At 37.4% G+C, this 251,038-nt stretch overlaps 22 protein-coding genes across 39 annotated transcripts in view; 7 read left to right on the top strand and 15 right to left on the bottom strand.

Annotated features, from left to right (window-relative positions):
• Positions 1–6,423, bottom strand: part of stab1 (stabilin 1) — a 36,178-nt gene extending 29,755 nt beyond the window's left edge. Inside the window, exons 1-9 of the mRNA XM_079890169.1 lie at positions 6,093–6,423; positions 4,171–4,301; positions 3,980–4,095; positions 3,598–3,683; positions 2,463–2,532; positions 2,274–2,369; positions 2,056–2,166; positions 952–1,139; positions 726–856 (exon numbers count right to left, since the gene is read on the bottom strand). Of these exons, the coding sequence (XP_079746295.1) occupies positions 726–856; positions 952–1,139; positions 2,056–2,166; positions 2,274–2,369; positions 2,463–2,532; positions 3,598–3,683; positions 3,980–4,095; positions 4,171–4,301; positions 6,093–6,146 (983 nt within the window). The 5' untranslated portion in view covers positions 6,147–6,423. The remainder of the gene's footprint in view (positions 1–725; positions 857–951; positions 1,140–2,055; positions 2,167–2,273; positions 2,370–2,462; positions 2,533–3,597; positions 3,684–3,979; positions 4,096–4,170; positions 4,302–6,092) is intronic.
• Positions 6,424–15,975: 9,552 nt separating this feature from the next.
• nisch (nischarin) lies at positions 15,976–34,103 on the bottom strand. The gene is made up of 21 exons (XM_079890280.1): positions 33,929–34,103; positions 33,319–33,402; positions 33,023–33,205; positions 31,602–31,650; positions 31,026–31,189; positions 29,574–29,669; positions 29,389–29,484; positions 28,737–28,889; positions 28,576–28,644; positions 28,302–28,487; positions 28,090–28,218; positions 27,845–27,958; positions 25,855–25,966; positions 24,583–24,695; positions 24,459–24,511; positions 21,456–22,772; positions 19,693–19,879; positions 18,929–19,079; positions 18,044–18,172; positions 17,427–17,588; positions 15,976–17,324 (listed from the first exon to the last, which is right to left on the bottom strand). The coding sequence occupies exons 1-21, from the start codon at positions 34,007–34,009 to the stop codon at positions 16,696–16,698; spliced, it is 4,257 nt and encodes a 1,418-aa protein (XP_079746406.1). The 5' UTR covers positions 34,010–34,103; the 3' UTR covers positions 15,976–16,695.
• Positions 34,104–47,478: 13,375 nt separating this feature from the next.
• nol8 (nucleolar protein 8) lies at positions 47,479–55,842 on the bottom strand. Of its 2 annotated transcripts, none has more exons than XM_079889621.1 (17): positions 55,748–55,842; positions 54,892–55,039; positions 54,709–54,771; positions 54,541–54,619; positions 53,639–53,789; positions 53,470–53,538; positions 51,337–53,115; positions 50,175–50,339; positions 49,972–50,085; positions 49,798–49,888; positions 49,573–49,702; positions 49,393–49,476; positions 49,020–49,312; positions 48,663–48,798; positions 48,358–48,419; positions 48,059–48,141; positions 47,479–47,732 (listed from the first exon to the last, which is right to left on the bottom strand). In XM_079889621.1, exons 2-17 carry the CDS (start codon positions 55,010–55,012, stop codon positions 47,673–47,675), a joined length of 3,480 nt encoding a protein of 1,159 aa, XP_079745747.1. In that variant the 5' UTR covers positions 55,013–55,039; positions 55,748–55,842; the 3' UTR covers positions 47,479–47,672. The 2 variants fall into 2 exon arrangements, with proteins under 2 accessions (XP_079745747.1, XP_079745746.1); XM_079889620.1 differs by having other exon boundaries at positions 51,337–53,106; positions 53,461–53,538; positions 55,748–55,810.
• A 216-nt stretch (positions 55,843–56,058) lies between these two features.
• cenpp (centromere protein P) lies at positions 56,059–104,957 on the top strand. 2 transcript variants are annotated; one of them, XM_079890430.1, is made up of 9 exons: positions 56,059–56,134; positions 56,676–56,816; positions 57,007–57,164; positions 58,501–58,589; positions 60,731–60,819; positions 65,220–65,316; positions 103,920–103,999; positions 104,180–104,271; positions 104,636–104,957. In XM_079890430.1, exons 2-9 carry the CDS (start codon positions 56,692–56,694, stop codon positions 104,752–104,754), a joined length of 849 nt encoding a protein of 282 aa, XP_079746556.1. In that variant the 5' UTR covers positions 56,059–56,134; positions 56,676–56,691; the 3' UTR covers positions 104,755–104,957. The 2 variants fall into 2 exon arrangements, with proteins under 2 accessions (XP_079746556.1, XP_079746557.1); XM_079890431.1 differs by having other exon boundaries at positions 56,069–56,134; positions 56,679–56,816; positions 104,636–104,956.
• Positions 66,991–72,016, bottom strand: ogna (osteoglycin, paralog a). The gene is made up of 6 exons (XM_079890432.1): positions 71,729–72,016; positions 69,283–69,343; positions 68,897–69,061; positions 67,977–68,179; positions 67,612–67,704; positions 66,991–67,452 (listed from the first exon to the last, which is right to left on the bottom strand). Exons 1-6 carry the CDS (start codon positions 71,879–71,881, stop codon positions 67,282–67,284), a joined length of 846 nt encoding a protein of 281 aa, XP_079746558.1. The 5' UTR covers positions 71,882–72,016; the 3' UTR covers positions 66,991–67,281.
• omd (osteomodulin) lies at positions 75,258–79,072 on the bottom strand. The gene is made up of 3 exons (XM_079890428.1): positions 78,691–79,072; positions 76,495–77,456; positions 75,258–76,304 (listed from the first exon to the last, which is right to left on the bottom strand). The coding sequence occupies exons 2-3, from the start codon at positions 77,429–77,431 to the stop codon at positions 76,069–76,071; spliced, it is 1,173 nt and encodes a 390-aa protein (XP_079746554.1). The 5' UTR covers positions 77,432–77,456; positions 78,691–79,072; the 3' UTR covers positions 75,258–76,068.
• Positions 82,505–87,957, bottom strand: aspn (asporin (LRR class 1)). The gene is made up of 8 exons (XM_079890429.1): positions 87,576–87,957; positions 86,341–86,614; positions 85,528–85,640; positions 84,859–85,072; positions 84,230–84,340; positions 83,981–84,074; positions 83,779–83,917; positions 82,505–83,695 (listed from the first exon to the last, which is right to left on the bottom strand). The coding sequence occupies exons 2-8, from the start codon at positions 86,600–86,602 to the stop codon at positions 83,498–83,500; spliced, it is 1,131 nt and encodes a 376-aa protein (XP_079746555.1). The 5' UTR covers positions 86,603–86,614; positions 87,576–87,957; the 3' UTR covers positions 82,505–83,497.
• Positions 89,383–98,592, bottom strand: ecm2 (extracellular matrix protein 2, female organ and adipocyte specific). Its single transcript, XM_079890426.1, has 10 exons — positions 98,352–98,592; positions 96,388–96,646; positions 94,993–95,181; positions 94,184–94,885; positions 93,867–93,982; positions 92,474–92,609; positions 92,152–92,309; positions 91,693–91,832; positions 90,511–90,837; positions 89,383–90,295 (listed from the first exon to the last, which is right to left on the bottom strand). Exons 2-10 carry the CDS (start codon positions 96,635–96,637, stop codon positions 90,127–90,129), a joined length of 2,187 nt encoding a protein of 728 aa, XP_079746552.1. The 5' UTR covers positions 96,638–96,646; positions 98,352–98,592; the 3' UTR covers positions 89,383–90,126.
• A 1,429-nt stretch (positions 104,958–106,386) lies between the features above and the next one.
• Positions 106,387–117,500, bottom strand: ippk (inositol 1,3,4,5,6-pentakisphosphate 2-kinase). The gene is made up of 13 exons (XM_079890427.1): positions 117,307–117,500; positions 115,045–115,104; positions 112,429–112,524; positions 112,257–112,323; positions 111,648–111,769; positions 110,988–111,077; positions 110,586–110,644; positions 110,072–110,144; positions 108,722–109,001; positions 108,310–108,445; positions 107,744–107,846; positions 107,433–107,512; positions 106,387–107,349 (listed from the first exon to the last, which is right to left on the bottom strand). The coding sequence occupies exons 1-13, from the start codon at positions 117,385–117,387 to the stop codon at positions 107,145–107,147; spliced, it is 1,452 nt and encodes a 483-aa protein (XP_079746553.1). The 5' UTR covers positions 117,388–117,500; the 3' UTR covers positions 106,387–107,144.
• Positions 117,501–118,295: 795 nt separating this feature from the next.
• Positions 118,296–119,842, bottom strand: LOC307170163 (protein BTG1). Its single transcript, XM_079891204.1, has 3 exons — positions 119,684–119,842; positions 119,376–119,512; positions 118,296–119,094 (listed from the first exon to the last, which is right to left on the bottom strand). Exons 2-3 carry the CDS (start codon positions 119,494–119,496, stop codon positions 118,757–118,759), a joined length of 459 nt encoding a protein of 152 aa, XP_079747330.1. The 5' UTR covers positions 119,497–119,512; positions 119,684–119,842; the 3' UTR covers positions 118,296–118,756.
• Positions 119,843–120,662: 820 nt separating this feature from the next.
• atrip (ATR interacting protein) lies at positions 120,663–135,387 on the top strand. Of its 4 annotated transcripts, none has more exons than XM_079891595.1 (15): positions 120,663–120,880; positions 121,286–121,445; positions 122,467–122,543; positions 122,724–122,894; positions 122,971–123,086; positions 125,069–125,169; positions 125,262–125,345; positions 125,431–125,557; positions 126,318–126,968; positions 128,751–128,893; positions 128,971–129,062; positions 129,143–129,229; positions 129,439–129,697; positions 129,867–129,933; positions 135,116–135,387. In XM_079891595.1, the coding sequence occupies exons 2-15, from the start codon at positions 121,298–121,300 to the stop codon at positions 135,333–135,335; spliced, it is 2,343 nt and encodes a 780-aa protein (XP_079747721.1). In that variant the 5' UTR covers positions 120,663–120,880; positions 121,286–121,297; the 3' UTR covers positions 135,336–135,387. The 4 variants fall into 4 exon arrangements, with proteins under 4 accessions (XP_079747721.1, XP_079747720.1, XP_079747719.1 ...); XM_079891594.1 differs by having other exon boundaries at positions 121,286–121,598; positions 135,116–135,386; XM_079891593.1 differs by having other exon boundaries at positions 121,286–121,598; positions 122,464–122,543; positions 135,116–135,384.
• Positions 130,958–139,204, bottom strand: LOC307170479 (protein shisa-5-like). Its single transcript, XM_079891599.1, has 5 exons — positions 138,861–139,204; positions 136,843–137,005; positions 136,430–136,557; positions 133,421–133,636; positions 130,958–132,155 (listed from the first exon to the last, which is right to left on the bottom strand). Exons 1-5 carry the CDS (start codon positions 138,919–138,921, stop codon positions 131,977–131,979), a joined length of 747 nt encoding a protein of 248 aa, XP_079747725.1. The 5' UTR covers positions 138,922–139,204; the 3' UTR covers positions 130,958–131,976.
• A 2,191-nt stretch (positions 139,205–141,395) lies between these two features.
• Positions 141,396–154,309, bottom strand: LOC307170478 (protein shisa-4-like). The gene is made up of 6 exons (XM_079891598.1): positions 154,288–154,309; positions 147,179–152,312; positions 146,874–147,030; positions 145,857–145,981; positions 145,550–145,753; positions 141,396–142,695 (listed from the first exon to the last, which is right to left on the bottom strand). The coding sequence occupies exons 2-6, from the start codon at positions 147,228–147,230 to the stop codon at positions 142,472–142,474; spliced, it is 762 nt and encodes a 253-aa protein (XP_079747724.1). The 5' UTR covers positions 147,231–152,312; positions 154,288–154,309; the 3' UTR covers positions 141,396–142,471.
• LOC307170477 (protein shisa-5-like) lies at positions 153,496–164,593 on the bottom strand. Its single transcript, XM_079891597.1, has 6 exons — positions 163,735–164,593; positions 161,736–161,898; positions 161,357–161,534; positions 157,736–157,860; positions 157,430–157,636; positions 153,496–154,523 (listed from the first exon to the last, which is right to left on the bottom strand). The coding sequence occupies exons 2-6, from the start codon at positions 161,884–161,886 to the stop codon at positions 154,330–154,332; spliced, it is 855 nt and encodes a 284-aa protein (XP_079747723.1). The 5' UTR covers positions 161,887–161,898; positions 163,735–164,593; the 3' UTR covers positions 153,496–154,329.
• A 2,941-nt stretch (positions 164,594–167,534) lies between these two features.
• Positions 167,535–172,790, bottom strand: LOC307169437 (protein shisa-5-like). 2 transcript variants are annotated; one of them, XM_079890057.1, is made up of 5 exons: positions 172,662–172,789; positions 169,079–169,214; positions 168,539–168,708; positions 168,291–168,452; positions 167,535–168,210 (listed from the first exon to the last, which is right to left on the bottom strand). In XM_079890057.1, the coding sequence occupies exons 1-5, from the start codon at positions 172,720–172,722 to the stop codon at positions 168,026–168,028; spliced, it is 714 nt and encodes a 237-aa protein (XP_079746183.1). In that variant the 5' UTR covers positions 172,723–172,789; the 3' UTR covers positions 167,535–168,025. The 2 variants fall into 2 exon arrangements, with proteins under 2 accessions (XP_079746183.1, XP_079746184.1); XM_079890058.1 differs by having other exon boundaries at positions 167,620–168,207; positions 172,662–172,790.
• Positions 172,791–172,882: 92 nt separating this feature from the next.
• On the bottom strand, positions 172,883–181,698 carry bap1 (BRCA1 associated deubiquitinase 1). Its single transcript, XM_079890425.1, has 17 exons — positions 181,480–181,698; positions 181,238–181,267; positions 180,972–181,026; positions 179,654–179,786; positions 179,414–179,533; positions 178,216–178,277; positions 177,939–178,081; positions 177,778–177,856; positions 176,996–177,134; positions 176,724–176,868; positions 176,374–176,561; positions 176,164–176,294; positions 174,790–175,259; positions 174,432–174,655; positions 174,230–174,322; positions 174,067–174,139; positions 172,883–173,932 (listed from the first exon to the last, which is right to left on the bottom strand). The coding sequence occupies exons 1-17, from the start codon at positions 181,514–181,516 to the stop codon at positions 173,799–173,801; spliced, it is 2,256 nt and encodes a 751-aa protein (XP_079746551.1). The 5' UTR covers positions 181,517–181,698; the 3' UTR covers positions 172,883–173,798.
• Positions 181,699–183,172: 1,474 nt separating this feature from the next.
• On the top strand, positions 183,173–199,083 carry rad54l2 (RAD54 like 2). The gene is made up of 22 exons (XM_079890279.1): positions 183,173–183,298; positions 186,041–186,213; positions 186,419–186,671; positions 187,567–187,679; positions 187,767–187,880; positions 188,776–189,011; positions 189,110–189,292; positions 189,370–189,503; positions 189,856–190,052; positions 190,143–190,485; positions 191,329–191,506; positions 191,585–191,809; positions 192,606–192,724; positions 192,876–192,985; positions 193,440–193,539; positions 193,625–193,830; positions 193,908–194,083; positions 194,954–195,150; positions 195,227–195,405; positions 195,497–195,586; positions 195,668–195,757; positions 196,901–199,083. The coding sequence occupies exons 2-22, from the start codon at positions 186,093–186,095 to the stop codon at positions 197,839–197,841; spliced, it is 4,305 nt and encodes a 1,434-aa protein (XP_079746405.1). The 5' UTR covers positions 183,173–183,298; positions 186,041–186,092; the 3' UTR covers positions 197,842–199,083.
• Positions 199,084–199,933: 850 nt separating this feature from the next.
• Positions 199,934–202,066, bottom strand: cyb561d2 (cytochrome b561 family, member D2). Its single transcript, XM_079890204.1, has 3 exons — positions 201,799–202,066; positions 201,076–201,113; positions 199,934–200,871 (listed from the first exon to the last, which is right to left on the bottom strand). Exons 1-3 carry the CDS (start codon positions 201,923–201,925, stop codon positions 200,368–200,370), a joined length of 669 nt encoding a protein of 222 aa, XP_079746330.1. The 5' UTR covers positions 201,926–202,066; the 3' UTR covers positions 199,934–200,367.
• Positions 202,067–202,814: 748 nt separating this feature from the next.
• On the top strand, positions 202,815–214,678 carry rassf1 (Ras association domain family member 1). Of its 3 annotated transcripts, XM_079890203.1 has the most exons (8): positions 203,371–203,816; positions 205,095–205,252; positions 205,341–205,590; positions 206,537–206,661; positions 210,933–211,037; positions 213,543–213,828; positions 213,946–214,061; positions 214,191–214,678. In XM_079890203.1, the coding sequence occupies exons 3-8, from the start codon at positions 205,431–205,433 to the stop codon at positions 214,338–214,340; spliced, it is 942 nt and encodes a 313-aa protein (XP_079746329.1). In that variant the 5' UTR covers positions 203,371–203,816; positions 205,095–205,252; positions 205,341–205,430; the 3' UTR covers positions 214,341–214,678. The 3 variants fall into 3 exon arrangements, with proteins under 3 accessions (XP_079746328.1, XP_079746327.1, XP_079746329.1); XM_079890202.1 differs by lacking the exon at positions 203,371–203,816 and adding an exon at positions 202,815–202,983 and having other exon boundaries at positions 205,095–205,590; XM_079890201.1 differs by having other exon boundaries at positions 203,368–203,816; positions 205,095–205,590.
• A 656-nt stretch (positions 214,679–215,334) lies between these two features.
• Positions 215,335–218,395, top strand: tusc2b (tumor suppressor 2, mitochondrial calcium regulator b). 2 transcript variants are annotated; one of them, XR_013823151.1, is made up of 5 exons: positions 215,356–215,508; positions 216,015–216,221; positions 217,233–217,353; positions 217,473–218,067; positions 218,163–218,395. XR_013823151.1 is itself a non-coding variant. In XM_079890200.1 (4 exons), the coding sequence occupies exons 2-4, from the start codon at positions 216,070–216,072 to the stop codon at positions 217,536–217,538; spliced, it is 339 nt and encodes a 112-aa protein (XP_079746326.1). In that variant the 5' UTR covers positions 215,335–215,508; positions 216,015–216,069; the 3' UTR covers positions 217,539–218,395. The 2 variants fall into 2 exon arrangements, 1 of the variants encoding a protein (XP_079746326.1); XM_079890200.1 differs by having other exon boundaries at positions 215,335–215,508; positions 217,473–218,395.
• A 9,081-nt stretch (positions 218,396–227,476) lies between these two features.
• hyal2b (hyaluronidase 2b) lies at positions 227,477–238,518 on the top strand. Of its 7 annotated transcripts, none has more exons than XM_079889561.1 (5): positions 227,477–227,615; positions 229,452–229,538; positions 231,263–232,253; positions 234,935–235,024; positions 236,156–238,518. In XM_079889561.1, exons 3-5 carry the CDS (start codon positions 231,270–231,272, stop codon positions 236,540–236,542), a joined length of 1,461 nt encoding a protein of 486 aa, XP_079745687.1. In that variant the 5' UTR covers positions 227,477–227,615; positions 229,452–229,538; positions 231,263–231,269; the 3' UTR covers positions 236,543–238,518. The 7 variants fall into 7 exon arrangements, 5 of the variants coding, with proteins under 5 accessions (XP_079745687.1, XP_079745688.1, XP_079745686.1 ...); XR_013823047.1 differs by lacking the exon at positions 229,452–229,538 and having other exon boundaries at positions 227,501–227,615; positions 236,156–236,908; positions 237,110–238,518; XR_013823048.1 differs by lacking the exons at positions 227,477–227,615; positions 229,452–229,538 and adding an exon at positions 230,335–230,576 and having other exon boundaries at positions 236,156–236,908; positions 237,110–238,518.
• A 2,289-nt stretch (positions 238,519–240,807) lies between these two features.
• abhd14a (abhydrolase domain containing 14A) lies at positions 240,808–246,463 on the top strand. Of its 3 annotated transcripts, none has more exons than XM_079891592.1 (5): positions 240,808–240,942; positions 241,286–241,554; positions 242,751–242,866; positions 244,279–244,514; positions 244,595–246,463. In XM_079891592.1, the coding sequence occupies exons 2-5, from the start codon at positions 241,286–241,288 to the stop codon at positions 244,775–244,777; spliced, it is 804 nt and encodes a 267-aa protein (XP_079747718.1). In that variant the 5' UTR covers positions 240,808–240,942; the 3' UTR covers positions 244,778–246,463. The 3 variants fall into 3 exon arrangements, with proteins under 3 accessions (XP_079747718.1, XP_079747716.1, XP_079747717.1); XM_079891590.1 differs by having other exon boundaries at positions 240,816–240,992; XM_079891591.1 differs by lacking the exon at positions 240,808–240,942 and adding an exon at positions 241,008–241,137.
• The last annotated feature ends 4,575 nt before the right edge of the window (positions 246,464–251,038 follow it).

The following is a 251,038-nucleotide window of genomic DNA, read 5'->3' as shown; positions in this document are numbered from 1 at the left end:
ATGCATCACAGCAATGACAATTGTAAAATTGTCATGAAAATCATCAAAATTCAATAAATTGCAATGGTCCTAAAATACGCTTTATTTTAATTAAACAAAATAACTTAACTTTTAAACAAGTTTTCTTCAGTATTTTTTTCTTTAATATTACTATTATGCATCCAGATGTTTAAGTATCTATAAGTATCTTTAGAATATCATTACTGCAATACAGTACAAATTACTGTAATACTTTGTGATTAAAATCAGCATTAATCAATAGCAGCACAACAAATACTATCATGATGTATTAATTCGTAAATATATAAAAACATTTTAAACATCCTTTGACAGATGGAGACAAATCAGAAATAAAATATATTTCGTAATGATAATTACATTTCTTTGCATTACGGTAATGACAAATCAGGAGGAAAGTGCAATCACAATGCATAAAATAATTTATTAATCTCAAATCATGCTTATATTAATTGAACAATTTTACACTATTTTTAACTAAATCATCCAGATGCATCACGGCAATGAGAAATGTGATGTAAAATGTCTTGAAATATGTGAAAAATATTGCAATGAACTAAAAAATGTGCTTAATTTTCATTTAACAAAATATAATTGAATATGTTTTTTCTTCTGATTTTTGGTGAAATGTGACCTGGACGTGTTTTGGAAAGGTTTTGTGAGATTCTCTCAGTGATTATTATTGTGAGGGAAGCACCGGGACAGACCTGGGCGAGCCGTTGGAGTTCACCTCGCAGCGAGCGCTGCTGTGGCATGAACCCGGCGTACAGACAGGTTTTGGCTTGCAACCCTTGGACGGGTCAGGTGACTCTGATCCGGGCAAACACACACACTTCGACTGGAGAGGAAACGCACACAAATCTCATATAACAAACAACATTGAATTCTACATTAGCTTCAGATTCAAATTCCATCCCACAATGCATTGCTCACCTTATTTGGGCCTGTAAATTCACAGAGGGTGGACTCCACAGGACAGCCTCCATTATTAGTGTCGCAGGGGTTGATGGGAACGCAGTGATATCCGTCTCCCTTGAATCCCTCTTCACACTCGCATTGAAACTTCCCACCGCTAAATGAACATTTAGCGTTCACGTCACATATTCCTGGCGAACACACACCTGGAACAGGGTAGAAGAGATGATGGATAGGGACTAGCCTCTTTTGTAATTAAAGGTACACTATGTAACTTTTGGCCCTCTAGTGGTAAAAAAAAACCTGCATTTTGCAGAAGAACATTGTTTTGGTTGTGCTTTGGCTCTGCGTGACGGAAAGGATCTCAAGCTGACTAGCTGAAGACGTTACTGTAGCTTTACCCATTAATATACACGGTACTTCCTTGTAAATAAATTCCAGTACAGTGCTACAACAACCATAATGAAACGACCCTTCACAATAGATAATGCTTCACAATGAACTCTGTTTGAAAGCTACATATGACAGTTTATCTGTTCAATATAAGACCTTACTCATCTGTTGAGTAATAAAAACGGCATCTATGAGTCGCTTTTACAACATTTCAAATCCCTCAGTTCTCGCCATCTCTGAAAAGCCAAGCCAATGTTGATTCTTGTTTTATTACGATACTATGATTCTCTTGAGGTTTGAGATTTAACAGCCCCATGTCGACCTTTCCCACTTGTTGTGACAACTAACCGCTGACACTCCCACATCAAAGACGCATCAAAGTAGCCGGAGCAACTTTTCTCTATTTACAGATATGACGAGACACGCACGGGCGAGTGACGTACTGTATGTACGCAATTTCCCGCAAAAAAACATCCCGACAGTTTTAAAATATAAACACTTAAAATAGGCTCACCATAGTTAATCAGGGTAAGACAAAAACACGTTTGGGAAGAAGGATTGATGATGTATTGACATTATTTACATTTTGTTAATTTTGAACAAAAAAAAAATTACATGGTGTACTTTTAAAATGAGAGGAAAATTAACCACAATTTACAAAGCATGACATAAAACACTACATGTATTTATTGTTTAGCATGTAGCTAAACATCAGGGACAGGGAAGTACCTATACACGCTTGTCCGATCTTTTTGTATCCCTTCAGACATTCGCACACGGCGCCTGTGTCGTCTCCCTTACAATATGAGTATGGCGGGCAGCTTGGACAATGTGAAGAAACTGCAGAGCAAAATCAACATAATGATATTTAACTTATAATGACATTTAATGATAAGTAGTTGTATATAGGCTATTCAATGAGAAATGGGTGGATTGACTTAAATTACCTTTATCGCACTTTGGTCCTATATATGGCGGCTGACAGTAACATTCGCCATTCCCTTCGGGTCCTGAGTCACACTTTCCGTTCATGCAGCTGCACTCTATAATAGTTTTACAGTTAGAACATTTTATCTTCAAAAATGGTGATTATTAACTTATTGCGATCAGAAGTTACTGTCGTACAAATAACAGACCTGAACGGCAGTGGTCTCCATAGGCGTTCTTATTCAAACAGTTCTGGCACGCAAAACCTGTATATCCCTCCTGTAAAAGTGTTGATGATGATGATGATTATTATTATTCTAAGTTACAAATAGCCCTGAACAAGACATATTTAAATAAATTTCAGCAAAAAAGTATGTTATTACTGAATTAACATAAAACTGAAATAGAAGAGCCTGACATTTAAAGGCGTACCTCTAATTTATTATAAATTGTTTGTTTAGTTATTTAGTGAACATTTACTTGTCTTGCCCCAACAAGGCTTACACACAGTAGTGGCCAAAAGTGATGTCCGGAGGGGATATTTGTTTTTAACAACCCTGCAAGTTCAAATGAACCATCAAAGCATGTGGAAAATGTTTTATATTTTTAAAATATTATAAATATGAGGGAAGAACAAAACACTAAATGTAATTAAGGTATTTTGACAAAAATATTTGGCAAAAAAGGCAAATTTCAACTACAGGTTTTATTTTACTATTCAAAATAAAAACAAAAATCTCACGGGAAAAGTTATTATTATTTTTTTTATTTTTTTATTTTTTTAATATATTAAATAAAATGCATATTATGCATGCATTAATTCATATTAATAATAAGGGTGAAGATGTCAATTTTTCTAGGCTGGATATCACTTTTGGACTCTACTAATAAACAAACACATAAGTGCTTGTTTATTTATTTATTTGTTTGTTTATTTATATATTTCAACCGAAATTTAAGCTACAATTAACATAAAATGTAAGTATTTGAACATAACTCAGATTTAAAAAAAAAAAAAAATTACTATAAAGTATTATTATATTATTATTTGTATTGTTATATTATTATTATTATTTATTAATTATATTAATTGAACTAGCAACATAACTTAGTTAATTAAAGTAAATAAATATACCAACAAAGAAACTGCTGAATTAATATAACCATATAACAGAATTAAAAAGGTAACTCTAATTTTCTATAAATTTATATTATTACGTTTGTTATTACTTACCCTAGCAAGACTTATTTAAATAAAATTGAAATAAATAAATAAATAAAGCATCTATTTTAACATAAAAAAAAAATTTTTTTACATTGAAATCAAAACTCAGATGCACTTACATCACAAACACAGGTGCCATTTCCTGATTTTCCCGAATTACATGTACCATGACCATTACACGTCTGTTCTGACCAGCTAGGGCAAGCTGGAGAAACACACAGGACTGGTTAGGAAATTCATCACATAGTAGATACTTTCTTATACCCAAAGCAACTTACAGAAACTTTCAACCTGCAGTTCTTTGTGTTTCCAGCTCAGACATTTAACCATTAAGTGATATCACTGTACTTGACTAGTATAGTTCAGGAGAAACTGATAAATGGTGGCCCTAAAAAATGTAAAGACTTATCTATGGTATATAGTACATATACTTGTATATTTCACATAAAGCAATGACTTTTTTGTGTATCTTAAGTGTTTTTTGTGGTCATTGTAACTCACGCAAGCACAGGGGCCCCCAGAAGCCCGGACAGCACTGTTGGACTGTCGTAACCCCCTGACAGGTATGAGCGCACCCTTGCTGCTCTACTTGACGATCCCCGATTTCCACCACATAACTGAAACAGGAAAATAACACATTATACACAAACATACTGAGCGAACGGAAAGGAAAAGGCTGGAGAATCACACACCTGCAGAATTCGGGGCTCTTGGTGATCTTCCTGAACCCTCTCGGGCAGACGACGGCAGCGGCGGCAGCGCAGGATGTGCAGGGAGTTTTGTTCAGGATTGTAACGGGCGAATCGCAGCGATTAGGGGCGGCCTGGAACGACAGAAACCCAAATGAGACTCAACACGAAATTTTTTTTTATGAGAAAATCAAATCTTTCAATGCAAATATTCACAGTGTGGTACAAAGTACCATGTTTTAGTGATGATAATAGTATGAAACTTTGATACCCCGCCAGATAGCAAAAGTGCTATGGCCCAGATCCGGCCCACATACCGTGTGGAATGATGGTCCTGTTTGCCAGATCTGGGCCACAAGCAAGTCACAGCATAGCTACATGTCAGCTATGAATGAAGCAAATAAACCAAACCTGCCCCTAATGTGGGTCACATCTCAGAATGTGAAAAATATTACTTAAGATTTTTTACGTTTTACGCCTTCATTGATGAGCATTGTTTTTAATAATACATGTGTATTTTTGTATATTCGCCAGTGATGACTGTCCCATTACTGATTACTTTGTCAAAACTGGCCCATATATTATATATTTTTAAATATAATTGGGACACATTTTCTACAATGTATGTTGGCCACTTTTGGTTTACACCCAGATTAGACTTTTTCCGAGTAAAATGTTTTCAAACGGTAGCCCACATTTGTTTTGTGATATTTGGGAAATTCACTATTTACCACATGGGCCACTTTAGGGTCCCATCCAGTTTGCCATAAGCAGTGGTGCTTTGCCTAAAAAGGCCCACATGTAGCTTAGGATAGTTCGACCATATTTCCTATTTTACATGTGGGCCACTTCAGGTTCACATTAATTTTAACATTTGGCCCACATCTGGATACTATCTGGGTATGTTGAGTTCAAATGTTTTGCATATTCATATACCATAGTATCTATATAAAAATACCATGGTATTATCATGGTTCAGGTCCAAATATGTATTATTCATTATGATGGTACCATATCCATATTCACATGCCATTTACATATATAACATGGACCATGTGTTATACTTGTACTAAAATTACCATGGCACTATCATTTTTCTTTGGACAAATACCATGGGATTTTTGCCCAAAAATATTGGTATAACATAGTATGAGTATAACAAAGTATAAATCAAAGTATCATGGTATTATTATCTGATATCAGCAATGTAATGTACCATGGTACCCCCACTTTTTGCAAGCCATTTACTTAGTATTTCAAAAAATACTATGGTATTACCATAGTAGTACATGTCCAAAAAAGTATTATGAATTGAATTATACCACCCTTACAAAAATTAATGGGTCAGTAACATGTTACAGTAATCAGTAAAAAAAATAAAAAAATAAAAATAAAAGTGAACCTGGTACTATGACAATATAACTTTTTTAGTGGATGTACCATGGTATTCAAGGAAGTGCCGTGGCGTACCGTGTAAATACTATAACACTTGGTACTGCCATGATCCAAAAACAAAAATACCATAGTACTATTTTAAAAGTGCATATTCATATATAGTGTAGTATTTACATGATCATTCAAAGAATACCATGGTACAGCTTTTAACAAATCATTTAAATAGTTACTTAAAGATGTAGACTTCACTTTTCAACACCTTACGATAATACTATGGTACTTTGATTTATACTATTATAGATCATACTATCTATCATAGTAATCAAAGTACCATAGTATTATCATCTGGCATTAGCAAAGTACCATGGCATTGCCACTTTTTACAAGGCGTTTACATATTATTTCAAAGAATACCACAGCATCAGCACAGAACTGTACATGTCTAAAAAGTATTATAAATTATAGCACCCTTACAAATGTATAATGGTTTAGTACCAGTACACTGATCAATTACAAAAAAAGCAACTTACTTGAATCTGTATAGTCCACAGTACCGTGAGTCCCAAAATGAAAAGATAAGACATGTCTAATTCCTCAAAGCCAGAAAAACTCCTGAAAAGTTGTCAGATAACATGCAACACAAACAAAAAAGCATCTCCCGAGACCGGCCACAATCTTCAGTCACAGGACACAACTGGATATCTCGACTTCAAACATCTCCAGAAAAACCTCTTCAGACCTTTTTGCTCATGTGCTTTCAAGGATTTGCATGTTGAGCAGCTTGACACAGAGTGAGAGAGGTTTGATATGACCACACAGCGGCTTCAAGCAAGAGTATGGGTGAGAAAAACATCTTTTCCTGACAGGAAAATCACCGGATTTCCTCCAGTGCATCGCTTCCATGTTGGTATGGGAAGTCCATGTTTGTCAGCTGACAAGATTGCAGGGTTCAGCAGAATTTGAAAACGGTACATTGAGCATTAGCACATTTTTCTTTATCTCACAGGGTCACACAGACATTTAGTGCCAGCAGAGCTAGGGTTAGAGTTAAGGTCGCCTTGTTATTTAAAGTAAGAAACCTGTGAGAAAACAAGATATTTAAACAGCAACATTTTGTGCATTTAGCAGCACGTTTATCTAAAATATTTTATCAGTTGCTGTTTTCTGTGGGAATCCAACCCGTTACCTTGGAGTCCTTAGCGCATTGCTCTACCATTTGACCTACTGGACTGATAAAATATTATTTGAGCAATCAAAAACTTTTATACCTTTTATTCTATTTCCCTTTAAGAGTCTTTTCAGACTTTTATTTAAGTGCACTTGTTGAAAAAAGAATAAAAATGGAATTTAAAAAGTAACATTCTATTAGATTGCAGTAGATTGAAATTGGAAAGCAGACATTCAATATAGTTAAAAACAGCAGTGTTCACTCTGCGGTTCTGCTGTGTCATCAGTTTGAGACTTTGAGAGTTCCTGCTATTGTGTCTGTCTGCTGAATAGTGAAACTATTGACAGAGATAAAAATGTTCACTTTGAAAAGAAAACAAAATTATGTGCATGTCAGGTTAAAAGTGGTCATTATTTATTTATTTTTTTATTTTTTTAAAGTTTGTTAACCCAATTTTCTTGAGGGTTTTTGTGCCACATAATAATTAAGAGTGTTTGCTAAATATTAAACTTTGTCATGTAACGCATCATGCATTGACTCGTCTTTTTGAGAAGAGGTGTGCTATTACTTTTCTAAGTGATTGGACAGTTTTTGTACAGCAGATGATGAACAATGTCCTTTAAAGAGGGACTTGAGCCATATCTACAGACCAGAAAATTATGAAGACTTGAGGTTGGGCTCTTTGTCGGTATGCAACCACCCAGAACACTCTAGCAAATGCATAATATTGTGCTAATAACAGTCAAAACACCTAAGAAATTGATAGAAAACTACTAAAAACTACTAAGAACACATTTGCAACCACATAGTAACGCCCTGGCAACCACCTGGTTTAGCAACTGCTTAGCATTGCACTGAAAACCACAGAGAAAGCCTTAGCAACCACATAACAATCCATGAAAAAACACTCAGGAGTCAGAACACAATGGCAACTGCATAGCAACAGCCTAGTAGCCATATAGCAATGCACTAAAATCCACTCTGAACACCATGAAAACCTCCTACAAGTGCTCAGCAATGAACTACAAACCACAATGAAATTAGTAACTGAATAACAATGCACAAAAAACAGAACATCTTGGCAACTGCATAGCAACTCCCTAGTAACCATATAGCAATGCACTAAATCAACTCTGAACACCCTGAAAACCAAGTGCTCAGCAATGAACTAAAAACCACAATGAAATTAGGAACTGAATAGCATTGCATGAAAAACCACTCAGAATACCGCTCTGCTGCACAGCAACACCCTACTAAATGCACAGAAATGCACTAAAACTAGTAAAAACACACTTGCTACAACATACAGTACCCTGCTATCCACCTGCCTTAGCAAATGCAACCACAGAGAAAACATTATGGCTCGTTTCCACCTAACAGGTACGGTAGAGTACAGTATGGTACGCAATTATTTCCGTTTCCACTGTCAAAATTTGAGAATGGTACCAAAATGCCGAACCGTACCGTACCACTTTTTCTGTACCCTTCCGTTGGGGTACCTAGCACGGTACTTAAAGGGTGGAGCTAGACTTACTGCAGAACGTTGATTGATTGACAGAGGATCGTCATTGCGCGTGCTACTACAAGGGGAATGACAACATAAGAAGCGCCTTTTTTAAAATATACAGTTGAAAATATAATACTACTGTTATTGTGTCAGTTTTTCAGGCGAGAATGTAGTTGTTTAAAGCTCAAATCTGTGGTTTATTTATAAAGATTTATGAAAATGTGATCCAGGTTGTGAGATCCATTCCAGGCTCCGCTCGGCGCTCATGTACCCCGCCGGGAACAGCGTTTTCTCGGGCTAGTCGTTCTGACGTTTGCCGCTGACTCTGACGTCTCGTAGTGGTTAAACATGAGATATAATTCGTCTTGTGTAGACCTAACGGGCGATCTTTGGTCTCGTGAATCTATAATTTGTTTCCTGGCCAATCGTTTTGGCTGAGGGCCAGGCCCGGACTGGCCATCGGGAGCACCAGGAGAATTCCCGGTGGCCTGGCGACTAATTTGGCCTGCTGCCAGGCAGCGTTTTTTTTTTTTTTTTTTTTTTTTATTATTATTATTATTATTATTTTATAATACTACATTTACTAGTGATCATTTTCAAATTCATCATTCAATAAAATTATTATTATAAAAAAATCATGAATCTGTTAGTCTCGACTGGCAAGGCTATACGATTCGACTTTAAGCCTCAGCCAAACGGTCAAACAGAAAATGCGAGCAGCACCCGATGATGGAGAGAAAACAGCCAGGTGGCGCAGAGAGGTAAAGAACAACGAAAAAGGAAAAAGAAAGCACTCAGAGAACAAGCATTAAAATGTTACAAAATGAATGATCTGTTCAGGGCTTCAAGTGCAGGTCAGTTTCATCTGTAAATACTGTAGGCAACTTTTTTCTTCATTAACTTAGTATTGAAATGCTAGCAAATGTAAGCGGTATAGCGCCCCATTACTATCGTCACTCAAAATACTGTATGTTTAAGGAGATTAATATTATTTAGTATAAAGTTACATTAGTAATTTAGCAGACAAATATGAACATAGGGCCTATGTAGTACAGGGAGCAGGGAGACAGGAGTGATAGTGCAGACATCAACAAAAAATAATGCAATAACATTTTATTAGACAATTTAGAAAATTATGTCGGCCCATTTGTGAGGTTTAAAACTTTTTTCCTTTCCTTTTTTTTAATCAAATGAAGGTGGAGACAGTCAACCTAGCACTAGCTATGGTGCAATGATTTTTTTTTACATATTGTATGAAATATAGTGTTGCTAAATGTTGGATATTTACATTTTGTCATAAATATAATACTTAGATTTTTTACTAAAATAAATGTAGATTCTGGACAAACAAATTACAATAAGGTGGTTGTTTTACACCAAGGTGGAGACAGTTCTGTTTGTAACATGAGGCCTGAACAAGTGACAGGTGAAGAAGTGACAGGTACAAGAAAAATACACACTCTTTATACATACATACATACATATATAACACTAGTACTCCACTTAGTGTATGAGGCTGATGATACTGGTGGAAGGATACCGTTCAAGAGAAAGCCTTTAATTATTTTACACGGCCCCAGCCTAAGGATTTAGACCAATAAATGTAATTTAGGAAAAAATAGGGTTGTCCGTGTTTCTAAATTTGATTTGGGTGCATAGGATGGCCTGGATGGGTGTAGGATTTCCCGGCCTGAAATTGTGCCCCAGTCCAGCCCTGCTGAGGGCTAAGTGAAGTTTCATAATTTTATATAGGCTATTTAGGCTATTTTTTACCATTGTAACGTTAGAGTAGAGCTCTGATTTTGTATGTTTGACTGATTTGTTTGCTTTCTTTCTTATTGTATAGCTTCTTGTACCTTTCACTTATACTTTTATAATGGCTATTATTGTTAACTGAAACTGAACAAAAAGAGACAGGGTTGTTTTGTCATTAATTTTATTACAGTGAAGATGATCAAAGACAGTACAAATGCACATGTTGCCTGGACCATATTAATATGTTTAATATTTTTCAAATTTAAACGAAAAGAGGCAGGGTTGTGTATTTCGTTTTGTTATAAATAGGCTAACGTTATACATGCAGTCAGGGACGTGCACAGACATTTTGAGGGGCAGGGGCTCAAGTGAAATAAAGGGCACTTCTCATAATTACGTATTTTTTTTCTTTTTTTTAAACAAAAAAGTATATATATTAACGCAACTCTGACTTCCTTTTTAAAAAATTAATTTAAAAAGTTAATTAATTTTATCTTCCTCAAACTCACGCGATTGTTTCATTTTCAAAAGATGTCTACAAAATAATCAGTTCACACAGAAACCATGGTCTCCTAGTATTCACTAGGTTTATAGAGCAGCAAAGGAAACCATTCCACAATGTGCATGTTTTGAAAACATTTTCTATGCTACTAGTTTCAAGTATTTAGAATAACCTAAATAACTGCATCAGGCAGAGGGGCGTGTTTTACTAATAATTAGTTTATTTTTTCACATCATTTTAATTATTTTGGTGTTATCAGAATACATAACACTTTAAAATCAACACAAATATTCACTCTAAACTGAAGAGGGCTGTTGCTGCTATTTTGTTAACTTTACTGAAAAAATCACTGCAAAAATGATTGACAAAATACAAAAATACAAATTGAAAATTTGCATCTAATTGACAGGGCAATGCAGGTAAATAGGATAAACAAAATAACTAAAGCATATCTGGTGGTGATATATGCTTATTTTATTACTAACTTATTTTATTACATGGCTTGGTTGAATTCCAATGTAGAATGCGGTCTGTTATTTCTTGATAACAGACCGCTGTGCGGAGTAGGCTATAACCACTGATCTATATAGAATGACATTATGTCATTATATAGATCAGTGAGTATAACAGACCGTTACCATGAAAAACAGAGCGTTGCTATGGACTCACAGGATTCTAACCTGATTCTAACCGTAGAGACGGAGCGTAGGCTACTATTTTCTGGAAGCAATACAATCGGGTTTAAATCAATAAACTCCCTTTTAAATAAATATTGTGTCAAATTAATTATTTATTTGGTAGGTAGCCATGTAATAAGCGGGATTATGTGAGTGTGTGTGTGTGTGTGAGTGTGTGTGTATGATGTGTGCCGATGTGTGCCGATGTGCGCCGCTGCGCAGAGACGCCAAGGGGGGAGAGAGAGATAGAGAGAGAGGGAGCGCTTCAGAACTCCTGACCTGCTATTTAGATATACTATTCTTCAATAAATATATTTGTTTGACAGGGAAGCAAACAGGAATATATATTATTTTTCAAAAAAAAAAAAAAAAGCACCCCAGAAAAAAGGGCACTTTCTCTCCAGGAATAAAAAGGGCAGGTGCTCAAGCAAGCCCCCTTTGATGTCTATGTGTGCACGTGCCTGCATGCAGTGAATATAATCAATGCGTTGCCTGAACCACATTTGTGAGGCTTTAAATGAAAACGAAAAGAGGCAGAGTGGTGTTTTATAACTTTATTTCGTTTTATTATTGCCTAGATAACCGGAGTAGAAGCGAGCTGAGTGACGCTTTCAAGAACGCGCTGTTCCATTTGCAGAACTGCCGGACTCGCGTCTTCGGGAGTCATTCTTCTGAGTCGGACCTGGCAAGTCCGGACTTGACAACGTGGCTTCTTGTGACAAACAGCCACATGCCGAGAAGCAAAAACAAGATCTAGGCTACTGTATGCCATCCACTGTTGTTTACTATGTCGCTTTCTTCTTCGCGCGAAAATGACGTCGATCAAGTGCGGTATTGTTGGCGGTGGAAACGCAAGCCGGATCAGGGTTTACCGTCCCGAATCGTACTGTACTGTACTGTACCGTACCGTACCGTAGGCTACCGCTCGGTGGAAACTAGCCATTAGTGGCCACATAGCAATAGGCTAATCATGAAAAACCCCTCAGAACACCGCATAGCAACACCCTAACCATATATGCACTAAAATCCAACTACCTACAAGTGCAATTCACTTAAAACCACAATGAAATTAGTAGCAATGTAGCCTATGTAAAAACACTCAGAACAACTTCTGGCAACTAGGGCTGGGTATTGACACAAATTTGTGCAATATCGATTCATTTGGATCTAGGCTATACGGTAGGCTAGGCTACATCAGATGGCAAAATTCTCAACTAATGCTGCAAACTATGCTATAATAATAAAGTTATAATACTAACTTTATAATTACCTTATGTTTCTACTCCAATTCGGTTTTTGCAATATTAACATTTAAATAGTGTCTGTCAAAAACAATTTACCGATTTATTAAAAAACGTACAAATACTGAAGAACAGTAAAAAATATAATGAATAATTATGTAATATGGTTTATAGTTGCTTTTTCTAGCTGACTAACGAGTTTTTGGTCACTGAATGAATTTTCTGTGGTAGAATAACTTATTATTAGTCTGTTTTACTGAAACTGATTGAGATTACATGAGACATGAAACGGAATTCGGTAGGATTTATCTTTCAACATACCTCTGATGTTCATTCATATTTCGTGTAACTAGTAAAGAGATGATCAGTTCACGTCACTCAAAGGCTTGCCTTTGCTCGATGATGCTGCAACGCCGAGCTTTCGCGCCAGATTAAAGAGCGCCAAAACGGTATTTGTTTTTTTAATTTCGTAATAAAATGTACAGAATGTGAAATCTGAGACTTTGTTTCATATCTTATTGCGATTTATTGTATGCCGACACGTGCTCTACAATGTCTTGTTCATTTATCAACTGAAAACAACAGACTAAAAGATTGATTATGGGATTTAAGAATCGATATCGTTCATAAAAAAAGAAAAATCTTTTTTTTTTTCTTTTTTTTTACCCAGCCCTACTGCATAGCAACACCTGGTTAGCAACCGCATAGCAATACCAATACCCTATAACTGCATAGAAACAGATAGATTAAAATAGAGAAATAAATATTTTTACCCAGCCCTAATGCATAGCAACACCTTAGTTAATAACCGGATTGCATACCTTAGTAACTGCATAGAAATGTGCTAAAAACTCCTGAGAATAGACTTGCAACCACATAGCAACGCCCTGGCAACCAGCTATACACTATCTAACTAACACTATCTTAGCAGTAGCATACTAAAAGCCACTCACCACACTCCAACAAATTATACAACCATAGCAACCACGCACAACACCTTAGCAGCTACATAGCAATATTCTAAAATATAGCTTTAGAGAATATCTTAGCGATCGTTTAGCAATGCATGAAAAATCACGCAGTCACCCTGGAAACCACAGAGCGACACCCTGGCAACCGCCTACAATGCCTAACCAGCTACATAGCAAAGCACAGACCACCTTAGCAACCATAAAGCACTGCCCTGACAACCACCCACCAACTACTGCACAGCAATGTGCATAAAATTAAAGACACTAGCAGATCCTAGAGCACCACCATAGCAACCACTAACAATCCCTCAGCAGCAGCAATGCAACCCAATACATCCTAGCAACCGCATAGCAATGCCCTGGCAACCTCTAAGCAACCATATGGGTAATTAAAATGTATCTTAGTGTCATATTTATAAAAAGATATGAAATCCGAAACCATTTTCAATGAATTTTCAGCTTTTTAGAGACGCTTCGGCTTCACTCATGATTGCTTGGGAAGTTAAAAATCATTCAGCTCCACAGCAACAAACATAACATGCAGAAAACATTACAATGTTATTGAAGTTGCAAGGCTAGTTCAAACTGCCACAAAGCAAGTGCTACAAACTCAATGGCCCATATGTAATAACCTGACCATCCAGCATTTCAAAGAAACAAAGTTTACAGTGAGTCCAGCATGACCTTCACCCCGGGCCAAAGGAATAACAGGAAGTGGCGGGGTCAGAGCGACAATGCCCAGCACTGGACACCTCAGCAGCACAGAGCAAATGTTTCCTGCCCTTTCTGCTCTCTTTAATGACAGTGCAGGGTTGTAAATTACAGCGCTGACAAGCTGCATCAGTTTCCCCGAAGCGTGGTTTTGTGCGTGACCCTGTGTGCGTGTCGGTAGTGGTCAAGCAGGCCGTGAATGTTTCAGCAACAGGCCCCGTGCCACTGGGTTTCAAAGCAGGATCTAATATCGCTGACTCTCAGTCTTCGAGGGAACAACGGGCTAGAGAGAGGAGAAGAGGTTTTTTCTTTTTGCTCAACCAGGCCTTTGGTTAGTCATGCGACACACTTTAGTTTTCACTTGTCCATATAGATGTGAAAGTTTACAGGCACGTTTACCTAGCATTTTAAAGAATTTATTATTAATTGCTTCTTTTCTTAAATATAAAACCAATTTAAAAAAAAAAACAGCATTAAATATATCTGAACAAAATTTGGACATATTCCTTCATAGAGTGTAGACTGTAGCTAAAACAAAAAACAGACAAAACCATAAAAATAAAAAACATGCAAAGTTACACACTCTTCAGTAATAATGTCTTGGTATTTCATTAAAAATAAAATAAAAATATAGAATAATATAAATATATAAAATAAAAATTCACTTTTAACTAATTATTAACTATGAATTTTGCCTCAATAAACTACTAATTACTGATTATTAATAGTTAGTATGTTAGTATAATAGATCCATAAAGGGATCTAGAATATGATCATTCATAATTGCCTGGCATTAATGCCAGAATAAGGCATTAATATGTGCTTTATAAGTACAACTAACAGCCAATATTCTAATAATATGCATGCTAATAAGCAATTAGTTAATAGTGAGAATTGGACCCTAAACGAAAGTGTTACCATATATATATATATAGCATTGTGACTATTTTATAACAATTAAGCCAAATTTTCCTCCAAAATTCCTATTACTACCATAATTATGGGGGTGGGCGATTTGACCAAACTCTTACAGCATGGTATGAGACATTTTATTTCATGATAACAATATATATTTTGATATAGCTATTTTTATTATTACAAATAATAACAAAGAAGCAACTTACAATAGAGCAAAGATACAAATGAAATCAACTTTTTTTCAGCTACAGTAGGTTTATTTAACATGTAGTAAGAAATACTACAGAAATTGAATAATCAAGTGTATAACTAAAGCAGTGCATAGTCTTCACTGTATGAATGAAATATGAACTGATTCTTATTAAAAATACAAGTGATTCAGTCAAGAGCAGGGAGTGGTTTTCTCTTTGTCTTTTGTTGTTTGATTAACATTAATGAGACAGACAGCAGTTTATTATACTGCTTTCCCTTTAAGACCGAATGCACGGATCCAATTTACTGACACGCATCGGTTTTCACCCAGCTCTTTACGCTAATTTAAGACATAACCGAATAGTTTACGTGAATACCCCACACAACAGCATTTTTACATTATTGTGCATCTATCATTCAAGTGCAATAAGACGTGAAAGAGGACTGGATTCACGATCACATGCTATCTCAGAGGCGGCTTTCTGTGCGCGCTTCATGTGTGTGTCAGTCAGCGCGAGCACCAACCGCTTTGAGTTCTTTTTCACAGCTTATTGCACTTAAAAACTCGAATAACTCTAAACATCACGTACGTCCCACTCTTTATTTTCTCATTCATGCATGTTTCATCACTCTAACTTACGAATTACATAACTTTAAATAGTACTGTGCTATGCGAATATATATCAAATACACAATATTAAAAAATATATAAATACAATTTTATACTGTATAAAAAAAATCTTATATTAATTATTATTTTTATAAATTCTTCAAAGCCTGAATACATCTCCCCAGATGTTTTTGGAGATTTTTCCAGATTTCCGAACTTTCTGTTCGGTTTTTCTCTTTTTTTGAGCCATGTTGTCCATTTTAGCATTTCATTTTGAGGATGAAATAAAATATTTGGATATTTAATCAAGAATAAAAAGAAAAGACATTTACATTTACTCACATTTATTAAAAAAAAATGAAAAGTGCATGATCAGTCTGAAATCCCATGGTCAATCTCATGAAGCTCAAAGAGCCCAGTAAACGTGCTAAGTGGTTTTCCGTTTGAATATCGGTACAAATAAATCTGCAGATTCACCTCGGGAATACTTTCTAAAAAAGGAATAACACTTTTAAATTGCTTTAAAATCTGTAAAAAACGAAAGACTATATACATCTTTTCGTTCATTAGGCTATCTATCGGAAAATCATTTTGTTGCCATGGAGCAACAAATTAACTTGAAAAATCAAAATAACACTGTAGCACAAAACTGTATAACAGACATTTCACATTTTATGATGCATGGCCGATTGTACACAGCAGCAGATAAATATGCCTAAAAAGCAAAGCAAAGTTTGAAGCCTGAGATGATAAATATTACACTCGTGTGGACTCTACAATACAGCTTCCCAGGATGCATTGTGTCAAAACAGTAAAAAAAAAAAAAAAAGGTTCGTAAAAACAAATGTTCTTCATACTATGTGTAGGTAAATACTGCGCGTTTATCCCGTCAGCTCCACCGGCAGCTCTCGGCTACACAGCGCCTCCCACTGGCGAGCCAGGATCGATATCAACCGTTCTCTGCTGTCCGCCCCTGGTACGAAAATACACCACTGCACCTCGCCCTCGGCTCCTCCGACCCCCTGCGTCCGGTCGCCCTTCCCGTCGGCGTCCGCAAAATGGTCCATGGTAAGGTGGCACAAAAGATCCGGCCCGGGAATGTCGTCGAACACCAGCGTGAGGGCTTGCGGGTAAGTCTGGTAGCCCATTAGCACGCGGTCCAAGTCACGAATCCGCCGGGCGTCCGTGAGGCGGTACTTGTCTCTTTGCGGCGGCTCTTTCGCGAATTCAGGTAGCGGGTAACTTATGTGGTCTTCGTCCAGGAGGAAGACGTCCGTGCTGGTGAGTATAAGAGTCTTGGGTTGTAGGACAGTCTGGTTCTGGCTGGTTTGGCCTGGAATGACGTGGACCTGGAACACCAGTACGTACAAAAGGATGTTGAAGGAGTGAGACTGCGCCTGCGGGGTCTTTCTCTCCGCCACGATGAAGGTGAGGTCTCCGATTTCTTCCTCATTTGGGAATACAAACTTCACCTTGCTGGAGTGGACCAGCTCGTAGTTCTCCATTTTACCTGATTTATGAGGGAATAAAATATCATTGGTAAACATTCAGTCAGGATGAGCAATATATAGGATTTTTACGCGATATATTCTAGACATCCAAGCAGTCAAACCTGTGCTTTTGTTTCCAAACTGCGAGTAGAAATCCAGCTCAGAAGGTTCAGGAGAGGGAACTTTCTCCAGCAGGGACAAAACCATCATCAGCTGCTGCAGGAAGCGATGTGTGCCGTAACCGTCACGGGTCAGACAGGAAATGATGTGATCAGCCGAGGGCCCTTTGAAGAAGGAAAGATTAAACTCTTTAAACTTACTTAACTGTTTTTGCTCTAAGTTTCATCGCACAGTTAGAGGAGATGCTAAACATATCAAATAAATAGTGTTGCTTGCAAAACTGTTGTACACACATTTTTAATTGTAACACATAATGGCACTTGCACCTATCTGCCATATAAAAAACTGCAAAAAAAGCAAAGAATACATAGAATGTGAACTTCTTGCCAAAAGCATTTTCCCTAGAGATAAACAGCAATGTGAAATGCTATATTAGCAGTTGCTTGTTGAACAAATGAACCAAATGGAATGAAAACACAGCATGCACTTATATTTATTGGTACATCTTTTGATTAAGCTGATTATTACATTTGGTGTCGGCTTGTTAAATATGTCATCTAATCACGTGCATTTGGACAGAAAATTGTACGAGTAGTGATCTCGGTCACAACAAACTCACCGACGACTCGGAAGTACTGATCAAACAAGCCCACGTTGACGCTCTGCAGGTCCTTCAGTTTGAGGGTGAAGCAGAAGGAGATGAGGAAATCTGTGTCCTTATGCTCGGATGGTTGCCAGGTCCACATCACTGCAAGATCAATGTAATGAATCAATTTTAATGTTCTAGACTGATTACTAGAACAGAATACAAAAACATATGTTAAGAACCGAATTGAATAGTGTGTGAAAATAAAATACAACAGAACAGAATGCTTACATAAGATAGAATACATCTGTGAAAAGATAATACATTATAACAAAAAATAAAATAAAAAACACAATGTATCAGAAGAATAACTGAATAGAATAAAATATCACAGAATATCTCAAGAATGGAACACATTAGAATTGAATAGAATTAAATAGCAGAGAATATATCTGAAGAACGGAATACAACAGAACTAAATAGAATATAATAACAGAATACATCTGAAGAACAGAATACTATAGAACTGTATAGAATAAAATAGCCAAGAATATAACCTGAAGAACAGAATAGAATAAAATAACAGAATATCTGAAGAACAGAAAACAATAGAACTGAACAGAATAGCACAGAAAAAAATCATTACATTAAAACAATATATCAGAGCAACTGTATCTGAAAACAGATTGGAATAAAAAGAATGAAGTAGCACAAAACAGAATGAAATGCATTTGCATAACATAAAAAAATTTATTAAACTGAATAAAACTGAATAGAAAAGAACAATAGAACTGAATAAATCAGAAGAACAGAATATAATCAAACTGAATTTATCAGATGAACAATAGAAATGAATATACTTGAAGATCAGATTATAATAGAATTGTCATTGTAAATGTAAAGTAAGTTTTTGCTCACTTGATTGGTTGGTGAGCGAGGACGCCGTGTCGTCCAGGATGAAGTAGATGGCTTTGGTGGACAGCAGGACACAGGCTGTTGTCTCCACATCAGGAGATCTGTAGAAGAGCACCGACGTCCACAAGATGTGTTTCAGCTCCTCATTCTCCACCTGCATGCCATCAGCAAGATAAACACCTCTTTGTCTCATAATACAGCAGTTTATTTAGTGGCGTTTGCTTAGACAAGCATTACTGCTCAAACTTATGGTCTGGGTTTTGTTTCTTCCATTCAGTTTCTGCAAACGAACATGAATGATACCTTGAACCATGCTAGTTTTCATTGGATTTTGAAGAAACACCTCAAATTAAGTGTAGGGCATAAATAATTCTAGTGCGGGTAGCTAATCATGTCGCAAAGTTCAAATGTTAGGCGTGTTTGTTTACGGTTTAAATTCAGTCTAGAATATCCTGTACAAACAGTGCACTGATTGCATAGGACATTTGAGAATGAGTGGAAAATAGTTCAGATAGTCGTCTTTTGAAAACAAGGGCAGCTGGCCAAATGTAACAGAGTCAAAGTAAATAAACAAATACACGGGAGCCAAGAGCGCACACAGGAAGAGAGGGGTTGACAGAGTACAAAACGAGGAATATACAGTGTGAGGACGACAATAAACCCAAGGGATTGCGAAGGAAACTTCCATAGGGAAAATTCTACGACATAACCATCCAGGAAATTTCCTCATATTAGATCTGAATGTGTGAAATGAGCGAACGACTTGCCTCAGCAATATTGTCGTGGAAGAAGTGAACAAGCTGGTCCCCCTTGAGAGATGAGATGAGGAGTAATGAAGGGGAGAGTGAGAGGTGCGAGGGACATAGGTTGTCCTCCATCAGCTGCTGAATGAGAGATTTGGCTGGATACAGCAGAGACAGGGTCAGATGGGGCCTTGGAACTTCCTGAGGGACGCTGTGAAAAAAGCAGTGCAGTATATCTACTGTGAAAACAGCTAAGAAGATCCATTAAAGTTTTACTAATTAACAAATACTGCCTTAGTGACTAGTCATTTAGCAGATGTGTTTTATCACCTCTTCTGCATTTCTGTTATCCATTAAAAAGCATTTCATCAGTAAAATTAGGATTATGGATTTGAATGAGCTGGGATTACTTTTCTAGTCCAAAGAACATCTGGTTTAGAGTTACATAATTCTTTGTGAAAAAATTATGTTACTTGCACTTCTGGCATCCTTGCAATTTAGGATTGGTCATGACATAAGTTGGTTAGAAAACAAGTTTATCACACTAACCTCATGCTGACTGCTATGGCTATGATTTCAAAACATTATGAATAATGCTATTTCCCAACCCATTTAACCTGTAAAGTTAGGATTAGGGTTTTTTTCTTTTTTTTTTTTTCTAGAAACTTATTTTTTAAGATTTACCAATAATTCTTATGCTAACAGCTATGGATATAATATACAAATAAACAAATGAGCAATCGCACAAATAAATACAACTGAACAAAGATACGATTTAAATAAACAGTGTTTTAAGATTTTCAAAAAGACGCAGAAGAGAACTCAGTTCAGTATCGCCCACTATTTAGTATGAGGCGGGGGTTTTTTTGTGCTTGTTTTGGATGTGCGCAGCACAGAAAACAGTGCACAAGTCTTCTTGCGCTTTAATGTTTTAAAGTCATATTAAATGCACACAAAGGAATCGATAAGAGGAATCGCATTTTTCATTTTATAGCAAGTATCTGATTCCTGTAGCCTGACAAGCCAGACCCACATCAAGATGTCGGGTGTGGGATGGCATGACTCAATCCGAGGGGCGGGATAAACGGTTGTCTTTCAAATTCCCTCTGCACGCAATAGGATAGCGCTACAACCAACCAGAGCGTTTTCCCACCAGCGGAGCGAGTTGATAAGATTAAACTTTTTCCGTATCCGGTCGGCAAAACTCCGAACACATCTTCCTTTTTTAAGAATGACATCAGTGCCATTCTTTGTTCTTTTCTCAAAGAAAAGCTTAACTCAAAGTCTTACAGAGTCCCGGCCAAAGCCGATTCGAAAGACTGCTGTTCGCCAGCAGCAGCAGCAGCTCTTCTTTGTTTTCAAGTAGCAGGGAATTCACAAGGAACCGTCGCAACTCTGCCGTCCTTATGTGAAGCCCACCGGCTCTATATACGATGTGATTGGCCTGAATAGAGTTTGGTTTTTCCAGCTCACAAGCCAACAGAGAATTGCTAGACGACCTTGGCTGCAAATTACATTTGCTGCTGCGAGGGTGCGTCAAGATTTCTAGGCTATGATTCCTGATCTTAAGTAACCGATTCCAGAATTGGAATCGATTACTGATTCCCAACCCTAGGAATATTCTTGCTGAAAGCGTCTTGCCAAAAGGCACAAATGTTGAAAACCTTTGCAGAGTTTGGACCTACACCCTTTCAGTTACATTCCAGGCTACAGCTTAGGTCTGGGGCTAAAATGACATCCATGCTAACATAGCTTTAGAAATACTAGTAACAAATGAGCTCCTTTACCTGCTGGTAGGTATTCTTTTGGTGGTTGTAGCCGGAGCAGGATAACTGTGCACTCTCAAGTGTCCTTTCTTGGTGCGCTGCAGGGCGATGGTCTTAATTTCCCGCAGATTGGATCGAAGCTGCATGAACTCTCTCAGGAAGGTGAACTTGTCTTGTGGAAGGGCAAAAACAATAGTCAGATGCTCGTGACCCGCCATCAGTTCTACAACATGGTTATCATAGAAACGGCGAGAGTTTGAGATGGCCCTACACGAACAACAGCTCTGTTTTGGGTCAAGTAGCGTGAACGAGAGCGGGATTCGGGTTACTTTGGAGCAGCTCCGCATCACACTCGCTTCCGAAGAGTCCCGGGACGACAGAGTGACAAAGTCTACCTTGAGAATGCAGAGGTGCCGAGAAGTAAGGAAGAGGATCATGGGATTGGAGGTTTGGTCCTGATCACTTTCAAACAGGCTGATTTGGGATAAAAAGTCTGAGGATACTGAGTTCTTTGGAAATTGTGGGTTGTTTGTGACATTTTTGTCGGAGGTAGATGGGTCTAGATTAAGAAAATGGATCAAGTGTCCACCTTTTACGCTGTCATCGCTTTCCTCAAAGTCCCAAGAGTTCAGAAACTGTCGGATGAACACCTGAGAGTTAGAGGAGTTCAAAATTTGCTCTTTAGTTTGGTCCACATGAGGACTAACGCAAGAATGCACCTCCTTCAGACTTTGGGCATCTGAGAAAAAGAACCATCTCGTATTGCTTGACTTCACCTTCAAAGAGACACAAACCTCTGGAATATCAAACTGAAAGGTCTCAATGTTCGTGTACGGCACAACCAAGTCTATCTCAAGGTTCTCCGCTAGTTCCTCCAAGTTACTCGCAGGTTCATCTGACCGTGTGTGGAAAACCACAAGCGAGCTGTCCGTTGCCACCAAACAACATGGGCACCGACTCAAACCTTCTCCAACACTGATGTAAAGAGACCAAGCCACCATTTTTACATGATCATCTGCAGATTCTCGGTTCACATCATCTGATCCCTTTTCCTGAACAGCAGATGAGGAGGAACAACCCATGATCTTGTTGGTATCATCTAGAGTCATCTCAAAGTACCCATCCCCAGAGTGAGGGCTGCCTTGGTCCGTGCCCTCCAGAGAAGTGGTTTTGCAAGGAATCGGGGTTGATTCTATTCTATTAGCCTGGCTGATGTGAGCAGAAAGTTGCTTGGTAAACTCCTGGTTGGTGGTAGTGTAGGACAGTAAAGTAGGAGGCACAAAGAGATTCAAAAGACTTGTGGTCCAAGGTTTCCACTCCTCTTCACAACAACAGGGGCTAAAGAGAAATTAAACAACTTGTTTTAGTTTTGGTTTAGTTTGGTTTTGAAATCTTCAATGTTCAACCATGACCACTCAACCTTTAAGGATTTCAAAGCAGATCCTGGAACAACATTGCAATCAACCAATCAGATTTGAGGGACAAGTTTACAGTTCAAGTCAAGTTTAGGCTTACAACCAGGGTTAGGTGCTTCTACATCAGTGTTATTCACCTATCATTTTCCTCTGATTTTAGGGATAACTTATGGGTAGGGTTAGGTTTAGGGGTAGGAATATGGTTAGGACAAAATTTTCTGACTGGAATGTTGTTCCAGGATCAACAAAATACGACCCAGGAATGCGTCTAACTCTGCAAAATCTGGACCATCCTGTAACAACCTGTACTTTACTTTTCGGGACTTCCGTACATGCAGACATATCAGGTAACACTTTTACTCCTACACTCAATCAAAAGTAATAAGCCCAGAAACACACTCTAAGCAAGTGCACAAACAAAACACAAAAGTTTGGTAAAAGCATTGCCACCGCTCAGTCTTTGTTTTACATAACACGTAACCATGTAACAGACCTTAAGACAGGGATGGGCAACTTCGGTCCTGGAGGGCCACTGTCCTACAGAGTTTAGCTCCAACCCTGAAAAAAATCACCTGCCTGGAATTTTCTAGTAATCCTGAGGACCTTGATTAGCTTGTTCAGGTGTGTTTGATTAGGGTTGAAGATAAACTCTGTAGGACAGTGGCCCTCCAGGACCGAAGTTGCCCATCCCTGCCTTAAGAAGTCTATCAAGGGATAAAGTTATGTTAAAATTTATCCTCAAACTTTTGATCTGCAATGACAAAAGCTGACCTAAGCTGTGTCCCAATTCAAAGGCTGCATGCTTCGAAGGACTCAGAATTCAAAGGCCAAGAAGGTCGGACTGAGCTTTGTTAAATGGGACAGTCTAGCCTACGGAGGACTGTTGTTGGCGTCTAGCAACTGTGACAGCTGTCGTTGATGAGTGACTAACGTTTGTACTAGACTTTTTTGAAAGTTATATTATACTGTCTGAAAACAAAGATAAAAAACTGTCTAAATATTTTCACCACGGTCCATTTCTGTTTATAATAGAGTATAAACTATACATAATCGTATCTTAGTAAGATAAGTCAACATCTGACCTGCTTTAAAGGTTTTAGATTATTTAGGTTATTTGATATTTGAGTAAGTTGAAACCCAATACACACGTTTAAAAGTGTAATTCGGCAATTTCTCTAATAAAAAAAAAATCCTGCTGTCACCAGCTCGTAATGAATTCTGGGGTAGGCAAGGCCATGAAGGATCCATCTGATATTATCCTTCATTTCACGGGAAACAAAGGACGCATTTGGAGGCCGCATTTGAAGGAGCCCTCGAATTGGGACAGCCTTTGGCGCGCCATGGTGACGCAATCAGCCTTTGAATGCGGCCTTTGAAGGATGCAGCCTCTGAATTGGGACGCAGCACCAAAAGGAAAAAAAATGGACAGTAGCCTTTTGATATAGCGCCCCTTGTGGCAACAATGAGAATGCAACAACTACTTGCATTGCATAATGAATTGCACTCTGAAACATTTTGGGATGCAATTAAGCTTGAAATCTAGCTTTGCGTTTGCGTAGAGTATGTTTCGGGCATAGCAGAAACAAAACAGAAGTTTATAAGAACTGACCTGCTCTCAAAGGTGACCTCCGAAGAAAAACTGGAATCAACTTGAGTTTTCACCTGCAAAAAAGGATTTGTTTTTGCTGGCACCACAAAATTAATTAATTAATTGAGCTATAACACAAACCCACCTGCGGGATGACCTCACAGGCTGAGCTGTAAACATCATAGCATCTCTGGGTAAGTGTAGAATCCACAGGAGTTAATATCTCTTTGGTAATAAAAGCTTTTTCTATAGTTATATCTGAAAGGGAGATGGAAAGCAAAAAGTTATTCTTGTCGCTTAAGTTTTATTCATACAGCAAACAAATTCGATGTGATGAAAATGGATAGTGATGATTTGATTTGTTTGTTTAGTCAATATATGGTGTATCATCATTGGTTGATACGGTTGATGATGCAAGTGTCATCAAACAAAATATGAAGTAAAAAAATGTAATCACACACACACAAAAAAAGACAACTTATTCTAGACTACAATTTTATAAATAAATTTAAAAAAAATAAAAAATTATATATATATATATACGTTTAAAGCATATTTTATAGGAGTGCATAACACTGAGTATTTAGAAGTCGTCGGCAGAAATGGAAAGTATCAAAAGCACCCGAGGCTGTTGCTTAGTAACTAACACTCCAGAGACAAATATGGAGATCATATGCTTTATCAATCAGGCCCAATCGGTATTAGAGCAACAACTGCAAATTAACCACCACAAAATCAACGTTTAGGCTAGTTTGACACTTCAAAGCAAATAAAATGGATGCCCATTTTATTGATTTAAAGCAAAGTTATGAGAAAAATCTGGGAGGAATGCTGATGAAATTAGATTTATTTTTTCTGCATTGCAGAAATTGGCACAACAAATCTCCAAAACATAATTATGACCGGCAGAGCTGTAGGCAAGTCAGTATGCAGGAGTAACAGAAATGTAAATGAAATAAGATTTAGATCACTTGTGCAAAGAAAACTGGGCAAAGAAACATTTTGTAGTTTCAGATTGATCATTTGCAAACATTATGTAATGAAGAAACCATGTAAATGCAGATTAATAACAAACAGCTGAAATATTAAAAAGTATAATAATGTTGTAGGAAATTTGTGATGCCAAAACAGAGAAATAATGTCTCATGATGTTCAACGTCAGTTTTACATAATGTCATGCAATCAGAGGGACGTTTTTTAGTTTTAAAGTTGAAGTGTGTAATTTTTTAATGTAAATACTATCTCCTCTCACATCTTTATACGCATTTAAAACAAGTTTGGGCCAGGACTACTTGTTAATCTGACCAATGACAGATGGGAGTGTTTGAGAATTTAGTTTGAAATGACACACTTCACTTTTAACTCTATGTTTGTGTTTCCCCCCCTCGTCCCAGCAGCGCGATACATACATGATTACCTTGACTGGAGCAGGTGGAACGGGACAGAGAGGGGGAGGAAGAGGAGGGTGGCGCGAGAGAGGACGAGGAGGACTGCGGCCCGCCGGCGGCCTGCCCCGGGACGTCACTCACCTGACAACAACAACATCAGGCTTCTCTTTAGCGAAAAGCACAACCAAGACCAATGGAGGTCAATGTAAAGGGTGCAAGCAATCAACGTCCAAACCAGAACGACAAGCGATTTATCGCGTTCATGTTAATCTGAGTTTTTGAGTAGCTCCACCCACACAGAAATCTCACTGGTCCAAATCCTGCTCCATATCAAACATCAAATATCTTCTGATCACGAAACACGAAGGCCTCAGAATAATACTGAGTTCATGTTATTTCGGAAATACCGTAATTTTTTCCGGATTAATTTTATAAAAGCTCTTGATTTTTTGTGACGACATATAAAAACAACCAAAACTGCAGCCGTTCAACAGAAAAAGATAGTCAGAGGGTTCACATTTTACATGCTATTTTATTATAGACAAATTTCCCTGATGTACTTTCTAAGTTCTTAAATTTAAAGAAAACAAATTTAATATTTAAATTGTTTAAAACAATATTTAAATTATTACAATTATTTTACAATTATTAAACAAATAAAATAAATCCTGAGACACAGAACTGCCAATTCTTTACAAACTGAACAGCTCTAATGTAACTTTAATGTCATTAAAATGACGGTAATTCCGAGACATGAGCGCAACATAATAATATTACAATAGCATATGCAAAAGTCGATGCATTGACAACAACCACATTTATTTCATGTCTTTATAATATAGCAGGACTGCAGTCAAGTCTAGTGGAGATGATATCCAGTCACTATCAGAGTCTGGCCAGGCGGAGGCGCCACAACTCGTGTCTTTCTCTTCACTGGATAATTTGTGTTATGCAATAGATGCTGACACAAAAATGCATCAATGCGAGCATATAAAGCCAGACACTGAATCATCTTTTTCTTGAATTCTCATGAATGGATATCAAGGTTTAGCCCGATTCACACCTAAAAAGATTGTTTGAGAATAATAATGTGTCACACTCAGTTGAAAGAAAGCCATCGGCACACGCCTTAAACAGTAATTACATCAGAGAACCCTTAATCTGGCAGATGAAACAGTGGTTTGCATAAGCATATTACATAACCGTTTTATTTAGGAAAGCTTTTAGTTTCCCTTTTTAACCATCTTTCAATGTTTTTTTATGTTTTTTAAAATGTTCCTACTGAACAACATCAAAACCATCTATTAATAATAAAGGCCAATAGTAATAATAATAATTGTATAATTATAATGAGGATAATAACAATAACATTATTTATTTATTATTATTATTAAAAAGTACTAAAAAAAGGAATTTTCCTACTAAACAAAACTAAAGCAAAACAGTCTAATAATAAATATCAAAATAATAATAAGATAAATAGTAATAAATTATAATGGTATAATTAGAATTATTATTATTATTATTATTATCATAATGAAAAAAGTACTAAAAGGAATATTACTACTAAACAAAATCAAAACAGTCTAATAAATGTTCAAATTAAAATAAATAATAATGTAATATAATAAAATTAACAATAAATAATTATCATCATCATGAAATAGTATTAAAATTAATTTCCCTATTAAACAAAAGCAAAACAGTCTAAAAATAAATGTTAAAATAATATTAATGTTAAATAATAATGTATAAGACAATGAGTAGAGCAAAACAGTCTAATAATATATGTTAATAATAATAATAATAATAATAATAATGTTAAATAAATATAAATGTTATAATAATAATAATAATAATAATAAAAAATAATTATTATTATTATGAAATAGTGCTTTTCCTACTAAAAAGCAAAACATTTAAATAATAATAAACTTTAAAAGTAAATAATAATAATAATAATGTTGATAATAATAATCTGTTTAATTTATATTTGCATACAAAACAAGTATAAAATACCTTTTTTTCATTGTTTGCCATTCGGTCTTTGGCCACTTTGGCTTTCTGAATGGCTTTCAGCACCTCCACGGTGTCGAGCTCTTTCTCTGTGGTGGTCGTCCCGTCCAAACACACCTGCGTGACAAACGTGAATTACATTTCTCTATCCTTTAAAAACAAATTCAGAAAAATGTCCTGAAAACCACCTCATTAATGTAATAAGACACTCTTCCTTCAAAGTGTAACAATGATGAGGAGCTCCATACCTCAGAGGCCCTGTCGCAGAACTGGGCCAGAACTTTAGTCCTGTAATCTGGGATGATGCACATGGGGTTTTCAGCCAGAGTCAGTTTCTCCAGACAGGGAAGAGTGCTGATGTGTTTAATTTCATCCAGCTACGCAAAACAGAAGAAAGAGAGAATTATATAGAGCAAATAATTGCGTCAACAAAATTAAATTTGTGCAAATAATAAACTACCTGCGCTAATTTGTTCCTGCTTAAGTCCAAGTTAACCAAGGAGTAAAGTTTACTGAGACCGGAGAGCGTCTCCAGCTGATTCCCAGCCAGATTCAAAGTCTTGACATTCCCGAGTTTAGTGTGAATGCACTCCAGGACGGTGAGTTTGTTGAAGGACAGATCCAGGTGAACCAGGTTGTACAAATGCTGCATTGAAAAATGTCGAAATAAATACATTGGCTCATTTAAACCTCACCATCTTTGCACATTAAGACATTATTTTGAGACAACACACCTGGAGGTTTTCCACGAGAGACAACTCATTATGGCTGAGGTCAAGAAATTCCACTTCAGGAATCAGTTTCTACAACCACAAAAAAGACCAGGAAAAGCACAACTTTTATAATCAACAAGGAAATAACTGGTATTTATTTCATATAAGGTAAGCCAGCTCACCACGGACTCATCGATGCAGCGTATGAAGTTTCGGCTCATGTCCAGAGTGGTGAGCATCTTCCACGTGGGAATGATGGCCGTCACGGGACAGTCCGTATCCACACCCTCAGGTTCCCACTGCGCAAATTCAGACGCTTCAGGAACTAAGATTTCCTGTCGGAGGAGGAGCGTACATTGTCATTCGCACAACTTTCAGTGGCAGTGAAAAGGTTGAAAAGCTTGTTGGTTTTAAGACATTTTTTGGTCTTTTACAAAAGCAAAACAATTAAGGCAAACACTAAAAACGTTGCAACCTTTTAACGTAGGGGTGGGCGAATTCTTTTTTTCAAGATATGTGAGAGGCAGCTTTCTGTGCGCGCACTTTCAGCTCGAGCACCGCACAAAGTTCCTTTTCAGGATATACTCCGCTTATAACTCTTTTTAACATCAAGCACGACCTGCTCTTTATATTCTCATTCATGCTTTTCATCATGAAGTGCCAGTAGTGCTATGTATTTGCATACCGCGATATACACATAGCAAAATCTCTAACGATAGACATTATATACCATGGAAGCAATATGTATATCGCCATACCGCCCAGCCCTATTTTATCGGACCCTAAAACCATCCATTTTATAATCTAACGCAACGACAGAAGCATCTAAAGTACCGTCATACTGCCAGCTGAGAGGTGTATGCTGAGCGTGGCCAGCGTGGGCTTGAGGGAAGGCAGGCCTTTTAACTGTCCGGCATCGCAATCACTGATCTGAAAATGAAAGAAAAAAAAAAGTGTTAGAAACATCGTCCATCGCAGACCCTCGATTTAACACAAAACGCAAACGTGAGTGTCTTCACCTCGATCTGGAGCAGCGCTTTAAAGATGGACAGGTCAAAAGGAAGGCTCTGCTCCTCGATGTTACTCGTCCCCACCGCTTTTTTCATTCCAGGGACCTGCGTTTGAAGATTTTATGTATAGCTTTTAGTTATTCTTGTAATGTGCAAAAACCAATAAGGCGATTTGATACATTTATACAGTTAGATCATTTAACGTAACATTTCTTTAACTTTACTTGATGCTCAAAATGACATGCCCAAGTGTGCGCACGCACACCTCCTGAAAAGTGAAGCCAAACCCTTTCGATCGCCCTCTGGTGGCTGGCTGCAGTACAGGTCATAAGTCTGTTCATTTTCCTCTCCATGTGTTCAAATGGGACACGAGCCACACTAAAAAAATCCCATTACACTTCAAATTATCTTTTTCTCTCATTTTAGGTAGTTCTTATCACACTGGCATATGTTCAAGTGTTTGTTTTTCCAATAAGTTTGGTTTTAGTTAGTTATTTGAAGCTATAAAAATGCAGTGTGGGCAGGATCTTAACACCGCAGGGCTCTGCCTCTGAATGACATAATCGGCAATGACCATTTCTGGGATATTTTGGCTACATTTTTCTAGAGTGGAAAGAAGCAGAGACAGTCTGTTTTTACAATCTATGGTCATGCATGATTAGGACACGCTGTTAGTGACGATTCAGCACACACAGGAACACGAAGGCCTCAAAATAATACGGAATTCCTGTTATTTCAGAAACACTGTAAAATTAAAAATTTTGTCTAATAAAATAAATAAAATAAAAGCTCTTTTCCTCACTTTTCCTAATTGAAAGTGATAAAATAACCCAAACTGCAGTGGTGCAACAGTTCAAGCAAGTCAGAAATTTATATATTATTATTTATATTAAAAATCACATACACACACATATAAAAATTGTGTGTGTGTGTGTGTGTATATATATATATATATATATATATATATATATATATATATATATATATATATATATATACACACACACATATATAAAAATTGTGTGTGTATATATATATACACACACACAATTTTATAAATAATAAATAAATGAATAAGTCAACAAAGCACTGAAATGTTATAATGTATGTAAAATACATGTTCATAAAAAGATGGATCATTTCATATTTAAACCTGTTACAATTAAAGAGTAAACAAAAAATATGGGCAATTATTTAAGTATAAGCATAAACACAATAATTATCTGTATTGGAGATTTAATAACATTTTTAAATAATAATAATAATAATAAAAGAAGTACACTATATATTATACACACACACGCACACATATACATATATATATGCAAAATGTAATTAATAATAATAATAATAAATGTGTGTATACTGTATATAAATTTATATTATAAATTTATCAGCGAATTGATACTGACATATCGGGTACCAATGTATCATACTTTCAGTAAAGTGACAGACTCAGACCTTGAGGTACTTGAGGCGGCAGGTGAAGTCCAGGATGTGCCCGAGATCGGCCTTGGCGTCTCCGTTGGCACAGGTGGGCTTGGCGAGTTTCAGCTGCTGCGTGACGGCGTACAGCTGGAGGGGTCTGAGAAAAAACACCTGGCCCGCTGCCAACAACTGCTCACCTGGGAGAAGAGACACAACCACCACATTTCATAGAGAATCCTGGAATGCATACATGATGATAAAACTGATCATATTATGTGTAAATAAATATTTTAAAAATGGGATTTGTTGAACATGCAAAAATATTTTAGTCATTTAACAGCTACTATGCACCAATATAGTCTCTTTTTTTGCATTTCATCATCATCGGTAGAAAATGTGTAATATGATAATAAGGTTTTATTTTTTCCAATTAAAAAGCATTTTTTTCTATACCAGGTTGCAAGACTATAGATGTTGAATGCAAAAGTCTCATTCAAAGTTTTATTATAAAATTACAGATTTTAAATACTGCCGATTATATCGGTCAATACATTTAATTCTGTACATTTCAAGCATGTAATAACTGGCTATTGAAATAAAGTAACAGACCGTTATGAAAGAGCTCTTCAGCCAGGGCAGCAGCGATTCCATTGATTTCCTGAAAATAAGGACGTTTTTGTCAAAACTGGAAATCTAATGTCACGTCATTGAGCTTTAATGACCGGCATGTGCTTCTCCAACTCATTTCCTGAAAGATCTCGCCGGAGGAATGCAGAACCACTTCAATTTCCTCCTTACAGCTTTTTTTTTTTTTTTTTTTTTCTCTAAATATTCTGAGAAAATGCCTTGAAACACTTTTGTGTGCACAAATAAGGGTTATTATAGTTAACAAAAAAAAAAAAAAAATACATTACATTACATTAAATAAAATGAACGGTATCTGAAATTAAAATTTAAAAAACCTTTAACTTACTTTATTTCAGCTATTTGCCAAGGCAACATTTTTAATTTTTATTTAGTTTGATATTCTAAATTGATATACTAAAATTGATATACTAAATTATATAAAAGGCTAATAACAATGACAAAACAACACAAGAATACTAAAACTTCAACTAAAATTAAAAGGAAAACAGAAAATATAAAAATAAAACCTATTTTAAAAAAATATTAATAACTATAATATTATCTGAACTCAAAGCTTGTTTCCGTCACAGAATCAAATTTTTGCGGGATATAAACTGGCAATTCTGAAAAAAGTCAGAATTGTGAGATAATTCTGACTTTTTTCTCGCAATTGCGAGTTTATATGGTGCAATTCTGACTTTTTCAGAACTGTTAGTTTTTATGCAGCAATTATGGCTTTTTTCTCAGAATTGTTAGATATAAACACACAATTATAAGAAAAAAAGTAATAATTGTGAGATAAGCTACAATTACCCTTTTAATAATCTGTTTATATCTCACAATTCTGAGACAAAAGTCAAAATAATGAGATATAAACTCAGAACTGCCAATTCTGACTTTTTTCTCTCAGAATTGTGAGATATAAACTTTTTTATTTTTTCATTCCATAAAGGAAAACAAGCTTCCATAGAACGATGCTAAAATAACTCAGGCACAAATCCAACAAAAGTGCCAATCGAGAACAAATGCATTTCTCCTCTGCAAAACAACTCAGTCCGGTCATATGCCTCTCCCAGACAAAAGCCGCTCAGAGATCAATATCAATACCACTACTGTCAGTGGGAAAACATCGCTTACGGCCAGGCCAGATAACAGGCCCTGCTGTTCTGAGAACCATTTATATGGCTGAGATGAGAGAATGCAGAGATTGATCTTTACTGGATGTGAAGGCAACAGAGCAAGAGTTGCATGCAACTGTTTTGGATGGATGACACACAAACTCCAGTTAATATTTAACTGGCATGTGACAGATATGAAGCACAGGAATCTTCTGTTTACAGCCTTGTAATCACATTAGCGCAATCTCTCACTTCTTATCAAACAAAAAGCACATAAAAACTTACATATAAGTGAAAATGCAAGAAGTTAGACAGGACTTTGGGAGTTGCCGCAGGGAATCTGCTGAGGAGTGTTTGGAGATAAACTTCCAGCTCCTTTTGTCGCTTCTCAACGAGGCTTTTGGAGTTTTTGCCGATGATCTTCTTGGGCGGCAGCAGATGTTTATCGATCTTCTTCTCCACAGTGAGCTGAGGTCAACAACATTTTATCAGTTTTATCAGTCACTCCCTGTGAACTATGAGCACAATGTCAATATCTGAGGTCTGATCTATGGTTTTAGGAACGTGCCTGCGTAACTCACTTTTTCGTGCAAATCGTGAAAGTCGCTGTAACGATGTTTGACAGTCCAACTGTGATCTCCAACATTCACCTCTATAATGTAAACCTGAGAAAATACATTTGTATTTGTTTGACATAAAATGAAATTGTTAATTAATATTGCTCATTAATGCGTTTTAAACACTGCAAACCAACCAACGCCTCTCCAGTTTGTCAAAGATTCATAATAACTCATATTGTATTTTATGCAAATGAGCATGCAAATCCTTAAAGTGGCCTTTGACACTGTATGAACCGCTATTTTTATTAATTATCAACATTCCTATTAACAATTAAACACAGGATTCCACTAAACATTGATAAATTACTCCTTTAATCCTATAATGACATCTTATGCAAATCATCAAACGTTAATTATAAATAACATCCGCTCTTACGCAACACACATTGTTTTCTTAAACGCCTGTTGTATTTTATACGTTACACAAATCCTATTTTAATCTAATCTAAATATACTTATATCAAACAAAACTAACAATATAAATCATTTTCACTTATTTTATTCGCAAATCGTCATCATGAACATGAATATGCACTGAACAGCCGACCCGAATAAAACCCGTCAGACTGACCGTGTAATTGTCCACCAGCTCGGATCCCACGATGCGGACGCGTTTCTCCGGGCTTTGCTCGGACAGATGCGGCGCGTCCATCTTTACTTCAGCCCGAGTTTGAGCGCGGCGCGATGAAAAATGCAAGCCTAGCTGTCATGTAGCGCCTCCATCTTTGTTGTGGTTTAACCGAAGCTAAGCTCCTCCTACTCGTATTTCTCACAGGCCGCGGCGCTCACACACAGAGAGAGCTTTATCGCCCCCTATCGCATGAGGCTGTTACTACTAAAATTATGCATTACATCGTCAGCAGAACTCAAATCATAAATATAAATATCAATATGACTCCAGTGATCTTTAGGGTGAATTCAATGGGATTCCCCTATTTACTTTACGATGTACCCACTAACATATAAAGTAATGGGCTAATATTTAATACATATAATGAACAATACATTTATGTTTCTTTGTAGCTTATTTTATATCAGCGTAAAGTAATCTTATGATAGATATTAATATCAAACACTGTACATAAAACATACGGTCATGAGTTGTGTTTCAATAACAATCCCCAAAACCCTGCAATTTCATTATGAACCCCTAGGGGTTTCAGAGACAAGGAATAGGATGTCACCAATAATACATAATCAAAAAGTTACAATTCTGTTAATCGAATAATTTGATTGATTCTTTATATTTATGTATATAAATTAATTTATTTTTAAAAAATGGTAAAGTATTATTTTTAATAATATAACAATATACAATTTATAATATAATAGTAGCTATTAATAGTTTAGCTACCATTATTTCAAGAAAGAAAACTAACACAATCACTGTTGCGCAAATTATTGTTTATTAATAAAACGTATTATGACATAGGCCTATATAAATACATTTTATTTACTTATTAAAGGTATTCAGCTCATATATGGAAATCCAGCAACAAAGAAGGACTAGTAAGGCTTAGTTTACTGAGATCCCAAACATTTTTGGTTCCCAGAACGTTCTTATTTGTTCTATCAATCTATCTATCTATTTAAAACAAACTATATTATACTCCTATCTCCGTTTCATCCGGCTGTCTGTCTGTCTTTTCATCCTGGAGTTCACTCACTCACTCGTGTAATCACTGATGCATTGAATGCATTCACTCGTTCATTTATTTATTCATTCATGTCAGGCTGAAGGCAACCATCTTTTTCTCGGTTCGTCGAGCTCGATGTGGCTTTAATACGGAAAATCAGTGCTTTAATCCTCCTCTACCGTTTAAGGAAGTGCCTTTTCCTCCTCTTTGTTTGTTATTCAAAGGTTTGACGAGGCTGGTCGAATGGAAGAAGAAAAGTGTGTGTTTGTATGCGCCGTTAGGTCATAAACTAAGCATTTTAGTGATTGTCCCTACTACAAAATAGTAAGTAATTGTTCAGGCGGTTCACTCATTTTAGATTCTCGATTGAACAATAAATGCCACATCGATGGAAAATCTTAGTCATATGGATAAATAAACAGAAAATGTGTTCATATGCATACATATAGTGCATTTCTTATCCTAATAAGGAAAACGAGAGTGCGTTTTCATGAATAGCCTAAAAGAGAACTGAGAAACAAACATAACGACTAAAAAGAGAACTACTCGTTCATACGACAGCCATTAGTTTGTTGTCCTCACATCTTTCACATACATCACGTATACGCTCTCTTTGTCGTTATGACGTTTCTCAACTGATCTAGGGGCAGATTAGCGGTCTTGTCCATATATGAAAAAGACGCGGATTGACAGCAAAAACTGATCCTGGAACAGCAGCTGCGAAGACGCCCAGAGAAGGAACAAACCATTCCGATCGCGGAGGGGGAAAATGTGCGGAATCCAAAATGACGGCGTTGTCGGCACTCTTCACGTAAAAATAGATGTTGTTTTAAAATTTTGATAATATAAGTATGACTTAGCATATATAGGATGTTGTTAGATAAAATTATAGGCATATTTATAATACTTTACCTCAAGAAAGAATGAAACGCCCCTATGCCTTCGATGGAGTTTGAAGCGCCCCAACACTATAAATATCACACCAGACGCTGATTTCTGTAGATGTCAACTGTCATTTCGAGACAAGCGCTAGTCAGGTACGGACAGAAAACGTAGTTTGTTGGCATTTAACCAAAAGTAAAACAAACTACAAACATATTTTTTACACTCTTTAGACATTTAAACAACGAATTTGCTTTTAATCTGAGGCAAAAAAGACACTGGTTACTCGGAAAAGCTGAGGAGGGGTGTGACTGATCTCAGATCAGAGCCACACGCGAGTCAAGCTGCCTATACAGAGGGCACTGCGCCAGGCTATGTGCCATCTAAAGCCAGTGACAAAGAAAAAATCGGAAAAGAAAGTAAAAAGGTAGACGACTGAGGGGGTGATTCGTGTAGAAAGGCACGAGTAACCAAAACCCCTAATCAAGGAGAAGAAACAGCCTTTGTTGCCCTCCAGATTATGTGAGAGCGTCCTACAGCTGATGCTAGACACTGAGAAAATGTGTGGAAGGGGCATGATATGCCAATTGGAGGTCTATGGCAACAGACCTTCCATCAAGGAGACGGAGAAACACAAGAACGAGTTGAGGAGAAGCAATGGCGGTGGTAAACACAAGTGGCACAAATGGGGAAGGAGGCCAGGAAGAAAGGCGCACTGTCCAGAAATGCGCAGAAATCGTGCGAGACCGTCTCGGTGGTCTACCACTGTGGTCTCATTGCGTCCTGCCAATGTTCAAGGCAACCGAGCGCCTGGCATGAGGGCGCCCAGGAACACAAACCAGTTCCTCATGCATGAGAAATATCAGATGATGCATATGCGATCGGACTCAGTTGGCACAGACAGCGGGTCCGACTGCGAAATGGACTTTGCGGATATGGACTCGTACCTTGGTGTGCTGGAAAACGCTAGAGGCGCACTGTTGGACAGTCCAGATCTGCCTTCACCACCCACATTTTACGCACGTCAGATGAAGCAATGCCAGCCGTTTCCCTTCTTCGGCTTCGATCAAGAGGATAGCATGCAGTATTTCCCATCAGAAGACGACGTGATGCAAAGCGAAGGCTTCATGCAAAGGGACTTCAAAGAATTCTGTGACACTGTGGCACCATGTATTTAGACACCTGCCACAGGTAACACGTTTACATCATCACTACGGTGGTTTCTGAACTGTTTTTCACAACTTAATCTGTCGATTGCAATGTGACAAGACATTGTTTTGTTTGTTTGTTCTGTGATGTATTACGACTGGTCTGTTTTGGGGGGGAGAAAAGGGTCCAAAGTAGGAGTGAGACCAGCCAGCCAATCACCATCAAGATCATTTGATCACTCATGACAAACATAGCAGCGGTTTGTACTGCAAAACTAAACCCTATGTGAATGTTTTTTTCATAATAAATTGTCATTTTGCTACACATTGTCTATATTTTTTTATTCACTGTTTACATTTTGGATACGTTTTGCTCAATGAATAATAACCTGCAAATATCAGAATGACTTGTCAAAGATGATTATTCACAATTTGCATCGTTTACAGTTGCATTGTTGAAACCGAACAACATTTTACAGAATGGCATTATCCAAATATTTTGGGGTCATGAAAGGAGACGCATGACAGAAATACGATGCCTGCATAATATTTAAGAAGCACCTTTTCTTCTTTCCAGCACACACATACACACCCTTCTGTACATCAGTACTGGCTCTTGAAGATCTGACACAAGAACAATAGCAATGCTCATGAGACAAGGTGTGTGTGCAAAAGAGCCTCTATATAACCGTATAATCTGCGTCACTAATTGGGTTTCCGTCCTGGAGTGCACAATGAGACCTATTATCATCTTTAGTCTTGTGTATGTGTTAATAAGGAAATTTAAAGCCTTGCTAGTCAATAAAAATGCAAAAAGGTTAAATAAAAAGGCTCAGATTAAATCTTTATCATGAATAGACCCCGAGTGTTTTGATCAACAACGGTTCAGCCCCTTTCCTGCACAGCTTGCCAACTGCATGTCAGATAATTGTGGTGCAACTTCTTCCAGCCAAACCTACAGGATTGTGTGTTCAATCCCCCGACTCCATTTCTAGCCCTTTAACTGCCGATAAAAGAAATAAACACTTCACTAAGATGGAAGAAGAGACTTTCAAATGGATTTTAGGAGTGTTTCGGGTAGTTGACATGGCAGGAGTGTCTTGAATCTAAAACCATTTTTAAATAAATTATTTTACTTGCAATTTTTATGACCTCATCATTTATACATAATATTTCTTAAAAATATAATGTATATTTGGCATAAAGGAAATTGAGGATCATGAAGAGGTTTTTTTTATATATATTGTTATTATTTTCATTACAAACAAATTTTTATCTTATTATCGCATTTTGGATGTTGTTATTTTGCTTTTTTTTTTTTTTGTAATTTAATTTAAATGAAAAATAAATATGCCTACAATGGTTTTATTTCAATTTGCATAAATAAAAGACAGTATAACAAATTTTATATCAAAATATGTATAAATATTTTTATGTTTCACTAGTATCCATTGATTACTTTATCCATTACAGTAATGAGAATTTGAGGAAATGTGTTTATGAAAATAATGCAAAAAAATATTAAAAATACTCGGTCCTAAAACAGGCTGCATTTTCCTTAAGCAAAATAGAGAAGCGAAATATAACTTTGTTTTTGTAACGAAATGTGGCATGGGCATGTTTTTGACAGGTATCCACAGATTTACTCTTGTAAATTAATAAAAATGGAAATTTGGTGACCAGTTGCAGCTTCTAAAAATGCACTCTTAAACATTAATATCAATTTGAATCTAAACCTTGATGAAAGAAAACTTTCTCAGAGCATTAAATAAAACTTTTAAATCTATTGTTCTATTCAAACATATGCACATTAACCAACTAGTTTGAGATTAAAAATGCATTATGCCAGGAACAAGATTTCAAGGGCGTACATGTGTTGAATGAGGCAAAGCTGCGCCCTTTGACCAGAGCTTAAGGTGTTCAGATCAAATGTGTCTTGTGGTTCATCAAGGTTGGCTGAGGAGTTAATCAGTAAACAAAGTGGTTTAACATCCAACTCATTTCGCCAAATAAATATGATATAACATTTAGATGAGTGTTAGAAAGGACGCTCCCACACTGTAAACGGACAGGTTACATGCCTCGGCAGTGTCTTGCATAATCTTTATAATTTGTGTATAATTGTTATGACCTCATATTGGTTTTATGACCTCATACTGATTCAGAAACTACATGGAATACTTTTAAATTCTTTCAGGCCATAAACATTGTCAATGCCATTTTAGATAACCGTTCTGAAAAGGAAGTATAGAATTCTGATATTGAAATCAAATTGAAACTCTGAAATAAGGAAGACTCTGATCTGATTCAGAAGATCTTGATCATGTGATAATGAGGTAGGAGGAGGAGGGGAAAGACAGGATGACGACTGCTAACAGTCAAGCAGAGCTAGAACTTTAGTAAACATACGTGATGTCAAACCTGGCCCTCCATGCATGCCTTGCTCTCCTTTTCTTTTTCTTTCATAAAAGTATTTAATATTCATATAGTGAAATACCTAATAAAGTCAAAAATTACCCTTACCATAATACCTTCTTCTCTATTGTGCAAGATTTCGCAGAAATTATAAAAAAAAGGCCATTGTAAACTTAGCAAACTTTGTCAAAAATATTTTATCCACTTTATTTTTAAAGTGCCATTATTATGCTATTTGAAAGGCTCCTAATTTTGTTTTTATGGTCTCCTACAAAATTTTTACATGCATCAAAGGTCAAAAAACACTTTAATTTTCTCATAATATACATTGAAGCATGTACCTCACATCTGAAAACGGTTAGTTGTCTCTAAACCCCTCCTCCCGAAAACCTACTCTGCTCTGATTGGTCAGATGGCCCAGTCTTTTGTGATTGGTCTACTCTTCTCTGACTGGTCAGATGGCCCAGTCTGTTGTGATTGGTCTACTCTGCTCTGATTGGTCAGATGGCCCAGTCTGTTGTGATTGGTCTACTCTTCTCTGATTGGTCAGATGGCCCAGTCTGTTGTGATTGGTCAGATGGCCCAGTCTGTTGTGATTGGTCTACTCTTCTCTGATTGGTCAGATGGTCCAGTCTGTTGTGATTGGTCTACTCTGCTCTGATTGGTCAGATGGTCCAGTCTTTTGTGATTGGTCTACTCTGCTCTGGTCAGATGGCCCAGTCTGTTGTGATTGGTCTACTCTGCTCTGATTGGTCAGATGGTCCAGTCTTTTGTGATTGGTCTACTCTGCTCTGGTCAGATGGCCCAGTCTGTTGTGATTGGTCTACTCTGCTCTGATTGGTCAGATGGTCCAGTCTTTTGTGATTGGTCTACTCTTCTCTGATTGGTCGATTGCAGCTAAGCGCCATTATATATCTGATTTCAGCTCCGGATCTTCCTCAGCAATTGTACACAGTGAACAGGAACAATGGCATCGTTCTTTCCGTATCAATTCCAGCTTAAATTCTCCTCCTTTTGAAGTGCGGCAAAGTGGATTCGCAGCACTGAAAACAGCGTCTTCTCGACATGTTGACAACACAAATCAAACTCTTCCCGGCCTCAGCTACAACTACAGAGTTTGAGGACGGGTCAAAGTAGATGTTGTTCATGGGCAAGCAAATGAAAACCAATGGCTGGCATTATTAAAAAATGTAAATATTATTACGTACATTATTACGGACGTAATAATATAAAAATGGTTATATTTTTATGTACATAGGTATGTAACAGGAACTGAGACTGGAATTGCTGAAATTATATTCACAAACAGCTTTACAAACTGCATCATTCGCTTCCAGTTCTGTTAGCTATACAAAAACAGTCCTTTATGCTGCTTGATATTGCAAAATGGTATTTGTTATCATATTATTTAATCCATTGTCGTAATTATAAACACACTGGTTTGTAGTGCAAACAGTTTTACTGCACTTGGCATGTCTCATTGTAATCTTTATAGCCTAAGTTTATCTGAAATTTGTCACTGGCAAAATATATCGTTTGTGTTTAAAATCATTGGGGCAAAAAACATTAAAAGCAAAATAAGCCACTGTAGAGACTGATGCCAAGTAAATCCTTATTAATTGTACTTTGGTTGCTAATGTTAATTATAGATCATTCCATCAGCGGTTTGGACAGGGGAATGCAAAAAAATATGTACAGGCAAATACTACAGTGAAAACTGAAAAACTTTATATGGATTCTTACATCCAAAATAAATATGCGCTATACCTTTAAATGTCCAAGAGCCCGATAACAGTTGAGGGCTGGTGTGGATGTGTGTGTTTTGTGGGGGATGGGTTCCTCTCAAAGGCCTTTGCTATAGAAACAAATCTGTGACCCGTGTTGAAAACTTTAGGTGCAAGTGGCACACAATAATGCCCACTGCAAAAAAACTATGTTCTTATTTACTATTTTGTCTTATTTTTCTATTGCACTTATCTAAAAAAAGATATGATGTCTTGAGAAGAAACATTACTTAAGAAATAAGTCTCGTTTTCTGAAAAATGTATGAAAAAATACTAACTAATTAGACTGAAAATATACTGAGTTAGAAAATCCTTTTTGCAGTGTCCTTTTCTTATGACATGTCATGACATGTAAGACCAAAAGGCATGTCAGCTTGACTCACAACTGTTTGACCTGCTCAGCAAGTTATCAATACTTCACACAACTAGCATATTGTCAGGTTGTGGAGTGTTTTAACCACACCAAAAGTTGTCAGCCTGAAACATCCTGTGTGCACAAAGCACTTTAGCAAGAAGGTTAGCAAGTTTAGCTACAGTAGCTAGACTTATTTTCTAGAGTAAATGATTATATGGTTGTGAAGAGATGAAAAGTTCTTGATTTAAGCAATAAGGTACATATTTATGGATAAAGAGTGTAACTAGCAACTCTTTTAGCGGTGATTATGCTCACAATATAGCATAGCCTCAAATGCTATAGTGCTAACTGCTAAAAATGTATCTTGAATGCACTGTGGTCACACTAAGATAGAAGTGTCTGTCAAATACATGTATGTATTTGTAAATGTGGATTATTTTAGCTCAACAATGTCCCCGCAGCGCAAACCAAGATCTGATTTTCTAAAATAGCCAACAAACGCAGCATTGAGCAAACAGCAGATAAGGTGAAGGCACGACCCACAGACTGTGAATGCGAGTCCGTTCCCTTCCCCCGCTGCTAAAGAGACTGCGAGCAGGATTATTCAGCGAGATAATTATATAAGAGAGCACTCAATCCCAATCGACTCTCTCCCTCCCGCTGACTAGCTCTCTTCCTCTCGCACGTTGCTTAATCTCCTAACAGGCCCAAAGGCTGCACTTCATGTTTTACGCCCCCTCCCTTTCCCTCTGTATCCTCTCCTCTCCTTCACAGACGTCTCTAACAATAAAGGGCCTCCTACATCTAATATAGAGCAAAGCATGCACCACAAACAGCCCTGTTTCATGCAGATGATCTGTCTATGTCAGCCTGAAGTGGTTTGAGCACTGGGGTTTGTTTGATCAACCTGTTTTTGTCAAAATGCAGCAGCTTTTGAAAGCAAAATGTGTTTTTTCATTGTCAAAGATGAAGAAATTGTTGACCTTTGGGCATCCTCTCTTAAATATTAGAGTAATGGTTTAGGATGAATACTGATTAAGAAATATACGACTTCTGATAAAACATGTATCCAAGAACATATCCTTTATACATTACATCAGGACTGGTTTTCCTGATTCATTATTATTTATACACTCCGAGAAAAAAATCTGTGGAAAAAATGTCCTGTCAGAAAATTACCACCTAGTTCTTTATGGACATTTCCTTCAACCTTAAAACCCAGTGGCAATGCGCAAATCAATATACCGATAAAACACCTGTGAAAAAATCAATAAAGAAAATTCCTTCATTATAACTGTACCTGGGTTGTATTTTTTCGAACATTTTTAGAATGTATACTATTATAGTATTTTTTTTTTTTTTTTTTTAGTTAGCTTTTACTTTTATATTTTCAGTTTTCATTTTAATTGTAATTAAATGTGTTTGTCATTTTATTACTTTTTTATTTCAGTTTTAGTAATATTAACTAAACTTTTATTAGATTTTATTTAAATAGAATTTTTATTTTATTTCAGTCTCCGAAACAATTATTTAACAATCAGTAACAATGCCTTGAAGGCAACGCTGCCATTTTGGATTCTCCCTCAGTGATTTTCTTCTGCAGTTGCAGTTGACGTCATTTTATGGATATTGTGATTCTCACTTCTATAAATGAACCGCTATGATTCTTAGGAAACAATCTGACGGCATGAACGGAATGTTAGGTGAATCCTCAATATTTTCAGGTGTTTTCCTATAGACAGTGTTAACTGAAGCATCACTGGTTCTCATATTTAGTTTGGTTTACTCTATATGTAGATATAATTGTAGTGCACATTACTGCTCACTAACTGGTTTTAATGTGAATAGTTTCACTATAGGTGTTTGTGTGGTTCCTGGATATTTTAGATTTTCTAAATGACTCATCTGTAATTTCTTCCACAGGAAACAGATGCTTTATGATGATCATCGCAATTATTTAAAATCAGACAAAAGCGTAAAAATTATGATGGTGTCTGCACAGTAAATAAATAAATGTAAGTGCATTTTAAATGCTCACAAACCAGCTGCTTAGAACGTGTCCAGTAAAAGTTTACAACCCACACATACCCAAAGACTGAAGCTTTAAAGTAACATTTTCAGCTTTTCTGTTAGTGTGCAACAAGTTCCAGTGCACAGTGACACACCCCTTAACTAACTATAAGCCCTTGAGTAAATAAACCTCAGCTTGCTGCAACAAGCATATTGGAATGCTGCTAATTTTAGTGCCAGTCGACACCACCCACTTTCCCTCTTTTTATACATTTCCCCCCATATTTAATTTTTGTGCCAAAACGGTTTGTGTAAAACTAAGGAGGGTTGAGAGAGAGAGATTTTGATTTCTCTCAGTGCATAAACAGACTCTGTGTACATTCTTGCTGTCACACACTAACATGATTAGCCACAGCAACAGCCAATCAGAGAGCAAGTAGCCTTTGAAATGGCCGTTGAAGATATTAGCCCCATCCTATCATGGAAGACGCTGATGTTATCTGAGCCCCTACGCTGGTTGTGAACAGTAATAGTTATAGATCCAAACAAGTCCTCTTTGAGAAGTTGGTGGGCAGGACAGGGTGGGATTTGAGGAACAGAGGGAGGAGTGTTTGGGGGGAAAACACACAAGACCTTAAAGTATGGAAAAGTACAGACTTTTGAGAGTTTTTTCTCAGAGTAAATGCATGGGGGATCATTGCAAAGTCTTGCGCAATAGCATCTGTTGCTGCAGGCTAACATCAATACTGTCATTCCAGCAAGGCTAAAGCTAACATTTTAGGGGTTTTACCTGTAAGAAATTCAGACATCTACTTAATTGCATGTTTATATAAAACATAAAGTCCAAAGCAGCTCAATGTATGTGTAAAACCTCTCAGTTTACACTTGCAGGCACTTGTGTGTCTGTGTGTCATTTGGGGGAAGGGCTGTTATTCTAGTCAGGCGCAGGCTAGTCACGTGACAGTCTTTTTGAGCTGGCTAGCGCACTGTAACCGTGGAAGTTATTCGCACTATGATTGGAATTTTCAAAGTAAAGTGTAAATATTTCAAACCATCGCGCATTCTGGTTCCTTCCCACTCAGAAATAAGCCTCCCTTTGTAATAGAAACCTCCAGCATTCATTCATATCAGTCAAACAGCGTGCTAATCTTTTCTAACAGAAGTTAACTGGTGTGAAAACAAGAAAGAGACTTTAAAATGAACTTGACTGTGTTGAATTAATGTTTAAATGGAGAATGAATAGGCTAACAGTTGTTGGTTTACCACCCCTTCATTCAGATTGTATTAGCATTTACAGTTAGCAACCCAAAGTGCCTGGGACTATAAATGTGAGATCAGATCTTAAAAATATAGAACCAAAAAAGAGTTTTATAGCCTGATGTCACTGGAGAATGATTTTAACTTACACAAAGAACTGTATTTGTTAGCTCTTTAGAAAACCATATGTTAGGAAGGCCACTGCTGCTTTAAAGGACACATAAACCAAAATGCTAATCAGAGGAACCTGTATGTGACATCAAGAACTTGACAATCTCCACAGAATCATATAGCAACTCAAGAACCTTATATTTTCATAGTCATGCATGATTTTTCAGATCATGTGTTTTGTTGACAGATGTGCTACTTTATAACGGGTTAAAAAATATTGAAGGATGAAATCAAGCAAAAATTAGACACCAGAAAATCACAGACTTTTTGTGGGCTCTTTTGAAACACACTGGCGACATCATGCTAACTAGCACATTCAACATCTTAGCATTAACAACATGCTAAAAATCACTCAAACATCAGTAACACTTTACACAGGTCCCATTTTCTAGCATTAGTTAAAGGAGTACTCCGGTCAATTTTAACATTGAGCTCATTTTTTTGTAAATTTGGAGTGCTGTCAGTACAGAGAACAACGACAAAAATCGGTCTTGCCTACACCGTGTTATCCTCTTTTTAAAATTTGCACCCTGTTGACTTCAATGGGGCAAGTTTTAAACCTGCTTTTAGCCTCTTAACATCCTTGATGTGTCATTACAAGTGCCCAGCCATTGTGAGTGATTCTTTTAGAGTTAACACGGGTGAATCTGACTGCAGTAGATGTGAAAGATATGAATAAAAATGATGTTAATTCAGCCAGCGCACATACCTGTATTTTCTTCCTTTTCAAACCTATGCGCGTGAACTCGACAATCGACTACTGTGGACTTCGACCGAAATTTACAAAAAAATTAGCTCAATGTTAAAATTGACCGGAGTTCTCCTTTAATGCATTAACTAACATAAAATAACAATGAGCAGTATATTTTTAGCATTTATTAACCTTTGTTAATAATAGGTAAACTCTGGATTAAAGTGTTAATAAATTGAGATTACCATTAACTAAGATTAATACTACAAAAATTAACCATTGACTACATATAAAACCAAAAAAACATGGTTATTGTAGTTAAACCATGGTAACGACAAATTAACCAGGGTTTTGCGTCACTAACTATAGTTTAACCATGGTATTTGTAGTAAAACTGTGGATAAACAAATGGTAAACAGTCAAAAAAACATTAACTAAGATTAATAATACAAAAATTTACCATGGTTTTACTACAAATAAAAACAAAAAACCATTGTTACTACTATAAAACCATGGTTATTTTTTCTAAGTATTACTCATTCCTAGTTTATTTAACTAATGATAATAACATGAAAGCTTTTGGTAAAGTTTTACCAAAACATCTTGGCGTCATGACAGTACCACTTTATTCTCTCTAGAAAGTCCCCAAGTTAATACGTGTTATAAAGATTGATGGCCAAAAAAAGGACATATAAGTTCTTTAGCAAAACAAAACGTCAGTTTCAGGGGACTTATGTCACTGCAGAACAGCTGCTCCATTCCTTCATGAGCAATAGACACCAGCTGTGATGTCACAGTGAAATTGGAAACCGCAGCGTCCTGTTTATGCACTGAACGCAGTGTTCATGTCTATAGTTCAGACCTACGGATGTGCCGCAATTCCTATAGAGATCAAAACCAGTGTCAATCAAACACAAAGTCAACGGAACAATGATATTCGTGAATACACACACACACACACACACACACACACACACACACACACACACCAACAGGACAGAGCCAAACAGTTCCTCTAGATTTATTAAGGGTTTCATCAGCAGACGGAAATAACAGTGCGAGATGTTTGCACTTCAAAGTTTCATTCTTGGCCTTCGCACAGACTGACGTTAAACACCTTCCAGTGCCAACTGACCTGAACTTGTGTAACTAAAGAGTGTGACATGCTATAATTCACCCACAAACACTATTCTAATTTAAATGAACTGCAATAAAGCAAAAAAAAAAAAAAAAAAAGTGATTACAAATGGAAAAAAGTGACCGTTTACAACACCTATAGTTATATTACTTGTACACATATGCAAAGTTTAACCCAAATTATTATGATTAAAGAATCCTTTAATCAAATAAAGAAATCTTAAAGGCCCTTTTGCACAAGTTAGTGGAAACTGCTAGAGTCTGCAGATAAGGGTAAGAATAAACACTAGGGGTCAAATATCACTATCATTACTAGCCAAAATGGTAACTAAGACAAGGCCGAAGAGTTTTCTCAATCACCTTCACACATACAAACACACCTTTTCCGCACATGTAAAATGCAGCTAATGAACAATACTTCCTGAGAAACTAGATGCAAGAATGCCTTTAACCACAAAAAAGTTTCCTATCATTTCATTAAACATTTGTATGATCTTCAGGGCAGAGCGTACAAAATCATCTTGCGGCACGAGCAAACATGAAAAGCACAAAAGTTGTTTTTTGACAAAACAACTCTGTGGGCTGATTCTGTGGTTTGGAGAAAGTGAGTGAGGAATGAAAACAAACACTGAAGCCTGCTTCATGAAAGTATCATCACACCACCCTCTAGTGGTGCAATACAACATTTATTCAACCAAAAACATGTTTCAATCATACAAAGGGAATATGCATTAGATGCTGTTAATTTGAAGAATAAATTACAGCTTTTAAACAGAATATGAATGGGTGCAACAACGTCTCTGAAAACCTGTTTTCCGTAAGAATTGTTCAGGTCTTCAGCGACGGCCTCTGGCGTCTTTTGGCATCTCTGTGTTTCTTGCGACACTCCTGTTGGGGGGGAAAACAGCTGTAACTTCATGTCATAAATAAAAACCGCTCAACAAATATCAGTACTTTCAAATGTCAAATAAAATATGGTAAACTAGGAGTCCACAATCTTTTTCAAGCTCAGAGACTGCGCATAAAATGTTTAATTAATAATAACAATATGTACATACTATATTCTAATGCATTTTAATGTCATATACATGTGCATTTACTTAACATAGTTTAATGTGGGAGGGACAAGGGCGCATTTAGCTTTGTTTGAAGTGAAATTAATATTTTATATTATTAATTTTTTCCATATGAAATCACTTATACAAATCAAGTACATCTCTGAGTGACGTCCTCTTCTCTTCCCAGGCTTCCCTCTGGTCTCCAAGTTTTCCGCTTCTACAGAACATTCCCGGCCCCTCTGATGAAAAAATAAAAGAAGTTTTGCACAAAAGGTACATTGATTTAAAAAAAAACATAAAAACCCATTTTAATTTACCCCCACACACACAGGTATGAATAATCCATCAAATATGCTGTTGTTATAGTTGTTAAATGTTAATATAATATAGCTGTTAATGTTTAATTGAGGATTATAAATGAACCCTTTAATAAAGAAAAACAGTTTAATTATCACCTTTTAACCGTTCGTCATCTTGATAGAAAAAGAAAAACCTCTTTTTTGATGGTGTTGGTTCCCTGCACAAAATATAAATGAAAGTTCAAAACTTTAATAAAAAATATCGATATTTTGTTATATAAATATACTGTATGAAAACTGTATGCTTTTTTCTTGTTTGATTAGAAACCTTGAAAGAGAGCGAGATCTTCTATATTTGTACTTCATTTAATGTTTAAGTATTTGATGTTGCAGTTCTACTACAAGGCAAATATTTGAAAAGATTAACAAATAGATACAAATTTAAATCATAATATAATTACTCAGTGATTTTGCTGGAAGCGGATTGGTCCTCCTCAACCTCGTCCACGCCTTCCTCGTCTGAACTGCTATCCTGGAAACGAGGGTCCACTTGCCAAGAGAACTTGGCTCCTTTTAACTTCTCTATTTTGTACTCGTCTGATTGGCCAAAAAATAAAGTCATTTTATACTTGAACATGAAACTGTTAAATGTTGTATAATATAAAAGTGATTCCAGAACAATAAAATAAAAAGAAGCTGCATAAATAAACACAAACAGCAATCCTGAATGAAAACGATTGATAAACCAATGTTTTCGCAATATCCAATAATCTAGCGATAATAAAACTAGATGAATTCGATGTAAATGATTAACGCACCTGTCTTAGTCGTCGTATCCGCAGCGGCGTCCTCGCCAAAGAAGGAGAACTTGAATCCGCCTGATGTGTCTTCATAGGCTTCAACATTAGAAGTGAAGGAAACTTCCATTGGCGTCATTATATCTTCAGTCTCTTCTGCCTCTTTGTCCCATGAAACCGTCTCCTTCTCCTCCAGGTTTTCTTTGGACATCCCGAAGACCTCCTTCAAATCCGCCGCCACCTCAAAGTAAATGTCCTTAGACACCTCAGGGAGTTTTTCAGCCTCTTCACGTTTCTTTCGTCTTGCCGCTTTGCTGTACGACCCCAAAAATGCAAATGTTACGTGACGCCATGAGGAGCAAAGGTAACTAAAATAGTGTTGATAATATAATACCTTTCTTTCTTCGGCTGCTCGATCTTGGACTCAAAAGCGGCGTGTTCCTCTTGTGTTGGGTCGTAATGCAGGCTCGAAACATCTCTGCAAAGACAAACAAGGTAAATAATCTCTTTTTTTTAAAAACACATGAAGAAAAAAAGATGTGTGCGGAAAGAACATCTGAATACAAAGTCATACTTGAATGTCTTGGTCTTTTTGGTGCTTTGCGGTTGTATGCTGGTGTTTAAAATGCTCTGGAGGATGTCTAGACTTTTCTTTTTCTCTTCAAGAAGTTGTTTTTCTGCATCTTTTTCTGGAGCCGCGGCATCTGAAGTTTAAAAGATTGAAACCGTTGAATAATTCTTGCATCAACCACATTTATGTCCAAGAACAGACTCAAATAAATCACAAATCACAAGTTACCTTTTTCTTCAGTCTCATCGTCGCTTTCCAGAAATCTCGAATCGATCTGGAATCTCGAATCTGTTCCGAATCTAGCCTGCAGCTTCATGAGCTGAAAACAAATGAAGAAAGATGAATGAGAATTCAAACGAACTAAACAAAATCCCTATCCTGAAAGAGAGTCTTAATCCAAACCTTCTGTCCAGCTTTGCCCTCAAACTGAGGCTTTATCTGGAAGCGATCATCCTCAGCACCATCATCCTCATCTTCACTGTTGAACAGCTTGTTGCAACCTGGCTTTTTGTTCTCCTGAAGAATTATGATGAAAATAAACACAAAGAGCATGAAGAACAACTCAAAGAGTTCAACTTCTAATTGCAATCTTGGTCCATATTTGCCTTTTCTTTTGATGTGGATGCTTGTTGATCATCGGGTTCAGAATCGTCCTCAAAAAGGCTTTTTTTCTGGCTTGTTGGTTGCTCTTCTGATTTGTTTGTGGTTTTGTCCTCTTCTTCATCAGAATCAAACACAATGTGTTTGCCTTTGTTCGCTTCCACCTTGTCCTGAAAAAGATCATGTTAGAGTAAGTGGCACTAAAAGACAAGTTTTCAAAGAAAATGACTTTAAAATTAGGGATGCAATGATATTAATATTCAGGCCAGTCAAACATTTATGAAATCAATTAACAAAAAAGTACAAAAGCTAAAAACAAAATAAAAAAATCGGTCATGTGATCGAAAAATCTTTCATTTTTTTACAATTATTATTATGTTTCGCAAACTTTAATACTGAGCAGGAATTCTCTTTTTTTTTCTTCTGTATAATTAATTTATGATTAACGTAAAATAAGAAAAGGCCAATATTAAAATGACATACTATTTTGTGTGAATAAATTAAAAGACTAAAAAATAAAATTAATCATTTTAAATTTTACATGTAAGGGTTGATGCCCAACGAGGTGTCCATTGTCAGGTATTAATGGACAACGGCGAGGCGCGTCAGACGGTTGCCTCCGCCGAAGTTCATTAATACCTGACAATGGACACCTTGAAGGGCATTAACCCGCTTATACCATGGTCACTTGCCAAATAACACATTTTTAAAACATTAGTTTATATTTTAATTAGTTTTACAATCGAAATCTAAAGTTTTTACAAACAATAACTTAGTTTCCCTGGTTACGCCTGACGGTTTATTTAGCAACTGGAGATATTTATAGAACTCCTTTACTAGGTGTCCTCTATCACTTTTTAATGGACACCCTGCAGCCAATCAGAATCGAGTATTCACCCAAACCATGGTAGAGTGAATTTAGACATCACAACATTATAATGTACAATATGAAAAATGAAAAAGAGAGAGAGGGGAGGGGATAGCCACGGGGCAATCTGCTAAATTTAAAAAAAAAATTAAATCTAAAATAGACCAATAACCAATATGGTACAGATGCATAGTGAATCCCTTAAAATTCAGCCTTTTCCTCATAAAAACCATATTCAGACGATGTAGAGTACAGAGTATAAGATGTATGGACTAGTTTTATTCAATGGTTCTACTCACCACGCTGGAAAGAGCCCCCTGAATGAGTTTCTTCTGCTGTTCGGTCTCTTTCTGTCGTTGCTCCAGCGCCGCAAGACGTTTCTGGTTGTCCTTCTGTTGTTTCTGAGCGTCTATGACAGCTGAGTGAAGAACTGTTGGATGCGGCTCAACTTTCTCCTGAACCTTCTTTGAAACGACTGGTTTGGAATCCTTTGGCTGAGGTCTGGACTTCTCCTCATCATCACTAGTCTCCGATTCCTCACTAGAAGAGTCACTACTGGAGGATCTGGAGGGATTCGTCTTCTTGGGTTTGATTGGGGTGTTTGAGTTAACCGTCTTCAGTTTGGTTTCAGGGATGGTTCTTATAGATGGTGTCGCTGAGGACGTTTTAGAAGTGATGACTTCAGAACTATCTTCATTATCTTCGTCCTCACTGCTCTCTGAGTCACTACTGGAGGATCTGGAGGGATTCGTCTTCTTGGGTTGGACTGGGGTGTTTGAGTTGTTAGAGCTAACAGTCTTCAGTTTGGTTTCAGGGATGGTATCTACCGACTGTGTCGCTGGAGATTTTAAGGTGACGACTTCAGCACTTTCGCCGCCTTCCTCGCTGGTTTCCGATTCTTCACTAGAAGAATCATCTTCTGATGATTGGTTCTCAAGTTTCTTTGAGGTTGATTGTACCTTTAAATTGGACAGCTTCTGTTGAGATGGACGGGTTGAAGACTGTGGTTGACTTGTATCTTCTGAAACGCTTCGTTCTTTCAAATTCAGGTCTTGTTTGAGTCTTTTAGGAGATTCACAGTCAATACTCTGAGCGACTCTTTTCAAGATGGGCTCTGGACCTCCAAAGAGATCCTTTGTTCCAATGAAAGCTGGAAGAGATACTTTGGTCACCGGATTCTTACTTTCTTTGTCAGGGGTGTAGCCTTTAAAAAGCGAAGCTAGAATATCTTCAGGGTTAATACCTCTTCTTTTGAGTGGTGCACTTGGGGTCTTGATTTCTTCTTTGGGTTCTTCTACACTTTCATCATCTGAAATCACCTCTGTGTTTTTAGCTAGCTGCTCCAAGTCTGCTAGGGAGATCTCTAAGCGGCAGCATTTCCCAATCATGGCTTCATATTCAGAATCTATGCTAACATCATCATCAGATACCTCGTCACTACCACCGTCAGATTCAGACGAAGATTTATTTTTACTGGATTTTGTTGGGGAATCTTGGTCAACTTGTGTTTTTCTCTGGGTTAGTATTTCATCGGTGTCCGCTGAATCGTAATCCTCATCCTCTTTTGAAGTAGTTAGTAGTGATTTTTCGCCATCTTGTTCCACTGTGCTCCAGAAAGCATTAGATTTAACAACAAAATCATCTCCCACCACCTCCAGGTTGTCATCGTCATCCTCTGCAGAGGTTTGTTTTGGGTTCCTCGAATGTTCTTGAGAAACCAACATCCTGATTTCGTCTTCAGAGTCAGCATCACTGTTCAAAACACAAACTGGCTTTTTAACAACAGGTCTTTGTTTTCCTGAGAGTCCGTTTTGTTGGATCATCGTTTTGTTCTCGTTTCCAATGGCAGCCGCATTAATTCTATTGCTCTGAGCCACATTGCTAAGAAATGAACTCAAGTCTACTTTAGATCTTTTGGGACACGGTTTCTGCTTTGGAAACTCTCCTCTCCTTTTCTTACTGATTTCATCATCTCCACCTTCCATCTCCCATGTCAGCTTGGACACTGATGTGACGTCGTCCGCAGTCTCCAGTCTCTTGATGTTATGGCAGTGTTTGGATGGATCATACTTGAAGATGTACTCAAGAGTTAAGGGAAGATTATGAACTATTCGGAAACCATGACATTTTGTTCAATATTATGATCCCAGATCTACAACTTTGAAAAAAGATGACACTGCACTAAAAAAACAACAATATGAGCAGACAAGAAAAAGTGAAGACATAAATGAAAAAAAAAAAGAAATTCACTTTTCAATGCAAAAATGTAGCTTGGAAATTGCAACTGCTGTTTATATATTATGGACTTCAAAATAAGTTTTTAGCAACCAAAATAAGCAACGACCAAAGGGGCACTTCTACACATGCAAGCATATCTGCAGTTTTTAAGTAAATCTTCCTTAAAACCAATAGAATAGTAACACAAAGGATATTTTGCTTTTTCCTTTACATTTGAGATTCAGGACAGGAAGGACCCTTCCAAATTTACTCACAACCCAATCCTGGAAGAGTGGAGAAACACAAAACCAATGTTAAATCAGCATCAGGACATTTTTACAACTTGACGAATGTTCCTAGCTAAAGAAAATTATGGACACAGACCTTATGCCCAGGAATTTCTGTCCCTGGAACAGCAGCTTTCATGTGGAAATTTTCAACACCGGCTGCTTTAAGTGAGTCTACTAATTTATCCTGAGGGATGATCTTTGGGGTATTGGTCTTTTCAACCATTTGCTGTCGTTCTTCAGCAAGTCTGACAAAAGAAAAGTAGATTTAAAGTCTTTGATTGGATCATTATTGCATTGATTACTATGTTTTTAGCATGTTTTATGTTTGGCATCAGTTCTTCCAACCTTAAGTGACGGAGTGTGTAGCTTTTAATTTCTTAAACAACCATGTAGGAAGACACGTCATGGCCATATTCCAGGATGACAATGTCAAGATTCATCAGGCTCAAATTGTGAAAGAATGGTTTGAAGAGAGCATGAAGAAAAATTTTCACACATGAAATGGCATCTCTGAGTCCAGACCTTAAATGTTGTGATGTTATTTCCATCAAGAGGTGCATCAGTTTTTGGTCAAGATCTTGAATTTACAATGCAAGAGTCCAGCACTCTGTAAAGTCTCCTCCAGCACATCCCAAAGACTTTCAATGAATTTAAGGTCTAGACTCAATTCATGTGTGAAAGTGATTCTTCATGCTCCCTCCCAACCATTCTTTCACAAATTGAGCCTGATGCATCTTGACATTTTCATCCTGGAATATGGCCATTATGTGTCTTTCTATATGGGTTGTTTAAGAAATTAAAAGCTACACACTCCATCAATTATAGTTAGAAGAGCTGATGGCAAACATATAACATGCCAGAAACTGCAATAATGATCCAATCATAGACTCTTAAGCATCTGCCTATTTAAATCCAAACAGCCGGGCAGTGTATAGCAATTCACAAATATCAGCAAAATGTACACACACACACACACACACACACACGCATACTTACGTATGTAAAAAACTTTCCTTTGCCAGCTGAATGAGCAAAGTTCCACCTTTCCATGTGGATTTATTTAAGACACCTATACCTGTATAAAAAACAAATGTACAGATTGAATTACTGCATGACACAGCAACACGCTTTAAGTAAAACTGAATGTTAAATAAATGCATGTACATCTTTTGTATTCAGCATCTGTGATGTTTATGTTGATGTAGCCAAATGTCTTCAGAGGAGATCCTGCAAACAGATCACAAAGATAATGCACAAATCCTGAATAATATTGAATGAGTACCCAGTGAATGTAAAAAAAAGAAAGAAATAAATTCAAAATAATTTGGTTTTCATCATAATTCCTACCTTGCTCATCTTTCCTTCTGATAATTTCCACGTCTGACACATCCCCAAATTTTCCAAATCTGTCTTTGAGGTCCTTCTCAGACACTGTGTGGCCGAGACCTCCGATGTACAACCGCTTCATGGCCAGATGTCACACAACCAAACCCTTCTGTATATCATCAAAACACACATAACTAAACATACAGAAGTCTCCATCCCAGGCAGACTTTAAAAGATACATGCATAGTATACAGTTGTTACAATCTACAAGACTTGACAGTAACAAAGCTTCAATTTCATATAATAATTGTGGGAAACAACTCAAATGTGTGGCTTGCAGAGCATGCTGGGAGGCAAAAGAACTACCTGGAGGATTATTGTCAGGAACAATGAACAGCTTTACTGCACACAATTACAATTATCACAAAATAATAATAATTGTTGCTCAAGGAGGCATCACAATACTCCTTCCCACTTTAAAGATTCTATAATTACAATTATTCAATATTATGAATAAATTATTCAATATATAATTTTTATATAATATCCACCTGGCAAGGGTATAACTTAGGGATATAACTAAATGTATATCAGTATCAAATTTACTATTTGCCTTGAACACAAACGTAAGCAGAATCTTTTTCAATAAAAAGAAAATATTTGAACTGCATTGCAAAAAAATACAACTACAACAATTTTCTAAATATGTAAATTATGTTTAAAAACATGAGACACATGGACATACGATTATTACAGAAGTACAAACTGTATGATCTTAATTTCCCCAATGTCATACTTTAACATACATAGTTAAAGAGTTCCTAAAATATTCCCCGAGGAAGAATATAGTATTAATGTAAACTCAAAACACACTTACGATCATGCCAAAGATTCACATGTACATTTTGATGTTACAATCTAACTGTTCCGCTGTGACACCATGGACGTTTCTTTGGTTCCGTTTGGGAATGTAACGCAACGTTATGGAAAGTTCCATTTGCAAAATATACTCACCGAGTAAAGATTATCAGTATTACACAAATGTCCAATTTCTCCTATACAAAATGAATTACACGCAGTAATAAATGAGTTCAAATTAACCTCATAATAATACTATTTAGATGAACACGCAAATGTTTGAGGCTGTTTTTGGACATGGTTTACCCATCCAGTTCTCATTTGGTATGTTCCGCATTGACGCGGGATATAGTTGAATCCGTCAGAATCATAAAGTCGAGTTGTTTACCTTCAGGAGTATATTAAAGTAAGTTTATTCCTTTAAACATTCGGTTTTAAGATTGATATAAGTTCTACATGAGGTATTAAGTCCATATAAGGCATAACAAACAGATTTGTACCATAACTGTTTATTTTATTATTATTATTTTTACGTCAGGGAAATCTCTTCTGATTGATGGTTATGCTTTATTGTCAAATCGAGCTCCTGTCTGATTTTCAACAAAACATCGTTATGAAACTATATATATGTTTATAATTAACATATAGATAGCTGTAGGATTATTTGTACGTTTGTAATTAAATAAAATCGTTTTTGACTTGAACTGCTGTGAAATTACTTTCCGTATTTTATGTATTTTGTTGAAATATGTTATTAATATTAATTAGATAAATTAAATTCCAAGGGTTGTGTCTTGAGCTGATTAATTATAACCTTTGCATCATATTAAAAATACTGGCATGCAAATGTTTACATAATGTTATTCTATAAATTATTACGTTATAGTGTATATATCATGTAATTACTCTCTCTTTCTCTCTATGTATTTTCATAAATTGCTTTTTAGTAGATTGAGGAAGATCATGGAGCAGAAATATGAGGAAGAAATCCAGATGCTCCAGCAGGAAATTGAAATGCTGGAGGCTGAACAGGAGGAGACTTTACGGTCCATTTTCATACAGCATGGAGATCGACTACAAGAGGAACTGTTAGCACCTTTCTTTGGATTTTGTTTAGTGTCATATAGCAGCGTAAACTGTGAAATGTACAAAAAATAAACACCCTGTCTGTCTGTGGTGTGAAATCTTTGTAGGAGAACCTCAATGAAAATGGTTCACTTGAGGATTGGACTAAATTAATTACAGTGAAGTTTCAACACTTTTTTATTTCTCTTTCAGAAAGTCAGTCTGTGAGGAAAGAGGAGGTGGAGGAGCACATAAACGCGCTCTTTCAAAACTCCACACGGAAGTCAGAGAATTGGAGAAAGACCTCAGACGACAGACGGAAATAAACGGGATTGCTCTCAATGAGTGTTTTGTGAAGACGTTACACAAAAGTGAGATTAACTTGTCAGACCTGCTGGCATATTTAGAAATTTTGCTCTTAAATACAAAATAATTTATTACAATTTTATAATTTTAATTTATAAAAAAGCAATTTAAGCCCTATTCGCACGGGATTAGTATTACCTGGCGACCTCTAGTAATTTGTAATAATTGCAGAGGTTGTCTGTGATCTTAATCCCGTGCGAATCGGCCATGTCTGTAATTTGTAAAGTAAAAATTCCCCCGCAAATGACCTACCATATTTCGGCGAACACCGAGGTCCTGTGATAATATTAGTCCCGTGCGAATCGGCATCTCTGTGATTTAACAGGGTGTATATAATTTTTTCAAGGTTTTTGTTTCCTGTGCGCTTTTTTATCCATCTTTCGTGAAGAATGGAGGCTGTGTTGGAGTGTTCTGATAGTATTTTGGGTGCTGGGTCATATCGCTATACACCATGATACGATACAACTACAATTATCAGAAAGAGAAAGCTGAAAACCATGATTAGGTGGAGATGAATGACATACATACATAGGCGTAATTTGCGGGTGGGACATGTCCCCACAATTTTTGAAACATCTCGCGGCACGAATGTACCAATACAAATAAATAAAACATCCCCAGTTAACTAGCAGAGCATTCATTTAGTTAGTTTGTAAGAGGCGATCTAGCGCTGAAATGTGTTGTTTTTGAAATCAAGTGATCAAAGTGCTCGTTGCCGCTGCGATCAGTGGCGCGGATACTGTGTTCTCTTGTGGCTCGCGCACAGTCTTCACTCGGACGTGCGCTTCAATCCGTTGTGGAGACTCTCTATTCGTTCTGGTGAAATTACAAAACAAAATGCATACAAACGTATGCTTGCCTGATATACAACCACTGATAAACATAATCGGTTTTGATGAGGAAAAAAAACCTATACGAGTGTGGATTAGAACCCAGAACCTCTGACACGCTTGGCAAAAGTTCTACCACTAGACCATTTTAATATACATTTTATTTAGCGGATTTATGTATTTATTCACGCATTCATAAATCCCCCCGTCTTACCCACTTTTTAAAGTTACGCCACTGAGCATGCGGTGAGGAACATTCTTCTGTTTATGATATCATACAGCTAGACCTATAATAACGACAAGTCATTTCCAAGCAATAGCCTATTGACATCATATCCGGGAGATAAGTCAGTAAATTCGAGTAAAATCACAGGCTTCGGTTATCCCGTGCGAATGCGCCACACGAAATTCAGACGTGGGGGGGTCATTTCTAAATCACACGAGGTCCCCAGATAATACTAATCCCGTGCGAATAGGGCTTAAGTGTTATTTACTTCTGTTGTCTCTTCAGGTGAAAGAAAACTTGTACAGCAGCTCAGACTTGCAGGTCACTGCAGCGTACTGTTGTTCCAGGTCGAATTAGCTGTGACTGAGTTTCAGGTACAAAGAAATCACTAAGTATTTATGCCTGCACTTTAACACAAGTATTATTTATTAAAAATTAATATACCCTTTCAAAATGCACGCAAAATAACTCTTCACAAAGCAGGGAATTTGAAATCCTTCAGTCAGATGAGTGTATAATGATTGCATACTTTAGGACTTGAGACATGCACAGCCCTCCATCCGTTTGAAAATCCTTAGTGATAATTATATTTTATATGAATATTTTTAGGTTTTTTTTGCAATAAGGCTCTGGCCATAACACTTACAAAGTACATTTTAAAATGCTGTCGATCAGTTACTGTTTGTTAATTCAGTTAATTCAGTTAGTCAGTTAATTATTCTCTAATTATTAATGGTGCTTCCTAAAGCTCATACTTATGGTTAAAGATTTAAACAAACCCCTAATCATAAGTATTTCACACGTCTGTATGATGCCTCAAATCATGTTGCTTGTTAAAAAAGTGAGGTAAGTGATCAGCATCATAACGTTTTGTATTGGCAAGGACCATTACATTTTTCTTCAGAAAACGTGGCTAAGTACTGAGATTCTCACATAACACCTACAAACATTTAAACTCCATCCACTTCATGGTTAGATTATTACAACCAGTGATGAAGACTGTCGGGCTGTAATCTCCCAGTCGATTAGTCGATTATTGGTCGATACGTTCTGGCTCGACCAAAATTCTGATTGTGATTGGTCGATTTTTTGCCGTGTTCATTTCATCAGGTGGAAAGCACTAATTGCTAATGGGGGTGTTTTCAGAGCACCGCTGTTTCACAGGTAACAGTCTGTCTTCAGAACACCCCCCTTGTTTTCACTTCTTTTGGATTAGCCCAACCCACTGGAGAAGAGAGACAGATTGAAGAAAGTAGACTACTAGAAGGTTTGCTGAATATTATTTATTTAATTGTGTAAGCGTTTAGTATAGTCAGTCAGTCCTCTTCTACCATGTCAACAAAGACATCGGCAGTGTGGCAGCATTTTTTTAAAAGTTAATAGTCTATTCATGTCTCAGCCGCGAAGCTGAGCTCCTATGTTCAGCTGCACAGAGTGGCTGAAATGATAGTGTCTGTCAGTTATTATAATACATATGACAAAAACAATTGTCTAAATTATGTTGCATATTCCTCAAAAGTTCTTGTGATGATATCACTTGTTGACAACATAGTACTATTTTCGGAAATCATAGGCTATGATATTGCGCAGGTGCACGTGATGCGACGCTGTCAGAGCCGGCAGACTCGTGTGTCAGACTCATTTCAGTGCAAAATAATTAGGTCAAAAACGATTTAATATACTGCAAATAGCCTACTAGTTTTTTATGTTTATTTATAATTCATTTAGGCGGACAACAAGGCTACCAAAGTTCTGTGCACAGTGCGCAGCTAATTAATTTAACCTTTTTTTTCCTAACGTCATTTTTAGTCTATTTTTAGTCGAAAATGTCAGGACTTCAGTCGACCAAGATTTTCTTTGGTTGATTACAGCCCTAGAAGTCTGTACCTTTTATTTTCTTTTACTGAACACTAGAGGGCAGCTTGCCTCCATTTTGACCATGGCTTTATTTCAACATCAGAGATTTATGCAGTAGATCTTAAAATGTCTCTTATGGATTAGACTCAGCATTTAAAGTTTTAGTAGTTCTTCTTGCTTGCTTCGCTGAAATCTTCATTATAAGCATAAATACATCTCTTTGAAGCACAGCAAACATTTACATTGGCGCATTAAATCATTTAGAACAGAATTGTTGGTTGGTGATTGATGGCACTCTTAAAAATTGTGATTTTAAAGTGGCAGCCTGTGGGAAGATCAAGATCAAGATGTGTCTCTGAAGATGGTGGTTTTATTTGTGTTTGAACTAAATATGAGTCTCAGTAAAATTTAAGTTTTATTTAAATTTCATCCTTACCATGAGAATAAACTTGACCCATTGTTTAAAGCATTAAAAGATGTGAGAGCAGATTCGCGTTACAGTCTTCACAACAAAAAATATTTTTCCGGGAGAGAGTCACGGAAATCCCAATAGCCTTCAGTCTCATGACAGGTAAATGAATAAATGCGTAAATGCAGACCAAGTGACGGCTAAAGAGATTATTTATGATCCTGTTTAACTCTCAGTATCTTTTTACAGGAGGATGATGCTCTTCTCAGGAGAGTTACAGAGCTCAATATTGTTGTGGATGGTGTTGAATTTAAAGATTTCTCTGCGTTTGTGTCCAGGTAAAGGGATGATTATGAAATGCTTAAAGACACAATATGTATGTACGATTTTTGGATTAAAATATCCGCAATTTTAACCAGTGTAACGGCCTTTGTAATTGCTTCACCTGTCAGTGACGTCATATCGATCTAGATTACTGCAGTGTGTGAGTAACATGACATAACTGTCAACACACTCAAATGTATTTTTAGTATGATTGTTTTGACCAAGTAAAACAGCGCTGCGTTACCTCACAATTTTAATTCGTCTAATAAAGTGACTGCATGAGTAGAAATTCAGCAATTGTGTCAGTTTTATTGGAGTGAAATAAAATAATGTGAATTTCAAGTTCAGGGAAGAAGGAAACGGGAACCCGGCAAGCGTTAAACTTAACTTTAATTGTAAAATAAACATAAACAACTAAACGAAAGGAGCGGCAGCAGCCGTCAGCGGCATATAAGCATAATTAAAGCTCCAGAGCTCCTCCATGGGACTCGAGACCAGTGTGTCACTCTGGTGTCTCATTAGCATTCGTTTCGCTCCCACGGATCTCTGCCCCGCCCTGCTTCATACCTTTGTAACATTAATAAAACTTTACTCGGATTGGTTTACATCGGCTGTTTAGGTGATGATGACAACTCCCATGATTCCACGCTCATTCGCGGTGTCATCAAGCTACGCTTTTGTTATTGCTTTTAATAAGCAAACCTCTAGCGGCAAAACCTACATATTGTGCCTTTAATATCTTTGGTGTGTTTGTATTTTACTTAATGTAATCATTTTTAACATTTGTTTTTAAAGGTAAGCGGATTCCATGGATCATTTTTACCCTTCACACAATGTTGGATTATGCTTGTTTGCATGATTGAATCAACAGAAATCCCATTTGGAGAAAATCCAAGTTGCATAATAGGTTACACAACATAAAACCTACAGTGTAAGTAAACATCAGACAAGTGAATTCCCAGACATCTTAGAAGAGCGTTCTGCTTCATGTTAGTCTTGTAAAAAGATACAAATCCAAACAAAACTCCATACAAGGGAAATAAATGTATCCAGGTGGCTCATTAGTGGGATGCTGAGTGAACACTGACCAGCTGTTGTTAACACAATGCGGGACAGTTACCGGTCTGCAGAGATCTGATTTTGTCATTTAGGACTGATTGACAAGTGTTGCAAGATCAGGTTTGGTCCCGCCTCCGGCAGATTGACTGATGGCAATGTACTCTTGAGAATCAGCATTCGAGCAAAATGCCACATAACCACAAAGATATTCCATCGTTAGACAAATAAGGACATTGTTTATGTGTTTGAGGAGTTTTTGTTATAAACCCCTGAAGGATCAGCTGAAGGATTTGTTTATACGTGGTCCAGGCCAAATTAACAAATAAACGTCACTGGTCATTAGGCATGTGGTCCGTATGTGTGATAGCTGCATCTTTCTTCCATTATGGAAGATTTAATTTTATTCTGTTCTGTTTTATTGTATTCTGTTCTGTTGAACTTTCTTCTTTGTTCTGTTATAATCCATTCTATTCTGTACGGTTGTGTTCTGCTGATTCCTTTGTGTTCTATTCTTCTAAATTCTATTCTGTTGTTTATTTTGTTATATTCTATATAATGTTTAATGTTCTGTTTTATTTTATTGTAGTATATTCTATTTTTCTCTATTTTGATTTATTCTGTTCTGTTGTTAATATGTTGTTTTTTCTGCTCTGTTTTGATCTGTTCTATTCTCTTCTCTGCTCTTTATTCTGTTGTATTTTGTCATTTTCTGCTTTGTTCTATTTTCAGTTCTATTCAATTTTTTTATATTCTGATGTGTTCTGGTCTTTTCTGCTCTGTTCTATTGCATTCTGTTGTGTTCTATTCTCTTTATGCTCTGTTATGATCTGTTCTGCTCTTTTCAGTTCTATTGTATTTTATTTTTCCCGTCCTGCTTTGTTATATTCTATTGTCTAATCTATAGTCATATGTTGCTGTATTCTTTTATGTTCTTTTCTCTTATGCTCTGCTGAATTCCGTTCTTCTGTATTATATTTTCTGTTCTGTTCCATTCCCTTCTTTTCTGTTCCTTTTTCATTTGTTTTGTTGTTCTATTTTTGTGGTAAAGCTCCTACAGGGCAGCTTCAAGGCAGGATTAGTTTTTATGTTGGTGGAGTAATCTCTCTATCTAAACTGTAGTCGGCTACTCTGCTGGTGCTATAATGAGGTTCAGTCATTTGAGTTCAGAGGAACGCTGCACCCAACATAATGATGTGTGGATTTAATGTTTAAAAGTGCTGTGTTGACGGTCCGTAACATGTCCCACTCATTAAACTGTCAGCAAATGGCACCAGCAAGTCAACGGCAGCCAGCAGCACCCCACAGTGTGTGTACTGTAAAAAGTGAACATGTGGACCACCTCTGGACTGTGTGAGGCAGGACAGTCTGTACAGACAACTCCACCAAAGACCTGAGAGTGATTGATGTCCTTGGTAAATTTAGTTGGTTTATCTGTTGTTGGTTTTTTAGTGTTAAACATCACTGTGGTCTGAAGTACAGTCCTGTCTTCAATTATTACTTGGACGATTACAGCACAACACTTGCCATTAAAGTAACACCTTTTGATGTTGATGTATCCAGCCTTTCACAGAGAATACAGCTGGCATAATTAAAAGGTTAAGTTATTTAGATTATGTGTTGTACAGCATACTTAGAAAATACTTGAAAATAGAGCTGAGGTTTGAACCTGCAGGGAACATTCATGGTTGTGGTCAATTTTAATAACAAGTTTATCCTTTCATGTCTTATCTGTAGCTTCATGCTACTTGGTAGTTGTTAATTCAACCCTTTTTTTTAAACCAACAACCCTCTGGTTACAACTGTAGATCCCTTTATCTTCATAATATTATTTGATACAAATGCATTACACTTAAACATTTGAATTACCAATGAATTTGATTCCATTTCAGAGTTTTGTTTTCTAAAGACATGACTATAGGATCTTCTATAGTTGTTCCACTTGGTCACATGGTTTATTTATTTATTATTATTATTAATTTTTTTTGGCTGAGATGTCAAATTACAGTTTGATGTAATGCTGCTGTTTTGGCGGCGGTTTGTTTGGGTCCTTTTCTAAAGTGCAGCCAGCCTCCTGGTCGCTGAATGGACATCTGGATCATATTGTCTGGTCTGAGAGTCTGTCCTGGCATGAAAGAGTCGGAAAAATACTGGAGATAATGATTCTCGCATAAGTCTGAGCTGTCTGTGCGTCTCAGGAAGACGCATTTTATAACCATTATGGCCCATGTAAACTAAAGAAGAATTTTTGAGCACTCTTGTGGTCAGGTACATAAGTGGATTCAGGCATGTCTGTGGAGAGGGTTTTAGAGCGCTTAAACTTTTTTTTATTTTTTTATTATCATTACTGTATCCTCTATAGCTGTGTTTGCTATTGTTGTTTATTCCGTTGTTGATGTTTTGATTTTTGACAACTGTGTTAAGTGTGAAGTTTGAAATGAAGCACAACCTCACTGATAAACATTATTAATTTGCTAATTTGGAACCTATACTACTAATGTGTTACCTATTCTTGTACTTAGTACAAGATTTCATGGCAAAGGGCCTTGGCAGGAAAATTAGAAAAACTAAAGGGACAACTTTATGGAAATTATCCAAAGGAGCCAAACATTGATTTGCCGTTAATTGGTCTGTAGAGTGATTCTGGCATTCGGTATGTTTAGTCTGTCGAACTTAAAAGGTTAGCATTCTAGGAAAGCTTAAAAATTACTTTTTCAGATTCAAGGTCCCCAATCAACAAATCTGAAATCGCATATTATGGAAATTGGCCATGGTACAACATGAGATCTGCTGGCGAGGGTGATTCGTCTGTGGTTTCTTTTGACCATTGTTAGATGTCAATCAAACCAGTTGTCTGATTAATGTTTATAAACTTTTAGCTAACCACCCAGATCCAAAAAGTGTAAGGCGTACATTATTTGTCTGGTTTTTAGATATTCTCAGGGAGCTTTTTCTCTAACTCTTGCCATTAAGCTGCTGTCTTTTACTCTTGGAGTGGATCCATTTAGTTTTGAGAGACTTACCATTTTTCCATCACTTATTACAACATCAGCTTTTCACAGACAAGACTCGAGAGTCATGGAAAGTTGTGTCCTGTGCCACAGTTTTTGGGCCCCTGGTAAATCTATGGAAAATCTCAAAATGTCTCGTAACGTCATCCTGTGAAGGGGATTAAACACAAATACACAGTTTATCCTTCTATATTGTATGCTGAACTTTACATCAAGGCGGTCTTTTTCCTGTCAAGTTGTTCATCAAATAGTTTGAATCTTTAATTAGAATGTATAATTTACCAAAGTGAGCATTACAATGTTGGGCATTCTGGGGTGTTAATGTTACAATACTGTCTTGTTTGCAGAGTGGAGGACACAAAAGATCTTCTCTTGTTCTTCAGGACCTTGAGGACGTTCTCTGAGAGATGTGAGGAAAGGCGTCAAACGTTTCAGCACTTTAAGGTAACCAGCAATAGAAGCAGTGACTAAGTTGCTCAATCAACTAGGGATAGACACCAATACTTGAGTACTGAGAAATGAAAGCAATGTTTGATCATGAAAGTAATTAAAAACTCCAGTGACAGTTACACAAACTTGTCGAAAGGAAACTCAATTTAAATTTATCTGGTTGTGGGGTCAATTTTCCGATTGATTGCAGCATAGTATTCAGACTTTTGGTGTTGTTATGCAGATAATATAATTTGTATTAATAAAAGTTTGTATTAAATTTAAGCATTTAACATTTTTTTGTACTACACTGTAATTGCAGACAGGGTTCCTACGCAGTTTGGAAAAGTATGGAATTTGATTTGAGTAATTTCAAGGTCTGGATAAATATGGAAAAAAGAAAACAGTATAGAAAAATAGTTGTGTTTCAACTATAGCCTCTATTCTTTTTTTTTTCAAAAATATAAAATTAAAATTTCTAAAAATGTATGTATGCAAAATGCAGAGTGTTTTCGTAGCAAAAGTTTAGCAATCCTTTAGTGATTGTCAAACACGACTGAATGAATTCAAGGTACACATTTTCATTACGCAAAACTGTTTGCCTTTACCATAACTGATGTATCAGAGGTCATTATATGCAGGTTATAAAGTGTTTTAGGTTTATTTTCATAATGTAAGCACATGTTATCACTTAGAGAAAACCAATGACAAAAACAGGGGGAAAAAATTATATTTACAGATTACTGTACTATATACCAAATATAATGCTGAATTTCACAAGGGAAAATGTATAGGAACCCTGGGTATAGATAATAATTATATATTAAGTTATAGAAAGAATATGATTATTTGCATCAATAACTATACAATACAATTACCTGATTTCTTAGATTTATTTACATCCTTTGAGGAAAATATATCAAAGATTGTACCTGGAATAACAAAGTTCTCCACTTTTATTACTTTTCTTGTGATGCTTTCTTTTGTACTTTGCTGTCTCTAATGTGTATAGGTATATCTCATAAGACTTTCTTAATGATAAAAATTGCTGAGATTGCTGAATGCCAGATTGGGAACAAATTCCAAGACTCGATGGCAGTGAAAGTTTGGGAATGAAGCCTCTGAGGCAGTATGAAAAACATTCCATTATTTGCTGGGACCATTGTGCTATAATGGCTGCCAATTTGGCAAGTAAAATGGAACAATATTACCCCACTTTTTCCAGAGCTTTCTGTGTGCACAATCTTTGGGTTTGATTGGTTTGAAGTTCACAGACAGTTTTTTTGAGCTGCACATTTTTTTGCTTTAACTGCAGTCTGGCTTATCTGTTATAAAAGATTAAAGCAAACTAGTCACAAGTTTTTAGAAAAAAAGTGTATTTGAACAACTAAAGTGAACATATGTTGATTTCATACAATGTTTTACTGTACAGTCTATTCATGTTTAATTCACACATAGGTAGTAATTACAAATTTAGCATATAAATAATATCCAAACAATAAATGAAAAGGTCAGTTGAGAAAGACCAGCGTCTTGGAACTTGGTATGGGTTCCTCGCCTCCTAATTAACTTAGCAGGCATCTTAATTTCAGCCAAAGTAAGACTTTTTAACAGTACTAGAAAGTGTCAGAAATTCACAGAGTTCTGAGGAATACTAGAAGCTTGACTGCTGCTTTTCATGATCTCACATTTTACTAAGCAGTAGCCTCCTCCAGTGGTTATTTACAAGGGATATAAAGTTATTCTTTCAAAGACTTGAGTTTCAGGTTCATCTACAAAGTCAATATCAAGAGGAAATCTTAAGTGTTTGGGCAGCTGTTACATAATTAGATATATAGTACAGATTCTCATGGTATTAACCTTTTGTACACTCAATTGTGCACAGGCACCAGGAGATTGAATGACTTTTCCTTCTCGGTTTTAGTCATCATCATTGGCTATCCAAGGACTTCTCGCAGCGTTGTACCTTTGATTCGGTTTTCATTGGTATCGCCCAATTGGCAGAGACTGCAGGCATATGAAACTGTTGGGGTACTGGCTGAGGATGACAGGATTTCCATCCATACGGATCTCGTTCATGTTGGGGCGGATGTAGTAAGTGTCGTTAGCTTTGCAGAAGGTGTCCACAGTCACAGATGTAATGTTATTGTTCTGTAAACAAAGCAACAGAAAAGGCAACAGTTCTTTCAAGACATTGTGTTTTTTTTTTTATATATTTACGTTTTGTAATTTTTGAACAAAACAAAAATTGTTTTTATGATTTGTGTGCAGAAGACTTGTTAGCATGCAAAACATGTTAAACTTTATTACCTGAAGGTGAAGTGTGCGGACAGTCTCTGGAACGAGAGGAACGGCCTCCAGTTCGTTGTGAGCAAGATACAGATTTATTAATTTGTTTAATTTCTGGAAGCAAAGAAGATCAATTGTTTTGTTTAGTGGTTGAGTGCAAAATGGTAAAACTAACAGATATGGCTGTTTTTGTCTTGCTCCAAGTAACTTTTTTTTTTTTTTAGTTTATCCCTTTAAGGAAGACATTTCAGAATATTTAGAAAAGTGGCAAACACAAAAACAAAAGGTTGTATGTTGGTAGTTTTCAAACAGGTTGTTTACTGGGTAGTTTGGAACAATGTTGAACATGTAATTGAAATAGGCTTATGTAATTCGGGGCTCTTTACCTTGAAAGCATTTGCCTTGATTCCTTTGGTTCTCAGCTTGTTGTGATTAGCGTTAAATGAGATTAATTTTGTTGGTAGCATTGGTAGCTTTACCAGCTGGTTTTCGCCCAGCGAGAGTTCTTCAAGCATGCTGAGCTTAGCAAACGCACCATCTTCAATCTCAGAAATGATGTTTCCAGTGAAGTCGATTCTCTTTAGAGTCACTACAGTAGATGAATGGAAAGGGAAAGAAGAGCATTAAATTAATAACTTGAGTGTTAAGCATCACGTTAGACACCTTGAAAATTTGACTCGGAAATGAGACTTTTTGCGTACTTGCTGCAATTTTTTTTTTTTTTTTTTTTTTTTGTCCTGTGGAAAGTCACCCTATTAATGGGGATTTAATTAGCATCCACTATGCTTATCCTATATATGTAACAAATTATCTTCAAAACTTTGGAAATAGAGGATTGCAGGATTAGCAATGGTGGTTTTCTGGTTATTTTGGTTTATGGGCTGATATTATAGTGTTTTGAAAGCCTTTTATGCATGGGGTCCCCAAAAGCGCTTTAAACACTGACTGCTCCCTTTAGCTAACTTTTTTTTATACCCATGATGCACTGCTGCAAACAGAGAAGTTTACCACATGTCCAAGTTTTTGTCAATACACATTCTTTGCAGAACATTGTGGTTCAGAAATGTGATCGATGTCTTTATGCAACGGAAGAGCTTGCAATCTCTTGCGATCACATTGCGGTTCATTTATCATGTCCCTTTGGAAATCTTTTGGATGAAATGGACTCATTTCTGAAAAGCAGCTGTTTGTCTCCTGCTCTCCTTGAGGGTAATCCCTTATCCTGTCCAGAAGAATTGTATTTGTTCTCCCATTAGTAAGGCTTTTAAAGAGAATGCCACAGCAAGTCAAGTCAGGAAGAACTCACCGATATCTCCGAAATCTTTGGCTGTTATCTTTTTTATCTTGTTGTACCGAGCGTAGAGGTAGTTTGTCTCCTTGGGCAGAGCAGGCACTGATGTCATATCTGGGTCGACCTCCTCACAGTAGACAGATCCAGTTAGACACACACACAGTAGACAAGTCGGAAGGTCTGGAACATGTACAAGTTTTTATTCAAAACAGGCAAGTTAATGAAACTGGATGGGCAAACACACATTGCTTCTTTCCTTTACCACTTCCCACTCACACAGACACAGCTCATGAACAAATAAACCTACATTAAGGGCTCTTGTGAGCAACATGTGGTCTTTTTAAAAAGAGCCCATTACTCATTCCTTTCAGACAGTTGACCAGGATTCAGTCGTTCATTACCTGAAGGGTCTCCCACAGGCGGCATTGGACTGGAGTCATCTGCGGTGTCGGCTGTCGCTCTCTGTAAAATGGCTTTATTGGTTGGTACATTTGGTTGTTTGACAGATTCCACATTCAGGTTAAACAGCAGTAATTAATGTCTTTAGATAATACATGTTTTTAGGAGCTTCCCAGCCTTTGCGTTTGATTTTAAAGGAAAAGTTTGCTCAAAAATTAGTTTTGTTGTCATATCATTCCAAACCTGTATATCTTTCTTCTGTAGAACACAAAAGGAGAAAGTCCTGTGCATTCAGTTACAATGAAGGGTAACTATACTAGTTAGTCCATATGACTTTATTCCACGTCATCTGAAGCCCTTTTGATAGCTTATGTTATTTACTGACAATATTCTTCTCCAGTGAACCATTGCAACCAGATTATTGAGTCAATGAGTCCTCGAAAACGTGGATACTTTTCCAAGTGCCAAAGACAGCTAGGACAAATATCAAGATTTTTTGTGAAAAATTACTTGATTTTGGTTCTTTCCACTACAGAAAACTCTTCTATAGCTTCAGAAAACTTGGGATATAGCGCGTCATGAATGGAAAACTTTTACAGCCCTTTTAAGGCACATTTGCATCCATTTTTTAATCGTGGAAACTTTAATCCCTGTTTTTTTATGAATGCATGAAAATCAGTAATCTTTTGTCTTTCATTGGCTAAAACAGTCACATGGGTTGTTAATAACACGAGGGTAGAGCTGCATGATTCCGGATAAATTGAGAATCATGATTTTTTTTATATATATATTTTTTTAATAGATATCAAAATTCTCCCACCATTATGAAAAGACAACTAAACAAAATAACATGTAATTTGTTAATTGCTGCAGACTATTTAAAAAATATTTATCTTGAATTAATTATTTTTTAAAAAATTGGGTTTGATGAATGATTCAATGACTTACTCTTGACTTCACTTGTTTCATTATTGGATAAATCAGCGTTTTTGAACGAATCTCGACAAAGTTAGGCAATTTTTTTAAAGCGCACTTGTCGCCACCCACTGATGTAACGGTGTAATTTATACAATCTTTGTTTGAGGCATACTTTCAAAAGGTGAGTTACTCTATTTTGATCGCTACCGTTGACATCAGTGTTTATATACGAACTATAAACTTTTATCCCAGTTCTTCTGTGATCATTTGAATTATTATAACACAGAAATAATGATACTTTGTGGTTGAAAAGACTGTTTATGAAGCTGTTTCATAATTAAACATGACAACTGCTTTCTCTGGGTCAGCGTCAGCGGAAATGCAGATTTGATTGTGCTTGTCAAAGGTTTAATAGACATAATAATAATTGTTGTCATTTAGGAATAAGATCGCATGGGTGTTTGAATCGAGATTGCGATCTTTTAACGATTAACTGTGCAGCTCTACATGAGGATAAGTAAATGATGACAACTTCATTTTGGGTAAACCTCTCCTTTTACATTCATGGATTTTTTGGACGATGATCTTGGATACGAGTGTCTGTCTGGACCTGTTTGCCCTCGGGCGCCTGTTAAATCACCCTGACGGTGTCTGACCCCATGAGTTAGCATGAAGCTGTGGGTGGGAGAATTTGAGCCTGAAGGAACTCCTCCAGAACAGATTGCTGACTAATCAGAAAGCTTCCACACCGTGCCGGGCAGCTGTTGAGACCATCTCTGACTCGGAGCGAACTCTCAGCTAATCATTTTATTTATTTATTTGAACAAAACTGACTGGTTTCAAAACCATCAGTGTATGGAAGTAATCTGACTTAATGGTGGAAATTTAACAGATGAATCCATGTAAATGTGTGGTATAAGTTAGTTAATCTAAATATATATATATATATTTTTTTAAGTGACTTAGCTTAATGGAAAGGTGAATAAAAGTGTCATTTTAAATTGTTAGTTACATAGAATATTAATTAAAGCAAAAATAATAATTGATTTTTGATAAGTGCTGTAAATTCATTAATAATCTTAATTAGTGCTCTGTTGTATAAATATATTGGTTAGTTTAAATAGTGTTTTATATATTCATTTTTTATTTATATCATGTTATATTTATTTTATGTTCTCATTTTCATATATAGCTCAAGAATGTGTGTATATATACAGTGATCTATTAATCAGTTGTATAAATATATTGGGCAGCTTAAAACATTTATTATAGGTGAAACATTTATTGTAGCTAATATTTAATTATATTATTAATTTATATTAGTTTATATTTAATATATTGCATTACATTTAATGTGTGCTATATGACTTAAATGTATAATAATTCAGTGGGAATGAGCAAACTAAACAAATAAAATGCATAATAAAGTGGACAAGCAGTAGACAAAAGCAAACACATCTTTAAATATTCTGTTCTGTCAGCCTATGCAGAACATAACGATTAATCATAAAATAAAAACACACAGTTTACCTTATTCCTCTGTGCTCTTACATCGATTCCCTCAGTAAGTGCTACATCCTCCAGCCTGTGATGCCTGTGATTGTGGTAGTGTGCACCAGATGCTGAGAGCACCCATGATGCCAATATGACTGCTGAAATGAGCATTCTCAGCCTTGTCCCCATTGTATCTGAAGACTGGGATGTGTTCTGCCACGTTAAAGAGCAGAAGCGCAGTGCAGGCAGTGTTTGGCTATTTTCTTGGTGCCTGTGAGTAAAATGTGATCTGTCAAATCAGGATTTTAAGCCCCACCACAGGCTGCCAGAGGAGATCCTTAAGTGGGAGTTTATGGAACAGACCTTAACCCTTCGCATTCCCATCTGTGCTGATCGGACCACTGTGTCGCCTGCAGGGCTTGGCCATGTTTGTGGTCTGCTGGAAAAAGCAGAAGGCAATGAAAAGGAATGTTAGTTTTTACTTTGGAGATTTGTAGCTTTGTAATTAGTAATATTGAGGCTGGTTTGGCTCTTCTTAGCTCTGTACTTAATTAATCTTTACATTTCTTAGAGAAGCAAGAAAATGGGAGGATAATGCTAACACAAAAATGTGTCAGGACATTAGGATAGATCAATTCTAAATTTCCAAATTCTTTGATAGTTATAGTTGTGCATTCTCAATAACTTTGCTACATTGTTAATTTTTATTTTGCTTGATATGGGATCTTAAGACATGTCGAGTTTCGATAGCATTTTACAGTCAATTTGTCTTAATTAGATTTGCAGGAATTTGCAACAAGACAATAGAGGAACTTTAGGATTGATCTGCTGTGCGTCTCAACTGTGATTAAACATTTTCAGTCTGTTTTGTGTAGTTTACAGGTTTGCCTAAATACATTTAATTAAAAACATAAAATAGATTAGAGAAACAAAGCTCCTCTATAAAACAGACACTTGAAGATCAAGGTGAAGAAAAACATGTTTAATAGGAAACATGTGACTGTTTTACACCCTAAGACAAGACGAAAGGCGCCTCGGCCCTTCGAAATAAACATATATGGAAATTGAGAGAAAGAGATGGAAATTGAGAAGGAATTACATGACAGGTGTGTTAGCAATTATACCAACCTGTAAAAGTTTACTGTACGGGGAAAAAGGGCCATATACTTAGAAATGTTTTCTCAGTGCTGATCCTCTGTGGTACATTTCTCCGTCAGGGTGGTTTTTTCACCACATGATTCAAAATATTTAAACGTTACCCCTCCACACTAAGAACTGGAGTGTAAGAATGTGCAAAACTACATGTTTTCATTATTGATTGGTCAGTGAGTTGTGAACAGTAGTCGGTCATGGAAGCTCTGTATAATTAGTAAAGATTGACCAATGATTTTGATTAATAATAATTTTTGATATTTACTCTTAATCAGTTATTGTTTTTTAATATCTATCATCTACCAATAAATGCCACCATCTGGCAAGACTTTAAAGTATAGCTCCCAAAAATGGCCTTACAGGTGAGGCTAAAAGTATTGGCAGTTGCAAAAAGTTTGCTGCTTCATTATTTATAGATTATTTATTCACATGCTTCTATAGCTATGTTTACATGGACAATCTTTGTTTCAATCAGAATGAAATCATTCTGATTAATGAATCTGAACACAGTGTTTACATGAATGCTGAGGTGATCGGGTTGATTTGTGCATTTGTCACCAACTTCAAATTGGAATTGATCTTTTGACATGCACACACTGCTTGAATATACACGAGTTTCCCACTGTCTGCACATACTAGCATCCTCCTACCATTGCTTCTTTTCTTTGTTTTAGGGCGCTTTCACACTTGGTTCGATTGCCTGTTCCGAACCCGAGTTCGATTGCTCCCCCCTCCCCCTGCCCCCGATGGACTGTGTTCACATTATATTACTTCTATCCGAACCACGGTACGCTTGCGTCATCAGGCTGCAGCTGGCGTAATGCTGTTGCTTGGTAACCGCGAATGAAAAGGCGCCCAAATGGATAGACTTGCTCGGTTGACATTTGTTCTTTTTTTTAACCTTTGGTTTTGTTTTCAACATAGACATACAGAAACACACTTGCGTCTGTCTGCCGCAAAAATTCTGAAAACGTTTTAGACAGCTGTCCGCCGTAGACAATTTATACGTCATCAATAGCGGTTCACTTCCGCGGTTTGGTTCGATTGCGTTCATATCAGCACCGAACCGTACCCGAGTTCACATGAACCGTACCCCAGACCACCTTTTTAATCGGACTCGAGTACGGTTCGCGTGTGCGCACCCGAGTTCGGAAGACAGCGTTCACATCATCCAAACGAACCGAACTCTGACGTCATTCGAACCCGGGTGCACACCAAAAGTGCTAGTGTGAAAGCGCCCTTAAAGGTACACTGTGTAGGAATTTCTCCCATCTAGCGGTGAAATTGCATTTTGCATTCAAACGAATAGTGCTTTCTAGCACCTCGCTTTTTCAAATGCGTGTTGCAACTACAGTAACAGTTATGTACCAAGAAGCTATGACAACATGTCTTCCAATAGCACTTCATCGAGTTTTCTTTCGGGTGATGAGGTTTCGCCGGTCACGTTTCCTTTTAAATTAAATGTTTTGCTTTTTTGGCGACAAGGATTCCTTCTCCTGTGGCTCGGCATAAGTATGATGCTGCATTATGAACTACCGTGCAGTGCAGCCTTTCAAATTTGCCAGGGCAGTGACAAGCGCCTCTCACTGATCTCCTTGTCCGTTTCAGCTGGTTTCAGTCACGTGACGCTGGCTCTGAACGAAAACGCGTTGTGGAAACGTGTTGAGGTAGGCTAGTGCTTTTTGTCCCTCTCTGCTATTATAGTTTTTCAAAATGGTAGAACGACATGGAAGCCTCCTTGGACTTACCCATCCAAAGTAAATAAAGATAAGAAATTCTTCACTTACGAGGATAAGTCAGATCATTGGCAGAGGTAATTTTACACCAATGAGGACATATTTATGAATAAAGACATTGATTTTAGCTAATAAAATATTTAAACTACACAGTGTACCTTTAAAAAACAGACTTAATTATATATTACGGGTCCTGATTTGGAGACAACAGGTACATGAAGCTTTGTGCTGTGCTGCTTATATTTATCAAGCAGTAAAAAGCCTGTTTCCACGGCCAAAACAAGGCATCTGTGGATGAGAGTCCGAAGCAAGGACTGGTAGAACGTTGTACTGCACCACTTCACAGACGATGAGTGAAAGGAGAATTTAAAATGACACTACAGTCATGACACTTTAACAACAACAGCTCAGTCTGTGCGTCATACGCCATTGCGGCATTTCTACGCCATTGCACATGCACCAAACTTTCCAGTTTCAGTTTTCAATCTACAGTATGTTACCACCCCTTTCAAACTGAATGAAATTTAAATTGGATTTAGCCAATTCATTCCTATTGACGTGGTTACATGTGACTTTTTTTTATTCCGACTGTGCTACTAATCCGGTAACAAACGGATTAATAGGGTCCATGTAGACGCATCTTATGGTATGCTGGAAAACAATGATAAGCATTTCATAAGTTTAAAGGCTTTTATTGGCAAAAACATTAAATATATGCATATAGTCAATATTTACTGTGTTGACTCTTCTTCTTCATAACCTCTGCAATTCGCTCGGGCATACTGGATATCAGCTTCTGGGCCAAATCCTGACTAATGGTAATCCAATCAGTCTGCTCTTATAATCCAGTCAGAATGATGGAGTGATTTTACTAGACTAGTTCATGTTCACACTTTCCCATGAGCTGATGATATGATTAGTGAAATTATGTTTGGTCAATGCTGGTCATTTTGTGCCAGGGTCGAAAAACAGTGAAATTTGGGTTTTTGTAATAATTATTGTGTACAATTATTTTAAATGCATCTGATCTGTATTGTTTTCCTTTTTTGTTGCTTTTTGCTTCATGCTGGATCCTACCCTTTTCAGCTTCAAAAGCATCTTACAGTAATTTCATCAGAAAAAGACTAGCTTTGTTGTTTATTATATTTACATGCATTACAGCGCAATGTACTAATGTAGATACATGCTTTTTACTGTATTAATGGAGAGAAAAGTGACATTGTGCAAAACAAAGCAAACTTTGAATCAGAACTTTCTGTACATAGCAATTACGATTTTGGACACATTTTATGCTGATTAAGATGCATCAGAGCATACACATGCATACAGAAAATCAAATAGAACGTTCAAGCAGCAAGGAATGTAATATTCAAAGTTACTAATATACGTATGTTTAATAATATCTAAATCATAAATCCTGTTTTATTCTTATACTTTGAATAATGAATAGTTTGGTTTGTTGAACTATGTATGACGCATCTCAAAAATCTATGTCGATAGCCTTGTTGCCCCAGGCCTTTTTGGTTTTTCATATTTTTGGGGTTCAGAGTCATCTTCATCATCCTTCCTTTGGTTTCCGTAAAATATCATCATCAGCCTTGGGAAACATCTGTAAGTATAGTAGTCCAATGGTCCTCTTAGCTTATTGTTGTCGAGCCGCATGAAGGTCAGCATGTTAGGGTTGCCAAGGTCCAGTGATGGACACATTAGAGAGACATTCAGATCTGCAAAGAGACCAAGTAATTTTAGCATATGTCGTTATTTGATTGATATTTGATAAAGGGTTGGAGAACACTGCAGTGGAGCAGTTCAATCAATTTCTAATGTGTTTTTTGAATAGCTTTTTTTTTTGTTGTTGTTTAAATAAAGTAAGCATGCTTTATTCTACATTTGTACCTTTAGATTTGAACCTACCTTTAAAGTCATTGTGATTTAGATACAGATGTTCCAAGGTCCTGGGAACAAAAAACGGTTTGGAGAGCTGGTTATGGCCCAAATGGAGCTCCATCAGTTTGGACAAGTTGAAGGCAATGTATGCAACGGATTTGAGTTTATTGTGTGACATGCGTAGGGACAAGAGATTGGGAGTCTTCTTAAAGTAGCCCTCGGGTATGGTGGATATTAAGTTGTTTTCCAGCGATATCTGCTGAATCGATTCTGGAAGGTCTGTTGGCATGGACTTGAGCTTATTGTTGCACATGTTGATTTGCAAGAGGCTCTTCATGCCAGATAGGATCTTTCCTTTAATACCTGCATCTGTTAGTCTGTTGCTGCACAAATCCAGCACTGTAAGTTTTGTAAGCTCTCGTGTAGCTTCAGCCGGTATCTTTGAAATTTTATTGAAGCCCAAATTAAGTCTTTTAAGAGCTTTTGGCAAAGGAGAAGGAACGTCTTCCAGATTATTATGCTCAAGGTGTAACTGAATGAGTTCTTTGAGTATACTGAAGACATCTTTATCCACCTTAGATGACTGGAGCTTATTGTAGCTGAGGTTGATTTCCCTCAGGGACGTGGCATTAATGAAAGGCTTTGAAGTTATTTCTTCTATGTCGTTATGCTGAATGTACAAGTGGCGGACGTGTCTTGGGATGTTGGGAATTGCCTTGAGTTTTCGCTGGTCGCAATACATGGCAAATGGATAGGATGAGGAGCAGAAACACTCACTGGCACATTCGTACGAATACATTATTTGGGCATCGTAATCCGGTTGTTGAGTTACAGATTGTTGAGGAACTTCGGGCGAGGAGTTGTCATCTATGTCGTAATCGATATAGTCAAGCTCTTGAGAAAGTACCAGAGCTCCAGAGAGCAAATGCAGACATAGTATTTTCAAGATCCGTGACGATGTCATGGTTTAGTTTGCTTTTCCCTGCTATCTGTTTGGAACGGTCACAAAAAAAGAAGTGTATTTTGAAAATTAGAAAAAGGTTATTAGGACTTTGATTGTACTGAAATAATCAGTATAATAATGATCATCATCAATAATATCTTACAATAATATTTAAGTGTGCTACGTTCCACAAAAAACAGTGTGAATAGAAAGTGACACATAAAATAGACCACAATGAGAGTTTGAGACAGAGTTATACAAGAACTGGGTTTTTATTCACTTTTTTTGATCTTCTTAAAGCGGTTTGGTACTTTTCCAGAACAAACAAACACCCCTAATTGCACATACTTTGGGCAATATGACATTTTTCTGTAAATGTTGATATTTGTTTAGTGTTCTCTTCTGTTGTGATGTCTGGGATGAATTATCTCAGCAGGGGTTTTACTGTGCTTGTTGAAGGTAAAGCCTATGACTCAGTTGTTGACTGACCTAGTATTAATTGGTACTTATGTTGTTGTTTTTTAAACTTCTAAACACAACCATTTTGGAAAAGCAAACACTCCCTTGTAATTTAGGAAAGAACTCTTCTTGGATTTTTGTTTATATTTGGTGTAATATTCTCCTACACTAAAAATATCTAGTTTGGTCATAGTACTAATATGAGCTGGCAAAGCAGCTAGATAAAGTGATCCAAAAAATACAGCGAGTAGTTAATCTAATTTAACTACTGTAACTGCTCAGTACAACAGTCTCTCTCAAGTCATTTTCTTGTCTCCTGCAGAACTTTGACGTGTTGGTATGTTGGCTATGATTTTAATGTTGCTCAGTTAAATAATGACTTATTCTGTAAATTTGAAGCTCTTTTTCATTAATCAATCATAGAAATATTTTTCATAGTTGATTCAAACCGCATGTGGAGGAATGTTTAAATTTGAATTGGCCCTTTAACTTGTTTGTCTTGATAAGCACATTTTTAAAATTCAGAAAATATCAGTTCTCCTGTGTATAATTCCTTAACTGCGGATACTAAATTTTATATATAAAAAGGTTTTAGAAGCATTGCCATTAAGTCTTGTGACCTGACTTTTGCATGTGGGTTGCTAAAATGTAAGAGGAATAGGAATATACCTCTTTTTATTGTCATGCTCAAAGCAGTTATTTTTGGAGACATCAATGTGAATAATGTATATGCTTGCAAAAAATCTCACACAAATTAGTACAAAATGATTTCATTACGAAGCAGTATATATTGTACTATCTTTAAAATCATGATATCATACCTGTGGGGTCGTTTTTCTCTCTGTGGGAGGCCGAGTGAAATCGTGAACACCGAGTGCCCAAGATGAAACACAGCAGCCCCTTCAGCTTGGACGATGTTGCCTAAAGCAGGGAAATGTTTTTTCTCCTGGGACGAGCGTGAAAGATTACTTCTGTGGTTTCCCCCACAGCAGCATTAGCCGTTTTGGGAGAGATTGTGATCTGCCTCTTTTCCGTGGAAATGATTCTGGAAGCGTTTGGTTGCATGTGTTCGGTGACCTCAGTAAAGCCTCGTGGTCTCATCTGATTCTTCTTTTCCCCTTTTGTTGAGTTGAGGTGAGGTTGAAGTTTCCAGACATAGTTCTGGAAGGAATGGCCTAGTATCCAGTCCACATTATTGTATGTGGACAGTAAAAAATTTAACCCACAAAATTAAGGCCAGACTCATAACAGGTGTTGCACTAGTGCAGCTAATGTTATGCAAAAAGATTTAAAGCTATTGAAGGGAGTGGATTCTTTAGCCCGGCTTCCAGAAAAAAAATGAAATATGGACTCGTTTTGTTTGAGAAAGGTCTTCAACATATGTTAAAACATCTATCTGTTCTTCTAGCTCACCATGAAGACTATAGGTCACAAGGGTCATTGGCACCAACAGTTTAGGTGACCATTTCTTTAGTTAAAGCATTTAATTTACTGTTCCATATTACAGTGTCCTCTCATTGAGAGAAAGAACTTGTTATCTGGATGTTTTGGGAAGAGTCTCCTGTTTATCGTTAGAGCCCGACCAAATCCAACCTTGAAGAAGCTGTGTGTGTGTGTGTCTGTGTGTGTGTGTTAGCATTCTTGGTTAAAGGTTAAGGAACAGGTTAAGTGGCATTATTGGAGATTGACTGACTTGTTTTCTTGGACATGCTGGCGCCTAGACGCACAGTCTTGTGACCTCGGAGGGCCACTCGTAACTAACTCAGGGTCCTGGTGGCAGCCGTACAGACTGGAGATGTGCTACTGCCTATCAGTCCATGTGTGGACATTTACTATGTTTATCTATTTCTTAGCCAATCAGAATCATTCAACCTGAAGTAATGACGTAGCTTACACCTTGGTGAAGCTGACTTCTGTCTGATGAAACCGCTAACTATCTTCCGTCAAATTTTTCTTTATTATAATTCTGACTCTTGTCTTAAATTGACTGCACTTCTAACTCTTGGTGTTAATAAATCATGTCTGGTCCTTGGGTCTTTAACTGTAAATTCCCTAACACTATATACTAATAAAATACTACTCATATTTTTATTAGGCCTATATTATATTTTATTAGAATTAAATGTATACTATTCTAGATATGTACAGTAAATTAAAACAAAACTTCAGCCAGTGTTCATCCAAAGTTTAGTTTAGTGAGAAGGAAGATTACAGTTGGCAAATTTAAATGCCTAAAATGCATTGCAACAATTAAGTGGGTTCAATTTAATTGGTTTAGACATTTCTAGCTCACTATATGGAGGCCTTTTTCCAGTGCTTGTACTGTATCAGAGTAAAACCACAGACGGTCTCTCATGACCCGTCTACAGAGTGTCCTTTTTTTTGTTTTTCAGTTTTTTTCAGAGTTGGCTAGACAGACCCCTCAGCACTCATTCTGTCAACTGGAAGATTTGTTTTTGCTGCTGCCCACATGGCAGACGCTGAGAAGTCTCCGCAGCATGAACGCTACTGCGGGTTGAGAAAAAAACCCCGTCAAGATTGTGATCCCAAGAGGTTCTTTTGGGGCATTTTTTTGTAAGGAAGGGGGTGAAAACTTGGCAAGCCGTATTTTTTGGTCTTTGATAAACTTCAGCCTGGTTTTTTTGTGATGGATATTTGACGTTACAATAATATTTAGGCTTGGGAAAGATGAGCAGTTGCATGCAATCTGCACATGAGCAATGCTCTTTAATAATATTAACATTAAGAGGACCATCGCTTCTGGGGAACATGCAAATGCCCATATGCTTTGCATTTTAATTCTCACACTTTGTGCTTTCACAACTGGGAAACACGAATGGACGTTTGTAGTCCCATTTGAATTTTGAATGCGATATGCTTCTATACTCATTTATCATGATGACAGTTAGTTTATTGTGCTTCTTAAAGACCAATTAGATGACCAATTATTTATATTCAAAGTAAGCTTATACAGTTAGGGGAGTGAAGAAAGACTGTGTTTATTGTCTTAGGTTTGACATTGTGAATATGAAATAGTTTTTCCAGTTAAATAAAGGTTTAACTGTTGACCAACACAAAAGTGTAAACTCCATTGGTCTACAATTTTAATCTTAAAAAAAAAAAAAATTGAATCCACAAACGTGTGTCTGAACAAAACAGTGTTTTAGAGACTTTATTGAAACTGTTCCGGGAAGGGAAGGGGGTCTGGTGGCTCTCTTGAAAGGAGCTGATAAAAACAAGCTGGGTGGTTGTTTTCTGTCTTAGTTCAAAGGTATTTACTTTGGAGGGAAATTGGATGGGGAAAATTATGAGGTGTGTGCTGTGCAAGGAAGATTTAAACTAGACCTAGAATCAGTTCTTCATAGCTCTGCTCTCAAATTTGACACACGTTTACTTATTTGGATTTGCAAGAGTTAAACCTTATGTTCTGTTTGTGATCCAAGAGACCCGAAGGCCATTTAATGGCTAAAAAACCCCTGAAATTAACCAGACGCATAAAGGTACATTAATACCTGGTCATTTCAGATATTTAATAAAGATTGATTCGTCATACAAGTGGAAATAATACTGTGCAGGATTGTTCAAATATAAGCGTTTACACTGAATATGAGAAGGAAACGTATTGGTGTATCTTTAAACAATTTTATTTCTGTGTCCGAATCCCTCAGGTGTTTTCTGGGGCTCAAAGATCCTAAATGATCCAAACCTGTTGTGAGTTTTTTGGAGACGCCGGTATGCAAGACGTGGCAGAAGCAGATCAGGCCAACCTGAAGATTTGTTCCATATGTTTCCTGAGCAGAGCCTCTCTCTCTAGCCACCACCCCTCGGTGTTGTTTTTTCCCCCATTTAACCCGTTCAGACCCAAATTATATTACAGGGACACAAAATGAGCTGATTGGTTGAAATCTAGCTGTTTTGCTGTTGTAAACAATGAAACCCACTATCCACAAATTTTACAATACATATTAAATAATATACATTTTGTAAAATTACTTTATCGCTCCACTTGTCTGTGCATCAGAGGTGGGGATTTGTTTTACACAGTTACACCAGTAGGTGGCAGCAAGTGACTGTCTTTATGAGTGAGTTGTACATTTACAATTGAGCTACAGTGGATTTTTGTGTAATCAAGCTACCGCTTTAGAATAACTGATACGGAGTGGTAGGATACTACCACTTGGGTTGCATTTGCTGCGCATCCTCTTTGTCTTTTGGAGCCATGCACAAACCAGAGTCCAATTGTAGTCTGATAAAAGTGTATATACATTCTATGCGAAGCCAAGCTGCAATCAAAAATGGGGAAAAAGTGAAGTGAAAGTGACGGCCAAGTATGGTAACCCATACTTGGAATTTGTCCTCTGCGTTTACATTGCATTTACAAGTTAGTGCACAGACATTAGAAGTAGTGAGTAGGTAACAGACACAAACACTGCAAACCGTGGACACACACACCTGGAGCAGTGGGCAGTAATTTTTGATTGACGCCTCAGTCATTTCCTGCTGGTATTGAGAATTGAACCCGAATTGGATGAGTATATCTTGTAAAAAGTAGTAAAATAGCAGTAAAGCAGCATTCAGTTAACAAAAAATGGGGAAAAAGTTTTCAGTGTGCAAGAATATGCTTTGGAATGGCTGTTACTTGGAAAGTTCAAATTTATTTGAATGGCATACAATACTGTTATAATGAATTCACCTGATTTAAAAAAAAAAAAAACATGACCATTGCCTATTAAACACAAAATCCTCTATCTGCATGGATAGCAACTACTGTACTTATGTCCTGAAGAACAGGTCCAATCCTACACTGAAGTCTCCATCTGCTGGTAATTTGTTTTATTGCAGGACAGATGTACACATTCTTAATCCAACGAGATTTACTCTTTCATTTTTCTTTATTTTTCTAAAGAAACAACAATATCTGAATTGGAAACGAATAACACAGCACCGCTGACTGAGAAAACACTGGTTGCAATTACAGTTAACTGTTGTGTAAACTGCAACCAACCAGGTGGTCCATACAGATCAAATTTTCAGTATTTCTGTGACCTGACAAGAATGTCCTAGTCCAATGGCAATGGCAATGAATAAAACGTTATATAATGAAAATTTAGCATGCAATATAATTTTTTGTTATCACTAAAACGATTAATAAGCACCAATGAGTAATGCCCATTCTCTAAAATACAAGTAGAACAATGAACGAACTGGCCTTGTGAATTTTATTAATTTTTCTTTGAGTCTAGACAGTCGTTCCTTTTTAGCTAAAACTTATTTGTTGACCTTCAATACACAAGGGACAAATTTACTTAGCACCTGATCTCAAAAAACTGTTCTCTGGCTTTTATAAAGTCGAAAAGATTTCAATGTAAACATTAACTATGAAAACCTATGTAACTATTGCACACATTGTAGTTGATTCTATCTTTACTGGAATTCAAAGTCTTCGAAATCCTCTCTAAATTCAAGTACTGAGTCTGTAGCCTCTGCGGATGCTCTTGGATTTTGGATAAGTTATGTTCTGTACATCACCATGAGGACATGAAATGGTAATTTATAAAATTAGAATGAAGTTCATGACTATAATTCTGCCCTCCAGTGGCAAGATGGTATTCGTTGGTACCGTTTCGCTCACTTTCTGTTGTTACCCAGTTGCACCGAGTTGTGGCTGGATACGCACCGAAAAGTGGGTGGCTGAATCTCCCAGTATTTCACTGGGTTTGCATATAAACTGATCCTAGTGTAGAGGACTTTCTTAACCCGGGTTTTCGAAGGGCAAAAGTCATTTACTCCAACGTAAGTGATGCTGTTGGAGTGTAAGTACATCACCTAAAAGAAGAAAAAAAGTGGATCAGATCTCTGTACACATCATGTCTTATACATGTTTTATTGCATGTGTATTTGTGTTTTACCTGCAAATATTTCAGGTTGTTTAAGCCTGGAGGAACTTTCTTCAGTTTATTGTTGTCCAAATGAATTTCTCTGACTTTGGGAATGCCAGCGAAACTTCCGTTCTCCACATACTTGATTTGATTGAAGTCAAGCCACAACCTGTGAAAGACAAGTTAATGTTGTGTTCTGTTTTCATCCACACGAGGGAGTTGTTTACCTTACCTCTGTAGACTTTTTAATCTCAAAAAATCCTCTGACTCCACTTTGGCGATCTTGTTGTAGTCCAAGTGAAGTTCGTTAAGGGAAGATGGGAGATCTGTGGTATTTAGATGAATAAAAATCTATATTATTAGACTTATGTGCTTAGTCAAATTTGTAAGCACTTTGTCTTTCGAGACCCACGTCATCTTTTAGACTTTCTTTCAGGTGTGATATACTCTTGACTTTCTTAAAACAAATTATAATTCTTACCTTTAGGAACAGCTGTAAGCTTTGCTTCAGCTATTCTCAAGTAGAGAGTCGCCATGTCGTCAAAAGCTCCGGCTTCAATCCCGTTGTTTGCAATTGGATTTGCACTCAGTTCTAGAGATGCAAGAAAAGGGAACATCTTGTTTTTTTCCTTCTAAATAAGCATTCATTTACATATATGCATTTGGCAGAAAAATGTGATACAAAGACTCATGGATCACACCTGGTTGGGTTTGAACCAGCAACCTTTTGGTTGCCAGCCCCATTTCTAACTACAACACCACAGTATCAACATAATTCTCAGTTGTTTCTGCCAAATTTATTGAGATTAAATCTGTAAATGCAGATCTTAATATAGACACTATGGAGGCAGAGTTTTTTTTTAACTGTACATAACCTGAGAACCATGGAGGTCAGTTGATTGAAGTGAGCTTGTTGTGTCAGATACAAATAGTGTAAGATCATGTATCTGATTATATAACAAGGTTTAATGAGGTCATGATGGAGAGAACAGGGGAATGGAATCGGGAAATGATGCAAGTCATACAGCTCAACTTGTTGAAGCAAGTGTACTAACTACTTAAGCATGACTCTGACCGTGTTTATTTAAGAACATCACTTAGGAGACCTACCTAAAACATTTAAGCTTTGCATTCCCCTAAATGCTCCTTTCGGAAGTCTGCTGATCTTGTTGTCATGCAGTCGCAATGCCTGAATATTCTTGGGAAGATTCTCGGGGACTTGTGTCAGCAAGTTGTATGACAGGTGGAGAATCTTGAGTTTGTCCATGTTGCGAAAGGCCTTTGGGTGAATTTTTGATATCTGGTTGTTGAGCAGAAACAGGGCCTGCAAATACAGAAGGAGAAATAATAAAGGTACAGTGTCCATGGCTCTAGATAGTCATTGCCATTATTGATCACAGTTCACTTTTAAAAATGCCATTTTACAGCTTCCATACATTTTTGTGAAATTTTGGAAAGCTAAATAGAACTTTGTGTTGTTGTTTTCAAGATCTGGGCTGTTTCTATTTTTTTATGCCCTTGCAAGTTTATTCCCTTTCTTGCTTTCTTGCACTGCAAGAACTTTTAACCATTTTACCACTAATCATGAGAAAATATTTACCACAAGTATGAAACTGTCCACAGTAGATGCAAATATCAATAACACTCAAGTATGTGTCCAGAATTCCACATAATTCTGCTACCACTGCATGTCTCCAGATGTCCTTGTGTAAACCCAGTATAAAAACACAACTCTTAAAATGCCCTAAAAGCGTTTAAGGGGGAGAGTTTACTACTTACATAGAGATTATCCAAGCCTTTGAAATCGTCTTCCTTGATTTCCGTGATGTCATTGTTTTGGAGATCGACGAGCAACGTGTTTTTAGGAATGTCCTTTGGCACCTTGGTCAGACCTGTGAAGACAACAGAGATGTGAGATTTTATAGACTAGAATGTAGAGATGTTCAAAGCCGCACATTTTAGTGGGTTGCCTGTAAGACTAGTTGACAAATGAGTCTTAAAGAAACCCTATGTAATTATTACCCCGATCAGTTGCGTTTCTAAGATGTGATCTTGCATTCAATAACAGCTTGATGGAACACAACAGAATAATGCATTTTTAGAAATGACAGGCGGCTTTATGCGTGTGCTCCTGGGATGAGCGCACAGAAAACCGTCTCTCAGAGAGAGCGCGAGGACTACTGAATTCTTTAAAATCACTTGAATGTTTAAATTGACACGTCGTGCATATAAAAAACTTTAGTAAAGTATTGTATCGCACCGCGCAGCTCTCTTGTACAGGTGATGTGGTGCTGTGAAGCCATGCACGCATTTTGAAAGAGAGAGAAGAAGCGGTAGCGTTGAATCACTCTCGCTGTTTTTGAAATTATGTCTCGCATAAAGTTTTCAAATTACTGATTTGATCTGATAATCTGTGTGGATTAATTTGCTCATTCAACCAACGAGCTAATTGAATAAATGTTTGTGGGAATTTCCTGCATTATAAGTGCGAAACCTGCGGGAATGAGTAATATCATATGCAATTCCCGCAATCCCACGCCGAAATTCGAGCCCTGGAAATAGTTGTTTAAAGTAGTTTAATGCAGTGCTTACCCTGATCTGAGCACTGGAGAACTTTCTTTGAGCACCGACACCCTTCGGGACAGTCCGAAACAAAGTTATCATCATAATCGTTGTAATCGTCATCGTCGTCGTCGTCATCATCATAATCACCCGCATCTTGTTGCATGATGTCATGATACTTGATGAAATCCATGACATTGATAGGCATGTATGGTTTTGCGTGACATAACGTCAGTAGGGTGAGTAGTAAAAGTACCTTCATGGTGCAGCTTTTGTTTGGATCTTTAGTCATGAATGGTTAGTCCTGTGAACATGAACACAAGCAGTTGTTTAACCTGTACTTTGTCGAACATGTTACATTGCTTTGTGTTATAACACATAATTATTTCACAGAATGAAAGAGAAAATCGTGTGAATTGGATCCCAAGGATCCTGATTGGTTTATTAGTTTGCATCACAATGAAATGAGCCAATGGGAACTGATCACAGGTTAAAGAGACATTCTTATTGAATGCACTTCACAGCACTTTACGGTAAAATAAAGATGCTCCTGAAATATCACGACTCTCAGTATTTTTGTGATGATTTGATTTATTTTGTTTTTGCTTTTCTTTACCAGCACAATTTTTTTGATTCAATTCAGTAGCATTAATGAAATAATTGTGAGAAGAAAAGGTTAATGATTGCTGTAATTGTTTGTGTAAGAAGTTAAAATGAACCAGCTGTACTAAGCAATTGTTTATGGAGCAATCTTGTTTATGGACGCCTTAGTCATCATCGTATGAGAAGGTGGCTCACAGTTTATAGACCTTTAAGAGTTGTTAATGGTGCCCTTTTTTTCTGACGCTACCCACATGACATTTAATGGTAAATCTAAATCATCATTTGGAATGATTGTGTTTTGTTTGATTTTTGCAAAAACGTTCAATTTAAATCGAGCTGTTAAGAATTCACCTGCTGTAAGTTATAAATATTACAACTTTAATATTTATGCTTTAAAACAATTTAAAATACCTGCGTAGAGAAATATGCTTTGTTATTAGACTGCTTAGCATCACAAATGATGAAGAATTTATCTGTAAATGTTTCACCACGGCACTTTTAAATTAATTTATTCTCTCCCACTTAATATAATGAAATGTTGTCTGGTTTATTTAGCTGTTCGTTTGAATTCATGTCTACTTTTCCAAGAACTAGAGCTTCACACAAACTTACTATGGTGGAATCAATTATCTCAAGTCTAGGGACAGATGAAGACAACATACCTGATGAATCTGTGTAATCCTTGTTCAAGTAAGCCTCCAGGGATGAGATCAATATTGCCGTCTGGATTTGTTGAGACACAGGTCCTTAAATGCAGCATGCACGAAAGCCGAAAGGTGGAGATCACGCTCGTCAAAGCATGAGATCCTTGAATGAATGGGGATGGAAAAGATACTGCTGGTTCAAGGAGCAGATTCGGAATAAGGGGTAGGAACTGCACGCAGCTCTGCTGGATGCTTAACTAGCACTGAACACTCATTGTTACCAGCCGTATGTTTCTCATCAGCACTTGAAACTTGGCCAATTTTGTGTGCCTAAATTTTCAATGGCCAGTCTGGGATACTCTCATTCTTTACATTGCCAATGGGTGGTCTCTACTTATCTGACTTTTGACGTGTTTAAATATTTCAGAGGGCTCAAATTATTGCATATTGCATAATTTGTAGGGCTATTTCTGGGCTTCTATTTTTAGATCAAACACTAATTTTTGTAATGTAACGACTGACTGATAGTGATATGATATAGATAAAATAGCTTTTATATACACTTTATATTGCAAAATATAAATAAAAAAACTCAAATTGATAGACATTTGCAAATCTTTCTGCTTGACCCAAATCAGAACATTTAGAATGATTTATTTGACATCCGCTAGAACTGGCATCAATTTACTAATAAAATAATTGACTTTAGTCAAGTAAATCCATGTTTTGTGTTTCGTGAATTCGAATGAATATTTATGGGACAAAATATGGTAAGTCCCAATCCATGGGGGACCTTTAATCTAAAACTAAATGTTGGATGATAACTTTTCCAGACTTTACAGTGCTGTTTGCTTACAGCAGCACAAAACGCGACCCCTCTCTATTCACAGGGCAGTACTGGTGGCGCCACATATGCTTGGGTTTGGCTGGGGGTTTTGAGATGATGGAAGTTCCTATGTCTCATGGTTTCTCCGTTCATTCTCCTGGGTCTCACTGGCCAGCATTCCTTCCGAAATGATAACCAACCTCAAACCAATAAAGGTTTGTGGTATGTCGAGTTGGTGCCGTAAATTAAAAGGATGTAGATACTATTACAGACACAACATGAGGGTGAACTGGTTGAGGAAAGGTAGAAATGTGTAGATGTGCTTAGATTATTCAGAAAGTACCAGTAATTTCCCTCAACCATTTTCGAATTCTTTTGTATTTCACACCTTCAATCTTATTTGTTGTAATGTTGTGACGTGCAGAACCATGTTGGAAATGTCTCGACCTTGCAAACACTCGCACAGCCTTGAGATATATTGGCGATTTTCCACAGCTTTGCTTGTCCTCTAAATATAGAGCAAGATTTAACTGTACCCAGAAACAAGGAGGGGGTGGTTCAGCTGTTGATTATTCCCCCCCCCCCCCCCCCCCCCCCAAAAAAATAAAAGTAAGTAAAAGCCATGTGACTAGTATGTGAGTCATTGAATCATGGAAAACTTCATGGAAAGCTTCTGAGATGATCCCCCTTCCAGGCATTTTTTGTTGTTTATTCTTTCCTCTCATTTTAGTTGTAGTCTGAAATCAGTGAAACCCCAATTCAACCTCAGAGGCATTTTTTCAGTAATCGTCCACATTTCTCTGGCTATGATGTAGTGGGAACTCGGAACCTTAGAGGAATCTTAGAAGGAGCGGAAGACTATGATGTCATAGTCAGATCATTTACAGGGGTCATTAATGTGCTTCAGTCTGCAGCGATTCCATTAGCACAGAACTTCTGTCGAACGTTTATAGATCGCAGATGTTTCATACTGAGGTATTTTAGGAAAGAAGTACAATAGACATTTTAGGAAATATTTTTATGTGATAGCTTAATTCATCTCACACTTTTGGATAAAATGAATGTAAAATACATAGGAAAATGTCTTTTTATTGAAGCTGTATTGATTTTCCCACTGAATTCTAAACTAAGCAAATACAAATCTGTGCTCACTTAAATGACTTGAATCATGTAGATATCTTTCAATTATGCATCACAGTTCTCTCAGTAGTAATCGTCCTTATTGGTCCTGTCTTAGTATAAAAATGCATTTATGTAAGCAGGTTGATTTTGGCTGCCTTTTTTTTATAAACACTTAAGAAAAGCCATGCATCCTGTTTTTCTTCACTACGACAGACAAACTTAATACTGTTATGACAAGAATAAGATACATCTCAACATAGAATACAAAGTTATATTCTGCTACTTTTTTCCTCTTGAAGTATTGTACAGCTGATCCATGCATCCTACAAAGACACGTCTAGACAGGCGTGAACAACGGCAGCATTCTGCCATGATCCTTGAGGCTGTGAACATGTCTCATCTTATCTTGACTAATAAATGGAAGCTTAAAAAAAATAATGAAACAAGACAGAAAATAAACATGCCAAACAGAGATTCAATGCAAGAATTGTCTCTGTTAGCAATTTTTGGGGTAAAAAAAAAAAGTTATAGTTTCATGATAACTGTACGTTTCACAGGAATCAAATTAGTTTTATGTTTATGGCCTTTAGTGGTTTATAATAATAGTAGACAAGATTACAGTTACTTAATCCTCTGAGGCTTTAAAACAACACTTGAGTAGGAGCGGACACAGGAGAAAGCCGTGGGTGGGATTTTCCGTGGGTCAAGGAAATTGTTCTCGAGGCGAAGGGCAACTAGATGAGAGTCATCGTCATTCAAGGGGTCGCAGATGGCGTCTTCTGAAACATGCCTGTTGGAGGAAGAATTTAACATAATCTAAGTACATAAGTACATACATAAGTTCTCCATATGTTGCAAAAAATCATTTTGGCAATATGTATGGAATAATAATTTTTTAAATATCTTTCATACATAAATTTATCTTGTTTTTGTTGCGTATGTATGTGTCCCAGGAAATTATGACAAACTAGACATGTTCATCTTTGCAGGAGGCTAGCACTGTACCTTATTTTGTTGTTGTTAAGTCGTAGGAAATGTAACGCTGTCATCTCATTAATTCCCATTGGAATGGACGTAAGCTGGTTATGGTCTAGACAGAGTTCAGTCATAGTGTTGAAGGTGCCAAAAAATGACTCTGGCTCCACGGCGTCACCGTCCAGCTTGTTGTAAGAGAGGTAGAGGTACTCAAGGCCAGGCTCCATGTGTGCGAACACGTATCCTGGAATGCGTTCAATCTGATTTCCGACCAAAACCAGATGAACCAGTGACTTTGGCAGGAAGGATGGAACCAGGTAGAAGTTGTTGTGCGAGAGATCTATAGATTCCAGGTTCCTTTTAGATACAGCGGGAAAAGTAGAATTAGAGTTCATGCGTTTAAAAAAAAACAGGAAAAAACCAGAAAAGGTTTTTCACTTCTAGATACTTTTCCATTTTTCAGTTCTTCCAAAAGGATTATTGCACGAATCTGTTTTCGCCACTTTAGCATGCAATATTTCAGTGCAAAAGCCACCCACAATCCAGTGTAACCAGAGGCTAAATGTGCTAAAATTTCTGCAGTTTCAATTTACTCTGCAAATTAGTTATTAATATGCAAATTAGGCTATTAAAGGAGAACTTGGTAACTTTTTTAACTTAATAAAACTGTCTAGAAATCATTTGGATGGTTAAACAACCTATTCTGGTGATATTGATGACTTTCTCTGCTCCCTCCAGCGTTCCCAGGCGGAAAACCAACCTTGCAACTTGGGGACTGCCGTCCCGGTAAGACAGAAATTGGAAGTCTCGTGAGAAACGAGAACGAGCGCGAGCGCGAAACACGAATTGCTTTACGGCAATTCGACATAAACACACACGCATGTATGATGTATTACCAGATTACCCACCTCGGTAGACATAGCTCCACACGATACAGTTGGCTTGCTCCGATCATAACAAACGCACATGAGCAGCGGTAGAGAGGGGGAGGAGGCCGCCGCAAGTGAGTTTTTTACGTCCGTGTTGTGAAATATACGCCCCCCCACAGCTGTAGGGGGAGCTCGTGGGGAAAACATGCCACAACAAAAGGGAAAATCAGCGAAGAAGTGACTAGAGTTCGCTAGAGTTGCCGAGTTCTCCTTTAATAGAACAAATTTGAACAGTATTTGCCTAAATATTGGTTTGATTGTTAACCTTGTTGAAGACACACACCTGTGATTGATCCAGGTGAAAGGTGCAATGCTTGACTCATCTAATTTATTATGTCGTAGCACAACGACGTTGATGTTTGTGGTGTGGTTGAATGCTGTTTCAGAGATGTCTTCAATCAGATTGTTTTCAAGGTACAACTCCTAAACGTCAAAGAGAATATGAAGTAACTTGTACCGTTTGCTTCATTGAATAAATAAACAGAAACAGTTGTTACTTGACAATGCAATTAAGTTTGACTTGAGCAGCTTTGAATTACTCTGTGGTAAAGTGTTGGTTTTGGTTTGCCTTAATTGCTGTTTTAGTGCTAATGGTTTCCCACAGGTACTGTAGAACCAATGCTGATTTGTAGCCCACAAATGTGTGTGCAATTAAATGAACAAAATTGTTTTACTAAGTCATGGTTTCTATATTTTTTGATGTTCCTTGACTGCAGAATAGTTCTCCATTTTCAAAACTTACCAGTAGAGATGCAGGTAGGCCCTGAGGAATGGTACGGAAATGGTTTCTGCTTAGCCGAAGGTAAGTCAGCTCTTTGAGGGGCTTAAAGGCCTGTGGATTCACATGACCTTCACTGAGCAAGTTCCCTTCCATTTCCAAAGTAACCAGACTGCTGAGACCTTCCAGGAATTATGAAGCAGTTTGTGAAAATATTGTGTTTTCTTTGTACAACATTAGGTAAGGAACATTTCATGCTAGTATTAGCTGATTAAACGTTAGCTTTTTTATAGATGTTCTAATTATGCTAACCTTTATACATGGCAATTCTGCGTAACTGTTTTACCTTCAAAGCTGTTTTCCTCAATTTCTTTTAGATTGTTCTCATTTATCTTAAGCTCCTGGAGTGTTGATGGGAGCTCAGAGGGAATTTGTTCCAGAAGGTTTCCATCCATATACAGGCGAGACAGGAATTTGAGACCCTTAAAAGACAGTTACATAAAAATCACGTCATTAATCTTTAGGTGCAAAAAAATAAAGGTCATATACGATATACTTTCGAAATCCTTCAGTGAAAGTTTTCCACTTTGGTTTTCTCGCAATGCTTTGGATACTTATTAGTTATGCTGACGTGTATACACATTTGTTTGACACATATGTTTTCATGGTTATCAGTCCCTAAGCTAACTAAACAACCAGTTGTTTGGACTCCATATGCCATATCGCTATCATATACTTTATTCTGATTGTAACACCAAGCTTTCTGATGAATTGGGTACTGTATATATACTATATAGTATATACAGTACAAACTTCACTATTTGTTTCAGATGATGGGCATATTTCTACTGGTTAGAACCCAGTGAAAATAGGAAAGACTAGCGTAGCATACCCTCTTTTGTTTGACTTGAACATGTGCCATGGAATTTTGTTTTTATTTGAAAGGCTGTGCAAAAAAAGCATGGCTACAAGTGTCAAGTACAAGTGGGTATAGTGTTTGTATAAGAGCAAGATTTGTGAAACTTCTGTAAAAGCCATATGGTTATGAACAGAACAAAACATTGGAGAAAAGTGTAGTTCAGCACTGTCAGGTTTGCAGATTTTACTGTTTTTGCACGGCTTTAAACCGTTATGGAAGAAACATTTGCTTCTTTAATTCAACTGAAGTTCAGCTGGAAGACATGAAGAAATGTTCATATGAATATTCTGAACAAGAGGCAACAATGGAAAGGAACATTATCTCAATTGCCAGAATGCTGTATGATCCTAAAAAACGATATATGTACATGTCAGTCTGACTCAGCAAATTTACACTCATGGGTCGGTTTTCATGTCAACAGTCCGATTATTTACACTTTTTTATTTTCTGTCTCTCTCTACATTAAGCAGACTTTTAAGAGTCCAACAACATTATGTGAGATTAGCCATTTCTTTGCAGCCTTGGTCAAATGCCTTGCAGAATGTCAAGATCACATTATTGGCAACAGACAAGGCGTTTTTGGTCTGATGCAACTAAATGGCGTTAACATGCACCATATTTGCACAATTTTTTGAACCACAGCTATTCAGTCGTTAACATGTGAAACATGAACGTTTTGTCATCCAAACAATTGCAAATATGACAAGGCAAGAAAATTGCAGTTGGATTTTTTCAGAGATCAAAATGTTTTTCTCATCAAAAGGAAAAGATTGTGTTTATTGCTGATGCAGTATGCAGGAAACTTTTATTTTTAACTTACTTTAAAAGCTTGTGGGTCTATGCCAGAGGACAAGATCTTGTTTTTCCCCAGGTCAATCCATTCTAGGTTGGGAATGCCATTGAATGCTCCAGCAGGGATGGTTTTGATTTCATTGCCTGTAATTTCATAATGCATGACAAGTTATCAAAATCAGCCTCACTGGAATCTGTATACATGGACTGTGTAAACACTGGCATATGTACTGACTTAGGCTTAATTTCTTGCATGTGTCTTAGGTAATGATCTAAGTTCAATTTCAGTGCCTGTATCTCGTTACGACCTGTACAGGGGTTATGCGGAGATGTGGCCTTCCTCACCCTGTAGGCTGAGTGATTTGAGCTCAGGAATGGACAGTGGAGGAATACCCGTCAGTTTAGCATTTTCACAGGAGATAGAGACATCAGAGATCGAACAACCTTGTGGCAGCGATGTGGTTACCATCTCAGACTCCTCCTCGACTACTTCTGGTTCCTCTTCGCCTGGTTCAGTGTCCTCCTCGTCTGGTTCGGTTGGCTCTTGGAGAGCTAAGAGAGGAGGACCTGCTGCTCTCGTTGGTGGCACGGGTGGCATTTGAAAAACGTCTCCCCTCAGCCAGACCTCGTCCTCGTCTTCAGTGGCCTCGTCCCCACGGAGTCCTTCCTGGGCACGTTCGGCTGCCTCCTCCAGAGCTCTCATCATCTCTTTTTGCTCCATCTCTAGCCTACGAGCCCTGTCCTCCTCGGCCTTCCGCTGCTCTTCCATCCTTCTCTTCCTCTCCTCTGCCGCCGCTCTCTCCTCTTCCTCCTCTCGTAGCCTCCTTTGCTCCTCCTCTTTTTCTCTGGCTTCTTTTAACTTTCTCTGTCTCTCGGCTTCCTCTTTCTTCTGCTTCTTTCTCTGCTTACGATCAGCATCTTTTTTGCGAATTCGTTCTTGTTCATCCTTTTTTTGTCTGTCTTTCTGGCTTTGTGATATTCTGGTATAGGGCTCGGCGAGGTCGTTGGGAGCGGGAGAGTCACCTGAATACTCCGGGGCGTCGACAACTGAGACCATGCCAATAGTTCATTTATAAGACAAGGAAAGATCAAACACAACAATTAATATATAAAATATGCTGGCAGGCAGTGCTAATGCTATGCTTTATCCAAACCTGGGTCAATGCAAATTGGGCAGCACTCTCCGATTCGTTGAAATTTGAGTTGGCACCGTAGGGCGGGACACAGTATTTGGTCGCAGACCACCTCGCCGCTGGAACACAGGCAATTCACGCATGGCTTCGGCGACCACACCGTTTTATCATACATGGTGATGCCACGAAATACACAGTGCTCGGATTTTCCTGGAATAATTATACAAACAAGAAAGAAACTTAGAAATGTGATTGATTGCCAAATGTTGCAGTGAAATAATTGCAAAGAATCAGTTCAAAACAATGAATCTCTAATGAATCAGTCTGATTCATTTTAATTTTGGTTTTCCTAGGGTAACTTGAAAATGCTCTCACTGTCACTTTCACCTGACAGAAAAGGCTGTAACTTTTATCATGTTGGTTTGATTAATTATTTATTTAAAATGTGATTTAATAAAAATATAATCATGTTGGTTTGATTAATTATTTATTTAAAATGTGATTTAATAAAAATATAATTCACTTGAAATGATTGGCAACAGAAGCCACATTATGCATGTACAGGGCTGTTAGACAATTTTGGATGCTAACACGCCTGTTGAGGCCCATCTGGCCCAATGTTTTCATCCAATGCATATAATCTGGCTGTAAAATGGCTATATATAGCAGTCTATCGCAACACTGTTTTCCACATGGCAAATGGCTATCTACATTCTCATGTACAGAGATCTTCGCAGTTTAAAATGTTGCACACATGCTAGCAATACAGTAGTAAAATGTGTCTACTGGGAAGTAGTGTTTTTTTCTTTTGTTTTAATGGAGTCTTACAGACCATATTTGCGCTGTTTAATTTTTTTTTTTTACAGATCTGTTATTGAGATTAATGCTAAAGGCACTTACAATGTGTGTTGGTGGTATTATCTACGCTTTTACTTCTAAGGCGCAAACGGATGTTTGTGTTTTGCGAATTGCAGGGTCACACGGTCACGTGTTGCCAGTGTATAATCATGTGGTCAGTGTTCAGTCCTGACCATTACCACCCTGGGCAAAATGGTCATGTACTAAACCATGTAAACTAACCACTCTGTTTTTTTATTCTTGTTTTTGTTATGGCTTTTTTGAACCTCACAACATTCACAACATTAACTATATCAAAAAATAACCATATTTCAATGTTTTAACGTGGCCATCTGGTTACTTTTATTCGCTTACCATAAACTTGCCGCAATTTCATGATTAGCCAAGTTTATGGTTTGTTTATGAACAGTAAAAGTTGGCATCAGCTATTGTCAAAGTTAAGTTATATACAGCACATCTGTATATGAGGAAAACAACTGTCTTAATTATCTCATTTAAATGGCGAGTAGTTTATAGCTTGACAAACTACAGTCTCAAAGTAGCTTTCCCAACACTGACCTGCAGTCGCTCCGTAGTCTGGCTTTGGCTCTTTTGTGTTCTTGTGAGATTCAATAAAAATTGATCCATCTTGTCCATTGCTTTCTGGCAATCTTCCCTGCTGCAAGGTGGTAATAGAAGTCTGTTTTCTTGCTCGTTTTGGTCCAACACCTCGTCTTCTACCTCGTGCCAAGGGATGACTCTGATCTTTTGCGAGGCTGAAGGTCATGCAGATGAAGAGTGACAGTGCCAGAATCAGTTTTAGCCTCATAGCTGAAACCTGTGGGATAAAACACAGAGGCATCTCAGCCCTACGTGTTCCTCATATAACTCTGTTAATGTATACTGTCTGCGTACACATTTCCATAATGATAAGTTAGGGCATCACAGGTGATCCAGCCTCTAAAAGTTTGACCCTGGAAAGCCAGAAAGCTTTGAAGGAATAGTAGCCTTTAACACCTTTACTGTAAAAGAGTAAAACTGTTATTTAGGTGTGTGATGAGTGGTGTTTAGAGAACTGCAAAGGGTTTTAAGTATTATGTTCAAATGTAACAAGCATAGCACAGATTTTAAGTAAGAACAGACTTGGTCTCGATGACACTCATACTCTCAGGTTGTAGTTATGGGAAGTACGACTCATTTACGCAAATTGGTTCTTTTGATGAATTTGTATAAATTATGTCATCACGTTAGTGGCACCAGATCGTCCAATGTGCCATATTAAATGATCTAAAATGTTCCAGTAAAGCCATATGTGCGCACATATTGCTATTTATTATGATTTTCAAGTTTTATTAATAGTTTTTATGGTCAGTTCAATCAGTTCAGTTTGTTGCAGCCTCAATTCAGCTCATAAAAATGGTCTTTTAGAACCTAAATAGGATTTGCATTAAACACACACACGTTTATATAGAGAGAGGGCAATTGCTTGCAAATTTTACAAATAATTACAAAGAAATAACTAGTAACTATTTTTTCAGTATATATATGTATGTGTGTGTGTATATATGTAAAATTATTTGCAGAATGGTAATGGAATGGTTATTATTTTAAGTTTAAATGTAAATTATTAGAGGAATGGAAACTCTTTACACTTTAAACCGAGTAGCAATTTCGGCATGGCGAACAAATTATTAGTTTAAAATTGATTATTTGAGTTTGAGTCATTTCAAAAGACTAAAACTACCATTTTATTAATAGTGATTATGGTTAATTCAGTCACCTTCTTTTTTACTGAATTTTTTTTTTTTTTTTTTTTACAAATCGGTCACTTGCATGTCTCAAAAGTTCTAAGTGCTTGCAGAAGAAAAGCCAAGCCAGAAAAGGAAAAGATGATAACACAGATTACCCAGACTTACAGTAATGGGAAACAAGAATAAAATCAACAGCTGAGCACTGCTGATATGTGTGCAGAGGGCGTCTACAAACGTCAATCCAACCTTCAGGCAAAGTCATACGGTTAGCATTAAATCAGAGCTGTGGTGAAATGGAGGAAAAAAAGAAATGTAGACGAGGGGGAAAAGTGTTTTAATTAAGCTCTTTAGGATGACCAGGCTCAGATGGAAAGAATCTATAAAACCTAGAGCTTAGACAGAGAACGAAAGGGGCGAAATATACTTTCATGAGTAAAAACATCCCGGAGGGGCGTGCATGTTACTGGGTCCCCCTCTCTCAACGCTGTAATGAAAACCAGGTACAGTAAAGCTATAAGTGTTTTTACAGTCCTGCAGCTGTCTTTGTGCTTCAGAGATGAGACAGACCTATTTCACAAGACGTTTGTCGTCACTCCAGATGCAAACATCTCAATGTTTAGTGGAGATGTACCAAACCGCATGCAAAGAAAAGTTTTCATCTATAAACCCATATAAATGTGACATGCACCCCGCAGACGGAAGAAGAAAAACAATTAGTGTTCTACAAAAAGTGTTTTACGACATTACTGAGGGTGAGAGCTGAAAGAGAGGAGAGAGTCGTTTGTACGTTACCACTGGTTTCGGGCGGTTTTGTGAGGCCAAATATTTCCGCTCTTTCCCCAAAAGCTGTGGGATTTGCCAGCAACGCAAGAAGTGTGTGTGCGTCTGCTCCGCAGCAAGAAAGCTGATAAATGTCAAAAACAGACAGGGGCTGCTCTAGCGTTTAGTCGGGACTCGCTCGGGCAGAACTTCTCCAGTTCTGTCTCTGAAAGATTCAGCAAAATGAGGGTCGTGACAAGATACTGCCTCTCTCAGGCGAAAGAACTTGGTGATTTTGTGTGTCCTAATTACTAGGCTAGGACGGGTACTGTACTCAAACAGAGAGGTGGCATCTGGCTTGTCATTAGCACCTCTGTAAAAGCATTGTGTGAGTGCAGAAAATGGGCGAAACATTTTAGCTTGAATGAGCTGATCAGAGGGAGTCTGGACTGGTTTTCAGGCGTCTTTGGACGGGTTTTCAAGCTGTATTGGTCGACCCCCTACTGCCCAATGAGACCGTCCCATCTCACGTTTCAGAGGGTGGGCACACTGAGCTGAAAACAAAGATCTCAACTTTCCTTCCAGTTTTTTACACGGAGGGTCGTGGTGAAGCAGTTGTGTGCTATAATTAGATTGGAGCTCAAACATAAATCACATCTAATGTCCATTATTTCATTTATATGCCTCAAAAGAAGTTTTGTTTATTACAATTAGTATCTTTAGAACGTATGATAAAGATTAATCTGGCTGTGATTCATACAAGAAGCTGTTATCAAATATTTTAGACCAAATTTGGCCAGATTGTTTGTATATCTTTTGTCTGCCAATGAAAATATTTCCAAGGGAAGCAAATCAAGCTTTGCGTGTCACTAACTAACTGTTGTATAATAAGATTAATGAATATAAAATGTATTTGGCAGACTGTGTTCTGGACTACTTAGTGTAGTTGCATTGTTAGAAATATTAAACTCTCACAACAGGTACACCATTGTTCTTTATAAATCATTTTAGTCATTTGTCACAACATTTTATATTCAAGATCTTTTGACTTTAAACAAATATAATGCAATTTTATGCAGTAAAGGTTTTTATTTATTCTCTGTAGACAAATAGATATATCTATATATATCTTAAGACATTATTTTTTGTCATTATTTTACTAATTAATCACAATAACATTATATATTTTAAATCTTTTGACATTAAACAAAGATGATGCAATTTTATACAGTAAAAAATCCTGTTTGTTTGCTGTGTTTAGGTTCATCTGTAGACAAATAAATAATACATCTTTTGTACACATCTTGTGTAGTTTAATAGCAATTCATTGTGAAGATGATGCCTGAAGATTTGGACAATCAGACAGCTGATTCATTTTGATCTGATGTTTATGAATTAAACAGTTGAAATTTATGAAAAAGATTGTGCAAAAACTCTTTATGCTTCGACATTTTTGTAAAGAACTTTGAAGGAACTCCGTATAGCCTTTAATGAGTGGAAATTACTCCGTACTTTGTGCTAACAAACTAGCAGATAGACTTTAACAAAGAGCAGAGTTTGAGACATTATGCCAGAGCTTTCAGAATAAAACAATCTTCAGAAATGCATTGCAGATCCCGTGAGAATCTAAATTGAAAACATATCCAACCGTAGATTAAAGCTGATATCACTCTTACATGATCAAATGCTTTGTCGTTCCTTGCAACATCTCATCCAAAAGACTAGGGTTAAAAGGGATCTAAGAGCTGTAAAAGTATGTGGGATCATTTTGAACAATATACAAATGTGCTTTTACAGTATAGTCCTCATAGATGAGTTTGAAGAGATGTAGATCAAAAGAGTGTTTAACTCTAGTGTGAAATTAATGGTGTAAGATGTTTCAGCACTTTAGGATGTTTTGACTTGCCATCAGGTAATGGCCGGAGATTTGTGACTCAACCAACTGGAATGAACAGCTGTGACTGTTCACTGTTCGTAACAACTCTGCATGTACTTTATACATGCTCTTGGTCTTAATTGTGAATTATTCATTGGCGTTCATGATTCCAAAGGAAAAATATCGTCTTTAATACTTTTTAATCAAAATAAAGTCAGTTGCTCCACCTCTGAAATGGCTTTTGATTTCAGCTTACGTCAAACAAGTACTCTTATTTTTCAAGTCCATCTCTTGAAATGATCTATCCTACAGAAACCACTTTTCGTCATCAAGTCCCTCCCTTCATTTTCTTTCAATATCCTGTTTCATCATGGAAGTAAAATGGTGTGTGAATGCTACTTCATGTTGGATTCCTCATGCATTGCCGCACTTACTGTTCACATCTTAAGTTATGAGGGTTGGACATTCTTCTAGTTCTGTCTGGACGTTGACTCAACCAACATGGCGCTCTTTTCTTGAAGCAGCTCACTAGAGGATGTTGAATTTAGGGTGTCTTTAAATAAAAAAATCCCTCTTTCCACAAGATAATTCCATTGGTCAGAATGGTCTGTATAATGTCACGGACCATTTGAAATGTACTTTGAGACCCAGAAGAGTCTTTCACACACATGCCTAGCCCCATGATAATGAGGTTGGACTGTATTTTTTGCATTCAGACTTTTTCCACTGTGGTAATGTCGGTTTGCTTCAGCATCTGGTTCACTATATTTCCTTATGGAACTTTTAACATAATGGAATATTTTACGTTGTGCCAGAGAGCTTAAGTACTCAGCAGTGGCATGTGTGTAGTCAGCGGTTTTATGTTTCTTTCCTTTTAGCTGGGTACCTCACAATCGCCCTTGAGGCACTCAGATTAACGTTTCAGTCTTGGGTCATCCACTCTTAACAGACCTTGTTGGAAATTAAATAATGTTTTGTGCTTCTGAAACTAAACCTGCTGAAAATTCACTTGCAAGAATTTCACAATGAAGTTCTCAGATGGAATCCCAAAATTTCAGATTTTCTGATTTCTCAGCTCAATCTTTTAAACATTTAATGGGTAGAAGATCCCAAACATCCAGTAAGTATTGGCTTCTGAACAAGCCCAGCGACTCTGGTTGCTCTGTCTGATGTTTTAATAACTGTTGACAGGGATCCGTGGGGAGCATAACATGTCGTTCCAGGATCAGACAATAGAGGTATAGAGTTCAAATAATGGTTGGGTTGTTTAAAAGGATGCTAAATTAATGGCTTAGTTCAAGGAAGCCTTGAAGCCTTTGGTCAGACCTGTGTCACATTTACAGAAAACAGTGATGTCTTTTTAAATAATTGTTGAACTTTTTAAGTTGACAACTAGACTGGAATTTCTTCATGAAGTTATTAAAATATTTATGGGGAGGTAAAAGTCTTGGCAAATTCAATGATGATATTCTAGTTTAACGCTAGATTACCAAATAGATTCAAAATCTTTAATTAAAGAAATAAAATTTATAAGAATAAAACATTTGCATAGTAAGATTTGTAAAAGCATACACCAATTTGTAAGTTTTTAAAAATATTTAATTTTATTATATATTTCAGCATTATTTATCATAATTTTAATGTTTTCCATAAGTACTGTTAAATCTTTAAACTCCATATTTTAACTAAACAGATTTGATATATATTCTTCCAGATTGTTTTTTGCACTCTTCTGTTGGTTTTATAGTTTGTTATCAGTGATTTGCAAAGAAAGGGTGCAATGAATTACATAACTCATTGACTGACCAAACTCAATGTGTACGTGTAAAAATAAACATTTGCAAACATTGTAAATAGCTCACTTTGAGAACGTAACAGTGTTTAGTCTCTTCACAGTCTTCACAATCACGAATTTAGACAGGTTTCAAGATACTTGTTAGAGAAAGTCTTAGTGTTTACCAGAGGAAACATCAAGCTAATGGTGTAAATGACAGCATTTCCCAACTGTGTAATGTGGGAATTGGGGAAAAAAATTCTGGAAAGTTTTGATGTCTAATGGGAAAGTCTGATGGATTTGTTTAAGGGATTTGTGATGCGGTTGTTGCGCTAGGCTGGTTATGGGAATTATCATGTGTTTTTAATGAGCTAGTTGAAATACGGCCAAATGAGGGGTTAAATTTAAGAGTAGTTTAATTAGATGTCTTAATTACTTATTAAAGCAGTTTCTCCATGTGTTTTAATACATAATTAAGTGTAAGTAAGGCTATAATTTCAAACTGTATTTAGTGGTTTCTGCAAAAGACAGAGAGATGGAAACATTCTTCTTTTATTTTATTATTTACTGTCAGCATTAAATGGTTCTGTGTATTCGATTTTCTCTTCTGTGGTCCTGAAGGCATGACTATTAAATGTCTTCAACTGACTCTATTTATTAAAAAACACTTGGAATATTAAAGGGATAGTTAACCTAAGAGAAAAATGTTGTTATTTGCTCACCCTCATTTAATTCCAAACATGTATAACTCTATTCTGTGAGATATTCTAGAGACTCTTTTTTTGTATTGAGTACGATCTTTGCAATGTATCAGTGGATCCAGTTTACAAAACTGGTCTGAATGATTCGTTAATGAATTAGGCTGATCCGGTTCTCAAGTTACCGTCTCAATGATCCAGTCACAACAGTTAACAGCTCCCTGCAGTGAAAAATTAGCAATGAATAATATTTTTCGCTGTCTTTTTCTAACAAAAGGATCATATGCAGGGCTTGACCTTAACTTTTTTGCTCACCATCCACTGTGGCTAGTGGTTTTCCAAAGTTACTAGCCACTCAGAATTTTCACTGGCCACAATTTTGATATCGATGCCATGGGGAAAAACTGGCATATATACGTATATTTTTTATATTATCTCATAATTTGCTGTCACTTTAAGACCTGACGCATGGATCCATTATACTGTTACACATCCGTTTCTTTCTCAACTGTTCACATAAAACATAACTGATTGTGTTTACATGAATACTTCCCAAGTCTGGCATTTTGACATTATTTTTTGTGTATTTGACTGTTTAAGCGCAATAAGCAGCGAAAAAGAACTCAATTTAGAGGCGGGTTTGCGTGTCACCAGCTGTCGGAGAGAGAGTGAGAAAGCAGAGCTGGTATTGTGTATCTGAGAAAAATTAGCATTGGAACCGTTTCAGATATTTGTTGGTATGATATGCATTTGGCGAGTTGGCGGGTGTTAATGTCAAGCCCTGATCGTATTACTTCAGAAGACTTTGAATAATCGTCGGGACTAATTTTGTGGTGCTTTTTGGTCATTTTAGAGCCTGAAAGACCTAGTCCTATATTTGAATATTTAATTAAACAGTAGTCAGGACATTCTTGAAAATGTACATTTTGTGTTGCAAACAAGCAAGAAAAAAGGCCAAACTGGTTTGCGGAGTAAATAATAACAGTTTTGGTCGATCTATTTCTTTAAAAATTCAACATTTTGTCCTCAATGCAGAAAGTCTCAGACTGTGACATGATGTAATCTTGCCTTGTTATGGAGCAAATGCCGTAATTCAACTTGCAATTACGTAATCCTTTAATATGTAAATTTCTTTGTATTTTGTTCGCATCCGTTTTGTTATCGGCCAGTGTTTTGGAACCAGGTTGCTGTGGGTCAGATGGAATCTGTCAGGACTTTTAAATCCTTTAACACATGAGTGGTTTTTTTGGCAGGACAAGTACCCAGACGTGGTCAGCCTTCCAGAGGGATGCAGATCGGAGCTCATGATTATACGAAGTCCTCAACTTCCCGGGTAGGTTGCATCAGCTGAGAAAATTAAATGAAAACTGCAGTTTGTAACTTTAGCTGTTTGCCTTCCGTTAGCGGCATCAAGCGCCTACAAGGTTCATGTACATGTATATGGTTACCATGACTGATATCTCCAGATTACATGCTTGAAACATGGTAAAATCAATGGCTTTATGTTTTTCAGGATCTCCGTGACCATATTCTGGAAGATTGATGTGTCTAAGGAAGGAGTGGTAAAACCAACGCTTGAGCTCTTGCTGAAAATGCCAGATCAGGGTAAGACGAGTGAAATATAGATGAAGGGATAATGTTGTGTCAGGGTTGACTATCTGAATTGATATTATTCTGCTTATTAAACAGATTAAAAGTCTTCAAAGGCCATTTTTACTAGTCCAAAACTAGGCATTTTGATTATCATCAAGATGTCTCCAATAAGCTATTCTAACTTGCATTTTTGGAGCAAAAAAAGAAACTTGGAAATACTCATGGACAACTGTCAAATAAACATTTCTGCGGTTGTTATACAAAAGTATTTGACTGCTACATGGCGCAGTGGATCAGAATCAACTATTTTCTTATTTTATACTTGTACAATAATAAATTCCTACTAAAATGTTTTATTTTGTTTTCATCTGAACAGCTCGAGAGTTGGACACCAAAAAAGTGATGGAAAACGGCTCGGATTACTTTCAGAGCCTGCTGCGGATTCTCGGGGTGGAAGCGTCAATTGAGGCCTTGATAAGAACCGTGTGTTTGTGAGAAGTCATAAAACACAAGCCAACATTCATTTCATCAGAACTTCATATCTAATCATTTTATTTGATATAAACACCTGTACAATCACCCGTTAGGAACTACATATTGATGCCATCTGTAAGTGTCAATCATTTTTACGCATGATATGCCCACACTGTATGGAAATATACATCATTAGACAAGAGCTAGAAAAATAAATAATTTTAAATACAAAATGTCTGACAGCAAAATCCACTTTGTATTTTCAAATAGTTACATTTTAACATTAGATTCCATCACAGAAACTGTGATATTCCTGCTTAATAACAGAATTAATGTCCATTCCTACCTACATAGTGATTATAGATCTTTATTTCATTAGAGTAACACAATGTCACCACCTCAGACTCATAATATCTCTGGTTCATTGGTTCATAAGGGGAAAGATGGTGTTAAAACTAAGGCAAAAACAGCAATGTCTGGTGTGGAGAAACTGCACTTAATCAGATACATCATAACACATTAAAACTGAGCAACATGACAGTCAAACAAACGCCATTGGTTGGACAACGAAAGCGTGTTCGCTCACAGGTAAGGCGTATAATACTTCTCTTGACACCAGTTCACATTAAGACAAAAGGGAGTGTCAACACAGTTTGGCAATGTTGAATGTTCATCCATGTAAAACTCAAACACTATTCACCAGATGAGACTGCATTGAAGGCTTTGAGTTGAGCAAGCCGACGCAGTCAACATCACAGTAAAAGAGGTAAACGGAAGCATGAGTATCACTCACACCACAGTATTTTGTAACAGTAATATATCCCATGACAAGAAAATGGCAATCTTGAGGTGCCATCTTTAGTGTTGAAGTCGCACAGTAAAATTTGCATTAACCGTCATTGGTTTTTCGGTAAAAGGCGCTAAACTTGCTCACAATGTTAAATCAACACTGCCATTTCTGTGGCACAATATACTGCTATTCTGAAAAACTGCTGGATCAACTTACTTCTGTATTGTGCTAACAATAAATGCCATGCCGTCCATCTTTGGCCGACTTATGAAATTCGTCTTGCTCTGCAAACAATTACAGCCAATAAAACTCAGGCCAAATGTAGCTGTAGTAGCGTTTAAGCTGCTGGGAATGAATTCCTCTAGTTGTTTTCTAGTCTGCAATTTCAAAACAGATGACTAAGTGTATTAATGTCGAACTCAAAGACAGAGCAGTTGTAGATGGACAGGCACAGTCGATTTAGCATTTTACAGCAGTTTTTCCGGGGGGGGGGGGGAGTGGCGTTTGAAATGATAGACAAGCTTTAAAGAAGTAGTTTATCCAAAAATGAAAATTCAATCATTATTTACACACCTTCATGTCGGTATATTCAGGTTTTTCCACATATTTGAAGGTCCAATAAAAAGCACCATAAATGTAGTCCATATAACTTAAATTTTAAGTGTGTTCTTCACTCAAAACTGAAGTAGTTATTCACTGATGATCTTGCGTTCAAAAATGTTGTTCATTCATTCACTTACTACATGCTCAACACCCAGCAGCGTTTTGTCCAATTCGGACAAAATGCCTGGTTAGGATGAACTGCCAAGCTACATACAAATTCTTCAGCCATTTTGATTAGATTTGCAATTACATGATGGTGAGTAAACAATGGCTAAATGTTTATGTAGTGCAAACTATTCTTCAATAAGACACTTCGATTTGTATGTGGCGGTAGACGGTTACGCCAGGCAAGCGTGCGTTATAAAAATACACTTTCATTAGAGAGTAATATCATTAGACTTATCTTCAAATTCATAAAATCTAATTATGGATAGTGACAGTGTTAGCGCAACCTCATTCGCTAGCATGCAACAGGTCTGTGCTTGTCAGTATAACTTCTGCTACTGTAGCTCGCCGTGGGTCAGTGGTTTGAGGAGCTCTATGGATGTAGTCTTGCTAAAAACTCAAGTACTCCAGACTGCCTGTACAGCGACTGCTGACACGGCCAAGTTGATGCATGGTAAAACGTTCATTAGGGAAAATCGCTGTAAGCCACTTTTTGGCACTTGGAAACCACAGTAGCGCTGCTGCGTGAGAGAAACACCCAACAGCACTGCACAAAAACACACACGCACACACACAACCTCCTTGTCCTCCCTTTTTATAGCCAATGACTGACTCGTTCAGGTATTCTGTGCTTTAGGAGACCAGCCCCAGTAAGAACATCACCCTCTAAAAAGAAAAACAAAAGGTCGTCCCAGCAACAGCTCACAAATGCCGCCGTCGCTGCCAACTTCACGTCGCAGAACACGCTGGGAGGGCAAACTGCTAGACAGACTAGCAAACAAAAATAACAAAACTATATCACTATCTCAATTTCACTTCTACACATTTCCCAAGCAGCACTTGTGGAGGTGTCTCATACAGCATGGAAGAGCAGCGTGCACTCCTGCCTTTCCTTATAGAGGCTGGAGGGGGGCGGAGCTTGCGTGCTCCGCAGGTAGTAGTTGACGATTTTGGTGTCCAGCTTGTACTGGTGAGGGATGCCTTCGTACGGTTTGGGGTCCAGATCCAGGATGGAGACGGAATACGTAAAACGAGGCTTCTCCAAATTCAACTGGTGTCTGTAAACACAAAGCAAATAGAAGGTTAAAATGACCGCAAACTTCAAGGTGAATCTTTAATTAAAAAGTGAAAACAAACTTACTCCTCGTCGTCTTCGCAAGGTACAAACGTGATCATGATTGAGCAGTCTTTGGCGGTCATTGCAACTCTATACTGATGAACCTGGAAAGATGCAAGGAGAAATTAAAATCCTAAAATTGTACCTCTGAGAATGAATCTCACTTAGAAATTTGTCCCAAAATGAGTTTTATATACAAATAAACCTGTATTTAATTCAATACCAAAAACTTTTTCTTTTTTTTTTTAAATGCCCAATTTTGGGGTGAAATACAACCTGTGAATGTCTTATGAGATTCACACCTAAACTGAAGCATCACATGCTCACAGTCTTACCTTCCCAACTGCATATTCTACAGAGCCGTCATCCTCAGTAGGACAGTTTTTAACTGTGTCCATGAAACTCTCATTATAAGGCCCATCTATCTGCAGTCGGTTTCTGGGGATACAAACAAGTGTTGATTAGATGTTTAAGTGCTTTTAAGCATGTTTATTCATAAAGATGATGTGGCTTTGCATGGAAATCACCAATGACCACACTGCACAGGACCACCATGTGGCCACAGTGCCTCATTACTAGATAAAGTACCACATCCACAGTCTTTTGCACCACCTAGTGTTTTCATCATAATGTCTTCCAGGAGACTGCAATAAGACTTAAAATTGTTTGAAAATAAAGTATATTAATACTTATAATAGTAAAAACAAGTTGCGATTCAGCAACTGTACTGCATTTTTACATAAAATTATGCCAGCACAGGTGAACACTGCACAGATAAGGTATGGCCTGAAATATCCGCCCGATAGAAACTTTGCTCAGCAAGAACAAACCATTCTTGCACAGGAATACTGATCTGATAGATCAGTAACGAAGCACTCAATATCCCAGCTTAAACATTCACCTTTCTTTCGGGAACTCCTCTAGATACTGCTCTACACGTTTGTACAGAGGGTAGATTCCTTCAATATCCAGGTTATCCAGCATCTGTACTTGGAGGATTTTTGAAAGGACACTGTCTTTAGGGAGGCCATGGTTACCTGTGAAGATATGAAAATGAGCTCAACGTGTACTCCTGGACTTGCATAATAGGTTTATGATTACCGTCATATATATGCAGCAATAACCCGGTCTTTTACACGCCCCCTTAATGTGTCTTTTAAAATGCACAATACATTTCGTTCCAGTTCTATTGTGACTCAACAGTAAAGTGATTTCTATTGGAACTAATATGAGAGTTTAACAATATTTTGGCCAAACAAACCATCATTTGCCCATCCAAATATTCATTAGTTAGCAGTTGGTAAAGGCCTCACCGTTGCGGAGCAGGTCTCTTGGGAAGGGACTGGCTTCACAGTGCGGCCTGCTTTCGGACAGGTGCATCTTCCTGGGCTCCCCCGAGCGATTCGAGTCCCCGCCGCTGAGCAGGGAGGAGCAGATCACCTGAATGAACTCGTTGAGGACGGCTTTGCCAGGCTGGTGGCCGTTATGGAGGCCGTTACTATGGGGGAAATAAGGCCAAAGGTGCTGAATGAGATCATTCAAGTCGGGTTGCTGCTTGGCGTCGTCTTTACAGCTAAATATCAACTCTCCGCCCTGAAAAAAAGATGGGAGAAACAATTAGTTAATGCAACTTTTCTTTTATAACCCTTTTCTAAGGAATCAGACCAATATACAAACAGTAGCTATATGTAATGATGTTCTTTTTTTCCTTTTCTTTTTTTTAAACCCCCGCTTAAGCTGGTTTGCTGGTCTTAGGTGGTTTAAGCTAGTCACACATCTGGACCTATATTTGACCCTGGACCACAAAACCAGTCACATGGGTAAATTTTTTGAAATTGAGTTTTATACATCATATGAAAGTTGAATAAATAAGATTTCCATTGATTTATGGTTTGTTAGGATAGGACAATATTTGGCCGAGATACAACTATTTGAAAATCTGGAATCTGAGGGTGCAAAAAAATCGAAACATTGAGAAAATCACCTTTAAAGTTGTCCATTTATGTTGGCGATTGTGCTGCATTCACTCACAAAAATAAATGTTTTATATATTTACAGTAGGAAATTTACAATACATCTTCATGGAACATTATCTTTACTTAATATCCTAATGATTTTTGGCATAAAAGAAAAATCTATAATTTTGACCCATAGAATATATTTTTGGCTATCGCCACAAATATACCAGTGCAACTTGTGACTGGTTTTGTTATCCAGGGTCACATATGATGATCAGCAAGCTAATTTTCCAGTTAAAAAGTGGCTAAATTTCATCTAAAACAACTTGTCTCCCAGCCAAATCTGGCTAAGACCAGTAAACCAGTTTAAGCTGTTTTTAGTAGTACTACTTCCAAGTTCCAGGATAACTTAAGATCTATTGCAAATCAGTATGCATGACATCATCGCTGACTGTTACTTTTCAAATGCTGAACATTCTATAAATGGAAGTCGAAGGATATTTTTGCAGCGTTTCATCAGCAGAACAATCCAAAAACAAATTAAATAACAGTTCAACCCACCGAAGAGATTCCCGTTAAAAATCAAAGATGGCACTGATGTGAATAAGGTCTATAGACAGCAGGCTGAAATTAACTACAAAATAAAGTTTGTTTGGAGACGTTAAACGGTTCGAGAATGAATCAATTACAGAAGTTTATATTTACCTTAAAGATTTTCAAGTTGTTTTGTGGTTCCTCTAACAGATTCTTCAATGCAACGTACATTCGCTGTTTGCTCCTGGAATACAAGTTATTCAATAGCATTCAGGTTAGTAAAAATAACATACATTTTTGCAAACAATGAAGGAAAGTTTAGGGAGAAAAAAAATGATTTGCCATGACAAGAATTAACATGTTAAGGGATTATATGGATTGTCACATCTGATTCTAAACCTTCTGTTTTCTTTAGCGTCAAGCAGCATTATAAAGGCTTCATGCATGATGGGTTATAGGGCTGGTTTGACAGTGGAAAGGTGAGTCACAAAAAAAAAAAAAAAAAAAGGTGAATGTGGTCTTTCTCAGTGGAAAATTCTGTTTTAACAAAGGTCAGTTGGGTTGGTGAATCTCTTTGCCGCAGTCAGTTAGATTTGTTAACAATGCTGGTTAAAGGTCGTACCATCATCGAAAGATATAAATCCAGATCTGATTTCCTGCACTGAGTAACTGAGCGGTGACTCACCCTGAAAAGAGATCCAGGGGGCAATATCTGCTCAATCGCTTCCACTTCCCATTGGCTAACTGTAAGAGAATAATGTTAGGAATTTTACTGTAAACTTTGCTAATAGTGTTTCGATCAAGTACACCAACTTCAGTGACAGTCACTTGATACACTCTCCAGTTCACCTCTACTTTGGGACTGAAACTGATTTTTGTACATCTTCTCCAGCCAAACCCCCAAAGGACTGATTGTATGATAGCGCACAGTACAAACAGACAGCAGGATGTTTACACTACACTGAACCATCCTCTTTTTTTGTTGTTAAAGCAGAAGTTCACGTTTAGAAATCTGGCTTCACTTCAATGAACCATGAGTTACTTTCGTAACAATGAGGCCTTTGAAAGATTTTTGATTGGTACTTACCTTGTAATGCTGATGCATGCAGAATCTGCAAACTTTGCGTTTGCATTCCTTAGTTATGTGTCTTGAAAAGGGTAGAAATCCACATTTTGGCTGGAAGGGAAAAAGTTAAAATATGTAGTTATTTCTCTGCCTCTCGAGTTACACAATGAAGTTTTGTGAACAAGCTTAATGCGAAGAAGGTTTTGTTGTTTTTATGAACAAACAAACGAGCCTTTCAGATCGGATTCACACCACCTTCCCCTGTTTGTTTGACTGACCATGTGATTAAATTCCACACAAATAGATTCAATGAGTCATTCAGCTACTGTGGTTTACTTCCCCAGGATCGGACTTCAACTGACCCCTAAAAAACTAGTTCTTGTTTTATATGAGATTCAAAAACACAGAGTGTCTCCACCCTAATGGCTTGAAGATATAGAAAACCCCATCAACAACTGTCAGCAAGTTCAATAAGTGATAAGACATGCGTCACTAAATCAACACATTAAAGGCGAGGTTTTTGGCTCACTTTTGCGTACACTCTCGAAATGTGATTATTTTCGAAATGTGGTTATAAAAATTATATCACTGTCATTTTGAGTGCAAATTCCCCCTTGAAGTAAACACAAACATAACGGTAGTGACGTGTTGCGGCTATGCCAAGCTGAAAGTGGAGTTCACCTTGATTTCAACGCATATTGGAGGTCTGTGGTCTCTGAGGTGGTGGAGGGGGAGTTGGGTCAGGTTAGGAAGGCATAAACCACACCCGCTGAATGTGTCCATGACCTTGTCACAGCGCAGTTCTGCATGAAGGAAAGATCACAACACCGTTACGCAACATCAAATCCAGTCTACAAAAGTGACTGCATCTCACATGCATATGTTTGCAATGAAGAACAAACTCAATTTTTAGTGGGTGAAACTCCAGAAAACATTCAAGATGGATTTTACACCAAAAGTTAGAAAATTATGCTTATTTTAGGACATTATCTGCATTGCAGTTAAGCATATTTTCCTCTAAATTGTCATTACCGTAATGGGCCAAAATGTAGTATACAGTAATGCCCATTAATCTCAAGGATTTTGCAATTAAAACACAACAAATACTAGCATAAAGTATAAATACTACACTGTTGGTTTTAGGGGGGCATTACAGCAATGACACTGTTTTCTTTGTATTACGGTGTCATTGCATTTTTTGTGGAATTGTGATAAGAATGTGTTCTGGATCGATTTTATAATATTCACCAAATGTTTAAAAGGAAAAAATGAAAGTTTGGTCATTCGTACCAGGTCGTTCTTGTTGGACCTTCAGCGACAGCTGTCTCACAAAGTCCAGCGGTAGTTTGACAACCTCCTGTAAACAATCAAACCATTATTTTCATCTTATTCGCTAGGTCACGGCTTGTGTTAAAGCAACATGATGTATTAATGTACACAAACTTTTTGAACTGTAACTTACTCCACTGTGAACATATTTCTCCCCCAACAAAGGCTTCATGACATATTTACTATAATCTACAATGTTGAGGATGTGTCGAAAAGCTTGTTCTGCGGTCTGTTAGGAAAGAAGTAGGACAAATGAGCTGATACTACACTGTATGACAATGCAAACAGACCAAGACCAAGACCAAACACTTTTTGCATATTTACATTGTTGCAGATGCCCTTTGTACCAAAAGAGACACTTTACTTACAATACGGTGCAAGAAAACACACACAACTATTGTAAACTCAAATGTGACTATTTACAAGTTTTATGAACAGTTTACCATCACATTTGTATTGTAAGAAAAGGCAATACTACGGTGGCAGAGAGAGCTCAACGCACTGCAACTGAATGAGTATTTGCAGCACATTTCTGTATTTGGTTGTGTTGTGAGTATTCGCAGTGTGTTTCTGTATTTGTTTGTGTTGTGAGTATTTGCAGTGTGTTTCTGTATTTGGTTAAGTTGGCATTTCTGTATTTGGTTGTGTTGTGAGTATTTGCAGTGTGTTTCTGTATTTGGTTAAGTTGGCGTTTCTGTATTTGGTTGTGTTGTGAGTATTCACAGTGTGTTTCTGTATTTGGTTGTGTTGTGAGTATTCACAGTGTGTTTCTGTATTTGTTTGTGTTGTGAGTATTTGCAGTGTGTTTCTGTATTTGGTTAAGTTGGCGTTTCTGTATTTGGTTGTGTTGTGAGTATTTGCAGTGTGTTTCTGTATTTGGTTAAGTTGGCATTTCTGTATTTGTTTGTGTTGTGAGTATTTGCAGTGTGTTTCTGTATTTGGTTAAGTTGGCATTTCTGTATTTGTTTGTGTTGTGAGTATTTGCAGTGTGTTTCTGTATTTGGTTAAGTTGGCGTTTCTGTATTTGGTTGTGTTGTGAGTATTTGCAGTGTGTTTCTGTATTTGGTTGTGTTGTGAGTATTTGCAGTGTGTTTCTGTATTTGGTTGTGTTGTGAGTATTTGCAGTGTGTTTCTGTATTTGGTTAAGTTGGCATTTCTGTATTTGGTTGTGTTGTGAGTATTTGCAGTGTGTTTCTGTATTTGGTTGTGTTGTGAGTATTTGCAGTGTGTTTCTGTATTTGGTTAAGTTGGCGTTTCTGTATTTAGTTGTGTTGTGAGTATTCGCAGTGTGTTTCTGTATTTGGTTAAGTTGGCATTTCTGTATTTGGTTGTGTTGTGAGTATTTGCAGTGTGTTTCTGTATTTGGTTAAGTTGGCATTTCTGTATTTGGTTGTGTTGTGAGTATTTGCAGTGTGTTTCTGTATTTGGTTGTGTTGTGAGTATTTGCAGTGTGTTTCTGTATTTGGTTGTGTTGTGAGTATTTGCAGTGTGTTTCTGTATTTGGTTAAGTTGGCGTTTCTGTATTTGGTTGTGTTGTGAGTATTCACAGTGTGTTTCTGTATTTGTTTGTGTTGTGAGTATTTGCAGTGTGTTTCTGTATTTGGTTAAGTTGGCGTTTCTGTATTTAGTTGTGTTGTGAGTATTCGCAGTGTGTTTCTGTATTTGGTTAAGTTGGCATTTCTGTATTTGGTTGTGTTGTGAGTATTTGCAGTGTGTTTCTGTATTTGGTTAAGTTGGCATTTCTGTATTTGTTTGTGTTGTGAGTATTCACAGTGTGTTTCTGTATTTGTTTGTGTTGTGAGTATTTGCAGTGTGTTTCTGTATTTGGTTAAGTTGGCATTTCTGTATTTGGTTGTGTTGTGAGTATTTGCAGTGTGTTTCTGTATTTGGTTAAGTTGGCATTTCTGTATTTGGTTGTGTTGTGAGTATTTGCAGTGTGTTTCTGTATTTGGTTAAGTTGGCATTTCTGTATTTGTTTGTGTTGTGAGTATTCACAGTGTGTTTCTGTATTTGTTTGTGTTGTGAGTATTTGCAGTGTGTTTCTGTATTTGGTTAAGTTGGCATTTCTGTATTTGGTTGTGTTGTGAGTATTCACAGTGTGTTTCTGTATTTGGTTGTGTTGTGAGTATTTGCAGTGTGTTTCTGTATTTGGTTGTGTTGTGAGTATTCGCAGTGTGTTTCTGTATTTGGTTAAGTTGGCATTTCTGTATTTGGTTGTGTTGTGAGTATTCACAGTGTGTTTCTGTATTTGGTTGTGTTGTGAGTATTCACAGTGTGTTTCTGTATTTGGTTGTGTTGTGAGTATTTGCAGTGTGTTTCTGTATTTGGTTAAGTTGGCATTTCTGTATTTGTTTGTGTTGTGAGTATTCACAGTGTGTTTCTGTATTTGTTTGTGTTGTGAGTATTCACAGTGTGTTTCTGTATTTGGTTAAGTTGGCATTTCTGTATTTGGTTGTGTTGTGAGTATTCACAGTGTGTTTCTGTATTTGGTTGTGTTGTGAGTATTCACAGTGTGTTTCTGTATTTGGTTAAGTTGGCGTTTCTGTATTTGGTTGTGTTGTGAGTATTTGTCAAAATTGACAAATTGATGTTTTCTTAATTTGCTGGTGTTTTTTTCTATTTGCAAGTGTTTTCTTCAGTTTCAATACATGGAGCTCTCTCGGCCACCATTCAATTCTGCTTTATGGTGCATATTTGAGAAGTTTGGGAAGTACTACTGTTTAGTAATATCAATTTGGGGAAGTTTTACCTGTCGTGTATGTGCGGAGTCTTCAGAGGGAAACTTTAACAGACGGAGAACTCGACAGTGCTGTAAGGAGAAGTAAAACAAATTTTGCATTCAACTCATTTCACACAGACTTTGGCCACTGTAAGTATTCTAGTGAACAAACTGTCTAATTTTAGGTTGTAAAAAAAGAAGGGAAAGCTATGAAACAGGTTTGCCTGTGACTGTACAAATACTCCATCCACTCATTATGTTTTTCCCAGAATGCACTTATACATAAAAAAGGTCCACAAAGGTAAAGGTGACATCATCGCACTGACGATAAACTCACTGCCTGGCGGTTTGTTTTATGGACTGATGTAACTGATGGTCACTTAAACGCAAATGCAGTTTCTAAACACACTTGCTCAACGACGTTACAAAACCTACTTCTGCCTCACAAAATGTCAGACTTAAAAAGATAATGTTCATGAAGAAATGATGTATAATTCACGTCAAAATTAAAAGAAAAATAAATGATAGTCAATTAAAAACTAAATATGCACCAATGAAAATAATCCTATCCAGACACAATTATTTTTTGTAATAATGAGCATTATTAAAATGAGTATGAATTAAAATCTCATTACAGCAATGAGAATTTCTTCTAATGAGAATTTTTGAGGGGAAAGGTAAAGTTTAGTTTAGTTTTATTTAGAGTTTGACAAGGACAAAACCCTGAAATTTGTCTTTATTTTAGGTTGTAAAAAAAGAAGGGAATGTATTTATTTGTCATGAAATTAATGTCATATAATAAAAAACATATTCATGAACCAAACCATTGTTTTTTTGTTTTTTTTCTGAAATTTACCCCAAAATGTTGTTTAAACCACACATCTTATTTCAATGTGCAACTGAGATGCCTTTAAAAAATCTTAATAATCTCACTCAACCTTTCAGACAAGATGCTGCAGTTCAGCTCCTATTCCAAGAATTTAAAACAGGCCAGCCAATGTGACAAAAAAAAAAACCACACAAGAGTGTGGGGACATGAGAATGTCTGTAAACAGCAAATAGATACGGACAAGCCCTTGCAGGAGTATACTCCAGGAGTACTTGGAAATCTGCATCAAAGCGTCACCCGTTTTCTCCACACCCAGTTTGTCATGATTGCAATAACATATTGGCCAATGTTGTCTCGGGCTGCTGCCTGTGATTGGATACACACTCTTGTGTTGTAATCTGTAATACAAATCCAACCAGTTTATGACTCTCGAACGTTTGATCCAGTGGTTTTTCAGTTTATTTGTCGTATGAGGGTACAGACGCACAAATGAGCTGGAAAATCAGGCAAAGGTTAAGCTGTTCCCGTTTTGCAGCAACATTTCCTTGATCTTAACAAAACAGGGCCTTGATATTGCAATCCTAGTGAAAAAAGGAGTCAACTACATGCTAAATGGAACTGATAAATGAATCATTTACATAAAGTTTCCATAACTTTTTCATTAGTCATATTAAGACAAATCTCAAATACAGTTGATTTAATTAATTTCAACCCGTTGTTCAAATACAGATGGTTCTGATTGTTACAAGCAATAACCCAAGTGATATCTTACTTAAAACAATATAACGTTGCTGAAACTTCATGTGGCGAGATCTTTTTAATCTTTAAATGTACTTTGGCCGATGTCTAAATACAGAAAAGTGACCAACATCAACGTTTCCACCCATCCTAATCAATATTCATACCCATCATCCTGGTTTAAAATCGGCCAAGACCCTCATTATCTTTCACTTTAAACTGTTAAAGGTTTCCTATCTGAACTTTGAATCCTGGATGGGGAAAATATTAATTGTTTATTATCTCATCTCTAATTCTTCCCATTTAAGAGCCATGTCAGATGCACAAAAGCACCCTCACACTATAAGATCACCACTGACCATTCCTTCAACCGGCCACAGCATTATGTATCCTACATTAAATGTGCCACTGAAATGGGTTTAATAAACTTTATATCTCATAAAGTGGGTGTGGCATTGATAACACACGTGTCACATGTTGTACATTCACTTTATCAATGAATCCTGATTTAGCCTGCTAGGTGGCTTTAGCTTTAAACCCCTGACAAGACCCCTTTAGGATAAAGAAAGGGTGAATTTCCGTCTAATGGTGGCGTAAAAGTGCCAAACTTAAAGTCTAGGTCCTTTCCAAACAGTTTGAAATGATTTTCCATTGACTGAATCAGATTTGATCGAGTTTATATGAATCTTGGCTAAGCTAAAAGCTAGTAACTATTGAACACCAACCTGCAAATGAGACACGACCAGGCTTTTGTTCCCCTCCCCGTGATATTTCCAGTCGTTTTCGTCCATTTTATCCAGTTCCATAACCCAGAAGAACCGTAAACTGGTGGAGTTTTGGCGCAGATTTGATACTCTGGGCGAGATGATCGGGGTCAGGCGCAAAACTTCTGGTGGATCTGCGTCTGACACACCGACGGGTGTGTAGCGCTACTACCGCTTTCGCGAGGACACGCCTCCTCCGCGCTCTCATTGGCCAGGCGCAGAGGTTGAGGGTTGTTCATTGGCCAAAAGTGTTTGACATTGTTAATGCATGCGCTGATTGGATGCTAAAAATGACAATCAAATGTTCGCCCGCTCTGAATGCAATTTATGGACTGGATCTATAAAATGATGTCATGAACGCATGACTTTTTTCTTTCTCTTTTTTGTTTGAAACAGAAAAACAAGTGAAAAATCACAAAAGGCAAAGTTTATAAATAATGCAAGTATGTAATATATACAGTGTGTGTGTATATATATATCTATATCTATATTTATTATCTAAATATAATTTTGAATTGCATAATTTGCATATGTTTTAAGCAGTTAGACATTCAGGGGGGTTCCGTTTTGTATAGAATTAGAAAATATCTAATTGATTTAAAAAAAACAATACTAAAACAATGATATGTGAGATACTTTTGAAGGTTGAGGTTTGTCTAGTCATACCATTAAAACATTTTTAAATAATTAAGCAGTCACTAACTGTTACTAATTTAATTACACATTCTTTTAAATTCAAGCCAACTATGAAAATGAAATTTTGGAATGTATCTTGTAAATATTTAAAATACACACAAAATGAAAAAAATGTCTTTTAAGATCACCCATATAAAGTTTTACCCTAGAATTTTTTTTTGTGTGTGTGACTTACATCGAGATTATTCTCGAAATGTATTTATCGTGTAATTTTGTTCAGAATTCTTTTCATTAACTGAAGAACATCTTTTTTTCAACTTTGCTTTTAATATGTAACGCAATGGCTTCTATTATATATAAATGTATTGAATGGCAGTTGTTGAACTAACCATTTCCTACAGGCAAATTCCAAATAAACAAATATAAGTTTAGGAAGAGTAAATCATTACATCAATATGATAAGGAAGGAAGGAAGGAAGGAAGGAAGGATTAGTTTATGTAATTACATAGAATAACCACAAAAGACTTTTTTTTTTTTTTTTAGAAATTCATAGAAAACCTTTTTAATAGAAATTTAAAAAAACATATTCAACATGACTGTACAGGGAGCTTAAAACATACATTTAATCAAAATACATTTGTTTTCACCATGAGGTCAATAGGATGAAGATTTCACCATTGATTAAAAAAAAAAAAACCAAGATTTAAAAAGAAATCAAATGTGAGCAATGCCTGATTTAATGCTCACACACAGCTCATTAGACAGAATCATTCTTCAGCTGGAGCAAGTCATCATCCCGAAGGATTTGGACGGACTCGACTGTCCGATTCTCAGTTTGTCTTTGCAGCTGTCCTTCTGATTTTTGTCCGGCGGTGGCGTGGACTCGTAGAGGACACATATGGACCCGTCCTCTCCAATCCGGTAGGACACTTCATACGGGTCGACCCACATGGTGAGTTCACTTGGAAGCAGTGAAAAGAGTCGCTCTTTTGTGAGTCCGATCGTACAGGCCGCTTTGCCTATCAAAGGGTCCATCTTGTGGTTGATCCGGATGCACCTGTAACCCGAACCTCGGCAAGGTGCGTTTGGGAACCAATGGTGCTGATAATGATCTACAATGAAAGAACAAAGTTAGGCCTTGGCACAATCAAACACAGCCTTTGATTAGCATTACTTGCCAACGTTTTTGCTTTGTTAAGGCAGATTGGGGGTTAAAATGGTGCAAGTTTCAATGAATGGACTTTGGTGCTGCAATAAACTGAATCTGATCTTCAGCTGGTTTTGTTTGTAACAATAAACAATGTTCATTTTTATTACCATGTATATATTTTGAACTATGGTTTACTTGAATTCACTTTGAACAATGGAAAGATCATGTCCAATCCTGTCTTACCCCCTAAAGATTCTTCCAAAGAGAATCTGAATTGTTGCAGCTGTTCTTCTGAAAGCAGTCCCGTTCCCCTCAACAGACGTGTGACAAAGTTAGCAGCAGTAGATACCTCAGTTTTCATCATGAAGTTTTTGCATGAGCTGAAAGGGAAAACGAGGTAAAACTGTGATACACCATCAAATGTGAGCACGAACGAGTTTTTTAAGATCGATCAGCTCGAGTACATCTAAACTCAACAGGCCTGGCCAATGTATTTGGCATATTCCTTTGTTCAAAACAACACGAAAAATCGCGCCTTAAACGCTACTGACCTGCTCCAGTGAATCGGTATACGGATACAGAGAGTTTCCACAGCTGTTCCGAGCGTTTTTATTAACGAAGTTGTAAAAACGGGCAAATAATTTTCTGTTTTTGACCGCGAACTTCCTCCTTCGGTGGTTGTACGAGTACGTGCAGCTCCAGTTCTGCGCTCAGATGGTAAACACTCTGCGGCCACGCGCCTCCGCCAATCAGAGAGCGAGTTCGAGATGACGTCACAAACGATCTATTTCCATAAACAGACGGTGTATCACGTATTAAACTAGCAAATTATAGTTGTTACTATGAGTACTTTTATATTCTTATTCATACTGTATGGTGCATGTAATTTATTATATACGTTATTTAATTATTTTTTCCGTCTGTGTCTCTTTCGTATTAAACAATTTCACGTACACAACTTGAATGCATATATTGTGAAAGTTTTATAATAAAAAAAACAGTCTTTACTCTTCACACATAAAATGCATTATTAGCTTCAATTTTGTGGCAGTCCACAACTTTAAAGCAACAAAAACGATTTGTGTCCATGTTCATGTTTTAAGGTTTAATAGTAACAGTGTTTTTGTTGTGTACCCATAGCATTTGTAATAGCTTTCGATGTTAAGTATATTTAGTACAGCTATTACATTTATATACAGGAGGCTAAGTAAATACAGGCTACATGCTGAAACAACTTTTATGAGAACTTGATTTACGTTTCATGTCTACGAACATTAAAAAAGGAAACAAACTTTTCCCAACGCACCGTCATACACGTTAAGATAACTTTTAATTTACTTGTTTTAAAAATAAAACTTATTTTATTACGTGTTTTCTAAATGGGGGGAAAACGCGTTTGTGCATAACACTTGTCTCATGAACGTCTCCGTAGTCCGTAGTACGTTCTTTGGTCAATGGACCAATCATAGCGCACCGTATGACACTGGGGCAACGCTTTAGCAAATCAGGTGAGGTTTTACTACCGCATGCGCTTTCGTCTGGACGCATGATCCTCCTCCACACCGAATGAGAGGCACAGCTCAGAAATGCTTTCAGCTTCACAAGTTTTCTATTATTTTGTTTATTTAGTCATTTATGTTTATGTTAACAGCTCGGAGTAGCTCTTTATTTGTGTTTTGTCCAGCATGGTGTGTGTTTGACGAGTCGTAGCAGGTTAATGCAGGAGTCTGAGAGGGACACTGAAGCAGGTAACTGATAAACCTGAGCACTTTACCACAGTTTTACCATAATAAACCCAGTATGTGACTCTACAAGACTTTTGCATGTAGTTTAGGTATTATTTTCCGCCTTTGGATGGAAAATAACTGGATTATTGACTATGAACATCTAGTATTTACGAATATAAATTACATTCAACTGTTTTTTAGTTTTTACTACTGACATTAATGACATTTTACAACGTGCACAAACTGTTATGTCGGAAAAGGATACTTTGCCGCCCAAATTGAATAGTGTGTGTATTTTATATATATATATATATATATACAGTTCTGACAAAAGTTGAGATGCCTACTATTTTTTTTTTTTTTTTGAATGTTTTCATCATTGATCATCAATAAATATTAATTATGATTTTTTTGATTTCCCAAAAGCACCTCATTGTCATGGACTTCCCACCAAGCAAGAGACTGAAAGGTCATCAGGTGTCAGCCGTACCAGACCCGTTTGATGATGACATCGATTTCACCCAGGATGACCTGGACCAGATTGACATCATCGCGTCCCAGGCCGTCACAGGAGACGTCCAGAACAGTGGGTCAAAGAGAACATTTGGTTCTGTGTTCGCTTGCGCTGATGAGCAAAGCAAAGCATCTGTGCGATCAGGCCGAAAAACTTTTGCCATCGGAGACGGCTGCAGCAGTAGCGCATATAACAATAAGGAGCCTCCAAGAAAAGATGTGTTTGGTTAGTGTAAGACGTTTTGGACACACATTCCACAAGTCTTTTGTTTCCCAAACACTCCCTCTGTCTGCTTTTGGACTGAGAACTTTTCCCCACAGTTCTTTGCATAGCTCATTTTTGCATTATATTATGGACTCTGGATATGTTATTTTGTGTTTCACAGAGCAGATTTATACTAATAACAACAACAGCTAATGATCATTTATTATTATAATTATGAATTAATTTATAAGATTTAATTTAACACCACAATCTAATACTATAATATATAATCATATTTAGAGTTTTTATTATAATTTTCTTTAATTTTTCAAATTTATTAAGTATTATTATTATTATTATTATTGAATATTAGAAATGATTATTTAAAAAAAGTATTCATTGTATAAAAATGCAATATAACACTTATTATTGATGTGTTTTAAGTCTAAATAATAAAGAATCTAAATATGATTATATTAATATATAATTGGATTTTTACATAGTGCAAAAATTAACTAGGCAAAATACTGTTAATGATACTCATTAAATTGAATTTAAAATTATGTAATATTGGAATTTTTACAAAGCAAAAATGTATTAAACTAAACAAGTATTATTAAATCTTATTATCATTAATGATGATAATTATTATTATTACTGAATATTTATTTACAAATATAACATTTTAAATATTATGATGTTAATTATTAGAAAATTAAATGTATTGTTATTATATTATTTTGAAATATTTTATAACTCTAATTCCCACAGTTCTTTGCACGGCTTTTTATAAAAAATATATAATTAAATGTTTCATGTAATTTTTGCATTATATGAACTTTGGTTGGGATAATCTAGAAATGTAACCAGTTTGTGTCTCACACAGCAGATGGTCATTCCAGTAAAGATGGAGAAGATCTGAACTACAAGCAATTAGAGGAACAGCAAGCAGACCTGAAGAAAAAGGTGTGTCCTTGTTCGGTCGGTTTGTTGTAGTTAATAGAAAATCACTTTATTTGCTCTCAAAAAGACCCCTTTTTCCTGAACTCCACTTTTTAGACAAGGCTTCTTACACCAAACCAGCCATCATTTAGTTTCTCCTGATTAAACCAGTTCTCATGTGTCTGCATTTCCGTTCACACTCAGCTGAAGGAGGTAGAGGAGGAGATCCTGATGAAGAACGGAGAGATCCGAGTCTTGCGGGACTCCCTGAAACTGGCCAATCAGGAGAAGGAACAGCAGCGGCAGACCCAACTCGCCCTGGAGAAAGAGAAAGCTCAGGCTCAGAGCGAACGGGAGAAGGAGCTGTCCAGGAAGGTACGGCACACAAGCTTGACTGACGTCCCGATGAAACGTTTCGCATGAACTCACAGAAATGCTGGATTTACCGCAGGTGCAGTCACTGCAGTCGGAGTTGCACTTTAAAGAAGCCGAGATGAATGAAATGAGAGGGAAACTTCGGAGCGTGGAGCGTGGAGGAAAGCAGCCCGGCACACCTGCACGAAACATGTAAATACAACTTTGATTTTTGTGTGTCTTCTTCCAGAGGAATTGGTAATGAGAAACAATTGTTCTGTTGTCGGCACTGTTACAGCTTTTGGTCAGCATTTCTTTCTTTTTTCCTTTTCTTTGTTCACATAAGCATGTCTCTTTGCATGCACTCCACTCCAGTGTATCATATGTTATACTGGATTTTTTGTTATTAAATTAAATTGGTAACACTTTATAATAAGGTCCCATTTGTTAAAGGGATACTACACCGATTAGCATTAAGCTTTGTATCAGTAGAAACCCGGTAGTATTTTCGAATGACCGTGCTTCCCTCCCTCATGTCCCCCTGAGACGAGAGATTTCTGTATTGTGTGTCTGGAAAAAAAAAGTCAGATGACTCAAAAATCGTCATCGGAGGCTTTTTTGTCCAGAGGCGAGAGACTACAGCCAGTAGGAGGAGCTCGTTCCGCATGTCTTCAACCCGCCCATAGGGGGCTCTCACGATAAAACGGCGTCTTTTCAGTTTCGAGTCGACTAGTAGCCTAGTTGTATCATTTCTTCCGATACTGCCCTCTGTAACCGGTAGGTGTGGCTTTGGAGTGGCCTCGTAGGGCAGCGAAGCAAGTGCATTCTGGGAGTGCATTCACATTTATGCTTATTTCTGTACCTGAATACTACTGTTAGACTTTGTAACTTTGTTATTTAGTATTCATCTCTGCTTGTAATTTGTGTATTGGTTCTTCTTTTATTACTGAGTGTTCTCTTTAATAATGCTTGATCAGTTAAGAGCTTGCTCTCTCCGCCGCAACCGTCTTGCAGCACATCTTCGTCTTTGCAAAATCCTAATTACAACATCGTACAGATGACATCATATGATGCTCATAAGTTTCTTCACATTGCGTTAGTAGCTGATGACACCAAATCAGTAAAAGAATAAAAATTGCACTATAAAGATCTCCATAAATTGCCTGTTTCTGCACTTCCTGCTTTTCCCTGCTTGAGAATTTCTGTCCAATGAATGGATGACCTCAGCACACGTGTGGTTTGGTTTACAAATTTTGGTTCACTTGCAAAAAGGGCCGTGTGAAAGCGAACCACACCAAACAAACAATAAATCAACATTGTATTTGGTCCGGACCAAAGCAAGTGAACTAGCGGACTTTCCTGGTGTGAAGACACCCTTAGTAAATGTTTAGATTAACATTAACAAAGATTAATATATGTTGTTGAAGTATTGTTCATTGTTAGTTCATGTTAACTAATCTTAACAAATAAAACCTTATTGAAAAGTGTTAACATTAAATCTTACTAAACATTTCAATAATAATAATTGTTGTATTTATTATTATCATTAAAAATAAGTTATTGTAATAATGTATTGTTGTTTTTAAATAATAATTATATTTATTATTCATGTTGATGTTTTTAATAATAATATGAATTAGTGGTAGTATTATTAAATAATAACTATTATTATTATTATTAAAAAAGTAATTGTAGTAATTTATTGTTGTTTTTCTTTATTAATATTATTATTATTATTATTATTCTATTTAATATTGCGTTATTTATCATTATTTCAAATAAATAATTGTAATTTATTGTTGTTTTTAATATTGATGATGATGATTGTTTTTTAAGAATTATTTTCAAATAATTATCAAAATATGTAATAGTAATACTTTTACTATTGTGTTTAATATTATTAATTAAAATTTTAGTTATTTTTAATATGTATTATTAGTTGTAGTATTAAAGAAAACGATGAAATAATATAATAAAATATCACTATTACTTTTTTATAATAATAATTGTTAATAGTATTATTGTTATAAGTATTCCTGTTAAATAATATATTTATTTAATATTTATATTAGTGATCATTGTTATTATTATAATTAATACAAATTATAAATAATAACATTTGTTTTGTATTAAAAGGTTAGAATGTTTCCTGAAAATAGTTGATTTGTGTTTTGTTTTTTGTCGTGTTAACACAGTGTTCACTCTCCTGCGAGTCGAGCGTTCATGACTAAGGAGAACTTTGCAGCCGAGCTCTCCAAGAGAACGTCTCCTATCAAAAAAGACCATCTATTAGAGGGTATGGACATTCACATTTTATGCACATTTCCTTTCCTGAGGTCTTTCCATTGTCGTTCAATCCTCAACATCACATTTTCTAACTCTTATCAGATGGGAAACCAGCTCAGCCCAAACGTTTCCTCACAGAGGAGCCGCAGTCAGACCAAACCCTCAGATCTGACCATCAACAGGAAGGTAACGGCTGATCAAATCTCTAGCGTTTATCTTCAGTCTGTTCCCTCGGTGTGTTTGCTGTGAGTTTGTGTTTGTGATGCTGTAGGCTGTGTGTTGTTGAACCTACTGCTGCAACAACCGTTGGATCCGAGCACTTTGGGTCTGTGTCACCTGCTGTCCATCAGTCCTGCCGCTCTACCGAACGTCCTGTCACAGAACGGCTATGTCAGCTCGTGAGTATCAACAAGACATCTCATACAACACACTCAACACAGTCTCCATGTGTTTGTGTGTCTGAAATGTCCTGAAATCTGAGAAATATACTGTAAACATTGGCTTTTACTACATACAACTGTTTGTTTTGGGAAATCCTTGGCCCACTTTCACAACATTAATCATAAAGAATGGAAATTTCCATTGCAACATTTGTAGATGTTGGTATATTCCATTGGAACATTTGAACAATGTCAACATTGGAAACGTTGATCTAATACATATTTTTAAGTCACATGATCAGACATATTTTCGGTTCATAAAGCACACTTCACTTCACGTTCATTCCAGAGAAAAGAAAAGTACATCATGACATTTGCTGGTTTGGCTGGATTTTATTTATTGCATTTTTAAAACAGTACTTATAAAATATTATTTGTTGTATTTTAGTATTTATTATGAAATAATATATTATAGAATAATGTATTCATCATAATAATAATAATTTTAATAATAAATTATAAATTTTTTGAAAGTAGGGGGAAATTATGAAAAAAAATAATTATTTTTTTTATGGGGAAAACCTTCTTTATTTTAGGCCTGAAACGTGTGGAAATTTGATAGTTATTTGTGGAAATAGCATGCATGTATGATAAAATAACTATTAGCATTATGTCTTTTAAGTATTAGTAACTGTTTGTTAAATGTTTACTATTGCATCTTTAATTATCTGTGTAAAAAGTTGGGACTGTTGTGAATTGTTTTCCCCCTTTACTTCAGGGGATCATTGACGACTTCCAGCTCGTCCTCCACAGAATTCCGATCGATTCATCGTCCTCAAGCTCGATTCCACCAGCTGCAGAGTCTCGCTATGTCCGCTCTCACCGCATTAACTCTCCAGCCCTCCACGAGTGTCCCACATAATCCAGATGCTGCTCTCCAAACCTGCCCGGCCGCGGTGCACTTCCTCCCCCTGCTCACCTTCCACATCAGCACGTACTGTCAGTCGCTGGAGTCCGTCGAGAGCTCTGCGAAAGCCTCGCTCCATGGCAGCTCCCTGTCGGGATCTTCCGACTCCAGCCTGGCCTCGAGTCTGGAGGAATCTCTCAGCGGTCAGGAGGAGTTCGCCCTGGCAGCCATGCAAGCTCTCTATCACATAGTGTGCTACAGCTGTGAGGCTTTGGAGATGGTTCTGTGCCATCAGGACGGAGAGATTTGCCTTAACCGGCCGCAGTGCTCGAAGAATCCCCTCAGCGCCTCTGAGAATCTCACCAGGGAGGTGCAAACCCAACTGCCTCTTCTCAGAAGACTCCTACAGTTGGCCGATCCAGCGTTCATTACCGCCGCTGGCCAGAGGGAGGCGCTAGTGAACACTAGTTTGAAGACCCTTAGCATGCTGGCCAAGAGAGCGCAGGATAACCAGCTCTTGAGGTATAGTACATGTGTCTACATGAGTGTCATGTTCTTTTCCCATTTCATAGTCTGATTCTGCCACTTACTTTACATTTAGATGACTGAAAGTGGAAAGAAATACTGTGGCAACATCTTAACCCTGTAAAGCCTGACATATGAAATCATGGTCACACTTAGTCCAATTCTCACTATTAACTAACAACTAACTATGACTTTTGCCTCCAAAAAACTCCTAATTACTGTTTATTAATAGTTAGTTAGGTAGTTAAGTTTAGGTATTGTGTAGGATTAAGGGATGTAGAATATGGTCATACAGAAAAAGGGCTGGTTCACACAGAACACATTTTTGCTGTTAGGCTGTGTTTCCACCGAATGTTTTTTTCCCCAGGGCTAGCATATTTTTCCAATTGTTTTAAATGGGAGCGCCTCGTTTTTAAAAGCGGCAGCAGTGTGACTAGGAGCTGAGCGTCTATTTCACACAGAGTGCCAAGCGGTGGACTAGTATTTCATTTCACAGATCTGTTTCTGTATTGTTTCTATAAAACAATTACCATTGTAAAAGCAGGATGTGGCAGTTGGTCAGTGTGGTATTTGTCCCGTCCTTCCTCTAATTGGACGGCTGGGTAAAAAGTGACAGTGACCACACTATACAGAACACTTCATATACATTCCAGGACTCTTTTTATTAAAGACGTGTTTTTTTTAAACGATGAGCACTGCATTTTACCTAAAGTTGAACATTCTTCAACTCGGCATCCGGTAAAAAATGCTTGCGCTCAGCGTGAAATACACGTTCAGCTCCTCGTCACGCTGCTGGCGCTTTAAAAAGCGGATCTCCCATTGAAAACAATTAGAAAAATATGCTAGCCGTGGAGCGAAAAAAAAAAAAAAAAAGTGCAAGGTCTAGAAAAGCGTTTTTTTATAAGTTGAACTTATTTTAACTTGAGTGCTGCGTTTTTATAATGCTGTGTCACGGTGCATTCACACGGGGTAGCGGCCTTTACGCTTATGATTTACTTTGATTCGGTGACGTCATGCATTGGTGAACTGAATTGTGGGTTCCCTTGCGTCACGTCACTGGTGTTGCTCGCGGCAGAAGTTGAAAAGTTTTCAACTTTTAAAGCACCAATGCAGGCATCAGCCAATCAGATCGCCTATGCAAATGCCCTAGCACAGACGCTAGCAGTTCATGCGACACTGGAAAATGAATGTGATTGGCTGTTGTCACTGTGATGGTCGCATCAGCAGACTCAGCACCAAGCTTCAGACACGCCCTCCGTCAAGCGTCGACGCCCCAATGAATGGAGGGTCACACGCGAGACGCTGCAAAAGACGCAAGACGAGAGCGCAACGGTTTAAGACGTCCGTCAAGCACGTGTTTGCGATGCACATTCTGTGTGAATGCACTAAGGCATTAATATGTGCTTCATAAGTACTAATAAACAGCCAATATCCTACTAATATGCATGCTAATAAGCAACTAGTTAATAGTGAGAACTGGACCCTAAACTAAAGTGTTACTGGAATCATAGAACAATCTGCTTTTATCAAAACGTTTTATCAAAACTTTAGACAGACTAAACAAAACTTTGCATGCAGAGTTTTTTTGTTTGTTTTTTGAGAAAAAAAATCACCTCAACTTCAGACTGAGCAAAAATATGCAGTTTGGTGAAGTTTCTGATATTTATATGACCAGAGAGTAAAATGACATAGCTTGTAATGTAAATAAGCATATTATTATAATCATGCTCATTTACTTTTATTTACCAATTAAACTGTTATCTGATTTCTCAAATGTAGACTCCGGGTTGTCATGTCGAGTCAAGTGTTGTCCAAATGCATGACTCTGGAGACGTCCTACAGAATAGTCCTTCTGTCTGTGAGATTTCTGTCGTTTATCATCTATAATGAAGAGATGGCCACAAAAATCTGCTCGCATGAATGTAAGTGTGTCTTTCAGCATTTCATAAAGTGTCTTTTTGTTGGCTTGAGTTAACACAAACCCTCTGTCTTCCCTCAGATCCATGTCTTTTTCTCAAAATATTCCAGTACGTCACCTCTAGACCGCAGAAATCCGCCTCAGAAGATATGTGGAGTCGTTTTGAACTTGAGGTGAGTTATCTTGCAGTACTTTGTTTTGAAATGCATTGTATTAAACTGTAATTTTAAAAATCCGAGTCCTCTGTCAACAGGTCATCCGGTTTTTAACCACACTGTTCACACAGAAGGCAGAAACATGGACAGCTTTTTGTGAATCATCCTGCCAGTGTATTAATGAGGTTTGATTCAGACAAACACTAAAACTTTTCACCCTCCATATCTGTTAGTTTTGAAGCAAAACCAACAAAGAATATAATTGACAAAATTGGACAAAGTGACTACAGAAGCACAATTGAAATGATCATTGTTCTTAAATCTTTCATTTCTGTAGAGCAAAATGCAACAAAATGGTCTGGTACTGACCATACTGTATTTTATTCATCTTCAGGTGGTGCGGACGATCGTTGTGCTTTTACACAGGCAGTGGCTGAAAACAAAAGGCAGAGGAAGTCACACGCTGAGGAATCGGACCTGGACGAGTCCTGGATTACAGGTACTGCGAGAAGCTCTGATGTTACTGCACTGGCTGCTGTTGAAGGACTCGTCCTTTTCCGAACACTGTCTGGACGTCCTGCACATGTACGATCAGGTCATTCCCGCCATCAGAGACACGTTCCGTCTGGTCCCAGATCTGTCCGAGAGCGAAGGTGGGTTCACATCTCTATATTCAGTAAGTTAATAGTAATTAATGCCAACATCATTTTGATTGGCTAACTGACTTCTGATGTATAACATTTACTGTCCTTAAAGATATTTGTTTTAAAATTAGTCCACTGTGGTGCATTAAATGGTATTATATTTGTTGTTTCACTCCAGAACTGGCTCTGGAGGAGATCTGCAGATCTGAAACGGAGTACGTTGAAGACATGGATATGGAGACGGGGTCATAATGATATTTTATAACTTCATAATGAAGTTTTGCAATGAAAAATGTTCAGTGTGTCCCCTCAGAAACATTCTGTTTGTCTCTTGTCCTCAGATTTTGCCATTCTTTTTAAGACTGAGCACTAATGACCTGAATTAAAGAATTAATTCTAAGTCACTGAGGTATTTTTAATTCTTTATGAATTGCAGTTTTTATAAACTGAAGGACGAGTCAAAATAATTCATGACAATGACAATTTTTGGGTGAACTATCACTTTAAAATAATAATCTCCGTTGTATCCCAAATTTACGACAGGAAAAAAGTAGTACATTATAATAATGTTAATGTACAAAACAATTGGGATAGCAACAAAACGAACACAACAATATTACAGTAAAGTCATTTGAGGCAAGTTACACTATAGACAAGTACTGCGCAAAATGGCGACAGTTTGTAAAACGAGAGCGCGAGTTTGCGGAAAGTAGCGGCGTTTTTAGTTAACTCGGATGTGAGTTGTTATTGACGACGGCGGCGAATATGAGGAAATATCTCACAGCTGATTCAGAGACTTGCATGATAAAATAAGACACAAATGTACGTTAACAGTCTGTGACAAAGTATTTCCAGATGTTATGTACGACATGGAATGGTATGTACTTTCCCATCACGACTGTATTTTTTGCAGGTCGCTTAAATTATTTTTTTTATTTTTGACATTAGTCAACACGTGAGTGAGCGAGCTCACTTCCTGTACACCATTTAACTATACGAGGTAATATCTCACAGCTGATTCAGAGACCTGCATAATAAAATGACAAATGTACTCTAATGGTATGTGAAAGTATTTCTAGATGTTATGTACTTTCTCATCAAGTGTATTTTTAGCATGTTGCTTAAATGTAAGTATTTTTAATTGGCATCAACTCGAGTGAGCTCACTTCCTGTATATCATTTAACTTGCCCTGTGTAGGTTTTGAAAAATGGAAAATCTGACTAAAATGAGAGAAATGATGTTTGTAGGCAGAGAATATGACTATAACAGTGATTCCAGCTCAATTTATTTTTATTTGCAGTTGCAAACATGGAGATGCTTAAGTATAAACATTTGAACATAAAACACCAATTATTTGAACATTAATAGTTAATAAACCATGAACAAACATCCCAAAAATATGACCCGACACACACCCAACAGGAATCAGTGGAAGATTGTACAGAGAGGGATAGGCTAATCAAATATGAGCTAACTTCATACCCCGGAAAAGCCTGTTGCAAGAATTTCCAGATAACTAGACACGCCAGTCAAACAACATCTTAAATTTCACCCTCTTTCTGACCTTAAGTGACTTTTATTGTTTAAAAAAAATAATTTCACATTATTTAAATTGATGGCAAAGTCATTTGGCTCAAGGAAAGAGGAAAGGGAAATTTATAAAATGTGTTGACGACTCAATGAATGCAGAATTTCTGCAACATACAGAACCCAAGTTCCATAAAATTCTTCAAACACACTGAGAATGTAGTAGTTAAAGTGTCCATGTGTAATTTGCTGCATAAGCTGCATAAATAAGGCATTTTCTGGATCTCTGTGCATGAGAACACTGTTACAAACATTCATAGATGCTTAAACCTGAATGGTACAAAAATTGTGAAAACATCTGAACAGCATGCTGTCGTGATTCCAATTCACCAACAGATAAAATGTCAGTATTTTGTGCAAATTCCCAGGATAAAATGAATCTGACGATCTTAAAGGCGTGTAACGGCATTTCAAGATGAAAAACAAAGATATTCCCTTTTGCACAAATAAACAAAGTGAAAAGGTAATATGGCTTGGAGTCACAGAAGATAAAATATATATTTATATAAAATGAAGTGTAAAAGGCGAGTGTAAGGAAAACAATGCTGGCACGCAAGAAGACCTTAAAGCAATAATGATAAACACCGATCATTTTATTCCCGACCCGATTGGAATATGCTGTCCACAGTAGCTGTACAATGCACAATTGTAGGAGACCAGGTCATGGAACTGCATAAGCATCAACAGTCCAGCTTGTGGTTTAGTAAGCGGTCTTTGGTGGCTCCACATAGGCGGGGTTGTAAGCTGGTTGAGTCGAGCTGTAGTTTGCCGGTGGAGGCGGTTGAGCGAAACCAGGCTGAGCTGGTGGTTGTATGGGGTACGCGGCCTGTCCACCGTCATACGCAGCCTGGCTGTACGGAGCAGGATATCCTGGGCCTCCTAAAAAAACACACACAATTACAGTTCCTCTTTGAGTCACTGAGACACTGTTGTCCCTTTTTTTATGCAAATAATTGTAGCAAGCTAATTTAACCGTAACTTGTTCGGGCTGAGTAAATACATACTGTTCAAAAGTTTGGAGTCTGTAAGATATAAATAATTATTACTTTTATTCAGCAAGGGTGTATTAAATTGATCAAAAGTGACAATTAAATACTGTCCTTTTGAACTTTCTATTCATCTTAGAACCACAGCTTCCACAAAAAATACTTTCTATTCATCTTAGAACCACAGCTTCCACAAAAAATAATAAGCAGCATTTTCAACATTGATGATAATAAATGTTTTTTGAGCATCAAATCAGCATGTTAGAATGATTTCTGAAGGATCATGTGACACTGAAAACTGGAGTAATGATGCTGAAAATACAGCTTTTACAGGAATAAATTACATTTTAAAAGATTAAAATGGAAAATAGTTATTTTCAAAATATTTCACAATATTATTGTTTTACTGTATTTTCTGATCAAATTAATGCAGCCTTGGTGAGCATAAGAGACTTCTTTCAAAATCATTAAAAAAAAAAAATGTTACATACCCCAAACTATTAAACAGCAGTATATCTAAAAACACACAATTTTTATTTCCTTTGGTGATATGAGAAATCTTAAATATGTGCTTCTTTAATTCAACCAGCCGTTGTAGCCAAATAGATTAAAAAAATCTTTAATGCAAGAACTAAAAGTAAACAGTTTATTAAAAAAAGTTATAATCTAAAACTTATCTGTTTTAACAGCAATAATTACCGACAATTTATTTTCCCTAAAACACCTTTTGAATGAAAATGCAAACAAATAATTCTGAATCGATTCACTAAAACGTTCTGAACTGATGCAAAGTAATAAATCATTTTTGCTACAGACGCTTTTAAACATCGGCCTTGCCTTTCACACTCATGACTCATACCAGTCATGAGACAAGACAGGATTGCAAAAACTACGCATGATGAAAAGCGTGGGCTGAAACTTCACCTGTGGTGAGAACATGAAACAACTTTTACTTCCTTTTTTAGAACAAATTTTGCGGTTGAGCACCGTTATATGTGCATTCATAGTGTGTTGAATCTTTGTAAAACTACGTAATGACACATAAAAAAAAGCATAATAAAATTTCGACATTCACGACATTTACCAGCAAAATCATCATGAATATTCATACTTATCGCCCAGCCCTACAACTTTTGCTGTTCAAGCTCATTATCTTACCAGCCTCCTGATATGGGGGAGGGGGTCCCGCTACGTATGGCGGTCCCTGATATGGTGCAGTGGGCATAGGCTGCCCTCCATATCCTGGTGCCCCGCTGTACCCAAACTGAGGTGGTTTTGCGGGCTGGTACGGAGGGTACTGACTTCCGTGGACAACAGGCTGCTGAGGGTATTGTGTGGATACCACTGTAGTTGTTGTTGTTGCTCCCATAACAGCTGTTGAACAAATCAAAGGAAAAACAACATGAATAATAGATAATAGTTGATGGAGGACTCACCATATATATATATATATATATATGTCTGTCACAACTTCTCTGGAACCTTTCTGTCCTAATTATTATAAATGTGGGTCTCAAAGCCAACTTTGAAACACTATTTTATTTTTAAACTAAATTAATAAGGACAGCCTGATAACGTCTGCAACTGCAATCACAGCTGCAATTCATTTCTGGCACGGTTAAATGGCTAAATTTAAGATGGACCAGATAGCAAGTAATCAGTAGAAGGCTGTTTAAAACCTCAGCAATATAGATGTATATATTGATTAAGACGATTAATCAACCAACCATTTGTTTTAATTTTAAATATATATTGTGTAAATATGTTTTTCAGTTTCTACAATTTGGCATGCAAATCATTTGACATCATTTAATTGCATTACCTAAATATCATAATTATGTGGGCAACCCTGCACTACAGATATCACCATCGACCACATCAGCTAAATGGTAAATTATATCTCAATTATGAACAAATAACTTTACGACAACCCTGAATAATATGCTGACAGAAAATGAAACCAATCCAACCTATGAAGAATAGGTACGGTACTCCCGACAACATACTTCAAGCCTGTTAACTAAAACCATAAAAGTTAAACATTAACTGAAATAAAATAACATTTATAACACTTTTTTTCCAGCTAGTTGCCAAGGCAACATCATTGTACTAAAATAACTAAAACTTAAATAAAAATAAACTAATAATAACAAAAACACAACAAAATTACTAAAACCTTAAAAATCCAAATATAAAAATGAATTAAAATAAATAAATAAAAGTATCTGTTAAGGCCTAATTCTGTTTTGGTATCGGTTTCATTCATTGCATGTTCCAGTTTGTCCATAGTTACTCTGTCTGTATTTAAGCACTAAAGCCTCGTTCAAACTGTCAAACTAAATCCGGTTTCAGTGCATATCCGATTGAAATCCGATCAGATTTAGCAAGTATGAATGTCATGAATGCAAATTTTACAAATCCGTTTCGAGCTACATTCATGTGGAAATGAAATCGCATTTCTGGAAATCCGTTTCAGTCTGACCACTCTGATCAGATTCTGGGCTAGATTAGATCAGACTTTCTCACACGAAACGCCAGACGAGCAGAATATGACAATATAATGGAGACATGTTTTGAGACCGGCACAGACAGCAGCACAGAATAAATACACACATATCAGCCTCCTGGTGCACTCAAAAATTTTAATTCAGGAGAGCTATGGTTTTTAGGGGCACTGTCACTTTAAGAAAGGTAATAGCCTACATTCCCAGTTCCCAGAAAGGGAAGCCAAATCTATACTTTTGAAACAAATGTTATGAAGATGACACTGCAGCTGTCTATGAGTGTCTTGTGACAATGGTTCATCTCCTTCTGTTACACATGGGCGCTCACTCTTCCTGTTTGTGGTTGCAGTGGACACAGTGAGTCAGACTGGGTGGGGAATCACAGAGTGTTCCAGTATTCAGTTTTTCCACTCTCAAAAGTCACAATCCAGCATTTGTATCACAGGCTACAAGGTCAGAGAAAGTCTAAACTTGTGGGAAAAAGTTTTAAAACATTTCTGCCATTTTTACACACGGGTCAGACTCACGAAAACACGTCCAGGGGCCGGTTTCACAAAGATAGACTTTGACTATGGCTTAGATATAGTAGATAGTCAGACTTCAGATAGACATCTAAATCAGACCGTTGCACAAAGCACTTAAGACTCTGACTATCTTAAGTAGGACTACACTGCAATGCATTCTGGGTAAAATAAGACACTTTTCAAAACATAAAACATGGCGGATCGAGTAAGCGCATTCAACCGCTCAGTGCAGTTTACCCCAGCGGAAAATATATGTTTGTGTGAGGAGTATAACAGTTACAAAGACATTTTACTTGGGAAATTTAGCGGAGAATGTAGTAACAAGAAGAAATGTTTAAATTATGAGCCATTTTCCCTTTTCTTTTGGCAGTTTGTAATGTAACTGATTGTTACTGCTGGTTGCCAAGGTAACAGAGTCTTAGACCTAAGTTAGCCTGGGGGTAAGGTGTCTAATTTTTTTGGTCTAAATTAAGTCAGTCTTTATTTTTGTGGAACTTGCATTAGCCTAGTCTATGAGCAAATCTTAGACTTGTCTAACACTATAGACCGGTCTAAAATAGCTTTGTGAAACCGGCCCCAGGTCGTCCATATTTCGGCCCAAAATTAAATAAAAGACTTAGAATGAAATTAATATATTTTGCATAAAAACCTTCTCATTATTATAATACATCTAGACTTTGACTTTTGTTTTTTATATCTTATTATATTTATATATTATAACAGATTATTTAATGAAAACAATATTTTTTATAACAGACTATATTATTATAATCTAACTAGTATAGTATACTAGACTAACTAATATAATATAACAGACTATATTATGATCGTGATTGAACTGTATTTCAGTAAAATTCAAACTGTAGTACATTCATTTAAATTAGCATAAAAAGGCTAATTCAACAACAACAACCATGATGTATAAACTTTAATGGACATAATGCCACAATGAATATGTCAGTGATGAGTTTCATGAGTTTAAGGTTGAGAAATTACCAAATTTATTTTTTACTGGCTTCACATCTGAATGTGGAATATGATGCCCATCAAAATATTTGGCAAGAAAGACATATCTCAAATTGGAAACATGAACAAGAATGGATGCAATTATTAAAAAATATCCAAGTGTAGACACTTACGTCTGGGTTTTCTGCACATTTTGTAGATGCAGCAGCAGGGACAGACGCAGCAGACGATGAACATAATGATGAGGACCACAAGCCCCGCTACTGTCACGCCGACAGCGACATAGGTACTATTATCGTTGCTTTAAGAGAGATTATGAAAAAATAATCACATTAGAAACATACTTTTTTGTTTCAAATATGACTGATTGCAGTTAGATTTCCCTGAAAAAATGTAAATACAACAAATCTGTGGCATGACTATCTGTTTAAACAAAAACGGGGATTGTGTTTGGGAAGTCATTTTCAAAACCTTGTTAGGTGATGCTAATGGCACAGAAAGAGTTGTAAATGTGAAGCTGGTGTGCTGATATCAGAATAAAACTATGAAAGCCATTATTTTTCATGAGACAAATAAGACTGCTCACAAAAAGCAGTCATCTTGTGCATCCTCGGATAACTTCGAGAATGGATCGCGGCAGCAGTATCTGTTATCACACGTCCCACAGCAGAATGAAAGAAACTTGCAATCAATGGACTCCTTCCACGCACCACTGCTGGTGATGTAGCTCTTGCAGTCGTCATCATCAGCTAGACAAAGCAAAAAAGATGAGAAAAAATAAGACATATTGGCCAAAAGTATCTTAAGGAATAGCTGAAAACCTCACACAAAAGAAAACCTTGCTATCTTTTACTCAACCTCAGGTCGCTCAAAACCAAGTAGTTCTGCGCGGATTTGAGCGCTACGGCAAAAGCAACTGAAGCTACCGAATGCCTTCAGAAGACTTATAGAAGGTCTATTTTATGTCTTTTTTAGAGTTTGAATAATAGGGATGTTTTGACCCAATCTCAAGAATCGGTATGGGGGCCGATTAAGCTTCTTTTTTTTTTTTTTTTTAACTGATCGATATCGGCTATCCTAAGCCCGATCCTTTATTTTACGCCAGCTGTCACGCAGGTATCGTGCAGTAGGTGACGGTATGCACCTTCAAGCGGGTTTGCCCAAATAAGAAGCTCAAATATGCACTTGAGAACCAATGAGGTCTGTTCTAGCACCTCACACACACACAATGCACATATTTGATGCGCACTTTTGTAACGATTCATTCTAAAGTTATTTATTTACTGTTTCGTTTTATCTGCCGTCATACTGCCTGAGACGTTATTGACATAACACGTTGCCATGAGTTTCATCTTGCTTCACACTTGACTGACAGATTGGCATTCTGACACTGCAAACTTCATGCTTTCTAACCTTTAATCCACTTTTTTTGTTGCAATTATTATGCTTATTGTATAGATAAAATATAACTATTAGTAGTCCCATATTCATATGTGATGATCACTATCATTGTAACCACTGTCTTTATATAGTGTGTGTGTGTGTGTGTGTGTGTGTGTGTGTGTGTGTGTGTGTGTGTGTGTGTGTGTGTGTGTGTGTGTGTGTGTGTCTGGAGTGCACACCTGCATGATTTTCTAACAGCAACACCCATTGTAACTGCCAGTGTTAATGCAGGGAAGTGTATTTTGACATGGCTGATTTGTGGCTACTACTTTGGACAATGTGTTTGTGTGTGTGTGTAGACAATGTGTTTGTGTGTGTGTGTGTGTATAAATAAAATCAATATACAGACACACACACACATTTGAGCCCCTGACAAACTCTCTGTCCACATTGGATTGATTTCAATAACTTTAATGTACTTGAGTGTGCACCAAGCACTGGGAAAATAAGTATCGGATCGGATCGGGACTTGGTATCGGCAGATACTCAATATTCAATGACTATGGGGTGCAAAAACTTGATCAGGACATCCCTAATAACCATCCATTTATCTTGTATGTAAAAGAGCAACACAGACTTTCTGCCTAATGTATCCTCAAGTGTTTCATGGAAGAAAATAATATTCATCGGAACAACATGAGAGGCAGTAAATTAATGCTCTACCTGTAAGCTATGTTGCATGACTTGTTGTCAGCAGATTTTAGACCCAAAGTATGGGGAAATACATCACTGTTTAGATGTTTTCACATCTCTGGAAACATGTTGATCAAACATTCAACACACAAAATAGTTCCAGAATATTGGAAAATTAGGCTAGGTTAAAAATAACATTTATTTACTATAGACAATATTTGCTGAGCCAAAAAAGGAAAACAACAACCACAAGTAGCCAACACTTGAAACCATTAAAAATATGACGAGAAAAATAACACGTGACGTGACACATCAAAAAGATAACTTAATGATTCAGTTTCAAGATACATCGTGATAAATTATAGAATTAAAGTTTTGACATATATCATGTCGTTTGTTTGTCTGTCAGGGTTGATCCAGCTGTAGGCTATACTTGACTGACAGACATCGGTGTACCCGGACAAACCGTCGACAAGAACAAAGATTAAAGGTTAAGGAGCCTTTTCGTTAGGTATTTTATACACTCACCGACTGTCGCCGTGAATATTCCCGAAAACAGGAGCAGAAGAACCGAGACGGTGGACGCCATTCCCCTTCAATAGCGTGTTTAGTGCGGATGTTGTAATTTGAGAAGACGCCTACAGCCCTCGATCCTGTCTTGTGGAAAGGAAGGGAAAAAGCCTAGTCCAACCTTCAGGTTTAACTCTAAACCAGGAGACTGCTGACGTCTAGACTATAAACACGGGGTAAAAGATTAACGTTTTCCTGAAAAACATAGCCTACACAACACAACCACACACATAGACGATGTTGGACCTACAACAATGGGAATCAATGGCCGATTAACGGACCGGATTTGTGTCACAACGTGGGTCTCATAATCCATAAAATGCCCCTCCCAAACGGGATCCTTTTTGTATAAAACGAAAACGAAACGAAGTTTAGAAGGTCTGGTGATATGCTGGTTTTGGGAACATGGATGATATACCTTTTTTTCTTTTTCAAAACAGCAAGTTGGGGCCTAAATCTCTTATGTTTATATATTTTACCCCACTATTTATTTTCTTTATTGGATATTTCAGGACTATTTCAAAGCAGCGTTACAGTGATAAATAAACGATGCGTTTCGGCTGAAGTCAGTTCAGTGTTGATTCAGATCCGCAGAAAAGATCATCAATTATTAAATGAGTTCACTTAATCTGTAAAGCAGTTCTGCAAAAAATGATGTCATCGTCCAGCTCAGTTACAGCAGCGTCAGCATTCAGATTAATATCACTGAATATTAAGTGTTTGCTGACCCTCCTTCCAAACAGTGCGATTGCTTACAAATTGTAGTCCATTACAGATTCCAAATTACATGACAAAAAATGTAGTTAGTAAGGTAATCCATTGCATTAGGCCTACACATTTTAGGTGATATAATTAGATACATTTTTGCCTCATTTATCACATTAAATTGAATAGGATAATATTGTACCATATTGATATTGATATTTATAACGTAATATAATCTAATTAAAAGTACGTAATTGGTTACTACACAGCTCTGATGCCAAACTTTAAAAGTTACAGATGAAAAGATGTCACTACTTCTTTTACATCACAGCTTTAATTCTTTGCCTTAATTCTTAAAGTACTCCAGTTAATATGCATATTTTCTTCTCAAGCCTGCTGAATCTGCTGAGTGAACCAATGAGAATTTCACAGTCGGATGATCATGCCTTCATTGCGAAATTTCCATAGTGATGCATCCTTATGGGCATTTCGTAATTTTGGACTTTTCAGGGTGTTAAGAAGCACTGTACAGAATAGGCTACATTTTAATAGTTAGATAAAAGTCTATACACTAAGCACACTTTTTGTGTTCATCGCAGTTCATGAAGGTGTGCACAGGGACAGGTTCATAAATGAATCATTCTTTTGCTCTAATTTATTTTTTCAGTGACCCTATTCACAAATAGCAATGATCAGGCTTGTTTGAAACGCCAAACGCCTCGCAGTGAAAGCAGACAAGAGTAGGCGACTACAGTCAGTGGTGGAGTGAAAGTGCAGTCAAGATGGACATTTTCACTTCTTGTAGTGAATCAGCCACCTACGACACCAAAGGCGGCTATTGCACGAATCACACTTGCTAATACATTTAAATGCCTTTTTTTATTTATTTTTTTATAAAAGTAAATATGAACAAGACCCCCTTTTATTTCCCACACTGATGATTGAAGAAATGTCACTAGAGAGATTGACATTTTGAGGGAACATTATGAGGTCAGTTTTTTAAGAAAAATGTCACTTAGAGAGATTGACATTTTGAGTGAACATTATGAGGTAATTTTTTTTAAGTGAAACACTAAAAAAAAAAATTCACAACTTAACTTTTTGAGTTATGTTTTTGCTTTAAGTTGTATGTACTTACATTTTAAGGATTTCAACTTGAAAATTTTTGTTGGCATAATTAGACAATTGACCCAACTACTTATTTCAAGTTTTTAAAAAAAAATTGAATTATTATAAAACATACATTTTCAAGTTGTAAATACAACATATAAACGACTTTGTCAACTGTTTCTCGTACGGATTAACAAATTTAAAGGTCAAAACAGTCAAATATATGGAAGTTTCAATAACCAGTGTTTCTTTGAAAAAATAATTTCTCAAAATAAACGGGAAAAAAAGCTATTTTTGTCTAATAAAATAACATTTCAGTTGCTCAGTGTTTAAAGGTGACAATGTACTTAAAACATTGAAAAATAATCAAAATGGAAGTTACATTTGGTACTTCACAGAGACTTCTTAGAACGAGGACTTCTTCCTATACGAGGGCTACATCACTGCAGTCGCACATAACCGCCACTCTTTGTCAGGGTGGGAAAAGAGGAACAACAATCAGTTGCAGGAATAACTAATTTATTGAATATCAAAAGGCATACAAAAACAGGAACACAGGGAGGAATAATATACTCAATATATTTGAATATATTTAGCATCACATTTAAAACAGTAAAAAAAAATCTTGCTACTAATCTGTAAAAAATAAGGTTATTTTTATTTCACCAGTATTGGGTCCCATAAATATTCAAGTGGTGTAACTTCACCAAACATTGCATAAAAGTCCAAAATCTTTAGGTGTATTTTTCTCCAGCAGGTTTTGTAGTCCGTTGTCGACTTTGTTGAGTTTGACATTTTTTATGTTCACCTGTAGACCTTTCTTTAAATTCCCTTTTTTTTAAAGATACAGTATGATATTTATTTCAACAATCAAGCTTTTCACATTTCTCACACATATAGAAATATGTAAATATAAAACAGCAGTTAAACATTTACAAAATCTATAACAGTTTTAAAAAATAGGCTCCATCTCAAAAAACAATGTAACCCGAAACAACATAATCTAAAAAAAAAGGAACTGTGGAAGACTGTACAAAAACATGTGGTTTCCAAATGCTTTAACAAAGATTCCTTCAATAAAATACCTTTTCAACAGGTCGAAACAGCAAGTCGGTGAGACTCGTGACAAAATTATGGCAATTCAGCATCACTCATTGTAATTCAAATGCGACTGCATTTTAGGCCCTCAAATGAAAAACTCAAAATGGAAAACATTGACACTTTCTTAAAATAGAATCACAGATCCTGATAGAAAAATAGACTAAACTACAACTTAAAAATGACCACTTTTTTTAGTATATCAAATTGTATCAAAAGATATGCAATATATTACACAGTTCAATATTAGTATAATACTAGAATATTTAACACTGAAAGCTAAAACTAGTGTAGAAACAATTTACACTCGTAAATCTCTAGTAAAACTTTCACAATTAATTACAGAGAAATGTCAAATATATAGTTAAACTGGGAAATTTTGAAAATTAGAAGATGGTATTTTCTTTTAAAACTTACTCCAATAATCTTTGTTTTATTTACAACTTAATAAAAAATCTTTACTTTCACAGTGTGTCGCAGAGCGAAACCTAAACTGAAAGGACTGATTGAAAATAAAACAGAAATAACACTGACTATAACACATCCACTAGTCTTGTATAATCTGCATCGAATGCGGGACATTCTTACTGACGAGTGAAACTGGGTCAACAAACCTAAACAATCCAACAGTGACTGATGTGACAGACGCTTGTGGTTTAGTATCCGGTATTCGGTGGCTGCACGTAGGCAGGGTTGTAGGCCGGCTGATTGAATGTCTCTGGGGGTGGATAAGCACTACCGGGCTGGGCAGGGGGCGGATAAGCACTTCCGGGCTGGGCAGGGGGCGGATAAGCACTACCGGGCTGGGCAGGGGGCATCATGGGATACGTGGCCTGACTTCCTTCATATGGAGCCTGAACACTGGGATATCCAGGGCTTGCTGGAAATGCAAAAAGACACTAATTATTTTCAAGGAAAATATCAGTACATGGTCTCAATCTGTCTAGTACTAGGTAGGGGTTGCACGACTACTGATTTCTCCCAGTCAAAACAATAGTTACTTGAGTACCTGTGGTAAAAAAAAGACAAAAACAAGTGCCAACAAGTGTTTATCAACTGACAGCCCAACAATTATGTCTGTCTTGTATTGTAAAAAGATGGCACACTTCATTTGCACTTACAGACTTGTGGACTTATAATAACCGCCACAAGTGCTCAATCCAGAAGGCCATAATGTCCCATTTGTCATTTTAGGTTTCAGAAGGGTGCTTGCGAACACCCCCTTTGCTGCCTTTGATGCACACTTTTGCCGAGTCCGCACTGAAGTGAGCTCCACAGAAGACAGAAGACAGTGTTACGTCGCAAAAGTGCGAACTCGTAGGAAGACTGCGAGTGTTAAGGGTGCCATTTGGGACAGGGCCATTATAAACTTAGCTTCTGCGTCTTTGATGTCAAACAATATGTGCATACATATATTAATGAAATTCATTTTTACAGTTAGCCTAGGGGTATTATACAACATTCGCATCCTCATATAACATTTCACAGGTCTACAACTGTAAAAACAATAACTACTCGCATCATTTCGATTTTTACTCAAATGGTTCAATATAGTTTATAATAGAATAAGACAAAATGCATGTAGTCTATTTGCTGTCATCGACCTCCTGCCACATACTGGCTGCGTCTGAAATCGCATACTAGGTACTTATTTTGAATAAGTACCTATAAAAGTATGTTCTGTATAGTATGAATATGTGTAGTATGAATGTAATCCGGACGTACTACATTCGCCATGTTGTCATTATGCAGTCGTGGCCTAATGGTTAGAGAGTCAGACTTGTAACCTGAAGGTTGCGGGTTCGAGTCTCAATACCAGCAGGAAATGACTGAAGGCACCTAACCCCCAATCGCTCCCCGGCTGCTCTGGGTGTGTGTGTCCACAGTTTGCAGTGTGTGTTTGTGTGTTTACTACTCACTACTCCTAATGTGTGTGCACTAACTTGGATGGGTTAAATGGAGAGGACATATTCTGAGTATGGGTCTCATTCTTCACATGTCACTTTCACTCACTTCATGGGATAGTAAAGTGTCCATCACACTTCAGAATCTCACTGGAAGTAGTAGGTCATCCGGGTACCTTTTGCCTACTCTTTTATGAGTACTGTGAGTTCGGTCATACTTCATTTGTCACATACTGTTTTCCGCCTACTATGGAAGTATGAGATTTCGGACACAGTAACTCTCTTTGAGCATTCGCATTCATGGCTTGCTGGTTTGCTTTTAGTGAATAAAAACAAGCACGTCGTAATGGTTATTGTCCGCTCAAGTACTCGATAGCTTCCGACAGCTGCGACTACTGTTTGAAGTATTCAACTACCCAACCAACCAGTGAATGCAATCTCTAGTACAGGGGTGCAAACTCAGTTCTATGCTGCGTGCACGCCATGTCGTAATGAACATAAATAATAGGGCTGGGTAAAAAAATATAGATTTCTCGATTTTAATCGATTCTCATTTTTACGAACCGATATCGATTCTTAAATCCCAAGAATCGATTAGTCATCCTGTTTGCAGTGATGAATGAATGTAACATTGTAGCGCACATCCCATCCAATAAATCGCAATAGTCTTTGTGCTTTGTTACTATTGATATGAAACAGATCTCAGATTTCAAATTACGTCCATTTTCTTACGAAATTCAAAAACATAAATACCGTTTTGGCGCTGTGGCGTGAGATCGCTCTTGCGCAGCGAAGCAGCAGCGCGGAGTGCACGTGATCTTCTTTTCCACCTTAATAATACCAGTTACCGCGCAAAATAAACAATGATCATCTGAAAGTGTGTTAAAAGGTAGAGTACAACTTATCGAAATCCGTATCATGTGACATGGAATCACTCAATCAGTGTTTCAACCGTGGAAAGACGTCAGTAAATCAGCTTGTAAACAATGTCATGTATTGTAACGTCACATTTACCTCAGAAAAACCATTTCCAGTGACCATAAACTCATTAGTCAGCAAGAAAAATTAACTCTAGAGAGGAGCATTTTGCTAAATATATGCACCATATTACATATTCAGTATAATTTTTAATATTCTTCAATTTTTAATGCATGTTTGAATAAATCTGGCAGGTTTTTATGACAGCCACCATTTAAATGTTTATATTTCATATAACTTTATTATTATAAAAATAAATAAAAGTGTAATTTAAGTGTTTGTATACAAATCAGTTAATTTTTACCTTCAATATTATAGTAGGCTACAACTGACTCCCATAGTTTACAGCATTAGTTAAGAGATTTGTTTTCCTTGAGAAAATTTGCCATGTATTGTACCTGATATCCAAAATAATCAATATTGAATCGAAATCGAATTGCAAGCTTGTGAATCAAAATCGAATCGAACTGTGAAATTTGTGTCAATACCCAGCCCTAATAAATAAAGCTCTGTATGCTTTCGAATCTCGCTGTATTTGGATGTCATACACCGATCGGTCTGCACAGCGCCACTTCAAGTCGAACACAACACACCTTAAATCTGCAGTGGTCAGGAGGTACAGCGGCCACACGCTACAAGTCATAGCTCTGAGAAAATGACCAGTTTACACGTTGTAATTACAAGTTCTACATGTACATGAAGGCTTTTTATAGTTCAGAATCATTACGGTAATTACGACATGTCGTGAACGCACCTTTAGCTTCAACCCTTCAGGCTAATTTTGAAAACTACAGGTATGTGTGTGTTGGAGCAGGGTTGGAAGTTTTTCCCCCCTCCTCTAGGTCTTCTCACCGGCTATGTGGTATGGGGGTGGGGGTCCAGGTGCGTATGGTTGTCCCTGATATGGTCCCGTCTGCATAGGCTGAGCGCCGTAGCCCGGTTGGGTCGGCACAGGCTGGTATGCTGGATACTGAGCTGGCTGCATGACAGGCTGCTGCTGCTGCTGCTGAATGCATTGCGTATTCATGACTGTGGTTACGTGCGTTCCTGACACAGCTGTGGGAAAAACAAGGCAGAAAAAAATATATAATTCTCATCATTTTACTACCAGCCTAAATAATGTAACATTGTAACGTTCTATTGACACTAAAACACTTACGTCTGGATGTTCTGCACATTTTATAGATACAGCAGCAGCAGCATAAGAAGACGAACACAACGCATACGACCAGAATCCAAACTATTCCTGAAACAGTGGCGTGGCCACTTTGGCTGCTGGACAGACTATGACAAAATATGAAGCAACAAGCATTATAAATCTCTGTATTTATATATTATATTTATTTATTTGATAATAATGATCATTTTGTTTATGTCTATGTATCTGCAGTTAGTTTGGAGACTGGACATTAAAATTCACTTCTACACTCTCTACGATCAACTTAGCTCACAATAATTTTGAGATACAAAGCCCTGTGTATATATATATATATTATTATTTATTTATTTTTTTCAACTAAAACATTTGTTTATATAACAAACAGTTTTTCTTTGGTCCCGCCTTTTCTTGCCTTGGACACCCTGTTAATCCCCTCAACAAAAAATGTTTAATATTGCATCATGCTTCTTCTCTCTTGCCTCATTCGTCTTTCAATTGACTATATAAATGTGAACGCTACAGCTTTCGCAGCCAAAAACTTTTCATTCTTTGTTCTATATATCAAGCAAAGCATTTTCCCACCTTGCACTGCAGAAAGTGGCTGTTAAAATTGAATCGTGTCAATCTGTGGGATGCATCTTGCAAACTGCAGTTTATTAAAAACGACCACAACCTCTTTAGGAAACGATGGGTGGAGCGACACACGGAGAGACAAAGCCTCAAGTAACATACAACGCAAAAACATTACAAAAAAAGTTAATTCGATTAGGTTGCAGGTTTGAGATTAACCTCAACAATTAGCTAGATACACACCAAATATTTCAGAAGAAATCGGACTTTTTATCACTAGTTAACAGTTTGAGGGAGAAATGAAAGCAATAGCTGACCCAAAACATGCAAATGATGGTGTTTAAAAAAAAAAAAAAGACACTTCAAATCTTCTCTCCTTTTGTGGGAAAGGACTTTTGGGTCTAAAAGACATTTGAATTAAGACAGAATCGAATTAAAATGTCTTACACTTTGCACACGTCTTGATCGGTTAACTTCGAATAAGTATTGGAGCAGCAGTATCTGTTATCGCAGGTCCCACAGCAGTGCTGCCCATACTGGCAGCTTATAAAGGGCTTGTACTGGTTACTGCTGGTGGTGTAGCTTCTACAGTCATCCCCAAAACCTTAAAGAACAGGGGAAATGTGACACATTTTATACAAAACAAACAACCGATAAAATCTAAAGTATCAGAATTTACTTATTTATTGTCTGTAAACCGCCCAAAACAAGTTTAAAGTGTTTCTTTAGATGTGTGTTTCTTTAGAACTCACCGACTGTGAATAAACCCGCAGACAGGAACAGAAGAACCACGACGGAGGCCATAGCTCTTCTTCTGAAGCCTGCAGCACCAAATCCAACTGAGGCTCGTGAATAATGAAGTAGGTGGGCGTATGAGGAACCGACTAGACTTCAACATGCAACGGTTAAACGAAAGCGAAAGAAGTAGAAAAAACTCGTGAAACTTTTCTGAATGTGTAAATATGAAAATCCACAAAGAATTTAAATGAATCTTTTTTTTTTTCTCATTTAAGAACAGAAATGTTATGATTCGAATTAATACGTCTAATTTGGAGCGCCTTGTGTCGATCCAGTGTCTGATTTGATAGAGTAACGTTCAAAACGTAGGCTAAGATAATTTTTTTAAGAGGGTGTAAATATATTTTCCCCATACGTGGAGATGTTATAATAACTTATTTAACATAAATCCGTTTAGTTTAAGATGTATGCACTTTATTGACCATAAAACAAAAGCGGGGCCATAAAATAATACGTGTCAAAACAATGGGTCTCATCCACCAATAATTGCGTGGATTATTTCTTGTTTGTAAACACAGGAGAACTTCTCACGAAAAAATCTCCCCCTAAATCACTGCACGTAAGTAACGCACATGTATTTGTTCTTAATCTCGGTCTAATGTTAGAGAATTTGGAGTATTCCAAATAGCGGTCACGTGCACGAGTTTTTCTTCTTCTTTTTTTCGGTTTTTTTTTTTTCATTTGCATAAAACACGTCCAATCTTTATATAAGGGTTTTCTCGTCAAACAGTCGAAAGCTGTCGATTTGTTCGTGAAAACGTTCGTTTCATTTGTGCGTACGTATGCTTATAGTGAATGAGTCCAAATTCTTAAGTTAAAATAAAGTGAAACAAACAGTAGGCCGTGATTGGAGAAAAAAAAAACTAACAAAAATATGTTCTATAGAATGTTTCGCCATCGTCCCTATTAGGTTATAAAAAATATATATTTTTGAGGGTTAAATGGCCCCTATTATGGATTTTTGAAAATGACCTTTCATGTAGAGTGTAATATAGCTCTAAGTGAATGAAAACATACTGCAAAGTTTTAAATCTGAAAGTGCACCGTTTATAAAGTTATTGTCTTTCAAAAGTAAGAGTCGACTCTGAGTCAATGAAATGAATCGTTTTTCAAACAAGTCATAAGCCGTTTCGTTGTGACGTCAAGACGAGTCTTTTGAGAATAAGAAAATGTGGTGATATGCAAATGTATGAGAAAATGAAACAGTTTTTTGACCTGTGATGCATGTAAACCTGTTGTAAGAGACTCCAAAACAACATTAGGAAACTTAAAAATAGCAAAATAGGGGCACTTCAAAAACGTCTAGCCTATGTATGAATGTTTAGGCAACATTCCATTGTATCATTTTGCAAACATGGGAATGCTTCAGAATGTTCAGAGAACATAAAACAAAACATTAGATAAACGTTCAACAAAAAAATATTCGAGCGTGGAAAAGGATCCAGTGTTGATAACAGTTTTGATAAATATGGTAATTCCAAGCACCATGCATAAGGGAACAGGATACCCTGGACCTGCTGGAAAAAGCAAATAACATATTTTTGATTGTTCAATAATTAAAATAGGATATTTTTTATCTCTTCATTTTTAAAATTTAAAGTTTCTTGTTTTGAGTTTTCGGCATTATTCGGGCTGATTGCAAAGCAATTCTCCTGGCCAATTGTTGCCACAATCCCGTTCTCAAGAACTCACACACATAGTTACGCAAGACTTTGTTCTTGACGTGCACAGACAGCATTGCGGGCATTTCTGCACAAAACAGAAAAAGAAGCAATTGAGATGTTTTTTTTCTTCGCTACTTCCGCTCACATTTGCATGGCTCATTTGTTGCATTTATTGATTTGACTGTACTGACACTATTGGATTGGAACAAAACTTAAACTGAATTGAGCTCGATGATGCCACCACTGTTTTTTTGCAGAGCTGCTTAGCTGTTTTGACTTAATTTTATAACTGAAGAATTTTTCTGTTATTGAACTGAACTGAATCAACATTGAACTGATTTACATGACAACAATGTACTAAAAACAGAAAAGGTTTTCCTTTGCATTTTTTGCGTACAAACGACAACATTGTCAAAACGATCCCTGTTCACACGGATCTGCGAAAACGACTAGAACTCTGTATTATTCATGCCTGGCCAGTAGTTGGCGATGTGTAGCTAGCTTCGAATTTTGACTTTGAACTCCTGTTTTTGCGGTAGCTCTGTACATTTTTATGGCATCGCTGTCGAAGAGTAAGTAGCTGCATGGTGCAGTGGATTTACAGAGTTAAATAAAGTTATCATGAGCACTGTAAAGTTTGAAGCGGATGTCATAGTAAATGTCAGGAGGATTTTAAAACGAGTGGTTCATTCATAAATACGTGAATAGTGCATCAGCCACCTACGACACCAAAGGCGGCTATCTCACAAATCACACTTGCTAATACATTTAAATTCTGTTACTAGGCTATTATATAAAAGTAAATATGATGAACAAGACCCACTTTGATTTTCCCAACTGATTGAAGAAGCCGGCATATGTCACCACAGAGACATTTTGAGTGAACATTATGAGGTCAAAGAAATTTAATAAAGTGAGACATACACTATAAAAAAATGTTCTCTCAACTTAACTTATTGAGTTATCTTTTTGCTTTGATTTAAGTTGTATGTACTTAGAATATTAAGTATTTCAACTTACAAAGTTTTGTTGGCATAATTAAATAATTGACCCAACTACTTATTTCAAGTAAACTGGATTTAAATTTTTTAGTTGAAATATTGTAACCCACTAGGGCAAAATAAAAAAGGAAAAAGAAACAGATCTATCACAGAAGACAACAAGTTGTAGAAAAATACTAAATTCTTTATTAAACAATACCATAAAATTATTCAGGACATGAACTGATTCAGCTGACAGGGGGAGCAATTTCTCAATTTGTCCAACTAGGAATACGAAAAAAAACTGAGCTACCTATACAGGGGACACTTCACTGCATTCTGTGAAAACCACAGAAAACCACAGCAAACCCCCATAAGCCCTTCACTACAAACAGGAGTATGTAATACCCGTTCACAATTAGTAACCACACAAATCAACCCTCAAGACCTATAAGGGCTCTATTAAATTGTACTCCCAGTTCTCCACCGACCACGATGGGAAACTACCCCCTGCTGCTCAATCAAGGGTGAAAAGCAGTTTAAATTAAATACATAATTTAAAGAAAAAAAAAGACAAAAATAGATAAATAAACAATTCCACTAGCCAGCGACAAATCAACCAATACATTACACAAAAAAAACAATAAACAAACAACAACCACACATAAAGCTGTCTAGGAAATTAATTACCACAAATAAGTCAGGGAGCAGTCAATTTCACAATGGTCACATAAAACCAAACAAACATAAGACACAAAAAAACAATATAAGAGAACAGCGACTGGCAATCAACATCCAACACCCTTTAAGGTGCACAGCCAGACAAATACATGGTGATCCTGAATTTATTCCATCAGGCAAACACCACAGGACACCCAGTCCCAAACGGCTAACTGGTGCTGCAAGGACCCCGGCTGCCTTTCCATGTTGCCTGTCCTGTGGGCCACCCTATCAGCAATCTGTAATGGGATTGGTAGTTGCTTCACAATCCCCCCTCCCCTTCTCCTGCTTACCATGCTATAATTATAAAAACATACTTTTTTAAGTTGTCTGTACTAAATACATATAAACGACTTTGTCAGCTGTTTCTCTTACAAATTAACAAATTCAAAAATTCAAGGTCAAAACAGTCAAATATCCAATATTTCAATAGCCAGTGTTTAACATTTAAATAAACAGGAAATAAACACTAATTGCTCAGTGTTTAAAGGTGACAGTGTACTTAAAACAATGAAAAATAATCAAAATGGAAGTTACATTTAGGTCTTCACAGAGACTTCTTAGAACGACAACTTCTTCCTATACGAGGGCTACATCACTGCAGTCGCACGTAACCGCCACTCTTTGTCAGGGTGGGAAAAGAGGAGGAATCAGTTTCAGGAATAACTGATTTATTGAATAATAAAAGGCATACAAAAACAGGAACACAGGGAGGAATAATATACTCAATATATTTTAATATATTCAGTATATCTAAATATATTCAGCATTCAAAACAGTAAAAAAAAAACATTCTGTCTACTAATCTGTAAAAATCAGGTTAAAAAGTACATACACAGAATTAAAAAATATTTAAATACATGAAAAATACTCTATAACAATTAGATGAATACAAGCACTACAGATTGTTTCTTTTTTGTTTCACCAGTAGGGGGTCCCATAAACATTCAAGTGGTGTAACTTCACCAAACATTGCATAAAAAACAGTCCAAAATCTTCTCCAGCAGGTTTGCTGTCCGTTGTCGACTTTGTTGAGTTTGACAATTTTGATGTTCTCCTGTAGACCTTTCTTTAAATTCCCTTTTTTTTTTTAAAGAGACAGTAAGATATTTATTTTAACAATCAAGCTTTTCACATTTCTCACAAATATAGAAATATGTAAATATAAAACAGCAGTTAAACGTTTACAAAACCTATAACAGCTAAAAAAAATAGGCTCCATCTAAAAAAAACAATGTAACCCGAAACAATATAATCTGAAAAAGAACAGTGAAAGACTGTACAAAAAAGAAGTGGTTTCCTAATGCTTTAACAAAGGTTCCTTTAATAAAATACCTTTTCAACTGGTCAAAACAGCAAGTCAGTGAGACTCGTGACAAAATTATGGAGATTCAGCATCACTCGTAATTCAAATGCGACTGCATTCTTAAAGGAAAGAATTTAAAAATGGAAAGCATTGACGCTTTCTTAACCCTTTCATGCATAGAGGTCACTACAGTGGACAGCTATTAAAAAAGCATTTTCTTGAATTTGCGAGGGTTTTGATGGCATAGTTGCACATCAACCTCTACAGTGGATCCTGGTGCATCATCCCATACATAGCCACCAAGTGGCAAGCCGTTGTGTTTCGATTTCTTCCCCCTCCAAACCAAGATGGCCAATGGTCAGTCAGAAATACCAAGTTGCTCCGGAATATCCACTCATTCCTTCTATCCTAGGAGATTCTTGTAGGTAAAAAAAAATATTGCAGCATCAAGCAATATCTAATGAGTCATTTCACAGTAAAATTTTTGATTTTGAAAAAGTTTTGATTTTAGATTGGGAGAAAAATCTGATTAATCATCTGTCCACTATAGTGGACCTCATGCATCAATGGCTATATTTCAGCTACAATTCATACTTATACTGTGAATGTTGTTTTTGCAAATACTTAATCTGCAGTAACTTTTTTTTGCTGTAAATAAATGTATTTGTATTATTAGAATGTAATTTTCATTGACATCAAAAAAGTAATGTGATTACATAATGTATGTGACTTGTAATGCATTACTTTACTTGTTAGATCAAAAAGTAATCTGATTTTGTAATGCACGTTACTTGTAATGCGTTTCTTTACTCGTAACATCAAAAAAGTAATCTGATTTTGTAATGCACGTTACTTGTAATGCGTTTCTTTACTCGTAACATCAAAAAAGTAATCTGATTTTGTAATACACATTACTTGTAATGCGTTTCTTTACTTGTAACATCAAAAAGTAATCTGATTTTGTAATGCACGTTACTTGTAATGCGTATCTTTACTCGTAACATCAAAAAAGTAATCTGATTTTGAAATACACATTACTTGTAATGCGTTTCTTTACTTGTAGTTGTAACATCAAAAAGTAATCTGATTTTGTAATGCACGTTACTTGTAATGTGTTTCTTTACTCGTAACATCAAAAAGAAATCTGATCACGTAATGCACGTTACTTGTAATGTGTTTCTTTACTCGTAACATCAAAAAGTATGCACATTACTTGTAATTAATTACTTTACTTGTTAGATCAAAAAGTAATTGATTTCGTAATGCATGTTACTTGTAATGCGTTACCCCCAACACTGCTCATTTCAGATGAGATTGAAAAAACCTTATCGCTAGGTTTTCTCAGAGGAGGGCTATGCTAGAAATGTGTCCTTCTTGAACATAATCAGAATTATCAGCTAATAAGGGTAATTTGACATACTCTGGTACACTGGAGGGAGCATCTGAGTAGTTTCCACAGTTGTACCTTGGCAGGCTGTAGATAATTCTGATGGAATCACGTCCTCATGTTCTGATATCAAAGATGCGCGAAGTTCAACTTGTATGAAGAAATTGCCTTTGCAATATTTCGCATTTATATATTTTTTTATATTTTTTATAATTTTCACATGATTTGAAATAATTTTATTGATTGGTTTGTTAAATACACACTATATCTGTTTGATTATTGTATTATATTTAATACAGTATCTCTTCAGTTTAAACCATAAATGCATGCTGTCCACTCAAGTGGACATCTGAAAATCTCTTTGAAAAATGTGTTAAATTTTTTTTAAATCTTGTTTTTCATGCCCTAAGAGCAATAAAAACACATAGAAAAAAAATCCTGACTGAGGTTATCATAATTCATGCATGAAAGGGTTAAAATAAAATCACAGATCCTGCTGGTTGAAATATAAAAAATTGAAGACATTCATGTTTCTGTGCTGTTAACGAAAACGAAAATACAAAAGCAAAATTGCTTACTTAAAAATGACCACGTTTTATAGTTTTTTTAGTATATCAAATTGTATCAAAAGATATGCAATATTAGTATAATACTAGAATAATTAACACTGAAAGCTAAAACAAAAAAAACTGTAGAAACAATTTTCACTCGTAAATCGCTAGTAAAACTGTCACGATTAATTACAAAGAAATGTCAAATAGAGTTAAACTTGAAATTTTTTAAAGTAGAAAGTTTTGAATGGTATTTTCTTTTAAAACTTAGTTCAATAAACTTTGTTTTATTAAAATCTTTACTTTTACAGTGTGTCGCAGAGCGAAACCTAAACTGAAAGGACTGATTGAAAATAAAACAGAAATAACACTGACTATAACACATCCACTAGTCTTGTATAATCTGCATCGAATGCGGGACATTCTTACTGACGAGTGAAAGTGCGTCAACAAACCTAAACAATCCAACAGTGACTGATGTGACAGACGCTTGTGGTTTAGTATCCGGTATTCGGTGGCTGCATGTAGGCAGGGTTGTAGGCCGGCTGATCGAATGACTCTTGGGGCGGATAAGCACTTCCGGGCTGGGCAGGGGGCGGATAAGCACTACCGGGCTGGGCAGGGGGCATCATGGGATACGTGGCCTGACTTCCGTCATATGGAGCCTGAACACTGGGATATCCAGGGTTTGCTGGAAATGCAAAAAGACACTAATTATTTTCAAGGAAAATATCAGTACAGTCTGTCTAGTACTAGCCTAGGTAGGGGTTGCACGACTACTGATTTCTCAGTTACTAGTTGCAAAACAATAGTTACTTGAGTACCTGTGGTTTATGTTACAGTTTTAAAAAAAGACAAAAAATAACAGTATGTGCCAACAAGGGTTTATTAATTGACAGCCCAACAATTATGTCTTACTTGTATTGTAAAAAGATGGCACACCTGATTTGCACTTACAGTCTTGTGGACTTTACAGGTGTTCAACACTAGACCGCCACAAGTGTTCATTTTTACAGTTAGCCTAGGGGTATTATACATAATTCGCATCCTCATATACAGTGCATCCGGAAAGTATTCTCAGTGCTTCACTTTTTCCACATTTTGTTGTTACAGCCTTATTCCAAAATTGATTAAATTCATTATTTTCCTCAAAATTCTACAAACAGTACCCCATAATGACAACGTGAAAGAAGTTTGTTTGAAATCTTTGCAAATTTATTTTAAAAAATTTAAAAAAATAAAAGTAAAATAAATCACATGTACATAAGTATTCACAACCTTTGCTCAATACTTTGTTGAAGCACCTTTGGCACCAATTACAGCCTCAAGTCTTTTTGAGTATGATGCTACAAGCTTGACACACCTATTTTTGGGCAGTTTCTCCAATTCTTCTTTGCAGAACCTCTCAAGCTCCATCAGATTGGATGGGGAGCGTCGGTGCACAGCCATTTTCAGATCTCTCCAGAGATGTTAAATCGGGTTCAGGTCTGGGCTCTGGCTGGGCCACTCAAGGACATTCACAGAGTTGTCCCGTAGTCACTCCTTTGTTATCTTGGCTGTGTGTTTAGGGTCATTGTCCAGTTGGAAGATGAATCGTCGCCCCAGTCTGAGGTCCAGAGCGCTCATGAGCAGGTTTTCATCAAGGATGTCTCTGTACATTGCTGAATTCATCTTTCCCTCGATCCTGACTAGTCTCCCAGTTCCAGCCGCTGCAAAACATCCCCACAGCATGATGCCGACACCACCATGCTTCACTGTAGGGATGGTATTGGCCAGGTGATGAGCGGTGCCTGGTTTCCTCCAGACATGACACTTTCGATTCAGGTCAAAGAGTTTAATCTTTGTTTCTCATGGTCTGAGAGTCCTTCAGGAGGGCTGTCATGTGCCTTTTACTGAGGAGTGGCTTCCACCTGGCCACTACCATACAGGCCTGACTGGTGGAGTGAGAGATGGTTGTTCTTCTGGAAGGTTCTCCTCTGTCCCCTGAGAAAGGCTGGAGCTCTGTCAGAGTGAACATCTGGTTCTTGGTCACCTCCCTGACTAAGGCCCTTCTCCCCCGATTTCTCAGTTTGGCCGGGTGGCCAGACTCTAGCAAGAGTCTGGTTCATAAAAGGTGGTTCTGAACTTCTTCCATTTACAGATTTTGGAGGTGTGATGGATTTTAATTAATCAACTTTAATTAATCAACTAACATTTGATTGTTTTTTTGCAGGAATGACATTCATATGCTTTTAAATGTGTTCAAACTCTTTGGGGAAAACTTGTGACTTTAAGTGTGTGTGTGTGTGTGTGTGTGTGTGTGTGTGTGTGTGTGTGTGTGTGTGTGTGTGTGTGTGTGTGTGTGTGTGTGTGTGTGTGTGTGTCTGTGTAAATAACAATTAGGGGAAGTGAAACTAGACAGATTACTAGTTCTCAAACCTTGTGATAAGCAATCACAAAAACAGAGTTTGCTTGTGCCAGTGACAGAGGAAAAAGGTTGGGGCTTTTGAACCAATCATATTAAAGGTGACATGTTAGTCTTATTTGTTTTCTCAATTCTATAAAAACTGTTGTATTTGTGTTTTACGGTGGGATTCTCAATGGAATTTGTCTGAGATCCTCCGGCCTTGCTTCTTGGGAGAGATTCCCTGAGAACTGCTCGGGAAGATCTCCTGGCCGTGATTAAAGCATTTAATGGACATTTGCAGGTCTGTTTGTCGATTTATTCCTGCGCAGGAAGCTAGTTTAGGAAGGAAGCTAGTTTAGGGGAACAAGTTAGTTAGGTGACTATTATTGAATGGGGACGTCGATTTGTAGACGAGACCCAGATAGTTAGGTTTAGGGAAAAATCTACCACAGAGGTCACTGTGCTCATTGGGACCTTCAATGCTGCAGAAACTTTTCTGTACCCTTCCCCAGATCTGTGCCTCGATACAATCCTGTCTCGGAGGTCTACAGCCAATTCCTTGGACTTCATGGCTTGGTTTGTGCTCTGACATGCACTTAACTGTGGGACCTTATATAGACAGATGTGTGCATTTCCAAATCATGTCCAATCAACTGAATTTACCAATAAAGTTAGTAGAAACATCTCAGGGATGCACCTGAGCTCAATTTTGAGTGTCATGGTAAAGGCTGTGAATACTTATGTACATGTCATTTTTTTATTTTTAATACATTTTCAAAGATTTCAAACAAACTTCTTTCACGTTGTCATTATATGTATTAGTACTACATTCGCCATGTTGTCATTATGGCCTAATGGTTAGAGAGTCAGACATGTAACCTGAAGTTGCGGGTTCGAGTCTCAATACCAGCAGGAAATTACTGAGGTGCACTTGAGAAAGGTACCTAACCCCCAATCGCTCCCCGGGCGCAACAGCAAAACGGCTGCCCACTGCTCCGGTGTGTGTCCACGGTTTGCAGTGTGTGTGTCTGTTCACTACTCACTCATGCAATCTCTAGTACAGGGGTGCAAAACTCAGCTCTAAGCTGTGTGCACGCCGCGTGCTAAGTCGTAGCTCTTGGAAAATTACCAGTTTACACGTTGTAATTACAGGTTCTACATGTGTTGGTGCAGGGTTGGAAGTTTTTCTCCCCTCCTCTAGGTCTTCTCACCTGCCATGTTATATGAGAGTTGGGGTCCAGGTGCGTATGGCTGTCCCTGATATGGTCCCGTCTGCATAGGCTGAGCGCCGTAGCCCGGTTGGGTCGGCACAAGCTGGTATGCTGGATACTGAGCTGGCTGCATGACAGGCTGCTGCTGCTGCTGCTGAATGCATTGCGTACTCATGACTGTGGTTATGTGCGTTCCTCCTACCACAGCTGTGGGAAAAAGACAGAGACATTTTTTTTTTATAATTCTTATCATTTTACTACCAGCCTAAACGTTATATTGACATATAACTTACGTCTATGACTTACGTCTGGGTGTTCTGCACATTTTATACATAAAGCAGCAGGGGCAGCAGCAGCAGACAATGAACACAATGCATGTGATCAACAATCCCATTACTCCTGAAACAATGATGAGGACATCACTGTTTTGGCTGTTGGACAGATTATGAAAAAAATATGAAGCAACAAGCATTATAAACACTCTTTATCATGTTCTAGTATATCTATAAAATCGTGTTTATACATCATAATTACATTTCTTGATCATCATTTTATTAATTAGTTTTATTTATTTAAATGTTAATTATTTATTATTGATTTTCCTATGGACTGGACATTTGAATTCACTTTTACACTCCTAAAAATAAAGATTCTTTATTGGTATCTTTTGTTTCATGAAGAACCTTTACATTCATGGAAACTTTTCATTGCACAAATGGTTCTTCAGATTCTAAAGAATTATTATTATTTTTTTAAGAACTGTTCACTGAAAGATTCTTTGGGGAGCCAAATGGTTCTTCTATGGCATGGTTGCCCAAAATCCTCTTTCGGAACTGTTATTATCAAGATTGTAGGTGCAGATTTTGATTGCAAGATTTTGATTGCAACTTCTGAAATAAAACATTTGTGGCTCCATTACTGGGGTAAAAACTTGAAAAAGGTGGATGTTGCGTCATGCTTCTTCTCTCTTGCCACATTTGTCATTAAACTGACTTAATAAATGTGAACGCTACAGCTTTCACAACCAAAAATGTGAACTATTTATTCTTTGTTCTTTAATTATCAAGCAAAGCATTTTCCCACCTTGCACTACACAAAGTGGCTGTTGTTATGTTGTAAAGTGTCAATCTGGGGGATGCATCTTGCAAACTGCAGTTTAGTAAAACGACCACAACCTCTGTAGGAAACGACGAGTGGAGCGACACACGGAGAGACAAAACCTCAAGTAACACATCGCAAAAACAATACAAAGGTAAACTTAGTGATAAGGTTTCAGGTTTGAGATTAACCTCAACCATTGGATTAAAACTACTAACATTTCAGAGGAAATCGCCATGATTTTACGCTTCACCGATTTATCACTAGTTAACAGTTACAGATTATGAGGGAGAAATGAAAGCAATAACTGACCCCAAAATGAAAATTATGTTCTTTTTAAACACTTGTGTAGGGGTGAGTGTGGCACAACCTAACGCAGGGCTAGTTGTGACACGCTTGTTTTAAATACCTCCACACATGCCAGCATGACGAAACTTAGTGTATTTACTAGTTGCCATTTCAACACTATATAGAGAAAAAATTGTGCCAAAATTCAGAAATCTTTGGAAGATATCACTGAACATAACCTTCGTTGACCTTCGTTTAATCCGAGATGCAGGTAATGCTGCAGCTCTGATTTTACTGAACTTCAGTGCGGCTTTTGATACAATATGTGATTCTCATAAAGCGGTTATCCCAATTGGTTGGAATACGTGGGACAGTTTTAAAGTGGTTCAAGTCTTATCTTACTGATAGAGCATTCTCAGTGAAGTATGGTAACTTTGTTTCAACAACAGTGCCTGTCACTTGTGGGGTTCTGTTACTGGCCCTATTTTATTTTCTTTGTACATGTTGCCCTTGGGTTCGATTTTTAAAAAATATGGTGTCTTACCATTTGTACACTGACAATCCACAAATTTATCTCCCTTTGAAATCAGGAGAGAATTGTGGTTCTAACTCACTGTTGGCATGTCTGGAGGAGGTTAAGAGCTGGATGACGCATCATTTGGTTCAGTTAAACCAGAGTAAAATTGAGATTATGCTTTTTGGCCCTGCCAGAGGATGCTTCGATATTGCATCATATTTTGGCACATGGTCAGACTATTGCCATGATGACCAAGTAAAAATGTAGGAGTTGTGTTTGACCCAGAGCTGAAATTTGATAAGCAGAATAATGCCGTGGTTAAGGGTCGCTTTTTTCAAATTAGGACTACTGCACGTTTAAAGTCTAATCTGTTGAAAAACAGATTTATTAATTATTATTAAAGGGGTGGTTGATTATGATTTCACTTTTCTAACTTTAGTCAGTGTGTAATGTTGCTGTTTGAGCATAAACAACATCTGCAAAGTAACAACGCTCAAAGTTCAAAACAAAGGGAGATATTTGCTTTTAAGGAAATCATTTTTTAAGGACTACACAAACTTCCTCTGACATCACCAACCCTAAAATTTACATAAACCCAGCCCCCGGGAACACAATTTATGGATTATCATGACAGAATATGCTAATCAACTACCGGTAACCATTCAGAAATGTTGTCTACATGTTGTCACTTCTTCTTGAGTCTCCATCATTGTCTGACTCTGGTTTGAACATAAAAGGCTAAAGGTTTTTGAAATTTTCAGTGCATGTCTGTGTGAGGTAAAAGAACACAAGCTCTTGATGCTCAGCCCTCTGCGCCAGGAGCAGCAGCTCATTTGCATTTAAAGGGACACGCACTCTCAAAAAGTGACAACTTTAACATGCTATATAAAAATATCTGTGGGGTATTTTGAGCTAAAACTTCCCATACAGATTTTGGGGACATCAGAGACTTATTTTACATCTTGTGAAAAGGGCATTATACCACCCCTTTAATGCCTTTGTTCTGTCTCGTCTTGACAATTGCAATGTTATGTATGTGGTGTCCTGTCAGACCACTATATCACGCTTGCAATTAGTTCAGAATGCGGCGGCTGGGCTGCTGGTGTGTGCTAAGAAAAGTCATCACATTTCTCCTATTTTAGCTTCTCTCAGGTGGCTACCAGTGGATTTCAGGATAAAATATAAAACTCTGCTCTATGTTTTTAAAGCAGTGCATGGGTTAGCTCCTGTTTATCTGAGCTTATTGCTCTTCATCAAGCACCTAGGTCTTCAAGATCAAATAATAAGTCATTGCTTTCTATTGTTTTAATCTTATATCTGTTATTTAACAGTTGAAATAGTTCTTAAATGCTGATCAAACAAGCAGAAGACACTAGCCGGGTTTAAATCGCTGTTGCGCAGATGGGGAATGCTGTAACACTGCGTTACAATGTGCCACTATTAAAACTATTCTATACAATACTCTTATGAATTCTATCGAGAAACCAGGTGAATAAATACTGAGAGTCAATGTTCAGAAATTATTAATTATTATTATGTTTTAAACTATGCTGTATAGCTGTTTTTTTTTCGCTGTCAAACTCAAAAATGTGTTTATTTTTAATTATTAAAAAATGACATTGTTCTACATGAAAAAGTTAATAATTGTATTTTAGTGAGAAAATAATATAGTTGGTCTTGGATAATTTTTTTATTAGATCAGATTACATTTTAAGCTGTCATGGTCATGTTACAATGTGCCCCACACGCTAGACCATGTTGTCACATTTCACTTCCACACTAAAACAAAACCACATAATTGTACTAGACATGTGTGAAATTAATGCGGGAAAAAATAAATACGCTGAACCCTAAGTAGGTTTACACAAACTGAGGAAGTCAAAAAGCGTAAAGTTGTGCCTCGCTCTCCCCTAAAGCAGGAGAGACAATCATACGAGTTTTGAATGACATGAGGATGGGTAAAAACGGATTTTTGGGTCTATAAGACATTTGTATTAAGACTGAAACGACTTAAAATTCCTTACACAGTGCACGCTAATTGCTCCTCCGTGGATAACTTCAAATATCCAAAGAAGCAGCAGTATCTGTTATCGCAGTCCCCACAGCAATGATGCGAAACAAACCCGTTGCTGCAGCTCATCGACGGCATGTACTCGTGTTTGCTGGTGAAGTAGCCGAGACAGTCATTGTCATCAACAAAACCTTAAACAGGGGAAATGTGGCACATTTAGTACAAATACAAACAACTGATGCATTGTAAAGTCTCAGAAAAACTGAATTTTAAAGTAATAGTGTAAGTGCGGAGTAAACTATTTATTTTGTACTTGACAGTCATTGGTAAACCGCCCCAAAAACAAGTTTAAAGTGTTTCTTTAGATTTTTGTAACAGCCCGTATAACTTACCGACTGTGACCGTGAATAAACCCGCAGACAGGAGCAGAAGAACCGCGACGGTGGAGGCCATAGCTCTTCTTCTGACGAAGCCTGCAGCACCAAATCCAACTGAGGCTCTTGAACTAGTAGGCTCTTGACTTTTGTCCTGTTTTCGTGTCATCAACTGCACCCACTACACAGTGAAACGAAAGCGATAGAAGAAAATAAACCTGTGAAACTTAAATCACGAATAATTTCTATGAATTTTTGTTGTTGTTCGTCTTTTAAGAACAAAAATGTGAGAACTAATAAAGAACTTAAAAAAAGTATAATTTAGAGAGCCTTATGTCGACCCAGTGCCTGATTTGTTTAATACAGAATTAATTACGTTCAAAACGTATAGGCTGCGCAAAATATTTTTTTCCCACAGTGGCGATGTTATGTTAACTTTTAAACATAAATTATTTTTGTTTAATAAAATGTGTGCAATTTATTGACCAATAAACAAAAGGCCATAAAATAATAGGTGTGGGTATCATTCAATATAATTGCGTGAGTTGTAGGCTATTTTGTAGGCGCACAGGAGAACTTCTCACGAAAATCTCCACCAAATTCACAGTATGCATACACACATGAACTCTCTTTCTAATTTTAGTGAATTTGGAGTATTCTAACAGTCAGGTACGTGCACGTGGTGTCATTTGAGGAAAACACGCCCAAACCATCTCCATATAAGGGCTTTCCACAACTTATTATGACAAATACACTTTTACATGGTGTTTGGACATAAATGTGTTGGCAGTGTGTGAACACAATCACCCTACAATTATAAAAATCCACCCACTCCTTTTATTTTAAACCAAAGCAGTCTCATAGACATGCCATTTTGATTCTCTGAGCAACATCATACTGCACAGGTTTTTGTGTAATTTGCTGTGTATGTTAATGATAATGCAAGGGAGAGAGAGAGAGTTAAGGGATAAGACTTTAACGCGCACTTCTTGTACTGTTTTATTCAGCTCTAACAGTGATTTTCTAGAATAAAAACTGTTAGGGGGTAACAGTTTAGGACCCAAGGACCAGATATTCGGCAACAAAGGATTCCATTCATTATGCTAAGCCAGTGGTTCCCAATCCTGGTCCTGGGGACCCACAGCTCTGCACATTTTATATGTCTCCTTTATCTGACACACCCACTTCAGTTCAGAGCTCTTTCCTAACGAGATGATGATCTGAATCAGGTGTGTTAAATGAGGGAGACATACAAACTGTGCAGAGCTGTGGGTCCCCAGGACCAGGATTGGGAACCACTGTGCTAAGCTAAGGTAACGGCGGCGCTGCCAGACTAACACAATGCATGCACGGAGACAAAAATGTGTTTGCCCACCTATCTAAATGTAGGGGGGACGGTGAATAACCCCTATTTCAAAAAACGGTGGCATGTTCCTTTAACAAAGAAATGGTCCCTTAACTATTGGCTTCAATTACGTGCTGTTTTTTGTGTGTGTCCCTTTAAATGCAAATGAGCTGCCGCTCCCCGCCCCCTTTCAAGAAGAGTGCGGAGCTTCAAGAGCTCATGCTCTGGTGGCATCAAAACCAGGGGGTCAATGTTTCATAAAAATTTGAAGCTTCCCCGGGCGCCGCCATTGATTAGCGGACCCCCACCTGCTGTTAGCATCCCACTGACTCCCATTCATTTTGGCGTCACTTTTTTAGTGAATAACTTTACATCTGAGGTGTTTAAAGACTCCATTTGTCCATTATTTATTTCTAAAGAAACACGACAATGTATAAAAGGTTCCATTAGCTTGTATCTTACGTTATGGCCCCGTAAAAGCCGTTTTTGTAAAAATAGGCTAACGATTGCGTCATAACCACGCGACTCTCTGTCGCTCAGTAGAGAGATTACCGTATGGACAGGAGGAGAAGCTCACGGGCAATCGGGGGAACGTGGAGGCAAGATGACAAAATAATTAATCAGAATACAAAAGTTTCTCCTGCTCCTTGCTCATGGACACCTCCTACTCACGCTCTCCGACTCTGCAAGTTTCTGAAGGGAATGATTCAGATTTCTCTTGGCACAGCTACTAGAAGACAGACGGGTTGCTCACGTCACATCCACGTCGTCAAGCTCAGTTTGAGTCTGCGCAGTACACTCGACCATCAGGAAGTGAGAGCTTCTAATTGACTTCACTTTTCTCCGTTGAAACCTATGGGGTCGCTGTGTCCAGTTTATATACTGTCTATGATCAAAACAGGACCGTCTCACACGAACAATAAAATGTCAGAAACTGCATGGAGATAGGTATAGTTATAGGTATAGGTATAGAACAGGTATAGTTTAGTTTAATTACGGTTATAACTTATCTTGTCACCTTGCTTTTATCCACTACAAGCCTGTTGTAGCGGACCTTGTCCGACCTTGAGTGAGCCCTGCTCACTTGCTCTGTTTGGTTTCATTACAGTGCTTCTTAGCACTGGGAGCTCCCTCTGCTGTCCATAAGGTGCCTCTGCGCACCAGCCATTTCAAACCCAGCCTCCAGTATTTGGGCCACGCCTCCTTATTTGCATACACTCCTCAATCGTCAATCCTCAAATGCCCAATCCTAAATCCCCAAATTCCCAATCCTAAATCCTAAATGGCTAAATGATTAAATGCCCAATCCTAAATACCAAATTCCCAATCCTTAATCCCTAAATGCCCAATCCTAAATCCTAAATGACCAAATGCCCAATCCTAAATACAAAATGCCCTATCCTAAATACCAAATGCCCAATCCTAAATACCAAATTCATTTTCGACTTAGACTTTTAGTTTCAAATTTAGACTTTTAGTTTTCGTTTAAGACTTTTAGTTTTAGACTTTTAGTTTTAAATCTGACCCAATAATCCCTCCACAGGACGATAGCATTCATTTTGCTTTAATTTGTAAAGGACAAACAAAAATGGATAATTTTTAAATCCATAAAATAACTAATTTTACATTATGTGCTGTTGACTTCCGCCTTGTTCACATTCTTTCATATGGCGATTCAAAAGAGAACCTTTGTTTTCCTTTTTAATTTCGGTATGATAGAACTGTTGCAATTATTTATTTTGACAACTAAGAAAGTTAAACTTTTTTTTTACAAACTCAGAATTGGTTGAAGAGTTCATTGATTATATAAAACGCATTGAAGGTTGAATAATCTTTGGACTACAGTATTTATTTGCATGTTATCTCATCCATGAAGATCTCATCTCATCAATGTAGAACAAGCTATTGGATATTTTGAGAACCAGAACCAAGCTAACTGAGCAAGATGAACTTTAGCTATAGTGTGTGCCCTTTTATTACTATTTAATTAATTTTAATATGAGGTGGTGGGTAATAATAAAAAATTCACTCAGTATTCCATGATTCCTAATTCACTACTATCTCAATTACAATTAAGTACAAATTAACTTTATTCAGTTGTGTAGGCACTAAAACAGTCCAATACATTATCAAATTATTTTTTATGATAAAATAATTAAGATTTCTGTGCCACCCCAGACTGGTTGCTGGCCCTTGCCTGGCCACCCCTATGAAAAAATCCTGGCTCCACCACTGATGGAAATGCAATCGCAAGTGTCTTAACTGTGAGTGTAAATGCAATTAAGAAAAAATAACATTTAAATTACAATTTTGCTAGTTTTTGCTTGAACATGTTAAACATATCTCATAATTTCTGTAATACATTTTAATTAGAATTTTGCAACTTATAAAGCGTTAAAATATGTATTCAATTTAGATATTAAAACTAGTGTATGAAATGGCAAATGTAAATTATATAATTGAATTTTCATTTTCATTTTGCACAAATGTATGGGAAAATTAAAATTTAAATACAGAAATGCATTGCCATTTTACATATTGCATTGTCATTTTGCATATTACATTTCAAATTGAAATTTGCTACCCATAAGCTTCCATAGTACGAATGATGGCCGAAACTAATCAACATTACTAATCAGTTTTATGAAGTTCATTGTAGGCTACATCACACAAAAGATGAAGCGTTCGTTTTGAAGAGGGTGGATTGGATTCCACTTCTGCTTCAATGTATATGTAATGAGTGATTATAATCAAGGTATTAATCAATATTTTTCCTTCTAAATATCACATGAGTTGAATGACTTCTCTGGAGATTTTACTTCTACTGTTATAGAAGTTACCAGTGTGATCACTGAAATGTTCTTTTCATGTATTCTTTAAAGGAATACTCCACCGTGTTTTCATATTAAACTATGTTTTTCCCTTAACTAAGACGAGTTGATACATACCTCTCTCGTCTCAGTGCGTGCACTTAATCGCTCAGGCGCGCGGTGACACTTTGAAAGCCCAGTTCATTCAATATGTGCCAAGCAGAGAAACAACCAAACACCTCCACGTTTTCCCTATTTAAATACAGTTACTCGCGTAGTGTAACTCGACCTAGGACGGTGACACAAAACAAAACGTTGCGCTTTTCTAAGCGTGTAAAATGGATAACTATATTGTATGGCGGAATACCATTGCAAGTGCTTGTAAGCACTTCGTCTTGGCGCAGTAATATCTTCGCTAGAGGGAGCGGGGGCCGGTGAGAGGATTTTTCACGAGTGAAGATATTACTCCGCCAAGACGAAGTGCTTACAAGCACTTGCAATGGTATTCCGCCATACAATATAGTTATCCATTTTACACGCTTAGAAAAGCGCAACGTTTTGTTTTGTGTCACCGTCCTAGGTCGAGTTACACTACGCGAGTAACTGTATTTAAATAGGGAAAACGTGGAGGTGTTTGGTTGTTTCTCTGCTTGGCACATATTGAATGAACTGGGCTTTCAAAGTGTCACCGCGCGCCTGAGCGATTAAGTGCACGCACTGAGACGAGAGAGGTATGTATCAACTCGTCTTAGTTAAGGGAAAAACATAGTTTAATATGAAAACACGGTGGAGTATTCCTTTAATGTCTGTATTTGATATCTGAATGCAGTAACAGGGCTTGCTTAATTAGCCGGCTTCAAGAAATGAAATAGGGACTTGTTTTGTGTTTGAGAAAGGTCACTTATAGGGGTCATTGAAGCCAATAGTTTAAGGGACCATTTCTTTTTTAAAGCCTTACTTTCCAGTTAGACTAAAGTGTAGTTCTCCTTGAGAGAAAGAACGCATTATCTTGATGTTTTGAGAATACTCCCCTGTTTATAGTTAGAGCCTGGCCAAATCCAGCCTTGGAAAAGCTGTGTGTCGGTGTGTCTTCTTGGTTACAGGTTAAAGAACCCCTGGCATTGTTGGAGATTGACTGAGTTGTTGTTCTGGACATGCTGGCGCCCAGCAACCCAAATCTGCGAACTGGAAGGTCACGACATGCTTAACTTCAGGGTCCGAGTGTCATTATAATTCTAACTCCGGGTCTTCTTTCAAACATCTGGTCCTTGGGTCCTAAACTGTTACCCCCTAACACCTCGTTTCATTACCCTATAATGTCTTTATAATTTTGAAGTACTTGCACACAATACGTCAGGGATAGTTAGCTAAATAAATCCAAAATGTGGGACATCCATCCTGTACATTTTTTACGTTTTACCTGTATTTTGAATAACGCATTAAATTGTTGTTTAAGGTTAAATGTCCACATAAACGGATAATTTCCTGGCAGCAAATTACCAGTATCTTTTTAAGGTTACCTTTCAGGTGCATTTCCGGAAACTGAAGAATCAATTAAACCCAGTTATGTTTTTCTTGCTAGTGTAATGCAAACAATCCCGATAAGTCCTGTTTGTGCTCCTCCCATCCAAGAAAATCAAAAAGAAACCAAAGACCAACAGTGTAATTTGAAACAAATTTATTTAAATGTTAATGAAAAATGAGAAAATACATTTATACAGAGAGAACATGTCTGAGACAACCCACGGCTCTAATAACAAGCAAAAACAATCTTCAAGACAAAGTTGCAAAACTCAGGACTCTATAGTCAACTTGACTCCTGGCATTCCTTTTTGCCATAAAATGAACCCAATCCAACAAGTGTAGTACAATCTCAAAATATCTATAACAATCTAGGATCCCAAATTATAGGACAATGGATAGTTAATCCACTTTAATACTTCAGCAAATTATCTGGTTAAAATAGGGAGAAACAAACAAATTCAAGTGCACAAAGCAACTTCGCAATGGCGAACAAGAGAGTATAAATGTTACGCATTAACAAACAACAATAATACTTGTATTCTCGACACCATGGTAGGACAGTGTCCACAGTAGCTGCACAATTCACTAGGGCAGAACAGCGAGGAAACGCGTAACCCAGTGGTTTTGGTTTAGTAACTGGTCTTAACTGTTGTAGCCAAAGTTGTACTCGGTAACTCCACATAAGCGGGGTTGTACGCAGGTTGAGGTGTGGTGTAGTCTGTGGGCAGCGGTGGTTGAGCTGGTTCTATAGGGTACATGGCCTGATAACCGTCATTGGGAGCCTGGCTGAAGGGAACAGGATACCCTGGACCTGCTGGAAAACAAAGACAGCAATCATTTTCATTGTTCGCCATCTTGCTCAAATAGCCTTGGTCGTCTTGTTGCAGATATTACCAGCCTCCTGATACGGTTGTTCCTTAAAATGACCAATTGGCATGGGTTGGCCTCCGTAAGGTGGGTTATTTGGCAAAGGCTGGAAAATAAGGTACTGACTGCCCTGAATGTCAGGCCGTGGAAGGTATTGTGTCGTCGTGACTGAAGTTGTCGCAATCACAGCTACAGGGAGAATCAAAGGTGGAACAACATTGGAATGACGTTCTAAAAGCATTCGGTTCTATTGACGGACATACATTGGCACTTACGTCTAGGACTTCTGAACCTTTTATGGAGACAGCAGCAGGGACAGACCCAGCAGGTGATGAGCACAATGATGGAGGTCGCAAGTATGAGGACTACTACTACCGGGAAAATGACCTCATCAGGCACAGACTCCATTCGAGGAGGATTACCAAAATTCTTGAAACCTTCTTTTCTGGACAGATTATGAAGAATAAACATTAGAAATCCAATTTTATATTACAAATATATTAGGTTACAAATAGTCACTGGAAATCGGTTTCAGCCATCCATTTTTACTAGACAAATCCTTTGTCATCTTGGGAGTGAAAAGGTTTGTGCTTGTAGAAAAACAAGGCATTTCTTCTTTAGGGTTTCCTGTTCTGAAAGCTCTCTGAAAAAGGCAGCTGTGTCCAGAACTTATTGTCATTGTTGCTCTTTAATGTTCAATTCTACTTGCTTGTACTAGATTATGACAAAATCATCAAAATAAATACCCCGTGGTAACAGAAATGTGCAACACTTAGTTCTGACTTAAATTAAGAAAGAAAAAAGCAATTCCTCACAACAAACAGTCAAGTCGTCCTTGGATTTTTTTTTGCGGATCGGAGCAGCAGTACGTCTCACGACAGATTCCACAGCAGAACTTCCCAGAATCACACCATTCATATTTACCCCCGTACATGCTACAATCCTCACTGCCTAAACAAAAGAACAGAAGAGATGTGAACCATTTTGAAAAGGCAAAATAGTTGCGAATCACTTGTTTAAATCAGATTTGGAAGGTTGGGGTAAATAACAGGTTAAATATTTAAGAAACCCCATGAAAACACATTTTAATCTCTTTGAATTTAATAATCTGTTCGACCAGTATTTTTACAGATATTCAAACTTTTCTGTTTAGATCAGTTTGTATAAATTATTCAACTTTTTTGCAGCAACCAGTGCTCGAAGTGGGGCAGTATTGTATTTAACGAGAAAGACAAAAAAATTGAGAGGCTTCTTGCTGCAGCCTGGGGTGGACCTCCAACCCAGCCCACATCCAAGTGTGACGTCAGAAGCCACGCCCATGTCCAAATACGTCACATTCCCATTGGAGTGATTTTTAACCCCACACCAACCACTGATCCCTACATCTACCTGTCACTGTAACCTTAAAGGCCCCCAGAAATCAAAATTCAAGTTCTTTAGCATTTAGTATGAATATGTTACCCTTAATGTTATGAATAAGCTGGTGTGTTCCAAAACAATGACAAAATTCGCATTTAGGAGATATAAGCATTCAAAACTTGCACTCTCTCACTTCTGCTAAAATGAGCAAAATTGACAATGAAAGCCGAGGAGACTTACACACTGTCCCCCGGTTTCACAGACAAGGTTTAAGCCTAGTCTCAGACTAAAATGCATGTTTGAGTAGTTTCAACCGAAAGCAACTCGCACTGATATATATTAAAATATGTCAATGCCATTGCTTTGTCTCAAGATGCACACCAGTAATGTTTTTTTTCAAAGGCAAGTTTATAAAAGCTACTTAAATGCCCTAATTGAACTAAGGCCTAATCCTGGCTTAATATAAACCCTGTCTGTGAAACCGGGCCTGTAAGTTGATGACTTGATTTATCTGCCTTTTAATATGCTCTTGTTCATAGAGATTTTTAGATGGATACTGAGGCTTTTTAGGTTGGGTAGAATCTGCAATCTCTGACCCAGTTTGTTTGCTGGCTGCAATACACTGTGTTTCCTGCCAACTAGCATCCCGGGGTGTCGAAATACTATTGGGTGAACTGGCAGTGGGCGGGATCACACAGACCAAAACAAAAACATACATTTGAAATGCAATGTAAGTCGCTTTGGATAAAAGCGTCTGCCAAATGCATAAATGTAGAATGTAAATGTAGATAGTAGAGTGAAAAAGTTACATACAGCACCTTTAACTTTGAAACAGGAAGAAGCATTGAGAAAACATTGTGATGTTGTGCAGTTTGCACTGCACAACATCAGGAAGATCAGGCCTTTCCTAACTGAGCATGCAACACAACTTCTTGTCCAGGCCCTGGTCATTTCTAGGCTTGACTACTGCAATGCTCTTCTGGCTGGACTTCCATCATGTGCAACGCAACCAAACCTCTACAGATGATCCAGAACGCTGCAGCTCGTCTTGTCTTCAACTAGCCCAAGAGGGCCCACGTCACTCCTCTGTTCATCTCTCTGCACTGGCTACCTCTCGCTGCTCGCATCAAGTTCAAGGCATTGACGCTCGCTTACAGACCTATCACAAGCTCAGCTCCCTCCTACTTTCACACACTACTACGAGCCTACATCCCTACCAGAAGCCTACGATCGGTCAACGAGCGACGTCTCGTGGTTCCATCACAGAGAGCCACAAAATCACTTTCCAGAACATTCTCATTCACAGTTCCATGCTGGTGGAACGCTCTCCCCACCCTCATCCGGAATGCAGAATCCCTGACAACCTTCAAAAGACAGCTGAAAACCCATCTCTTCCGTGAGCACTTAACAGCATGAAAAAAAAAACCTCCCCTTTCCCTCTAAAACCTCACTTATCAGGCTTATGCTACTCTGAATAATGCCTGAACTTCGTATCTTGAGCACTTCTTGCGTTGTTTTTGCCTCTTCATGATGACTCGCTTAACCTAGTCCTAATTTGTAAGTCGCTTTGGATAAAAGCGTCTGCTAAATGACTAAATGTAAACATAACCCTCACACCAAATTCTTTTTCATTGACTTCTTATATTTCTCTTTTTATGACAGATTGCACTGAAACCCACTTAAAACCTACCCTTATCGGAACCTACATAATAAAACCCACCAAAAACCTAACCCTTACGGCTGAAACCCATATTTAAAACCTACCCTTACGCCAGGGTTTCTCAAACTCGGTCCTGGAGGGCCACTGTCCTGCACAGTTTAGCTCCAACCCTGATCAAACACACCTGAGCAAGCTAATCAATGTCTTCAGGATCACTAGAAACTCACAGCTAGGTGTGTTTGATCAGGGTTGGAGCTAAACTGTGCAGGACAGTGGACCAAGTTTGATAAACCCTGCCTTACGCCTTAAAACCCTTTCAATCAGAAACCTACACACAACAAATCAGGTTTCCGGGGGAGAATGGGATGAGGAGTCTGTCACAAGGTGATGTATTGGACACGGGCGTGGCTTCTGAAGTCACTCTCGGATGTGGGCGGGGTTGGATGTCCAGCACAGGATGCAGCTTTCCCGCGAGTGGGCGTGGTTTCAGCGCAGCCAGCGGACACGCCCCCAGCGTTTGAGAGCATTTTCGAGATTTTGATAGCTTATTTTATTTACTTGGCGGCTTTTTTTATCATTCAAATTTTGGCTGAGTGGCTAGTAACACATTTTTCTGTGGTGTGACAAACTCAGAACATATGCTTAATTTAGACTTTAAATTAAGTTCTTCAACACCTTATTTGAGAAGAAATTCGAATCATTTTCGACAATCAGAATCTAAAAATAATTAGCATTAACATAAAACGACACAAATTATATTCTCAAATTTAATTTAATGAGCTTGACATGTCCAAATGTGACGAAACGACACAAATTATATTCTCAAATTTAATTTAATGAGCTTGACATGTCCAAATGTGACGGTGAGCTGGTGAGCTGGTGTGTTGGTGGACGAATCGTTCAGACCAATTAAAACCCTAACCAACACCAGTTTTTTGTGAACCTGTTCAACTATTCATTGAAAAGAAGAACAGTTCGTTCAAGAATCGAACAACACTACTTGTTTGGAGTAATGCTGACCAGATTAAGCAACATAAACATTTGACGACAGAGAAACAGTTATAATACACTAACATCATTCAACAAGTAACGTTACAAGCACACACAAACAACTAACGCGTGGGAAAAAGCAACGTGCTTCCACGTGATAAACGCGCGAAAATGCTGAGAGAAATTACAAATAACCCCAGAATAGCTCGAAAACACAAATTATTATTATTATGGGATTATTAGGATAATTAGCAAATAAATCTTAAAAACGTGCACAGCATCCTACTATACTTCTAATCAAACATGACACCCGTCCTGTATTCATACTTCAAAAACATCGATTTACTCGAAAAACAAGTTTAAACGCGTTGAAACGTTTAGACACTTACTGACTATGGTCGTGAATAAAGCCAAAAAGATCATGAGCTGCACCGGGACGCTGGAAGCCATAGCTGCTCTTTCACTTCGTGCGGTGGCCGGTGGGTGTTGAAAATGACGCGTCTCTCAACCAGGTTCAGGTGGGGGGTTTATTTTTCTGCTGCTGACTTGACCTATTAAGACTAGTTACTCCCATGCAAGAGACTTCTCAAACTAAAACCAAGACCACCAGTGTAATTCAAAACATTTATTTTAATGTCTAGATCTGACAGTCTTGTTTAGACATAAGATAACACAAATACATATGTACAAACAAACATATGAGACAAAACCCACTGGTCGATTGCCAACAAAAACAATCTTCAAGAAAATGTTGAAGAACAATTATATATAACCAAAACCATATCTGCTTCGACTCTTACAGTGATGATTTCTATGAAATGAAATAAAATACAATTCACAAACCAACTCAGGTTCACAATCTTAAAATATCCCAAAGTGACAGTGCCAATCTTGGATCCTTTTTAGTCTAGTATACTTATAAACAAAATGACTGAACACTGAATATTTGATCCCAGAACGGCTGTGAACGTATCTCTAGAATTCCATCCAGATTGGCGATTGGTCCATTTGATAACAATAGACATTCTCCGGGCAAGCACTGTTTGAGTGAATCTGGTGCGCTGTTATCTTTGGTAGCACTTATATTTGGGATGTCTGGAGATTAAGATTCCTTGAAATCTTTGGATTTTAAAGCCTGAATTACTCCAGCCCTGATCCTCAATCTCAAAATATTACCCTAATAATGGCACTAACAGTTGTTTTCCCAATATGGTGCTACAATGATTGTTGTTTTTATGATTAGCTTGATACAGTACAAAGTAAGGATTTCATATGGCAACATGACAAATGATTCAGTATCTCTAAACATCTTCTGAGCATCACCAATTTGCTTTGGAAGTGGTGTACTATGGATGTGGGCAGTTTACAATGTGAAACAAACAATTCATAAGGTTAAAAAACAATGTTTGATTCAACATCATCACTAACACTGTCAATGAGGTGTTTGTTATTGTTGCTTGTCTTCAGAAATGTGTCAGGACAATGTCTCAGAAAGATTGAGTCATGAAGTTGCTGCCATTTAGCGTTTATTGGCGCTTGGCTTTGTACGGCCGTGAGCGTTTCCGCCGGTCGGGTTTGCGTTGTTTGTGGAGCCGGCCGATGCTTACGCCCTGTCGGCGACGCACAGAGATGTTCTGCTCCACCAGACTCGCTAACATACCTACAAACCACCAAAGGGACATTTGATTAAAATAATAAATGTTGTTACAACCCATATGACGTTTAGCAGAACATTCACGCTGCCATTTCATGAACATATAACATATGAAGATTCTCGACAAAAATGCTTTTTACCTTCTTGTGCCAGCATTGATATGAAGGTGCAGATGAACTCGTCATAGTTATGAGTCCTCCTCTGGTCATCGATCTGAGAAAGGACAAAAAGCATCACTATAAGCTCTCTGGCAATCATATTTCTTTGTTCACTGGAGCGTCAAAGATGAAGTTAAACACTTGCCTTATACTTTTTCCTTTTCTCCACTTCTTCTTTCAGACACACTTCGTAGTTTGTGATGTCTGCTTCCACGTACTTCAACAAGGCTAGCAACTCCTGTAAGACAGAAACCCTCAAGGTCATGTAACTTTGCATAACAAACCTGTCCCAAACATAACTAATGAGAAACGAAATGATTGCAGAGAGAAAATGGTTGCCGTCTCACTTTAGGAGTGTATTTTTCTCCAGAAGGTTTGCTGCTGGTCTCAGTGGTGGCGTCGGTGGACGGCAGGTTCTCCTTGTCTGATTTGACGTCCACTGACTCTTTGACGTCCTCCTGTTTCATCTCCACCGAAGGTCCCTCCTTGGCTTCCTCCTCTCCTGGACAGGTCGCCTCTTCTTTCTCTTTCTTCTCCACACTATCTGATTTCTTCAACCCCTCCAACGTTTCTGTCAAATGAAATCAAAGTTATCCAAACCAATACTGGAACAATTGATGAATCCTTCGCAATAGGATAGAGAAAATCTATTACGAATAAAAATAGGGTCCAATTAGATTTCAAAACTTTCAATCTCATTGGTACCTGTAGGTGGCAGGGCAAACATGACGCCATCCTCTTGCAGTTGCAGCAGCGTAGAGCTCACTAGCGCCCCCAAGTCTCTGACGGCTCGATTGTGTCGGGCATCTAACCGGAGCAGCCCCTCCTCTTCTCCGAACAGCACACGGCTCAAGTGGGCCGCCACGGGGCTGGAGGGACGCGTAGCTGCTTGCGATCGCGCGGGTGAGCGCAGCGGTGAGTTGAACGCACTGCCGATCTCAGAGGCCGTGTCCGTGCTTTCGTTACTGGGTGTGGGTGAAGGCTGACAGGCCGAGGTGATGCTGATCCCGCCCGTGCGACCCTCGGTACGAACATTCAGAGGTGTGGATCCTGAGACCTCCTTCTTGAGTTTCTCAGCTAAAACGCTGAGTGCTAGCTGACCGTCCATTGCCGCAACCCCGCTCACTCCAGTGCGGCTCATGGTACGTGTGCGTAGACCCACCTTTCTTCTGACCCTGCCAATCAGACACGCAAACAATTGAGGTTATAGTGGAGAAACTACACAAAAATGGTGGTTTGGTATGTACTTTGGATTTTGAAGTAAGGGTTCGGTATGTTTCTGGTACAGCAGGTACCAAAACATAAAATAGCTGTTTTTTCTTTATTAAAGGGTTTATTAACCCCAAAATTAAAAATTCTGTCATTAATTCCTCACCCTCATGTCGTTCCAAACCCGTAAGACCTTCGTTCATCTTCGGAACACAAATTAAGATATTTTTGATTAAATCTAAGAGGTTTCTGATCCCACATACGCAGCAACGTCATTGCAACTTTCAAGGCCCAGAAAGGTAGCAAAGACATTGTTAAAAAAGTCCATGTGACCTTAATATTATGAAGGGACAAAAATACTTTTTGTGCTCAAAACCCCCCAAAATAACGACTTTATTCAACAATCTATTCTCTTCCACGTCATTCTCCTATGCTGTTGACGAAGTGTAAACAGTACAGCGCTTCCATGTTATACATCAGAACGCTGCTTCTCATTCAACAAGCAGAGATTGTTGAATAAAGTCATTATTTTGGGGGGGGTTTTGCGCACAGAAAGTATTCTCATATTCAAAAGTATTCAAATACGCCACAGCGTTGCCGCAAGGTAACAATTACTTCATAATTGTTCTTCTTTGGTAAGTTTTCAACTACTTACTAATATCATGGTGAGAATGTTGCTAAGCATGTTAGCTAGCGGTTGTTAAGCATGTCACTATGTTTTTAGTTAGCTAAATAATAACACTTGCAGTTTAACGGTACAGACATTTGAAGGGACTCTATTGCCCTCTTGAGTTTTGGAGGTTTGTTACCACTACAAGAACATATTTTAAATAAGTTTAGAGATGTAACACTTTCTCAAACATCTTATACCTGCTTGTGGCACCTGCAGTGCTGCACTCCTCTTCTTCATCATCATAGTCATCCTCGTCATCAGAATAAGGGGGCTGAGGGGGGCCAGGTAATCGTGAGCGTCCCACACCCGCAGCGAGATCCTCCTCTTCCTGTCAATCAACCAAAATACTGAGTGAAAACACATATGTTAACGAATCCAGATATTCCTGAAACTTAACCTGATCTTACCTGCATAGGGGACTTGGCGTAGTTGTGGTTGTCTAGGAAGGCTGGCAGACGCTGGACGATGGGGTTGGGACTGGGAACAGGTAGAGGGGCTGGTGGCGGAGCACCAACTGTTGGCAAGGCGGCGGGTTTAGCCATGGGTCTGACTTTTCCAGCGGGACTTGGTAGAGCCGCAGCACCTTCTTGAGTTTCTGAAATGTCATGGGACATGTTTTAGGTTCTTTTTCACATAGTTTTGAGGCAAAAATGCTCCCACTGATGTCATTCTTATCAAGAAATAGGCCTTAAATCAAAAGGCTCTACATTTAAATCATACAAACTAAATTATATTCAAATCAAATTGTGTGGGCTACCTGTGGGTGTGGCCTTCTCTGTACCCAAGGTTACTGGTGTGTCTTGCCCTTCCTCCTTTTTAACAGCAGGGGGAGTGTCTTCTGAAGAGGAGGAGTCTTGTTGCTTACGATCTTGGCCTGAATCTTGTTGGGTCACCCGAATGACCTGTAGCATGTACAGTGGTGCACATAAGCATTTACAAATGAGCCCGGCTGTACCATACACAGAGAAACCATTCACAGAAAGCTTGATTATCAGGATTTTATTCAAACAAAGAAGAGTTTATACTCACTTTTTTCTCTCTAACCTGCTGGAGCCCTTCTAGAATAATCTGCCTGTTCCGTTTCAGGACGTCCAGCCTGGACTCGTATTTTATTCTGCGATCTGTAACCACCGCCATGAGATTGAAGCGGATGTCATGGTAGGGCTCTCTGAGGGGAGAGAAGACAAATCAGATATGCTAGAAAGAAAATAATAAATTGCTTGAACAATAATAAAAAAAAACTTATACATATATTTTTTATCTATTTTAATATAATGAATATGTGAATATATATAACAAAATGTGCTTGTTTTTTTAATTAATATATTAATATGTTCATTTAAAAAGATGTAATATATATTTCACCTTTAAATATATATATACATATGTGTGTGTGTGTGTGTGTGTGTGTGACTTAAAGGGTATTATTATATTTTTAAATCAGAGAAACCAACTGTTGTAATGTAGATTCAAAATTCAACTACTCCTAATTACGGCTTATTAATAGTTAGTAAGGTAGATGTTAAATTTAGGTATTGGGTAGAATCAAGGGATTTAGAATATGATCATGCAGAATAAGGCATTAATATGTGATTTATAAGTTCTAATAATCAGCCAATGCTGATAAGCAACTAGTTAATAGTGAGAATTGGACCCTAAACTAAAGTGTAAAAATGAGATGCTTAAAAAAAAACTGTACAGAAGATCTGAATAAAAATTGCATTCAAATATACAATATTTCTTGATGTTCTATATATAATTTCATCATCCTGTTGGCTAAAGATGTGAATATTGATCAGTCTGGCTCTTACCCAGCAGTGGCCAGTCCTATTCGCTCCATTATGACCCGTCTGGCTTTATCGGTCCACTCTTCCTCTTCACCCCACGGCCCTGAGAGAGACAGACAGATTATTATAACCTTGTCCTTTGTCGGACTGTCAGTAAAACTGTCTTTTGTGAGTTAAGTTCTCACCGTGGTCGATGGGATACGCCTTCAGCCCGTCCAGTTCAAACAGCCGGTCTTTGATTGGCACGTAACTGACGAAGTGAAACGCCTCCATCGTCCGCACGGCGCTGATGCCGTTCTGTTTCTCCGGCAGGTGCCGCGGCTCCGGTCTCCATGGAAACAAGACAAAAACAATAACTACAAAACAACAGATTGAGACAACAACTGAGACTGATTGGGTAAAATCTACTTCTTCTATGCTAGCGGGAAAGGGTTTGCAGAGTAATATGAAAGCTGACCCTACCTGGCATGGCTGTTGTGGGCTTTCGCCAGCTCAGGGGCGTTTCCAATGGCGTAACCTTTACTCTAAGAAGTCAAAAAATGCAGATGTGCTTTAAAACACAGGCACTGAGAGGATGCAAAAGTGTGCTTATGCTGTTTTCTTATAGAGCAATGACATTCAGACATTTTTAAGCATGACTTGAAGGGTTAGTTCACCCAAAAATGAAAATTGTCATAAATTCCTCACATTCACGTCGTTCCAAACCCGAAAGACTTTTGTTCATCTTCGGAACACAAATTAAGATCTTTTTGATGAAATCTGAGAGCTTTCTGTACTCTCCATTGACAGTTACAGTTCATAAAGAGATCGTAAAACTAATCCATCTGAATTGAGCGGTTTAGTCCAAATTTTCTGAGAGACTCGTTTGCTTTATATGATGAAAATTGAATTTAGGCTTTTATTCACATTTAAACATTGATCCGTGAACATAAACAAAAGCTCAACCGAACCTGCTTGACACGTGAGAATAAACCTCATTGGTTGTTGCTGAAGCTCAAATGTGCTGCGAAATAGGGCTGGGCAATATATCGCATGACACTGTTAGGCGCATCTCATCAGTAAAGCCGGTTCCTTGATTAGTAGTAAATCGCCATCACCTGCTTTCAGATGGAGCGGCATTTACAACACAGAGTAACTAATCAAGGAACCGGCTTTACTGACGAGATGCGCATAACAATGTCATGCGATATATCGCCCAGCCCTACTGCGAAACACAAGAATAAACCTCATTGGTTCTTGCTGAAGCTCAAACGAGCTGTATAACACGAGAACGAACCTCACTGGAAGCTCATGCTTGACCGTCCGTTTACCACAACTGATGTGTGCGTTGATGGATGTTTATTTGTGAATAAAAGCCTAAATTTAATCTGTTCGTTATATAAAGTGAACGAATCTCTTCAGGAAATTTGGTCTGAACCACTCGATTCATGTGGATTCGTTTTATGATTGTTTATGAACGTTTTGAAGTGACAAAGTGGTAGTTGCGTAGCTGTCAATGGAGGGACAAAAAGCTCTCAGATTTCATCGAAATGATCTTCATTTCGAAGATGAACGGAGGTCTTACGGGTTTGAAACGACATGAGGGTGAGGAATTAATGACAGAATTTTCATTTTTGGGTGAACTGTCTCTTTAAAGGCACACTTCGCGTGTGTAACTGACCTCAGGACTGAAGCCCTTGGTGAAAGCTTTCATGCGGCTCAGAGTGTTTCCCAGCTCCACGCCGCTGCAGTTCAGTAGCACACTCAGCAGAGCGTGAGTAGCACAGGAGTTCGGTATCAACTGCACACAACATCCACAAACAGACAATAGAAAATGGGGATAATAACGGCAGATTTATGTTGCAAGGCTACCATTATCAGTTTACAGGCAAAGAAATAAACGAAATCAATACGGACTCACTTGGTGAGCAAAAAACATGTCGTTAACAATATCGTCATCGATAACGGAGGTTTCGTCCACCAGCGTGGAGACTTTACGCCGAGATCTTCGCTCTTCGATCCACTTAAAGAGGAAGATGAAGCCATACACTGGACTGAGGAGAAGAAAAAAAGACAGAAGACCTAAATATATATATATTTATATATACACACACACTCACCGGTCACTTTATTAGGTACACCTGTTCAACTGCTCATTAATGCATATCTAGTAACCAGCCAATCACATATCTCAGCCAATCACATGGCAGCAACTCAAAGTAGTTAGGCATGTAGACATGGTCAAGACGATCTGCTGAAGTTCAAACTGAGCATCAGAATGAGGAAGAAAGGTGATTTAAGAGACTTTGAACGTGTCATGGTTGTTGGTGACAGACGGGCTGGTCTGAGTATTTCAGAAACTGCTGATCGACTGGGATTTTCACACACAACCATCTCTAGGGTTCACAGAGAATGATTCAAAAAAGAGAAAATGTCCAGTGAGCGGCAGTTCTGTGAGTATAAATGCCTTGTTGATGCCAGAGGTCAGAGGAGAATGACCAGACTGGACACAACACGCTGAACATTGAAGCAGAAGAGCTACAGCAGCAGAAGAAACACCGGTGTGACTCTTGTCTGAAACTGGAGATACAATTTACACAGGCTCATCAAAACTGGACAATAGAAGATTGGAAAAATGATGCCTGGTCTGATGAGTCTTGATTTCTGCTGCGACATTCAGACGGTAGGGTCAGAATTTGGCGTAAACAACATGAAAGCATGGATCCATCCTGACTTGTATCAACGGTTCAGATTGCTGGTAGTGATGTAATGATATTTTCTTGGCACACTTTGGGCCTCTTAGTAAAAAAATGAGCATTGTTTAAACGCCACAGTCTACCTGACCATATCCATCCCTTTATGAGCACTGTATCATCTTCTGATAGATACTTCCAGCAGGAAAACACACCATGTCACAAAGCTCAAATCATGTCAAACTGGTTTCTTGAACATGAGTTCACTAAACTCAAATGGCCTTACAGTCACCAGATCTCAATCCAATAGAGCAGCTTTGGGATGTGCTGGAAACTGTATGATGCTCTTATGTATATATGGACCAAAATCTCAGAGGAATGTTTCCAGAACCTTGTTGAATTTAAGCCACGAAGAATTAAGGCAGTTCTGAAGGTAAAAGTGGGTCAAACCCGGCTCTAGCAAGGTGTAACCAAGTGGCCAGTGAGTGTATATATTAAAATCATAAATATACAGGGTTAATAAGTCAAATTGTTTGATAAATGCACCTTTGACATTTGCTCTGAAGATCATAGATCTCCTCCACCTGAACGCCCTTCACACCTGTGTCCAAACACAAGCCATTTACATGAATCTTCACATATTAATTCATTTACCCAACGCGTCTAAACTCATTTAATATTCATAACACTCCATGTTTTATCAATAAATGTTTATCACATTCAAACACCATCACTCATATTTAGACTGTAATTGACCACATAAAAGCAATAAATCGTTTTTGCATGTGTGTGTGTCATACAGATCAACTCACCAAAGTCCTCCACCAAGAGTGTGAACAACCCTGAAAGTCGAAACAGCCAATATAATGGCGTTAATATGAGATCATATGAGTGTGTTGAATTTTCATATGCATTGAATTCACAACTGTTCTACTATATAGCGAGATGACATGTTGACTTACAGCATATTTGCTAAATAATACAATAATGATTGATAAATAATGAATAACCTAACTCCAATATTATATGCATAGATGTTGATTTAGAGACTCACCCGGGTCACTTTCCAACTCCAGCCAACCTTTGTTCATTTTTGCAGAAATCAGAGTCACCAAAACTCCGCTAAATCATCGACCAGTCCATAATATTATAAAGAACTACATCAATCATTTTCTAGTACATATTTAATCCATCTTTAGACGATCTGGACGGCTAGTAAACACAATGAAGAGCAGCGCCGTCGACCGTAGTTGACGTCATCCCGCGGCGCCGTGAGTCAGTAGTGTAATGTAGTGAAGAAGCGCTGGGTGGCGCTGTGCTGTGAAGTTCAACTTACATCTATGACATGAAAATGGTTCTAGTTTCGTAACAGTTTATTTATTCGTTTATAGTTTTTTGTTTTTGTTTTTTTACGGTGTACTTGTATGTGATTTTGCTATATCTCAATCTAAACAATTAATATGGGACATATTCCTTAAGCATTACATAAGTATTTGTTTAAATACCTTTCAGCAAAGCTATTTCAACAAGCGATGTGTTGTATAGTTTATCATCATGGCCAAGGAAAATTCAATTTGGGGCATTTAGAATCAGTAGTAATAATATACAACATATATGTATTATAATATTTACAATTTATTTATTTTGTATTATAAGGGTTTAAAACTAGTCTTTTTTTGTCTTAAACTACAGTTTAAAAGTCATCAAGTTGGATTATTCTTGAGATTTACACAATAAGAAACCTTTTTGTGAGCATTGCTGTTTCATAACATGCCATAAAGGCTTCCTAATTATATAATAAGTTACATAACATGAATAGCATGCACTTTAAACATTATTTTTACACAAAATATTATACATTTACTATATATATCTAACAATAATATTTTAGATTATATAAGAATATTTTAAGATAGTATTTAAAATATAAAAATATTATAAAGATATGTGCTAAAATGCAAAAAAATACAATAACATTGTAATATGATTTTAATATGATTCATTATAAATTACATTATAAAGTACAAAATAATATAGTATACAAAAATATTATACTATTGATGAAAGTATTTTATTATCATCATGACATTATAGGCATTATTATTTATAATAATACAGGCTAAAGTTATATATATATATATATATATATATATATATATATATATATATATATATATATATATATATATATGATAATGAAAAATAAGAAAAAAGAGTACATGATTTGTATCAATAAATGATTATATATTAATTAAAGCCTATTATTACATGATAAGTTATATTGTTTTATAGGCTTAAGTAAAACACCTTCAATATAGATTATTTTAAGTATTTACACAACATTTTCTTAAACATTGCTGTTTTATAATATGCTTCCTTATTATATAATAAATTATATAACATGCACAAAAAATACAATATGTTAAGATATATACTGTTTTATATGTATGCAATCATTTCATATACTATTTAAAACATCAAAATGTGTGTATGTACTATAAATGACAAAGATACATGCCAAAATGACAAATAAATGAAAGTAAAAACTGTGACTGACAGTCTTGTCTGAAACTTCCTTTTGTAAGTCATCCAGCTGGATTATTCTAGGCATTTACACAACACCCCACCTTGTAGTATTTACTTTTATGCAACCATCTAAGTGGTTATGAAACACTCAATGACATTCAGCCCCCCGGACCGTATGAAGAGCGGAACCATTAGACTCCGTCTGTGCGCCTGGACGGGCGTTTGAGGTCGGTGCTCGTGCACAATTCACAGTTAAAATAAAAGAATCAGTGAGTATTACTAAAAAGAATATTAACTCTTCAATGAACCACAGCACAGCCGCCGGTTCCTAAAAAGGGTGTAAAAAGGTAAGACGTTGATTTAACACCGCACGCGCATGTGTAAGTGGCGATAATGTGTTGTATCAGTTATATATCAGCAGAGTTAGCGCGGAAGCTAACGTCAACAAAAGAGAGCATCGCGCGCTCGTGCTAATGCGCTAACAGCTAGCGCGCTCGGTAGGCTTGAAACAATGTCGTGTTTTACACATAACGCATATAATGCGATAGTAAACATCCAGATATGCTAGTCTAACGTGGTTTTGTGCTCATATTGTGGATGTTGGGTGAGTTTTCAGGCTGGTTGTTCTTCTCGTAGCGGCGCTGCTGGTCAAGTACAGTTATGTAAATGTGCCTCATTCACTTCAGTCCACGAAAGCGCTTTGAAACATTTCTGTGTGATGTATGGTATCAAAATAGGTTAATATATACATAGTGTAATGAAATATGATGTGGTTTTATATGAAGATAGTGGTGTGTGTCAAGCGCAGGTTCAGAATAATCCTCACGAGCTTCAGTTTCATTTTACACACACAGTCACTCTCATAATGCAATAGATGATGGATTTAAAGGGCTATTCAATCATCCATGGTTGGGTTGGTTTCTGTGCTCGATTTCTATGTAAATTAGAGATTAGAGAGAGTCGAGATCAGTGGGTCTGCGATAGATAGATAGATAGATAGATAGATAGATAGATAGATAGATAGATAGATAGATAGATAGATAGATAGATAGATAGATAGATAGATAGATAGATAGATAGATAGATAGATGGATGGATATAGATATACTCTACTGAATAGATCTGAATAGCTTCCAGCTGAATTCAACATCTGGTTTCATTGAAAGTCATTGCATTTCTGCTCTTTTTTGTTGTTGTTGGAACAGCTGTAATGTAATTCTAATACAATAAAATACTATTAATATTTTAAAGTTTATAATAAAGTGTTATAAATCATGCATTTACACAAAAACCATACCATAAAAACAGTCTATGACTGAGGAGGACTTGAGTCCTGTAGCCACTTTATGATGCTTTTACTGTCAGTTTTGATGTTTGACAGCGTCCGACTTCATTCACTTTCAGTTTACAGGAAAAAGCACTTTGGACAATATTCGTTTTGCGTTTCATTAAAGGAAAACAGAAAAGTTGTACGGTTTATAATGACGGCTGTATTGAAGTTATTGCTTGCTTGAACTGAAGCGAAGCAAGCGTGTGTGTCTGAAGGTGCAGGTTGTTGTGGAACAGGCTGTGCTTGAGCTGTGCGGTGTGTGTGAATGTGTCAGTGTGTCACGGCCAGCGTGGCCTACATTCACACACACCGCTCGCTGCCTTCTCTTATATAACCCTGCTTATGTAAGCAGGCCTGAATCTCTTGCTCCCTTCTGTTTTTTTCTTCTTCTAGTTCTTTCTGTTTCTTCTCTCAACACTTTTTTTTTTTGATTGGAGTTCTGTGGTTGCTCTTTGTTCTCCTGTTCCCGAACTGAGTTTTTTTGAGTCGTGATTTTGCTCAGATTTTGGTTAACGCTGAGAATCGGACAGTTTAAAGTGAATTACACAACCCTGAATTATGTGTTAACTTTGTGTGGTTTCATTTTATAGTTACAATATTTTGCTTTCATTTACTAGTTTAGCTGAAAACGAACCATCAAGTGTTGTGGGTGAACATCTTGTTTTTTCCTTTATTTTTTTTCTTTCAAAGATCCACAAGTTTGGGGCCAGTTCTGCATTGCTAGTGTACTGAATTGTTTTACATACGTTGATCTGATTTGTCCGTTTTTTATGCCTAAACGTTTCAGACTTATTCTATGTTGTGGCTGTTGCAAATTTAGCTGATTTTATAATGTTGGGTAGCTTCATAGATTATTGTGCAAGAATGACTTGCAATAGTCTTGAAAGCATCAGTAAGAAAAGAATCATGTGTTGACTTCAAACTTCAAACCTTTCGCTTTGTTTTTCATTGTGTGCTATCATTTTTTCAGTAGGTTTATGATTTTTTTTTTTTTTTAGATTTTCTTCCTTCATAGCTGTATAATTTCTAGCTTGTTGCAAATTCTCTATTTCTGCAAAAACAATACTTTTGCTGAACAACAAAAAAAATGTTAAGAAAACAGATATATAACCATATAAATGCATCTAGCAAATATAAAAATACATTGCTAAAAATTAAAACTGATCATTTATTTGTACCCATTTAATTGCCCATTTAAAGAAAAAAAGGATATTAAAAGTTACATTTTTTTTTTGACAAGGCAGTTAATAAATGGAAAATATACACAACAGAAAAAGGCTGCATTTATTTGATAAAAAATAGTAAAAACAATAATATTATGCAATAATATTATAATTTAGAATAACTGTTTTCCAATTGAATATATATTAAAATTGAATCCTGGGATCAAAGCATCATTACTCCAGTCTTCAGTGTCACACGATCCTTCAGAAATCATTCTAATATGATGATTTGATGCTCAAGAAACATTCATTATTATTATCAACGTTAAAAACAGTTTTTTTATAGTTGTTTTAGCTGTTTATTATTTGTGTGGAAACGGTTATACTTTTTTTTGCAGGATTCTTTGATAAATAGAATGTTCAAAAAGCATTTATTTTGCATTAGAAATCTTTTGTAACATTATAAATGTCTTTACTGTCACTTTTAGTCAATTTAATGCATCCTTGCTGAATATGAATTTCTTTTTAAAAAATTGTACATTCCCCAAACTTTTGAACGGCAGTGTCTAATGATATCATGTGTGTTTGCTGTTCAGGTGGTCTGAATGAAGATGTGTAAGTAATGCTCTTGGAGACCCAGGGGACGCCATGTCAGAAGAGGCGATCTCAGGGAGCGACCTGGAGCCCAGCCTTAACAGCGAGGAGGAAGAGGAGATGGAGGAGGAAGAGGATGGAGAGAATGATGGGGATGATGAGGAAGATGCAGGCGGTGAGCATCTTTTCAATTCATGCCGGCTTTTTAACCGTTATTTTATCATGCAAATACCTTTTTGAGTTTGAACTTGCATTGATTAGCCTAATACATTTAAAAGCATCAAGCTTCTGTCTGGCATCATCATCATCATCGCTAATGCGTGCGCTTGGCTTTCTGGCTGGAAATGAATTATTGATCGCTTGGTATTTCCTCTCAACAGACCAGCCCGAGAGCCCGGAGGCCGAGGATCAAAGAGATTCGGCCAGCCCAGCACCTACCTCGCCTAATTCTAGAGACTCAAGCCCTGACCGCTTGTCCCGGCCGCCCTCCCAACCCTCGTCCACCTCACGGACGTCATCACGGCCCGGCTCTCAACCCGCGTCCAGCCCGGACAGCCGCAGCAACACGTCTGCCAACAGCATGAAGAAGAAGTCCAAAACCTCCAAACCTGCTCACTTGAGGAGGAACATCCGGTATTGAGCTTCATTTAATAACAGCGTGCATTAGGTCCCCCCTAGTTTTATACTGCCTTTGTTAATTTTCCCATACATAAAGGTTCCAAAAGGGTTTTCACACGCCATAGAAGAACCATTTAAGAACCTTTCAGTGGACAGTTCTTAAAAGAACCATTTTTTTCTTAGTGTGAAGAACATTTTAATAATCCAAGTAACCTTTTTCCACTATAAAGAACCTTGTGTGCAATGAAAAGGTTCCATGGATGTTAAAAGTTGTTCATGGAACCATCAGTAACAAAAAGAACCTTTATTTTTAAGAGTGTGGGGATTTTGTTAAAGCGTTATTTGCCATGATCCAAACCAACCGGCTACGCGGTGAATCACAACATTACGAACCTTTGATTTGAAGCAAAAAGTGTTTGGATAAAAAGAGACGTTGATTACTTAACTGTGTACTTAACGGCTTAAGTGAAGGAGAGAACTACAATCCCATGAAGCATTGAGAATGACATAAAGTAAAAACAACAGTGAATTATAAAATGATTAATATATTTTAATTGTGTATATACATATACAAATATATAAGTATGTTGACAGCATTGCGAGACTGACTCGATCACTCGGAGCTAAAAAAGCTATTTTGGCGTGATTTGTTCGCTGCAGCTCTCTGATTGGTGGAATCCTTTGTACAGCATTATGGGTAGTTTTTCGTCACAAACTCCACTGTTAAACACAATTACACACTGTAAAACCAGACATGCTAAGCATCACACAACAAGAAATTTTGATCATATTCTGGGAGGATTCGCCCAGACACTGCAAATCCACCAGAGGATTCGCATGTTTGTTGATCACCGTTACACTTATAATAAAGATCATTTATCTAATTGCATCTCTCCCCTCCGGCTTGCAGGAAGCTCCTCACCGAGCATCAGCTGGAAGCGGGAACCAAAGCCGCCCAGCAGGAGGAGCTTGAGAGACGGCGGCGCCTCGAACAGCAGCGGAAAGACTTCCCGCTTCACGCCGGTGAGACTCGCCTGTTCCGCCCGCTCTTCCTCTTTCGCCGTTTGTTATGTACTTAGTTAATTGGTTGTGTTGTGTCGCTGCTGTCAGATCTGTCCACTGCAGTGCCGGGTCTCAAACAGGAAGTGATCTGTCTGGACAGCAGTGGAGACGAGGGTGAGCCTAAAGAAGCCCCGCCCCCTCAGCTACCTGACCTCAGAGATGGTAAACTCAACATAAACACACTGCAATATAAAACAGTATTGTTATTTATATTAATGACATTATTATTTACATACATTTAATATTATAATGATAAATATGCAAAATATATTTTAAGCAAATCTTGAAAAAAGTATTTAACCATTTTTATTATTATTAAACATTTACTTATTATCGTTATTATTATAATGATATATTGCTTTAATTATATACACAAAAAATTTGAGAAATTAATGAAAAGGAGTGGAATGTTTATTATTAAATATGTATTGTAATAATTGTTTATATCTATTATAATTACTTTATAATAAATGTTATAATAGTAATGTAATAGTTAGTAATAATAATAGCTATAATATATGTAAATAATAAATTGTGTATATATAACATTTATTATATGTAATAAATGTTAATTAATAATATAAATAACAATATATACGTAAATAAATGTTTAATAATTAACATATGTAAATAATAAAAGAAATTCATAATGAAAAAAATAAATAAATATATTACATTTTAATGGTCTATTGCTTATTATACACAACAATTTAGTATAATTAATTTTTGTAATAAATGTTTAATAATTTATAATAATAATGATAGCGATAATATATATGTAACTAAATGTTTTATATGTAAAATGTGTTGTGTAAATGTTTAATAATAAATAATATGTAAATAATAAAATAAATATTTAATAAATATTTATAACATTTTATATATATATATATGTATGTATTATTTACAGTTTATTATTTACATACGTACATGTGTATGTATATATATTTCTCTGAGTAAAAAAGAGAAGAATAAGTCCTCTAAAAAAATGTCTTCTAAATTGATCTTGTAATGAGGTTTAGGTATCTTATTGTTCCTTTCTGTTCCATTGTTCCAGATGTGATTGAGTTGAGTTCAGGTGATGAAGATGCCATGCGGATAAGCAGCGAGGAGGACAACAACGAAGATCGTTCTGTCACTCCCGGCCCGGAGGAGAGTAGCGGGTCTCATGTAAACGACGCCATCAATCTACCGGACGCCCAGGGAAGGGTGCTGGTCAATATCAACCACCCTGGAGAAGAGGAGGACCTGTTCCTCGCCCCACAGCTCGCCGGCGCTGTTAAACCACACCAGGTTCACACATTTTGCCACTAAATTAACATTTTTCCAGTATTTTTCCATTTTAGTTGGACATGGAATCCATTTTCAATGTCTCTCCCTTTCTCTGTCAGATCGGCGGCATCCGTTTTCTGTATGATAACCTGGTGGAGTCTCTTGAGCGCTATAAGAGCAGCAGTGGCTTCGGCTGTATTCTGGCTCACAGTATGGGCCTGGGCAAAACCCTACAGGTCATCTCCTTTATCGACATCCTACTGCGCCACACTGGAGCCAAAACTGTCCTCGCCATTGTACCTGTGAGTGGCGTTTTCAGGGATTAGATTAAATACTTCTGTCTGAGGGGTTTGTGTCTCATCTTTCCTCTCTTCTCCAGGTGAATACACTACAAAACTGGCTGGCTGAGTTTAATATTTGGCTGCCTGCTGCTGAGTCCCTTCCCCCCGACACAGATCCAGCCCAGGTTTTACCTCGAACCTTTAAGGTTCACATCCTCAATGATGAGCACAAGTATGAACGCCGCACCAGCTTTTGTGCTTCATTGTCATAGTAAATAATGTCACATGGCTATATAGGATATATATAGGCTATATATTCTTTATGCAAAACATAATTATACAATCAAAAAAAGTGAGATTTACCTGCAAAATGGAAAAAACAAATCACACTATATGTTTGGGATCTTTGTTGTCAATGATTTTGTGTTTTTTGATGAATTAAGAGTTAATGAATATCAGTAGTTTTGCTAAAGTTGCTAGCAACACTAAGGAACACACATACTGATAAAATGTTTTGAATGCACTGCAAGTTGCTTGTAGGATCTTCTGCCGAAATGTTCATGTATTTCGTTCATTTGGAACAGAACCACAGTGGCCCGGGCCAAGGTGGTGGAGGACTGGACTCGTGGCGGAGGGGTGCTGCTAATGGGCTATGAGATGTACCGCCTGATGTCGCTCAAAAAGAGCTTTGTGACCGGCCGCAAGAGGAAGTCCAAGAAACCCGCGGGACCTGTAATTATTGACCTGGACGAGGAGGACCGTCAGCAAGAGCTCATGAAAGGTCTGTCGGGGTTCTGCGGGTGGAAAATGCGTGGCATCTACTTCAGCTGTGGTCTATAACAAATGTTCTTGTCTCGTCTGTGATCTTCAGGGATTGAACGAGCGATTTCGCGGCCTGGTCCGGATGTCGTCATTTGTGATGAGGGTCACCGCATTAAAAACTGTCACGCCAGCACCTCCCAGGCCCTGAAGAACATCCGGTCACGGCGACGGGTGGTTCTGACCGGATACCCGCTGCAAAACAACCTGATCGAGTACTGGTGCATGGTGGATTTCGTCCGGCCCGATTTCCTCGGTACACGGCAGGAGTTTAGTAACATGTTCGAGCGGCCCATTCTGAACGGTCAATGTATCGACAGCACGCCACAGGACGTCCAGCTCATGAGATACAGGAGTCACGTCCTGCATAGTCTGCTGGAGGGCTTCGTCCAGAGGTGAGTTGTTGTTATTAATTAGAATTTATTATTGTTGGTTTGTGAAAATATATTATTATTATTTACTTATTGTTAATATTAGAATTTTAAAAAATGTATGATTGTTTATATATAATTATTATAGGTTTTGTTTAGATTTATTATTCTTATTAATGGATATTTATTATTGTTTAATTATTATTACTATTATTATTATTAATTAACATTTATTATTAAATATTTCTTTTTTGTTATTATAAATAAATATTTATTTTTGTTTACATTTATTAAATATTTATTGTTTATATGTATTTATTTCATATTGTTTGCATATTATTATTATTATTAAATTGAATATTAATGTTAGTTTGTAAATGTATTGTTTATATTTATTTATTATTATTAATAATAATAATAATAATAATAATGGATATTCATTATTGTTTACATGTAATTATTATTATTAAATGTTTGTTCTTTTATGTAATATTTAAAAAAAAAAAAAAAACATTTATTTTATTATTATTACATTTATTATCATTTACATTATTCTTATTGTTTTAATATATTATTATGTAAGAATAATAATTCTTTATCACAATTTTTGCTTATCAAGTAAGTATGAGTTACATTTTTATTTATTAAATAAAAGTACTTTATTTATGTATCCGCTGTTATATTGGAGAGACAGTAAGCTATAGGGGCACGGGATCAGGAAAGGACCATGAGGCCGGATGCAAACTCTGGTTGCCCAAAGAGCTGTTGCGTTATATAGCGGAGCGCTGCCCGCAAGGCTATGGCTTCGACTCAAACGTTTTTTTTGTTGGACCAAAAATCAAGCTAAACTGTTTTCTACCTTCGCAGACGAGGTCACGATGTTCTCCGGGAGCAGCTGCCGCCAAAAGAGGAGCATGTGATTCTGGTACGACTGTCTCGCCTGCAGAGGGCGCTCTATACGGAGTTCATGAACCGCTTCAGGGAGGCGGGAAACAGCGGATGGCTCGGACTCAACCCGCTTAAAGCTTTCTGTGTTTGCTGCAAGGTACGGAGACCCCAAACACACCGTCTGTTGTTATATAGTGGTCGATGTGCTCACATTGGTATTTTGTGCGTCCTGTAGATCTGGAATCATCCGGACGTTTTGTACGAAGCTCTGCAGAAGGAAAATCTGGCCAATGAGCAGGATCTTGACCTGGATGACCTCAACTCCACCAGCGGGACCCGCTGCTCCGCACCGGGAATGAAGGGCAAGTCGTCCGACCCTGCCAACAGCAAGATGGCCATGGCTCTGGGACCCCTGAACCCCTTACAGGAGAAGGCCAACCAAGTCATCACCTATGAATGGGTAAAACCTTCAACTTACAATGTGTTTATTTTTGTGGGAACACAATGAATGTGATGGCTTGAGACTTGATGGCTTCACAATCATAGAATGTGAAGTCTATGATTTAATTAAATAAATATATATGCTGCATGATTCTGATGGTTTAACTTTTGAAAATGAAGAAAAGACAGCCATAAAATATTAGTTTTCTAAAATATTTTTTTCAGTGACCATTTTAATTATAATAGTTCTTATTTTGTTTAGTATTTTATTTAGTAATAATAACAATAATTATAATTTTTTATTAATATATATATATATATATATATATATATATATATATATATATGAAACACATTTTCAGCCAAATTGTCCAGCCCTACATACAAGCACAGTGAACCTTTTTTTCCCCCTAAATTTAAATCACAATTTTTTACCAAAAATCACAATTAGATATTTCCCCCAAAACTTGCAGCCCTGGAACACATTGTGCACTTTCTCATTAGCCTTAAGCAGTTTATTTTTTACATATAATATTAGCAAACTTACTACCTACTTAATCCTCTTCGTCCCAAGTAAGACATAAGGCCGCAATATTAATTTAGTTTTCATGAACATTTTACATCCTGTCTTTTACATCCGGTATGTAAATGTTATGATTGCTCATTGTCTTTGCGTGTGAAATGAGAAACAGTGCTGCCGTGCAAAGCTGCTGAATAGATTTGAGTTACAATCGAACAGTTGATATGTAAATGTTGGTGGTTATATGTTAATGAGCTTATGGATATGATGCCATTTCGTAATCTATTTGTTTTAGGCAAAAGACATCATGACCAACTACCAGACGGGTGTTCTGGAGAACTCGGCCAAGATGGTTCTGCTTTTTCACCTTATTGATGACAGCGTCAGCCGAGGAGATAAAATACTTGTGTTCAGGTGGGAAATCTATGTTTGAGTGACAGTATGCAGTTGTTTGCCTTTTTATCTGGAATCTCTTCTTCAGCATCCTGAACTGTCAGTCATGCTGTTGTTTTACGGTTACGTCAATGCTTACACTGGCTCATTTATCTGTGTGTGATTCTTACAGTCAGAGTTTATCAACGCTCACTGTTATTGAAGATTTCCTGAGTCGGAGGCCCATGCCGATCCAAACAGAAACTGGGGGACACAACTGGGTCCGGAACATCAATTACTACAGTGAGTTATTAAAGGTTTTGATGCCAAGTACCAGGTAGCTGACAATTAAAAACAAAACCGTTACTTAAAATAAACTTATTTCAGCTAGTTGCCAAGGAAGTACTAAAATAACTAAAACTAAAACTATAAACAATATTATTTTATAATAAAAACACAGCAAAATTACTAAAACTTTAACTAAAATGAAAGTGAAAATAATTAATTCAAAATATTAACAAAAACCTAATAGTATTATCAGTGATACTAAAATAACACTGCCAAGGACCCCCATATACAATTATCCCCTGCAAAGGACCCTCTTCCTTATAACTTTTTGTCATGATATTGTCTACACACCCATATTCTCAGCCTTGTTTTACCGGTAAGTGTCCTGTAGATCAACTTTGCCTAAGGTTTGTCATGGTTTAGGGTGTGTGTATTTCGTAAGTTCACCTCGTTTATGTCTCCTGTGCAGGGTTGGATGGGAGCACATCATCTTCAGAGAGAGAACGACTCATCAACCAGTTTAACGACCCTGCGAACAACCAAGCCTGGGTCTTCCTGCTGTCCACCAGGTGAAGAACTTGCACGTTTGTCAGCATGTTACAATATGCCACAGATAATGATGAGGTCTGGACTAACAGGCTGCTGTATTCACAGGGCTGGATGTTTGGGGGTGAATCTGATTGGCGCGAATCGCGTTGTGGTTTTCGATGCCTCTTGGAACCCGTGTCACGACGCTCAGGCCGTCTGCCGCGTGTATCGCTACGGCCAGCACAAGCCTTGCCACATCTACAGGCTGGTGTGTGACTTCACACTGGAGAAGAAGATCTATGACCGTCAGGTGTCCAAGCAGGGCATGTCTGGTAAGAGAGGGCGGAAAGGTGTGTTTTGGGTCTCACTGTTGTGAACAGTTCTGACGTTATAATTGTGCGTTGGCCAGATCGAGTCGTGGACGATTTGAACCCGGTCCTCACCTTCACGCGGAAGGAAGTGGAGTCGCTGTTGCACTTTGTAGAGGAGGAGCCTGATACCAGCCATTCAGAGCTGGTCCCTAGTGAGGAGATGGAGATCGTCATTAAACAAGCCTGTCTGTTTTACCCACACCTCTTAACCAAGGTAATTTCTTTGTCTGCTTTCCACACCAGCCGTTATTTTTAAAATGAGACTTTTCTAAAAATATATTCCGAAAAATTCCGAATCCAACTGTGTGAAAGCTTAGCTCATGAATATTAATTGATTAATTGATTTTTCAATTAAATTTTTCTTGGCAAATTTATCATGACCAGCTACTATTGTACAATTCAGCTATTCTGGGAAAATGCTGGATCCTACTATGGTGCAGAATATGGTTTACGAATATTAATTAGGTTGTACTCGCGTGGCTTAATAAAACATTTAATCACATTTGCAAGCTTTTGTCTAAATTCCATTCCAGTAAACATTTAGCAATTGAAGTACTCTAGACAAATTCTAAATCCTACAATAGCGAAGGCTTAGCTCATGAATGCTAATTGTGCTGAAGTTGCTCCGTAACTTCCTGGAGTGTCCAGTCATGTAAGCCGATTTCTACACCAGCTTCTTGTCCGAATTAATCTATTCCAGCAAAATTCTAAATCTACGATGGTGAAGGCTTAGCTCATGAATATTAATTAGAATATGCTGAAGTTGCTTTGTAACCTTCCTGGAACATCAAGTCACTTAACCTTATTTGAATCTGCAAATGTTTATAAATTGAAATATTGTAGATCCTACTATAGTCTAAGCTTTGCTCATAAATATTAGTTGGCTTGTGCTTATTCATAACCTTCCTGGAGCGTCCAGTCACATAAGCTCATGTTGATCTGAATTTCACACCAGCAAACATTGATAGATTGAAGTATTTTAGACAAATACAATGTTGAAGGCTTAGTTCATGAATATTAATTATATTGTGCTTCGTTTGTCATTCAGTCACCTATACTAATATCTCTCTGTTTTCCACACCAGCAACCGTTCCATCATGAGTCTCTCCTGATGGACCGCAAGGATTTGAAATTGACCAAAGCAGAAAAGAGAGCAGCCAAGAAAAGCTATGAAGATGAGAAGCGGGCGTCTGTGCCGTATCAACGGCCCTCTTACGCACATTATTACCCGGCTAGTGACCAGAGACTCACCAATATCCCTGCCTTCAGCCAGAGGAACTGGTGGGTCCAAAACAGAAAAAACATGTTCTGTTCTGTTTAAGTCTTAGATGTTTGCTTATCCAAACCTTTTTTTCAGGCGGCCCCCACCTCATTTAGAAGAGAAACCAGTCGCAAGCGTGAGGCCAGTTCAGTCCACGCCCATTCCCATGATGCCCCGCCAGGTACCCATGGGCGTCCCCAGTTCAAGCGCAGGATTCCCCGTCAACTACCTGCAAAAGGCCGGCGTTTACGTACAGCGCGTCGTCACCACCACTGGTACAGACTTTTCACTTGTGGTGCATGCTACTTCTTGCTGTGTTTGAGGTCTCAGTTCGTTTCTTCATGGTTTCATGTCTTTGCTTTTCAGATATTGTGATCCCAGGGTCAAACAGCAGCACAGATGTCCAAGCCCGAATCGGTGCAGGGGAGAGTATTCACGTTATCCGAGGATCCAAAGGTACCTTAGAAAACTGTTGAGAATGTTTACTGTACTGTAGGTAAGGTTTATTTGCTTCATATTCTGTCATTTGCGCTGCAGGCACATACATAAGGACCAATGATGGGAGGATATTTGCCATCCGCTCTGGAAAGCCAAGACCATCTGAAGGAGCAGCCACAGCTTCTAGAGGTGTACTAATTTACTAATTTGTCATTTAGCAATTCTTCTGGGATAACCTTAAGGCTGAAGACCCCAGTTTATAGTCTGTTATTATGTTGTTTTTTTAAGTCAGATGTGGGATGTTCCTACGTTTCTTGCTTCCAAACTTTTAGTCATTTCTTTGCTTGACACGGTCTTGAAACAAAATGCCAGATCAAAGATTAACAATTATTTGCAATACTTTTTTTATTGCACTTTTTAGCAAATTCTGTAAATTCTGACTTGCTTGAAACGCACCATTAATGTTCTCAGTTAATCTGTGCACGTTATTCCAATTAAAAATGTTTCGTATGCCTTGATCTAGAGCAGGGATGGGCAACTTCGGTCCTGGAGGGCCACTGTCCTACAGAGTTTAGCTCCAACCCTGAAAAAAATCACCTGCCTGTAATTTTCTAGTAATCCTGAGGACCTTGATTAGCTTGTTCTGGTGTGTTTGATTAGGGTTGAAGCTAAACTCTGTAGGACAGTGGCCCTCCAGGACCGAAGTTGCCCATCCCTGATCTAGAGGTCTGTATGGGGTGGATATTTTAGTCTCTTTCCCGCAATATTTTGCCCTGTATATTTTGTAACGCTCCTGCCCACAACTTTCATGTTTTGTCCCGCTTGTAAAAGCATGCCGGTAGAGGCAATAGGAAGGTGCAGAGTGCTGCATGTGGGTACCCGACAGGTGAACTGCTAATATTTGATGTAACGGGTGGAATAATATTTACATTGTCATTTGCGGTGCGGGTGCAGGTCGGGAATCAATAGGCACGGGCGGACTGTGGGGATTCAATAGCCAAGACTTTTCGGTACCCACTGATAGGCAGCTTCTTTCAAATGGTCTGTGCTTATTTGGGTTCACGCTGCGTAGTCTGAAGACCATAATTACAACGCGATTTGAAGCGTTGAGCATTGTAGCCAATCTTTGGGTCTTTATATTTTGTGGTACTCCATTGCTTGGGGTTTCTGCATGTGTACAGACCTCTACCTTGATCAAAGTTGCAGAGTTGATTTGTTGATGGATCAACCCTTTACTGGGGATTGAACCCACAATCTTTCATTGACCATTCCAGATCTTTACCCATTAGTCTACATCAACATAAACTAACAAAATCTCTTTCTTTCTCACAGAGGATTCCGGCCCTTCCTTGCATTCTGTCAGTAATGGTCGTGCGTCTCCTCAAGAGCCGAAACGTTTAACCCCTGAGGCTCAGCCTCGCCCTTCGCCCCAAGACAGCCCCGAGCTGCTCCGAGAATACCACAGCAACAAAGAAACCGTTTCTGCAGTAGAGAACTTACCATCTTCGGGAACACCCGAACCCTCGGGAGCGGACAGACCCATCCAGCACCCAGTTCGCGTCACTGACCAGCACCGGCAGCTCAGCAATGACATTGCATCATCTATGGATGTTCAAAGTTTAAAGCGGAAGCTTTTGGAAAGTCGGACATCCAAACAGCCTGGTGGCAAACGAACCTCAACGCCAGCCGGTGCACCCGGGAGTTACCCGGGATTTCCTCTAAGCAGTGGGTTTGGGTTCACGCCCATGGGGCTGAACCCTGCCTTGCTGGGCGCCCTGGGTCACATGACTCCACCCTCACTTGGAGGCAGGTCGCACCTCCTACAGCAAGCCGGTCAGGCTCTGGGCGACCTACATGCAATGTTCCCCACTGAACCGCTCGGACTTGGCCCGTCCAACAGCACTCTTTCCTCGAGTTGTTCGACCAACACCACATCCTCAACCCACGCTGGAATGCTGGCCTCTTCTTCATCCTCTGTGCCCTGTTCGTCATCGTCCTCCACTTCCTCCTCGCTCCCACCCTTCCTGATGAACCCTAGCATGGCAAGCATGCTCTCTAGCTTCCCGGTACCATTTTCCCAGCCGCTGTTCGCAGGATCCCTACACCCTAGAGGCCTGTCCTCTACGCCAACCTCTGCCTCCAACTCCTCCAATTTCCTCTCTTCCTCCGGCCTGCTGGGGGCAGCATTCAGCCGCCCCGACACGCACCACTCGCTCGCGGAAAACGGCGGGAGCAGCTCGGATGACGATGTCATAGAGGTGATGGGCCAGTGATCGCTGATCGGCTGCTCCAGATTCCGTAGTTCCGAATGGAAGAAACCTATTGGATGGAGCTGAAATTATATAAATCCAAATGCTGAATATGCATGGAGTGAAGAAAGGCGATTATATATTTTTCTTTACCGTAAGGGACCAGTGCACAGGGCTAACTTGAAGAGCCCTAGTCATATCTCTCTCACGAGGGCCTAGACACTGAACTGACGAACTTCCCTCAGAGAGATTACCGAATCAAACTTAAATGTGATTGTCTTTACAGACTGTTTGCATTCATAAGAGATGACTTTAGAGATACTTAGCCGTTTGCTAGACCTTGTAGCATCACTTGGAATGAAAAACAAAAAAAATATGTGACTTTTTTTTAATTATAACTGTAAGTACTACTATTACTTTTGTAAACGGTGGTCCTACATGAATATTCATAGTCGTTTCGACCATTGAAAATCGCAGACTGGGCAACTGGGGGGAATTCATAACAGTCGAATCGTAGAGCAACAGAAGCCATGCCTAGCATAAGCACCGCCGAGACCTTTTTGCTTTCCTTTGAGAAAAAAAAAAAAAAAAAAAAAAAGACAAGGAAAACCTTACAAACTCGAATGTATTTTCATGTTAGCCTTTAAAATTTGGTGGAGGAGATGTAAGTTTAGTGCGTTTAGTTCGATATTAGCCTTAAAGCAGACAAATGGATCTGTGTTCTTGTTCGATTGCGTAGCAAACAAAATCATTTGTCGTTATCCATGGGGATCATCTTACGAATGTGTAGACTGTTAAGCGAACCCTACTAGCCGTCATTTTCTAAATTTGCGCTTTGCATCATCTGCACGGCCATTCAGTTTCATCCGTGTTGGGGCCACAGTCATGACCAAAGTGTTCGTTCGGCCATTTTGAAAAATCTTGATGTGTTTAACATTTGTGTTAATGTTGAAGTGTATGCGCGCTGGTTGACCTGTGACTGATAAATCCCTCAGCCAATAACACTGTTCATTCTCTGTGCCTATTAGAGCTCTTTATTTTGACTCCTCCCACAGTCTGCTTTCTGATTGGCAGATAGCTGTGTCATGATCTTTGGCCTGAGTCTGCAGACGCTGTTATATATACAATGGTGTGCATTTGACATGTGATATCTTTTTTTTGTGTTTTGTTACATCTTATGTATGTTGTTTTCTCTTTCAACTATGTACAAATGTACCAGAAATATTTATTTATAATGCTGAAGAGTAATTCATTTTCATTCTTTTTTTTATTTTTTATACATTTTCAACCTTTTTTTAAGGAGAAATAAATCGCTCTATTAGAGAGACGCAGGGTTTCACCCAAACCCCCACCCCCACAGGCGAGTTCAAGACCACGATCTGTGAGCGATTCGGCAGTCGGGACCCACAAACACACGTGATCCCATACAGACGCTGTACCAGGAGGTGTCCACACGTCATCTCATGTTCCCAGCAAAGGGAGGAGTAGATTCAAATGACATTGTATTTATTAAACATTGTTTTAACATAAAGAAACTTGACTCCTCCTGTATTCAGAATAATGGTTCTCGCAGCTTCCAGCAATTTCAGCTCGACTCATGAAAAAAAAGTGTGCGTGTTGTGTGTGTGTGTATATATATTATTTATATATATATTTCTCTCTCTCTCTCTATATATATATATATAAAATATAAATATAATCTATATATGTATATATATACACTATTTATTCATAAAAAAATCTAACACTTGCCATTATTTGAAAAGACTTATTCATATATATAATTTTTCCATATATAATAGTTTCTTTTAAAGAAAATTAGACATTATTAATGTCTTTAAATATGATCTGCAAAACTCTTATAGCACAGGGAAATGAATTTATTATAATTAATAAAAACGGATACTTGCCCTTAAAAAAAGTATACATAATATTCATATTATTTGTTAATTTATGTACAATATGAATAATGTTAAGTTCAATAATAAATGTAAGTTTATACATGAGCTGAATTGTTAATTTGAACATAAGATTTTAATAAACCAAAAATATTATTTTTTTCTGCCATTAAGAAATAAATGGTTGATTACATATAACATAATATATATTTTAATAATTTATATAAACTAATCACATAAATGTAAGTTTCCAATTAAGGCATATTTCCTTTCATGATCTGCAATACCAGAAAATGGCAGACTGGCACTGGTAAATGCAAAAACATTGTTCACAATCACCAAGAGAATGACAAATAATTGAACAAACAAATTATTTTCTCCTCGCAATTAAGAAAAATCAGTTTCCTTCAGTCAATTCCAAAGATATTTGCAAAAAAAAAGAAAAAAAAGAAAAAAAGAAATGACATTAATACAGCTGAAATGCACACAAGAATATAAAACTGTTATCCAAAAATACATTTGTTTTGGTCAATCTATACAGCAATAATATAAATGTACAAGTAGTTGCAAAGCAGCACTCATCATCAACGTCATAAAGCTATTCAGGTTCACAATGTCTGTGTATCAGATGAACCTGTTTAGAAAGTCTGTTTCAGTACTGCATTCGTTTCCGGGCCATGTAAGCGTTCGTCACCTGACTCATAACGACCAGAGCGCACAGAACCGGGCAGAGGGCCGCCAGGTACCAGACGTACCCGCTCACACTGTCACTGAACCACGATGAGCACAGTCCGAGAAACAAGCTGACGCTGCCCAGCAGGAACGTGAGTAAACCGGAGGTGGCGTGGTAGCGCTTCAGTTTGGCCAGCGACCAGCCTTTGGCCAGTTTGGGATAGAGGAGGGGAAGCCCTCCGAGCGACTGCAGCCCGACGATACACACCGTTATCACACCGACCAACCCGTGCCACGACGTGAAGTGTGGCTTGTCGTTGAGGTTCTTGTTGTAAACGATGGCGCACAGGCCCGCAGTCGCGCAACACACGCACAGACACTGCAGGATCCAGTGCAGGCGGCCTTTAGTTTTGTGCTTCAACTTCCTGACGGGAGACGAGTAGGGGTTGAACAGCAGAACGGCTTCGGTCATGAAAAAGGAAAACTGGATGGGAGCAAGAAAATCTTGTGAGAGGATAGTATGGCGTGACAAAAAGCAAACTTAAAATGAATTTACATGCAAAACAATCAAGGTCTGTATGCACTCAGACACAGTGTCGGCCCAGATCCGGGCCACATCTGGTAAATGTGGCTCCCACCCGTTCCAGATGTGGGCCGACACTATGTTGCTGTCTGGGCTGTTACTCACACCAAGAGTCATCAGGAACGGATGCCATGAGAACAGACCTGTGAGCAAACAGAGAGCAGTGTTATTTATATACCACTATAGTATTTATTAATAATTGTATGTGCTTCTTTTATTTTCATTTGATTTTTTTAAATATATTCTATTTAGCTTATATCTAATTGTATTTCAGTTAGTTGCCAAGGCAACATTTCTAATAACCTTTACTCTAATATTTATATTTTATTGCAGCTTTGTTTCAATTACCAAATAAAACACGTTTTAATGATTTTAGTTAACAATAATACACTGACATACTAAACAAGACATTTATTTATTTAGATTTAGATTCCTCTGACATCATTTTAATGTTTGCTGTTTATTATTTTTTAGTTATATATTTAAAATGTTCATTACAAGTATTTTAGGTATTTTTATCTAAAATATACTACAAGCAAGTGAAAATATCAATATTGTATTTCATAATATTACAAAATATAGATGTATTTTTATAAAGGATTTATTTTTATTATATATATATATATATATATATATATATATATATATATATATATATATATATATATATATATATATAATAAATTAGAATGCATTTCAAAATGTCAATATTTTTTATCAATAGTATCAAACAACATATAAATTCACTACAGGAAGCGATCATTTTCTGACAGCACAGATCAGTGAGAGTCTGAGTGCGATCTTCACACTGGTGTTTATTGTACTCACTGGATCCAGGTTTGGCGAGGACCGTGATGAAGCCAGTGAACACAGCGCACAGCACATGAGTGGAGACTCCGCACACTATCCTGCTGTAGCGGTACAGCTTAGGCTCCGACTCGTGATGGACAGTCATATTGTACTCTACTGGGTCTCTCTCAAATCTATTCGATACAGCTACATACACAAACAACACACTGAGACTAAACTAACTCAACCCATTTGAAATGCTCGCAATCTCAACTCCGAACTCTGATCATTCAAGATTTCCGGTTACACACCAACATGCCATAATAAAAGTCTCATCTCGTCTCGAAGCAAAATCTGATTTGTCATAAAAATAAATATGATTTATATATTTTGAAAACCCACTACGATCAATTAAAATGAATCTTGTTTGCGCCAAAGTCTATTTTCTTCTCTAAATGATATAAATGACTTTTATTTTGACAATAATTGTAAATAATTTCTTCCAGATTGCCTCTGTTCTAGAAATCCCTGTGCTCATACTGACGTGGGATTTTGTTTACACGCATGCCTTTCCGTCTTTTAACCTGCAGGGATCACACTGGATTTTTTTTTCAGATTCCACAAATAAATAAATGCTTCACAGTTTATTGTTATCTGTGTCTGTGCAGAACTTATTTTGAAATATTTTTTTTCCTGTCCATAAATACTGAGATCAATGATGTTTTTAACTTTAAAAGTATGTTTGTTTGTTTTTTTGTATTTTTTATATTGTATTTTTAATATATATATATATATATATATATATATATATATATATATATATATATATATATATATATATATATATTTCCTTTTCACAATGACATTTTTATCTTTAAAAATAGTTTGTATTTTTGTATTTATATTTGGTTTGTTTAGGGAAATGTCATGAAATGACTCAGTTAATTGGGGAATTCGATGACCGTAACTAAATCAGACATTCACAAACAATTACTGTTTATTGTCCTCAATGCGGAGCAGGATTTCTTCGTGTCCTGTGACCTGCTCGTCCTGCTGGCCCTCATCCAGACTAAACGGAGGACAGAAACCTTCTTATCTCATCTGGGTCTTCCTAGACCTCCTTCCTGATGATACATACATCCGCTATCAGACCAAAGAGAGAGAGAGAGAGACTTCAATGTTAAATCAAGCTATGGAGCTCTGCCAACTCCCAGTTTGGAGCAAGTAAGTACGCACACTAGATTTCTATGCACTGAAAGCTTTGCAGGAAAATGGTATCTTCCATGTTCACTTTCATACGTTATTTATTAAACTTATGCATGATTCTATATAAATATTCTGAAGATTTATCAAAATAATGACTTAAATTTCAGTCTGCTCCCACACCTATAACTTTAGAAGACTTGAAATGTATATTATACAAGTTGTATGAACCACTTTGTTTGGAAAAGAACTACGTTAAGATTCTCGAGGAAAGATGACATATGTGGGCGAGTAGATAGGCTAATAATTTTGAGAGCGCTGTCCCTTTAAGAATGAGTTTAATTTTAAACGAGGTCATTGTAAATAGACCCGCAGGCGTGGGTTCAGAGTATAAAACCCGAGGGTCCACCAAATGATTCAGGAAATGATGTCTGCTCTGCCTTCGCCGCTCTCAAATAGGACAGATCGTGCTGGATTAAGCGTTAATCTGAGTCTGCGGCGCATGCGCACTAACGCGCTAGCGGTCGCGCTGTACAAGGTGCGCGTTCTGACTGAGGGGAAACTAATAATCGACCCGGTTTCGAGCTGCGACCGCGAATGACGCCAACAGTGAACCGAAAATATGAGGAGACATCTGTCTGCCAGAGGAGCATAATTTCCACTTTACTTTTGGCTGTAACCGAAGATGTTTTCTGTGTTTTACGCAATCACTTGCGTTATCTCCTCTCAAACACGCGATGCGCGCGCAGATTACGCGCTGTTTGAGACTTGAAGAGCGGATTTGAGGAAACTGAGCCGTTTACTGTCAGTCTGAGGCTCTTCTGGCGATACAAGTGTCTTGTTTTGGGTTTACGGTAGGTTGGTCTTTTTAAGCAGTTTCTACAAGAGGTTCAAATACAAGTAGGCTACAACTATAATCTGACACTATAACCATCAAATTATAGATGTATAGCCTACTTTCTGCAGTTTGTATGTTTTTTTTAATAATTCCACGTCAAATCAATGACGTCGAATTGCTAATCTAATCTGTGAGAGATTATTTTGTTCCGTGTTATGTGTTTGGAATGAATACTACTACATTTTTTTGTAATTTTAACCTAAATTTGTACGTTTTTTTTTTTAAATATGTATTTCTTATTATGTTTGTTATTTATTTTCTATAGGCCTATTGTATTATAATCTCTTGGTTTGTTTAATTTATGCATGTCTGATTCTGTGTAAATTCTTTAACTGGATTTGAAGTCTAGACATTTTGACATCTAATCTACTCTATTAATTAATTTATTCGTTTTAATTAAATTAATTAAATCGAACACTAATTAATTTAGTAATTATATATTTTATGCTTTTATTTAAAGATTTACATTTAAGAATGTATGTAGCCTATTTTACATTAATTGTTGCGATTTATTTGCTTAGTTAAATATTTGCGTTATTTACTCAGTTGTTCTACTCTATTCTACTTGTCCATTCTTTCTTAGTCTATATTATGCGCTTTTTATTTGCTTTGCTTTTGTGACCCAGTTTTACGCCTCTTTCTATTCTGGTTGGCTGTTCGGGCCTTTGGGCTTCTCAGGATTAGGACAGTAGCCAAAAGAGGTGCCCTACAACAAAAATGGTCCAAAAACACCCTTGAGTGAATTTTCCTCCTCACGCATACTGATCAGCCTCCATATAGATGTTGTCAAGTGGTTTTGTAAAGGACAGATTAGTTTGCACAAACCCGCTGGAATGTTAAAACCCCATAATTTCCTGTCTGTGGACTTTCTGTCGTCTGATGTTTAAAGAAGCTTTTACCCTATACAGACTAAATATTTAATTCTGTTCAACAAATATCAAGGGTCTCTCTTTTATTAAAACTAAATATGCGTAATATACAAAAAAAAAGTAATTATAATGGATTTATGTTATTAAAATAGATTTATAATATATAATATTTATATTAATGTATTATTATTATAATATATAATATATTATACTGTATATAGGCCTATATATCATTTTATATTATTTATATATAATGATAGTAAAACAAATGAATGGAGTCCTTTGAAGATCAGAGAGATTATAACTGTCCACATTTATCTCACAATATATCGTAATCTAATCTAATCTCTGTTGTTCTTCCTCAGATTGAGCCAGATGCTGCTGAAAACTGAATCAAGAGGACATCTCGCTGAAAACATCATCTCTTTTGTATTAATATTGTACGATCGACAAAGTGATCCATGTTTGTTCTCAGCCTGGATGTGCAAACGCGTCAGAACCCGACGCGAAGTCCGTCGACCTGGTACGGAGTAAACCGGGTCGTTTTGAAGTGATGCTTTTTAGCCTCCCACATCCCCAAGATGGCAAAATGTGAACTCATTGAATTACAGGACTTGACTCCGGACGACCGCATCGAGTTAGCGCCCCCTAGCGACCCTCCGCCCACTCTGGAGAGGTGGGGCAAAGAGAAGGTGGTGCGGATGGTGGGCGAGCGCGTGCGTCTGGAGGACCCCGATTGGCCGACGTGTAAACCCGGACGGGGTCACGACTTCCAGCCCTGCAGCCAGACGCAGCTCAGCTGGTGCGACCTCTGCGGGGAGTTCATATGGGGCCTGTACAGGCAGAGTCTCCGCTGCACACGTGAGTCCTTTACCCAGATAATCCAGAACATTTCCACAGGGATATTTGTCTTCTGCTGTGTAAATGTTTCTGTCAAGACAATCTGGCCCTCAGTGACTGAAAGCAAATAGGAAAAGGAAGTTTAGGTACAGTGTCTTCTGTTGGATAGAGATTGTGTGGGTGCGTGTTTGTTACGAAATTTAAGAATTCATATGGACAATATGGACAGTAATTCATAAGCAAATAAATAACACAACAGAATAGAATAGAATAGAATAACCTTATACAAATTAGATTTAGGCAAATAATGCAAATGGAATAAACATAAATGTTCTTAAATAAATGTAAAACTTTGAGTAAAAGCATAAGTAAATTAATTTGAAAAAAAATTGATTGATTTAATTTAGGTCAAATTAATAAATTGGGTAATAGCATACAGATTAGATGTTAAAATAGAACCGAATAGAGTACAATATAGAAAATGAAGAACATGAATAACAGAGCAACAACATTTAATGCATAACTGCTTAATTACATAAATAAATGCCTAAACCAGCCAGAACACATTGGCAAATCCCTGGCAACCTTCCAGAATATCTTGTAACAGCGAGATTTGCAAGTTCAACCCACATTTTTGTCATATAAATTAAAAATATCGTTTCTCTTTGCCAAAAACATCACTTTAAAATGTACCAGCATGTTTTTACACTTGGTAAAGCTTTTAAAGTGGCTTAGTCAAACAGACCACAGATGAATGATTTATTCATCAAATGACCCAGAACCACCATTACCACCAGGTGGCGCTGTAGACTCATGCATGAGCAACGCTTGACCCCTCTGTCATGAGTTTCCACTAAAATCAGACAAATGCTCTGTTAAACTGTAGTGCTCAGAACTATATTTAACTCTAGAAACAAAAACTGGATGTGTGGTTTTGGTTTCTGAAGGAATGTTTGTGTCTCTTCAGACTGTAATTACACTTGTCACTACCGCTGTCAACCCTTCATTCAGCTGGACTGCAGCTCCGACTGTGACGCCATCCGTGAACAAACGAACTACTGCGAGGACACGATCGAGACGGACACCAATGTGGTGAGAGAACGACTGCTAGAGAGCACACGTCACCTGTAAATGACGTAAATAAGAGGGGAAGTTGTTTATGTATGTGCTAGTCATGGACGCTTTCGCCATTTCTGCCACATAAGAAAACAAGCATGCTCTGGTAAGTCATTATGACAAAAAGTTGCAATTTTTAAGAATAGAAATGATGACTTTGTCACAATTATAACATTAATCAAAATCATGAGATAAAAAGTCGAAATTATGACTAAATCATACGTTGAAATGATGACATAGAAAGTCATAATAATGAGATAAAACGTTGAAATTATGACTGTCACAATTATGACACAAGTCAAAATTAAGACTTAAAAAGTCATAATTATGAGATAAAAAGTCAAAATGATGACAAAAATTATAAGATAAGTCAAAATTTTGACAGAATCATAGGATAAAAGACACTCAATCGAAATGATGACTTTGTTACAATTGTAACATTAATTAAAATTATGGCTTAAAAAGTCATAATTATTATGACAGAAAATCATGAGATAAAAGGGTAAAATTATGACAGAAAATCATAAGAAATTTTGAAATTATGACAATTATTGGATAAAAAGTCGAAATTGTAAAAGATAAAAAGTAATTCCTGACATAAGGTAAAACTGACATACTAAATCAAAATTATGAGATAAAAAGTCAAAATTATGACAGAAAATCATAAGATACAAAGTCGAAATTATGACATACTAAATCATACGTTGAAATGATGACATAGAAGGTCATAAAACGTTGAAATTATGACTGCCACAATTATGACATAAGTCAAAATTAAGACTTTAAAAGTCATAATTATGAGATAAAAAGTCAAAATGATGACAAAAATTATAAGATAAGTCAAAATTTTGACAGAATCATAGGATAAAAGACACTAAATCGAAATGATGACTTTGTTACAATTGTAACATTAATCAAAATTATGGCTTAAAAAGTCATAATTATGACGGAAAATCATGAGATAAAAGGGTAAAATTATGACAGAAAATCATAAGAAATTTTGAAATTATGACAATTATTGGATAAAAAGTCGAAATTGTAAAAGATAAAAAGTAATTCCTGACATAAGGTAAAACTGACATACTAAATCAAAATTATGAGATAAAACCTTAAAATTATGACTTTGTCACAATTATGACATAACTTGAAATTATGACTTAGAAATTTATAATTATTAGATAAAAAGAATCACAATTTTGATTATTATCTTTTTATCTGTCATAATTTCGAGTATTTCGATAATTAATTTAGAGTTTCGAAAAGCTTTGTTTCCCCATCACTAGCATGTGCGCATAAATTCAACGTAAAACATAATTGAAGTAGGTCTGAGTCTCGGCTCGCCATATGCCACCAGTGCTGATTTTATTACGTCCTACACACGCAGAGTCACGCGCAATTTACGACAACCACACAATAAAGCAGCTGCTCGCTTTTGAACATTTCAAATGTGACAAATAAATGCGTTACTTTTAAAACATTCTGGACATTTATTGACCAGTGTAGAGTTGCATGGAAGGTTTTAGTTGATGATTTAAGATGGTAATCACGGTGATGATCTGCGAAGGACAGATCTGCCATTGGTTTCTCCATGTTAGTGAGTCTTTCTGGAGTGCTGATGTGAAAGTGTAATGGGGGAGGGTGGAGGAGGAGACAGCTGGAGAAATGAACTGATCACGCTTTACCTAATTACAAATGTGCAAATCATCTTAACCTCTCATTTGGCCTTGTAACATTTGCACGAAGGTCTTTCTACTTTTACATTTTTTTAATTACACATAAGACTTTACCCAGCGGCACCATATGAAACATTTACATATATATATATCCTCCTGAGACCCAGCGATTATTTTCTGTTCACTGTGTTATTTTCTGCACTTCTTTTCTTTAATTCTAAATTATTTTGTTTCTTGGTAATATTGGAAATAATGATGATAATAATAATAATAATAATCATTATAATTATTCTGATTTAATATACATTTGTACAAATAAACGTATACTGTTATTTACTAATATAAATATACAATTTAAAATAAATGTTATGTTTTATAATAACAAACATTGCATATTATTATGTCATTTTTAAAGCAATTATTATATAATTATATTTAGATGTAATTATATTTTTCTTTGTCAACTGTAGTGATTTTTATCATACCAAATACTTGTATGCTAATTGGCAATACTTCAAATAATAATAATATTAAATATAAATATGTAGATAATAGTATAAATGTATTCAAAATATATTTATACAGTTATTTACTATTATAAATGTACCATTTAAAAGTATTGCATATGTAATTTTGACAATTATTGTATAATTATTTGTAGATGTGATTTATATTTACATTTATTTTAAATAAATATGTGTATAATTTTTAAAATTGTTATACCATTAAATGTATATATAATTATATTTTTTATAGTTAGAAATTGTATTGTATTGTATTGCTCTGCTGGGTCTCGGGGGGAGGGGCCAGGATTGAATGGAGGGAGGAGCTTACGTGCAGTAAATTCAATCCGTGGGGCGGAGCAAAGCGGAAGGGTGGGGTTTCAAATCACGCCTACTAACGGTTGCATTGCATCCCGGTTGCACGAGGTCGGTTAGTCAGACAGCCACATCACCCTCCTCACTCAGACACAGCGGAAGCTCTTGTACAGTCCTGGTCCGGTCGGTTTCGGTGAGATAATGACGGATTGTGAGTGGTTCGACATGACTTGGGGCAGCAGCGCGAGCAGCGGATACTGCAGCCAGAGCGACTCCGAGCACGAGCACGAGCTCGAGCAGTTCTACACCGCGCGCACCTCACTCAGAAAGACCAAAAAACGCAAAGACAAAGTAAGACAGTGATACATGATCATACAAAATACTATATTAAGCTTAAATGTATATTATTTTGGCGTTTTGGGTGGGCTTTGCTATTTTCACAGTCCATATGGAACTGGAGAAACTTAACTTACGGATATCTTCGGCTCGGTGTGCCAACAATGCATGTGCACAATCTGCGCATGCGTGGTTATTTTAAATGATGCTTGCATATACTTTCCAACTGTACAATTTAGTAATTTATTTTATTATTAAAAATCGTAACATCATTTATTTTAATTATTCATTATTTTTAAAATATTTATTGTATTTGTTATATTTTAGATTTAGTTAATTGTATGTGTGTGTGTGTGTGGGATGGGGGGGGAAGTGTTTCCTCTTAAAATGATGTCATGCTGAGTAGCACTTAAGGTGATTAACAAATCAAAGCATCTGCAGTCTGTCCATGTCTCATTACATAGCCCATGATCAGTGTAAAGACTCTTAATTAAAACTCCCATTACTATTTATGAAGCCAGCAATTTTATTTAAAGATAAAAGTGGACCAGAAACATATATTGCTTGCTTATTTATTTAGTAGTATTTTGTTTTACACACAAAAGAGATCCATAATGGACAAAATTGTACATTATTAGTGGACTCTGTCTTATGAATTTATAATTTGTAAATTAATTTTTAAAACATGCATTAATATTTAGATAAAAAGCAGGAATTATTATCTTAAATATTTAATAACTACTTAAATTAACCAGTTGATAAATATTTAATTCAGTTTATATGGTACTTTTTTAACAGTTCCGCAGATTTACAGAAAAAAGTAGAAAACTTGGGATGAGGCGGTCTCGAATGTAGGAAACACATTTTCCCACAAATTTGAGAGGAAATCTTACTTGTTGTGAAGTATTAGAGTTAATGGGGCAGACTGAAAATCTGTTCACTCCTTGCTCATTTGCATTTGAAGTCTACATGTGTGTATGAGTGAGTGTGGAACAATGTGTGTGTGTTAGTTCCCACTTCCTGTCGGCTATTTCTGGATGAGGGAGGAGGGTGTTTTCCTGTGGCCCGTGTCAGCCTGTGTTAGTTGTGGGTAAAGGCATCCAGCTGGATCTGAGTATTTGAATCTGTCTCAGACTGCATTTGCTGTGCTGTACGAACACAACCAGCTGATGTTGTTAAATATAGTTACTCAGTCACATAAAGTCAGGCGTTTTTTTTTTTTTTTTTGTCAAAGTACTTATAAATCTGATTCTTATTGGTTTGTATCTCAGGAAAACCCATAAAATCAGTGTTTAGGATGAACTATAAAGTTCTCATAAACCTAGGGATAGGTCAGCCAGTCTGAGTCGTTTGAGCTTTCTTTGCCTCCCTCTTGTGGTCACGTGATGCATTACACACTGTCCTGTCCTCTGTCCTGCAGGATGAGCCGGTCGACTGCAGGAAACAGGAGCTCTCTGTCACTGAAATACAACAGAAAGTGAAAGAATACAACGCTCAGGTCAACAGCAACCTCTTCATGGTTCTGGTAAGGAAACCTGTCGGTCTCCATTTATGTAAATTGAATCTATCAAATAGTTTTTTGCTGTTTTTAATTTTACAATTTAATATATTATCAAATTTATATATCTTAATGTATGTATACGTGTGTGTGTGTGTGTGTGTGTGTGTGTGTATATAGCTATATATATATATATATATGTGTGTGTGTGTATATGTATATATAAATATACAATTAAAAATAATCTATTCAGTTATTATTTATGAATTATTAATATTATTACACAGTATAAATGATATATATACATATATTTTTTATTGTTATTATATATCTATATATTTATTGCTGTTTACATGTATATCATAAAATCATAATAACATACTAGGGATGCTCATTTCGATTAATTTTCCCGACCAACAACCGCCGCTCGTTAAGCGATTAATAAACGTTAACTGATAAGATTATAATATTGAATTGCCATTAAATACAAATAAATATCTGTGACCCTTTAAAAAAATAAACAATTAATTTTTTTTATCAAAGGGTTTATTTTAACGTGCAAAGTGCAAACAGCAGCATACAGAACAGATCAACAACAGAACCTGGATTCAGTTTAAATTTTCACGCACCTGCAGCATTTCTGACAGTGAGAGAAAAACAGAATAAAATAATACAAATAAAAAACAAAATAGGCATACACTAAATATATTTTTGAAACTTAAATAATTAACAAATTAAGATGACAAAAAGAAAACACTGAATCCGTTTGAACAAAGCTTTCAAAAACCGGCAATTTTTTTTCCGTTAGACTAAGATTTTTCGTTAAATAAAAATAGGAGCCCTACCTCAACACCTCGTCTAATTTTTATTTTAAAAAAGCAACATATCAACGTGATGTGGGGTCAGTCTGGAGCGCAGCCTGTTGACAGTTAGACCCGCGGCAGAAAACACCCTCTCCGATGGGACGGATGTCCCGGGAATACACAGGTAACGTCTAGCTAGAGCCGTGTGTGGTTGCGTGTGTCGACGCGCTCCGTGAGAGTTAATAAATATAAGCTATATAGTATTTTATTTTTAAGCCATGCAGCAAACTAAAAAAAAGAAGCTTAAAAAAAAAACGTTTTAAACCGTTTAACTGATAGTATTAATCGGTCAATTTTTACCATGAGCATCCCTATAACATACACATTATATTATATATCTATAAATGTATTAGTGGTGCTTGCATTATAATTATAATAACACAACATAATAAATATTAGGGGTGTAAATCGGAGCCTACATGACGATTCGATACGATACCGATTTCTTAAGCCAACGATTCGATTATTTTCGATACTTCAGAATTCCCAGCGATACGATTCGATTCGATTCAATACGATTCAATACTAGATTTTTACATGATATCTATTAAGTTTCAAATAAATCAACAAAAATAATAAATAATTTGCCTTTTATTGAGAATACAGAATACAATTGCATGTAACAAAGAAATTGTTTTTCCACCTCCACAAATGAGACGAGTGTTGTTCATTATGTCACCTTGTTGAGGTAAATTGTAGTTTTCCTTGCTTTACCCCGGTCTTACAGTAAAAAAGATGACTGTGAAAAATAGTAGAATTAAATTAAATACATTTATGGTGAGATTACTACAATTTATTTAATTAAACGCATTTATGGTGAAATTACTACATTTTCATGTCAATCTGTGTTCATTTTGACCACGAAACATGTGCTGTCACTTTAATTCAGCGCGTGCAGCACAGCAGAAATAGACTCGGTGCGGAAACGATCTCTGCACTGATGTGCACCGCAACTGGAACGGATAAACGGACCGCAACCGCGTGCAGTGTGAAAGCTCTGACCTGTTAACATGGGTACTGAAAAAAATATGCACCGCATACGCACTGCAAACGGAGTATGTGTGAAACGGGCGCAATCAGACAAACGCTCCATCTGTTTTCCTGAAGCCAAAATACATCCACACCCATGACTTGACACCGACTGGAGTGTGTAACATTTCACTGTCATTTCCAGCTCGCTCTGACGGATCCATGTCAGACTCAACAATGTGTGTGAACATAGATAGACTGTGAAACGTAAGTAACGCGTGTGAAGCGGTGTGAAGAAGACAATAATGAGGTTAGCGCCACCCGCAGCTTAGTAGGTTGTACGCATATGTCGGAGCAAATGCTGAAAATAGACAGGCGGCAAAATAAACACATTAATCGATACTCTCGCGGACGCATCGATGCATCGAATCGTCGGCTGTATAATCGATGCATCGATACGAATCGATTAATATTTACACCACTAATAAATATAATGATATACATTATAATATTATTAATCTTTATGCTTATGAGAGGTGCTTGCATTATAGTAATTTTAATTGCACATATATATATTATTAAAATATTAAATTTATTTATATATTATTGTATTATATTTATTTGTGATACTTGCATTTGGACGAACCCCTAACCGTAACTATCGACTTCAATGTGATTCTCTTCTTGTCCTCGTCATCAGAACCGTGATGGATCGTACACTGGCTTCATAAAGGTCCAGTTTAAGCTGGCCCGGCCCGTGTCTCTCCCTCCTTCACGGAGCACGTCCTCCTCCTCGGGATGGGACTGCACTGAAGCACTGCAGCATCGCACCTCATTCTACCTGCCCAGAGACACAGTCAAACACCTGCACATCAGCTCCAGCACACGGGCCAGAGAGGTCATCGAAGCACTGCTGAAGAAGTTCACCGTGGTGGACAATCCGGCCAAGTTCTCTCTGTTCGAACGCAGCGAACGGCAGAATCAAGGTGGGGAGAACAACATACATACTTCATTTTAACACCTAACCTACATTAATTCTTATAATAAACAAAATATAAATTGAATGTAAGTATCAAAATTCCTATTTTTCTTTCTTTTTTCAGTGCACTTAAAGAAGATTGCGGATGATGAATGTCCGCTTTTCTTGCGTCTGTGTGCTGGACCCAACGAGAAAGTCCTCAGTTTAGTTCTTAAAGAGAATGAAACGGGAGAAGTGAATGTGAGTAAATGTACATGGTTATCTTTATCAGAAATAATAAAAAAATGTAAATATGCTAAATTATTTAAAAAGGTATATACAAATATATCAGGTACAAATTTTCACAATATTGTTGGCTTCTTCTCGCAGTGGGATGCGTTCAGTTTTCCCGAACTCCGGAACTTCTTGCGCATTCTGCAGCGGGAGGAGGAGGATCACGTCCGGCAGATCGTGCGGCGCTACGCCTCGGCTCGAGACAAGATGAAAGAGGCTATGAAGAACTTCAGTACGCCTGGCTGAAACAAGCTGCTTTTATACCTCAGAAACAAGAGAAAAGGAGAAGAAAACGTACTAAGTACGCAGCTTATTACTGTTTGAATCCAAAGAGTGTGTGGAAGAACCCTTTGAGACATGAGAGGGTTGTAAATGAAAGAGAAATGCAGTGAGAGAGAGAAAGAGAGGAGTAGCGTGTGTTTAAGCGTGACTGATGAGCGTGAGAGGAGTGTGACGTTACACTGGAAGAAATGCTGCGGTCGCAGCCGTAGATCCAGTTGTGGAGCAACGTCTTTCCAGTGTGAGCGACAGATTATTGGTCTGTGGTGATTGCATATATCAATGCAGATTAAAGAGTATTTTAATCACCATTTGAACTTGTAATAGGAAAAAATATATAATTTTAAAGGCTATATTAATATACCACCATTTAGTGATGCAATACTTGTGAGATATTGAAGGACCCATGTATATATTGGATATGTGTTGTCAATTTCTTTGAAATTAAATAAAGTAGAATATTTTTCCCCTTTAAAAATGACTGTTTTTGTTGTGTGCAAGAACCATTAAATGACAAAAACACATTTCATTGTTTGAAATATGTAATATGCATTATTTTGCATTTTATTATTATAAATAATTATATTTTATATACACAAGTAGCTTTTAAAGTTAAGTGAAAAGGAAAGCATTTAGTTTACAAAACAAAATGTTTTTAAATAACGTCCTCTATTTGATAGTTTACAATATGACCAACAACATGTAATTTAGACAATACAGATTTTTCTTTATTTGTGCCTGCATGTTTACTAAATTATATGCACAACCCTTTTTTAGTTATTTAGTCTACTTTTTGACAAAAATGCAAACCATGAATTATTTTTTTGTAATTTCATTTTGATTAATGACTTTATTCAAATAAAATAAAATAAAAATTATTGAAAAATTTAATTTAGTTTAGTAAAGACTTTTATTCTGTAAAAAATCAAACTTTTATTCTATCCATTCTCCTCACCGAAGCAGTTCTATGTATTTCCGGTTTTAGCAGGAGCGGCTGAGCGTGTGTCTTGATTCACTTTCTGATCTGCAGCGGTTCGTTTTTGACTTTACACACTCAATAAATCTGTTTAAACCCGCATTAATTCATATTATATCCGCTCCTCTGCTTCATTTAACATCAAGAGACTTTATTCAAGTAAGTGTCATCATTATAAATATGAATAATATTGTGTTATAGACACAAACGTTGTAGGACATTATGATGATGTTAGCCGTATTAGCACGAAAGCTATATCAATTTAGACAATTGGAAAATAAATAATTCAACTGAATGTTATTTATTAATAATAACACTGGTGGAAAATCTTTTTAGTGAATAAATATAATAAATTTGACTCTTGTTTTTGCTAATTTTTTGCTGTCAAACCCAATCTGTCTTGTTTTAAGATGCTACATGCTAATGCTGAGGTGAAAATCTCTGTTACGTAAAATATTGTTCAAAATGTCAAATTATTAAGAACGTGAAACATATTTTATATGGATTTTACTATAATGAAGTGTTTGACTTGGTGGGAAAGCACAGGTCACAGGTTTCCCATGTCATAAAAAGTAGCCATATTTTATTACACTGACATTATCAGCTTCAGGATGTCAATATTTAACAGTATGAGTCAAATAACAGTCTATTCTTTCTTCCTCCAGAGCTGTACGTCTGTCCCAAGTGTGACCCGAACAGGAGGAGAATGTTCTGCGGCCCATGATGGGTGGCAGCGGGTCTAAAGGTAAAGGGTACTGGCCGTTCTCTGGTTCGGTTGGTGGGGATGAACCTGCCAAAGACGGCCAAGAGCAGAGCCTGGCCAGGGTCCGGAGCATCCGAAATGCGACGCCTTTCGTGTTTACCAGGAGGAGGTAAATATAGCCACAGATCCTGGCATGCGACAGCATAACTGAACCGCTGTGCCAGTTACACTAAGAGAAGGGACTGTGTTCTGAAAAACACATTTTCTTGAGTTTCATTGCAGATTTCAAACGTAATGTTTTCAAAGTATTTGAGTCATTGGTGTCATTTAACCTTAAATGTACAGTCAATACGCTATATATACACGCATATTTGTTCATAGAATGCCAAAAGTGACCAATCAGAATCATATGGAAGCTTGTTTCCGCCACAGAATAAAAAATAAAAAAGGTAATTGCGACATTTTATCCCTCAGAATTGCGAGTTTATATCTTGCAATTCTTTTTAACAAAACTTTATAACACGCAATTGCGAGTTTATATCTGAATTCTGAGAAAAGAAGTCAGAATATAGGATATAAGCGAACAATTGCAAGAATAAGAGTAGAACTGTGAGATAAAAACGTCGTAATTACCTTTTTTATTCAGCGGGGGAAACAAGCTTCCATAGAATCAACTGTTCCATTCACACAGAATGTTTTCTTTTAAAAACACAAGGTGCAGGGTATTGAAATGAAAAAAGAACATCTAGAGCCGCCCGTGACATCATCTTTTTACGTGCAAGACTCTGTAAAAGACGCAAGACGTGGTTAATCACGTCTATCTAGTGAATGTTTGCATAGAGAAACAATGGAAAAGCAGCACAGCGGAACTCAAAAATGCTTTCTTCGTAAACGGCCCCTTAAGGCTCGTTCACACCAAGAACGATAACTATAAAGTTTTAATAATCGTTCTAATTCTATGAGAATAGGAAGTCTACACCGCAACTAAAACGATAACGGCACAGAGACACAACAAAACTGCTGAGCGCGCTTGTAATACGCAGAACTTATCGTGCGTTGGTGTGGATGCTAATATAATTATCGTTATACTGTAGTTCCCGTTCTTGGTGTGACTTTGTAAGAATATTTTGATTGTTGCACATGTATGTTGTTTTTTTACATTTGTATTCATGTTGTGAAGCTCTTTGTACTACGATGAGGACGGCGACCTGGCCCACGAGTTTTACGAAGAAACGGTAGTAACGAAAAACGGCCGAAAGAAAGCCAAACTAAAACGAATCCACAAGAATCTCATACCTCAGGTTAGTCAGCACAGGAATGTTTTGCTAACATTTTCTACATGTTTTCATTATATTGAATTATAATAAGTCTTTGAATATTCATGATTACTAGAACATTAATATTGGGAATTTTTCCGTAGGGAGTCGTCAAGTTGGATCACCCTCGTATCCACGTCGATTTTCCGGTCGTCATCTGTGAAGCTTGATGTCGTCGGTGACCTCCTGTGAAGATTCCGTCCTCCCTCATTTTCCTCCCGACCGCTGGATCCCGGACACGCTTGCTGTGTTAGCGCCCCCGTGAGTTTGGGAGGGCTCGACGCGTGTATGTTGAATCCCGGCAAACGGGCCGCGAGATGCTCTGGCCGTCAGCCTGAGAAGAGGCTCAGGCCTGACAATGATGTCCTGACTTTTTCGTTTTCTTGTAATCCTCCACATGTACGTCTTGAAGACTATTATGGGCTGTATGGCCAAGACACTAAGTGTGGTTTGTATGAGTGAATGGCTGTTTGTTTGTTAGTATATGACCATAGAAATCGAGAATATTTAGCGATGTTTGACTTTTATCAGGAGCACATCATGAAGGACTCTGGAGAACCTTCTAGAACATTCAGTTTAGAATTCTGAAGATGTTCTAGAAGCCCTCAGAAAGATCAGGTTGCATTTGAACGCTTTAATCGACGGGCATTGTATAACAAGCAGAGCTTCGCAGATCGTCAGGATGCGATGTTCGTAGAGGTAATGCAGTTAGGGTTAGTACAAAATAAGCAAGTAAAACTACAGCCTGAATTTTGCATGTAGTTCATATAGACCTGATTCTGCTTTCTTTCCAGCCAGTAGGAGAGAATCAATGGCTGTTTACTGCGCTGTGATTTGTTTGTATGCTGATTGGATGATGGAATTGCTGCCGCTCCTTGATTGGTCGGTTGAGGCACTGACTGACTCAGTGCTGCCAGTCATTGTGAGAAGCCCTGCCCCCTCTCACTGTTCTGGCAGTCTTTATTTATTACAGTTGAAATGACCAGATGGCATTAAAGAAAATACCACGTATAAATGCATATCAAACTGTGTTTGTCTGTTAATTCAATATTAAAACTGAATATTTAGTGGGACACTGAACTGATTTTATCCATGTGGATTTGATTGAAAATGATGGCTATGATTTTTTTTTGTTCAACATGATCTTCTAAATTGATATATCATTAATATATTCATTGTCTAAAAAATAGTTTTATGATTTATTTCTTCTGTTGAATATTCCAAAAAATGCGATGCACAGGAAGTGACATCAGTTGGACCGTTCTGCAGCATGACGTAATGGTAAGTAAAGCTCATTCCATTTAAAAAACTTTTTTTTTAACACATCGCATTGTTGAACGTATTTGTTGAGACTGACCATTCAGCCCTGTTACTGAAGTTATTGCAAGATAACTTTTTTTTTTTTGCCCATAACTACAAACCAACATTTGATTTTATTATATAAAAAACAAAACAAATGAATAACATTTTAAAAATAAAAATAGCTAATTAGGTTGCAGGTTTTGCATTAATTTTGTACATTTAAATCTGAATTAAAGGGTTAGTTCACCCAAAAATGAAAATTACCCCATGATTTACTCACCCTCAAGTCATTCTAGGTGTATATGACATTCTTCTTTCAGACAAATACAATCGGAGTTATATTAAAAAATTTCCTGGCTCTTCCAAGCTTTATAATGGCAGTGAATGGTTGTTTCTGTTTTGAAGTTCATCAAAGTGCATCTATCCATGATAAAAGTGCATCTATCCATGATAAAAGTGCTCCACACGGCCCTGCAGGGGTTAATAAAGGCCTTCTGAAGTGAAGCGATGCGTTCATGTAAGAAAAATATCCATAATTAAAACTTTATCGACAAAAATTACTAGCTTCCGGCAGACGGCCATACGCATACTACGCAAGTCGACTTGCGCCACATGAGTAAAGGTCCTTGCACACTGAGTCCGAAATTCATGTCAGAAATTTTCGCACGTTAAAAAATAAATACGACCATTTTGTCAATCACGTTTACACACTGCCTCCGGAACTTTCATCCGTCATAAAAAATTTTGATTTTATGCATTTTTCGCATCCTTAGCAAGCATTTTGAATGGTGTTTTGACAATTCAGAGCCACCGAATGACAAATACAAAAAAACGCATACAAAACTTTCAGACTCGGTGTGCAAGGACCTTAACTCGTGACGCATATATGACGGAGGAGTATCGTAAGTTTAGACGCTTCTCGCAGTTCAAACAAACAGGGCTGGGCAACAAACCCAAGCTCCTCCGACATTTCTCTTTAAAAATTGTCGTTTTAGATTTATAATTCACGAATAGTGTTTTGTTTTACTCTATCCTCTGCGCTTACACGTTCGTCATTACATCAGCTCAAGGGTCACTCTTCCACCGTAAATCGATGCGTACGGCCGCCTGCTGGAAGCTAGTTATTTTAGTCGCTAAAGTTTTAAATATGGATATTTTTCTTACACGAACGCAGCGCTTCACTTCAGAAGGCCTTTATTAACCCCTGCAGAACCGTGTGGAGCACTTTTATCATGGATAGATGCACTTTTATCATGGATAGATGCACTTTGATGAACTTCAAAACAGAAACAACCATTCACTGCCATTATAAAGCTTGGAAGAGCCAGGACATTTTTTTTATATAACTCCGATTTATTTGTCTGAAAGAAGAATGTCATATACACCTAGGATGGCTTCAGGGTGAGTAAATCATGGGCTAATTTTCATTTTTAGGTGAACTAACCCTTTAAAGCTGCAGTTCTTAACTTTTGGCGTTCTAGCTGTTAATAAACAGAACTGTGTGCGTCTTGCGGAAGAACATTGTAGCCAGAGCTGCTTCTCTCTGTTTATTTCTGGGCTACTGGGACTGGGCTACTCCGCAGTGGTACGACCCGTACCAGTCTATATAGTCTGAATGTAAACACTTATAATAGGTGTACCGTAGTGATTCAGGATAAGACAAAAACACAGTTTCAAAAATGGATTCATACTCGCTTATTTATATACATTTTGAACACAAAAAAGCTGCAAAACAACTGCAGCTTTGAATCTAAATCTACTTTGTGAATTTTGCTGTCTAGAAAGTAAATGGGGTTCATGTTGATTTAATGTGGTCATCTAGATTTTGACATAATACCTGCTGAATATTTACCCTGTTCAACCAAGAGGAGCAAAACCAATATTTATGGGTTGTGTGTGTTTGTCTCCTCTGTTTAGTTTAATTAAGTTCCATCCACAACAGGACAACATCAAATACTTTAAGCCATTTTGTCTCAGTTGACCGTCTTTTCCTCCTGCAGTCTGTCCTCTAGTTGAACTCTTGTTCTTTCCACAGATCTGAACTCCACCGTTGCTTTGGTTCCTTCATCTTCCATCCACAAACAAATGACCAGACAACAGGGCTGGACTGGCCATCGGGCATACCGGGCATTTGCCCGGTGGGCCGACGTGCTTTTTGGGCCGATACATCTCATACTCATACATAATTTTTTTTTTTTTTTTAAACGGCCCATAAAATTTGTACATCGGCGGCCCATTCGTTTTGTTTTGTTTTGCTTAATTGGCGGCGCTGGGTTTGTGCCGGTGTAATGCAGCTTGGTCAAAAAAAGTCAGTGCTTTTTTTTTTTTCTGACAGACCAGCCCATGAAACACGTAGATCAGCGGCCCATTGGTTCTTTCCTTGATTGACACTGGGCTGGCCCAATCACAACTTTAAACGAGTGAGCGCGCGTGCAGCAGTGTCATTAGTGTGTATCTGTCAGAATAGTCAGCGAGATGGAGAAGAAACGCAAGGAATGTGCAGAGAAATAGCGTGAAAAATTAAAACCAGGCCCTTAAAGCAGACACTGTAAAATGTGTCAAAATACGTTTTCTGACCTTCATCAGCTCCTGTGACATGTGAGGAGGATCAGGAGAGAGATGAGTGAGTGTAGAGTCCGCGGTAAGCAGAACTACTTTCAAAACACTAGGTCATGTCATGAGTGTAGGAACCCATAACCCAGTTAGGCATTATTTCCACATCTGCATAGTTGACGATTACCGCAATTCACTAGAAATTTAATGAAGCGTTTGTAAACCATGTTTTCCGCCAAAATAAAAGCTTGATGCAGTTTGCTCAAAATAAAAGATCATGTGCTTATCTCTTTCAAGTATAAAAATGAGTACAAAACTAATTATGAAAGTTTCCTTTATTTTTTAGTGCATTTGTTTTACAAAATATGGCTATTACTGTCATTGGATTAATATTATAACTATTATGTAGTAGGTGTAATGTAAATAGACACTGTAACTAAAAGAGGTTTGAATTTTTCTTTAATTTGCACACTGAATATGGGTTGGAGCTTTTAATTTTGAACTCTCAAAGTGCACCAGATTGATGAATTTAACATTAAAATGCACAAAATTTTCTCACGGGGGGGCATGCCCCCGAACCCCCCTAGAATGGCCAAAGGTCCACCCACCACAGTTTTACCAAAAATCCTGTAAGAAACACAGCTTATAGCTTGTTTTAGGATTCATCACTGTGGAGTATAGTTCAACTGTATTAATAAATGTCAAATTTTCACTCGTTCCTATGCTCACTCATTACATGGCATTAGTGGTTTTAAGGAATAGGAGTTGGTATGCATAATTAAGGGCGTGCAAAGATGGGTGGTGTTTATGATCATATAGTGGGCCAGTCTGGGCCAAAATGCCCGGGCCGATTTTTTGTCCCAGTCCAGCCCTGCCAGACAATGTTATCTTCTACTGTTGGAATCATTTATCATTACAAGGAACGTTTTCAAGCTACGCTAATCTCTGACATGGACAAAGGCACTTGAAGAAAAACAGGACATTCTTCTGAACTTGAGTGAAGCTGAATTATAAGGATATTTACCAAGTCAAACATCACTATTATGGTTTATTATTTGGGTTAGTGATTGGAACAAACTACTAACATTAAGTATTAAACTTTGCAGTGCAAATCATCTACCACAATTTGTTCTAAGTGGTCTAACTTGCAGATGATAAAATGAGCAAATAAACCCCATCATATAGGCTTGTGGGAGGGATTTATTGAGTCAGGCCAGAAAACAACCATTTAGCAACCATTCAGAACCAGCTAGTTACCGCATAGCATTGTGCTAATAACCCCTCATAACACTTTAGCAACCAAGTAGCAAGTTTAGCACTTCTTCAGAAAGTGTGAATATCTTGTTGACCAAATTGTGTACAACAGAGATGTCATGATCATAACTGCTGTAGGAATCTGCATTCCATATCCATGATTCCATCTTTAATGAACCACGGTCTCACACCCACCCAGAGTCCTAATTGGGGCTTTTATTCCCACTTGGTTTTCTGAAGACTAGCTGTGATTTCCTTGGAGAGGCCAAAATGAGCTGTGATTGTTTTAGCTGCTGTGCCTGGAGACTTGTAATCTTTATCATATGAGTTACTCAAACTGCTTCAGTGCATATGAAACAATTTTATATCCCAAATCTGCAATCAAAACTCCCACGTTAAAGTGGACTCATCACTCATTTCAGCTGTGCAGCTGCATTTAGCGTTAGCAGAAAGTTCCAATGGCTTCTAGGTTAGTGACCAGTGATATAGTGTGCGCAATACTTGCTCTTATGTATCCTGGGAATGTTTGTAGTTGAATACTAGCATGCTATTCACGATATTTTGTAGTTTATGTTTGTTTACAGTGTGCTAATTATGTCATAATTGGCATAATTCGGCACATATTGGGTGGAAATGGATTGAAATATGGTAAAATGTGTTAAATTAAGCTAAGAGTGTTACATTTTTATTGGTATATGAAAGCATCATTATATACAGTATAGCCTACACTGTGTAGTGTGCCAAACTGTTCTGACAAGAACATTTATTTACAAAGTTGCAATTACATACACATTCATGTGACGTGATTCGTAAGAAAACGGCTGCACCCATTTGTAACCAATTTCCCTAAACGTAAAACAATTATGAATTCTCATGAGACTGTTGAGTGTGTAGTATGCTAGTATTTTATTCTTTCCGATTGCTAGACGCCTCTCTTTGGTATGCGACGTGCTTGATTTACTCTGTGACTGCGGTATGCTATCATTCCATTTTGCACAATTACTGGACACCCCTCGCTGTATTAAACTTGCAATATAGTAATAAGTCATGTGACAACGGTGTAGTAAACTACTATTTGCGGTGTCCATTGCTGAATTCATAATCACATACTTGCATACTACTTATAGTCTGCCATAGAAAGGTGTGGTAAAAGTGGTATACTAGTATGCGGTTCTGAATTCAGCACCTATCAATGGGCTACTGTATCCCACAATGCAATGTGGTTGATTTGACCTTTGATGGGGTATCAACCTTTTTGACTTGGGCTTATTAAGTAGACCACTATCAGTGAAGACCTTTTTACACAAGAGTGGATCTATATTAAAACTTATTTCAGAAATGATACATGGACATCTCTCACTGTATAGTATGCCATTTTGGAAGAGCATTCTTCCATTCTATTTCTGTATTAGATAGTATGTTTGTTGTTACTACTGTTTGAAGCATATCATTGCATACTGCATACTATTTCAAATACTATTTAGAAAAATAGAAGGCAGTTTGCTAGTATTCTATTCAATTGGACTACGAATGGTTACATATACTATTTTAATAATATGTAGTAGTACTGCAGGGGCCAGTTGCATAAACATAGTTTAGTATGTCAAGACTGACCAACTAGCAGTTAGCCAAGGGGCATGCAGTCTTACTTTTTAGTGTCCAAATTAGACCAATCTATGTTTTTGATCTAACTGACTTAAAAAGTTATGAACAGTCTTGAAGAAAAAGAAATGTGATGACTAATCAGTCTTGATGACTAGTCTAAGCAGTTTATGCAACAGTACGCCATTGCGAACATATAGCCATTGAGAGTGTGTGCAGGGTTGATCCATCAATGCGGGCTGGTCCTCTATCTAATTGCTTTCAGATGATTCCCAATCATTTAAACCTCAGGCTCATTAGGCAACAGCGTTCATTTCAAATATTTACCCATTCAAACAGGAATGTTTCAAACTCTCAGTTGTGCCGTAAATGTTCCTTTAGCCTATAAATTTTGCTTTATGGTGAGTTTGTAACAGAAAACAAACATCCCCCAAATGCCTCTTTTTTTCGTAATGGTTTTGTTTAGAAAATTTCACGCAACCCTTTTCAATGACATGATGTCAGCACCATGACGGTTCTCCCGCGGTATTGACGCACGGCAGCTGAATTCTTGCTGTGCCAGGATTGACCTTCCTTCCCTTTTGAACAGTCCTGTGTCCTGACCAACAGAGTCATGGGCTGATTAAAAGAAAATACTCATCCCGTTTACTGACACAGGAAACACAGGTCAGTGAAAGTGTGTGTGACTTTAATTAAAGAGATATCTCGCTCAAAACTCATATTTTAGGGCAGAAATGTTTGGCCAGTGCATTACAATCATGCATTACAACAAGAAGTAATTGTGTTTACATACTTGATTTGGATTTATTTTAGGATTAACTTATGCTAGTTGACTGAAATGCATCCCTTTTTTCATGGAGCTCAAAGGGAGTAATTTAGCCGAATGTCCAGGCTTCTTTTCTCCATACTAAAACAAGATGATAAATAATTGAAATAAATAAATCTTAAAGGTATAGCGGAGGATTTTCTTTTTCCGGGTGGATCATCAAGACTATTGGTCCTCCTAAGTGTCAATCATTCTGGTGATATGTTTACGTAAGGCCGTCGTACGTGCTCGTGCACACGATTCACCCGATGGCGTGCGCTCAGAACACAGGTTGGGCTTCCCACTGATGCCTCAGTCGCGAAGTTTCTACTTGACAGGTAAAGTTTGGAATGCTATTTGGAGAAATTCATTTAAAATCACTGCTAGTAAAAGTTAATGTAAGCTATGATTAGCTCGTGCATACGTTTAATAGGCGTTCCCTATCGGGAGCAGGTAGAGTGTTGCGCATGTGCATTTTTTCAAAAAGTGGAGAGGGCGGTTCTTTTCTAAAATTCGGGAAAATCCTCTGCTATACCTTTAATAATAATAATTAATTATTAGAAATTATTTTTGGGTGCACTGTTACTTTAAGAAACTAAAAATGACCAGTGGTTCTTATATGTCAGTTTCTGGACAGCATGTGTGCTTATAATCAGATTTCAGTGTTCTCTTATCCATTTTTCAATAAAGCTCCACGTTATTGCTGAGCTCTGGGGTTTTACGGGCTCAATCTCTCTCTTGTTTTTACTTACAGGTCTCTGTTCTTTGCTTTCTCGGCAAAATACCCAGAAAGTCGTTCCTGAGTCAGCAGAGAAGAGGAAACAAGAGAAAGGCAGTTCAGCTGTGTTTACTGGTTTCATCAAACACGATGACCGCTTCGCTCAGACATTGGAGGTCAGTTATCGATCTTCTCATTAGCGAAGACAGAGCTGATTTGTTCTCTGGGATTCATTACTCTAAACAAGCCTTTCAGACTCCACTGATGTCATTGTTTTAGCAGTGAGCTAAAATTTGTTTTGGAGCTTTTGTGCTATGGACATGAGTGATACTTCAAATTGTGTGGCTTGTTAGTTTTCTTCTTGACTTTCAATTTCCGTAGTGCAGCAATTGATAAAATGAGTGTTTTTACCACCCCAAGCATCCTAGCAACCACATTGTAACGTGCTAATAACCTCTCAGAACACCCTAGCAACTCCATAGCAATGAGCTAAGTTCACCCAGAGCCCCTTAGCAATAAATGGCAACACCCTGGCATTGTGGTGGTAAGTTTAGCAAATCTAATATTAAGAAAACATATATAAGCCAATTGCTAGAAGCCATTCAAACAGAATTCGAGAAAAACACAAGACGTGGAAAGTGGAATGGGAAAAAATGCAAAGTCTCAAGACGTTTTAAATAGTTTATTCTCTTTGATGTTAATTTTTATTTTATTTTTTTTATCCGTGTTTTGATTCCACACAATTTCAGTGTTCCAACACCCCCCAAAACACCCCCAGATGTACAAATTTAGAGGATTTGGCCACCCGATGGCTACCGTCAACTGTCTGGTTACCAACATTCTTCAAAATATCTTCTTTTGTGTTCAACAGAAGAAACTCATACAGGTTTGAAACAACATGAGGGTGAGCAAATGATGCCAGAACTATTCCTTTAAAAGATGCAAACGCAGTGGTCAAAGATGTGCGTCTGGCACATGTTTAGACAAACTATGGAAAAGCAGCTTGCTACAATCTGTACTTTATGGTATGTTTTTGGTAAAAGTGTAGTCATGTTAGTGAAATTTCAGTGAATTTTTGTAGGTAAAATTAAGTCTGTTGTCAGTAGCATGGCGATTGAAGCACAAACCAAGCAGCTTTCTCTTGGCAAAACCGTGTAAAAAACTAGAACCCATTGCGAAATTCATACAGGAAAATCTTTCGCACTCAAGCAAAACATTTCAGGTTGGTTATAATTTACATTTCTTGAAATTTCTTGATTTCATCTCTAAAAATGTGCAGAACAATGGTAAAAAACGTGCCTTACTTTTGCTGCCTCTTATTCATCTTCCTAAGTGGTTTTGGACTTATTAAATTCTGACACCTAATGGTGTGGGTGCATCGCTTTTACTTTAATAATTAATAATTAAATAATAATGATCTCCATGAAGTACCAGCTATTTTTCTTACCTTCATCAGACATTTTTATCTAGAGTTCATTGAATGTACATGTTTTTTTTTTTCATTATTTGTGCCCCTGGGAATGATACCCATGAATTTGCTAGTGTCATGTTCAACTATATTTAAGTACTATTCATTTCTTTAGCTATAAAACTTTTTAATTAGCATTCTCGCCTCTATCTCCTCCACCATCTCCCATTTCATCACTTTCGCAGTGATTTATTACTCTTGTAACTTCAGTTCTGCTCGGAGTCTTCTAGATCACCTTGGCAACCAGAAATAGGGGCTGCCTGGGGTCTCCTGCAGGGGCTGATCTGAGACCAGTCTAAACCACTCAAATCCAATCCTTTATCACGGTAGGATCAAAAGTCTGGCCTGGCGCCCGGATGGGTGAGCCGGGCAGGAATGTGGGAAGTTACAGGGGTGTGGGCTCTCCAAGATCAAAACTGAATACACAGCTGCTTTAAGAGAGACTCACAGAGACAGGCGAACTGAAGCAGGTGTACATCTACATATAGAGAGACAACTGAGGACATCTGTCTGAGAGAGAGAGAGAGAGACAATCTTTAAGTACGGTGAGTAGGAGCAAGTGACAGAAAGTGTTCATTTAAACAACTTTTCTGAAGAAAAATGTTAAATATTAATGTAAGTTGTGTTTTTGGAGTAAATTACATTTTAAAAAAGAAATATTTGAATGCAGTGCAGTATAGTAATATGGATATGGTCAAATATTGGACATGGTACAAATATACAAATTCGGTCATCGTTTACTCACCCTCTTGTCATTCCATATGATTGTCCTTCTTTTATGGAACGCAAAAGGAGATGTTTGGCAGAATGTCCAGGCTGCTCATGGCCATATTGAGTGAATTGAGACTTGAGTTGTAAAGCTCCAAAAAAAAAGAAAAAAAAAAGAAAATACCATAAAAGTGGTCCATGACTTAATATTATAAAGTCTTTTAAAGTCTTATGATGAATTTGTGTGAGATTTTTGTGTGTGTGTGTGTGTGTGTGTGTGTGAGTGTGTGATTCATCATAGTTGTGAAATCCCATTTACGCTTAGGCATTTTTCCATCATGTTGCACTGAGTTTAATGTCAATGATGTTAAGGCTATCCTATCATATGGCTTCAGAAGACTTGAAATATAGATCGCATGTTGTACGGATTACTTTTATGTAGTTTTTAGACGTCAACACCTCCAGTCCCCATTCTCTTTCATTGTACACTAGAAAATATTGGCCAATTAAACTTTTGGGTGAATAGCTACTTTAAGCCATGATCAGTGTTATTGTTATTATTAGTATCATTACTGTACTTTCTTATTGTTTATTAATATTTTGAATTAGTTTAATTTTTATATTTTCAGTTTTCATTTGTTAAAGTTTCGATCATTTCAGTTTTCAGTTTTAGTCAATTTACTTCAACTTAAAATAAATTAAAATGTGAAATTTTGCCTTCGCAATTAACTGAAAATACATTTGTTTTATATATTAGATTTTCTTCTGTTAAATTAAATAATAGATTTTCTTCTGTTAAATTCAATAATTGTAAATAGATTTTTTGTATTTTTAGTTTTACTTAACAATAACAGCAGTGGCCGTGACAAGATGCTAAAGAAAGTATTTAAACATTAAGGAACAAACACCTGTCAAAGTCAGATGGCGAGTTTTTTTTTTTTTTACCTCATGTAATTAGACATTAGCAGTGAAAATCACTCACAGCTGTAAGATCTGCCTTCTGTTTATAAGAGGCTGTAAGGGTCTGTGTTGGCTCTTACAGTCCTTTTATTAGTACAAGATGTGTTTTAGGATTGAGGTATTCTGCCCGGAGCGGGGACACAGAATATCTGCCTCCTGCTGTGGTCAGAAGCAAACAAACACACGGCATTCGTCATTTGAGGGACAAATGCACTCAAAGTACTCGCCAATGCGCGTACATGAATATTTTTAATTCTCAACGAAGTACCAAAACTGTCCTAATACCAATTGTGATGTTTTTGTGACATCTGCCCTTCAAAGGAGACATCAAAGGTGACCCCTTTGGTCTCCAGCTGTGGGTGGTTTTCCTTCTATCTGCCCCCTTCACTTTTCCTGTTAATGCAGACCTCAGAACTCCTATAGAAGTGACCACAACTTGTCATTACGCCCATCTTCACTGTAACACATGGAAACGAGGTCTTTCAGGGAGGCCTTTATGTTCTGTAGGCGTCCTATAGGGATTCGTAGTTTGAGCCTGAATAAGCTTTTGTTCTCGCCTGTGACCCCAGATCCCTACAAACATTAGCATCCGTAAAGAGCAAGTGGGTTTCTCACGGTTAAATGTGTGCGCGCAGAAGACTGTGGGATATTATGAGGTCCTAAGGTTGTTGCATCCTTCCGTTCAGTTGGTTCATTCGTGTGTATGTCATCAGTTTCAGGTGAGTCAGCACACAGGATGGTCCCCAATGCCACAGGAAACAGCTCTTTCCTGCAGTCAGCTGACTTCCTGCCTAACAAAGGTTAATGTCAGACAGTTCCACCAACACTATGGTGTTTTGCAATGCCCTTTTTTGGCTAATTTACAGTTTTAATGTACTGTTTAAAAAATGAATGTTTTAAATCTAATCTAGTTCTTTCACATGGCTAATTGACCCAGCTGTATCTAAGCTTTACGAATGTAGTGTAGTGATCTATTAGAATTTATCAGTGTAATGGAATTCAAAAAGTGCCATGGTATTGCCATGATCAAAAACATGGTACTAACATGATACAAATGTCAAAACTAGGTACTAACCTGGTAACGTTACCGTGTTAAAAAACAACGTAATATTACCTCAGGTCTTTTTGCTAGACAGTCATACACTATTTTCATACTGTAGTTACGCCATGTCATAAATAATAGGACAAATAATAAATAAAACAAAGGAAGGTAAAGGCTGAAAAGAGAAAATCTCATTCTTAGCAATGATTTCGAAGTGAAATGTGATCTGTGTGTAATGGCTCTCGACTTCTGTTGATCTCTCAATCTCAGTTTAGTTGAGTCGGTTCAGTAGGAAAGCTTCTTCATCCCCAGCGGAGAAATACGGACGAAACCAACTTGCCATGTAGGGGGAACCAGAGGGCACATTGTTGAGAACATTGGTTGTACACCCAAAACAACAACCTCGCCACCTTATATAAAAAAAAAAAAGATATAATAATATGTCGTATCATAGTGAGTGGTCGCAAAACTTTACATTAAAGAATCGCGATTTGCGTCATTTATAACAACGCGCACCCCTCTACCCACAACTATATGCATCAATCTTAGGGCCGAAATCCGCACACATACAATCATTAATCCAGATGAGCCAGCTGAGCACGAGCGAAACTCTGAACGCGTACGGGGCGTTTTAAGGCGTTGAAACAATGATAATAGACTCTTTTGTTTAGAAATAGCGATTGAGAGTTCATAGTTATGAGGTGTTGGCATCCGCTGGATATATGGATGGACGCTGCGTGGTAGTTTATGAGTGATCGGACCGGTGTGTTGAACGGGTTCAGTCCGATCTATACAGGTCAGTGTTTCCTCTAATATATCACAGTTAGTTTGTGTAACGGTTCCTAGAAATAAAAGAGGAAGCGATTTTGTAACGCACAAATTAAAGTTTGAATGTTTCATAGAATGTTAAAAATATGAATTTGTATTCTTTCTTTTCTTCTAGTTCGAATGCCAGAGCGGCGTAAGTTACTATAATGCCGATGTCATGGGTTCGATTCCTAGAAAACACATATAGCCTACTTTTAAAATGTATATTTTAGAAGTATTTGATAAAAGTGTGGTGAATGTAAATGATCTTGTTTATTTCTATAAGTATAATGCAACAATGAATTAAACATGGCTATTTTAATGGTTCTAGTGGATATGATTATTTAGCTTTGTTGTTGTTGTTGTTGTATTAATGGAAAATCTCCTTCAGTTGAAAGTTCCTGCTAAACTTATAAACTTTATTTCTGTAGCTCAGCTGGTAGAGCATGGCACAAACAAAGCCAATATTATGGGTTTGATTCCCAAGCAACACCTGTTGTGATAAAATGTGCATTATAAATTTATAGTCAATTGCGTTGTGATAAAAGTTAGCAAAATTCATAACTTAATATACTTAGTTACGTGTGTAAATGCATGTATAATGTAACAATATTTGAACATACTTTAGGATATATGTAGTCTTTTATTCATTTTAGTGGTTTTGTGTATTTTTAGGTCTGAAATGAGGAACATCACGCGTCTCTTTGGGACGACCCGACCTGAATGGGTCTCCTGTCTGCAACTATTGTTTTTGATACCCTTTTGGACCTGTTTAAAAGCACAGCAGTTAAAAAACACTAGATGGCCGCTGTATTCTGGTAAGCCTTTGCTGTTGGCCTGGAACGCTCCTACTGAAGACTGTAGACCTCGACATGAAGTCAAATTCCAGTTGGATCAGTTCCAAATAGTGGCGTCACCAAATGAGGGCTTCACCAAGCAAAATCTCACCATCTTCTATCATGACCGTTTGGGAATGTACCCATACTTTGAGGCAGGCGGCACTGCGGTCTACGGTGGCCTACCGCAGACCGCCAGTCTCACACAACACCTAGAACGGATGTTGGATGGGCTCAAGAAGTATATCAAGGACCCGACAGCCAAAGGTCTCGCTGTGATCGACTGGGAAGAGTGGCGGCCCCTCTGGAAACGTAACTGGGGCACTAAAGAAATTTACCGCGAGCGTTCAAAACGGTTAGTTACTGAGAAAAACCCAACTTGGACTCCGGATCAGGTGGCCAAAGTGGCCCAGCAAGAGTTTGAGCTCTCTGCAAGCAAGTTCATGTTGGAGACTCTTCGATTGGCCAAGAGCTTACGGCCCCATCAGCTTTGGGGCTTCTACCTCTTTCCTGACTGTTACAACCACAATTACCAAAATAACCAGAACTACACGGGACGCTGTCCGGATGTGGAGGTCTCCAGGAATGACGAACTGAAGTGGCTGTGGACGGAAAGTACAGCTTTGTTTCCTTCCATATACATGGTAAAACAACTGAAGGACAAACTGTCCGGACGGCAGTTCGTACGGAACCGGGTCAACGAGGGCATGAGGTTGGCGTCTGTTGGGAACGGGTCAGCCAGACCTGTGTTTGTCTACACACGGCCCACTTACGTAAGCACTACTCCAACTTCTAACGGCAACTCTCCTGAACTCCTGCCGCTGTCCGAGGTGAGATTCCTGTAAAGGGTGTGTTTCTCTCTGTGTGGCAGTTTGATTTTCTTAAAAAAGGAGTGTTAAAACTGGACCATTGTGGGTGCCTCTTTGTTGAAGTTGACCTGCACCATAAGTAGGCCTGCACAACATATTGGTATGGTATTAGTTTTTAATTTATTGGTATTGGCTGATATTGGACATATAATTGTTGCTTATGTTCATTTCCTCTGTTTTTACATTTAGATTACCTCATTGAATGCTCACTGAAAGCAAAGGTAATAGAATGTAAGAAGAAATGAGCATAAACAATTAAATATCCAATTAAAGATTTTCTAATATTAGCCGAAATGGTACCGATATGTACCTCGCAATCTAGTGAATAGTCATTTAGTTTATGTTTTAATCAAAAGGGAAATCACTTATTCTAGGTTCATCCCCTGAAGTAACCTGAGGTCAGTTTTTGTAGAATTCGACTGTACGGCACCAAAATATTTGAGGCAATTCCTGCAGAAGCAAAAACCCATTTAATGCCAAAAGCTACATGTGACCAGCTGAACAGATCTTTGTGATGGCCTGTTATCCTCCGAGACCGTGAAGGAAGTTCAGCTGTTTCTGAGATGGTCATATTTCAGGAGTGCGATGTCATGGTGTGTTTTTCTTGGCGTTGAGCAACGTTCCCAATGGGGGATATAGGTGCAGAGAACTTAAGCGTACTGATATATGTCACAGCTTGTCCTAAATATAGCATGCAGAATCTTCTCAGCTTTCTGGAGACAAAGACTCATCTGTGTTCCTCATCGAGTCTCGTTGGCTCTGTAGAACAAATACCACAATGCCATCAGCAGCTGACACGTGAGGCCCTGAGGTTTACTGAATCTGTTTACTGTATTCTGGTCAACACCCTGGTTTGCTTTTTCTGATTGAAAAAAACAACAACATTTAATCTGTTTCGGAGCATAAGCATCAGTTAAGATCAGTGAGATATGTTTCTTAGTCTTCTGTTCTTTGATTAACATTAATAATCCAGACAGCAGCAGGTATACTGTATTAGACTGTTGTCCCTTTAAGACCGAATGCACTGATCCAATATACTGTAACGCGTGCATTCTTTCTCAACTATTTACGTTCACTTAAGACATAACTGACTGTGTTTATGAGGATGTTTTGACACAGTTTTGTGTGTATTTTTCAGTTTAAGCACAAGAAGACTCTAAAGAGAACTTTTTATATCTGATTGTATACGCTCTGATTGTGCCCAGCAGCACAGAAAAGAGCTTGTGAGTGCCAAATTGAGTTCTCTTTTGCATCTTCTTGCACTTGAATGGTTTAAAACCACATTAAAATGCGCACACAGGAATCGGTAAGCGTAATAAATTATCCAATTCTAGAATTGACCCTTCGCAAAGACCCGCCCCCCTTAGTTACTGTCGCTATGTCCGACAAGCTACGCTGCTCTCACGCCACACCATGATCTCACGCAGTGAAAAATACATCGTGGAGCAGAGAGGAGACTGACAACACGCTGACAGACAGGACAGACCAGGTTACTTTTCGGTTACTTTTGATATTAAACATATTAGACAAAGTCTTACCTTTCAAATTTGGTCATTTTTTAAAAGAAATTTAAACGATACATACCGTTTTGTGACTCTTAAATGTGTCTGACAGATCGCTGTAGAGCATCAGTTAAAGCTGCTCGTGAACCGATCATCTCTTCCTTCTAGTTCATTTATAGCATCAAATAAACATGAATGAACATAAGAAGGAATGTTGTTTTAAACCGTGGAAAGGCGTCAGTACATCTATCTCTCCTGACTGCTTTGTTGGACAAAATGGCGGATTATGATTGGTTAGATCGCCTGTCAATCAAGCTCCCTGCGAAGGGTCAATTGGAATCGATTTTCTATTTCAAACCCTAATCAGTGGCATGTCTCCTTTGTTTGCCATGCTGAACTGCAACACACCAACACATGAGGAACTGTGATGCCAACAACAGATTTACAAACTGTTGATTTGGACAGCTACTCTTACATGAAACGCATGCAGAGCATATCCATCGACAGAAGCGTACATTATAGGAACTCTTTCCAGGTTTTACGCTGTTTTTTTTTTTTTTCAAGCCATATTATAGATGCCTTGTCAGATTTTATGTTAACCGCAGTATAAGTGTGTGTCGAACCATGGGTTGAGAACAGTACGGTTCAAATTTGTTATTTTTATTTTTTACCTATATTTTACCGAGTCCCGTTACACCCCAGTCTCACAGAGCAAGTCATTTATTTATCAAGAGTTTGGATCAGTGTCTGTGGAACGAGAGGTGAAGTATTTCAACAAAAGCCAATAAATGAAAGAGTGATTGTCATTTATCAGTGACATAATGAAAGGGTGAAGACAAAGTGTGTGGTCAAGAAAGAGAAGAACTAACTCTTTGTCTTTCTTCGCCGATGTCACTTGCCACAAATATACAAATAGCAGAACAATTAACAAATACGCACTCGGACAAACTATTCACAAACACTCTCAAGAGCCTCAGTGTTTGGAGTCAATTTGCTGATGGAATTATTTTTCCATTTCTGAAAGCCACACGTTCAGTGACGCATGAAGTGTTATCTAAAACACGTGTTTTGTTTTCTGATCAGATCATAATATTTGGGTTCAGATGAATTCTGATTGCTTTCTGTCTTCTCTTTGCGCAGATGGATCTGGTGTCGACTATCGGCGAGAGCGTGGCGTTGGGTGTAGCGGGCGTGATCCTCTGGGGTGACTCCAACTATGCTAGCAGTCAAGTACGTTTGTGTCCTAATCAGGGCGTTTACTCATCATCTTCACATAAATTGACTTTAGGGATCGACCAATGATTATTCAAATTCAGGGTGAAATACAAGGAAGGGATCATGTACTATGAGTTGATTATCCCAAAATATACCCACTTACAGGTGTGTGTGTATGTATATATATATATATATATATATATATATATATATATATATATATATATATATATATATATATATATATATATATATATATATATATATATATATATATATATATATATATGTATATATATGTGTGTGTGTGTGTGTGTGTGTGTATATATATATATATATATATATATATATACACACACACACACACACACACACACACACACACACACACACACACACACACACACACACACACACACACACACACACACACACACACACACACACACACACACACACACACATATATATATATATATATATATATATATATATACACACACACACACACACACACACACACACACACACACACACACACACACACACATATATATATATATATATATATATATATATATATATATATATATATATATATATATATATATATATATATATATATATGTGTGTGTATATCTATGTATTAGTGTTGTCAAAAGTACCAACGACTTTACCAACTTTAAGTCGGTACTGAAATTTAACAAATGTGACGGTACCAGCATTTTTAGCGCTATTGAAAGGATTCTTAAACACCTCTGATTGGCGCTTGTGATTGGCTACAATGATCAAGCGCGTGAACACAATGGCCAATCAGAGACATATATGTTGAGTACATGAACGCAATGGTGTTTAAGAATCCGTTCAACAGCACTGAAAATGCTAGAGGGAGATGCTGGTATTGTCACATTTTTTAAATTTCTGAAGTCGGTACTTTTGACAACACTAGTATGTATGTGTATATATATAATGAAGTATATATTATACATATACATATACACAATATAAAAGTTGGCACGAAATGATAATCACGAAATGATAATCATCAAATGATAATAAACCATTTAATCGTCCTAGGAGTTAGTGATTGCAATAGATATTGGTCTAATTTACAAGTCATAATTGATTTCTCCTCACACCTTCCAGGCGGCTTGTTCTAATCTTAATGATTACCTGCAAGGGCCGTTGGGTCATTACCTGCTTAACGTGACGTCGGCCGCCGAGCAGTGCAGCCGAAACCTCTGTGGAATGCGCGGTCGCTGCCTTCGCAAACACTCCGACACGGACACCTACCTGCATCTTAGTCCAAACACACACAGCATCAAGCGCCAAGGAAACACGCTAAAGGTTTTGGGCCGGATGGGACCAGAAGAACTGAGCCGCTTACAGGACGAGTTCCAGTGTCAGTGCTACAACGGGTTCTTGGGCGACGACTGTGGCCGAAGTGTGGCTGGGAACAGAGCGACGGCTGTCTGGACCACCTTTATGCAAGTTCTGCTGTTACCGCTTTTCTTGATGGGGTTTCTACACTGAGGAGTTCGATAAAACCGTTTTGAGAAGAAACGCCGGACCTTCTCTTCAAGAGATGCGCGACGTTGACTGCAGGAAGGCCCTTCGTTCGCTAGAATTCGAAAGAGGACACAATTGGAGCAGTTGAAAACACACACGCTAACTCTGTGGACTAAATGTGCAGCACAGTGGCAGCTCAGTGTGGTTCTGTTTGAGTAGATCGCCCCCTGCTGCATGGGAGGCTGAACTGCGGCAGGTGAAATTATGTTTGTTTGGTTTTTTAGCTAGAAATTATGTTTGTGTGTGGAAGTCTTATCTTGTTTGTGTGCTTTTTTCATAAAAAATAATTGATGTGGTGGTTTCAGCTGTATGGAGCCCCACACATGACATGCGGGGAAAAAATATGTATATAGTGGCCACAAATTAACAATTAACTTACTAATACGTCAGCACATCTTACTAAGTAAATCGTGCGCACATTATAATAATTCGCTCCCTTTTTTTTACTAAATCGTGGCAACGTTGTAATTATTTGTTCCCTTGTTTTAGTTAAATCAAAACAAGAGAAATAATTAGTTCAACTAAAACAAGAGAACTGATTCTTAATTTGTGGCCACGATATATACATTTTTGTCTGCATGTCCTGTGCTGGGTTCCGTATAGCTGTCATTCGAGACATTTTACTACTTTGCCTTCTTTATACCTCTGCACAAAACCAGTTGTGACCTTATTTCTGTTGTGCGTCACATGACCAGCTCCTTAAAAGGGACACATGTTGCTACTAGCAACGCTGCTGCCCCCATTAAAACCTCATTTGGACTCAATGTCACAAAACCTGCTTTCTGTCTCACATTTCACTCCAAAATTAAAAGAAACTAGAGAAATTACATTTTTGCATAAGGAAAAATAAACCTGTTTTGGGATTTTTATTTTTATTTTCTTGAAAGTTATGCATTTTTCTCCCAGAAATACTTATGCGTTCAGACGGATTTGTTTTTAAATCTCGCTATTCTCAATGTGATTCTCATTATAGTAATGCATTAGTTTTATTACAGTAAATAGAAAATCATGATGTTTTTTATTTATTTAATTAAATCATAATTGATTAAAGGCAATGCAACAAATAATACCTTAAGGTATAAAATCACAATTTATTATATTATGTATTATTCTATAAATTAATTATGAATTATTAATAAATTTTAATGAATTTTTACAGTAATAAAGATTAGAAATCATTGCATTACAGTTATGCGAATGCTCTTAATTATCAAGAAAATAATGTCACAAAAGATCTTGGTCCTAAAAATAGGTTTACTTTATGCTAAATAAAAGTTTTTATTATTTATTTTATTTTGATTTTGGGGTGAAATATGACCTCGGACATGACCTTAACAGGTTTTCTTAAACTGCTGGATAGTGAGGGATTTTTGTAAATCTTCTGCCAAAAAACATTCATGTAAATGTCAGCATACTGTGGTTTACAGAAGCTTAGATGCCTTTTATTGTTCTGCCTTAGGTTGCACATAACTATTTTCAGACCGGATTTCCCCCCTTAATTGCTGAACTTTGCATTTCTGTTCTTTATTTGTGTGGGATAAATTGGAAAGGCTTTATTTGTGTATGTTCAGCGTGAGTTTGTTTCATCATCAGCAAAACTGTAGATCTGTGGGGGTTTTTTTTCTTTCTGTTGTTAGTGCCTTTAAGGCATAGTTCATCCCCAAATTTACAATTCTGACATTTATTCACCGTTATGATATTTCCAAACCTCTTTGACTTGCTTTCTTGTCCGGATAAGTAAATATTGACAGAATCTAAATTTTGGGGGTGAACAGTCCCTTTAATTGAAGAAACCTCAATGAAACATTTTTATTTTTCATACCAAAATTACCAAATTTTGATACCAAATTCTGCTTGTGCCGTCTAGATTGTTTGGTGACCAAGTGAAATGTGTGTTTGTTTTATATTTTTACAATAAATCTTATATTTAAAAGCTTGAATTTGTCATGAACTTTTGGAAAGTAACTCCAGAGAGTCTAAAACCATGTTGAAAATATGGGATCTGTCTCATTTAAACATGAAAACTTGGGATCTTTTAGGAAAGTGCCTTTACATTTGTCAAAAATAGATTATTTTTTTATTAAAAAACAAACAAGCAAACCCAGCCCCAGATGAGAAAAAGAAACGCAAAAATGTAACGCATTACACAAAAAAAGTAACTAAGTAACTCAATTAGTTACTTTTTTTAGGGAGTAATGCGATATTGTTTAACATTACTTTTTAAAAGTAACTTTCCCCAACACTGGCCATTTTGCTCTCATCCTTACTAGCTAGTTCGCTCACTTTTCCTCTAGTTTCTTTCCACCCCTTGGTTTCTTGTTTTTTAGGTCCTGTTCCACTTCTAAGGGGGCTGTCGAACGGTGCCAGAGGAAACATTATGGGCTGGCAGCACAGAGAATGCCTTGTGTTATAACTCGAACCAGACATCCAGTCTCCTTGTAGTCTCTCCCCCCTCTTCTCCGACCCCCAGTGGGGCTTTCCGCTTGGATCTTCCTGTGTTTTCTGGTATGTGTGAATAATACTGGAATCTGTGGCTCAGACTGGTGAGAATCACGCTGCAATATGGAATCCACGTGTCTTAGTGAATACGTCATCGCTGCGATATTATGTAAGGTTTGGTTTGAAGAATGGTACATTTTTATCTTTATTTGACTAGAATAGAAATTAAAACACTGAATATGCAATTTCTGTCCTCTATTGTATTCAAATTATACTGCTCTTGTTAACATTTTGCCAAAGTTGTTCCATAGTAAGCTCATAGTAGTGTCAGTAAGGCCTGCTATATACTGTATTACCCTGGTTGATGTCCAAAAACATGGTATTACTATGTCCAAAATACCTTGGTGCCTTTTATTAGTGTTTTTAAAACAAAAGGTGGTACTATGTTATAACAGTAGCATGCATTTAGCGTTACTATAGTAAAATTGAGTCGTCTTATACACGCAGACTGAGGCCGTAACTGGAAATGGTGATGCAAAACCTATGAGATGCAAAGAAAAATGATATTTTTTAAATGCTTTTGCATTCGCTTGCAATCTTTTGCGTTCCCCTCGCTTGCAAAAGCATTGAAATCAAAATTTTCCTCCCTTCTAATTATCTGCCCATCATTACTGTGTCCCTTTGGGGCTGCATACGTTTCCAAATGTGTAGTAACATGCCATAATATTATGAGATTTCGTTTCGCAACAACTGAAAGATGTCCAAGGAAAGATTAGCTTTTTTTTTAATTGAAATTTAATTAGAACAAAACATTGTACATACAAGAGTACATATAACCACATGTCAGGGGTAAGAAAAATACATGAGAGAAAAAAAGGCATTTTACAGAAAAAGAAATTTGTTTCCAAATATATTTTAACATTAATTTTATATTGTTAGAAATTAGATTTTTTTTCATTCCTTTTGATTTTATGAATGTAGTAACAGGGAATTATTATAATTAAATCAAATATCTACAAGATTTTAGCACCATCAAATAAAAAACATTTTAGCATAACATCATCATCTACAAAGTTGACATGAATCATAGCTTTTCTTTCTACGTAATTATTGAGTTTTTTCCAAAACATTTGTGTCTTGGGAAGCTCCCAAAATAAATGATTAATAGTCTCAGGGGAAATCTGTACAAAAAACAACAACAACAAAACAAATGAAAGCGCTGTGCCACAAGTGATTTAACTGGGTCAACTCGATGGAAAATTTTATATGAAACCTCTTTCACTTTATGAGGTGTGTCATCCACATTTTACTCCAATCAAGATGTTTGTTTTTTTTAAAAATAGAGAATTCCAGTGATTAGTAACACCAAGTATACTTTTAGATTGTAGAAGGGAAAGCACAAAAATATTATTACATCCAGAACTTGTGAAATCCTTGCCCTGCAACTTGATACAAAAAGTAAATTCTTCAACTGTTTGTAAAGTATAATTATTACATTCTAATAGCCTCAAATATTTCCTTTGGAATTGCTTGTAAAACCAAAAGATATTGGATGGGATCAACTGAAAAGTTATAAATAAAAATCTGTATAATTGTATAAAACGCCAACATTTGTTTAACCCAAATAATTACCTTTTTAAAAATTCTCAAAAAATATTGATTCGTTTCTAACCCATATATATCTATTATTCCAAATGGTACTTTTAAGGGGGGAGAAGTTATGGAAAGATAAACTTATAACCACAGGACTGAACACAACACTCAAACGGAACCTTCGCACACGTTCGCGTGTTTCCACACGGAACTATTATTGTGTGTGACGCATTAACGCTGCTCTGCTCACTACGTGCGAATAATGGTCTATCTCAAACTTTCAGGCATCCATCAATTATTGGATATTTACATTATTTCTTAATTTTTTTTAGGTACGTACTAAACGCGCGACACAGCTCTTATATTTGGTATACATCGGCAGGTTGGTTAGAGCTGCAGTGCGTCTGCGCACTTTATATGATTGACGTTACTTGGATGTAGACTTTTATGCATTAACAACAAATTACAAATATGCATGCTTTATTTTAATATGCAAGTATTTTATATATTCGGATATTGCATTTAAGGTATTTTCATGTATTTTTTTTTTATGTCCACCGGTTAAAATGGAGTCTGGTTGTTTAATCTGCTGTGATTAATGAGATTAATGTGTCCTCCTCGTGTCATCTTGTTAAACCGAGTGTTGTTGTTGTAATTAAATGGGTTTCCATGCAGATGATGAATTTCTTCCGCAACCGTCTGGTGGTTTTGGGGCTGGTGTTACTGGCCACGGTGCTGCTGTATCTGCTGCTGCCCTCCATCCGACAGGGGAGCATGGAGCCGTCTCTGGAGGTGCAGCAGCGGATGGGTCTGATGCCCGCCTCTCCTCCTCCGCCGTCCGGCATCAACATCACGGTCAGGACCGGGCAGCTGCCCGGGGACCCGCCGCTCTTCTTCCGGGAGGCTCTACCCGTGGACAGCGCCGGACGACAGATACTGCCCAGGTCATTTTAATTCCAACAGTTATATAAAAGCTAGTGAACTGCCTAGATAAAACAGCAATTTTGGCACGTGCCTATGTGTAAAAAAATTGACGCAATAATCGAAAAGCTCTAGGCTATACACAGAATATTAAAACTGACTCGTTCCTCAGTTTGTGACGAATACAAATCTAATGGCTATACTATGGCCTTCCTTACTAGATAAGCGCCCATCACACCAGGATAAAAACCTTAAGTTACACTTTATGTGTTCGTGTTATAGTGTAATTAAGTACTGAGTAACAATAATTAACTACCGCCTTGTTTCACAGACAGGGCTTAGATTAAGCCAGGAGGACTTGGTTTTAATCAGAACATTTAAGTAGCTTTACGTGCCTTAGAAAAAAACATTATTGCATTTGAGGCAAAACAATGGCACTGACATTAAGATCTGTCAGGTCAAGTTGCTTTCAGTTAAAACAGTTTAAACATGCATTTTAGTCTGGGTTTAAGACTTGTCTGTGAAACTGGGGGCTAAATGTGCAATTGTCAGAAAAAAAGGCAGAATTGTGACTAGAAAAACTTCCGGAAACTTCCATACCTTGGCTTGCCCCTTAGACTTCCTTTGTAAAAGTGTTTCCCTATAGCGATATTTTGCATGCAAAACAGGTTTATCATTTATTGTCAATAGCATAGAGATGTACGTAGCACAGCTCACACAGTGCAGTACTAACATCAGCATGAAATGGAAATTCACCCTATTTATTTTCTTAATGCATGTTATTGATATTATTGTGAACGATTCATCCATGCATGTTCTTTTTTTTTTAAATGGGAATTTTTCATCAAATTTTTCATCATGTTCTGGTGAATTGTCAGACTTCTCTCTGGTGACGTATGCCAGATTTCTTCAATCATTTAGTCCACATAAACCTGCCCCTTTTTTACAATCGACTTCAAGTTCGCATTCAGATCCATCCGATCAACTAATGGATACAACCAAGTCCCCGTCCTACTTTTTTTTTTTTCGATAATTTTTGATAATCCGTTTATGTCACACTACATAAGAAAAGATCTGTCGCTACTGAATGTGGTATTTTAATGGAAACTGTGGTAACCATGGTCATTTCCAATCTTGCTAAATTCTACAAATAAATATTTTGATTCCATATGACCTATTGTTATGCTGAGTTTCAGTAAGTGTATCTTCTCGTCCTCAGGCTGCAGATGGTGCTGCTTCATGGTCAGGCCTTCACCTCTAAGACCTGGGAGGAGTTGGGCACCCTCAGCCTACTGGCGTCCAACGGGTACCAGGCCCTCGCGCTCGACCTGCCCGGTATGAGCTCTGTAAACTTAGAAGTAGGGCTGCCTCATAATAGTCAACTAAACGTTAGTCGACAAGAAGAGGCTTAGTCAGTTAGTCGCAGAATTTTATTAGTCAGTTAGTCGCAGAAAAAAAACTCCACAGGAAGTGGTGAAGTCACACGTCCGTGAGGGACAGATCATTAATGGCGGTTCCTTGTGGTAATTACAGTATGATGGGCGGGAAATCCAAACGTTCGCCTATCATCAATCAAACTCAAATATGGCTTATCATTTGATAAGCTACAAGATGTAGAAACTACATGCTCGCTCTAACGTTAACCTAGATAAAGGTGCGCTATTATAAGACGCATATCCAAGTGTTTGTTCAGACTGCATGACAGGCAGACATCTGGCGCGTCACTCTTTTTTACTGACTTTTTAGCACAATTTTCCACCGGACAAAATTGCGATTGTTAACTCATGATTTCTGTTCTGTCTGTGCGCACCAATCTTGCACTTCTATCTACTCCTCAACCAGACCACCTAGAGACTTCGGGTTTTCGGCATTATGTTAAGGAAGGTCTAATCTCGGGAACGCACAAAAAAAATCCAGGAAAAGATTTACTATCTCTTAGTGTTGTGATCCCATGACGTCAGAAAATTGCGCTAAAACACTCACTGAGTTTTTATTACTTGTTTCCTGTTTTTTGTCCTGATATAATTTTTTTTCCTGATAACAGCAGAAACAACTTAAAATTCTCTGTCATTTTTGTTCATACAGAAAAGAGTAATGCATCATTAGAAACTTTTTATTCGTGTAAACTCACAGTTACAACAAAACGTTGTGCTTTTGTAAAATAAAGAAAACAAACGGGATGCGCTTTCTGCCGTGTCGGTCTTCGTGACCTGGAGCCCGTCACAAAAATGAACTGAAACTCAACGTATAGGCTACTTGCCTCACAGACATGAGAAATATATCTATAGAAAGCTCAAAATATCTACTTTTGGACAAACCAATTTAAATCGAAATCAAATACTCTCTGATTATGTAATCTATATGAAAGGTGCATTTCTCTCTAAAGGCGCGTTCACTAGGCTACTGCGGAGAAGGCGAGTCAGCATCGTTAATTTCATATTTGCAGCCGACACTAATAGTTTATTAGTAGATTATTAAAATGTCTCCTTGCTATTTTTTCCGACACATTCATAATCATTACTTTTGCCAGTGCTTTCTGGAAAGCTTAATGTGTGCACTTGAGCGTGGAATATATTAACGTTCATTATGGTTTAGCATTCCCCAGTACATATTTAAGTAATTAAATTAATATAAACATGCGATTAGTCGACTAATAGCCTAAATGGACGACTACTAGTCGACTAGAAAAATCTTAAGTCATTACTTTATTAATGTTTTTGATATGTAACCGACTCGCTCCTCCTCAGGTTTCGGGAACTCTCCAGATTCAGAGTCGGTAAAGTCGGATCAGAGCCGCGTGGACCTGCTGAAGCGTTTTCTGGAAGCTCTGGGTGTGCGAGCGCCGGTGTTACTGAGCCCGTCTATGAGCGGCCATTACGCCCTGCCGTTCCTCCAGAAACACAGCTCCCAGCTGCACGGCTTTGTGCCCATCGCCCCCGTGGGCACCCGCGGCATCACCCCACAGCAGTACCGCGACATCCAGGTGCCGTGTTTCTTTCTAATCATCTCACAATTAGGAATTCCTTGACCTGTTTTAACTCTCACTTCCTGTATGTATGACAGACTCCAACGCTGATCATATATGGGGAGTTAGACACCAACCTGGGCGCCCAATCGCATAAGAACCTGATTCAGCTGCCCCATCACACCGCGGTGAAGCTGGCAGGAGCACGACACGCCTGTTACATGGACAAACCCCGCGAGTTCCACCGCGCTCTGCTCGACTTCCTCAGCAAGCTCGACTGAGGGACGGAACGAGTCAAACGATTGCGTGGGAAAGACTACTTGAAGAAAAAGAGAGACGCGAGAAAAGAAAATGATGAACAGGGCTGTGGTGTAGCTGTAAATCCAGTCCTGAAACCTAAAACACCGGAACGTTCTATCACGCATCTGTCCATCCACATCAACTCACTCCTTATTATTTCCCTTTTGTTAATATATATAAAACAATCAAATCTTCTGCAGGATTACTATAGGACAGCTTCTTTTGTAGATTGTAAAAATCTTCTTTTATAGGTTTCTACACTGTTGCCATGGATCCCTCTTGTTTTTACTGTTGTTACTGTAACAGCCTGCCTAAATGTTGTTATGGTTTCCAGTCTGAGGGTTGTTCTGTAATGCAGTTCTCATGGTTTCCAGTCTGAGGGTTGTTCTGTAATGCAGCTGCCATGGTTTCCAGTCTGAGGGATGTTCTTTAATGCAGTTGCCATGGTTTCAAGTCTGAGGGTTGTTCTGTAATGCAGCTGCCATGGTTTCCAGTCTGAGGGATTTTCCTGTAACACAATCGTCATGATTTATTCCATAACACTGTCACCATGGTTTCTGGTCTGACGGATGTTCCTGTAACACAGTTGACATGGGTTCCTTTCTGAGGGTCTGATGGTTTCTAGTCTGACAGTTGCTCCAATAACATGGTTGCCATGGTTTCCAGACAGAGAAATGTTCTTGTAAATCAGTTGCCATGATTTACAGTCTGACAGTTGTTCCTGTAACATGGTTTCCAGGCTAAGAAATGTTCCTGTAAATCAGTTGCCATGGTTTCCAATCAGACAATTGTTCCTGTAACATGGTTGCCATGGTTTCCAGGCTGAGACATGTTTCTGTAAATCAGTTGCCATGGTTTCCAGTCTGACAGTTGTTCCTATAACACAGTTGCCATGGTTTCCAGTCTGACAGTTGCTCCAATAACATGGCTACCATGGTTTCCAGTCTGACAGTTGTTCCTATAACACAGTTGCTATGGTTTCTAGTCTGACAGTTGTTCCTATAACACAGTTGCCATGGTTTCCAGTCAGACAGTTGTTCCTGTAACATGGTTTCCGGGCTGATAAATGTTCCTGTAAATCAGTTGCCATGGTTTCCAGTCTGACAGTTGTTCCTATAACACAGTTGCCATGGTTTCCAGTCTGACAGTTTCTCCAATAACATGGTTTCCAATCTGACAGTTGTTCCTATAACACAGTTACCATGATTTCCAGCCTGACAGTTGCTCCAATAACATGGTTGCCATGGTTTCCAGTCTGACAGTTGTTCCTATAACATGGTTTCCGGGCTGATAAATGTTCCTGTAAATCAGTTGCCATGGTTTCCAGTCTGACAGTTGTTCCTATAACACAGTTACCATGATTTCCAGCCTGACAGTTGCTCCAATAACATGGTTGCCATGGTTTCCAGTCTGACAGTTGTTCCTATAACACAGTTGCTATGGTTTCCAGTCTGACAGTTGTTCCTATAACAGTTGCCATGGTTTACAGTCTGACAGTGGCTCCAATAACATGGTTCCCATGTTTTCCACCCTGAGGATTGTTCCTGTAACTCAGCTGCCATGTTTTCTGGTCTTGAGCTGTTCCTATTGTAATGTTGCCATGGTTTTCTGTCTGAGGTTTGTTCTTATAATATGACTGCCATGGTTTCCTGTAACAGCAAGAGTCACATAATGCCAAAAATCATTGTCATATATAACCCTCCATCTCAAATTCGCTTGACAGGAAACTGGAGTCTTCAATCCCACAAGAACATCTCAGAGAAGAAAACGGTATTTGTCATTTTCGGTTCGTATATGTTTGTTTTATCGTTGAGTGAAGTCCAGAGTGTTCACACCAGCAGTTGGCACATACGTATCACTGAATGTAGCATGTCAATGTGTGGATGACTCACTATATGGTTTTAAAAACAGAGAGAAAGGTTGCAGTATTGGATGCCTGTCATGCCTGTAAATTACATTTTTCGTTTTCGGTAGTTGCCAGATTTGAACTGGCAGTAGTTTAGTCCTCGCAATAAAAGAGAATTTCCTGAGACTGCAGAGAAGAAAAATTGTTCATTAAATGATAGCGGTATTACATTACTAGAATTATAATGTAGGTTTTCATTACATATTTATTATTTATTGCTTAAAGCTTCTACATCACAGAAACTGTAATGTGTGTGGTATTTATGTGCTGTGGTCTGTTGTTTTTTTGTTTTGTTTATAGCTTGTAAATATGAATATGTTGTAGAGGACAGTGAGGCACATTTGACCTGTGAATATTTCAGACATCCCAAATCTTCAACCTGAAGGGATTTGTCATTGGACTGAATTCAGATTCCTGTGTGCATGAACCATCAAACATGCTTTTGTTCAATGCAAAATAAAATTCTTTAACATTGATGTTTTGCGTTTGTGATTTAATGGACATGCACACGAGATAAGTCCAACAATTGTAAGTGGTCTGTCATCTGTAATGTAGTTATAACCACTCCATTTTAACTGGCTTACTCATGAACACCCTATTAGGGCTTCAAAGTTCAAGTGTACTAAATTAAGTCAAGTTAAGGTGTAAAAACAAATATTGCATCACAATAAGTGTAATTGTGATTGTCAAAACATTTGGTAACTAAATAGAATTTTATGAAGTTTAGTGACAACATGTTACAATGTTTACATGGTACAATGACTGGTAGGATACAGTTTTTATTATTGCTTGACAAACATTTCAAGATTTCAATTCCATTCTTGTGATTTGATTCCGATTTTTGATTCAATATTGACTAATTTTGATAAATATTAGGTACATGTTTATTTTAAATTTTATTTAAAAAAATAATCTCACCTAATGCTGTAAACATAGAGGGCCCAATCTGCTGGTATTATTAAAGATTAAAAATAACAAATTAAATTAAATATAATGCAGTTTTTGTTATAATATCAATTATTTAATGACATAAGTAAAAAATATAATAAATATGTAATATAGTGCTCAGCAAAATCTCCTCTCTAGCTATTTTTTCTATTCAATTAACATGCTATGGTCATTAAATGGCTTTCCTGAGGTAAATGTAACGTTATGTGACGTAATTGTTCTCCTGCTGTTATATTGACCTCTTTCCGTGGTTGAAAAACACTAATTGGACGATATTATATATACTTGCGGTAAGTTGTACTGCATCTTTAAATAAAAAAGTAACAGATGATCGGTTCACGTGCACTTGAACTGAGGCGCTCAGCGATCTGTCACGTTACATTTACAAGCGCCAAACCGGTATTTTTGTCTGAATTTCGTAATAAAATTGATGGAATCTAAGAGCTGAGAATTAGTTTAATATTAAAAGTACCTCTTTGCTCCGCAATTTTTCTGTTGCGTGAGAAAATGGATGTGTGGCGTGAGAGCGTGTGAAAAGTGTCAATTGCGTGAGTCTCACGCTCAATGCGTGAGAGTTGGCAGCCCACATTAGCCGAGCTCTAGCGTAAATCACTTATGTAACATAAACGTTGGTAAAAACAAATCTTGCTCCAAGCTTAATCTTTACTCAAAGTAACGTTAGTGAGAACGATAGTTCTGTTTCATTCTTACTGACCGCCAGAGACAGTGTAAACACTGGATTATAGCAGCGCCAGCTAGATGGGTCGAGAGAATACCAAGTCACGTGACATGAGGTATAAACTGAGTTATAAGCTACTCAGCATTCTGCCTCTTTCGCTTTCTCGCTTGGTTGGATAGGTTGTATTATTGAGTGATTATTTGCGCTGTCAGGTGCAGCTTATAGACCTTATCATAAGCCGCGTTTCCACCGCAGGAGCTTTCCCCAGGAACTAGGAACTTTGGGCTGGTACTCGATGTGTTTACACCGCAGGAACCAGGGTCTAAATGAAGTTCCGGGTAAATATTTGCCCCTCCGATAGTCCCTGCTCACGAGGTAGTACCAGAGCCCGTCTTCTCTGGTAGTACTTTTTCAAAGTTCAGGAACTTTCAGGGGTGGGACTTGTGCGCTGCACAAGCTGATTGGTTGTGTTCACGCCGCATTTTGGTTGGATGACTCCACGCAGCATTTTCTTTATTTTTAACCTCCCTTTTAAAAAGTGGCTTCATGCAGTAAAGTTGTCTGTCTGCAAATATGGAATTTAATAAAAAAAACTGGGGGACTGGCGACGAGTTTCAGGCTTTATTATTTGGGTATTTGTGGAAGAGGAAACTTTCTGCGCGTTCGTCACAGCCATCTCACGGCCAATGTCCGCAATAGCTGATAACATACAATTTTATATCTAACGTTAGCATTACGAGCTCTGAACACGCTTTATCAGTGCTCGTCTCTTTTCTGCCACAGCTTTTAATATTAAGTCATTATGTTTACACATTGTCATCTATTGCAAGGCAAACCATGTTACAAATTTACTATAACAGGATTGAAATAGCGCATTGAGGTTGGGCGCAGTTGCGCGCAGTTTACCTTCCCGGTACTTTAGACCGCGGTGTAAACGCAGAAAGCAACCGGTCTGGGGCAAAAAAGGTTCCTGGGAAAAAAGTTCCTGGGACAAATTGTTCCGGGTAATTTCGGTGGAAAAGCGGCTTTAGACAGTAAAAGAAAATGGACACAGCGACCCCATTGGATTCAACGGAGACAAAGTGAAGTCAATTAGAAACTCTTACTTCCTGGGGGTCGAGCGTACTGCGCAGACTCAAACTGAGCTTGACGACGTAGATGTGGCGTGAGCAACCCGTCTGTCTTCTAGTAGCTGTGCCGAGAGAAATCTGAATCATTCCCTTCCGAAACTTGCAGAGACGGAGAGCGTGAGTAAGAGCTGTCCATGAGCTAGGAGCAGGAGAAACTTTTGCTATGTATTCTGATTAATTATTTTGTCATTTTGCCTCCACGTCCCCCCGATTGCCCGCGAGCTTCTCCTCCTGTCCATACGGTAATCTCTCTACTGTGCGACAGAGAGTCGCGTGGTTATGACGCAATCGTTAGCCTATTTTTACAAAAATTGCTTCTACGGGGCCATAATGTAAGCTACAAGGTAATGGAGCCTTTTATACATTTTCGTGTTTCTTTAGAAATAAATAATGGACAAATGGAGTCTTTAAACGCCTCAGTTGTAAAGTTATTCACTGTCAAAGTGACGCCAAAATGAATGGGAGTCAATGGGATGCTAACAACAGGTGGGGGTCCGCTAGCCAATGGCGGCGCCCGGGGTTACTTCAAAATAATATAAAACCCTGCCCCCCTGGACCTTATGCGCCAGAGAAACAAGGGCGCCGCCATCTTTAGAATATTGTCTTTGAACTTCCGTTTTTGCGGTCTCTTTGTGCATTTCAATGGCATCGCTGTCGAGGAGTAATTAGCTGTTGAAGTTGATGTACTTAATGTAAAGTTAATGAAAGTTATCATGAGGATAGTGTTTAAAGCAGATGTCTTAACAAATGTCAGTAGACCGGAAAGATTTTAAAACGAGCCGTTCATTCATAAATCCGCAAGATCACTGTGAAAATACAAACCGGAAGACAAAAGACAATGAGCGCGGGGCTACATAAGGTCTATAAGAGCAGCGAGATTCGTCCTCACAAGCTGTGACAGCGCGCGTCTACGCCACTCCAAAGGATTTGTAGAAAATGTATAGTTTTTCTATTGAGTATAGTGCTCGTCGGTAACACTCGGTGCCTCTCGGTGCTATCCGGTGGCTTGTGTTTTCCGTGCCTATGAGTAAACGGTCTCCGTTGACATTTATTCAGAGTGTTTTTACTCGAATTCATGTTATACTTTTTGTCCCTCGGTTCAATCCGCCGGCCTTTTTAGACATTTTTTCTCTTTTTAGCGCAATTTTCCACCGGACAAATTGCGATTGTTAACTCATGATTTCTGTTCTGTGCGTCTGTGCGCACCAATCTTGCACTTCTATCTACTCCTCAACCAGACCACCTAGAGACTTCAGGTTTTCGGCATTATGTTAAGGAAGGTCTAATCTCGGGAACGCACAAAAAAAATCCAGGAAAAGATTTACTATCTCTTAGTGTTGTGATCCCATGAGGTGAGAAAATTGCGCTAAAACACTCACTGAGTTTTTATTACTTGTTTGTGAGATATTTGTTGGCATTATCTGTCGGTTCACCCGAGGGAATCTTTTTATTTTTATTATTTTTTCATCCCGCTTAACTTAACCTTACGGTGCTATCCGAGGGTGATATTAGCGAGTAACTATGGCTCACAGCTCGATTGCCACTGGTTTTCCACTGACTTATAAGCTGTGCCCTAATA

Source organism: Squalius cephalus, assembly GCF_949319135.1.
Source record: "Squalius cephalus genome assembly, chromosome: 13".
NCBI lineage: Eukaryota > Metazoa > Chordata > Actinopteri > Cypriniformes > Leuciscidae > Squalius > Squalius cephalus.
Note: the sequence above shows the minus strand (reverse complement) of the source record. Positions and strands in the feature narration are given on the sequence as shown.

Bases quoted from the DNA above. Each gene is read 5' to 3' on its own strand.
- nisch (XM_079890280.1), bottom strand. From the start codon at position 34,009: ATGGACGCGCCGCATCTGTCCGAGCAAAGCCCGGAGAAACGCGTCCGC. The intron at 18,173-18,928 runs GTGAGCAAAAAC...TTGATCTTGCAG, and splicing joins CTCGCTCACCAACCAATCAA to TGATGTGGACCTGGCAACCA. The intron at 17,589-18,043 runs GTGAGTTTGTTG...CCTTCTTCAAAG, and splicing joins TCAGTACTTCCGAGTCGTCG to GGCCCTCGGCTGATCACATC.
- nol8 (XM_079889621.1), bottom strand. From the start codon at position 55,012: ATGAAGCGGTTGTACATCGGAGGTCTCGGCCACACAGTGTCTGAGAAG. The intron at 53,116-53,469 runs ATATCCTTTGTG...ACTCTTGAGTAC, and splicing joins AATGTAAAGGAAAAAGCAAA to ATCTTCAAGTATGATCCATC. The intron at 47,733-48,058 runs GTACTTGATTTG...CCCCCCCAACAG, and splicing joins AGAGGACGTCACTCAGAGAT to GAGTGTCGCAAGAAACACAG.
- cenpp (XM_079890430.1), top strand. From the start codon at position 56,692: ATGGAGCAGAAATATGAGGAAGAAATCCAGATGCTCCAGCAGGAAATT. The intron at 56,817-57,006 runs GTTAGCACCTTT...TTTCTCTTTCAG, and splicing joins GATCGACTACAAGAGGAACT to AAAGTCAGTCTGTGAGGAAA. The intron at 60,820-65,219 runs GTAAAGGGATGA...TCTTGTTTGCAG, and splicing joins TTCTCTGCGTTTGTGTCCAG to AGTGGAGGACACAAAAGATC.
- ogna (XM_079890432.1), bottom strand. From the start codon at position 71,881: ATGGGGACAAGGCTGAGAATGCTCATTTCAGCAGTCATATTGGCATCA. The intron at 69,344-71,728 runs GTAAACTGTGTG...GCCATTTTACAG, and splicing joins TAAGAGCACAGAGGAATAAG to AGAGCGACAGCCGACACCGC. The intron at 67,453-67,611 runs GTAATAAAGTTT...CTTTGTTTACAG, and splicing joins TCCGCACACTTCACCTTCAG to AACAATAACATTACATCTGT.
- omd (XM_079890428.1), bottom strand. From the start codon at position 77,431: ATGACATCGTCACGGATCTTGAAAATACTATGTCTGCATTTGCTCTCT. The intron at 76,305-76,494 runs GTAGGTTCAAAT...GTCTCTTTGCAG, and splicing joins AAATCACAATGACTTTAAAG to ATCTGAATGTCTCTCTAATG.
- aspn (XM_079890429.1), bottom strand. From the start codon at position 86,602: ATGACTAAAGATCCAAACAAAAGCTGCACCATGAAGGTACTTTTACTA. The intron at 85,073-85,527 runs GTAAGTAGTAAA...CTGTATTTGCAG, and splicing joins AAGGCTTGGATAATCTCTAT to GCCCTGTTTCTGCTCAACAA. The intron at 84,341-84,858 runs GTAGGTCTCCTA...TTGCATCTCTAG, and splicing joins GCAAAGCTTAAATGTTTTAG to AACTGAGTGCAAATCCAATT.
- ecm2 (XM_079890426.1), bottom strand. From the start codon at position 96,637: ATGAGGCTAAAACTGATTCTGGCACTGTCACTCTTCATCTGCATGACC. The intron at 93,983-94,183 runs GTGAGGAAGGCC...ATGAAATTACAG, and splicing joins CAAATCACTCAGCCTACAGG to GCAATGAAATCAAAACCATC. The intron at 92,610-93,866 runs GTAAGTTAAAAA...CTGTCTTTTAAG, and splicing joins TAGACCCACAAGCTTTTAAA to GGTCTCAAATTCCTGTCTCG.
- ippk (XM_079890427.1), bottom strand. From the start codon at position 117,387: ATGGAACTGGATAAAATGGACGAAAACGACTGGAAATATCACGGGGAG. The intron at 110,645-110,987 runs GTAAGTACCAAT...ATTCTCTTACAG, and splicing joins GCATGCATCAGCATTACAAG to TTAGCCAATGGGAAGTGGAA. The intron at 109,002-110,071 runs GTAAATATAAAC...TCTTTTTTTCAG, and splicing joins ACAACTTGAAAATCTTTAAG to GGCGGAGAGTTGATATTTAG.
- LOC307170163 (XM_079891204.1), bottom strand. From the start codon at position 119,496: ATGATGAAAACTGAGGTATCTACTGCTGCTAACTTTGTCACACGTCTG. The intron at 119,095-119,375 runs GTAAGACAGGAT...CTTTCATTGTAG, and splicing joins TTTGGAAGAATCTTTAGGGG to ATCATTATCAGCACCATTGG.
- atrip (XM_079891593.1), top strand. From the start codon at position 121,298: ATGGACTTCCCACCAAGCAAGAGACTGAAAGGTCATCAGGTGTCAGCC. The intron at 125,346-125,430 runs GTAACGGCTGAT...GTGATGCTGTAG, and splicing joins ATCTGACCATCAACAGGAAG to GCTGTGTGTTGTTGAACCTA. The intron at 129,698-129,866 runs GTGGGTTCACAT...GTTTCACTCCAG, and splicing joins AGATCTGTCCGAGAGCGAAG to AACTGGCTCTGGAGGAGATC.
- LOC307170479 (XM_079891599.1), bottom strand. From the start codon at position 138,921: ATGGCGTCCACCGTCTCGGTTCTTCTGCTCCTGTTTTCGGGAATATTC. The intron at 133,637-136,429 runs GTAAGTGTCTAC...TTTGTTCAACAG, and splicing joins AATGTGCAGAAAACCCAGAC to CTGTTATGGGAGCAACAACA. The intron at 132,156-133,420 runs GTAAGATAATGA...GTGTTTTTTTAG, and splicing joins TCCCCCATATCAGGAGGCTG to GAGGCCCAGGATATCCTGCT.
- LOC307170478 (XM_079891598.1), bottom strand. From the start codon at position 147,230: ATGGCCTCCGTCGTGGTTCTTCTGTTCCTGTCTGCGGGTTTATTCACA. The intron at 147,031-147,178 runs GTGAGTTCTAAA...CTGTTCTTTAAG, and splicing joins TGCGGGTTTATTCACAGTCG to GTTTTGGGGATGACTGTAGA. The intron at 142,696-145,549 runs GTGAGAAGACCT...TTGCATTTCCAG, and splicing joins ACCCCCATACCACATAGCCG to CAAGCCCTGGATATCCCAGT.
- LOC307170477 (XM_079891597.1), bottom strand. From the start codon at position 161,886: ATGACACGAAAACAGGACAAAAGTCAAGAGCCTACTAGTTCAAGAGCC. The intron at 157,861-161,356 runs GTAAGGAATTTT...TCTGTCCAACAG, and splicing joins GAGCAATTAGCGTGCACTGT to CCAAAACAGTGATGTCCTCA. The intron at 154,524-157,429 runs GTGAGAAGACCT...TTGCATTTCCAG, and splicing joins ACTCTCATATAACATGGCAG to CAAACCCTGGATATCCCAGT.
- LOC307169437 (XM_079890057.1), bottom strand. From the start codon at position 172,722: ATGGCTTCCAGCGTCCCGGTGCAGCTCATGATCTTTTTGGCTTTATTC. The intron at 169,215-172,661 runs GTAAGTGTCTAA...TCTTTTGTTTAG, and splicing joins TTTATTCACGACCATAGTCA to GCAGTGAGGATTGTAGCATG. The intron at 168,211-168,290 runs GTAATATCTGCA...TTTGTTTTCCAG, and splicing joins ACAACCGTATCAGGAGGCTG to CAGGTCCAGGGTATCCTGTT.
- bap1 (XM_079890425.1), bottom strand. From the start codon at position 181,516: ATGAACAAAGGTTGGCTGGAGTTGGAAAGTGACCCGG. The intron at 179,787-180,971 runs GTGCATTTATCA...TCTTCTCCTCAG, and splicing joins CTTCAGAGCAAATGTCAAAG to TCCAGTGTATGGCTTCATCT. The intron at 175,260-176,163 runs GTATAAGATGTT...TCTGATTGGCAG, and splicing joins ACTGCAGGTGCCACAAGCAG to GGTCAGAAGAAAGGTGGGTC.
- rad54l2 (XM_079890279.1), top strand. From the start codon at position 186,093: ATGTCAGAAGAGGCGATCTCAGGGAGCGACCTGGAGCCCAGCCTTAAC. The intron at 187,680-187,766 runs GTGAGACTCGCC...CGCTGCTGTCAG, and splicing joins AGACTTCCCGCTTCACGCCG to ATCTGTCCACTGCAGTGCCG. The intron at 187,881-188,775 runs GTAAACTCAACA...CCATTGTTCCAG, and splicing joins GCTACCTGACCTCAGAGATG to ATGTGATTGAGTTGAGTTCA.
- cyb561d2 (XM_079890204.1), bottom strand. From the start codon at position 201,925: ATGACTGTCCATCACGAGTCGGAGCCTAAGCTGTACCGCTACAGCAGG. The intron at 201,114-201,798 runs GTGAGTACAATA...GTTTGCTCACAG, and splicing joins CCTCGCCAAACCTGGATCCA to GTCTGTTCTCATGGCATCCG. The intron at 200,872-201,075 runs GTGAGTAACAGC...GCTCCCATCCAG, and splicing joins CGTTCCTGATGACTCTTGGT to TTTTCCTTTTTCATGACCGA.
- rassf1 (XM_079890202.1), top strand. From the start codon at position 205,311: ATGGCAAAATGTGAACTCATTGAATTACAGGACTTGACTCCGGACGAC. The intron at 206,662-210,932 runs GTGAGAGAACGA...TCTGTCCTGCAG, and splicing joins TCGAGACGGACACCAATGTG to GATGAGCCGGTCGACTGCAG. The intron at 211,038-213,542 runs GTAAGGAAACCT...CCTCGTCATCAG, and splicing joins GCAACCTCTTCATGGTTCTG to AACCGTGATGGATCGTACAC.
- tusc2b (XM_079890200.1), top strand. From the start codon at position 216,070: ATGATGGGTGGCAGCGGGTCTAAAGGTAAAGGGTACTGGCCGTTCTCT. The intron at 216,222-217,232 runs GTAAATATAGCC...CATGTTGTGAAG, and splicing joins TTCGTGTTTACCAGGAGGAG to CTCTTTGTACTACGATGAGG. The intron at 217,354-217,472 runs GTTAGTCAGCAC...ATTTTTCCGTAG, and splicing joins ACAAGAATCTCATACCTCAG to GGAGTCGTCAAGTTGGATCA.
- hyal2b (XM_079889561.1), top strand. From the start codon at position 231,270: ATGAGGAACATCACGCGTCTCTTTGGGACGACCCGACCTGAATGGGTC. The intron at 232,254-234,934 runs GTGAGATTCCTG...CTCTTTGCGCAG, and splicing joins AACTCCTGCCGCTGTCCGAG to ATGGATCTGGTGTCGACTAT. The intron at 235,025-236,155 runs GTACGTTTGTGT...CACACCTTCCAG, and splicing joins CCAACTATGCTAGCAGTCAA to GCGGCTTGTTCTAATCTTAA.
- abhd14a (XM_079891592.1), top strand. From the start codon at position 241,286: ATGATGAATTTCTTCCGCAACCGTCTGGTGGTTTTGGGGCTGGTGTTA. The intron at 242,867-244,278 runs GTATGAGCTCTG...GCTCCTCCTCAG, and splicing joins CCTCGCGCTCGACCTGCCCG to GTTTCGGGAACTCTCCAGAT. The intron at 244,515-244,594 runs GTGCCGTGTTTC...TATGTATGACAG, and splicing joins AGCAGTACCGCGACATCCAG to ACTCCAACGCTGATCATATA.